Raw genomic sequence first — 244,055 nt, forward strand, 5'->3', positions numbered from 1 at the left:
TGCTCTCTTTGATCACTTCTGCCTGGCAATGCCACCTTTCGAGGCCACAGAGGAAGAGGATCCAGGCAGCCCTGATGAGACTTGATAAGCCAGGAGCAAAGGGCAGGGGAGGAGGACTCTCCCTTTCACTGGACTAGGGGAAGGGAATGGGAGAAAAGGAAGGAAGGGTGGGACTGGGAAGAGTTGAGGGAGGGGCTTTCAATCAGGATATATACTGAATAAATTGTAAATATATATATTCTGCCTTTCCCATACCCTGAGGATGTAGCCAAGATGATTGTCAATCTACATTTCCAGATCATTCTTCAGTGAACCTAAATACCTATTAAATAGGTATTAAATCTCCCTCGAATGTCTGTAAAGAAATCTATACTCTGCTCCCTTTCCTACACCCAGTAGAAAATATAAAATAAAAAAAAACTATATTTAAAAAGAGAAGCCCACAGTTTCGGGGTAAGCAGATAGAACACAACACTCAATGCCTTGCAAAGTTTTTCTTCACTCTGACAGCATCTTTTGACATTTTATTAACAAAAGATAAAAGGCGACAGGAGATTATTTGGTGTCATATAATTTTCAAAAGTAGTAAGAAAGTAGTTTTTAAAAACAAAACAAAACAAAATAAGATCCACATTAAAGAAATACATTAGAAGTTTACAAAAAGTGAGTTTCCACTATATGCAAACAGGAAATCAAAGGTCAGATGAACATACATTTGAGCAAATTCCGCTAAAACTAGAGATCTCCACTCTTCAGAAAAAACTTTTTTTTTATTTATTTGTTTGTTTGTTTACTTGGTTGGTTAGTTAGTTCGTTCCTTGGTGGTGCTACAGATGGAGCCCAGAGCTTCACATAGGTAAACTCTGCCACTGAGCTGCACCCCAGCCTGAGGAGAAACTTTCCTAGCAGGCTTGTCCACAATCCTCCACGTGACAGCCATTGGCTTTAGCAGAAAGGCAGAAGGACGAACAGAAAATCATGGGCGCTCTGACTCGTTGGACGAAGCCTGTGACCAGATAATCTGAGTTGTTCAGGGTGGGTTGTTAACGAAGCTCAGGGAAGATCGGGAAATGAGGAGGATGCAAGACTAGCCTCCACTTCTGCAGGCACGGGCTGAGAGTCCCCCACACCCACAAGGCAGAAGAGCCGGGTGAGGAAGGAACCTGCGTTGCTCATAAAACAGTGCAATACCTTCACTCTGTCTTAGCCTTTTAAGTGCAGGTCTTCGACAATAAATCACCTGGTCGGGATGAAAAAGTACATGCATTCTCATTTTTACATTCCCATGCTAAAAGGTGGACCAAACTTAATACTACAGAGACCTGAGCCTGGGGCCTGAGAGCAAGTCTGTCCAGAAGGTGGAATTCAGGGACAGCAGGAAGAAGACTCTTGTCCTTACGTCTTTTCCCTTCCCTGTGGGCTCACTGGTGCCTTCAGGTAAACCCTGTAGGGGTCCTTTGCCTTCAGGATCTACCTTCTGATGAGCAAAGACAGCGGGCCTCACCATTACTCTGGAGACGCACCCGCCTTCCTCCAAGTGTGAGGAGGTGACGCTTGGCCTTGCTAGCAGGATTTGTGAAGGGGCAGTGGGCAATGAGCCCTTGAGAGAGTTCACTGTCGTATAAACTCCTCCAAATAAAATACCCCAATGGTTGGTCATCATATGCTAAGTGCTTCTCAGAAAAGGTAATGTCCTTTTAAGTCTCAGGGTGGTCACCGCCGGGGAGAGGTACTGCCACCCCACACAGGCAGTAACCCATGCAGTGAGGACACACTCACTCACTCATTCCTCGGCTTACCTTCATCTTGGGTTTCTGATCCTAGTCATGTACCTGTCAGGCTGGGCAGCGCTCATCACTGTGGTGTAAATCGTGTAGCTGAAACGACAAGACAGGTTCTGTACGTGTTGGGTTTCAGACCGGGAACGAGTGGCTCAGGTGCATATTTAACATACCAAATGGACCTGGCCTCCAGGTTCGCCCAGCATGCCCTCGTCCCTGCCTGTTACAGCGTGGCCGGCATACTCCGCCCTCTACCCTGAACCTTCCAGCCCAGGGGCTCCCTATATAATCCAGACGCTGTGGCTTCACTGCCCCCCAAGGCGTGCACCACCACCTCCTGACTAACAGTGTTTAAAAAAAATCAAAAGAACAAGTGCACAAAAAGAGAAACGCTATCAGGAAGTTGTCAGCAGGAGGAGGAGGAATGTGAGAGTAAGGAGCAGAAACTCGAGGGTGGCAAAAGCTTAGCTCTCATAAGGGAGCTCATGAAGTCATGAAGACTGTCCCCTAGCAAATGTGTCATCCCCCACGTCCTTCCACTGTCCCGGGTCACCCCATTCTCTTGGCTTTGGTTTTGGACTGTTACCTGCCCCTCCCCCTCAAATTAGAATATCTATCCCTTCCCTGGGTCATTGCTTTGCTCACTGCTGTCTCCATCCAGCAAGCATCCTGGGAAGCCAGGGGTGTGTGTGTGTGTGTGTGTGTGTGTGTGTGTGTGTGTGTAAGGCTGTAACAAGGTAACTGAAAGCAGACTCAAGCATGGCAACAGCCCTTCATTTTGCATCTGTCTCCTTTGCTTTGGAGCGCCGCTCCCCTCTGCACACGTTAATCTGTCAAGGACTGCCTAACTAGAAGCCAGTGCTCACCAAAACTGCATCAGCCCCTTCAAGGCTTACGATATGAACAATTGGAGCTCATAGCAGTTTTTACACTGTCCTGGTCCAGTCCTCCAAATGCACCTAAATGCCCCCAGTCATCATGCTAAACCTCCAGTCAAACTGGGTTCTAGGAACAACCCGGCCTGGCAGGATAGACCATGCCCACGCCCGAGAACCCGCCTGTCCCCTCAGGGGGTGAGGGCTCTGAATCTGGAGTCACCTGGCCACAGTGACACTTTTCTTGGGACAAAGGGAAGAGATGCGCCAAACAGGCAACTTACTTGTTATAAACGGGAAACACAGATAAAACCTGCATAGGAAAAAAAATCATGTTATAAAAATATTAAAGATGGAAGAAACGCATGCAGAGTGTGTATAAGACTATAACCACTGGTCCTGCGAGGGGGCTTAGCAAGTAAAGGAGCTTGCTGCCAAGTCTGCCAGGCCTGACGACCTGAGTTCAATCCCAGGAACCCACACGGTAGAAGGAGAAAACCGATGCCTGCAAATTGTCTTCCCACCTCCTTGTGTATGGTGTGGCCTGAGCACGTGTAACAAACTGTGTGTAGCAAACTGCCTCTTATACACACACACACACACACACACACACACACACACACACACACGCTCTTACAATATAACCACTTAATACTTGTTTATCTCAGGATAGTTGTTATAGATGATTTTAGTCCTCGATGAACACGTACTATAGCTATGCTTATTTCTTTTGAAATGAAGAGAAGCTTAGGTGAGGGCAGGTCCTCTCACCCATAGAGAGAAGCAAATTTGGAAAAAGTCTTGTGTTTTGTTTTAAAAAAAAAAAAGGTTTTCAACAGTATGGAACTTTTACGGAACGTTTACTGCAACATGTTCCCTGATTTTTAGAGACCTTTTGCAGCCCAGGGAAGGAGAGCGTGGAGAGAGTTACCTGGAAGAGGGCCTCCATGCTGAGATGAGCTTGCCCGGTGGCATTGAGGGCTTTGATGGCTGGTGTTCTGTAGGGACAACAGCCAGAGGTCACTAGGTGATTCAGGAAACCCCAAGTCTCAGCAGACAGCATCTTGAGAGGCACAGTTCGAGGCTCCGGTTCTCCTCAAGACAGATCTGGCTCCCACACTTCCTTCCTGTGTCAGTTCCGTCCCACTGTAGGGGCGTCCACTCGGTTGGACCCCCTCATCCCGGATGCTCAAGGAAGCTCGGGCAATCGTTGCAGAAATCAACGATTGCCGAATGTGTGGGGCAATAGAGATTAGCGAGATGTGCCTACTTCCTGTAACCAAATGACTCACTGACTCACTGTATTTCCACTTTAGACAAGGCGATGCCCGCCCTTGCCCTTGTGTTAGCAGCTTAACTGACTAATTGATTTAAACCCCATTTTTCAGCCCTTCCCTTTCACTTACAGACAGGTGAACAAAGGCCCCAGTGGAGCCACAGAGTCCTTGAGGGGTTCATGATCGGATCCAGTGCTCCTTGATCTTGAGGCCGGGGCTACCCTCATCCTTCCAGCCCCCACCAACTACCAAGTGGTCCTCCCCACCACTCTCCTCCAGGCACTGGACTCTTCACCCTGTCCAGGCCCTGGTGAAAAGTCCAGTGTATTTTCTGGAGGGAGATGGCACCTGTGGGTTTCTCCTTTTCCTGCTGTAGGAAGGGGACAGTCTCCTGACCATGAGAAAACATCAGAAGTCGACCTGCTGGGCTTGGCATGGCGGCTCATGCCTCTAACCCTGGTACCAGGGAGGCTGAGGCAAGAGGATTACTCTGAGGTTGAGGCTAACCTAGGCTTGAAAGGGAGTTCCATGCTAGCAGAGAGACCCTGTCTCCATGAAGCAGAACAAAACAGGACTCTAACCTTCGGTCATCCCTCTTGGGCACAGGCTTCCAGTGGTCGTAATTTGTCTCAACTCGGAACCACCTGCAGCAGAGGACATTAATTTAGAAGGAAGAGCAAAATGTAAACAAAACTGCTGCAGCAGATAAAGATTCGATGAAGAGACGGCAATTCTACTCACGCTCCATTCAGAGGGTCAAGAGGCCAAATGTCTGCGGGGCCACCTCTGTCCCTGGTGATGACTATTCCCTCTCGGGGTGCTGTGCCCCCAACGATGTAATAAACGTCAGCAATGAGGGGGGTCTTGGCCAGAGTGTAAACAGCTGCTTCAAAGTTTTCTGAGTCACTCAGGGTCTGAACAAAAAGACAAACCAGCATTGGCAACATCACCCGAGGGGAAGGCCCATACGGCCCAGGCACACATTCCAAAGCATAGCCTCCTTATGCTGACTGAGCCACGGCTGTAACCTGTGGCTCCTCTGCCTTTATCCTGGTGTCATGGGGACTCCTGAGAGGAAAACAAAACAAACTCCTCAGCTCTAGCACAGAGCCGGACAGCAGCAGGAATTTCCCTAGGGACAGAACTGTCAGCCCGTCCTACCCTTGGCTCACCTAGACCTGGCATCAGGCCAGCCTCACCTCCCGATTCATTTGCTCTCCCCACAGTCACATACTCTCTGTACTCGGCGATGTGCTGGACGGGAGCCAGGACCTCATTTGGGCTCTCAATAAACTTTCCAAAACCACAAAGACATCACCAGGCGACCGCAGAATAATGATGGAAGCCGCACAAGGAACGCATCCTCTTAGGGCACACGTGCTCAAGAGCCAATAAACAAACAGGAGTCACCCTGTAATGGTACCTGCAGGGCTTGGGGTGGGTGTGGGACTGAATTCAGGGTCAACAGACTCAACTATCAACAGCTTGGGACTGTGGGACTGTGGGACTGTGGGACTGTGGCATTGTGACATCAGAACGAAGACCCAGACTAAGTCTGTGAAGACATGCAGTTGAAGGGGTCACTTTCCAACTCTCCACTTCCATTTGACCTCTTTCGCTGAACTCAAGTGTCAAGAACATACATGAACCCCCGGTTCCCTCCACTTTCAATGATCACTCTTGGCCACTTTCTGGGAGAAAGGCATTTTACAGTCCCCATCCTATTAAGACACAAAGAAGTATGGGGACAGGAAAGGGAGCAAATTAAAGGACAATTCAACAGCTAGTGTCACCAAAGGCACTATCACGTGGCACAGAAGCCACAAGGCCCTGACAAGACAGTGTGACTTCCCTAGCCTTGTACATATTGCTGGAAAGACGAGATATTTTTATTATTTTATTTGCGTTTATTTCGTGTGTCTTCTCTGTCTTCATTCATCCCCTTTGTTATCCCCTGACTCCTCCTTCAAAGCAGCCAGGCCACGCCATACAAACCAGAGCTGAGCTCAGTTCACACGGAACTCTCATCCCTGTTGCAATGGGACAGTACTGACTAACACTTGCCTTGCTACTGTTTAACAGAGTTATCATTAATGCGGGGTGCTCATTCCTTAGATGAGTTTGGGGAGGAGGGCTGGGCGTTCCAACACTCACCTTGCGGATAAGCCAGCTGATGGGAGAGTGTCCCAGAGAAAGCGCAGCGATCATGTTCTCCCACCACGAGCCTTTATCTGCATGTGCAGAGAAGCGTCAGTCAGCTCATGGTCCAAGCACCACTCACATTACAAAAGCAATCTCAATTAGTGAAATTTTTTTATTACATCTATTTACATACTTATTGTGTGTTTAGGCATTGGCACACTCCAGCCACAGCATGGACATGGGAGTAGAGGGACAACCTGCAGGGCTCAGCTCTCTCCTTCCACTATGGGGGTCCCAGGGACCAAACTCAGATCCTCGGACTTGGCCGCAGGCACCTCCACCTGCTGAGTCATCTGGCTGGCCCCCAGTCACATAATAATTTGTTTTCTTTCCCACATTATATGGTAATGCAGGAGAAATTGTAGTTAATGAAGAGTGATTTTGAAGGCCTGAATCTCAGCTTTAAAATGTTCATATATTTAGTGTGTGTGTGTGTGTGTGTGTGTGTGTGTGTTGTGTGTGTGTGTGGGGAATATGCGTTCGTGCACATGCGCCACAGTCCACATGTGGAAGTGAGAGCCCAACTTGAGGGAGGTTGTTTTCTTTTTCCACGGTCTGGATCATTAGGCTTGGCAAGAAGGGCTTTTGCTGGCTGAGCCACCTCACCGGCCCTAAGCCCGAGAATCAACCAATCACAGCAACATCATATATACAAGCGAATGTGTTTACACACACAATGACTACAAATATTCCAATAAAAACATGTGGATAGTCACTGAGTTTTCTTTCTTTCTTTCTTTCTCTCTCTCTCCTTTCTTTCTTTCTTTCTTTCTTTCTTTCTTTCTTTCTTTCTTTCTTTCTTTCTTTCTTTCTTTCTTTCTTTCTTTCTTTCTTCATTTGCACATATGCTTGCCTGACAGGAGTGGGCATCAGCTCTCACTATAGATGATCGTGAGCCATCATGTGGTTGCTGGGACTTGAACTCAGAACCTCTGGAAGAGCAGCCAGTGATCTCAACCTCTGAGCTACCTCTCCATCTTTTTTTATTTTTTATTTTTTGAGACAGGATCTTTGTACATCCTCCGACTCAGACTTCCAACCTGATACTCTCCTGCCTCGGCCTGCAGGGTATCGGACACTGATGAGTGCCACTGTGTCCAGCTTCCCTCAGGTTTTGAAAACAGAATCTTTTGTACCTGATACAACAGTGGTTATGTTAGATAAAACCATCCTACTAATGATTTTCCCAGGCAAGATTAAATTCTGCTCCTTTCAAGGAAAGCCACTCAGCAAAGATTAGGATGAACGTGGCGAACTCTGTCTTTGTGACATATCTTATGGTTTCGGTTGTGAGCCCAGCCTTTACCGGCTGAGCCATCTCTCCAGCCCTTTCTGACCTATCTTTAGCAAGTTTAAATATGACAGTATTTCATCAAATTTGTCTGTTACAGACTAGCTCAGTTACTTTAAATTGTTCATGTTCCAATAGTCAGTGTAGCAAACATCATAATTCATGAGATGGTGGCATGAAAGCCTGTTATTTTATATATTTGCAGACATTACACTAAAACAAACAAACAAACAAAAAACACCTCTCAGCATTGTCATGCTGTGATTTGGGTATGCTAGCTGAGACCAGCTGAGATGCAGATTCCATCATGACCGATGTTTGAGAAAATGTTAAATTATATATTTGAATAAATAAACTATCTTTTTTTTTTTTCCTCAGAGCTGCGGACTGAAGCCCTGGGCCTTGTGCTTGCTAGGCAGGAGCTCTACCCCAACCCCAAATAAACCTATCTGAATGAAGCGATAACAGCATGCTGCCAGTCAGGCTCATCAGATGAGAACTGTCCTATGAATAGTCTTTGCTTTTCCTTAGCAGCAAGCCCCTGGGGACAGAGGTGAGAGGCCACTGCTCTCTGGGCTTCCCACATATTATAAAACTGAACAATGTCCCCCTGAGGTTTGGTCAGTGGCATGGAGTTGTCCGCAAACAAAACAAATGTCTCAGGTCCCAGGAGACCAGCCTGAGAACTGCCTCTTCCACCCAACAGCTATCATTTCATCTCGTAGCCTCCGTTTCCAACCCTGTATCACGCATGGTCTTGAGGATCAGGCCTGCTGGTTTCAGTAAGAAAAATGTTTGAGCATGTGCATGTTAAATCCAAGAGGTTCACAAATCCAAGAGGTCTTGGGCCTCTGGATGAATTCAACAGCTCCCTAGTACTCTTCTGACTCATTTTCACTCAACACAGTCTCTACTGAGCAGCCAAAGTAGTGGTGAAAACCATAAAACAGGGCTAGGCGTAGTGGTGCTTCTGCAATGCCAGCATTCAGGACGCTGATACAAGAGGATCCCACTCTTTCCAATGTATGTTCGTGAAAGAGAGAGAGGGGGAGGGAGGGACACAGGCACAGACTCACACACACACACACATACACACACACTCACACAGATAGAGAGATAAAGATAGATAGATGGATGGATGGATAGATAGATAGATAGATAGATAGATCTGTTCACTCTTTGACTTTACACTCTCATATGGCTTATATTGTGCTTAAAAATCTAAATATTCATCATGGGCCTGTGCATGGCCACAGTCTCCTCTGCCTCTCCAGTGCCCTTCCTCCCTGCCGTAACTATGGAGACGTTGTCTCATTTCTGGGATGTACCAATAGTGATTCCTACAGTCTTTGATGTTGCTGTCAGACCGCTGAAATGATCTTCCCTTGCCTCTGCAGACCCAGATTGCAATCCCAAGGGTAGAGAAGTTATATCCCTCCCCCCACACCCCTCATGTCCCTGTCCCTTCCACCCGACCATCCTTCACTTTCTTTGTAGTTCTAATCACCTGAGATCACCCTTACTACTCATAGGGTACTCTTTGTCTCCCCTCAATGAGTGGGAGTCCCTGGTGATTTAGTTTAAAATGCCCAGGAGTTTGTTTTAATTACCTCGCTCATCACCAGAAACTGTAAACTTGTATGGACTTTGACCTGTCCACAATCCTACGTAGCCAACAAAAGTAGTTCCCGTGAATGCAATCTGAAATTAAAAAAAAAAAAAAAAAGTATCACTTTACCACCCAAAAAAATACACATTGAAATCACTTAATTTCCCTACACGTTCCTGCACTTTTTGTTAGTTGTTTGTTGAGACAGGGCCTTACTAGGTAGACCAGGGTGGCCTTGAACTCACAGAGATCTGCTTGCCTCTGCCTCCCACGTACCGAGATTAAAGCCTCTGAGGACACTTGCACACATGCAGTGCACCTTTATACACTCAGTCCCACAGGCATACACATAAAATAAAATACAAACAAATTTTAGGCAGGTGTTGTGGTGCACGCCTTTAATCCCAAGCGGATCTCTGTGAGTTCAAGGTCAGCCTGGTTTACAAAGCGAGTTCCAGGACAGCCAAGGCTACACAGAGAAACCCTGTCTCCAAAAAGCCTGCAGTTGTCCTGTCGCCCATTCTCATGATATGCCCTCAGTCCTGAGGGGACACAGCCTCATTCCCAAGGAGGCAGAGACAAAGTCAGGAAATCAAAACCACATTTTGCTTGCAATTACGGCACACAGAAGTTGCACGATACCTTTCTTCGCAGCTCTGCCTTTTATTTGTAAACGTACCTCCCGATCAGTTCTCCCAAGGCAGTTAACATAAACCCTCACGCCATGCTGCTTACCATCCAACTATGGCTGAAAGGTGGCTCCTGGAAGGAATCTAGCAGGGGCTGAGGGCTGAGTTCCAGTCCCACCTCACCTATTCCCACCACCTGCATGGTTTGGAACATACACATCTCCCTTAGGCCTGTTGTGTAACTGCTGAGCCATCATCACTCCAACCCCGTACAACTTGCTGTGAATTTAGCAAAAACGCTTTCTTCCTCACATGTCCTCTGCAGGAAAGCAACGCCCAGGTGTAAGCCGGATGGCTTTGGCAGCGGTCAGCTGGGGCACTGCAGACAAGGCCACCACACAGACTACTCCTGTGGGAGTCCCGGCATGACCCTCGGACACTTCACTTTCACGGCGCTTAGTTCTCTGGCTCAAGGAAGACTCCCTCATTATAGACCATAGAAAACCACAAAGCAGTGAACTAAAATAACCAGTCCATCCTCTGGCGATATATGTCAGCAGATTTCCTTTAAGAATTGAGCAGGAAGCCAGACGGTAGTGGCACACACCTAGTCCCAGCACTCGGGAGGCAGAAGCAGGTGGCTAGATCTCTGAGTTCAAGGCCAGCCTGGTCTACAAAGCAAGTCCAGGGCAGCCAAGGCTCCAGAAAGAAACCTTGTCTCAGAAAAAATAAAACAAAACAAAAACAAACAAACAAAACCAGGGGAGGGAGGAAGCACTTGCTCTCTTGCAGGTTTGTTTTGTGAACCTGCGTAGTAAGTAGCTCACTGTAACTCCAGTTTCAGGGGACCTGCGCCCCCTTCTGGCTTCTCCAGACTCCTGCATGCACGTGGTGCACATAAACTCATTCAGTCTTACACAATTACACATAAAATAAAAAATAATTTTTAAAATATTTTTTATTTATCTAATGCATGTACACCTGCATGCTAGAATACCATGTTGTTGTTGGGAATTGAACCCAGGACCTCTGGAAGAGCAGCCAGGGCTCTTAGCTGCTGAGCCATCTCTCCAGCGCCCCCCAACCCACAAAAGTATTTTTTTAAAAAAAGAACTGATAGTGCGATTGCATTATCACTACTGCCACTTAAAAATCATTCTTTTGAAGTGAAGAAAAAAAAATTGTTGATGCCAAAGTATATGAACGAAATCGAGAAAGGAGAAACTTTCATTAAATATTTCTGCATTGTTTGGATCTTTTATGAGAGAAAGGTTTTCTCTATTAGATGACCAAGTGACTATAAAGTAAATATGCTTCAATCATTTCTGAATCAGCCACAAAGTGGGAAAAACAGAGAGAATATGATCCCTGTCCTTAAGGCCAAAACATGACTTCGCATGCTCTTTTCTGTTGCTCAGTGACAGTGCCCTCTGAATAGCCCATCAGCATTGATGATGCTACTCTCTAGATGTTTCCTGTCATGTGATAATAGTAAATATTAGCTCACACACATCATGTCAGTGCCTGATGCCGTGGAGGTCAAAAGAGGGCAACCCATCTTCTGAAGCTGGAATTATGGGTGCCTTTCAGGTGTTGTGTAGGTACTGGGAACTGACAGCAGTCAGTCCTTAGACACTTCGGCCCCAGGATTTAGCCACTGTCTATCTGGACCTGCTCTCCACAGAGGACTTCATTCAACCGTAACAGCTATTTCAGGGAAGCAAATGTTAGTCTTTGAGCCGCAGCCTGCGGAACAGGACTGAGTAATTCTCAATGGAAATGACAGACTTGCAAGGCAGACCCGTGACTACCCCACCTAAGGGCTGGGTGTCCCTCGCTGCTGTGTGGCCTTCCCTTCTCCAGAAGCCACCTGAACAAGGAGAGCAGAGGAAGGTGCAGATTCCACACAACCTTGGCATGATTCATCAGCACCCCCCAAATGTACCTCAAGGAAACTGGCCTCTTTAAGTCCACGCCCCCAAAATAACAACTGACCCTTCTTCCTCCGGTCATAACTGATATAAACCTCTCCTGGTTTTGTTTTTCACAGGAAGTTGATGGTTTGGAGATTATTGGGGGGGAGGATTGCATGTGCCGTGAGGTATGTATGGGTGTCAGAGGACAACCCCAATTTCAGGCGTCAATCCTTACCTTCCACCTTCCTTAATGGAAGGGTCCCTTTTTCACCACTATCTGTGGTAGGCTAGCTGGCCTCTCTCAGGGCTTCCTGTGTAGTCACATGCGCACTGGAATCAGACACCTGCTACCGAGACCAGCTTCGCACGGCTTTGAGGATGCAAACGCTGGTCCTCACGCTTGCACAGCAAGCGCTGTATCCATGGAGCCGTCTCATGTCTCCTACAACCTGGTGTTGGGCTCTTACAGGGAGAAGCACCCAAGCTGGCGGGCCATGCCAACGGCTCTATCCCGAAAGAGAAGCCCCGCGGGCCTCTGCCTCTGTGTGCAGCGCTGTACCCGCCCCTGATCTCTGTATCTTGTGCGTGTGGCCATACCTGCCCGTTCTTTATGAACTGCACGTCCACTGTCAGCTTTCGTAAGGTGTTTCCAAAAGGGTAGTCCAGGTTCCGGCCGTGGTAAATGTGGCCCTGGGAGTCTTGAGCCACAATACTCGTGCAGAACCTGAGCCAAGGGAAAAGCCCCACATGAATGAAGGCAACAGGAACAAAGACAGGGAGAGGTCTGTCTTTAAAACAGGCCCGCAAAAACACCAGCTTTCCTTGCTCGTCGCTCACATCAGTGCTATCGTATGCTCTTGTATGAGAACGCGGAGCTGGAAAATACAACACACATTGCATGTAGACCCTGCTGTGGGCCCACACGATGCCCCTACGGACATACGGGATGAGAGATTCGTCTTCCCCCATGTTCTGCGTGTATGTAAGGCACAGCAAGGCGTTGGAACTCTGCCATCTCTCTGCATGCCCCTGCGCTACCTATCAACAGGTACTGCATAACCCAGTTAGTTAGCCCAAGCTGCCCTCTCCTCATTATGCATTGTTAGAGCAAACACACACACACACACACACACACACACACACACACACACACACACATCCACGCAGGGCATGGTGACAGAAGTCTTTAAATCCGAACCCAGGAAGCAGAGGCAGGTAGATCTCTGTGAGTTTGAGGCCAGCCTGGTGTACACAGACAGGTCAAGACCAGACAGGGCAACCCTGTCACAAAACAAACAAACAAGCAAATAAACATTTTAAACAAATTTCCCGTACTACCGAGTTTCTGTCATGCTTCAATATTACTTTCCTAACTAGGAAAAAAACGAGCGCTGCCTCACTGGTTTGTGTAAAGAAGGAAGCTTGCCGAGTTTTGGCGCTCAAGGTTTCCGGCCTCGTCCTTAAAGGGTCACACAGGACTGGGGACCCAGGTACAGTTTTGCAAAACTGCTCTCAATGTTGATGTTTTCTAAATCTCGGCAAGGTGACCGCCATTGCCAAATCTGTTTTTGGGCCTGTCCTAGTACTCACCATCTTGACCAGACTTGCCTCATACTCACAGAGATCCCCCTGTCTCTTCGTCCCAAGTGCCAGGATCAAAGGCAGGCACCACCATTCCCAGTGTGCAAATCTTTCACTGTGGCCTCTCCTGCAGGAGCACAGGGGACAAGGGCAGCCTCTGCTTTGGGAGAGGTACTTTGGGGGTGGGGAGACTTGTGAGGGGCCTCGGAACCCAGCAGTCTCAGACGAGCCAGCAAGCTTCCCCTCAGAGGCTCGGCTTCCACCTCTCAACATGGAAAATACCACCTTCCCCACAGGGCTGTGAGCTCAGGCGGCCTTCGGCCACAAGGGGTCAGAAGCTGGCGGTACTCACACAACCAGCCTTCAGAAGTGAGAACACAGCATTTTCTACCTGAACCCGAGGGAGCTTAAAAATTACATCAGGCAATTTAATAAACACCTTAATCTGGCACACAAAACTAGAATAGTTGACTTTTTTTTTTTTTACTAGAACTTTGGTTTCAATCTGCTTGTGTCAAGGAGTCAAAAAGAGATGTTTGCTGCCAGGTGGCGAAGTCACACGCCTTTAATCCCAGCGCTGGGCAGGCAGAGGCAGGTGAATCTCTGAGTTTGAGGCCAGTCTGGTCTACGGAGTGAGTTCCAGGGCTGTTACACAGAGAAACTATCTTAAAAAAACAGAGAGAGGAAGAGAGTGGAAGGGAGGGAGGGAGAGAGAAAGAGAGAGGTTCTCTGATTTTTCATTTAATAAGACAAATAATTGTAAGAAGGGGAACAGGATGGTAAAATAAAGAAAGGCACTTGAGTTTATCAGAAGCTGAATCTTCTGGACAGGCACGCAGTTAGAAAGCGTCTTAGAACTGCTCTTCTGGGGTTGGAAAGTTGCCATAGAATAGTTGGTTATTCCAAGAACTTCTCCCTCCTACCCCCCCCCCCTTTTTTTTTCTTTTCCGTGAGACTTTTTTTCTGTGTAGCCCTGGCTGGGCTCAAGCTCACAGAAATCCTCCTGCCTCTGCCTCCTGAGCGCTGGGAATAAAAGGCCTGCGCCACCACAGCCAGCTGCCCCTCCTTCATCTTAAGGCAGCCAGAAGCTGTAGGCGCCTACGGGATGTCCATGCCCGTGGGGAGTAGTAAGCGGACACTCTAATCTAAGCACTGTGGAGGCTGAGGCCGCAGGCTCAGAAGTGAGAGGCCGGACTCGGTTACACAGAGCAACCCTGACTCAGAAAACAAACAAACAAACAAACAAAACGGTAATCTGAGAAGCAGAAACCCTGGCGGTGCTCTCCTCCCTCCAGGACCTGTTGCTGAATCCGCAAACCTTTAAGGGCCCTCCTGCACAACTGCCTAGGATCGAACACAACACATTGCTGCTAGTTCTCCGTGACGTCGGCCCCGGTGAAGGCAGACTCCGGAAGAGCTGAGAGAGTCGCCACGGTGAGAGCACAGTGAGGATCGCGTGGAAGGTTAAGGAGAGCCTCACGGACACACGAGGTGACCCACCCAGCTGCAGGCTCACGGCAAGTGCACTCTAGGCGGGGTTTTTGGGGGTCGGTGGGTGGGTAGATTTGCACCTGTGCGTAAGCATGTGGAAGTCTATCTTGTTTTTATTTGCGTGGGAGAGGGAGTGCGCCTGCGCCACAGCGTGCTTCTGGGGGGGCCTGGGGACGAGCATCGGGAGCCAATTCTCTCCTACCTCGTGCCTCAAAGGTGCTCTCACTGGAGAAGCGCTTTTCCCCATCAAGCTATGTCTGGAGAGGCTCTCTCACTGAACTGGAAGCAGCAAGTTTCCATGATCCTCCTCTCTTCTCCCACCCCAACGCTTGGGGTACAGGCACGCACAACCACACCCAGGCCGGGATCTGAACTCAGATCCAGTCTGCCCTCGGCACGCACTCTCATCCACAGAGCCACCCCCCAGCTCTTGAGAAGTTTGGAAAGTGGGATGGCGCCTACACTGGTGACAAGATGAAAGTAAGCTTCGGGCAGAGGGGCTGCTTCCTCCTGGAAGTCCAGCGGGTGCACGCCGGACAGTTTCCAAACTGCAGTCGTAGTCTTGTTTTCCGTCGCTGCAAACCCCCCTCTCGCCTCCCCCCCCCCCCCACTTGTTGCCGGTGGCACGAGTCTCCGGCAGGGGACAGCGGATTGCCTTTAATCCACCCTGGCACGGCGCACTTACGCGGAGGCCTCGTAGGCCAGGTTGACCAGGATGCCCTCGGCCAGGCTGAGGTTCAGGAAGTCGCAGACGCCGCGGATCTCGTCGGTGAAGGGCTGAGGCAGGAAGCTCTCCACCTTGGACACCACGTCTCTGATCATCGACAGTACCCACTGGGGAACCCTGTCGCTAGAAACGACAAAGCACAGAGCTCGTTCCTCCAGATCAGCGCGGAGGACGCGAGTGTGCATGGGCTAGGGGAGAGGGATGTTAAGAGTTTGGATGCTTCCAGAACGGAAGTGGCACCGGGCTGCTAGGTTCCCAGAGTCCAAGCCGGAGGGAATGCACTACCGGGCCCGAGATCCCAGCTACGCAGGAGGCTGAGGCAGGAGGATTACAAGTGAGGCCAGCTTAGGCTACACAGCGAGATTTCCCTGTTTTTTTTTTTTTTTTTTTTTTTTTTTTTTTTTTCCTCCCAACACAATACCTTTACTAATTATTTGAGAGCTTCATGCAAGGTGTCTGGATCACCCTCGCTTCCCCTTCCTCCCGGACCCACCCTTATCCCCCCAAACACACAACCATATGTCGCCCATATACTCTTTGGAGTGTGATCAAACTCCCAGGGAGACTTTCGAAATGAAAATTATGAGGGCTGAGACCCATCAGCTGGTACAGCCCTCGCCTCCATCTCCGGGGCTCAGCGCCCTGGAGGGGAAGGCCAGCCAGGCTGGCCCGGGACGCGGAGGCTCTTAGCACACTGGGTGACACCTTTTGTGTCAACCTGCCCCGGAAAGCGTCTGGAAGACGAACTTGAGAGCCGAAGCGGCCTCCCGGTGTCAGCCATCCGCGTGGGGTGCGGAGGAAAGGGGTGCAGCGGGGGGGGGGGGGGAGGAGCAGCTTCCCCGGACCTGCCCCGCGCTCACCCGACGACCTGCGCCACCGCGGCGCGCACGAAGTCCGGGTCGTAGTGCTGCAGCATCGGCAGCCAGCGCTGCTCCGGGGCCGCGTCCAGGCTGATGTTGAAGAGCGGTGGGGCCCGGGGCACGGCCGCCCGAAGCCAGGGCACAGACAGCAGCAGCAGCAGCAGCAGCGGCAGGGCCAGCCCCAGGTGTGCCCCACGGCCCGCGATGCCCATGGCTCCGGCTTCTGAGGCCACCAGTTCACCAGGGCAGCCTTTGCCTGGCCGGGGAAGCAGAGAGGGAGGCACCGGGGCGGTGCCAGCTCTGAAGGCGGGTCCTGTGCTGGATCGTCCCACCCCATCAGGAACCCAAGCGGTGAACCGCCTCCTGCCCCAGCGGGATCAAGCCTGTTTTCTGACTCACACATAGAGGCCAGCATCACGCCAACAACTGTGGCCCTCCAGGGCTGTAAGACATTATTACTGGAGTAGAAAGGCATCCTTATCTCCTTATTCTGCCTTTGCTCGTTTTAAAACTCTTCCAAGGGCAGAACGTCTTTTGTTCAAAACTCCCAAGAAAAAGCTAAAAATTTAACCAAACATTTGTGTGTCTGGCTCTCATTTATCAACACAAGCCAAATGATAACTCCTACTAACTGACCATCATTTTACTGGTGGGGGAGCTTGGAGAGAAGCCAGCTGCCCGAAGCCTCTGCCTTGCTCTGCCAGGCTGCCTGAATCCAAAGCCTACTTTAAAAGTCGCTAACCTGAAACTTCATCAACTCCATCTCCCAATATCTGGGAGACTGAATTTGTCAGTCACCTTGGTAAGATCCGAACATAGATAGCAGAGCTGTCCACAATCAGATGACCCAATGTGCACAAGATACTTGGGAATTTGTTTTCAGGTGTTCCCATCCCCCCCAAAAAAATGCAATCTTTATTTTTATTGTTTTATGTATATGTGTGTTTTCCTTGCATGTATTTCTGTGCACTTCACGTGTGCCTAGTGCCTGAGGAGGCTAGGAGAGGGCTCCAGAGCTCCCGGAACTGCAGTTACAGCGGTTGTGAACTGCCGTGTGGGTGCTGGGAACCAAACCCAGGTCCTCTGGAAGAGAAGCCAGTGCTCTTCACTGCGTGCTCTTAACTGCAGAGCCATCTCTCCAGCCACCACCCTCTTTCACTCTCCAGCAGGGCACAGCATCACTGCGTCTGATTTGTGTACCTCTGTGGCCTGTATTCTACCAGGCTCAAGGACCTTCTGTTTCTCTAAGTCCTGTTTCCTTGTTCCAAAGCAAACGCCCCACCTAGAGCAGAACAGCATGGAGCCACACACCAAGAGCCATTTCTCAGCCCCACACAGAAGTTGTGATTCTTCCGCTTTAGATAAGTAAAGCACAGTGCAGGTTTCCGGTGGGACGCTGTCTGGCTCACGTCGTAGCCATGTCAGGACCCCCTCCCCAGTAATCACTTCGTGGGGCCAAATACCTCGCTCAAAGAAACAGATGTTCTTAAAGGAGAGACTAAGCAGCAGCTTTTAAGGGAAGTGAGATGTTAGGAAGTTCCTCAGGTGTCCCTCGGTGCCCAACAGCACTGGGCCCTGTAGAACAAAATGTAGCCAAGTGCCTTCTTGAGGATTACTGTCGCTGTGATGAAGCACCATGACCGAAAGCAACTTGGGGAAGACAGGGTTTATGTGGGGTACACTTCTGTATCACAGTCCATCACTGGAGGAAGTCAGGACAGGAACTCAGGCAGGGCAGGAGCCTGGAGGCAGGTGATGATGCAGAGGCGGTGTGTGTGTGTGTGTGTGTGTGTGTGTGTGTGTGTGTGCTGCTTACCGGCTTGCTCCTCACAGTTTTCTCAGCCTGCTTTCTTATAGAACACAGAACCACAAGCCCAGGTGTGGTACCACCCTCAGAGGGCTGGGCCCTCCCCCACCAATCACTAATTAAGAAAATGCTCTACATCCTTGCCTACAACCCAATCTTATTCAGGCATTTTTCTCAACTGAGGTGCCTTCCTCTCCAATGACTCTGCTTTGTGTCAAGGTGACAAAACTAGTACACCAAGAAGCCCAGTCCCCTGGCTGAAGTTGCCACTTGGTTTCTTGATCATGGTGAAAGGTGAGAAGAGAGAAAATGCTCCAGCAAGAGTGTGTTTGGGAATGGTTTTGAAAATCCCCAGGTCCAAACTTTATACAGGAAGTTGGTTTATTACAGACAAACAGGATCTGTGGCAATGTTTGCCCTGTAAGTAACAGGTAAACAGTGGTATACAGGGGTTAAAGGTGCTTGCTGCTTTATCTGCAGCCCAAAGGGTCTGACACCTTCTTCTGGCCTGTTAGGGCACACACACACACACACACACACACACACACACACGCACGCACAATCTTCTAGCAAGAGTATAAAGCAATCAGAAATTAAAAAAAAAAACATTGAAAGCTCTAAAAAGAAAAAAGCAAATGGAATAACAAAAAGTGGCTATCACCTGTAACCATTGAACTGCCTAGTAAAACAGCATCATTTTGCAAAAAAACTGCCTACAGTTTCCAAGTCTAGTAACATTGTGTAGATACGGCTGTAATAAAATAGGAACTTAGGCTCGAGGGCAGGACAACAATGCAATTTAGCATTACCCAGTGTCAAGGAATCACAGACCTTCCGAACTAGCCATTCCATATCTAGCAAAGACTCCCGCTGTCCACTAGCTAGAGTCTGGATAAAGACAAACAACAATACCAAAAAGAAGCAAAACGACAAAAACCCCCAACTGTAAGAACATGTACTCTAGACACATTGAAACATGCCATTACTCCAGGCTCCGGAGAGAGCACGAGGTCCTTGGGCTCTCGGACTGCACCAGGGAAACCGGGGATGCTCGGCACACAGGCTTGTCTCTCGGCAGAAGGAAGGCTCATGCCTGTCTCCACCCGGCAGGCTGGGGGTGGGTGTAGCTAACCCAGTGATCTGTGTTATAGGTAGGGTCAGTCCTCCCTGCACCCCCCAGGCTACATGTCTATCCCAGACCCGGAGTGCTGTTTCTCAGTCAACAGAAGTCATCCTCAGGGGACATGTCACACTGTATGCTGTAGTTTGGGGACCTCTGTGTTGTCTGTATGACCAAGACCACACCTGACCTTTCCCCAGGCCCTAAAGCTTCATTGTGTTCATGTGATGGAAACCACTGTTACCAGTAAACCATTCCTCCCCGCTCCCCCACCCCAAATCATGCTGTACTTAAATGCCTTAAGAATAAACTGCCCGGTGTCAGAGTCTAGAAGTTTGCACCAGCACCCGTTTCCTGTGTCAACTTGACACAAGCTAGGAGTCATCAGAGAGGAAGGAGCCTCAGTGGAGAAAACACTGAGATCCAGCTGTACGGCACTCTCTCAATCAGTGATCAATGCAGGAAGACTCAGCCATTGTGGGTGGTCCCATCCCGGGGTTGGCGGCCCTGGGTTCTAGAAGAAAACGGGCTGAGCCAGCATGGGAAGCAAGCCGGTGAGCAGCACTCTCACTCTTCCATGGCTTCTGTATCAGCTCCTGCCTCCAGGCTTCCAGCCCTGATGAGTTCCTGTCCTGACCTCCTCAAATGACGGGCTGTGATCTAGAGGTGTAAGCCAAATGAACCCCTTTCCCCCAACTTGCTTTCTAGTCATGGGTTTCGTCAATAGAAACCCTAAGACAACTGGCTACTGAACTAGATTCCTTCTCCCCTCATACAGATCATTTCTGCAGAGATGCCTCCCCACACACACACACACACAGGGTTCTAAACAGCAGAACACCTAACTGCTCTTTATCAGGAAAATGATACATTATGAATGATTGAATAGAGAACATTTAACAAAATGAAAAATTCACTTATGAAGACTTGAAGGCTGGGGGCAGGGAGACCACCCACTCGAAAAAGCACCACCGGCTCAAACATGAAGACCTGAGCGGGGATCCCAGCACCGACGTGAAAAGCCAGGCCTGTGATTCCGGTGGCAGGGAGGCAGAGCCTGAAGGATCCCAGGCCACCCTGCCCCGATTGCTTCTTGCTGACACGGAACTAAACTGCACGCATACCCAAAGCAGTCAGCATCCTGTTCAGCGAGGCAGCAACCCCGTCTCGGAAAAAGACAGTGGAAAGTACCAGGGACACCTGATCCCAACAGATAGCCTCCGTGTGCACGCCCACACGGGCACCCCCCCAACACACACACAGAGAAGCTAACACTGAGTTACAGTCAGCAGAAGCATAAATTGATACTCTGTGCAGATTTTTTTCTCTGTGCAAATTTTAAAGATACTGAATAACCTGCCCTGAACATACACATACAGAAGAAAATAGCCGCAGGGATGACAGGCATCAACCCGAGGTTAGCAGCTGTCTGGGCGGAGGAGTGACGGTGAGCACCTCGGTTTTGCTCTAATGCTCTCTTCCTAATAGTTAATTTCTTCTCTGTAAGACAGGCTCCCCTATGCAGTCCATAGCCCAGGCTGGCCCCAACCTCCTGCTCCTCCCGCCTGAGCCCTGAATGCTGGGATTACAGATGTGTACCATGACACCAGCCTCTCATGCCTTCATTCTTTAAAAAAAAACAAAATTGGGTGCTGAAGAGATGGCTTAGAGAGGGTTAGGAGCACTGGCAAATCTTCCAAAGGTCCTGAGTTCAATTCTCAGCAACCACATGCTGGCTCATAACAATCTATAATGAGATCTGATGCCCTCTTCTGGCGTGCAGGTATACAAGCAGACAGAACACTGTATATACAATAAAATAAATAAATCTTAAAAAAAAAAATCAAGCTATTAACACTGAATTGGTAAATGTTTTCTCATGCTCTGTAACTGTGTATGTTAAAAGTCACGGTTATGAAATGCTTTTCAAAAGAGGAAGGCTCAAGCATCCCCGAAACAGGAAGTTGTGATGAGTATCTTTACTCCTAATTTCCTTCCCGAGCGATTCCTTTAAACTGCTTTTGCAGCCTTTCCTAGAATGGGAGTCCCTACTTCACCATTTGGTTTTACTCCTTGGCCCAATTTCCTTTTAAGGCCCCCTTCAGCACTGGTTTAGGAAGAGCAGGTCCACACCAACCGCCTCCTGTTGAGACGGAGCTGGAGCCGTTTCTGGTTTTGCAAAGGATGCTTTGTGTGAATATTAAACATACAAATTACCAAAATGTCTAAAACAGAGAAAGAAAAGCCAGCCAGATCTATTCTTTCCGCTCACATCCAGCAACCATTTCACACGGCTAGTTTTATTTAAAAAAGAAACACTGTTACTATAAATGTGTCAAGGGAAAATAAGGTGTATGACATGCTTTCTTACCAGGACTGCGTTTGCATTCAAAGAATTCTCTATTAAAAAAAAATCACATATCTAGTCTTGTATTTTAAAAGATAGAAATTAAGATATTGCTTAAGCTTCTTTGCACCTGGGGTTAATTTCCCCAAATTGCCATATCTCCCCTCCACATTAAGCACCTTGGAGGGATGGGCTGGGAGGAGGATGGCTCAGTGGGTAAAGCATTTGTTGTTTGAGCATGAGAACTTGAGTTGAAATCTCCGGCAATTCCCTCTGCCCTGCCCACGGTGGCGCATGCCTGGCTCCCTGAAGCTGGCGAGGGAGAGAAAGGCAGATTCCAGGGGCCCACTAGCTGGCCAGCCTAGCCACCCAGTGAGGTCCAGGTTCAGCGAGAGGCTTTCTCAAAGACTACACACACACAGCACCTTGGTGAGCCGGCTTTTAGACACAGCCAGGCTACCCGACACTTGCTTCACACACCAAGCAGGCTTTGGATTAATGCTGTATGCTGCAGGGCCTCTGCCTTCCGTCACTTGGACTGCAAGTTGGCCATGTCCAGCGCCTCCAGCATCAGAGAGCTCACTAAAACGTGGGCTCTAAGCTGTTGCCTGCCTCCAGCTTAGCTGGCTACTGTGATGCGGTTTGTAAAGTTCATTAATCGTAAGTGTCCTTAGTGCTGTGACACTTAAGATGGGTCCCAGGCAGCCTGCAGGCTTGCTATGAGGTGCTGGGATCACAGGCGAGCACAACCATGCCTGGCTTCCAGAGGTCCTGGGAACTGGGACCAGGGGTGTGCATATGCTACTACGCACTCCACGGGCTGAGCTCCGTCACACACTCACACACTGAGCTCCATCACACACTCACACACTGAGCTCCATCACACACTCACACACTGAGCTCCATCACACACTCACACACTGAGCTCCATCTCACACACACTCATACACTGAGCTCCATCACACACACACTCACACAGTGAGCTCCATTATACACACACTCACACACTGAGCTCCATCACACACACACTCACACAGTGAGCTCCATTATACACACACTCACACAGTGAGCTACATCTCACACACTCACACACTGAGCTCCATTATACACACACTCACACAGTGAGCTCCATCTCACATACAGTCACACACTGAGCTCCATCACACACACACTCACACACTGAGCTACATCTCACACACACACTCACACACTGAGCTCCGTCACACACACACTCACACACTGAGCTCCATCTCACACACACTCACACACTGAGCTCCATCACACACACACACACACTGAGCTCCATCTCACACACACTCACACACTGAGCTCCATCACACACACACTCACACACTGAGCTACATCTCACACACTCACACAGTGAGCTCCATTATACACACACTCACACAGTGAGCTCTATCTCACACACACTCACACACTGAGCTCCATCACACACACACTCACACACTGAGCTCCATCACACACACACTCACACACTGAGCTCCATCTCACACACACACTCACACACTGAGCTCCATCTCACACACACTCACACACTGAGCTCCATCACACACACACTCACACACTGAGCTCCATCACACACACACTCACACACTGAGCTCCATCACACAAGCCCCTGGTACTTGTACTTTTATGTCTGTTTTGACAATAACTTAAATAATTTTACCTCCCCCCCACCCCCCATATTTTGTTACTAGCTACTAAGCCCCATTCCACACATGCTAGTGCCTGAGTGGTCGTAACAGATGACAAGATCTGAGACCAAGTTTGTGAATGTGCAGGACAATATGCTAAAACTGTCATATGAACACAAAGAATTTAAACACACTCCAATTCCAGAAATAAAAAAAACCCTTAATATCAATATACACACACACAAACATATATGTAAGCATGTGTGTGTATGTGTATATATACATACATATAATATATATAAATATATATTATATATATATGTGTGTGTGTGTGTGTGTGTAGTAAGAACATTGGACTTTTGGTTTCTTTTTTTTAGTTTTTGATTTTTCGAGACAGGGTTTCTCTGTTTTAGCCCTGGCTGTCCTGGAACTCAATCTGTAGACCAGGCTAGCCTCGAATTCAGAGATCCACCCGCCTCTACCTCCTGAGTGCTGGTATTAAACCCGAATGCCACCACCGCCCAGATGAATTTTGGTTCCTTTAAAAAACAGAAACATTCTAAGAATATGTTTTCGTTTTAATCCCAGGTGTCAGGGTACGGGGCTGCTTTGCAGCAGACTCTGCTTTGCCTCCTGCTTTGGCGGGGGCGTGATTTTGTCAGCTGTGTGTGACTTGCAATTCTGGGAACTTTTTACAGGATCCCAAGAGGCATGATGGGTTGTTGCTGGTTGTGGTTTGTTAAGTAGTCATGTGCAAATTAAAACAAGACAAAATTAGATATCCTGACCTCAAAGATCAAGCTTGCCCCAAAGAACTGGACACCCCCTAATCAGCAGGAAGTCGTCTAATGATGTTGACCCCTTTCCAACCCTTGACTTTATTCAGAGATCTCTCCCCCACCCTTATCTAGTGTTAGGGAGTTGAAAGGGTGGAAGAGAAGGGGTAGAGAAGAATGGAAGAACCCGCAAAGCAGCTAACGCTGGCTACACACACACACACTGCTTTAAAAATGGCTTTTTTTTTTTCACATTAGCAGTGTTGATACCTCCTGTGTATGCTTTGAGGCAGGGTCTGTGTAGCTGAAGCTAGCCTTTAAATTCACCATCCCCTCAACCTCAGCCTCATACTGGGATATAGGGGTATTCCACACATCCAGCTTGTCCCTTAGCTTAAAATCATGCTAACAATTGTTGCTTAATGGTTGAACTGTGGCGGCTTGGGTGTGAAGTGTTCTCCACAGACTCATTAGCTGGGGTGCTGTTTTTGGAGTTGAGAACCTGTGGGAGCTGAGAGCCAGCCAGAGGAGGTGGGCTGAGGTGCAGTGGGGGTTCAGGCTTGCTTTGTGCCCTCTGGTCCTTGGAGATGGAGCCCCAGTCACCCACTGGCCCCAGGGTTCCTCCTTCTCCATGCCTCTCCCTCCACAAAGGTTGGACCCCTTCAAATTGAGGGTCAAAATAAGTCTTTCCTTGTCCTAAGTTGCTTCTTGCTATATAGTTGGTCCCAGCAAGAAGAAAGTAACCAACATTCCATCTAACTATAGCACATAACATTGTCAAACTTTAGAGACATATCTGTTCTTATCATTTAATGTCACCTTGCAGTGACCACTTCCTTGAAAGCTGTGGCTGACACCAGTCACACCCCGTTTCCCTCCTCCTGGCCAGAAGGCTTCTGTCGGGTGCCTGTGGAGTCAGGGGCCCGGAGCCCTGTTTCCCGCCGTCTCTTGTTGGTAGGGTGGCTGTGCACTCCAGTGGGGCTGCGGGAAGAATTCTGCGGACTGTTTCCTGGGAAATGTGGCTTATGTGCCGGAAGCATGAGCATGTTGCACTCTTCGGATGAAAACTGGAGGTGCAAAGGCGAGTGATGCAGGCCACACAGCCATGCACACCAGACCCAGCATCCAAAGCCAGAGGCCAACCTCAGCACACTGAGGCTGACAGAGCAGAAAAGGATCCCAGGATCCTGGGCAAATGTCCAGCAGCTGGACACAGACAAGGGCTTATTTGGTTAGAATGTTTAAAACACATTTTCTGTTACCTGCAGTGAAACGACCACAAATGCATGTTTTCATACAAAAGCTCAAAGAAACAAAACAAAAACCCTGCAGTTCTTGCCGTGTTCTGGATCATTTTCCTTGACTACACTCTTGAAAAGTTTGACCTGAAGCTTTCTTTTTTTTTTTTAAGACTATGTGCAAACTGTAAGCCATTTTTTCCCCCTTAAGAACCAAGTTGATGGTACTTAAAATAGATTAAAAGCTTTTTCTTTAAATGGTATTTTTTTTTAAGTGGGTGTTTCCTGCATGTCTGTCTGTCCACCATGTGGTGCCTGGGGCACTGGAGCCCCTGGAGTTACAGCAGGGAAGCCACCATGTGGGTGTTGGAGGCCAAACACAGATTGAGCCAGCACTTTTGACAACACTGTGCATTGCTGGCAGGACTCAGACAGGGTCCTAGAGGATGTTTCTAGACACTGGAAGGCCAGGGGAAAGAATGAGGACGGGAAGACAGATACCTCGGAACACTTTAAAATTACACTCTGTTTTAACTACACAGAAATTTCACAAGAGCGATTCGTTTCATACCTTTATTCCTCATCTCATATATATATATATATATATATATATATATATATATATATATATATGTATTTTTTTGGTTTCTTACACAATGATATAAATAAAAACATACACACTGAGAAAGACTCAGAAAGTAGAAAGAAAACACAACATATCCATAATCCCAACACCAAGCCCCCTTTAGAATATTTGGCATATTTTCTGTATATTTTATAATTGCCTCCAGGTATACTGGACTATACTACAAACACTTTTCATACTTTAACCACTTACACACTGAGATGAGACTGATAAAGCACACAAGCAGAGTCTGCAGGGGAAAATAACACATAGAGAACCCTATACAAACACAAGTTTATGTGACTTAACTTTTGCTGCAGCAGCTGGGTTCTTTCTTTTGCATCTTTACATAGGTGGAAACTAGGGAAGACCAGGAAAGACCTGGAGCCTGCCCAGACCTAATTTCCAGATGTTGCCAACTTTCTTCCTGTGGTCAAGCTCCCTCTACCCTCCCTCATTTCATATCCCTTTCCTGGCCAGGGTTTTGCTCTCTTGCTGTGGAGCCCAGAGTGGCCTCAAACTCAAGAGCATCCCCTGCCCTGCGACACTCTCAAGTGCTGGGATTACAGGTGTGTGTCACCATGGCTGGTCCAGCTTCCTTAAATCTCAGGAAACAATCCAAAGCCATCAGAACTACTGAGAAGGCACTGCCTGGGAGAGCATGTAGTTTAAAAACACATTCCTTAAAATAGCTTACACAGAATACGCAGAACGACAACAAAAAACAAAAAACACTTTACTAGAATGTCAATGTAACATTCTACAAACAAATTTTCAGTGAATCAGAATACAAATACAAACAAAACTTGTATTAACTGTAACATTTAAAAATTATGCCCACATACGTCGCCTTAGTTTTCACAGAGCTGTGCTCCCCACCATATGCACTGGGAACACACGCGACAGAAGCCACGTGTTATGACAGTGTGAAGACTCAAGTGTGTGTCTTCTGAAGTGACTGGATCTTGATGAAGCTCTGCTGCATCTTCACGCAAAATGTTTCTCCCAATGGCCTGTGTCAACGTGACACAAACACTGGTGTGTAGCCACAAACACCTAGCGGTGCTTTATACTTGGTGGACATTCAGTATCTGTTTTAAATTAGCTGCCTAAACGATTTGATGGATTTGATGGTTAAAACAAACACAGCAACTGTAACTAAAAGAAAGAATAGTCCCCTAAGAAAACCCCACCAACACACAATTTACTAAAAGAGAGGCAGGCAGTACACTTACAGGCAGCACGTTGGCAGGCAGGGTAAATCATGGGTGCACACACACTTGCTGTGCCGGCTACACTGTAAGAGGCGCTTTACTAGCACCGGGGAAGCAGCAGAGGACAGGTGAGGCTGTCTTTACCAGTCACACCTGTTACGTCACACCGATGATGTGTTGGTATTCTGGATTTATATGCCAATCCCTGGGTACGACCCCTAGCAGCCCAGAAACTGGGCATGGTAGTGCGTGCCCAAGTCCCAGGAGCTGGGGGCAGGAGGAGTTAAAACAAGCCACACAGCATGGCTGAAGCGGTGAGCCTTGCAGCTGTTTTCCAACTGACGCACAACAGACACCCATCGAAGAACACAGGAAGAAAGGCCAAGGACCATGTCAGGCCTGACACATACAGACTGGACACTTCCCCCACCGCTGTGCGGGGGTAATAAGGCTGATGGGCAATCCCCTAACAGTGACCGGGGAACCAGGGGGGGGAAAGTGGCAGGATAAATAAAACCAAAGCTGAACTCAGAAACTGAACAGATCAATGAAAAAGGGGAAGCAAACCTCAGAAAGCTGCTCACCAATTCTGAGGGACAGAAAACTGCCCTTTCCTCTACTCCAAACACTTTCTTACTACAAGATTACCTAAGAAATCCGAGGCAAAAGGCATCACACTGTTTCTAAACCCAGCAGTGTGCATGCAGACTGGGTCTTGCAAAGGACTCATGACCACTTAGAGCACACACCGCTGCACACAGCTATCCGACAGCTATCCCGTAGGCTTTGGCTGAGAACAAGGCGAACAATGGGCCAAGTTTTGAATGAAAGGGAACTGGCCAAACCTATGTGAAGAGCAGGCTCTCAGGGCTGGACGTGCAGCTCAGCAGTAGAGAGAGAATCTGCTTAGTGTTAGTAGGCGCGAGCGAGGTCCTGGGCTCATCCCCAGCCCAGCAAAACTCCAACAGCAGCAGACAGCAGAACAGGCCATTCAAATGGAATGCTCAAAGATGGTTCTGTTTTTGAGTCAGGGTTGCACTCCGTGTAGTCCAGGCTGCCCCTGAATTAACTCAGTATGTCCCACGCTGGTTCTAAAACCAGGAGCCTCCTGCCCTGGCTTCCAGGGGTGGGATTACAGGTGTATGCCACCAGATCCTGCCAGACACTTCAAAGTCACTATTTAGATTTAAGGCAATTTAAAAATGAGGTCTTAGCCCAAACTCTTTACATTAAAAAAATAAGAGTATAGTCAGTCACCTCCCCAGATCTGTATGTACAGCAGGAGCCTGCTTTGGCAGGCTAGCCTATTTACAAGTAAGAATCTCTTACTCTTATAACACTGTCCTCATCGAAGAGTGTGAATAACTCCCACCCCTGCGCAGCTGCTCCAGGAGCCCCAGGGACCCCAGGAATGTGGACTAACTGCTCCAGGGGACTATTTACAGCTTACTACAAACACCATATATACATCTGCCCTCGGGCGCGGGTTCTGGCTCATTCAGCATACATACGCAGCAACAAGTAGAAGGCACTCAGCATTTCTGTCAAGAGTTTTTAACATCAGTGCTATTTACATTACACATTCCCACCAGCCCCACCTCTAAATTGAAAATACCAAGTTGCTACAAATGTTATTGTGGTTTCCAAAATAGAGTGTTTCTTGACTTTTTAATGTAAGCAAATATTTACTAATTTTCGGCATGCTGACACACACAGCATTGGGAAATGGATAACTTGCTGGTAAGTTACTTCATTCTTTTCCTCTTTTTCAAAAGTGCATCTCGTAGTGCTATCTGCAAGAGAAAAATCAACATCAACAGTAAGAATCTGTTACACTAACTCAGTCATAAAGGTCCATAACTCTCCTAGAAACACCACGTGGTAAAATAGTCCCTAAAGGGTCCAGTGCAGGCCAGCAATAGGTCTCAGTGGGTAACGGTGATTGCTGCCAAGTCTGATAATCTTACCATACGTCACCTGTAACTTCAACAGCTCAGACTTGAATATATTAGTTTAGGAGTCAAAATATTAAGCCCAAGAAACGTTTATTTCTTCCTAGTTAATCCAGGATCTTAACTTAAACATGTTTTATTCTTGTGTGTGGGGAGGGGAGGAGGAAATGTGGATGTGCCACAGCACCCCTTGGGGGTCAGAGGGCATCCCCGTGGAACTGATTCTCTTTCAGCACCTTATGGCTTCTGACTTTACCTGATGAGCCACCTCACTAACCTAGGCTCCTAATTTTTAAGTTTCCCTCGAGGCAGAGTGTCTCTGTATAGCCCTGTCTTGCTACTTGCTCTGTAGACCAGGCTGACATTGAAGTCAGAGATCTGCCTGCCCCTGCCCCCCGAGTGCTGGGATTAAAGGCGTGCGACGCCGCTGCTCAGCTAAGAGTTATGATTTATAATGAGTAAACTCTGAAGAAACTGCAAGGCAAGGAAACATTCAGAAATGCTGACTCACTTCTTAGTCCAAGCAGCAAGACAAATGCAGGAAGAATAAACAGCATTCTTATACCAACAGCTGTGTTCAATGAATTCTTAATTTAGTCCTAAAACTTCTTTACTCTCAAGAGAAATGTTTAATAAGGCACTGATAAGGATCAAAGCCCAGCTTCTCTATCATGCCAAAAAAAGGCATTCTATAAAACAGGAAATGGGGAGGGGGCTGATGCCTTAGCTAAATTAAACCTCATTTGAAGCCAGGCTGCCAAAAGGGTGGCTGTCCTCAACCTCAGATGTTAGGAAGGCTCTGAAGGACAGAAAAAGTCAGTTCAAGTACTTGGCAAAATTTAGAGCCTTTATTTAGAAATGCCATCACTTTTTTATCTGCTTTTATCTGTTAAACACAGGTTACAAGAATAAGGACAGACAGACAGACAGAGTTCAGGTGGTGGTGCCCATGCAGTCACAGAGCCGTCTAGAGGGCCGGCCACCACACTCAGTCTTGGAAGGCTGTCACTGGCTGGCTATGAGGAAAGGAAGCTCAGAGACCACGTAGCCTGGAACTGGTTTTCCACAGCTGCCTCAGAACGACACGTGATAAACTCCAGTATGCTCCCAGGACAGAAAGCTGCACGATCTCAACTCACTATTACAGTACCTCACTGACGTAAGCAGGCCACCAGGGCATCATGAGATAGACCACAAATGGTAGCACATGCCTGCAATCATGAAGCAAAGCAGCACCTAGATGGCTGAAGCAAGTGAATCTCCCAGTAAAGCCAGCCTGGGTGAGTTCAATAAGACCCTGTCTTAAAATGGGCAAGCAAACCAGCTAAGCCACAATGGATAAAAGGAAATCCCAAAGGCTGGTAAACACAAAATGCACTCTGTGAAAGGACAGCTTTCGACACGACAGAGCTGTGCATTGAGGACTGCGTTCCTGAGCTGTCCTATACCAAAGCAGCGCCTTCTGCAAAGCCCCATGCGTAACTTGTATCAATTCAATCTCCTTCACAGGTCAGAGGACTACTTTAGCATGGAACTGGGACTCAGAGAGGTCCAGCTTGCTTCTCTTACTTACAGAAAAGAGGCTGGGTCAACCAAGGGACACAGGGTGACCCCTATCAACTCAGGTCTGAGGCTTTCCCACCTTGACTGCTCCCAGCCTCGGAGCACTCACTTGGCTGATGGTCTGTGGTCCTCAGAAGGCACCCCTCTTGTCAAACAAAAGGCTGTCTCAGCATCCAGGCCTCACCCAGAACCCACCTGCTTCTCTCGGAAGGAGCGTGCTGTTTTTGACCGGACATTCTGGCTGTAACGCATCATCATAAAGTTCTTTTGTTTTTTCTTCTCTTTATTTGTGGTACTGGAAAATGGATTTATTTTGGTTTTCTTCCTCACAAACTCCTTTCGGTCTGTCCTTCCAGCCTAGTAGCACAAAGAGATTAAGTGATTAGTATTTCTTTATACATAACATACCTCAGGCATTCTCTAATCACTCTGACAGATGCCAAGAACAAGAGGGGCGGAGCACAGCTCTTGCTCCCCAGGACTCAGTCCAACAGAGACAAGGCTGAGCTCAGTGAAGTTGAGCTCAGTGAAAGGAACCGTCCTGATTCAGCATGATGCCTGGAAGGCCAAGCTGTGTTCGGCACGGTGGGAACAGAGAAGGGACCGACATTAGAGTGGGGAAGGCGTGGAGGAAAGGCGTGTGAAAAGAACTCTGAGCCCTAAACTTACATAGACGGGTCTCCATTCAAACAGAAGCAAAAGTGAGGAGCTACAGTGCAACGGTGCCTCACGACAGCAGCTGAGGGCACTCACTGCACACACCGGAGCGGCACCCGCAAGAGCTGCAGGCCAACTCTGACTGTCAACGCATTTTCCTTTAGTAAGTGTGCTAGGCCTTCTGATAGCGTGAACACACGACCCTGCATTTCTGTCCTCTGTATTTTGTTTTGGATGGTAGTCACATGGCTATACACAGTTCCAAAACTCATCTAATGCCAGGCGCAGTGGCGCACAACTTTAATCCCAACACTTGGGAGGCAGACGTAGGCTAATGCCTGAATTCAGTGCCAGCCTGGTCTACATGGAGAGTTCCAGGACAGCTACAGCCATTTAGAGACCCTGTCTCAAAAACAACAATTAACAACAACAAAACCAACAAAAAATGCACCAAAACCAAACCAAACCAATCTTTCATCTAATTTGGCTGGGATGTGGCTCAGTTGGTTGGATGCCCGCCTGGCACAGACCCTGGGTCCTTATCCTCAGCATTGCCTAAACCAAAAATGGCAGCACATGTTTGCAAACCACCTAAGTAAAGGCAGGAGGGGCAGGAATCCAAGGTCATCCTCAATTAAAGCTTTAGACAGGCATGGGTTATGGGTTATAAAAGACTGGTTATGGGTTATCTAAGCTCCTTCCTATCTCAAAGTAAAGCACAAAACTTACCTAACTCAACACCCAATAATGGTACATTTTATTCTATGTTAAGTATACCTTTAAAAGAGACAGGAAGTTCATGGCTACATATGCTGGGGATTAATAGGTCATTTTATTTGCTCTCTGTTTACAAAAGGAAGAATGCCATGCCCCGCTCACCATTGCAGTTGCCAGTCTTGTCTCTTTGTCAGACTTGGGCTTTTTGTGAAGGCGTTCAATGTCCCGAAGAGACAGCAATTCACCCCTGTGGTGAGGGACAATAAAACAAAGATGAGGGTGGAATCCTGCCCCTGATACTCTCCCTGCTGTGCAAGCTGGCTCAAGTCTGGGATGTGCCATTTTCACCTGGACTCCTCATCACTGTCAATTTCGATGTATTTCCTTTTCTGGGCTTTCCCAGGGGCAGCATCCATTTCTTTCTTCATCTGGGCCATGCGGATTTTCTGGAAGTCATCCTGTGTTAAAACTCGACTGGTGCTGATGGCTGCAGCTTTGGCTTTCCGCTCCTCCATGGGCATGCTGTCCAGTTTCTTGGCCTTGAAAAGCATACAGCCAAAATAATAAATGGCTACCAGGCTCAAGTGCCAGCTCAGTCATTTAAATTTCAACATGGCCCAGCAAAAATGACATCTTGGTAAACACCAGAGTGATGCACATTGAGATGACATGTGGACTTACGATTGCTTGCTGCTCTTCATCAGAAGAGTGGTGCACATCGACCCATTCACCATCCTCCTCCTCCTCCCCACTGAGGCTGGCACTTTCCCATCCATCTGTGTGAAAGAGATGGATGCATTCACTGATGCATTCATGTTGAGTAGTCACAGCAAGCTAAGCTAATCAGCAGTGCTGAGAACAAAGGTAACAAACCTCACATATTCCACTGACTGAGCCAGGAGACATTTGCTGTCCTCTGCCACAGCCACTTATTTGATTTAAGGAATGGGGACTAGCACTGACCAAATATCTATTAAGAGCCAAAACTGCACAGTGACTTCCCTAATTCTTACAGTGTAAAGAGCAGCAGACTTTCAGTTAAGAAACATGCCAGAACACCCAGCCTGTCCTGACATCATGGAGCGCCTGTCTGATTCAGAAGCTCCCTGCTGTCCAGGGAACTGATTGTGCTTTTTAGACATTTAACTTGAGCCTGAAGCATGCATCTGCCTGACTCACCCAACATATTCATGATGGAGGAAACAGTACCAGTTACCTGGAGTACAGAGGAGGCTTCCGGGTGTGAAAGAACCTGCTCCCAACTCTCTAAAAGCAGCTACCAGGATGTACGAATGTCCCGGCATTTACACAACCACACATGATAAGCTCTCCAATCCTCCCACGTAGGGCTAGAGGTTCCCTAGCATGAGCGAGAACCTAGCTTCAATCCCCAGCAAGAGGAAAGGCAAGGAAGGCAAACGAACCTTCATCATTTTCTGTATTCGCTTCTTTCTCAATTTCTAGAACCTCCGCTCCTGGAATGTAATCTTTAGCATCTAACTCTCCATATTCTTGTATTCTTGCTTCAATGGAGGCTTCAGTAGGTTTACCCTACAAGAGAAAATTATTTAAAAATAAAGCACTTAGATTTTGAAAATTCATTATAAAAGCCCTCTAGGATAAGAACACTATGAAAAGATGGAGTACTCAAATAATAGGAACAACCAACATAGTCAGGAAACCACGTAATCCCAGGACCCAGTTCACTCCTTTCTGTCTTCTGGTCTAAACTGAGAAACTGGCCTTTGTAAAGTCTAACCAGCTGCTCAGATGCTGCAAATCTCAACAGTGCCATGGCTGTGTGTCATGCTTCCCCTCTGCTGAAGGCAGCACCTGGCTGGGTTGTGCATCAAAGACTGTCAACTGCACACAGCCCAGCGGACTCAGCTGTCATCACAGAGCACATGTCAGCTGCAAGGGCTGAGGACCAGAGAATTCAATCAAGTCCACCCTACGCTTCAACAGACCCACACGCATCACACACGCTCCTCAAGGAAGCATCATTAATCTAACATGTGAGCTGCAGACACTGCCCTCACTTTCTGAGACCACAATCTACAGACCAACCTAAGTCTGCTTCACCTACCCGGAACTTCTTCTGCAACATCTGAGGGTTCAGTGTCCGGAAGAGATGAATCAAGGTTCTGGCAGACATCATCACATCTGTAAGACACCTTTGATTAGAAAGTCTCAAGCAAAGACAGTGAGATGGCACTGAGCCACACTGTACTCCCTGGCCTTCAGAGAATGACATGCCACTCACTCTTGTCTTTGTGTGTCTTGTACTGAGCCAGGTCCTGAAGCAGCTCTTCAGTCATGGCCAGAGGACACCGAGCTGTGATTTCTTTTATTGCATTGATTCTAAAAATGGAAAAAATTAACTGAAAATAAGAAACAAATAGGCCAGATTTTATAGGCCCAGGCCCTAACCCTGCAGTGTGGCAGAGCATGTGAGAGCGAACAGCCCCACATACTCATATTCCCCACAGTCACTCTTCCTCTGCCATGTGACAAGGACCAGTATATCATGGCAGTGAGGGAAAGCATGAAGTCAGATCGAAAGGTTAAAGGTTTCTAGGGCTGTTATTCCAGCACTAATTTGCAAGGAAGATACAAAGTAACGTCTTAGCATATCATTTACAAAAGGGCTACCAAGGTCTCTATAATTACTCATTAACAAATCACTTGTGTTAGCTTAAGACAAGTCTATATTGGGATAGAAAGAAAACTTAGGTTAGTAAACAGCCATTCACCTAAGACTAGAAAACTGTAAAACATCACACGGCTGATCAGGACAAGAATTTTTTTATCTGGTTCCCCCCTCAGACTTCTGACCATTAAATGGAAATACAAAGCCTCCCGAGAAGACCGCTTTTTTAGAAGCCACACCTCCAGCTGAACCGTTCATCTCGGTACACCAAACACACTGTCCCGAAGCATGTTCTACGTACCCTACAGTCATGACCTCCCCAGAGTTCTTGTCAGTAACAAAGTTGTTGGCCACCGTCATGAGCAATGACTGAATAATCTGGGGTGGAAACAAAGGAGGGGAGTCAGGTGAAAGGTCCCTGCTTCCTGAGCGCAGCGGACCGCTCCGTGCAGAGGCAGCCTCGACCTTCAGGGCAGAGCTGAGAATCAAGACTAAGAACACAAGAGAACTTTATTGTTCTTTAACATGGGTCACTTTTTAAAAGTTTTACTATTTTAATGTGTGTGAGAGGAGAGAATGTACGTGGACGGGGCGTGTGCCTGGGCACACTCACCAAGGCATATGTGTGGAGGTCAAAGGACAACTTGCTGCCCTCAGTTCTCACCTTATCCTCACTGAAGCAGGTCTCTGGTTTCTCTTAGCTACACCCTTGAAGCTAGCTGGCCTTTGCTCTTTGGGGAGACCTTGGGGGAGATTTTCCTGCTTCAACTCATCTCTTCTTTCCATCTCTTGGTAGGCGTGCTAGGATTACAGACCCACACAACCGCATCTAGGTTTAAGTGAGTCCTGGGTATTGAATTCATGCTGTCATGGTTTTGTGGTAAGTACTTTTATCCCCTGAGATACAGGACTGGCTTACAACATGATTTTCCACTTTTATTTTGAATTAAATGTTTTAGGTTGGCTTATGAAGTAACAGGTTTCATTAAGGCATTCTTATACACGCGCCGTTTCTTTGTTCTGCATTTCCACAGTGTACTCCCTACCCACCTTAGCTTGTTCTCTTCCTTCTCCCAAATGGTGTTGCTTCTGCTTTCTTTTCAAAGAGTTTTGTTTTGTATTTATGTGTGTATGTATCTGCGTATGTCATGTATGCTGGTGGCCAGAGGCTGGGAGAGCTCCAGACAATTACAGGCAGTTTGTGGGCTAATGGGGTCTAGGAACCAAGCTTGGGTCTCCCAAAGAGCAGCAATTACTCTCACCGACTGAGCAGGGTCGCTAGCCCCCACTCCTGCCCTCTTAAGGCATTAATTCCATTATGTTGTTTCCAACCATGACAAAACCAAAACAAAACTTTGTTCTGACACAGGATAATTCAATGTTCTTGGTCAAAGAAAAGAATTACGAGGTTTAAACAAAATCACCAAGAACTTACAATTATCCTTGTAACTTCCTAGTCACAAAACTCAGTTATTAATCAAGGTCAGAACCTGCAGCTTGCTCCTTTCTGTGACTGCAGGGCTGACGTGTGTACATCTCCTAGGGGAGAGGCCTCCTCTGCTCATTTAATGAAGGAGATAGACAGCAGTTCTGGGAGAAATCCCAATGTGCCTAACAGTGCCACCCCTGCACACACTCAACCCACAAGTCAGGGGAAGCAGTCTCACCTCTGGGGGTACAAGATGATGAGAGGCTTGTGCAGCGAATAGAAGGATCTTCGTGACTTCTGAAAGCATAAGAGACGAGAAAGGGCACACTCTGTCACTGCGTCCAGGACTACAGCACCAAGGCAAGCAAACTCAAGCTATCATGTGGCGGTCACTCAACTTACTCTACCTGAGCACCAACCCCTACCTATCCGGATGGCTTGCCTCTTGCCTCCTTCAGGCCCTTTGCTCAGCTGCTACCTAATTAAAAAGGCCCTGCCTGATACTGCAGCCTGACATAGCTCCCGCCACCACACCTGCTGCTGCCTTAAACTGCTTTCTTCAGCCAAACACCTGCCCTGGATATTACACACAGCACTGTCTAGAGCACTTTCCAGAGCACGGATTAGGTGAGAGGACTCTGCTTTATGGTCACTGGGAACCTTAGTGTCTAACAGACGTACCCCTCTCCTTGGCTTTCTGTGCATGCAGAGAAGCCACCAAGAAGGCTCTGTGTATAGCTCACACCTACAATCCTAGCACTTGAGAGTGGTAGCAGAGAGAAGGATCCTGAGATTGGAGCCAGCTGGGGCTTCATACCAAACCCTGTCTCAAGCCCCAAACTAACCAAACAAGTCACAAACAAACATCTGTTGAACAAACTTAAATGCAGATATATGAACACGCTTTCTTCCAAGAGGCAGCCCAGAAGTTCCAAGGCCTGGAATCAGGCACAGGGACTCATGTCTGTAAGTGTAGCACACGAGAGGCCGACACAGGAGACCTGCTCCACTTTAAGCCAGCCTGGGCTAGCCAGACCCTGTTTCAAACACAAACAAGTATCAAGCTGGGTGCAATGGTGCGTGCCAGAGGCAGGCGGGTCTCTGTGAATTCAAGGCCAGCTTGCTCTACACAGGAAGTTCTAGGCTAGCCAAGCATGCATAGTGAGAGTTTCTAAAAAATACAAAAGCCTCCTCTGGACAACAAACTTTGAGTAAGAAAGGCAAATGTTGATTTGTCGTTTAATTGAAATGCTCTTGGACACTTTCTATACTTCAAAGAGGTTACTTGAGCCAAGGATGTATGGAAAGCACTTAGCACAGACAGAATTTCTTAGCGGCACGTCTGTTACACACTAAGGTTCCCAGTGACCATAAAGCAGAGGTCATGTCAGATGCCCAAATGTTTACTTCCTTCCTTTCTGGTTAAGTTCCAAAGGCAAAAGAAGCAACCACCTTTCCCTGCATTTGTGTCATTGCTAAGAACGCATACAAGGCCTTGGAGAACAGTAACACAAAGTCCTGTGAACAGGCACCATGTGGATGCTGGGAAGTGAGCTCAGGTCTTCTGCAAGAGCAGTGAGTGAGTGCTCTTAACTGCTGTGCCATCTCTTAGCCCCAAACTAGAATTTCTGACAGAATTTATATTACAAAGAGACTTGCTAAAAAGCAAGGCTTTATCTTTATTTGAGTATGTGTGTGTGTGTCTGTGCACATAAGTGCAGTGCCCACGAAGACAAAGAACACTGGATTCCAGAGCTGAAGTTAAAGTGGACAGAGACCAGCCTGAAGTGGGTACTGGGAACTGAACTCATCCAATATTCTGGACGAGCAGTATCTGGTCTTAACATCTGAGCTACATCTCCAGTCTCAGAGACTTGCTTGAGAAATTTGTTGATTAAAAAAAAAATAATAATAACCATTTCTTCTAGTTAGTGAATAGAAAAATAAAGCCATGTTCGACTTAACACATAACTCCATCTGTCCTTAATGACACCAGAACAACAGACGGGCCACCAAGGGCCACCAAGGGCTAGACACACAGGCAGATTACCTCTCTGGTGCGGCTGAAGAAACCTTTGCACAAAAGGGTAGAAGTTGAAGAGAAAAAGCTGTGGAGAGAAGAACGTACCAACTTTAATATGTATGAAACTTGAGCATAAAATTTTATTTTCCATCACCTAATTTCATCACTAAGATAAACACTAGGAATTAACCTTGGCTCACTTTGTCTCAAAAATCAATCTCCTCACAGCTAACTCGAATGCTGCCATAACCTAGGGAAAGGACTTTTTCCCAACACTGCCCTGCTTTCTTACCATGGGAGAGAGAAAGAGCAGAATAAAGCAGGGAAAGGCAAACAAACCCAACACTCTCTGGTTCTGACACTGGCCTGGCTGCAGAGCTTGGTCCTGGTGTTCACAGAGGGGAGCAAGACCAGGACCAGCACTGGCACTAAAGCCCCAGTACAGAATAGGGCAGATGTGTCAGCACTTGTGGTTTTAGAGTGCTACAACCTGACAGCCCTGACCCCACAGTCTTCTAGTCCAACCGCACTACAGGGAGGGCTCTGCGCGCTGTATTTAACCATGGAAAACAACATGGTCAACCATCCCAGAGCAGAACCAGTCACGACGACCAAGTCAGAAAACCGGACCGGAGAGATGGCTCAGCTGGTAAGAGCACCGGCTGCTCTTCCACAGGACCATGGTTCAGTTCCCGGCACCATCATGTTGACTCACAGCCACCTGTAATCCTACAGTCCCAGAGCACCCAGAGCTCTCTTGTGGCTTTCATGGGCACTGAACACATGCACTGCACATTTCTTTGTGGCCTAAATTTTTGGTAATCTTTTCCTAAAGGCAGCTCTTCTAAAAAGTATCCACACACATACACCACACACACCTACACACACACCCACATGGGGATGGAGGAGGGAGGGGGAGAGAGAGAGAGACAGATCGCACAAGAATAGCAAACAGACAATTCCCAACCAGAGACAACCAGAAGTCGTGTCAGGAAGCGTTAGGCACCCAGAAAGGTAGCAAGAACCAACATGTATCCTGGCTCAGGAACATGCATGTAAACGTAACAAATACAAACAGAGCATGTAACAGTTACACAGGAACTGAATGTGCACAGACCAGTATTCATCTGCTCTGGGAAGAAAACAGTGGGAATAAAAGCAGCTGCTTTCAGATGGAAAGGCTGGGCCTCCTGCTGATCCTAACTGCTAGAGGCATGGGGATCAAAACTGAGACGTTGTTCTACAGAACAGCTTTTCTTCACCAAGCCCACCACAGCCCTCACATCCACCGGGAAACAGCGGTGTCACACCTCATGAATTCCCACCAATCTGGAGATGAGGTTCATGAGCATCATCTTCACTTCAAACCTCTCCTTACAGCTCTCTAGCTGCTTCAGAAGCTTTTCTGCAAAGTCTGGAAAGAATCAGAGAGTAACCGTGGGCTCTTGGCTGCAGAGCAGTTTTTAACAGGCAAAGGAATGCAAAGTTACACTGGTGCAAAGACCAAGTATGGTACTCCAAGCTCATCTCCAGCATTTCTAGTTAGTTACTTAGTTTGTTTGTTTTTAAAGACAGGGTCTCACTATGGAAGTATAGTTATCCTTGAACTCACCCTGTAAACCAGGATGGCCTGGAACTCCGATCTGCCTGCCTCTGCCTCCTGGGTTCTGAGATTAAAGGCACGTGCCACCACTGAGGTGATTTTTAACGTTTTCAAAAGAAGATACTTATTTTTCTTTATGCGTATGCTTGCATGTATGCTTGTGCGCAGGTGCCCAGAGAGGCCAGAAGAGGGTGTTGGATCCCCGAGAGCTGGGCTGGCACTGTGAGTCACCCCATGTGGGTGCTAAGTGCCAAACTTGGGTCCTCTGCAAAAACAGCCAGAGCCCATACCAGGGTAACTCTTCAGCCCAGGATTCCTAAGAGCTATTTTTAAAATAATTTTTCTTTAGGTTATAGTATGATCATATCATTTCCCCCTTCTCTTTCCACCCTTCAAACCTTCCCATATACCTTTGCCTGACTTTTTTTTCATTAATTGTTGTTACATGCACATGTGTATGTATATACATACATGTTCTTAAATACACAAATACAGATTCCTGAGATGTGTGTGCACCAACACCTACAGCGACTCTGGATACAGTCTGCATCTGAAGGTGTGGTCTGCAGACAAATCTACCTTCTCGAAAGTGCAGGCTCCAAAGCCACACCTGCACCTTAATGGCTGGAATCTGCACTTTACCCAGTTTCCTGGGTGACTCAATTAAGAAATACTGATCTAAAACAGGAGTAAGAAAACAGGAAGTAATAGGGCCAACAAGGAACCTAAAGTAGTAATTATGGTACCTTGGGGATCATGAATCAAGTGGATGGCTGAAAAGTTAAACACTTCTGGCTTCTTCTTCTTCTTTTGTTTCTGAAAGAGAAAATAGTTCAAAACCCCTTTGCTCATTTGATACGTCCAATTAGCCAGTCCATTATCCAGGCTGTGTCCTGTGTGCCCTGAAGGCCTTAGACCATCTGTGTGCTGTGTGCCCAACAGGGGAAGATGTCAGTGTACTGCTCTATGACTCTGCCTGTCTCGCTGAAACAAGGTTTCTTACCGAACCTGGAGCTTGCTGTTTTCCAGCAACACTGGCATGTTACCAATTTGCAGGGACCCATCACCTCTCCCATCAGAGCTGGGGTTACGGATGTGTGCTGCCACATCTGGCTTGTGGGAGATATCTGGTCTCAGGTCATCATGCTTGCACAGCAGCATTCTCACACACTGAACCAGTTCCCTGCCCCAGTACACTAGTTTAGAAAACAAAACCCTCCTTGATCTAAAAATTTCTTTTCACCTTAAGAACTAAAGTTGGTTTTTGCCTTTTAAGTTCTGAGAAGCCAGGCACAGTGGCGCATGCCTTTAATCCCAGCACTTGGGAGGTGGAGGCAGTTGAACCTCTGTGAGTTCGAGGCCAGTCTGGTCTACATAAAGAGTTCCAGGACAGCCAGCGCTATGTAGTGAGACCCTGTCTCAAAAAAAAAAAAAAAAAAAAAAAAAAAAAAAAAATATATATATATATATATATATATATATATATATATATAAAGGCTTTGAAAATATATCAGCTATTAAAATGTGTGAGACTGAAGAAACTTAAAGATTCAAGCACTAAGACCACACAGAGGCTGGGGAGACGGCTTAGCTGGGAAACACTTGCCGTTGAGCCTGAGGAGCTCAGTCTGGAGACTTAGCACCCAGTCGGGGTATGGTGGTACACCCTGTCACCCCAGCACAGTCTGGAGCCTCAGCATCCAGGCAGGGTATGGTGGTGTGCCCTGTCACCCCAGGAGGCAGACACAGGTGGGTCATGGCGTTTACAGTAAGTCAGAGCTGCTTTCTCAAAAAGTAAGGTGCAGAGCAATGGAAGACACTCAATATTGACCTTTGGCAACCCATACCAAGTTCACACACATACAGTAACCCCCTCAAATAAACTGTAATGCCCACACCCTCTCCCACAGACTCCACACGGATCAAACTAATGATCGCTGGAATAACCATCACCAAATACCAAACACTTTTTCATGTTGTTCTAAGAACTCAGGTCTAATTAAAGTTAATCAAGTAAATTTATTCAAATCAGTTTTGTCTGAGCTGAACATAACCTACTCATTGAAAATATTAATGCTTACAAGTCTTCCTACATTTCTAAGGTTTGTTTTTAACCCCGTCTCTTGATTCCAGCACCTTCAAAGTGCTGGCTAAACACCATGCATTCTTACTGAATTTTCCAGACACAAAGCTCACCTTTAGCACTTTCATTGCCTTTTCCAACTTCTTCTTGTTTTTGGAGCCCTTCTTCCCCGTGGCGTACTGCACCAGCAGGTCTCTGGCTGTGGGTCTGTCATCCTGTTGAACAAACTACACTGGGGAACTGGACACAAGGAAAATCTGCACAGAAGCAGCGTGCGATCCTTTCAACTACATTCCCTTTTGTTCGGAAGAGTTACCTTAACTATGTGTAAGAGTGTGTGTGTGTGCACAAGGCCACTAGACTATAGGTGTGGAGTCCCCAGGAGCTGGAGTTACAGGTGTCTAGTGTTTTAATAAGGTAAGTTCATCAGCATTAATATGTGTGTATTATGCCACAATGCTTGTGTAGATATCTATATGAATGTATTTTTTATATGTATCTATGTTATTTTAGGATGTTTATTGAAAAGAATTTCTTTTTACATCTAAGAAAAAATTTTTATAACAAACCTTGCTGTTAAGAGACTACAATACTCTTCTTTCTTTCTTCCTTTTGTGATGTTGGCATTATATCAAAAACTGTCAGAATGTTTTTCTTCTGAAAGTCTTACAGTCTGAATTCAGAGGAGCAACACAAGAGGAACCATGACACGTCTACAGACCCTCATTAAACCCACCTCGGACTCTGAGTCACTGTCCTGCTTCTCTTCCTCATCTTTCCCAAGGAAGAACGTCAAAGCAGCAACTAATATCTAAAACCAACGAGAAAAAAAAAATTATCCAGCAAATGCAGACTCCTGTTTACACTGCCATCCCACGGGCATATACTATTGTGTCTGACGGATAGGGGAGGGATATAGCTCAAGTTTGAGAGTAAGCCAATATTTGGGATCCATTCCCTGCACCCCCAAATCAATCATGCATTAAATAGAAAAAAAATTTATCAGGCTCATGTCACATGAAGAAGAGGTTAGCTCTGCTCTTGACGAGGATGGACCAGCCTCAGGCTTCACAGCACACACATGTAGTTGAGGCCAGCACCTAGGCTGAGGCATCTAATCACTGTCTTTATATACTCATGTCTATCAATAAACACTGTGACTTCAACAAGTATCTTCTAGGCTTCATACAGTTACCCTTCAGGTAGTCTGCCAAGAGTGTCCACATGCCCCCAAGAACAGAGCCATCACAGCCCTTCTTAGAAGTCAGACATTGTCTTTGTGTTCCTTTCAATTGCACTAGAGCCTGACAGAAGAGAAGTCAGGCATCGTGGATAAACTTCTGCCGTTATTTTGCCAATATCATACAGCTGGGCTTAACGGGATTTCTTTTTACAGAATTGCTTTCCTAGCTCATGCTTACAGGCATCGAACTACATGACCTTTACAGCATAATGTAGTAAATACCAGCCTTCTCCTTCTGGCACACCCATTTTCACTTCAGGCCAGACCGTACGCTTCCACACAGCCCTGCAGCTCACCTTGGTGACCTTGGAGAAGCATGCAGTTGTGATAACATTGACAGTTTTGGCATCATTCCTGGAAGAGAAAATGGTACAAAACAAACAGTGAGTATGTCTGACATGAGGACGGTCAATTATAGGATTTAAAGTGATAAACCATTAAAGGACCAGCACAGGCAGATTACTTCATCAAATCCCAGCTCAGGGTTAGGACACACAACCTAAAGCCATTGAGAGGAAGAACATTTGATGCCAAGGAATCCACTTAGCATAAGTGTCATGAAAACAAAATCTTAAATGCCAAAAATTCAGACAGAAAAACCTACAATGTACCAAACCCAGGGCTGGAGAAATGGCTAGTGGGAAAAGTGCTTGATGGAGTATGAGGACTGAGTTCAGATCTCAGCACTCATGTCAGGGGGGGCATGGTGGCCTGTTGGCAGAAACAGGATCCCCACAGCTAACTAGATTAGCAGAACCAATTCAATTGAGTTCAACTAGGCTCAAATAAGAGCTGTGTCTCCTTGTAGAAAGTAGAGAACAAATGAGGAAGATAGCTGATGCCAAGCTTGGACCTGCACCCTCACCACACACATGCATGACATGTGTGCAAATCTGCACACACAGAAGAAAAAATAATAAAGTAAAAATTTAAAGACATTAAATGCTGGGTGTGGTGCCACATGCCTTTCATCTCAGCACTCAGGGAGGTAAAGGCCAGCCTGGGCTACAAAGTGAGTCCAGGACAGCCAAAGTTACACAGAGAAACACTAACTTGAAAAATCAAAAAACAAAAACAACATTAAAAAACATCTAGCAAAATCCCAACACAGCCTAAAAAAGGGGGGGGGGGGGTTATTCTACCACTGAGGAATGCTGGGCAGGAACTGAAGCAGAGATTTGGTAGAGTGCTGCCTATTGGCCTGCCCCTCATTCATGGCTTACTCAACCTGTCTTCTTGAACAACTAAGGCCCACCCCAGGATCACACCGCCCACCATGGGCTGTGCCTGCCCACAACATCCATCATTAATTAGGAAAATGCACCACAGACCGCCTCAGGTCATCTGATGGAGTCGTTTTTTTCTCAACTGAGGTCTCTAGCCAGATAATGCCAGCTTGTGCTGAGCTGACAAAAGAACCAGCCAATAAGAATGGCTGCATTCTATGCCCAACACCAATGTATGATAGAGGTATGTTAAAGGGTGTAAGAGTTCAACAAAAGAACGTTAACAGCCACACTTATCCATGAGCTCTGTGATCGTTATGAGTAAAAAAATAAGTCTATTTCTCATGAGAGAAATCTGTATGTGGTACCAGATGTTCCTCCTGTATAGTTCAATCATCACATCCAAAGACATCTTGGCTGCAGTTGCATTGCTGTCTCTCAACATGGTGTACATGAAATTCTGCAGCACCTACGGAGCCAGAGAGGAGAAAGACTCAATGTACGGACGGCACAAAGCTCCAAGCACGGGAAGCGAAGGGCACTTACCACATTCACTTTATTGTTCTTGTGTTTGGCGTTTATGTTCTTGATGTCGGTCACAATGTGTGTGTACAGAGTCTGAGGAAACAAAGCACAGGTGTTAAACCTATGAGCATTTCTGACGTTGGAGAAAAGCACAAACGCACAGGACAACTTTGCTTCTCCTATTTCATCTTTAAGAGAAGAGATCCAAAACAAGCAAACACTCAAAAGCCACTAAAAGGGTAAAACTGCCCTCTACGGGTTCAACATGGAATTGTCAAACGAACAAGTCACCCTGGAGAAAACCGTATATTGCCTGTTATACAAACTCCTAACTACTCTGTTTAAAACAGGCAAAAAGGAAGAGCAACCCAAACACTCTCGCTGATAAATGGGTAAACATGTGGCAGAGCCATGCAGTGGAATATCTGGCAACCAAAGAACACAACCATATCTATAAGCATACAGACTGCAATATATATATATATATTTTTTAATTTTTAAACATTTATTTTTATTTTACGTACTGGTGTTTTGCCTGCATATGTGAGGGAGTCAGAGCCCCACAACAGGAGTTACAGACGGTTGTGAGCTGCTATGTGGGTGCTAGGAATTAAACCCGGTCCTCTGGAAGAGCAGCCAGTGCTCTTAACCGATGAGCCATCTCTCCCGCCTTTCATCTTTTTTTTTAAACAGTTTCTCTGTGTAGTCTTGGGTGTCCTGGACTCACTTTGTAGACCAGGCTGGCCTTGATCTCACAGTGATCCCCACCTCCCTCTGCCTCCCACGTACTAGTACCAGTCTCTTAATAATTGGTGTGAGGGGATTAATTTAATGAATACAAACTCAAATTTTTCTTTCTGAAATTTGATTCATAATCCTTCAGCTCTCGGTCTTAAATAAGCAAACATAAAAGTCATGAAAAATGCTAATAGCAACAAAATTTACCTTTTATTGTGCGGGTTTGGTTCCAGCTACAAGTGTCTGTGCCTCCCTCATGTAATCATTCAATACACGCGGTCGTGAAGAGACTAGATTTGGAACCAGACTGCCTGCGCTTATAGTCTAGCCCTCCCACACGGATGCCGTCTGACCTAAGACACGGACCTCACCGTGTGCCTCAACCTGTCTGTAAAGCATTTACAATGAGGATTTTAACAATCTCTACCTCAGGCTTTTGTGAATACACATATACTCTGAGATTAATGCCCAGTCCAGAGTGGCATTCAGCAAATGCTGATTATTAATATGAAACTGCTCGGCACAACGTTTCCTCCTAGAGCAGGACTAGCTGTATCTCTCACTGTATCAAATGAGGCTGAGAACTTTGCTGTGTCACCTCAGGAAGAAAGATGGAGGGGACAAGCTTTGCTCCTCACCTTCCGAAGAAGTTTGTCATGGCAGCGCAGGAGCTCGAAGAAGAGCTCCAGCAAACTCGATGGATTGATGAGATTCTTGTTTCTCAGCAAGATCAAGGCTTTGCAGAATGTCTGGGGGGAGCAGGGGGAAGACATACCAGAAGACAATGGTGAAGTCAATCAAATGAGAAAACACAGCACCTATCCTATCTCTACCCTCCCCCAGGCACCAAAAAGCGGGTTAGCAGGAAAGTGCTCTCTCATCTCCCATTATCATCGCACGCACAGGACAGTGTGACTGACTCCCCTACCATGCGGAGATCCGGGTCCAGGACGGTGTGGTTGTAGGAGAGCAGCTCCTTCAGCTCCTGAGGGAAGTTGCTGAGGTGCTCTGGGTAGCAGTGGCCAATCTGTAACAGAGCAGGGCTGTCCTCAGGCGCAGCCTTTCTCCCCTAACTTCAGGTGCACACTCGCATGTTCAGGAAACAGCTGGTTCAGAGGCAGGTGACTCTCAAGCACCAGCTTTCCCTAGAGGCTGTTTCTGCTACTGTCATTGTTCTGACAGTTTTTATAAAAGTGTTTGCAGCATAATTGAGAATGATGAATCAAAAAAAATTCTTGATGGTTTTTATTCTGTTTGTCTGTGTTACAATTCATCAAAGTCCTCTAACATAGCTTAGGAAGGGAATAAAATCTACAAGAGGAAAGGCTTTGGAAATAATGAGGTGAGGGTGTTTTTGGAAATCATGTGTAGCTCCGACCTCTGTCTGAGAAATCACCTTCTTACCTGTGCCATGAACATCACCAGCTCAGCCAGATCTTTGCTGGGCTTATTTGGTTGTAACTTGAAAATCTCCACATTGGATTTGTAGTGACTATACTGCTGGAGGAACTGTAGGGAAAAGAACAGAGTTTGTCACACTCTTAGACACAGTAACAAGCTGGCACATACCTTTGCCAGTGGCACAGAGAAACAGACGTAGGCATATAAAAACAGTCTTTTTTGTTGGTCCTGGGCTTAAAATCAAGGCTTCATGAATGCTAGGCAAACCCTCTACCAAGTCACATCATCAGCTCTTAAAGCATTCCATCTTCCCTCTCTGCAAAAAATCTCAAGCATCACATGGCTCACGTGAAGACCCATTCCTTAGGCCAGAAATTTAAGGAGTGGGGTAGAAACACGAGAGTCTGAAACTCGGATTCTGGCCTTGTTCTACCATGTACCGTCACATGTCCTGTGCATGAGGGGCATATCGGGAGAAAAAAGCCAGGCCAGCCAGCAAATGTGAAGTGGATCTGAAGGACACAAAGTCCAAAAGCTCAGCTATCTGTCTTACTTGTCCCTGTATCCTCAGTGTTTACAAGTAAGTACATTGACATAGAACCTGTGCAGTGTGTGGGGGTGGATGTGGATGGAGGAGATGGACATTACCTTTCTTTGAATGTTAAAACACAAAGGTTACTTAACCTTTCTTGGTTACAAATTGGTCAAAAATAGAACAAGAGCTTCAGGCCAGCTATAAAACAAATAGTCTTAACCACCTGCTGAAAGGACTCCAACAGTACAAAAAGAATTGAGAGGGAGGGAGGGAGGGAGGGAGGGAGGGAGGGAGGAAAGGATGGCAAGGAAGTCAGGCAGGAAGGAAGGAAGGAAGGAAGGAAAGAAAGAAAGAAAGAGAGAGAGATTGGTCAGCCCAGTGGGGCGAAAAAAAAAACCCTATCCAACAGCAGAATGGCAGAAAAGCTTCACCACTATTCACTAGACAGATTAGCATGTAGAATACATAAAGAACTATATGAACTAAACTTCAAAGCAAATCTTCCAATCAATAAACAGACTAACAAAATGAATAAACAACTCTTGAAAGAAACACAAATGCCAGCCAGGTGTGATGGTGCATGCCTCTGATCCAGTGCTTGTGGGATCTGAGTTTGAGGACAGCATGGTCTACAAAGCATCCAGGAGAGCTAAGGCTACGAGAAATGCTGTCTGGAAAAACCAAACCACAAACAAAAAAACCCAACAACAAAAAAAAACAAGCAAAACAAAAATAAAACCAATATGTGAAAAAGTGTGCAGCATCCATAGCCCCCAGGGAAACGCAAATTAAAATCATTTGAGATTCTCTCTTACCTCGGTCAGAATGGCTATCAACAGGAAGAAAAAATGACAACAAGATGTGGGAAAATAGAAACCACATCTATACCATTGGTGGGAATGTAGACTGACAGAGCCATTATGGAAACTACTAAAAACTGAACTTTTATATGGCACAGCCATACCTTTCCTGGGAATAGAACAATAAAGGACTCCAACCAAATACCACGGATATACTTGCACATTTGTGTTTATTGGTGCACTACTCATGACAGCCAAAAAGAAAAACACAACAAACAAAAAACTAGCCTAGATGTTCATCACCAGAAGAAAGTATAATGAAAATACAGTACAAACACACATTTTTTTTCAGTCATGAGCAACAATGAAACCATGACAATGTGAGGAAATCATTACCTTAAACCAGACTCAGAAAGATAGCCCATGTTTCCTCTCATAAGCAGAATTTTTATTTAAATTTACGTTTGTCACACAAGTTGGATGGGAGAACATGGGAAGGGATTCTTCTTTTTTTTGTGTACTGACTGCCTGCCGGCTTGTATGTAGGTCTACACATGGGCCTGGTGTCCAGAGTTCAGAAGGAAGTGTAGGATTCCCTGAAACTAGAGCTACAGATGGTTATGAGCCATGACAGAGATGCTGGGCACCGAACTAGGGTCCTGTGGAAGAACAGCCAGTGCTTTTAGCCACTGAGCCAACTCCCCAGTCCTGGAAAAGGAGCTCTTAAAGGGATGTAGGGAAATGAAATATACGTGACATGAATACAGAAGTGGGTGTGTTTGGGGAGAAGGGAACCAGTAAGGGGGGTGGGCCAGGAAGATTGTGGGGGACAAACAATGTGTCAAAGTGCTGCAATAAAACTCTGCATGCTGACTCGAAAAATTAATAACAGAAAAAGAACTGCAAGAGCTATTCATTCACTGCTTTGTGAATGGCTTCACATGAGAAAGCCTTGCCTGCTGTGACTTTGTTGTACTAGTTTGTCACCTTAGGCATTAAAAAAACATCCGCCTAAATATTCATATGTAAAGGTAAGATAAATTTAGGGGAGAAGGACAATAAAAAAAAAAAAATGGGCTTAGCTAGCCACTGAAAAAAAAAGTCATAATGCCGAAGGGCAGCAGGTTGAGATGATGGTTTAATGCTTCCAAGTTAAACGTCTTAAGTATCTGCCAGGTTAAGAGTACAAAGTCATCGCTTTCGTCTCGTCTCTTTTCACGCTGCTTAAGGGCTAAGTCCCTCACAAAGTGAATCTAACATACTCTTCGACCTCGTCTTTTCCCAAAGCATTTTCTCAAATCCAGCTCAAGCTGGCTCCCAGTGAGTTTGAACTCTGGCTTAACCTCGCCTTCTACATTCGTGGCCCTGGCAGAGCTTGAGGCACTCGGGAGCCTCCGTCTGTGGAAAGCACTTTTAACACAAGATTCATCACGTTAGGGACTAATTCGCGTTTTCGATAAGAGGTGGCCGGCGGCTGGGCTTAGCCTCTTGGACCGGAGCTCTCCATCTCGGCGACATAAACCCAGAGGCAACAAGTCTAAAAGTGATGTTTTCAGGGATGGAGGGGTCTGCGGGGCAGCACGTTTGCAAGCCGTGCGAAACGAGTCCTCAGGAACGTTCCTTCCCCACCTCTGCCCCTCCCGAGGGTCCCCGGAAGCCTACGGGGGGGACCCCGGTGAGCCGGATCCCCGTCCCACCTCCTCGGTGTAGGCCGGCGGGTCCCGCTTGATCAGGTTCTGTAACTGTGGCAGGTTGCTGGGCAGCTTGTTGTTGTTCCTGCCGGACATGGTGGCTGCAGATGGGTTCCCCCGCGAGCAGTTCTTAGAAAACCGAGGCCTCCGTCAGTCACAGCCAGGTCCCCGCGGCAGCTTAGACTCGTGTTTCCTAGTGTAACCGGAAGCAGCACGTGGGACCTTCGGCTAGCCGTACCGCGCTACGGGAGTCTCAGAGGATCAAACTTATCCGTCCTGCTGTAATGCTTTGTATTACGCTATCGGCCCCTGGCGGTGCGCAGCCGCTACTATCACCAAACTTTTGTTTTCTCTTCCACACACACAAGCAGGTTTCACTATCTCAACATTCTTTTTTTATTGAAAATAATTTTATACACTTTGTTTGATCATGTTTTCCCCCTCCAATTCCTCCCAGATCTCCCCACCTATCTCAGTATTATTATGATGGCCCAAATGAATGAGGATTAATAAGGGACTCAGGTATGGCAACACAGAGCTGTAATCCCTGTATTCAGGAGGCTGAGGCAGGAGGATTACTTGTTTGGGACAAGCTTGAGGCTTACCCTGTCTCAAAGAAAACAACAGAAATTAAGCAGGGGCCTGGGAACTGGTTCAGGTGGCCTGTCCTAGAAGAACTTAGGTATGTTACCCATGGCTCCATAATATACATAAGTGCAACCCGAATATTACGGAGTGGAGGCAGGAGGGTTGAGATTGCAAGGTCATCCTCAGCTACTTAGGGAATGAGGGAAGCCAGGGATACATGAGACCCTGTATTAAAAAATGAAAATCAGGGGCTAGAGAGATGGCTCGGCAACTAAGATCTGGTACTACTCCTGTCACAGAGGACCCACGTTCAGTCTGCGACACAGTCAGGCGGCCCTCAACCGTCTACAACTCCAGCTACAGAGAAAGATGAAGCCCCCACAGGTACCTGCACTCACAGTGCACCTACTAACAGATACACACATTATTAAAACAAAAATACCCTCTTTAGAAATGAGGATTAGGGACTGAGGAGATGGCTCAGTGGTTAAGAGCACCGACTGTTCTTTCTGACAACCTGAGTTCAAATCCCAGCACCCACTTGGCAGCTCAAAACTGTAACTCCAGTTCCAGGGCATCTGATGTCCTCACACAGACAAATGCAGGAAAAGTACCAACGCACATAAAATAAAAATTAAATTAAAAAAAAATGAAGATTAATCATTTTCTTTTAGGCTGCACTAAAGTTAGAAGAAAAATCCACAAGGAATGCCTAAAAAACACCATTTTAGAGAATGGCAAAAGAGCAGGGGTGGAAGTTAGAGCAGGTTTTATTGTTGTGTTTTTTAGACAGGGTTTCTCAGCCCTGGGTATCCTGGAACTCACCCTGTAGACCAGGCTGGCCTTGAACTCAGATATCTGCCTACCTCTGCTTCTCAAGTGCAAGGATTAAAGGTGTATCTCACTGTATACTTGTTTTTATTTTGGTTTTGCTTCTTTCAATTCGTCGTGGTTTGGATAAAGAATGCAAATTAATATGGATTTAAAGTTCAGCCATTGTTAGAGCTTTTGTGAATGTTCCTCAGCTAGAATTTCACGTTCAGATTCTGTTACTATGGCAGAGAAGTTTCTACAGTCCCACAGTGCATGTCTGTGAATGTGAGTTGCTTGACTGGATGAATGAGTGAAATAATGGCAGGGTTAATACAAAATACACTGTCACTCATCTGGTGCCCATACTGTTCAAGGTGCTTCTCTTAAATGAATTTCTTTAGTCCTCAGAGCATCCCTCTAAAAATGGGTACCATGATCCTAAATCGAAAGGTGAGGCAACAGGCTAAGAGGGTGATTGCCTAAATTCACCAAAGTCACGGAAGCTGGCATTCAATCCAGGAAACTTTTTGTTGTTGTTAGTTTTTTTTTGTTTGTTTTGTTTTTTGTTTTTTTTTGTTTTTTTCTTGTTTTGCTTTGTTTTCTGAGACAGGGTTTCTCCGTGTAGCCCTGGCTGCCCTGGGACTTTGCTCTGAAGAGCAGGCTGGCCTGAAACTCAAAGATCCAACTGCTTCTGCCTCCCTCCCCAGTACTTGGATTAAAGGAGTTCTCCACCAGCACCCCCAGGCAACTCTTAATTATAACCACAGGGGGCTGTTGGATGGTAGCTGGTCTGACACTAACAAATGAATCAAGGTGTAATTATTCTGCTTAACCTAAGCAGTTTCCCAGACCAACTTCACCCAAGGTCACCTGCCACTGTTTTAGAGTGAGTCCAAATGGAAAGAAGTCTATAAATCACATCTGACCACCTCCTGAGGCTAATTAAATCAAGAGCTCTTATTAGGGGGAGAGTATTGTCTGGAGGAAGCTTTCTCCCCTCATCTCTTCACGGTGATACCTAACAGCAGGGTCTTGTTGAAACAGTAGCAGTAAGAGCAAACCGTGTATTGTGAATGAGACAGGCTAGGCTCCTATAGTGGGACGGAAGGAAGTTAACACCGATCAAAATGATGATGGGCCTGCTGGCTTAGCAAAGGGCTTCCGTTGACTATTGGGCATGGGCTAAAGTTTGGTAGCTGTCCATTGTTCCTGGGCACAGTTTCAAAGGAATTTTTTCTTCCATGCAGCCTAGCCAGTGGTGATTTAGCTCAGGAATGGAGCAACATATCATAGTTATTTGTTTGTGTGTATTTGTGTTTTGTCCACACGTAGGTCTGTGCTTCATGTGAAAGCCTGGTGCAGAGACCAGAAGAGAGTGTGGGATCCTCAAGACTAGAGTTACAGAGGTGTGTGTGCCAATGTGTGGGTACTGGGAACTGACACAACTCCTCCGAAAGAGCAGCAAGTGCTCGTAACCAGTGAATTATCCAGCCCAGTGAATTATCGTTTTAAACAAATGTCGTGAGTCTGAGGAGCTGTGGGTATTCCAGCTGAAAACACAAAGTGTGGCGTCCAGCACGGCTCCCAGGGTGGACCCAATTGGGGCAGTGAAGGACAAAGGCATAGAGGGGAGCTGGGATTGAGTGGGCGGGGCTCTCCGATGGAGAAGCTGCAGCATCCGGGAAAGCTCGGCCTATTTATCATACAGTCCAACATGGCAGGAAAAGAAGGTAGGTTTAGCTAGGAGTCCTTCCTATAGGGGAGCAGTCTTGAGAGACTGGGGTGAGAGAAAGCCACGTGGACCTGAACTACAAACATTTGTGCTCAGACCAGGAGGGAAGGCTTTGCCATTTCCCTGAGCTTATGCACAGATGCTACGATTTTTGACTGACAATTATTAATTCTAGGGCTTCAGGCAGGGCACTTTATGGGATGAGCTTTCCCCTGGTCTTTGTCATTCTGTAGCAATCTCAGACGCCGCTAGCTGGGTTTAGTCATAGAGGTTTTCTAGTCTGTAAAAGTTCTGCCCTGTGGCCTCCTTCTGTTTTCTGACAAAGCTTGTTGCTTGAGTACAAGAACAGAGGCAGAAGTAAACACAGAACGCACTCTAAGCGTAACGGGGTCAAGGCCTCACTTTCTTAGCTGTTTGGACGCTTTCTGTGCTCCCTGTGAGAACACAAGCAGACATCTGCAGATAAATCAAGAGGAGAGCCCTCCCTGGACACGGGGTCTGCTGGGGCTGTGGTCTGCTGGCGCTGTGATCCTGATACTCTCCTCCCAAACTGGGAGAAATGAATGTTTGTGTGTAAGTCTCCTAGTTGGGGGTGACTTGCTCCAGGGGACCAAGCAGACAAAGGCCTTTCAGGCCCCACTCACACGTGATTCGCACATGCTAGCACCTCGCGTGGAAGCCGGGTTAAGTCTTGTTTTCCAGATTTCAGGTCTTTGCTCATTGACAGCCCATTTGAGGTGCCTTTCCTGGCCCTCCAACCTCTTCCAGCCCATCACCGTCTTCCTGTATTGTCTTCAGGGCCTCCACCAGCCTCTGCAGACATGGCCGCTATGGTTCAGTTGTTTGCCATGTGCGGCTCTGCACGCCATTGGAAGGTTAACTGAGACATTGGATTCTGCTCATTGCCGTGCCCATGACACTTAGAGCAGCGCAGAGACCACGCCGAGTCAGTTAATATTTACAGAACGAACAGGTAGATGGCCAAGCTCTGAAGTGTCTTCTAATTCTTCAGTCGTAAGATTAAAGCAACATTTTTATTATTATTATTTTCTTTTGGAGAATTTCCTACAATGTGTTTTGATCATATTTACCCCCCAAGTCCTTCCAAGACTCACTTCCTCCACTCACTCCCCCTCCCCCCATCAAGACCAACTTGTGCTGTTTATGTATTTTTGGATGGGTGGCCTTCCACTGCAGCATAGCCAACTTTATAGACATTATATTCATTCATTCATTCATTCATTCATTCTCTTTACATTCTGATTGTAGGCCCCTCCCTCCTCTCTGCCCAGTCCCTCCCTCTCTCCCTCTTCCTCCTATGCCAACTCTCCTACTCCTCAGAAAAGGGGAGCCACCCCCTATGAACCTACCCCAGCACATCAAGTCTCATAAGGACTGAGCGAATCCTCTTCCACCGAGGCAGGGCAAGGCAGCTCCGCTAGAGGGAAGTGATTAAAAAGCAGGCAACAGAGTCCATGTCAGGGACTACTATATTCTTAAAAAGAACGGGGTCTTCCTCATCCAGCAGCTATCAGTTACCAGTAGTTCCTCAGCCAATCAGAAGTTCTAAATACTTTAGATGCACAGATGCACACAGACTATATCTCAAACGCGTGGGTTGTAGAGATTGGTCCGTGGTTAACAGTGCCTGCCAACACCTGTTCCCAGCATCTACCTGGTACCTGGAGCTCCAGTTTCAGGGGGTCTGACGCCCTCTTCTGAGCTCCTTGGGCACCAGGCATGTGTATGGTTCACATGTATTCCTGCTGGCAAAACGTTCATGCGTGTTTAATAAATAAATAAATAAATCTAAAAAGAAAAAAAATTAAATTATCTCAAAAAGCGGTCAGCAGGAATTTTCATTTCTCTCATTTGAAACCAGCCATGAGGGGACTGGAGAGATGGCTCGAAGGTGGAAGAGCACTGGCTGTTATTGCTGAGGACCTAGGTTCAATTCCCAGCACCCACTTGTCAGCTCACAATTGCCTGTAACTCTAGTCCCAGGATTTCTGACACCCTCTTCCGCCTTTTGCATAGACTCTGTGTGCAAACACCATATACATAAAAAGGAAAAGAAACAAAGAAAAGAAAACTTTGAGAATGTTCAGAAACGCCAGGTCTGCTTAAAAGACATTGTTTTAGGAGCATGCATGGTCTGGACCTAGGCCCCTGCACATATGTGGCTGATGGGCAGCTTGGTCTTCATGTGGGTCACCTGGTGAGTGGGGGGTGGGGTGGGGGTCTGTTTCTAACAGGGACTTTATTGCCTGCTTCTGGATCGCTTCCCCCTGGCAGCACTGCCTTGCCTGGCCTCAGGGGTGAGGATAAGCTCAGTCCTGAAGTGACTTGATGTGTTGGTGAGGTTTAATGGGGTGGGTGGGGGGAGGAGGGAAAAGGGGAGGGGGACTGGGAGGAGAAGAGTGAAGGGACATCCTTGGTAATGTAAATAAACTGAAAAAGAAAGAAAGAAAGAAAGAAAGAAAGAAAGAAAGAAAGAAAGAAAGAAAGAAAGAAAGAAAAAGAAAGAACAAAAGAGAAGCTATTAAAGTAGCCACTGGGGGGCAGAAGAAACTTGTCTTTTCTAAAAGCACAGCAGGCATCACTGTGCGGTCTCACTGGCCCATAGCAGCGCTTTCATTGCTTGCCTCCCCTCACTGCTTTGTATATTACGAACTTTGCCCAGAAGCTCATCGATTTTTTCCTGGAAAAAAAAATTGAGGTTGTCTGTGGACAAACCATAGCATCATTCTTTGATTTGTTTTTCTTAAAAATTACTGCTGAAAATGGGTGTAGTGGCGCAGGCCTTTAACCCCAGCACTCAGGGAGGCAGAGGAGGCCGGATCGCTGTGAGTTTGAAGCCTGCCTGGTCTGCATATTGAGTCCAGGACAGCCAAGGCTACACAGAGAAACCCTGGCTCAAAAAAAATCCTTAAAAAATAAAATATTACTCAAAACCAACCAACCAACCAACCAAACACCCAAAACAAAAACCCAAACCATTGAATGGTTTTATTTTCTCTGTTTTGACACTTGAGAGCTCAAAGAGTAAAAACATATTTTGTTTCCTTTCTGCGCTTTATCAATATTTTTTAAGTTGGGAAATAACTTTACTTGTTCTGAGGAGTAAGCCAGAGCTCCCTCAGAACTTCTGGAACTGCTTCTTGGTGCCAGCAGCCTGGGTGACCTCGAGCACATTGAAGCAAACAGTCTGCACCCTCCCTAGGTGACCGGGTCACCGATCTGTATATTCCTGAACGGGGGACAGGTGCAGACATGTGCTTGTAGCACTTCTCAAAGCGATCGTACTTCCGGATGTCGGAGATAGTCCTGGCGGATGCCGGCAGGCCTCTGCACCTTCATCTTGGTCCCCACACCAGATAGGATGGAGATGGTACCCATGAAGGGAAAGTTCTTGTCTATGTAGGTGCCTTCCATGGCCTCCTTTGGTGACTTGAAGCATAGATCAATGCTTTTGTAGAACCGAGGGAGTTTTTCCCTTATGGTTTCTCCCAGCAAAACACGCTTCTTGTTTTGAAGGATTGTAAACTGCTTTCAGTAAGCACACTCTGTCTGAGTGTCTCCCATCTTCCCCGAAGCCTGAGGGAAAAAAGTCTTTATCATTTTTTTTTTTAAACTTCATTAATTAAAAAAAAAAAAAGCTGCGGCTGAGGAGATCGTTCAGTCCTTAGCCAGCTTGCCTTTCAAGCATGAGGACCTGCGTTCCAGTCCTATAATCCACATTACAAAAGAAAAAAAATTGCCGCTGTGTTGCATACGGAGGCATGGTGTGGAGTGACATGAGGTGCAGGACAAGGCATAGACAGGCCTTTGGTGCTCACTGGCCAGGTAGCCTGGCCTACTTGCCAAGATCCAGGCCAATGAGCAGTCTATGAACAGTACCTAAGAAACTGCTCCTGACGCTGTGCTCTGGCCTCCACTTGTATGCACACACAGGAACATGTACACATATGTACAAATATGTACACAAATACACACACACACACACACACACACACACACGGAGCTGGGCTAGGCATGTAGCTCAGATACTGGAGTTCCTGTATCTGTGGACAAACCGTAACCTTAGACTTACTGAAGACTCATTTGTGCATCATTCTAGCAAGGTTTCTAGCATGCATGAAACCTTGGATACTGTCCCTTGGCACCCCGTCCCCTCCCCTAAACCAGACAAGGGGCATACCGTAATCTCAGCACACACTCAGGAGTTTGATGTTAGCCTGGGCTAACACCCTGTCACAAACAAACCAAACACATATGACTTTATTAACATGTAAGAGACAGCTGACAAAGTGTATGTATTTGATGTGTACAAGTTGCTGAGTTTGAAGATATTCATAGGTCTATGGATTCATTCCTACCGTCAACATAGGACCTCCCAAATTTTCCCTGAGCCTTTTGTGTGTGTATGTTTAAAAATAACCTGTCTACCTGTTAAACAAACTTTAAATTAAGTACACAGAATGATACTGATGAGGAAAGGCGAATACTATGCCGTAGATCTTTGGGGTGGTGGCATTTTAGTTTATCTGAGAACATCTTGGAGGACTCTGAGAGTCAGGAGGGAGTCACTAGCCCCTCTGTGGGCACCCTACTGCACATCGGACCAATGTTAGACCTCAGGAGGACAATAGAAACAAAGGCTGGCCTTTATCTGTCAGGTTTTGTTGTTGTTTTTTAGGAAGTGAGGTGAACTGGAAGAGCTGAAGATCTGCTGTTATTCCTAGACCGAGTTCAGCTACGGGAAAACTGTTGATGTGGCTGCTCTTGGCTGCTCCTGACTTCTGTCATAATAGGAAATGAGTAGGAAAATTCCCAACAAAGGACCCAAGGTCCTGATACATCACAGTATAGTTTTTCATCCCCTGTGAAATACAGTCTGAGACTAGTATTTTTTTTTAAAAGCAAGGTATATAAGGCTTTTTTTTTTTTTTTTTTCAGAAGACAATTTACAGTAAGGGAAGATAAGGTCAGAGTGTTGCCGGCTTCCTGGTGGGAACGGAGGACACATGGGATCAATCCACTTCTCTTTGGAGCAGCTAGAGAGCTCAGAACAAGGCTCCCAGATCTCACCGAGGATGTGGAAAAGAGTTTCCCCGCTGCGTTACAATTAGCTCTTTTGAATGAGATTGCCAGTACCAGATGGCAGTGGGAACTGTATTACTGAATAGTCCCTGAGCCTGCTGCAAAGATGACAGACTCCCCACCTCAGCTAGGTTCCCTCTAAGGAGCGTCATATAGCCCTCATGGAAAGTTACAGGCCTGACCCTTTTCCTGATAAGAAACATGCTCAGTGTGCACCTGGGAATTCCTAAAAACATCTGTCCTATGCTAATGAGATATCGTGGTATCTTGGCCTTCAACCAATGACCTTTGACCATCCCTGCAGTTCTTTCCCCGCCCATAGTATAATTAAGTGCTTCATTTCCCTTCTTATGATAGGACTGTGCTATTGCACGTAAATGAAGAGTCCTTGGCACCTCTAGCCCCAGCAAATCTAGCACATTCACCCCCAAAACCCCTCTCACCGCCAGAGATTTGTAAGTCCCAGTTTCAAGCTAAATAGAGGGGGCTGCCGTCATCTTTTCATCATGACCTTCTGAGACTCCTCATCATTCATCCAGGGAAAGGAAGGGCTTCCCTCCTCCCTGAAGAATTAGATGTTGGACTTTTGGGCTTAGCTGCCTCAGCAGTTATTTCATTTTTTTCTGGCTGGTTTCGGATGTCACATCCTCAGCCATTCGCAGGGCAGCTTGGCTGAAGGCCTGTAACGCCATGGTGTCATCACTGACTGTGGAAGGACTGAGCTTCTTTCCCCCTCTCTAAGGTATTTTGAATAAGAACGACCCCATAGGCTCATATAGTTGAATGCTTGGTCATCAGGAAATGGCACTACTTGAGAAGGATTAGGAGGTGTGGCCTTGTTAGAGGAAGTGTGTCATTGGGGGTGGGCTTTGAAGTTTCAAAAGCTCAAACCAGGCTCAGGCTCTCTCTGCTGCCCGTGGATCCAGGTGTAGAACCCTCAGCTACTTCTCCAATATGTCTGCCTGCGTGCTCCCCTGCTCCCTACCATGACCATAATGAAATAAACCCCTGAAACTATGAGCAAGTCCCATTTAAAGGCTTTCCTTTGTAAGAGCTGCCACGGTCTTGGTTTCTCTTCACAGCCATAGAGCAGTAAGACACCCTCCCTCTCATCTTTCATCAGTTTATTACAGTTTATAATCTTATTCGAAGATGAAGACTAGACTGTTAAATTGCCAAAGACCCTGTTGCTGGGCTTGGGTTGTAGTTCACCAGAAAAGCACTAGCCTCACAGGCCCGAGGCTGTGAGTTCTATTGTCAGCAGTGGGCAGGAAACAGCTTTCGATTTTCTCACAGACAGACCTCTCCCAGTTACATGACTGAGAGCTTGCTGGTCTGAACTAAAAAGATACAGATAACCAAGCCTTTTATTACTTGTTTAGGAAGACAGTGTTCCTTGGCATAAGGAAACCATTAAAAAAATTAATGAGCCTAGTTCTTCCTACTTGAAGGAAGAGACTTCAGTCAGAGACTTCAGTGTGGCCAGGGGCATCCCCGGATGCAGTTTTGAAAAGGTGGGAGTTGGATCGCATACAGGCAGAAGTCAGACGGAAGAGGCAGAGCAGGTGAACGCAAGGACGGGCCAGGCTGAGGTAGAGACGAGTGCACACTCTGGCGACCATGACCAGGGTAGCTGAGATGGATTTGGAGAAGGCCTTTGAGGAAACTTAGGGCAAAGCACACATCGATCAACTAGAACATCCTAGATGTCAGGGCCTGCTCCGCGCACTAGACATACAGTGATGAAGAAGACAAAATGTCTGCAACAAACCGATATAAACTGTGCATGTGGTTGGAGCCCAAGAGTAATCACTAATGTTTATTAATGATTTCTTTTTAATTGCTCGCATGTGTCTGTATGAGTGTGGCTCTGTGCAGGTGCCTTCAGAAGCCACAAGACGATGTATATCTGAAAGGTAAAATTAGAACACCCAGACAGTAGATCCATATCTTAACTCTTTTGGTAGCTTAGGTTGCTTTATTAGGATTACTTCACTATGAATTTTTATTCGTTTTTTTTTCATAATTAAAAAAATTTAAATATAATTACATCATTTGCTATAACTATAGAGGGAATTTCTCAGAGCCATGTGCCAGTTCTGTGAAGGAAAAGGTAACAGTGTCTTACGCAATATCGACCTTAGTCAGCACCAGTGAGGTCAGTGCTAAGTGAGGAGCCTGCAGAGAGTGGAGGGCGGAGTGAGAGCCTGTGGTACTCCACTTCAGAAGAGTCAGCATGTGACCTATGACCACCTGACAAATGCCCTGAGCGAAGCTGACAGTGTCAATCATGGGTTAAGATGTATAATAATTCAATCCATGGTTCAATTATGCATGTGGGGTGGGGGTGAGGGCAGGCATTTGAGTCAGTTCTTTCAACGTTGTTGTTATTTTGAGACAGGGTGTCTCTGTGTAACAGCCCTGGCTGTCCATCCTGGAACTTACTCTGTAGACCAGGATGGCCTCGAACTCAAGGAAGGATCTGCCTTCCTTGGCCTCCAGCCTCCAGGGGTTAAATGTGTGTGCCACCACATCCAGCCAGTTCTTATTTTTTAAAACAATAATGAAAAAGCTGAATGTTTCCATTTCATTACTACTTTTGTACACATGCTCCATGTTAGAAACCAATATAATAGTAGTCTGGAAAAGAGATGACTATTTTACTGAAAATGAGGAGGAGACTGCTGTTTTTTTGTTTTTGTTCTTGTTTTTTTAATGTGATGAGTGCTCTATCAGCATACACATCTGCATGCCAGAAGAGGGCATCATATCACATTATAGATGGCTGTTAACCACCATGTGGTCGACTGGGAATTGAACCTCGGACCTCCAGAAGAGCAGTCACTGCTCTTAACCACTGAGCCATCTCTCCAGCCCAAGGAGGAGACTCTGAAGTGACATTCAAACCATGGTAGTTTGTGTGAGAGTATTCCCCGAAGGCTCAGATGTTTGAAATTTGGTTCCCAGCTGGTGGTGACATTTGGGAGCCAGGAGAAGTATGGCATGGGGAGGGGGATTGCTTGAAAGCCACATACCATTCTGAGCCCAACATCAGCTTACTGTTTCTGTATGAGCTCTCAGCAGTTTCTGCCACTCTATCTGCTGCCTGCTGCCCTGATGGACTCTTATCCCTTGGGAACTATAACTGTAAATAAACCCTTACTTCTATACATTGTCAAAGTGTTTTTTCACAGCTCTAGGAAAGTCACTAACACATAAACTGAAACCTAATTTATGGGAAGATTTCTTTATACACAATCGTATCAGTTAGAGGGACAGAGTCTCTATTAAGACGTTGTGGGAACAAAGGGTGTGCTATGGGAACGAAGGGTGGATGCTGGGAAGTGAAAGTCCCAGTGGGAAAATCGGGGGATGGGAGGAAGAATTACTGACTGGTCTAGCAGAAGCGCTGGGACAGCTGGACAATTCAGCTTGTGAGAAAACTCAAGAGGATGAGCCCTAGTTGCCAAATAAGGGTTGCTAAAGTTTACTGGAAGCTGCTGCTTCTGTATCATTGTGGCCTCCGTAGATACACTGTTTCTCCTGGGGGTCCTGGGAGGGCCTATGATCATAGGTCAACAGTGGAGATGAGCCAGCTGTGCAGGAAGAGACCAAGACAAGCTGAGAACTGCTGCATTCCAGTTTGCCTTGTAGTCTTCTGAAGATTATTGTCACTCTTTTGCTTTTCCCAATCTCACCCAGTTCCCTGAAAGCTAACTCTAACTTAGAAGCACACAGGGGAGAGACTCCAGGAAATGCAGATTGTGGTCCCACGAAGCTGATGGCATGGTCCAGCCCAGCATGGAGCAGAATCAACTAAGGCCTTGAAAAGAGACAAAAAGCCAAGGCTCACACAGGAAGGAACGGGATCAGAGAGGCAGACAGTCCAGCAGAGAGGATGTGGCGACTTTGACAGAACTGTAAACTCCAAGATTTTAAGCGAGGTATTGTACTTTGAATTATTATTTTAGAAGGATCATTCTGGCTGCTGTGGGTAGCAGAGAAGCAAGAGAAACATTAGCATATAGGAGAGCACTGGGGTAGTCCAGGGAAGAGGTCATGATCGGCTGGGTTAGGGTTCTGAACATGTCTCTAGAGAGAACTACTCAAAAGCTCAGGGGAGCTTTTGGTCTCATTGCTCCGACATAGTTTTTCATGTCCACACACATCTCTGTCCACAAGGCATGGGGTAGCCTCTGATGAGAGGCAGGTACAACAGTGATGAGTGGGCAAAGAAGGCCTAGAACTTCCTGTGCACCAGGATCTCTATGCATTTTGTCTCTCACAATGATCCTGGATGAGGAAATTAATGAGAGATGTGGTTTGCTTGAAGGCCACACTGCTCAAGAGTATGTTCGGTTCTTCCTAAGACATATCTAAACATCCTTGCTCCCTGCACAGCATCCGGCTGCCTCACAGGTAAAGGCCCTTGGGGGAATCCATGTATGCCACTAGTGACTGAGACCTGTCCAAACACCACACCAGTGTGGCTTTTCAAGAGTACCTCAGTTGTACAGGCTGATGTTTTCTGTCTACTTTCAACTTTCCTAGAGATGGCACGCTGTGTGTCTTTAGTCCAAGTGTCATAACTATGTTTCCTTCCCATCACTGGGATAAATATGCAACACAGTCAACTTAAAAGGAGGGACGGTCCATTTTGACTCATGGTTTCAGGTCTGTGGTTCCTTGGCCCAGTTGCCTTGAGCTCACGTAGCACAGTATTTCATAGCAGGCTTCATGGCAGAGGAGGACTGTTCACAGCATGGTATCCAGGAAGAAAAAGGAAAGGGGCAGAGGGCTAGGAGATCCCATTATCCTTGTCAAGAGAACAGCCTTACTTAATTTCCTCTCAGTGGGCCCCACTCTTAAAGGCTTTATCTCCTCCAAGGAGGCAACCACAGGCTGCCTCCACAGTCCACAGTCCAGCACAGTCCAGCAGAGCACCTGTGTGGCCCTGAAATGGAAATGAATTCAATGTGCCCCAGAGATGGCTAGAGAGGCTCAGTACATGAAGAGCATGGTCAGAAATGCCTTTGGAGGATAATTTTCTAGACCCTGGCAACCAAGACTTAAATAATTTGTCTGCCTTTTGGATGTCCACCATCAACGCTTCTTGAGGCTTCATGCTACTTGAACGTATGTAATTTTAGGACGGAGAAAAGAGGAACTTTTTGGTTTGCTGGGCTCATAGCCCACTAGAATAGTGTTACTCTTGATAATTAGAGAATAAGTGCCACATAATTCTTCATATTCTTATTCAATTTTAAGTATATTGGTGTCTTGCTTGCATGCACGTCTGTGCACCACGCATATGCCTGGGAGGCCAGAAGAGGAAAATCAAATCCCCCAGAACTGAAGTTACAGATGGTTGTAAGCTGTCATGAGGATGCTGGGAATTGAACCTGTGTCTTGTGGAAGAGCAGCCTTTGCTCCTAACCCTTGGTCCATCTCTCCAGTTCCTATATAACTCCTACAAGTCAATGTTGTTGTAAGGTTGTGTTTTGGCTAGTTGTATGTCAACTTGACATCAGCTAAGGCCATCTGAGGTGAGGGAACCTCAATGAGAAAATGGCTTTGTAAGATGGAGCTCGTAGCTCATAGCTCCATCTTAATTAGTGATTCATGCTGGAGGCCCCAGGCCGTTGTGAGTAGCACTCCCTCTGGGCTGGCAGTCTTGGGTGATATAAGAACTCAGACTGAGCAAGCTATGGTGAGCATGCCAGTTGGCAGCGCTCTCTACTTTTGCATCAGCTCCTGCTTCTAGGTTCCTGCCCTGTTTGAATTCCTGCCCAGTCTACCTTCAGTGATATAGGGTGATATTGAAGTGTAAGTGAAACAAACCCTTTCCTCCCCAAGTTGCTTTTGGTCACAGTGTTTTATCACAGCAATAGAAACCCCAGCTAAGACAGTCAGTGTTGTGTTATTTTACATAGAAGTTTTTTTTCCTGTGCCTATGAAACCCCTTAAAGTGCTTTCACATCTTTATCTCAACTGACATCAATAACATGAGACAAAAGCCAAAAAGCAAACGAACAAAGGCTAGATGATAATTATTCTGAAGCACACAGGAGCTAAAGAACAGATGAAAACAACAACAAAATCAAGTTTATTTTGGGATTAGTGGACTTTTATTGATATCACTAATCTTTCACAAAATAGCTCCAAAGCATATATGCCAATTAGTTTTCAATTAAGAATTAGAGTATATATATATATATATATATATATGTATGTGTATATATATACACACACACACACACATATATATGAAGACTACTATACAAAAATGATACATCTCAATCATAGTTACTTAGTGAATATACAGAGTCTCTGGCTAGTAGTTATGCTCAGTACCCAGTCAGATGCAAGGGCCACCAGCTGACTCGTTAGGGATCATTTTTAGATTTTCTTTTCCTGGAGGGAACTGGCCACTTTTGTCACTATATAATGCTGTTTGGATGGAATTCCCACCAGCAGCACACAAAACCATCTGCAGCAGGAGGAATGCTAATATTTGAGGAAGTACGTGAGTGGAGGCTGGATTTCTGGCCAGAGACATGCTTTTCTATTTAGCTCATTAGACCTCTTCTCTAAGGTCCAGTTTCCAACCCTCACAGAGGCTAACTCGGGCCCCATGCATGCTTCCACTAACAGAATTTACTGTTTCCTGTAGCTCTTGGTTCCCTCTAACAGTATTCCTGTGATGATTTCATTTTGATTTTTAAATTACGTGTGTGTTATGTCGGAGTGTGGGCCTGCGTACATCGTGCAATGCTCACAAAGGGGGAGAGAGAAGCTGATCCCCTGGAGCTGGAGCCACAGGTGGTTGTGAGCCCCCAGTTTGGAACTTTGGTCCTCTAGAGAGCCACCCACCTCTCCAGCCCCAATCTTGCTATCTTAGCACTCCTTTTCTGATGTGTCCATTGATATCATAAGACTCTGGGAATTGTGCAATGAGGGAAGGCCATAATGAAATTCATATTCGCCTAAGATGAACCTGTTAAAGGATCTGGCAGCTATTTTGTTGACTCGTAGAAGGCTTGTGCTGATCTCTTGAGACCATTCTTATGGTATTAGAGGAATTTTTGTTTTGAGTGGGGAAAGGTTATGGGTTTCTAGATGTCCTGTATACTCACAAATGTCTTATACATGTGGTTCCTATTTGTTAAAGATGTTAGCATCCTGTCACGAGGTCAGGCTATGCTTTCATTCTGGCTGTGCATTGAAGATGCCTGATGATAATAAGAAAGATAGGTAGTTTTAAAAAGCAAGGAAGGAAGGATAGAAGGAAGGAAAGAAAAAAAAAAAGGAAGTCAGACGAGCATGCAAGCAGGTATACACATTTAATCCCGGTATTCAGGAGGCAGTGGAAGGCAGATATATGTGAGTTCAAGGCCAGCCTTGACTATTTAGTGAGTGTTAGGAAAGCCAGTTGAGAAACCCTGTCTTAAAAAAAAAAAAAAGTAAGCAAGCAAGCAGACCGATGGTTAGAGTTATGCAATATGGAGTAGCCAGGAATTGGCCAGTGCCTCGTGTCTGATGGCCTTTCTACTTCTTACACATTCAATTAGGAAATTATTCAAAACCAAGTTCTTGTAGACATCATGGAAGATTTAGTGGAGTAATCCATGGTGCCTGTTCTCAAAAAACAAAACAAAAATGAATCTCATTAGAAAGAGAGAAATAAACACACAGAAGCAATTAGATAACAGAAATCATTAGTCATGAAGCACTGAGAAACAAGCGAAAGAGATTTAAGAGGATTTGAGTAGCCAGAAAAATCTTAAAAAAAAAAAAATGGTTAAGGTTTTGCACTGTGATCAACTCCAGGGCCTTGTCCATGCAAGGCAAACCCTCTACCATTAGGCTATGCCCACAACCCTCTAGGAGAGTTTTAGTTAAGAAGCAAAACTTGAAAGATGACTTGAAGAGGGGATCAAGTGAACAATGAAATCACATGGACTCAAAAGCTACATGGAAGGTTCAGAAAGCCAAGCCTGATGATCTCCACCATGGAACCCAAAACCCTTTCGCACTGATCTCTGAGACACACTTGGCGTGGGGCCTGCAGGCTGACCCACATGCCAGCCACCGATGGCCACACCAGCTTGGAGAGGTCCAGCTCACCAGCAGACAGACAGGCCGAGAGCTTCCTGACATGGGCCTCAGAAGACTCCGGAAGCTGCAATGTGTGGTCTAGAAGCCAGACAGCTGTTGTGCATTGGCTAAGTATGCGTGGACACTTGCCCATATTTGATATTATCATGACTGTGCTCAATAGCTTGACGAAATTTTGTTGGCTAAGTAGAACAAAGACGTTTTTTTTGCCTCTATCAATTTTTACTACTTGGGTTCTACAATTAACTTTGTAGCGTTGGTTATAATTTCAAAATCATGCTTTACATCTTCTAGCCAAGTTAATGAGCTTATGCGGTAAAGGGTGCTCCCCAGTGAAGGCATTCCGCTAAGATGGAAAACCACTTAAACACGGAGCACGTCAGTAGTCTTCTTCGAAGGACGACGTTGGGGCTTAGCCTTTCGGGTTTTCTTGTTCTTTTGATGTTTTTTCCCCCTCTTTTGCTTCTTCTTTTGGCTGACCTGCAAGATGTGAGAGAAAGGCAATGTGCTCAAGTTGTCCTGAACTTTTCCTCCGGGCGGCTGAACTCCGACTGTGACCAGACCATTCTTACCCTCACAGCCGGCTTAGCCGCTGCTCTCAGAGGCGCTCGCTGGCTGCTCTCACATCCCCACATCAAAGAAGCTGCCGCTCCCTCTCTGCTTGTTCACTGTTTTCCTGGTGTCTGGCTATCTTCACCTCATTCCCCTTCATCACCCATCCACAGCCCCTCTGGAGCTGGCGGGTACTGCTCTTTTCCACCCTTCATTTAAGCCATCCAGTGGTTCTCAACCTATGGGTCACAACCCATTCGGGGTCGCATATCAGATATCCTGCATATCAGATATTTACATTACGATTGATAACCGCGGCAAAATGTAGAGTTAGGAAGTAGCAACGACATAATGTTATGTTGGGGGGGGGGGCGGGTCACCGAAGCGTGAGGGACTGTAGTAAAGGACCACAGCATGAGGAAGGTTGAGGAACCACTGAACGTGGACGAGGCTGGGTGGGAGTGTAGCCTAAATCTTCACAGCTGGTCTGTGGCAAACCCAGGAGTCACACTTGGGGACCTGAGCTCGCCACCGCATACCCCATGGCTCCTCTCAAACCCAGCTCCTCAGAGTTCCCCTCTCTTTGTGTTAGGCTCCTTTCCCATCTCCACCTCTTTGTTCTCTACACTTAAATTCCAGCTTCATTACTTCAGGCTCAGGGAACACAGCCTGCTGCTCATGAAAGCACCAACGCCCACACTGTACTTAACCAACTTCCTGGTAAATAGCTTATCCTTCAAGAGCCAAATCAAAGGTCACATGATCTAAGAAGTCTACCTGATACTTGCTAATCTGCCTTTTGGCCAAGGCAATTACTCTTTCCTTCCTAATTATCAAAGTTCTCGCCTATAAACTATTCTATCTGTCTCCCACTAAGTCTACTGATCTCTTCATTGTTAATGAGGATCTGCTATCTGAGGAAGGGGTTGTAGCTTATTGTCTTTGAATCTTTAGTGTCTTACTATCTGCTGCAATTTCAAAGGATGGAAAAAAAAATGTATCCTTAATGGATTTGCCCAGATCCCTTGACTTTCAGAGTTCATCTCTAAATGAAAGAAATGCGTGTTCTCCCCCCTCACCAACCTGTTTCTCCCATTCTTTCATCAGCTTCTTCACATTTGCCGAATCTGGGTCCAGGCAGGTTTGACCTCCATTCCTCAGTGTAGCGCTGTGCCAAAGAGACACCAGTGAGCTTCCTCTCCCCGTTAATAATTTAATAATTCTCAGTAGAAGTAGTGAAAAAAGCATGGCGGTTTTCCAATGAAACCACTTAAAATATAGTAAAATGTCTCCCTAAGACCAATGATAGGTACATTTTAAGAACTGTAGCAGATCTCTCAGGAGAAACCTAAATTTTTAGAAATTAATTTCTCTATACATCTTGAGAATAAGAATAGCTATTCCATGTAGAATCCTTTGATTTAGGTGGCAAGGGTCTTACTTGTAAATAGCACTTAACTTCATAGTTCTGAATTTTAAGAGGCTGGGAATGGTGGCTCACGCCTGGAATCCTAGCTTTCAGAGAGCCCATGTAAGAGAATCATAAGGTTGAGACCAGCCTTGGCTACATAGCAAGTCTGTATCTCTGTCTCAAAACAAAACAAACAAGAAATTCCAATCTCTAGAGAAGTATTACTAGGAAAGAGTTAAAGACAATCCTGCAATAGCAACAGTTTGACAATAATGAAACTTTTGACGTAACCTACATTTCTAGCAGAGGGTATTGGCTATACAAATTTTGGCTCATCAATAGGATGTAAAACAGCTTAGCCATTAAAAGCCATTATTAAGGGCCAGTGAGTTGGCACAGCTGGTAAGCATACTTGCCTCATAAGCCTGGAGAGCTGAGCTCAACCCCAGAACCTCAAATGAGGACAGAGGAGACCACTGACCCCCAAAGTTGTCCTGACCTGCATGCCGTGACATGTGCGCTCGAACACACAGAAGAATGGATTAAAATTTCTTTTACTTTTAACTCATGTGTGCCTCTCTGTCTATATGTGTACTTGTATGCAGCTGCTCACAGAGCCCAGAAGAAGGCAGAGGACCAATAGGGGTGGAGTTACAGAGATGGTTGTGAGTTGTCCAGTGTGGGTGATATAAACTGAAAAACTCAGGTCCTCTGCAAGAGCAACAAGTGCTGTCAACCCCTCAGCCATCTCTCAAAAAAAAAAAAAAAAAAAAAAAATCAAAAGCCATTCTTCTAATTCAGGGGTAGTGTTAAATAGTCCTGGGTTCAATCCCATCACCCCACCCCCCCAAACCGACAAGCATGGTGTTATTAGAGAAAATTAACTGACAGGAGAACTGTTTGTTATTCTTATGTTAAGAAAAAAACAAACTACAAATGGCAACTTCTCCTCTGTAGGGAAGATGTTCCTTCCCTGTGATGTGGCGTCTGTGTACCTATAGGCCTACGGACCTAAGGTAAAGTCTAATGTGTAGATTGAACAGAGCAAGACATTCACAACAATAAATAATAACAACAATAAATAACATCAAGGTAAAACAATTATAACAATGTACCATAATGAAATTTATTTCTGGACTACTCGATCTAATTTTGTTGACCTCAGGAAATTGAAGCGTAGGAACTTGAATTAATAGGTGAGAGGAAACTACTGCATATAATATTTACCTTTACTGATTTTAGTTTTGCATGTACATATGTATGTATGCATTAGATATCAATAGGAACACACATATGAAGGGAATAAAGGTGTTTTAAAAGACCACGGGCATATGGGTTAGGAAAGAAGAATTATAATTCTTTATTTCCTCCTTTTCAACAATCTGCCTTAAACATTTAAACATCTAGGAGCCCATTTAAAAAAAAATCCCAATTGTATTTTCTTTTATTAAAAAATGATGTTTTTATTAATTCATTGAAAATTCCATTCATGTTTTTTTGTTTATAGTAATATATCCAACAATAATATAATCAGCAATTAATAGGAATATATTAATTGTATTCAATTAATTTTACATTCAAATATGTATTTTCTGAACCAGAATCCTAAATAGCCTTAAAAGTGTAATTCGGTCTTGGAAACAATTTATTGCTTAAATCATATGTCATCTTTCATTTTCACTTTTCATCAGAAATTTCTTGTTTTGTGGGAGAAGAAAGAAAAGATGTAGACAGATTTAGGGGAGGAGCCAACTGCATGAGGTATTCTGAGTATTCTGAGGGTGAGGCTCCTACTAAGTTCAAGGTGTTGGGGGTTTTTACTCACATGATTTCAGTTTTGTTGCAATTAGGGCTTGGGGCAAATTGTTTGAGGCTTTTTAAAGATTTGTAGTGGATCGTGCCTTGGCTCGTGCTGATGCAGGAGCAACGCTGATTCCTTATTATTAGGGTTCCTAGAGGAAAGAAAACATGCAGGCTTAGGTATTAAGGCCAGGTCTCAAAGGATGCATTTGACACTCGTCATTATCGCTGTCATTGAGTGTGTGTGAATCATCTGGTGTTCTCTCCACCCTGTAAACGAGGAAGCCAACATCACTTAGCAAAAGGGAACGGGGAAAGAATCTCAGTTTAGGTCACTCTGAGACCACTCAGAGATCTTACCCACCTTACTTCACAACCTTGGAAGACAACGTCCAGCATAGTTAATTAAACCGCTGCTGAGGGTGGGCACACATGTGCAATCCATCTGTACTGCGGAGGCCAGGTTCTTAAGCAGTTCCTCAGGTTAATGGCTTACCTCAGGGGCATGGAGTTGATGTAGGTGTGGAAGGAAAGTCCTATTTACAGTGACTAATTACGGCTCCACTCTTTATTCCCTCTCATCCCCACTGCTCTGAAAAGTCTTTTTAAACACATGGTCTGCACCCCTTAATACTTAGGTTCAGAACCTATTTACACAGATTCTACTATCATAAAATAACTACAAAACTTCTGCTTTGCAGATGTGGAAAACATATTCTAGAAAGGTTATTTGTCTGAGGTAACCAAAGTCATGAATAAAAAAGCCAGAGACAACCTCTCTGATTTCTGGATTCTCCGCTGGTTAACCACAGACATTCTTATCAGTACATGGCATCAGGTGGTAAAGATGATGCAAGAGACAACTTAAAAGTGATCTCTTATCTCACTGCCCGCTGCCAGTGCTGCGGATTTCATATCTTACATGATAAAGGACAGACTCACACAAGGTGGAAATAAAGCACCCCCACGCTCCTTTACGTCTGAGAAAGGATTTCTCGTTACTAAAACGTTCAGATATGTTTTGAACCCTCATTGGGAATTCACAATCCCTATACCAAGAAGGTGTATTTGACTTGGCAGGTACAAATTATGACCTTTGGATAACTGCTCACAGCATCCAAATGCTTTGATGAGTGAGCAATAGTACTTTATATCGCATGCAAAACATTCAGCTTTATCTGCTGAACCAAGAAGGCTTTTATAGAGCTGCATCCCTCAGAACTGACAAACTGAATTCGCTGTAAAACTCCTCACCTTGAACTCCACACTGATCCAGGAAGATGACGCCCAAGAGGAAAAGAACAAGCGACTTCATGGCAGAGCAGAGTTCTATTGAGTCACTGTGCTGGATTCAAGTCAGAGACTGCCTTTAGAGAGTATGTCCTTGGGAATCATATTTATTTAGGAAATCCCTTTTCCTTCTCCTTTCTGATTGGCTCATCTCTTCAGCTGACCTAGAAGAACTAAATTAACCTCAGGCTTGACTGTCCTGGGGAAAACCCTACTCTCAGATCCCAGGGAATTTCTTCATGTTTTAGCTCCATTTCACATAAATGGGTAGTTTATAGTAAGAGATGTGAAACCAATAGTCTCTGCTTTTAGCACAGCCAAAGTTGCTACCTGGATGTGAAATAGATTCTATGGTGACTATCTTAACGTCACACAACGAAGGTTGGAGACATGCTCCCCACGTGGGAAATATTAACGTTTAGGGAAGTGATTCTTCTGGATTTGTTCCTGTCTACACCGTATGGCTCCATTAATATTTTCACATTCTGTCTTTCCAAACAACACAAAGCTTCTTAAATTGGTGAGGGATTAGATTCTCTTCTGCCTGTGATTGAATCCATTCAGTCTCACCGTGGCTACAGTTTACTATTACTTTTGTTGTTAGATTAGTTGCATAATCCACAGCTGTTCTGTTCCTTGTTGTCTTTTCCAGATGTTTCACCAAACGTCTGGGCCACTAACAGTATGACTAAGAAGTGAGAAAGCACACATCCATGAGTGTTTTCCAAGGAGTTCAAAGAAGCTACATATATTAAACAGCATTCAACAGCAGATAAACTTAAAGCAGTTGTTAAAAATGCCTTGGTTGTTCAAAATTCTTGGAGCCATTGAAACTAAAACAAGGGTTAGTATGATAGTGAGAAAAATAATATCAAGCGTCCTCAGAGAATATTATTTTCTGGGACAAGATGAGAGCCGGGGGAAAGAGAAAATAAAGAATAAAACAACAGGACAAAGGGACAAAGCCAAAAACTACCCTTTTAAAACAGGATCTGAGGAAAAGGAACAAATAACAAAAGTGCATGTATAGGTTGGTGCTGTATATAGTTCTCTGCTCCTTCGTGTCCAGACAGGAGTGCCGTGAGAGCACAGTGAAAGCATTGCGATGGTCTGACCAAATGCTGCTGGGGAAGACAGCAAAAAGTATCAGAATGGTTTTTTTTTCTCTGCTTCACACAATCATTAATTAAGGTAGGACTGGCAAAAACTACTAGAAGCTTTTGGCTTTACTTCACACAGCCATTCATTAAAAGAAGGGAAAGATAATAGCTAAAGGGACGCTATTGTTCTGTGGTTGACTATGTACACGTTTAGACATTGACTGTCTACACAGAGACTGCATCCAGGCTTTCAATTCTTTCTGTACCTCATCCAGAGCTGGCTGGACCAGGGCTTCAGGGAAATAGCACATGGATCTTCCTTTTAAATTACTTTTCTGTCTTCCACCGTAGCTCCCTTCTCTCTTTTCTTTTTTTTTTTATTTTAAAGATTTATCTATTATTTATACAGTGTTCTGCCTGCATGTGTGCCTGCGGGCCAGAAAGAGAGCACCAGATCTCACTATAGATGGTTGGGAGCCACCACGTGGTTGCAGGACTCGAACTCAGGACTTTCGGAGGGACAGCCAGTACTCTCAACCCCCGAGCCATCTCCCCAGCCCTCCTTCCCTCCTCTTTATCCATCCTCTCCCTAGATTAGCTGGTTTGGCTGAATTGCAGGCAGTGCTGGAGGGTCTTCAGGTTGCAGGCAATGTTAGAACCCAAGGTATTCCCAAATCTTGTAAGATAAAAACTAAATATACTTCTTGAATCAAAGTAAAAGTTATTCAAACAATCTTTACCAACTTTTTCATTATGTACTCCCCTTCCCTATGGAAAATCATATGTGACTTAACCAAAATGTAAAACAAATATACCAAAATCAAAAGTAAATTTCTCCCTAAAGAGAGAAACAGCTATATATAATATAATAATAGAATAGAATATATATTATATTATATTCATTTATAATGTATATTATAAGATATAAAATATATATCCACAGCATATGAATATGTGCTAAGAAATAGACTTTATAATGTGAGGCTGAACTTTGACTGGGCACTGGGCACTGTAATACTTTTTTCTCTTTTGGAGATGAGGTCAAGGTCTTACTGTGTACAGGAGGCTGACTGTGAGTGTGCCACTCTCCTGCTTCAGCCTTCTGACTATTGGGATTGTAGATCTGCATCCTGTGCCCCAGGATTTCGTTAAGTCTAGATTAAGTTCTAATGTCTAAGAATCTTTTTTTTAACCTTCCCAGACTGGTGCTTGTTGGAGCAGTCTTCTTCCCCTATCTTTAAGGAATGCATGTTTTAGAATACAGGAAGAACATATTCACGTTGGATGTTACACGATCCACATTTTTTTTTACTAGTTTCTATATAGGTCAACAATACCTAAAGAAAATATTACATACAGAACTCATTTTGAAAATCAGAACTTGTGGCGACTTTTGATAAGTTTATTCATCAGTTTAGTCCTGGTCATGATGGTGAGCATGGCTAGGGCAGAACTGGATTCAGTCACCAGTTTCACTACCCGTCGATTACTGAGTGTTGATAGCTCCTGCCAGCCTTGGATCGCTCACTCAGGAAAACAGCTGCCAGTTTCACAAGCGGTTGTTAAAGATTAAGAGCAAGAATATACTGCCAGTGGGTCGCGGTCACAAACACACTCGTGAAACTAGTCAGAGGGTGGAGAATAACTGAACTATAACGTGTTCTGATCCTAGACAGTGCACCTTTGTCACCTCTGCCCCCAGGGTTCAGAGAACGTTCCAGAGGAGGAGCTGGAGAGAATGTAAGCCAGAAGCTGGGAGGGAGGACTGAGAGAGAGTTCTCTAGACTGGGCGTCCCACGGCATGCATGAACTCACCGCAACTCTGCTTACCTGCTCAGGATGCTCCGAACACCAGCCATCATTTCTTCATACCTAGGGGAGGAGCTCATGAGGCCCCACCCTTATTAATATTTATGAGTTAAAAAGAAAGGGGGACTTCTGGGAAGAACGGTTTCAGCAGGAGTGAGGGACGAAAGAGGGTAATGGGTGGTCAAATGCCTGAGATTCAGTACGCTCATGTATGATATTGTCGGGGTGTGTATAAAAAGAACATGCCCCCCAATGCGAGCACCACGGGGCCAGTGGCTATTCTAGCAGAGCTGATGGAGACTTCTTAGAATGAAGAGGACTGAAGGCTCAGCATGAGCCGTCTGGTTTACTTTCCCAGCCTTGCATCATTCTTTAGCTTCTGACTCACCATCTTTTCCATTGTGTGATCACCCTGCAGGACAATAATTTTGCCTTATTCAGCATCACAGCTTGGGGAAGCCTTCCCTTAGTTCCCCAAGCACTTGGTGCTCGTGGCGCCCCATGGCGCGTCCTCGTTGAGGGGAGACAGCAAACAATGTTCGCTTATCAGGGATACTCTATTCTCTCCTCTCAGAAGAGGGTTTGTAAAGACCCACGTTTGCACATGCTAGCCCAGCACCTATCCTGGAATAATGTTCTTGAAGCCTGGTACAGCACATACTCAGTGTAAATGCTCACAAGTGACAAACAGGGACCAGAGCCCAGTTGGGCAGATCTGGCATCAGCCAAGGATTGAAATTTTGAGTCACAGATTCTGTGACCTCTTCTACTTGGGCTATGTTCAGTGCGCATGCCCAGCCAGTTTGCTTCCAGAACTTAGCTCCCAACGCTCACTCTACGTGTGTAGCTGCTGGGGCTGCCTGCACTGATCTGCTGAAGAAGAGAAGCACTTTAGGGAGGAAAGGTAGTGTGCACCCTGGGCTCTCCTCTCTGTCACCATTGTCCCTCAGCCTCCTGACCCAAGGAGGCTATTTTTCCCGGGGAAGCAGAATGGAGGCTCAACCCAGTGGAGCCGGGAATCGGTGCGCGGCTTTCACAGGAGGCTTGGCGAGGGTGGGAGGGAGCAATGGCTCCAGAAGCCCAGCTCATGGTGTGGAGGCTGCGGGGCTCCGGAATACCTCTTGGGGGTGGCTGAGGTGACCTAGAGGAAGACCCATTGGGCAGGAGATGGTTTTGAGGTCAGCTGGAGCCCCTGAGGTGCTGAGCCCCTGAGCCCCAGAGCTCCCAGAGGTGTGAACCCTGAACCCCAGAACCGTGGAGCCCCTGAGCCCCTAAACCCCGGGCTCCCTGCTGCCTGCAAGGTCTCCTTACTCCTGTAACAGCTAAGTGGAGCTTTCTAAGCAGCAGGAGTATCCTCCCAGGTTAAGGCTCCAGAGATCAGCCTTGGCCCTTAGGCATGACAGCTCGAGATAGACCATTTGGGTTCAGGCCTCTTAAGACATTTGCTTTACAGACTCCATTTTTTATAAGTTTCACGCCAGCTTGCAGAGGAAGTGCGGTGGAGACTGGAGAAAAAGAAAAGAGGAAAATCCCACAGAGACGGCGTTTATGGATAGAAAGCTTTTTTACTAGAAATAGAAAGCTTGCTAAGTTAAGACAGGATGTTGAGTTTCTCACAGGCCTGGGAAGAAAGCCAAGGATTATCAGGAGTGTTGAAATCAGACAGTTCTTAACTCCTCCTTGGACAACAAAAACAACAACAAATTTTTTTCCCTTGAAAATTTCCATGTCAAGTGTCTCCGAGGACCCCAGCAGTGATGCAATCCCCATGAGCCAGGCTCCGGCAGGCAGAGCAGGCTTGTTGGCCCTTACACATGAGCTGTCTGGCCTCCCCTTCCTCCTGTTTTATTACGGAATTGTGTAGATCTGTTTAAATGGGTTAACAGCCTAATTGCATAGTTAAGACACGAGTCTTCCTTTAGATGTCAGAGGGAAGTTTCTCTCAAATCGAAACTCCTGTGCTCCTTTTAATTTGTCACTGCATGGACTTCCCCTCTCTTCACCAATTTTCTTCTCATATTGAAGGGTCCTGAAAGTCTCAAGCTATGACTTAGCATTCTAAATTTTCTTTTTTTCCTCAGCCAGGGAGTTATTCCTTCCTTTAAGGAAAAAAAAATTAAAACAACCTTTTTGCTAATAAACCATTACTTTTGTTTATCTCAGGCCACTAACAAAAGGGAAGAAAGTCTTCCTTTATTAATCTGACTATCTGGCTTCTTGGTTTATGTAGGGCTGGTTAGATTTATAAATAAATAGTTTTGGGAGATAACATCTAGACATCTTTTCAAGGACAGCTGCAATCCAGTGTTGCCAACAGCACTTTTGTGCCTTTTTGGCAAGACAGTCCACAATCTGATGACATACAATAATTGCGAAAGAGCTGCATGCAAGACTGAAGAAAATTATCCTGAAAGGGGAGAGAAAATACTTTTCTTTCCATTTTAAATATTCATACTTATAGTAAGATATTGACTTACAAATTTAAAAAAAATCTTCATAAGGGCTGGGTCTCAGAAGTTTTAAGAGCACTTACTGCTCTTGCTGACCCAGGTTGGGTTCCCAGCACCCATATAGCAGCTACCCATCGTCTGTAACTCCATTTCCAGAGCATCTGTCACCCTCTTCTGGCCACACAGCGCTGCAAACATGTGGTGCAGACACACCTGCACACAAAATACTCGTACACATAAAATTATATAAATCTAAAAACAAACAAAACAAAACAAAACCAACAATGAGCAGAATGAAACAAACAAACAAACAAAAAACCCTTAAGGAAAAAAAAAATCCATTTTATTAATTTATTATGATGACTACTATTAATTCCTGCTTCTCTACCTCCTCTTCCTGTTCATTGTCCTCGTCTTCTTTGTCGTTGTCATCTTCATCTTCTTCATCTTCATCTTCTTGACCGGATCTCTGATGGCCCAGGCTGACCTAATTTTTTCTGTGTAATGGAGGATGATCTTGAACTCCTGAGAGTCACCCTGAGTCCTGGGATTACAGGAGTGGGTGTTTCCATGCTGAAAAACTCCACATTCACAAATGCTTTATTTACTGTTTTATCACTCACTCCAGTTGATCAATAAATTTTGTTATGATTCTAAATTCTAAGGACACAGATACTTTTGCCCACAGGAGTTTATCATTTCTTTGGGGGCAAACCAACAGCAGAAAAATAATTGCGGTAAGAGAAATGTAAGTAAAAGGACAGAACACAATTCCTGGGTGCAGGGAAATCTCATCTATTGCCAAATGTTTCAGACAACTGCTTGAATTAGATCCGAAAGGGGAAACCGGAGTTGCTCACTGTAAGGCAGTAGAGAAGGTATGAAAAGGCATTCAGGAGCTGCAGGGGCTGTGCAAGCATAGAAGACAGTGGGGAAGGAATTGCTGAGGGTTGAGGCTGGAAATAAAGCGGACACCGAAGGGTGAAGGGTGTCAGAAATCTCACGCATGCACGCGTGTGCAACACGCTCCTACCTATGTGTAGGTCTTTGTCACTGGGCGACACTCATTAATTTTATTTTGTACAAATATTTCCTTGCCTCCACATAGATGATGTATCTAAATAGTTCTTTTTATGTCTAGACTGTTGGTGCTCAACACTAGGCATTTCAGTTGTCTCTAGTATTTCAGGAATACAGTAAGCTCTTATCTCTTAAGTGTTGGTATGTTCTGGTCCTGGGTGAGGTGGCACACACCACACTGCCCCTGCTACTGAGGGGGCTGAGACAGGGTGATAGCTGGAACCCCAGCACGGAGAACAAAATGAAACCATATCTCTTAACATAAATGTTTTTAGGTTTTTTCCCCCCCTTCTTTGGAATTATAATGAAAATATTCAATATTTTCTGTAACATTTTGATTCTTGCTGGAAAGAGAAGGGTAATTTTGTAATAACTTACTGATACGTGCATGTGTCTGTCCCTCGGGTCTTCTGTTTATTTGTATTTACTATGCAAAAAAAATTGGCGTGTGGGATTATTGCCAGTTGTGGGTGTGTCTATTTGCATGTATCTGTGTGCATATTCATGTGTGTATAGGCGTATATACATGTAGAATTGAACTCGGGTCCTCATGCGTTAAGTGGCAAATACTTTACCAACTGAGCTATTGTCCCAGCCTCCCATTTTATATCATTTTACATTTTTAGCTTGTCTTGGTTTAATATTTACACAATCTACCTTTTCAAGATAAGCCATCAAGTAGGGTCCTAGGAGCACTCTCTCTTCTCATCCTTGGTGGATATATTTCCAAACCTTCAGTGGAAGCCTGAAGCCGCAGATAATCCCAAGCCCTCTGTATGTTTATGTCTAGTCTATTTTTTCTATCTGTGCACACCTATGGCAAGGTTTGCTTTGTAAAAGGTTACAGCTGTATAACAATATACTCCGGTGAGAGGTTTGTGAAACCGATGTCTCTTTCTCTCCCAAAATAGCTTATCAACACCCTTGTAGTCACTGGGTGTTTGAACCCTTGGAAAGTGAAATTGGGAATAAGAGGGGACTGTGCCGCTAACATTGTGAATGTGTGATTATTTTTTTCATGCTTTGACTGTGAAGCTATACCGCTTTTTTGTTTGTTTGTTTTTGTTTTTCGAGTCAGGGTTTCTCGGTAGCTATACCTCTTTTAGTTAAGGCAGCTGCTCTTTTTTTATTGCCTTCCTTTCATGATTATTTTTCTTGGACAACCCATGTTAGGAGCTACATTATGCTCCCCAAATCCTTTTGTTGAAGAGGTGCCAGCTGGCACTCTCAGAATGTGGTTGTATGTAAAGACAAGGTCCTCGTAGAGCTAATTTCGAGGTCCCAAAGCTCTTGCTGGAAGCCATAGATTTATTAGATTAAGTAGATTTATTAGCTAGTAGCTAGAAATGTCTTTTTTGTCTTCTTTCGCTTTGTTTTGTTTTGTTTTTCGAGACAGGGTTTCTCTGTGTAGCCCTGGCTGCTCTGAAAATGGCTCTATAGACCAGGCTGTCCTCGAACTCAGAGAACTCTGCATCTACCTCCAGAGTACTGGCACTAAAGGCGTGTACCACTACTGCCCAGAAGCTGGAAATGTTCAGTCACTTGTCTTAAACATGCTTAGAGACCTAAAGGAAGCCAGCGCAAAGAATAACAACAACAACAAAAACAAATCAGGCTATCAATAAAAAGGTGGAGATAATTCTAAAAAGGAACTAAAAACTTTGGGATCTGAAAAATTTTAAAAACCTGGAACTTGCCTGTAGGCTAGGCTGGCTGAGGTGTCTCTGTCTCCATCTCACCAGCATAGTGACAGTATAGTGCAGTGGTAGGGGTCATGGCTAGCGTTGGCATGCATGAGGCCCCAGGGTCACCCGCGGACACCACACAAAAATCAAACGAAACATCCCTGGAGGTCTTCGACAGCCGAGAGGTCTTCTGATTTGAGAAATCAGAAGGAAAATTGCCATCATATCTGAAGATAAGCTCATGGAAACTTTTGATCCTGAGTACAGAAAGAAAATAACAGAGAGCCCAAAGACACTCAATGACACCTTCAAATTGACATGTGCCTCCTTAATGTGAGCTTTGGAAGGAGAAAGGGGCAGAGTAAGACCTTGGCTTCCCGAACAGGAAAACCCATTGTGTTCTGTGGTGGCGATTTTGGTTGTCAGTTGAGTTGACCACATCTGGAATAAACTAAAACCCCGAAGGCTGAACACACGTGTGAGGGACTTCTGCTTCACTGAATCATCTGAAGTGGGGAGATCCACTTCTCATCCAGATCTTTCGAGGTGGGAAAGAGCCCCCTGGCTTTGGGCCACACCTTCTGCTGGCAGCCTGGATAAAGGACAGGAAGGAAGGAAGGAAGCGCCCCTCCTTCCCTGCTTGATCTTGATCTTGCTGGCAAGCCCATTCCCTCACTGACATTAGAGCCTGCTTTGGAATTCCACCTTGTCCTGAAGACCAGCTGAGACATACAGCCTTGTGGACTGAACAACTATGGGATTTTTGGACCTATGTTTAGCTGTCATTGTTGTACTAGCTGAACAGCGAGTAAGTCATTCTAATACATTCCCTTCACACACACACACACACACAAACACACACAAGGGATATGTGTGTGTATATATATATATATACACATTCTATAAGTTTTTTTACTCTAGAGAACTATAACTGATACATGCTCCAAACAAGACGAAGCCATATAGAGATAGCCATAGACAAGTGGTCAAAAATCTGTGGGCAAAGGATCGTGGGCAGAGGATATTGAAATCAGAGGCTGGGGGACCTAGCATGCTTGTACACAGCTTTTCTCTCTCAATCAGGTGACGAACACCGCCGACACAAGCATTTTGCCGGGCCACTCAGGCGGTGTCCCTCGCCCATCCTTAGTGAGAGAGCTGCGGGATGGGCAGGGACATCTTGAGTTCCCTGAGGCTTGGCATGTAAAGTGTCCTGAAGCACTTCAGGTTCCCTGGGGCAGCCTTGACTGAGGCATGGCCTCCTGGAGCAGAATCCATGGCTTCGGTGACGGGCAGGGTTTCAGGGTTTCTTGCAGCCGCAGCAGATCCTCTAGAGCTACTGTGAAGCGTTCAAAGCTGCAGGACATCACAGTGATGGTCCCATTTGATCGCCAAAGACTGGTTGACAGCTCTTTGCACAAGGCGGCTGGGCACAAGGGAGTGATCCGTCAGCAGCTAGTCAAGTGGCTCGCTGGCCTCATTGCTTTTTGCTTCAGTGGTAAATTTTAATTTTTAGTAATTTGGCTAGATGTAGACCTGAGGTCACAGTTGCACTTTCTACAGTTTCCTCCCTAATTAGAGTTTTGATCTAGCTTGTGTTTGACATGCCACAATACAGGAGGGCTGCTTCAGTGTCTGAGGATGCATGACTTGGGATTCATACAGTTTTGGTTTTTTGGTTTTTTTTTTTTTTTCTCTCAGCTTTTTCTTTCCACATTAAGTGATGGTTTTCCTTAGTCCCAGTGGTGTGTCGTTGCTTCCAGAAGCCTGCGGGTTTAACAGTAAGGATGAGCCTGCGATGCTTGCCCCGCGGACAACTCACTCTTCCGTATGCTCCCTAAGGAGTTTCTCTCTGAGGTCCGTTACTGTGAACAGAAAAGTACTTCCGGGCCCTTCTGCTTTGTCAGGCTACAGCTTCGACCTTTCCTGAACAGTGCCCGCCCCTTTTCACCTTGCTCCCTGGAGCGTTGCTCCCCAGTCGTGTTCGGTGTCGGTATGGGAATGACAAGATGGAGCCACAGTGCTGTGTTCATGTGTACTGACGCCAGTCTCTGGAAGGCATGCGTTCTGCAGGGATCTCTGTCCATCGCTACAGATACTTGGTGTGTAGCCTCTGAGTCGCCACCGTGTCACCAGGCGATAGCAGTTTTCCACCCCTGGTCTAATACCGTGCCGGCGGGATAGTACAGCCTGCAGCCACCAAGCCACCACGATGTAGGTCCGCATCGCATTTCCAGCCCCTGTGGCTGGATTCCCGGCACCAACTGTGCGTTGTTTTCTCTCTGTGTGTGTCTTATGACATCCATGTGGCATAAAATGCGAACTGCGGTGTCGATGGCAGGCACACCAAACACAGAAAGGCTTCCGTGGCTTCATTTGTGTCTGTCTGTCCCACGCTGGTTCTGACGGCACCTGCGCCTGCAGCTGTACATTTCCTTTCTTCCGAACTAAGCAGACGTGGGCATCACTGTCTGCTTTCCTGTACTGAAATTCACTTTTCTCTCTCTGTCAGAGATCTGCCATCACATTTCCAGGAAAGGTGTTTTTTGTTTTCTCTATTTTCTTTGTTCACTTTTTTTTTTTTTTTAAGTACACAGAATAGAGATTGTCAGTTGTCTCTGTTTAGCAACTGAACTGTAAGTTACAGCTGTTTCTCGTGCCCTGGTCTATAACAGGCAGAAATGTTTGCTGAATGCACACCTTGTTTTTGGACAGAGAGAAGCTGAGAGCTCTCCACACACCTCTCTGAAGCGTGTTTACCAGCAAATGCCAAGGCAGGTGCTGTGGTCTGGAGGAGCTTCTCTTGAAGTTCAGCCATTAGCTTAGCACTGTGACAGGCTTCAAAGCTGAGGCCTTGAACTTGGAGATGTAGTTTAGGGAAAGGTCCTGTCCCTGTCTTGCAAGGGGCCTTGACTGCTTAGCATCCCAAGGAAAGAAAATAAAATACCACTCCCACCCAGAAAAAAAGGAAAAAGGAGGTTAGGGCCTTTACAAATAGGAATTGGGGTAAGAGGGCTTTTCCTGATGCATTGAAAGAGGTGTCCTTTGTAAAGGTTTTGCTTTTGTCGGAAGCTTTGCACATGCTAGATAGCTCTGAAAGGTTCGGCACAGGGCTCTTCTCTCTTGCCCTTCTGCCACTCGAGGAAGCAGGAGGAAGGCCCTCGCAATTCGGGCATACAGACCCGAGCATCCCAGCTTCCAGAACTGCAGGAGAGAAATTTTGCTCTTCATAGGTAACCGATTCTTAGATATTTTGTTGTAGCAGCACCAAACACTAAGATGACAGTGGCTTTCTCTACAGATTTAGGGGACCAAGAAGAACAGGAAAATGAAGCCAGGAGAGACTTGTCGCTGTTTACTGTGATGTAGTTAAGGCTTCTGTGGGGATGGCCATGAGGCATTCTTTTATTATATACCAGAATGTGGTAATGCTCTTGTTCTTCCATGTTGCTACGTAAAGTTGCTTGATGCCCTCACCTCAAAATTGGCAATGTTCCGGTGTTCATTGGTTTTACTTTTTAACTTTTTTTTTAAAAGATGTTTTTGTTTTTGCTTTTATGTGTATGTCTTGCCTGCTTGTATGTCTGGGTACTGCTGTGTGTAGTGCCTGAGGAGGCCAGAAGAGGGTCCCACCTTCCTGGGAACTGGAGTTATTGATAACTCTTAACTGCCATGTAGGTGCTGGGAACCAAACCTAGTCCTCTGGAAGAGCAGCCAGCCCTCACCAGCGCTTAACCATCTCTCCAGCCCCTGTTTTGACTTTTTTAGTATAGAATATGCCAGGGGTGGGGGTGGGGGAAGAAAGGGAAGGGAGGGAAGGAGAGAGAGAGAGACAGGACGGGAGAGAGGGAGGAGATTGGAGGTATAGATTAGACCACAAGCTGCCGTGTACCTCCCACAAGTCCAGAGCCCTGGTGTCTCTTCTTTCTTCAGAATTACATACTTTAAGTAAGCCGTACCTTTGTCTCTTTGTTTTTATTGTTAACCCAACTAAAATGTTACATTTGCTTTGCCTAAGACTTTCTAGGAGTCTGGATGTGGTGGTCCAGGCATGTAATCTCTAGCCACTTGAGAACCTGAGGCAGGACAAGCTCAAGGACCTGGGCTACACTGTGAGTCTGGGGTCAGCCCAGGGAACTTGTGTTTCAGAATGAAATGTGAAGGGCCAAGCGCGTAGCTCAATGGGAGAGGGCTTGCCTGCCATGCACAAGGCTCTGTGTTTGATCCTTGGTGTAACCACAAAAGCACACATACACGCAAAAACTGCAGGAAAAGGTGTCATCTGCGTGTGCTCTTCTATATCCTTCCCTAGCTCTTCTGTTGCTGAAGGCAGGACCCAGAGCGTTTCAAATGTTAGGCTAATGTTCTGCCACTGAGCCATGCCCTTACCCCTATTTGTTTATTTGTTTGCTTGCTTGCTTGTTTGTTTAGAGACAAGTTGGTCAGGCTGGTCTTGAACTTTCAGTTCTCTCACCCAGGCTTCCCAAGAATCTGTGATCACAGGTATATGCTACCATGCCCACCGAAATTTGTGCAGGACTGTTTCTGAAAGTCACTCAATGTGCTTTATTTTCACTGATATAAAATATCTCACTGAATAAACCTCATGGACATTGGATTGTTTTCAGGTTTTTGTTATTGCTACCAATGCTGCCTTAAATAGTCATTTAAAAATCTTTATTAGCACATGTTAATTATCCATAATGGATTTCATTGCCACATTTTCATCTATTACATGTGTTTTGATCCTATCACCCATTACCTTTTCTTACTCCTCCTGTTCCTCCTAATCCTTTCCTCTTCCCAGCTTGTACCTTTGTGTGTATGTGTGTGTGTGTGTGTGTGTGTGTGTGTGTGTGTCTGTGTCAGTTTTAATGACCCAGTGTGTTGCATTAGAGTTGTTTAAAGAGCTAGGCACCCAGCCAGTGACTACACCACTACCTCTTACATGGCTTGGTTCTAAACCTGACTATGAGGAGGAGGAAATGAAGAGAGGGAGAGATGGCTCAGCCGTTAAAGGCTAGGCTCACAACCATAAACGTAAGAAATGGTAGAAACAGAAGAAGTGACAGATATGCGTACAGAAAAGCTGGGATCAGGCGGGCTGTCGCCTCTCTGAGGGAGGGCACCTGCTATGCAGCCCAGAAACTCAGCAGTGCTGGGGGAGGAGGGGTTGGCTAGTCTCAGGGGGAAGTCTCTGCAGGTGGCAGTCTCGGTTGCTGAGGTCACTAGTTCTTGTACACACTGGTCAATCACTTACAAACACTTGTACTGGACCAGAGGAAGGCTTCGCAAGCTCCCACGGGTCTGAGGCCGTGCCGTGTCTACAATACAAAGTTCTCAAGACTTCATCTACTCCCCACACTTTACCCCTGAAGAAATGCCCCTTTATTATTAGCGCCATATAATGCCCTGTGCTGGGGGCGGAGTCTCACGAGCCTTCCCAATTCCGAGACAGGGTTTTTAGGCCCAGTCTTGTGCAGATTCCGTTTGTGCATATAGTGCTAGGTCCTGTGAGTCTAATCGTGCAATGGACACATCACACTCAGAACTCAGCGTCCCACGTGGCTCTCCTCCTTTCCGCTCTGACACTTTTCTCTTTCTTGTGCAGTGTTCCCTGAGCTTTGGAGTATTCGTGCGATGGTCTGCAGTCCCCGTTCTGGCTGAGTACTTGACTGTCACTCATCCTCGTTTGACGGAGATGAGCCTTTGTAGACGCTGCTGCTGACTACAAAGAGCAGCTTTCCTCACTATAACTGACAGCAGCAATGATCCACAGGTGCTGACAGTTACTAGGAAGCAAGTTGATGGACACAGCATGTCCACCTAGCAAAACCGGACATGGACAGGCCCCACCAGGACCTCCAGTATCCCCAGCCGTGGGCTTCTGACTGGGTTTCCAGTAGCAGGCAATGATTGTTCTCCTGCAGAGTGGGCCTCAGATCCCATCAGAGAGCTTCTGGTTAGCTCCACCCCCACCCCCCAAGCAGACTTGCAACCACGGCCTGTCCTTGTGCTGTCAGGGTTGTGGAATTAATGAGGTGAAGTCTAAGGATTGGAATATACATTTCCTTCATTAGAAATGAGGTTGAACATCTTCCCATGTTTGGGGCTTCTGCTTTTTTCTTACTTCTGTGAAGTTCTTACTATTTTTCAACTGTTTATCTCACTTCTATTCTTTTTATCCACGAGAATTCCTTTACCATTTTCACTGGTGTGTGGTGAGCTGAGGTAGGAAGTGCACATATCCTGTGGTGTGGGTTCCTCCCTCACAGGTCCTGGGGGTTGAACTCGGGTCTTTAGGCTTTGTGTCAGGTGCCTGCACCCCCTGAGTCGTCTTGCAGACAGTTATGAGAACACTTCGTACATTTGAGAGACCTAATAATTTATCAGCTAGCTGTGTTGCAGGCATCTTCTTAGTCACCATAGGAGGTGAGGAAGAAGTGGTGATGTGGGTTGTTTGGGGAACTGAGTGGGTGATGGAACAATTAAACAAGTCTATAAACTAGAGGTGAAGACACAGGCCTGGGAAGGGAATGCAGTGATTGCAGGCTTTCCTGGGCAATATTCTGGCAGAGCTGTCTTACAGAAACGTGAATGTGGGAGTCTGTTCTGGTTCCCTTTCTGTTGCTGTGGTAAACACTCTGACCCAAAGTGACTCAAGGGAGGAGGTTTATTTAAACCCGTGTTTCCAGGGGTAGCCATGGCAGAAAGCCGGTGCAGAAGCCACAGAGGAGGCGGCTTACTGGCTGGCACCCTGGCTCGCTTCCCCTGGCTCACGCTCAGCTGGTCTGCTTCTGCAACCCAGGACCACCTGCTCAGGGTGGCCCTGCCCCGAGGGGGCTGAGCTCTGCCAGGGGGCATCAGTCAAGACAATCACCCACACGTGGGCCACAGGCCGGTCCCATCTCCGCAGCCCCTCAGCGGAGACCCCTTCCTCCCGGCTGACTCTCGGTTGTGCTGAGCTGACAATAAAAACTAACCAGGTCAGGCTCCGTGCTCACGTCATTTTCTTTCATCCCTCACCAGTGATACAGGAATCTCACATGACGGGCTTTGAGGGAGGCTGAATTTAGGAGGTGTGTGACAATTCTCCCGACTCCTTTGTCCCCCTACGCACCCCAGTTTCTTGTCCGAGCCATTGACTCTTTAAACCTCTGAAATAATTCTCACTCACATGACCCTCACGGCATTTCGTGTTAGTTATTATTACTTTATTACCTTTTATTCTCTTAATATTTTCAGTACAGTACATTTTGTTTTGAAAACCATCTAACACCATTTGTGTTATGTAACATTCAAAACGCTTGTCTATGTAAACTCTAATTGCTCACTGATATGGACTTAATTATATAAGTTCTTCCATATGCAATGAAACTCATACAAAAATACATCTAGGAATTCTACTTTGTACAGTCAGTCATTAAATAATATTTACACATATGTTTCCACATGGAAATAAAAGGACTCAGGTAAACTCAGAACGGAAAAGCCTTAACCCAGGGAAGGCAAGGAGGATGTGAGAAGCAGGCCCAGGTTTGGCACATAGCTGTGAGGGCAGTACCTCAACGTAGCTTCCAATACAGAGCCAGGAGCGCCACCATGGCTGTTTGAGCGAGGCTCAGAACCAGCTCTTAGTAGAGTTGGGAACTCTTGTTCCTGGGCTTGACTTTTGTCTCAGGATGATGAACGGTCCATCGTCCTGAGCAGGAGTAGCAGCTGATGTGACCGGCTTGGACACCTCTCAGGAGAAACAGGACTAGCCATACACTGTGTAGAGGGAAGTGATGGAGAGACAGGCTCCCCGCGGCCCATTGTCACAGCGCTGCGGTGAGTGGCTTCTCTCTAGTTAAGGAGCTCTTTTGGACCTATGGAGAGAGGAAACTGTACTGAGTGAAAGAGACTCTGGCTTCAGTCTGGGAACCCAAAGGCCCTTGGGCAAAAGGCCCCTCTGCTTCCAGTCACTGTGGGTCATGAGGGCTGGTTTTCTTTTTCTCCTTCTTTCTCTCTTTGTTTTTTTTTTTTTTTTCTTTTTCTTTTTTTCTTTGGAAATGGAGATAAATTGGCAGCCTTACCCGGACAGTGATAACTGCTCCAAGGTTGAAATTACAAGTCACATCTATACACTGGGTATTCATGACCTGAGATGGCACCTCTGTGTAAACGGAGGGAGGAAGGGCCATGGTGGTGATGTGAGCTTAAGGCAGAGGTCCCACTGCAAAGCCCAGTGCAGGTGTCATTTCCAGGACTGGCTTCTCCTGAAGGAGCAACAGCAAACCTACCTTTTTTGGCTAACTGCTTTCAGTAAACTCTTGATGGCCTCAGATTCTGGATTTAGACATTTCTCCTCTCCACTTTTTTTCATTGTGGCACTATAGAAATAAATAGTGAGACATTCATATTAATGTCAGGCCAAGAAAACAGATGGACTGTGTGGATCTATGTCTGAATTCAGGTCCCACGTGTCAGCTGTAGTCATCACAGATCCTTCACTGACCTTTCCTGATTATCATCACATACTTAACACGTGATTAACACAAGGGAAGTTATCAGCACGTGCGATTTTACTCACATGATCTCAACGCGTGGACAGGATTGACTTGCAGGAATAATTTCGAGTTTTCCTATGGCCCTCGGCTTTACTGGACCGTCATCAGTTTTGATGCACAGGCAGCGTACCGTTCTTGAGAGAGGGACCCCTGCAGGAAGAGAGCAGTAGAGCCGGGAAGGTTGGCACACTCTAATTTTAGGCACCTGATATAGGTGAGGTAGTCTTTAGCAGAGTCTGTTCCCATATTGTCGTTTAATCTGAGGAGAGATGCAGCCCATCCCTTCATAGGGCTAGATAGATAAATATCTGGTTATCATGAAGAAGGGGGCTGCGACTTGTTTTATTATTATTATTATTATTATTATCATTATCATTATCAGTTAGGCTTAGGTAAGAAGGCTTACCTCTCTCTCCCTCCCCCTCCTTTCTCCCTTCCCTCCTTCTCCATCCTCTCAAAGTTTTTTCCCTCCCTGCCTCCCCCCTTCCTCTTTTTCTTCCCTTCTTCATTCCTTTTTTTTAAAATATATTCTACTTTTCTCTGACTTGAACCAGCATGTGATTAAATTCTGCAAGCTGGAGGACTTTCTACCAGCTTCCTTCTTCTTTCTAGGCACACATCAAGAGTTCAAAATATATTGTGTTTAGAAGTGAGCTCAGTTGTCTTTCTGACTTCGATGATTAAATAGCCCTGGTGTCCCTTACCTTGAGTCCCGCTCAGACTCAGCAGGATGAGGCAGAAAATGAGGACAGCACTTGGGTTCATGGTGCAGAGAGCGGAGGCTTCTGGAAGGCAGGCTCGGGATGTGCCTCAGCTGAAGACTGCACCATGAAGCGTTGCTGTGGAGTATTTATCTGCAAAGAGTTTCCCTCCCTGACTCTTGATTGGTTAACTTTGGAGTTGACTCAGCAAGACTCCACAGCCTCTGAGGGAAGTCCCCTGTTGTAAAACCCAGGATATTGTTTGTGTTTGTTCTGACCCCTGAGTTTGGAATTTCCCTCTGTTGATTTTTAACAGTGAGTGAGTTAGGTTTCACTTTCCAAAGCATGAGCAGCTTGAGGAAACAGATGCAGTGCATTGTGGAATAAGTTTGGAAATGGCCTTCAGTCTTGTCTTTCCTTTCTTGTAAAACACAGAGTTGATATTTAACCCAGGTCCTAAACATGCATATTTTAAATTTTTTGTTGCATTTCCAGTATTCATTTTTGCTTTTTACTTTTGAGATATTTGTTTATTTATCTTATAAATTTTATTATAAAGTACTTGCAATAAAAAAGAAATCACACACCAAATTTAGCCAGATCCAAAGTCTATACAACTTAACAAACTTATGTACAGTTAGACAAGGTATTCAGAACAGAAGCCGTGAAGTTTCACATTCAATTTTACATGGTGTGCAGGTAATGGTCATGAGTTACAAAAGAGGATGTAAAGCAAGTCATTATTCCAGTTCTGACACTGTTGTGGATTTTTCTGTTGTTTTCTGTGTGGGTGCATGGTAGCCGGGATCAAGGAGGAAAGCGTTTGAGGTATGGTCATCACTCTGCAGTGCAACAGCTAAGGCAGCAGAGACCTAGAACCAAGAAGAGGATGTGAGGGGTCTTTCATAGAGGTTACAATGACGTAGGATTGGGATGGGGCTAGGGAGTACTGGTTTAAAACTTGGGCTCGGAGGCTAAGAAGGAAAGCTGTACCTGCAAAGTGGAGCTGCAAAACAGGAACTCTGCCACCAGAACAGGGGTGAGTTGCTGCTTGGGAAAGACGGAGATTTCTAGAGTGCTAAATCTTAGGATGGTGTAGTCCAAGGACGAGGACGGAGCTAAGCTTTCAAGCTAGCAAGTCGGTAGGCAGCTGTGGAGTCTGGAAGGACGGATGGAAGGGAATGAGGCAGGGTTGACAGAAGCCAAGAGACTTCTGATGAGGGACCGTTGCTGTGACGGTGCCATGAGCCGCCTCCCCCGGCCTGCTTCCGCAGAGTGGACGCTGCACTGTGGGAACAAATGACGCTGAGGTTAATGCTGATTGACTGAAATAAAAGGATCTACCATGGAAGTTCCTAGGGGAGGGTACTCCCTAAGGTCAGAAGTTCTTTGAAGACGATCGAAGAAAAGGTCAGCCTCAGATGAGCCTTTGATCCCAGCACTGGGGGTAGAGGCAACCGGGTCTCTGAGTTGGAGGCCAACCTGGTCTACATAGTGAGTTCCAGGACAGCTAGAGCAACGTAGAAAAGCCCTGTCTCAAACATACACATACACACACACACACAGACTCACACACACACACACACACACACACACACACACAGAGTGGAGTTTACTTACAGGCTGCACATGGTGGTTCCCACCTTCAGTCCTAGCACCTGGAGTTCAGTTTTGCAGGTTGAGAATACTCATTGGCCCCAATTGGCATGCTCTTGGAGAGTTAATTATGCTAAACAAATCTGGACTGAGACAAATTATTTATTATTATTAATTACTATTTTAGTTTTTTAATAAATTTTTATTTTATGTGCATTAGTATGAAGGTGTCAGATCCCTTGGAACTGGGGTTACAGAGAGTTGTGAGCTGCCATGTGGGTGCTGAGATCTGAACTCAGGTCCTTTGAAAGAGCAGACAGTGCTCTTAACCACCGAGCCATCTCTCCAGCCCTACTATTTCGGTTTTTTAAGACAGGGTCTTACTATGTAGTCCTGGCTATCCTAGAACTCGTTATGTAGATCCGGTTGGCCTTGAACTCTCAGAGATCCACGTGCCTCTGCCTCCCAGTGCTGGAATTAAAGGCCTGTGCCACCATGCCCACCCTAAGATGCAAACTAAAAAGTTTATTCCTTGCTGTGGAGGGCCTTTCCAGGACTGGGATGGCTGGTTGAGGTGGGTATCCAGGTTGCTGGTTCCAGGATCGGGGTTTCTGGGAACGTTAATTAGGAATCTGTTGTGCCTGGCGATGCTAGAAACACAACAAAGATTCCTGCTCTTGCTTTGCATGGGAGCCTGCACAGGGCATCAAATTGTAACCCACATGGGAAATCACTCGAGAACAGGTGTGATTTGTACACCAGCAGCAAACCTGCTGCTAATGTTGCAGCTACGGTCAACCTACATGGAGTGTTTGAATGAGAATTAAAAGAAACAAACAAACAAACAAACAAACAAACAGGAAAGTGACCTTTAAAATTTATTTTTCTTTCAAAAATTCTCAAGGCTTTTGGTACATTCACTTTGTTAGCTTTCGCTGTTCTGGGCTGGCATTGAAAGAGAGAGTTGAAGAACTTAGTTTCAGTTTCCACTTCATCGATTTGGCTTCTATGTCTGTAATCTTGGCATCGGTCCAGAGAAATAAAACACAATAAAAACAGCCTGTTCTTAAATGCTTGCGAGCACAACCCCTCTTCCCCCTCCCCCCAAAAAAGGCTTTCTGAGAAACTAAAGCCCTTAGGAGAAGCACAGAACCGGACGGAGACTTGGAAGGTTTGTGGATGGGATTCCCCTGCGGCACTGCTCCGTTCCGGTGTCTGCAGCTTCCCCTTCGAGGTTCTGCCTGGCGCTCGCTGGGTGGACTGCTCAGGAGTGCTTCCCAGTGACTCACAGATCTCTTCATTCGCTGGCAGCCCGAGCCAGGACGAAGGAAATGCTGACCCAGGGGTGGCAGATGCAGTCGTGTTTGGGAGGGCTGAGAGTAAGCTTTGAGCAGCTCGTGACAGTGCTTCTCAACCTGCGGGTGGCGATTCCCGGGGTCACATATCAGATGCTTACAGAACGGCGGCAAAATCACAGCGACGAAGCAGCAACGAAATAACTTTATGGTTGGGGGTCACCACAGCGTGAGGGACTGTATTAAAGGGTCACAGCACTGGGAAGGTTGAGAACCACCGTTCTGTTCTCTTCAGAGACAGGGTTTCTCTGTGTTGCCTTGGCTGTCCTGGATTGGCACGGTAGACTAGGATGACCTTGAACTCACAGGAATCCACCTGCCTCTGCCTCCTGAGTGCTGAGATTAAAGGGGGTGCGCCACTCCCCGGCTTTGAGACACACTGTTTCAGACCATACAGTGATTAGATTTTGTTTTATACTGGGGATCCAAACCAGAACCTTAGCCACGCCAGGCAAGGGCTCTACCACTGAGCTATGTCATAGGCCAGGTTTGTGGGTTTTTTTTTTTTTTTTTTTTTTTTTTGGCTGTGGGGAATTCCCTGGTGCAGATAGATGCATGGCTTAGGGATAGAAGTTTATGCATCGTTAACTTAAATGGCAATCCTTTTGCACACCAGAGGTCCAGTAAAAATCAATGCTGGGTAAGGCGGCACAGGTCTGTAATTGTGCACTGGGTGGCTGAGGAAGGTAGACCACTGGGAAGTTGCAGTCAGCTAGGGTACATAATGAGTTCTAGGCCAGCCTGAGCTTCATAAAGAGACCATGCCTCAGGAACAACAGACAATAATAATAATAATAATAACAACAACAACAATAGAATAATAGTAATATTATTATTTACCAAAAGGTTCTTATTTCAGGGAAACCGCAAAAGTAATATTTTATTTAGATTCCTGGTCAAGGAAAATGCATCCTAGTCATTGGCCATTCTGTACCTTTAATCCCAGAACTCAGGATGCTAAGGCAGGGGGATTGCCACAGATTTGAGGTCTGTCGTACATAATGAGGTCCAGGCTACAGGGTGAGGCTTCCCTGTATGAAATGTGTGCTAACAGAATTGTGCCAACATTTTTCCTGAACCGCACATCGTGAGTACCAGGAAATCCCAAACACTACCTGAGCTGTGGTGATATTTTGAGTCAGCAGGGTGACTGAGGGGCTTAAATCCCCAGGGGGCATCAATGAACTAATGGGCGGAGCGGGAAGATCATGGCTAGTGAAATAGCTGAAATTGTCAAAGATAAACTCGGAGGCAGAGAACAGGTGATGGGAGCTAGTCAGTCACCTTTCTCCGCCTTCCGGCTTCCCCATCCTCTGGCCCTGTCTCTCTGTCTCCTCTTCTCTCCTTCTACCATACAGGAGGGTTGTGGTTACAGGGAACCTCATCACATGGATGGCTCTTGATACAGAGTATGAGAGGTGGCTGGTTTCCATATCAGCTACCCACGTGAACAGCTTAGGGTTAGAGTTTATTAAAAATCCTGCAGCTAAATCGACATTGCTGCCTGTTTTCAGCTGAGCTGCGCTGTGCTCTTCCGTTTATTCAATTTACAGAAGACTTTAGCCTGTTTTAAACAGCTTAGTGATGGAAGTTCCAGCCCAAGACTCCAGCCTTATCCCTCCCGGCCTAATTCCAGAGCCTCAGAGCCACACAGCTGGACTGTTTGTCTGTGTTACCTTTGCCCCTGTTGGCAAGGAGCATCAGCGACATGAGTCAAGAAATCAGGACACATCTCGACGTTAGGAGTTCTCTCCTTCAGTCTGCCTGACCAGGGTCACCAAGAGTGGGTGTCCCTCGGGGACTTTAAGAAACTAGAAGATACAGCTGTGAACTTGGGAGGATATTTTTTTTTCTTTCAACAAGGAATCTTGTGCCATGAGGTTAAAGTAACAAACTTCTGAACATCGAGGCAAACACCAACCTGATGACACACACACTCATTATGAATGAAGACAACCTGAGAATGCATGCCCTAATTCTATTATAAATGAAAACAACTTGGTAATGAGCACACTGATTTTATTATAAATGAAAAGAGCTGATAAGCAGGGAGCGGTAAACAGGAAAAAAAATACATTGTGGAAGTTGATGGCTGCGTGTTTTAAAAATTAGTTGGTATAAATCCGTAATGTGACAGCAGCAAAGCATGGCTGCTTCGTCACTGTGGCTCGGGGGAGCTCTGAGCTCTCTTTCCTCTGCATGAATTCATTCTTACCCGATAGTAACCTAGCTCAGCCTTTTTGTTTTTCTCCCCTTTTCTTAGAAACAGATTCTTTTCTCATAAAACATAATCCCAATATAGTTCCCCTCCCTCTGCTGCTCTAAGTCCCTCCCCACCTCCTCTCCCACCCAAATCCACTCACATTTTCTGCCTTTCATTAGAAAAGAACAAGCTTCTTCTAAGTGGTAACAACCAAAGGTGACAAAATAAAATATAGTGAGATGCAACAAAAACCATCACGTCGAAGCTGAACAAGGCAAACCAACAGAGGACACGAGCTCAAGAGAAGGCACAAGAATCAGAGACCCATTGGTTCGCATAGTAATTAGGTAGGAGTCCCATAAAAACCACTAAATTGAAAGCCATTGTGTGTCTGCCCTGTGCCTGCTGCTTCGGTCTCTGCTGAGTTCACATGAGCAATGCTCAGTTGATTTATAGGGCCTTGTTCTGGTGTCCTCCATGCCCTCTGGCTCTTTCGCTCTTTCTGCCTGCTTTTCTGGGGTTCCCTGTGTGGTGAGGGGAGAGATTTGACGGAGACATTCCATTTAGAGCTATGTGTTCTGAGGTCTCGGTCTCTGTCTGTAATGTCTGGATGTATTTCTTCTCACTTGCTGCAGGAAGAAGCTCTTTTGATGCTGGCTGAGCACTCACAGATCTACAGGATCAGCTAAATAATGTTAGGAGTCATTTTATTGCTTTGTTCCTTTAGCACAACGGTAGCATTTGGTTTTACCCTGGGACTCTGGACTATCTAGTCTCTGGCTGTTGGTCACCCAGGTATGGCTTCCATCTGTGGAGCCAGCCTAAATCAAATCGGACATTGGTTGGTCACTTCCACAAGCTTTGTGCCAGCGTTGCCACCATAGCACATTTTGCAGGCAGGACAGATTGTAGATCAGAGGTTTTGTGTCTGGGTTGGTGTTCATGTTCTCTTTTGGCAGTCTGCAGAGTACTGTCCCATACCAAAGACCCCAGAACATGGAGGTGAAGGTTCTATGCAGGCCTCCCCGCTTAATCTCTCCATGTTCAAGGAGTTGTGTGGGTGCTGCCTTTAGGAATGAGCCTTGCTGTCGGTCTGTAGAGAGCAATCTATTATTTTGGCAATAGCCGAGGTTGTTTGGAGGATTTCCATGGGACCCCTTTGGCCAACAACTCAATTGGACATAACCCAGTCCTGGTATCGGAAGCCTCATTTGGCGACAAGAGTGGCCGGTTGGGACTCTGTCTCTCTCACTATTTGGCGAGTGCGTTAGAATCACCTTCATACACTGTAGGAAGCTTCCACTGCAGTAGGTTTTCATACCACCCCTCAAGTGCCCTCCAATTCTGGTGTGTCTCTCTGCATACCCTCCCTCAACCCTGTCTCCCCTCCTCTTCCTCACCTGATCCTCCCTGCCCCCCATGCCCAGTTCACCTTTAAAACTTAGTATATGTCTCCCAGGGAGATAGATCCATGTGTCCCTCTTAGTCCCTTCCTCTGTACCTAACCTCTCTGTGTCTATGGGTGTAGCTTGGTTATCATTTATTTAATGGCTAATATCCGCACACAAACAGATACATACCATATTTATCTTTTTATATCTGGGTTACCTCACTCAGGTTGATTTTTTTTTTTCAACTTCCATCCATCTGCCTGCAAATTTCATGATGTCATTTTTTGTTTTGTTTTGTTTTAACAGCTGAGTAATACTCTATAGTATGAATGTACCATGTTTTCTTTATCCATTCTTCTGTTGAAGGACATCTAGGGTTTTTCTTTTCCCCCCAGTTTTTGGCTATTATGAACAGACTGCAATGAATATGGCTGAGCAAGTGTCCTTGCTGTAGATCAGTTCCTATCTTCCTGAGTAACATTTCCATATTGGCTGTATGAGTTTGCATTCTTGCCAGCAACTAAGGAGTGTCCCCATTGCTCCACATCCTCCCCAGCATGTACTGTCACTTGTGTTATTGACTTTTGTCATCTTGACAGGTGTAAGATGGAACCTTAGTGTGTCCTCGCTGAAGTTCAAAATCCAAGTAGACACAGCCGAGCTGAGTCTTTTGTTATGGCTAGCAGGAAATCTCCTTTTGGTTTCCCCGTTTTGGTTAGCCTCAGAAAGTCACAATATAAGTGAAGGTAAAGGGGTGGGAATGGACTAGAAAGAGTCTCTCTAACCCTAACTAAAGTTGAGTGGATTTCTTCATGACCTCCACTGAAGCACATTTCCTTTTTTACATGGGGTACTTCTTTTTATTTTAAGACAAGATTTCTGTCTGTGTCTTGACTATCCTAGAACTCCTGTAGGCCAGGCTGGCATAAGAGACCCTTCTGCCTCTGCCTTTCTAGTGCTGAAATTAAAGGTGTGTGCCACCACACCTAGCTAATTATTATTATTTATTTAAGAATTTCTTTTGGTATCTTTTTTGTCATATTTTTTCTCATCACCAACTCCTCCCCACTGAAGTCTGTCTTTCAGTGTGTCTGAACAATACGTCCATTATAGCCATAGAAGGTAAGGCCAGCTGTGCACATGTTTCGGTGCTTTAAAGAATTATTTTTTTCTATTGTCTGTAATGGAAAAAAAAAATGAAGAGTTTTATTCCCTGGACTGTTTCACTTCCTCAGTAGTTAAGAGCTGGCCTGCAGAAGCAGCGGAGCAGGAAAAGGATGTTACTATAACCCAGGACCTCTTAACTGAATGCTTCGTGGAGATTCTTTGATTCTTTCTTTCTTTCTTTCTTTCTTTCTTTCTTTCTTTCTTTCTTTCTTTCTTTCTTTCTTCCTTTCTTTCTCTTCCTTCCTTCCTTCCTTCCTTCCTTCCTTCCTTCCTTCCTTTCTTTCTTTCTTTCTTTCCTTCCTTCCTCCTTCCTCTCTTCCTTCCTTTACTTAGCAGGGGGTAGGGGGTTGTCATTCAAGACAGGGTTTCCCTTAGCTAGCTCTGTAGAAGAATTCACAGAGATCTGCCTGCCTCTGCCTCCCAAATGCTAGGACTAAAGGCATGTGCTGCCACCACCCAGCTTGAAGCATATTTCTAAAGAACTCTGCATGGTGACTAGTAGCTGTGTACCTCTAAAACACAAAGTGGAAAGAATCTAAAGGCATCTCAATGCCCAGAAAGCATGTGGTTGTTTATAGTTTAATAAGAGGTATAGTTGCTTACTAGAGAAACACAACTTTTATTCTTTTCAAAGAAAGACAGTTAGCAATCCCTACCATTCACAGTATGACAAAGGAAACGAACAAAGTACATGTTTTTCTCAAAAGCAAAATCACAGAAAACAGATTGAAAGATGTGCATAGATATTTTTTTTCCAACATTTGTATTTGGTGGGCAAGAACAGCTTACATTTAAAATGTGTCCAGGTTATTGTCACTGATGAAATAGATAAAACCAAATGCACAGGAAATACACATCTTAGCCCTCTTAGAATGCCTCAGTGGGAAAACTGCGTGACTAACTCAGAAAAGATCAGTGTTCTTACCAGCTCCCACAGTGCAGAAATGTTTACATCTCACGAATGACCCGTCTTTTAAAACGAGTAAACAAGATGATACATGGAAACATTTTCCTACATGTTTATGTGCCTCCTGTATTTGGGGAAAGGAATGTCTGTTTGCATGAGAAATTCTCGGAGGAATGTTTTACTACACATAGATGCTTTTGAGCCCAGCGTGGGGTTGGCCCCAGTAACAATACGTCCATTATAGCCATAGAAGGTAAGGCCGGCTGTGCACACACACGGGCACGTGACTCCTAAGAGAGAAAATATTTTCATAGCCAAGCAGAACAGTTAGACGTATCAAACCTCCTGTAAGGTCCTGTAACCCGGTAGTAAATGGATGCATATTCTGAGATAGGAGAGGGTCAGGCTCCCGGCACACAGTTTGTACTTCACTGGTCACAGAAGGACACTTCCGGTTGCCAGTCACTTTTTTTTCTTTTTTCAGGACTTCACATGTTTCGGTGCTTTAAAGAATTATTTTTTTCTATTTTCTGTAAAGGAAAAAAAAAATGAAGATTTTTATTCCCTGGGCTGTTTCGTTTCCTCAGTAGTTAAGAGCTGGCCTGCAGAAGCAGCGGAGCAGGAAAAGGATGTTACTATAACCCAGGACCTCTTAACTGAATGCTTCGTGGAGATTCTGTGCTCCAGAGCCCTCGTGGGCAGAGCAAAGGCTAACTCAGAGGTCTGGAAGCCTACCTGTCGTATAAGGCGTGCTTGCTTTGATCTGGGGTCCAGGCACCTCTGTCCTTTCTGTGCTTTCAGGGTAACGCTGTTAAGGAAGACACAAAAATGTCTTAAGCACTGGTGGGAAAACATCCACAAAGCCAAACCACCCCCACCACTGTCATCTCCAGCAAGCCATTACTCACATCACTTCAACCTTGTCACAGCCGTTGCTGGGGTGAATTACGGAAACCCTCTCAATGTCTGCCTTTCTGACTGCTTTTGCTCCAGGGCCTATGCAAAGACAGCGCCCCCCTTTGAACATAACGAAGCCTAGAACAGATCAAAGCACTGGTTAGTCATGGCTGTGAATTACTGCCCTGCAAGTAGGTAGGTGGCAGACACATTTCTGTTCACCTCATTTGTGCAGATTGAAATTAAGTTTTGAATCTCCTGTAACAGTCCCTCTGCGTTATGCTAATTTACTGTATCCATTCCTCAGTTTTTATTAGTGATTTAATTTAGGTTTCAGACAGTACTCACTTGCCGTTTGGCCCAGGCTTGTGTCCAACTCACCATGAAGCCCAGGAGGACCTTGAATTTGAAGCTCTACCTTGCAGGCCCCATATCTCAGTGTTACCTAGTCACCTTAGCCTCCTGTGTGCTGAAATTACGTGTGGCATGGGTGTGCCACCAGCCTGGCACGGGATTACTGAATAGCAACCACACTACAACAGCAAGCCAGAGAGCAAAGTGGCTGCTTTCTTCTCTATTTGTTTTATTTTATGACTGATTGACTGGGTGTACAAACTTAGCCCACGGTCACTGGTGACCGGCTGTTTACTAAATGAGCAAATAGTTAATAATTCTTTTGATTTTGTCTCTTCAAGTTCAGATTTTAGATTAAGACTGAGTATCATAAATCAAGTCATTCTCCCAGCTAAGATTATCTTTGAAACCTTTGAAACCAGATGTTCCCGGGGAAGCCACAAATATTCGTTATTCTCTTAGACCAGTGAGAGTTCTTAAAATGGCTAGGCTTGTGTTATGGACTTCCTATTTCTTGATTAGCCCAGATCTGCAGTGATAAATCACGTATGAACCACCAGGTCACAGGAGACACAGCTCTAGGTTCAGTTTGCAGGGAAATGTTAATAATGTTTCTACTTGGGACAGTTTTCTTTGGGGGAAGGCCTATGGAGAGTTGTCAGCATTCATACTACCTTTGAAACACTCTTGTTCCCAAGTGAGGTATTTGCTCAAACACATGAAAATAGTGGGACTATCTCCCCAGAGAGAAGTTTTCTTTTCTCGATTCTGAGAGTATCACTTGTAATAAATTAGTAGTTTCATGGTTGAATCACTAATTTTTCCAGGACACCAACACAATCACATATAAGATTCTCCAAGCATACACTGAGAGCCAAAGGCTCTTGCTAGATAATTGTCAGGAAATGAAGAAATCCATAAAGTTTTTATCACCCATGAAATAAAATAATCATTTTATTTAAAGATTTCTAACATTTGCTGTCATTGCTAGAGCTTCTAATGTGTGGAATTAAATGATTTGACCGGATGTTTTAGAGAAAAGACATTTGAAAAATAACGAAGTGGCCATTCAGGCTCACATACCTTGCACAGCTGTCGCACAGATGATCAGAGCCAAAGCTATGGCCATGCCCTTGGTGTTCATCTCGGCTTCTGCTGCTGCTGCCTCCTTGCCTTGGCTTTGATGCTCTTTGCAGAGAACAGCAGGAAGGCTGAACCTGAGGAGCCTCGGGAGCATTTTATAGACCAGCAATCCTTGCAGAAGCAGGAATTTCCCTTCTTGACTCACGTAGCTTTCTTGCTTCCTAGAGTTTCTGATTTGTCCTGATATCAGTGCCTGTGCCTCCTCCTGTCTGCTGGAGTGAAGAAAGTGACTGGAATGTGAAACTGCTTGGGACCTAGAGTGCTGTATGCACAGTAGCTCGCTCACGTGGGAAGTGGGGGTCTGTGGGTGATCCCCATGAGAAATGACTGCGATTGTCTAGTGACTGTGGGCCATGGGTCCCACAGGCTCAGGAAGACCTTCTGGGTTCCAGGCAGCTCATCCTCCCTCCCTCAGATAGCTAGACAAAAGGACAGTCGGTTAATGCCTGCTATTTCATACCCGGTGACCTTCATCTAACTTTACATTGTATTCCGATTTCTTGTGTAAAATACTCTCCCCACACCTGTGCATTTCATCTATTTCTTCTTTTTTCTTCTCTTTAAAAGCATCTCTTGGTGCATATACTTGAATACATTCTATTAAGGACTCCATATTAAGGACTCTAGAAACAAAATCATTGTCTCTTCTTGATCCTCTTAAGTTTTCTGAGTCTGTTTTAGGTGTGTCACTTATAAAAACCTAGTGGACTCAAATGCAGGGCTTTTTTTTAAAGAACATTAGGCTGCTGCTGCTGCTGCTGCTGCTGCTGCTGGTGGCAGTGATGGTTGCGGTGGAGGTGTTGATGATGGTGATGGAGGTGGGTGGAGGTGGTGATGGAGGAGGTGGTGGTGATGGTGATGGAGGTGGTGGTGATGGAGGTGGTGATGGTGGAGGTGGGGATGGAGGAGGTGGAGGTGATGATGGAAGTGGTGGAGGGGGGTGTAGTGGTGATGGTGCACACCTTTAATACCAGCGCACGGGAGGTGGAGGCAGGCAGACCTCCATGAATTCAAGACCAGCCTCATCTACAAAGCAAGTTCTGTATTTGTGGATAGTTTAGGAGAGATTGCAGGAACAAAGACACGTTAAAAAAAAAGTCCTCCCTCTTCTTCCCTAAGGCTGACACGGATGGTCTGCAGGGTGGCTGCTGTTACCCTGTGTCCTCCGAGAAGTGGAGGGGCTGTGCCCACAGCATACACGTGGCCGTGCCTGCTTTCCCCTTGGAGAGAAATCACAGCGTACGTAAATGCTGAGAAAGGTGTATTTGAGCCTCCACTTCCGGTCTTCGGATCCTAGATGTGGGAACACGGGGAGCCGGGAGAGGGGCTGCTTCTGCACAAAACTTTTCTTACCTGATTTCCTGTGCCTAAGGAGAAGCCCAGCGAGTTCTCCTGTGCCTAAGGGCCAGGTGTTCTCGCCCTCTTCCTGACACTCATCCAGGTTCCTGGAAAGCGCCACCCTTTACGGCAGCTCAACCAATGTCCCTTCATGTTCACGTGTGTGTCACAGCCCTGGCATTCTTACAAGTACAATAACCAGATCCCTTCTTGCGCTCTGCGGATGTTGTCGTTCTTCTCCTTGCACGTATGATTTCTGCTGGCTCTGCAGACACGTGGGGCAGGAGCGGTCTGCAGGACTGGTTCTGACTTGTTCCCTTCGGAAGAAGTGTGTTCTGCGGTGTTGCAGGAGAAAGGCGTTCTTTCAGAATGTCCCTCAAGTCTCCTGATCTCTCTCTCTCTGGAAAATTTGGTGCGTCTGACCGGAAATGTTTAGTTCATCTCCTGTTCTGAGCCCTTTAAGTCACCGTATCTTATCTTTATGCTTTTTTTTTTTTTTTTTAATGTGTTCTCTTGCAGTGGAGCTTAGGTTGGCCTAACTGGTGACTATCCTCCTGCCTCATCCTTTTAAATGCTGAGAATGTAGGCATGGCTGGGATTTACTTATTTTTAAATAACATCTGACTATTCATATACTGTAATGATTAAGTCTTCTAATTGTATAGAGCTGACTGTCCTTGCCTCGCTTATCCAGGAGTAATGTAAAGGGCCTTCTTAAACCTCTAGCAGCCATATTTTAAAAAATAAAAATAACTGAAAATGATTTAAGCAGTATATTTTAGGTACTTCAAAACGTAAAAGATTGTTTCACTGCCTAAATGAGCATTAAATGACATTTAAATTTTTGTATTCTTAAGTGTTCAAATTGAACCAGTCACATGCCAGACGTGGCTCAGTGGTAATTTGGCTTAGGAGCTGCCATGCTGGACAGGAGGACCTCGTTAGCACGCGTGTCCCCGTGTTTAGTACATACTGGCTGCTGTGAGGCCCATCTAAAACTGCTGAGGGTGGAGGACAACAGATGCCACGATTTTGCCTCGCGGAAACATCTCTAAGGTTCCCTAACAGTTTTCAGTTCTCTGTGCCTTGTATCTCATTGCTCCTTTCTTTGAGTAAAGTGAAAAAAACTATGTTTTTCTAAATATATTTTTTTATTATTTTAAATTATGCATTTGCATGTGTGTCTGCATGGGGCTTGTGCTTGGGAGAGCAAGTGCCCTCAGAGGCTAGCGTCATCAGGGCACCAGGAGCTGGAGTTACACGTGGGTCTTGAGCCCCCAGGATGAGTGCTGAGACTTGAACTCAGATCCTCTAGAAGAGCAGTTTATTCTCTTAACCACTGAGCCATCCCTTCATCCTCCTAAAGTACATATTCTGTCCTTCCAGTACCATTGTCTTTTTGGTGTTATCTCTCAAGTTGCACTGTTTTTGTTGTGTATTCCAGGTCCACCTAGTCAAAGTTTCCCCTTGAATTTAAAGGAATATCCCAGGAAATGGATTTAATTTCCATCTTTTTTTAAAAAAAAAATGTATAATCTGTGTGGACTACTGAGTTTTCTGTTTCTATGATAAAACACCATGACCAGAAGCAACCTGGGAGGAGAAGGGTTGATTTCTGCTTACAGGTCACAGTCTCTCATGGAGGGAAGCCAGGGCAGGAACGCAAGCAGAACTGAAAGCAGAGACCGTGGAAGGACGCTGCTCACTGGCTTGTTCCTTGCTTACTTTCTTATCCAACCCAAGGCTACGTGCCTGGGGAATGGTTCTGCCCACGGTGGGCTGGGCCCTCCTCCCATCCATCAGTAATCAAGACAGACATGACCACGTGCCAATCGGATGGATGCAGTGTTTCTGTTGAGGTTCCCTCTTGCCTGGTCATGCTAGGTAGTCTCAGGTTGACAACGAGAAACTGATCACACAGTGTGATCCATTCGGACTTTCGGTATTGCCTTCAAATGATTCAGTTAATGTAGACTTTAAAATGCTGGGGCTGAAGGTGTCACTCAGGAACAGACCCTTGCCTCATGTATCTGTGGGCTCTGTGGCTGAGCCCTAGAATTCCCAACAGTGTTCGAGTTTGGAGAGATAAATGCAAGTCATCTAAGTTTAATGTTAACCCTTCTATATAAGTTTCAGAAATACATACTGAGTCCCTGCACATAATGTTCATACCAAGGCTTTTTTCTTCAGTGCAGTTAGTGAAAAGTGGGCTGGAAATGGAAACTACAACGTTTCCGTTTATTAGAAACCAGCATGAGGAAACAGAATCCTGTTTTAAGTTTACAGAAGGCAGATGACTCACTACCGGGGCAGAGATCGCCAGAAGGCTAAAATAACATGCCCAGACTGAAGACAGTGATTTCCAAACCCAGATCCTTAAGCTATGGTAGGCAGCACGGCACCTGCTTTCCTCTTGCAGAGCAACGCAGCCGTTTTAGGGAGCTGTTAATGACTTTTTTTATTGCTAAGACAATAACACTGTGACTTCCTTATAACATGAAAGTACTGGCCCAGAAGTCAGAAAAACCCTACACAGTGTGTTCAAAGTGTCAGTCAGACCCCGAGAAACATCACAGCGAAGGAAACAAATAGAAACTAGAAATAAATTGTATAAACCCAGAAGTCCACGAAAGCACTGAGGAAACTGTGCATTTTATTGCTGCTGAAAAGAGTTCCGGGGTGAGGATGAATTTTTGAATAAAGCTGTTTCCGAATTTAAGCTTAACCTTCTGGTAATCTGACGTTAGAAAAATGTTTTCAAAAGGTGCCTTCTGCCTGCGTCATCTGGCATTAGAAACAGATCTGCCAGGGTTCACATCTTATAGGCACCACTTGGCGTTCGATAGAGGCTGCCCCAGACAGTCCAGCATGTGTATGCACAGAGACGAGGGCCAGTTTCAGTGGTCACCACGGTCTGACTGATCCCTCATGCTTGAGGAACCACTGTGAGCCATCTCCATCCCCACGCCAGAAGGGATGGAGGCAAAACTGTGGCTCAGTGCAGGAAAACAGTGCTGAAGTCTGCGCTGGACTCCGGCGCTAGAGGGAAGAGTGTCTGAACGGTAGAGAAAGAGAGACAGCTTTCGGCTTCCGGTGATGGGAGATTTGAAAAGCTGTTTATTTCGTGTGTGTGTGTGTGTGTGTGTGTGTGTGTGTGTGTGTGTGTGTGTGCATGTTCGCATGTCAGTGGACGCACACGAGGGTGCATGTGGAGGTCTGAAGCCGGTGTTGAGCGTCTTCCTGCATTGCTCCGTTTTAGTGACTGAAGCAGGTTCTTGAGCTGAGGCCAGAGCTTGCCAATTGCAGCTAGTTTAGTTAGTCAGCTTGCCCTGTTATGCCCCTTACGTGCCTCCCAAGTGCTGGGACAGTGGGAGCACTGTCATGTCTGCCTGGCTGTTGTGTGGGTTCTGGGATGCGAACTGCAGTCCTCACAGTTCCCAGGCACGGTAAGTGAGAGCGGGGTCTGCCTTACCAGTTCACGCTGGTCTCATGTTGGCTAGCCAGCTCAGCTTGTTCCCACCCTCAGTGGACTCTTAACTGGCTGGGTTAAGTCTACTGTCTCTTTTCCTGGGTTAAGCTGTTGGCATTTACTAAGCTCTACGCTCTCCTTCCTTTTGGAAATTGGTTGAGTTTGAGCTACAAAGAATTTGGGCTGTTTCCCTTCTGAATACTTCTCTACCTTTTTAGAAGAAAACCCATCAGCTATAATAGTAGATAAAATAGTATTTGCTTTTCTTTTTAAGCCTGGGAAAGCACAGTATACTGACATTGTTTAATCTATAAGCAGACTTATTTGTGTTGGAATGTTACTTTTTATGAAATCCACTGCCAAGCTAATTATAATAGTACATAATTAATCCATGCCAAAGATTATTTTTTAAAAGCTATTTTTAGGTAATTCTGAAGGAAAGAAAAAAAAACACACGAATTTGAAAACTAATTAATTTAGAATTTTAGGTAAGTTCAAAAGGATAGTATGCCAAAACTCGGGACACAGGGCTGGAATGGTGGCTCATTAGTCAAAAGCACTGGCTGTTCTTGCTGAATGGATTCGGGCTCGAGTCTCAGCACCGCCATGGTGACTCAACCATCTCTGATTCCGGACCAGTTGTACTGTCTTCTGAGAGCACCAACACACATATGCGGTACACAGACATACATGCTGGCGGGACACCCGTACACATGAAATGAAATGGAATAGACGATTCCAAGCCCAGGAAGCATGCCCGCTCTGTAACCTCCCTGGCTAGACTGACCCTCTTTTCTGTGCCCTCTACACTCCTGGGGGTTGGGAGGGGGGCGCGCGTCTGCTGTCGTCTGCATGAATTTAAGCCAGGAACACTGTGCAGTACAAGGCAACCTCAGTGTCACCATAAGCTTCAGAGAGAGCCTTTTCCTCCCAACAAAGGCAGCTGTATGCCCAGCCTTCAGTTGGCCACCCCGAGCAAGCATGACTGCCAGGGGCCATGTCGACGCTCATGCTAATTTTCCAAGCTGGGGAAACAACATGGCTATTGTTAGGGAACAGAGACTCGTGAGAGAGTAGCAGCGGGCAATATTACAAACAGCTCGTGGATTCGGGAACAGCAGGAGCTTGGTTAGATTCCTGTATTGGTTACCATTGCCCCTGCTACCCAGAAGAGAGAGGGGAGGGGGCACAGATGTGGGTGATGCCGTTCCTGGCCTAGTTGGACGACCCTGCTTCAAGGGACGGATTCTGCACGTGGACATCAGACGAGCCATGTGTGTAAGGTATGGCATTGCAGGACTTCCTAGAACCTAACAGGCTCTGACTCAAACGACTGGTCGTGGGGAACATTCCAGTACATGCGTGCAGCTTGCCAGTTTGAGCTAAAGGTTGACCTCACCTTTTTAACATAGGAGAGCATGCTCGGAAATCTTATGTTTGGAAGGACGTTGCTGTGATTGCAGACATTTTAGTATATTAAACCTAACGGGCTTTCAGATTCAAGACAAGAATAACCTTTTAAACATTAAAGAAGCTATGAGTTTAGTGATTTTTTTTTAATTAAGTATATTTCTTTTTTAATAAAGTGAACAGAACACTCCGAATTATTTCCTGTTTTCTGTTCCTCCTTAGACCCACAACTTGGTTTTCTTTTTGTGATCCCAGTTTTCCAACTCTTAGTTTTAAGGCACAGAGAGGTGAGTGGTGAGGGTGTGGCCGGAGAATGATCTTCCAGGTTTGTTCCCACCTTTGCATCTGCACCTGTTGGTGGCTGGGTAGGCAGTGGCAGCAAGGCAGGTGGATGGGGGCCAAGACAATGGCTGTTGGCTCTTTGCTGTCTCCAGTGTGCCATGGAGTACAGGGCACACAGTGTCTCCAGTTCCACCGTATTCCATTTAGAGAGAGCACATCTTCTTCTTAAAGAAGAAAACAAGGATTCAAGAAGGTGTGCAGTGCTATCTCAGTCTCTTAAAACTACGTGTAAGAAGCAGGGTCGGGTAGCAGAGGTGAACAGCACAGGAGAATTCCTTTCTTCTCTGAAGTGGAAGGGAAGGGCCACTCGTATGGATACGAGTTATGTATGAGCATAACTCGTACACCAAGGCCTCCCTGACAAAAAAGAAGGTTAGGGCAGGAGCGTAAGCGTGGAGCTGCTTGAGATTCTGAATCTGAGGGTCTTGGGGGATGCGAGCGATGAGGAAAGCTGGAGATGGTCCAGACCCTGGAATTTACATTTCAGATAATAACCACGTGACTTGTTAAAATATGGTCTCTGCCAGTCGTGTTTGCCTTCTGTGTCTCCATCTTAACCAGCAACTCTTAGAACAGCTGGTCCAATCCCAGGGACAAGAAGGAAGGTGACAGGCTGTTGCTGACACTGGGCTGAGATGTACAGCAACTGATGTCTTTGGTAGCTGGAGTTTAGCACAGCAAGTCAGCTCCCAACTACAGGAATCCGTAGCAGATGGAGGTCATGTGACCTTCCAAAGCCACAGGAGGAGAGATGGGGCAAAGAAACTGCTCTCTCATTAGTCCACGGTAGTTCCCCATTTGCCACTTTCATTTCCAGTCCTTTCTCAGAGTTCCAGTCACCCTAGTTATTAAATCTCCCTTTATCCCATCCCTCCTTATTTCTAGAACATTTTGAGTTTATATTAAAAATATATAAAATATAATATAAAAACGGGGTGATGCCCATTAGCAGACTGAGTTCTGTAAGGGATAAACTAGGAGGGGGAGATTTTCTAGATTTTCTCCTGTTGCTGTGGGGTTTTCCCCAAATCCGAATAATGTGCAGTGCCCCTAAGTGGAGTCTGGGAAGCCAGGAAGGAGTCCTAGAAGCACGTCCTAAAACCAATGGCTCCAAAAATAGTTCTCAAGATAGGAATCGGGGATGAGAAGGGGAGAAAAGACTAGCAGGCTTAGGGCAGGAGACAGCTCCACCCTGGAGGTTGCTAATGATCAGCATGACATTCAAAAATCAGAAAAATCCTGAGTGGAGACACCAGGGAAGAGACGGAAGTCCTCTTGCACATCAGACTGAGGGGACAGTGAACAAGGGATGTAGTTTTCAGATCTCAAATTGAGACCCAGAAGACTTTCGCTCTAGAAAAATAGATCGGCCTTCTAAGCTAGCCTGCTGGAATAGTTACCTCAGAGCGATTTCAAAATAAACATCCTAGCTATCATGAGAAAAAACATCTTGGTAGAAAAGAATGGGTTTTCAAACGAAATTTGAATTAGGTACCTGTAAGGCATGAACCAATAAAGCAACAGTTTAACCCCGCTAGCTTCCAAAAGAATTGACAGAGACTATGACTTATTTTACAAGCTTAAAGCACTGGAGCTGGGCAGATATCACCCCTAAGCTGTTTAGCTGTCTCTCAGCTACACAACCGATGTTACTTGATAGTTAGTCATCATTTCTGGGCTGGATCTGCTCCATTATGCCATTTCCTCTTTCTCCATCTTCTGATTCTTCTCCACATCCTCCCCACTGTCTGACCGTCTTCCGACCCCAAGTTGAGGAAACCTCAGCTCCGCCCTCCTTTCTCTTGATTTTGGTTGTTTGTTCTTGGTTTTGTCTGTGTAGCCTTGGCTGTCTTGGACTCACTTTGTAGATCAAGCTGGCCTCAAACTCACGGAGATCTGCCTCCTTCTGCATCTCCGCATACTGGGATTATAGGCATGTGCCACTGTGCCCGGCTCCCTGTCTCTTTTGCCAAGTCCCAGGCTGCAGCATTTTTCTTAACCAGTCAACTTTAAATTAGGTAGAGCAACGTTTACACAACAAAGACAGGTGTGCAACCAGATCCCAGGGACCAGTAATTCGAATTAGACTACACAGCGCCAGACCAGCACCCAGCAGGTACCATCGATAAGTGGGAACCAGCTGTGAATCAGAATCAAAAAAAGGCAGCCAAACTCTGGTACCTTATCACGTATGGATATTCGTTATAAATATAATTTCCATGCTGGGGAGATGGCTCGGCATGCAAAGTGCTTAGTGCAAGCAAAAGAACTGTGGAAACCAGGCATTCTCTCACATCTAGAGCCCAGTGCTGGAGCAGTAGACCCCGGAGCTCACGAGCTGGCCGGTCCACACGAATTGATGAGCTCCAGACCAGGTTCAATAAGAACTCCTGCGTCAAAAAGCAAACTGGAGGGAGAGTGGCTGGAGAAGACACGGTGGAGGGTGAGGAGCAGCACCCAGGAGCGCCCTCCCTGTGTGCGCTGTGGCCTATGTGTGCTCACGCCCACATGAGCACACCTGTGCACATGTCAGTTACCCTACACACACATCATACTCGCACAGATTAAAATATGGGAGTAATGCCTCTAGGGGGTATCAAACAGTGTCCTGTAAAAATCCCCCCGTTATCTTTCTCTACCTCTTCTTGGAAGACGTTGATTCATTTTTGGCAAGAGGGCTACAAAATGGTGCCGCCTTTCAAGTGTTCTATAGAGCGTCGTGATTTTGAATGACTTATCGATAATACTCACTTCCATCATTTTATTGTTTGTATCTGTTGGGGAGGATACTCGGGAAGAAGCTGAAAAACAGCTAAATGTCATGAGTCCTGGATCAGACCCTAGAAAAAGGACGTTAGTGGCGAACTTGGTCTGAAGAAGTTTAGTCATCCACCTGGGGCCGTTGCTCACCCCATGCCCTTGGTGATTGTATTACAGTTGCAAAAGATGTAAACGTTATGGAAGAAATGAGGGGATGGGGATCTTCTTTGTACCATATTTTAATAATGTTCTTATGTTTAAAATTATGCATCATGATTGCATAGCGCTTAGGAAGATGATCAGGTTACAATTAGATGCTATAAAAACTAACGACTGAAATTTGTGGAAATGGTGTCAGACAGTTCTGGAAGGGTGGTCCAAAGATGGTCACACTGTGTGTGACTTTAAAGAGAAGGGGATGCCGATGACAAAGGGACGTTTCCCAGTTACCTGAAATAGAGGCGGTTAGGGCAGAGAAGCTCTCCTGACTGGGAGCGGTCCATCCACCAAGCTGACTGTGACCGTGCTTACTCCGGGTGTCAAGTCTGTGGCTGTCTGTGGCAGTCGCTCAGCCCCACATAACCAGAGTCACGGCTGTGTGTGAAGATGTTTGTGGCTGGGCATGCCTTGGTGCCCAGGTCTGAAGTTTGTGCCGTTTTCTTTTAGAAGGGTTTGGTAATTTATTTTCTACATGTGTGAGTGTTTTGCTGGCGTGTATGTCTGTGTAGTAAGTACATGCCTAGTGCCTGTAGAGCCCAGAGGAGGGCATAGGGTCCCCTAGAACTGGAGTTAGAGCCACTGGGAAGGTGCTGGGAGTCAAACAGCAGTGCTTTCAACAACTGAGCCATCTCGCTAGCCCTCTGTGTCATTTTCTTATGCCCAGTTTAAGAGTTCACTTTCCTAGGCCTGATATGACCAGAGGCCCTGGTCCTCTGATGCCCTCCCCTGCACACTGTCCCCATTTGATGTATGTGGGTACAGAGGGGTGACTGAATATCATACAACTAGCAAACAGGTGGGTTGGGAGCTCTGCTTGGGTATTTTTGCTTTCTGGTTTCAGTTTAGTGGCAAGCTGCATACTTTTTAAAAAACACACAGCAAGGCAAGGGTGTAATAGTAAGGCATATAGTTGGCATACTCTGAAATGATGTAAAAATACAGTAAAATCAACATTTTTTCTGTCCCTTTTGAGAGAGCTTTCTTTGATCTCTATGCATGTCTTTTTTATCTTGGTATTTAAATCACACACACAGACATACACACATAGTGTATATCCTAATCAGGTCTGGCGGCGCATGCCTTTAATCTCAACCCTGGGAGACAGAGGCAGGGGACCTCTGTGAGTTAACGGCCAGCCACGTGGTATGTATAGTGAACTAACAAAACTAACACAAGAACTAACAACAGCAAAACCCCAAAGCTTGCTGTGGCCCCGCAGAATGTTTAAAGGTGAAGAAAAGAGACAGAGTGTGAATTGGGGTGGAGTGGACCTTCGGAAGTCCGAGACACTCACTGAATCAGTCTGGCTGGCCTGTGACATGGACCAGAGCGGCCCTGAGTCACCAGAGAAACGGCCATGGGCTGCACGTTACTCTGAGAATTAGTGAAATAGAAAGCCGGTAAAATGCATAGATTAGCACTTAGAGACTCGAAATTGTCACAGTTTTAGGAATCAATCACTGTTGATTCATTCATATATTCAGACATATTCATCTCGGTCTTTCTGTTTTCTTGGGCAGAAAAAATACCCTAATTATTCAAGAGGTGAGAAAAGTAAAAGGAATTTCCTATCTATTTTTACATCTATCACAGAAATCATCTAATCTATCGCAGGAGAAACTTACCGCGATTTTTCTGTATGTAGTTGTGGCATTTCCCCCTAGGTGCTGAGTTAAAATTTAAACAGAAGCAACTTTTTTTTTTTTTTTAGAGGGTGGCGTGCGTGTCACAGCACATACTTGCTCAAGAATATCCAAAGGTCATGGTTCTTTTAGTTTGCTCCCTCCCTCTCTCTTTCCTTCCTTTTCTTTTTATATAGTCCAGACCACGCCACTAACTCATAATCCCCCTGCCTCAGCTTCCGTGGCTGCCTCATGTTTTTCTCATTTGTTTCCTTTTCTTTGTTTTGTTTTTGAGACAGGGTCTCACTGTGTAGCCCTGGCTATCCTTGAACTCACAGAGACCTGCCTTTGCTTCCCGAGTGCTTGGATTAGGATGCAACCCTACACCTGGATTGAGTTTTATTTTTTAATATCTGTATTTTCTTTTTTTAAAAAAGGATTGTTTCTTGACATTATCACTAAGAGAGTATCAGGTGGCCCTTTCTTGTTTTTCTAACTACGAACCTGTAAATAAATGGCTTTTTGTATATCTGTTCTCAGTTCGTTTCTCCATTTGTAGATATCTCAAAAGAAAAAGATAGGCCAGCTTTTGCCTGCCATTCAGCATGCTAACTGTATGTCCAGACAGCTCCGGGTTGAATGGGACAATTAAGTCAAAGAACTAAGTGATGTGAACAATTTCGAAAACAAAATAGCTGAGTTCGGGAGCACTAAGGATGGAAGTTAAGAGAGTGCAAGCCCGCTGCGTAAGACTGGGAACTATGAAGTTAGCACGTGCTTGACGAAGCCGTGAGGGCACAGAGTGAGATATTAGCCGCACGGTAGGTCACGCCAACACGAAATCGGCAGAAGGGCCGTTGGTGCAGTGATGTGCAGAAGTCTGTGTGTCCATCCTTAAACATTAGTACCCATTTTCCTAGAGATGCTAAAATAGTGACAGTTCACTTTCTGGAGTCCGTTAAGTCAGGAATTTTGCCTGATAAATCGTACTTCTCTCATTTGCCGTGTATAAAATGGAGAGAGAGCCTAAGGCAGAGATTGGCACTGGATGTCTTTCTCAGTCATTCTCCACCTTATTTTTTGAGACAGTCTCTTCACGAACCTGGAGATCACAGTTTGGCCAGGCGGGCTGAGCACCAACCTTCAGAGGTCTGCCTGTCCCCGCCCGCCCAGCACTGCAGGGACAGACACCACCAGGGCCAGCACATGCGTGTGTGCTGAGAACACAAAGTTCACGCCTGTAATTCCTGCCTTACAAAATGTCCCGGCTGTTTTTCTTCCACTCCGTACTCCCCTTATAAATATAAATACAAAGGGAGCAAAGATACAAAATACTATTGGGTGTCTTAGTTAGGGTTTCTTCTGCTGTGGTAAGGACCATGACCAAAAGCAGCGTGGGGAGGAAACGGTTTCTTTCCGCTCACAACTCTGCAATCACCCTCCACCAGCAGGGAAGTCATGGCAGGAGCTGAAGCAAAAGCCGTGAAAGAGTGCTTTGCCTGACTTGCTCAGTTTGTTTGGTATCCATCCAGGACCCCACTGCCTGTGGTGAGCCTGGTCCACATGAATCACCAATCAAAAAAATGCCCTACAGGCTTGCCCCATTGGTTCAAGATCCCTTCTTCCTAAATGACCCGAGCGTGTGTCATATTGATGTTAAAAAACAAACAAACAAACAAAAAAACAATAATAATAATGAAAAACAAAACCCAAAAAGCCAGTACTGCATAGTTCAGGGGCGGGGGGGGGAGTGTTTTAGCAAACAGGCTTAGAAGGGCTTGTGGGGAAGAGCCTGTGGGCTTCCTTTGTGAAAGGAGAACAGTGTTTCTGTGCCTTTCTTACCTGCTGCAGGTGATAATAAACCTTCCCCTCCCTCTCTTGCCTTTGCTGGGCTGCTCTGGGCTTTGGTCTTACCAAGGTAGGAACCACTGCGTTCTGTTCAGTATCATGTTACCCAGCAGTATTGGCTGGTTTGATTTTTTTTTTTCTAATGTGCTGTTCTTACGTCATCAGTGCCTGCAATTTTCTCCATCTTTTTTCTTGTCACCATGCAAACAAACCATCACGTGTGGTATCACTAAGGCATTCAAGGAAAGCACACACCCCCCTTTTTGTGCTGAGCATCTGTTCGAGCCACTAAGTGGTGCTGGGAGAGTGGTGAGCAGAACAGACTATAAAGTGAGCTACAGAGCGGGTGTCCGTCAGCCAGGACTACTTTGTGTCTGATGTTCCTGGGGCAGCTCTATGGCAGCCTTCTTAGTAACTCGAAATAAAAGCTAATGAAGTAGCATGTAAATCTGGCATTGGAGAGGGAGCTTGCCAAAAAGTTCCTTTGAGAGAGAAAGCCGTTACCGGCCCCGAGACAAGTAAGAACGCTACCAGACCCCCTGTCGTCACCATCTGCCACCCTCCCCAGGGATTGTCCCCGATAGTTTTGCTTCCTCTCTTCTAAAAGCTAATGTTTCTCGTTTCAAGAGGGAACACTTCGACGCGTCTAAAAAGGCAGTAAGTTATCTTTAGTGTTCTTTAAGTTTGCGCGATGTTCCCACAACAGTTACTTCTTGGTGGTTTCCAGCTTTGGGAGCAGAGGCAATGACTGAACTTTCCATTACAGTGTCCACCGCCCCACAGGGAAGAGCTCTAGCCATTCCTTCGTGCTATGTGGGGGCTCACATACTCAGAAGTGCATTAAAGAAGACACTGTCCTGGCTGAAAGTAAAACTCCTTTCTGTGCTCTGTCTCTCCCCTTATTTTCTGTCCTTGGTCCATAGGCCCTAATTTTTTTGGACTCCTACAGCTGAAAACAAATTACGGTAGCTTGTTTTCTGTCCTGTCTTGTATTATCTAGAGAAAGAAGCTTTGCAGCTAAAAGTGATCAGATCAGAGCCAGGCATGGGGGTTCACTCCTTCAGTCCTAGCACTCTGGCAGAAGTAGGTGGATCTCTGAGTTCGAGGCCAGCCTGGTCTACAGAGCAAGTTCCAGAACAGCCAGGGCTGAAGAGAGAAAGTCTGTCTTGAAAACAAACAAACAAACATCATCAGCAACAACAAAAAGATTGAATTGTAGAGGACAACAGAGGCCCCAAGAGGCCAACCTAGTCTGCACAGCAACTTTCCCACCAGCCTAGACTACAGAGACCCTATCCCAGCGAGCCAAAGGTGGGGAGGAGGCCTTTCTTGTAGCCACATTTTAAGAAAAAGAGAAGAGAAACGAGCGAAATTAATATTACTAATTCTATCATATTTAACCCATTGTATCTAAGGGGCATACTGACTTCCTTTACTGCGTTTGAATCCTTTAAGGATTTTATACTGACAGCCCTTAGCATTTGCATACTAAAGTTGCACCCCAAATAAATTGATCTGTATTTAGACTTCATGAAATGTCAAGCTCAAAAATAGATGCAAAGCCCTCCATTGTTCCACACACTGAACGCTTTCCAGGACACCCATCGTAGCTTTAAAATCAAATAGAGCTGAAGGACCCGAAACATTCCAGTTTTCCTCTTCACCCTGTCACTTTCAAAAAGCTCTCAGTGGGCACATCATGCCTTGGGGGCAGAGAGGCGGTTACCACTCTCCTCTGGGTGAAAGTGGAGTTTTCCTCCATCAAACTCCACCAGCTTCCTCCCTCCCGATCCTGTCCTTGCTTGGACTGTCAGGGAGCCTCACGTGACTCAACTCTGTTTAATACAAAACGCCCTCAGTTCCCACACTGCATACTCCTAATCCTGCTCATTCCACGGGGATTTTTATCTCTCTGCTAATTTAGTATCTGATTGACTGCCTCCTTCCCCATCCTCCACCACTTGTGGCTGTAAGTTCCCCGGAGCGGTATCTGTTTCATTTACTGATACAGCTCCGAGGCTGTGGCTCAGGAATCGGGGATTTAGCTCAGCGGCTGAGCGCCTGCTGGCCTTGCCTATAGTCTCCAGCACTGGATTAGATTTCCTGGGTTAATCGTTATAAAGTTTGTTCCATTGTCAAGAAGTAGGTGCTCTGCTCAGTAAGATCCAGAAAGACTTAAAAACATGGCAGACTAAGTTTCTCTTAAAATGCAGCTTGAGTGTGTTCTCTGTAGGTCCTGCCATTTAAGCTGGAAACAGCGGACAGAGGAATGAGGCGTGGGGAAATATTTACGATTTATTTAGTAAGACAGGAGTCAGCTCAGAGTGAGGATGTGAAAAGGCCAAATTCTGTTCCCCAAATTAGAAAACTGACTTGAAATTTGTGCTGCGTGTATTCTTTCTCACTAAGCATTTCAGTTACATGCTTCTGTATCACTGTTCGACAGGAGTGACATGGAGAGAACAGCAAATAGGAAAAGCAAAATACTATAAAACTTGCACTTAAAAATGTGCTTGAAGCCGGGTGTGGTGGTACATGCCTTTAATGCCAGCACTCGGGGAGGCAGAGGCAGGCCAGCCTGGTCTACAAAGTGAGTCCAGGACAGCCAAGGCTACACAGAGAAACCTTGTTTAAAAAAATGAAAAAAGAAATTATTGAAGGGAAATTATTTTAAAACTAGAATTGTATAGAAAACTTGAAGAAGAAGAAGAACAAGAAGAAGAACAAGAACAAGAAGAAGCAGAAGAAGAACAAGAAGAAGAAGAACAAGAAGAAGAAGAACAAGAAGAAGCAGAACAAGAAGAAGCAGAAGAAGAACAAGAAGAAGAAGAACAAGAACAAGAAGAAGAACAAGAACAAGAAGAAGAACAAGAACAAGAAGAAGCAGAAGAAGAACAAGAACAAGAAGAACAAGAACAAGAAGAAGCAGAAGAAGAACTGGCTTACAGTTTCAGAGGTTTAGTCCATTGTCATCATGTCAGCGTCCAGTCAGACAAGGTACTGGAGAAGAAGCTGAGAGTTCTGCATCCTCCCCCCCCCCCCCAGTGCAAATGACAAAACTTTATTGTAATCAAGCTGTCGATGATCAGTCAGGGCAGCAGAACAGACTTGGCAGCTGAACTGTGACCCTGAAAGGACATTGTATGGCATTTTTTTTCTTTTTTTCTTTTTTTTTTTAGTGATTTTATTTATTTTAATGTATACAGTGTTCTGACTGCATGTGCACCTGTTTGCCAGAAGAGGGCACCAGATCTCAGATGGTTGTGAGCCACTACGTTGTTGCTGGGAGCTGAACTCAGGACCTTTGGAGGAGCAGCCAGTGCTCTTAACCCCTGAGCCATCTCTCCAGCCCCTGTATGGCATGTTTAAAGGCTAAAACCATAACGCCAGGGGAAGCAAGGTGGGCTGAGGCACTGTCCAATCATGTTTGACATTAGGGGCTGAGCAAGAGAGTTTACACCATGTTGCTCTGTGGAGGTCAGAGGACACCCCGCAGGAGCTGCTTCCCCCATCGGGTGATACTGGAAGCTAAACTCCAGTTACCAGGCTTGGTGGCAAGTACTTTAACTACTCAGTCATATGCCAGTTCAGAGTGGTATATAAAATTTCAACCATGTTAACATTTCAGGATATTAACACAGCACCCGTATGTTAGCTATAACAAGGTAGCAGCACTGTATACTTTGTGTATATGTCATAGGGATAACAGCCTGCATTATTTTTGAAATTTTTGAATAGACATTGTTTTCTCTACCTGCGTGAAAGTCAGGTTTTTCTGTAACTGCAGTTACATTTAGGGTTCAAGATTAAATCGCCGATGGTTTAGACAGGAGGTAAAAGGTAGAAAATACCAGAACAAGGAGGTTCGCTACAGAGAAAGAGGAGTCAGCGTGTTGGCGGGGGGGCACCAGCAAGACCAGGGAGAGGAGTGAGAGGGGCAGAAACTCCCTGCTGGGCCTCGGGGACTCCCTCAGCGCTGGGTGGTTTACGTTTTAACGTTTTATCTTTTCTTTTGCCTGTTTTGGGGGGAAAGCTAGAGAATTCTCAAGGTCTTGAAAAAGAAAAGGCTGTTGTCTCGCTCACAGGAAATTGCAAAGTGGCAGAGGCAAGGACAAAGGTTCTCTCCAGCTTTCTGGAAATGAAGACTGACTGCCATAATGGGACAACTAGATTTCCTCTCTTTCTTTTTTTTTTCCCCTTTTATTGAAAACGTATTTAAAAAATACAATATATTCTGATTACAGTTTCCCCTTTGCCTACTCCTACCTCTTCCTCCCCACTTCCGCTCTGCACACTTTTTGTCTCTCCACAGAAAAATGGTCATCTAAGGAATAATAAGTCAAAATCAGATAAAACAGAATGTGGTGAAAACAACCAAACAGGAAAAGAACCAAAGAAAAAGCACACACACAAGAAATGCACAGTGGCAGACACACACACACACACACTCACATTCGCACATTCAGGAATCCCATAAAAACCCCGAACCAGAAGCCACAATATATTCTCAAAGGACCTTGCCTTGTTCGTGGTTTTAGTGTAATTCCTTTGGGTTTCTCTCCATTTAAGTTGATGTTGGCTGTGAGCTTGCCATAAATCGCCTTTATGATGTTTAGGTATGCCTTCTGAATCCCCGATCTTTTTAGAACTTTTATCATGAAGAGGGGTTTGGTTTTTGTCAAAAAGCCTCTTCTGCGTGTAATGCGACTATCATTTGGTTTTTATTTTTCAGTTATTTACATGGTGAATTACATTTATTGATTTTTCTATACTGAACCATCCCTGCAGCTCTAGCATGAAGCCTACTTGATCATGATGGGTGATCTTTTTGATGTGTTATAGAATTCTGTTTGAAAGTATTTTATTGAGAATTTTCATATCTATGTTCATGGGAGAGATCAGTCTGCAATTGTCTTTGTTAGGTCTTCGTGTGGTTTAGGGATCAGAGTGACTGTGGCTTGGTAACTGGGCAATGTTTCTTCTGTTTATATTTTGTAGAATAACTTGAGGAGTATTGGGGTTAATTCTCCTTTGTACGTTTAGTAGAATGCTACACTAAACCCACCTGGCCTTGGGCTTTTTTGGGAGGGGGGGCCATGGTTGGAGACTTTCAATGAGTGCTTCTATTTCACTAGGTGCTATAGGTCCTTGTATATGGTAATTTTGTAGACAGTTCCATGAACTTCTGAACAAGTGGTATACTTTTTTGAGTGGATGAAATGTTATCTGCTAGGTCCATTTGGTTGATGATGTCAGTTAGCTCCAGCAATTCTCTGGATAGTTTTTATCTGGATGACGTGTCTATTGGTGAGAGTGTGGTATTAAAGTCTCTCACTGTTAGCATGTGAGGGGCAATACGTGATTTTTAGCTGTAATCGTGTCTCTTCTAAAAACATGGGTGCCTTTGTGTTAAGGGTACCTTTGCATGTTAAGAAGGCAATGTCTTCTTGAAGTTTTCTTTTGATAAGTATGTAGTGTCCTTCCTCATGTCTTCTGATTAGTTTTGGTTTGAAGTCTAATTTCTTAAATATTAAAATAGCTACAACGGTGTATTTCTTAGGTCTGTTTGCTTGGAATACCTTTTTCCATCCTTTTATTCTGAGGTAATGCCTCCCCTGCTGTTAAGTTTTATTTCTTGGATGCAGCAGAAAGATTGATCCTGTTTTTAAATCCCATCTGTTAGTCTGTGTCTTTTTATTGGGGGATTGAGACCATTGATGTCGAGTTATTGATGAACACTGTTTCTGTTATTTTTTTTTTTTTTTTTGTGGTGGTGTGGGTTCCTCCCCATTTTCTTTTGACTTGCTTGTCTGAAAGCATTTATTCCTTGTGTTTTCTTGGGCGTGGTTAGCCTCTTCAGGTTGAAATTTTTCTTCCAGTGCCTTCGGTAGGACTGGATTTGTAGATAGATAGTGCTTAACTTTGGTTTTTATCTTGAAATATTTTTCTTTCTCCATCTATTGTGATTCAAAGTTCTGCTGGGTATAGTAATCTGGATTGGCATCTGTGTTCTCTTAGAACATCTGTTCATGTCCTACTGGGTGTTAGAGTCTTCATTGAGAAGTCAGATGTTACTCTAATAGGTCTGTCTTTATATGCCTCTTGTTTTTTTTTTTTTTTTTTTTTCCATGTAGCTTGTAATATTCTTTCTTTGTTCTGTAAGTTTAGTGTTTTGATCATTATGCGATGAGGGGAATTTCTTTCTTGGTCCAGTATGTTTGGTGTTCTATAAGCTTCTTGCACTTTAATAGGCATTTCCTTCTTTAGGTTAGGGAAATTTTCTTCTATGATTTGAACATATTTTCTTGTGCCTCTGAAAAGGAAAAGGATTTCCTTTTCTTCCTCTATTCTTATGTTTGCTCTCTTCAGAGTTTCCCTAATTTCCAAGATGTTTTGTGTCAGAAGATGTTATAATTTAGCATCTTCCTTGACTGAAGTATCCCTTTCTTCCATTGTGTCTTCTATAGCTGAGGTTCTCTCTTCCATCTCTTGTATTCTGTTGGTGAGGCTTGCCTCTGAGTTTCCTGTACAGGTTCCTAAAGTTGCCATTTCCAGTTTCCCCTCAGTTTGGGTTTCTTTTTTGATTCTATTTCTACTTGCAAGTCTTGAACTTCTCTCTTCATTTTGTGCCACTGTTTGTATTTTCATATATTTCTTTAGGGATGAATTCATGTCCTCTCTAAGGACCTCTAACATATTCATAAAGGTTATTTGGAAGTCCTTGTCTGGTGCTTCAACTATATAGCATTTCTTAGGACATTCTGTGGCAGCATTTATGGGATCTACTGAAGACATAGTGTCCTGGGCATCATTGTGTTTTTACCCTGGAGCCTAGGCATGTAGGTTTAGAATGACTGTAAGCCTAGGCGCTGATATCTAGTCTGGTCTTTGTTGGGTTGGTACTCTGTTCCCTGGTTCCTTGGTTTCTTTTGCCGTCTCTGGTCTTAGGAGAGTGTTGTGGCTGTGTGCTGTCCACTAGGGAGCGCTTCTGAGTCCATGCAAGTGTGGCCATGGGGGGTTCCAGTTAGAATGTGTTTCTTGGTATTGAGAGCTGACACTTAAGAATGGCTACAGGTTCCCCTTCCCCTCTGCCCCCACTTCTAGCAGATCACACAGATCGCCATTGCAGAGACCAGGTTAACATCCAGACCACTAGAGAACAAACTACAGTTTTCCCAAGAATCAGAGCACCACAATGTTGTTTTAATGGGAGGCCAGATAAAAAATTGAAACTATGTTTCTCTGCACTGAAATCAGCTTAGTTCAGAAATATCTTTGTCCACAAATGCTAAAAACATGAATTTTCCCAATGAAAACATAATTAGATGAGACAATCCCTGACTAAGACTTAAATTCAGAGGTCCCTCTGCCTTAGAGTAGAGCCAGAGTCCAAGCCTTGAAATGGAGCGATCCTGTTCTGGTGCTGCCCTCTGGTGGTCAGTGACATATGTACACGCCACGGCACATCCTTGTTTGTGCATATGATAATAAATGAATGTGTAAATAAGATAAATACAATTTTTTAAAAAACAGCTCTTTTTTTAAGATGGTATTCACATATCATAAAATTTACCTAATTAAAATATTTAGTTCTTAACGGGGCATAGTGGCATATGCCTGTAAACCCAGCACTCGGGATGGAGGCAGGAGGATTGTGAATTTGAGGCTAGCTTGAGCTACCCAGCACATCTGAGACCGTTGTTGCTGTCACTTTTTAGAGCTACTGACACGTGATATGTGTGCACTTTCAAGCATTTGGTATGCTAGGAAGTCAATCGCCAGAGACCATACGCTGGTTCTATGATAGCATTCAAGTGACACAAGAGCGCAGGGCACAGCTGTGACGGCAGGGAGTAGATACTTCACCTGGCCTTTAAAAATATTTGATCGCTAGAAGCTGAGGAGAGGGCCCAGTTGGTGAACTCCGGGCTGCAGAGGCACGTGGCCCGAGCTTGCATCCTCAGCGCTCATATAAGAAGCCAGGCGTGGGGTCTTGTGTCTGTAACCCTAGCCATGGGAAGGCAGAGACAGGAAGTCCCCTGAGACGTGCTGGCCACCTGGATCGACCAGCTCCAGGTTTACCAAGAGGTCCTTTCTCAAAAGAGAAGGTGGAAAGAACAACTGAGGCAAACACTTGACACCAACCTTTGATCTAGACACGCTCAGAGAGAAGGACAGACAGAAAGAGAAGAATCAGGGACAGACAGAGAGAGAGAGAGAGAGAGTGACAGACAGACAGACAATCAGAGAAACACATGTGGATTCTTAAAAAAATGGCTCATAGCCAGGCACGGTGGTGCACACTTGTAACCCCAGCACTCTGGGAGGCAGAAGTAGGCAGAGCCCTGTGAGTTCATGGCTAGCCTGGTATACAAAGTGAGTCCAGCACAGCCAAGGCTACACAGAGAAATTCTGTCTCAGAAAACAAAAACAAACAAACAAAAAAACCACTTTATTTGTACATTCTGGGAAGGTTTTATCCTATCTTTGAATATGAAGTTTATTGCTTATTACAGTTGGGTTCAGTCAGAGGTCAGAACTAGCGGCCTGTGTTGAAGCTGTCCTGTTCTGATCTCCTTTGACACGGACTCCAACTCTGTGTCCTGAAAGTGCATGCTGTTGGTTCTGTTGAATGGAGACCTTAGCCCTTAGCCTGAATAGAGTATTATGGTATGAGTCTGTCCACTTCAATAGCAGAAGACATTATTTCAATATTAAATGTACAGAACTTGGAGCTAACTAAATTCCTTAGTGAAAAATAAATCAGACTTGGGGGAATGTTAAGGAGTTGGCTCAAAGGGTCTCCCCGCAAGTCACAACGGAAAGCAGGCAAAGGCTTGAGAATGTTCTTCCTGTGGCCTCAACCAGTGGCTGCCCAGCTGTGGAATGTGGGCCTCTGTGTTCCCTGCTAAATCTGCTCCGAAGGGTGGCTCTCTTCCGCCTCTGAAAGCAAGTGCCTGTTTTAATCAGATACCAGTCTTTCCAATGAGCAAAAGTCAAACACATCACCCCGATGCCATGGGGTGGTTGAGAATGGCAGTTTGTATGTGATCACAGGTGACAAGCCAGATATAAGAAATCAAGGCAGCAAGCGTACATAGTCTGAACCAATGCACAAGTAAAGAAAGCAAACACCAAATTAATGAAAAGCAAGGTGCAAATTTAATGCTGTTATAAACTCTGAAAGTTTTTCCCTTACTTGGGACACAATTAAGCAGTATAACTATAAATAACAGTGCTGATAAATAATTTAAAGACTGGTTTCTGGGTCTTTGTTTCTTTTTTAATTTTACGTGTAGAGATAGATACGTTGCTTGCCTGTTTGTCTATGAAACATATGTATGCAGTGCCTGCGGAGGCCAGGAGAGGGCATCAGACCCTCTGGGACTTAAGTTACAAATGGTTGTGTGGCTCCGTCTTAATTACATTTTTACTCAAAACACCACGACCAGGGCAACGTATAAAAGAAAACATTTGATTTGGGGTTCGTGGTTCCAGAGGATGGAGTTCACGGCGGAGATCGTGGCGGCGGGCAGCCCCTCATGGTGCTGGAGCAGTACTGAGGGCTTACATCTGATCCACAAGCGTGAAGTAGACGGGAGACTGGGCCTCACGTGGACTTTTGAAACCGCAAAGCCCATCCCCAATGACACACTTCTGTTGGCACTACTTTTAAAATCTGTCTTAATGGGGTTCCTTATGCCTTTACCTCCCTTCCACCAAACCCCCAATACCAGGCAGGAGAGAAAGAAGGTTAGAAGGGACAGGAGACATAGACCTCTTTACTTCTTCTGGCTGGGCAGGGTTGTTGGGTTCTTTGGGGTAATACCAGTTTCAGCAGTCTGAGTACCCAGCAGTCCAGCAACAGCAAACAGCAAACAAACCAGCAGTCTACTTCTTTCTCTGACCATCTCCTTGAAGCATCCCTTTCTCTCTCTCTCCGACCATCTCCTCTAAGCAATTTTTTTTCCCTCTCAGAGCATCTCATTTCTCTCTCTCTCTGGACTCTGGTATTAATACCCTCTCAGGTCCTCAGAATTAAACTAACGGCAGCTGGCAAAGACCACAGCCCTCTCCGAGTCACACAAGACTGTTATCAGCTGGCAAATAGTGTGATCCTCTCTGAGCCACACAAGGCTGTTATCATCTGTGGGCAAACTAAAGGCAGTCCCAGAGCCCACACTTGAGATACAGAACAAAAACAAGTTTACATACCACAACTGAGTTTTTAAAGAAACCAAAACTTTCCCCAGTCCTTCCCAAACAGCTCTACCAACTTGGGACCAAGCGTTCAAATATATGAGCCCATAGGGGCTACTCTCATTCAGACCACAAACAGCCGCCACATGGGCTCTGATAATCAAACCCATCTCCTCTGCAAGAGGAGCCAGTGCTCACAGCTGCTGAGCCCTCTCTCTAGTCCCAAAGACCAACTTCTTCATGTGCTTGCTGTATGAGTACTAAGTTCTGAGATCCGATCTCCACCTCACATAGAAATCCAGGAGTTGTGGTGTGCGTCTGTAAATCCCAGCATGGTGCAGAGACAGGAGGGTCCCTGGAACTCACTGGCCAACCTTCCCAGCCAAGTCATTTTAGGTTCAGTGAGGAACCTTGCCTCAAAAAGTGAAATGGAGAGTGAATGAAGATGACACTTCTGCAAGAGCAGAAGCCCTTAACCACTGAGCCATCTTTCCAGACTCATTTTTTTCTCACTTTTGAACTCTATATTAGTCGTGTAATGTGTAGATGCTTGTGTCTCGTGTCAAACTTTGTTTTTGAGGTTTGCCTGCATAGTTATATATGTGAGAGTTTATTCATTTTAAATACTATGTAAAATTCCAATGTATAAACATATTCCACAGTTTATTCCATTTGGAGATTTTCTGAGTAGTCATTATCAGCCTTCTATTCATGTATCTCTGTTGGTATAATGTTCTTTAAAAATGTGTACACCTTACCCTTGTTCATTCAAATGCTGATTTCTCCCCTTCCCCACCGCCCTGGTTACAATCTGGATCTTGCATTGTGATACTCATTCTAAGCAACCTGTCTTAACTCTTGTGTAAACAGGCAAAAATAAAGCAACTAGACACAATGTTGAGCTGGGAGGAGCCAGAGGACAGGAAATGAGTGAGAGGAGAAGGGGTGAGAGGAGAGCTAGGAAAGGGAGCTGGAGGAGAGATCTGGGAACTACGTGGAGAGATGGACTGGACCTAAGATTTCACAAAAAGTAAGTATAATGTGGGAAATCTAAATGTTAGGAAACCATGAGGGCTTGGAGGTTTAGAATGGAGTAGCTATTGCCCAGCATTGTGTTCTAGGTTAATTAAATAAACCAAATCTCTGTGTGGTGATTTGGTTAAACAGCTGCTTAGGATTACCAGAAGATAATAATAAATGTTAAACATCACCTACAACATATCTCGATGTTATATACATATAAAACATATTATAAACATATATATACATATATAACATATACAAAACATATGTTATGTTTTATGTCTTGACACAGTTATGGTCATCTGAGAGGAACCTCAATTGGAAAATGCCTCTATAAGATGGGGCTATAGGCAAGCCTGTAGGGGCATTTTCCTAATTGGTAATTGGGGGAGGGAGGTGCCATCCCTGGGCTGGTGGTCCTGGGCTATACATTGTTGAAAATAAATGGTATTGGGCTAAATAATGCTTATTATTAGCCCTCTCATTATTGTGGCAGTGTTATCTGACCTGCTATCACAATCAGATAAAGACGGGACACCTGTTAGATTTTATAATCGCCTCATGTTCACCTGGGGCTGGGCAGACACTCCAGCTACGCTCTCACAGCTTCCGGCCCCATCCAATGACATCCACCTTAACCATTCCTATCTGGCCCATCTCCCATCCATAATCCCATGAATACTAGCTTGTCTTTCATCTGGATCGATTTTTTTTCATGCCACTCTCGGGGTCCTTCCCCCCCAGCCCACATGGTTCCTTTTCCACGCTAACCCATTGTGGTTTCCTCCTCTCTCCTCGCTTCCCATCTGTCTCTTCCCGTGATTCTCTTCTCCCCAAAGCCCAGGAACCTTAGCCATGCCTGCCTCATTCTGCCCTGCCCAAGGTTAGTCCTTTCAATCAGCCAATCAGGAATAATTTCTGAGGCAAGGTTAAACAGCAACACTTGGGGTACATGACAGTTTGCTTATAAACACTACAAATCTCTGGGGGCAGGCAAATAATAAATACGAAGCATCAGACCATACTCCAACAGTTTTCTCTAAGAAAGCGGGCTGACCCAGCTGTGAGGAGCAAGCCAGTAAGCAGCACCCATCCGTGGCCTTTGTATCACCATTCAGAATCATGCCCAGTTTGAGTTCCTGTCCTGACTGCGTCCCATGATAAACAGTGATGTGGAAGTGTAATCCAAATAACCCCCTTTCTCCCCAGGTTGCTTTTGGTCACGGTGTTTCTTCACAGCAATAGAAACTGTACGACAACACCTCCAGGTTGTCTTTATCCGTAATCACTGATGGTTGCACATATTCTTCAGCACTGTTAACTTTGCCCTGAGCGCTGTTTGAGTTAGGGTTTCTGTGGCTGTGATACAAAGCAACTTGGGGAGGCAAGAGTTTATTTCCTCTCAGACTTGCAAGAACAGCCTGTTTCTAATGGAATTTAGGGCGAGAACTCAAGCAGGCCAGGAACCTGGAGGTGGTTGCTGATGCAGAGGCCACAGAGAGTGCTGCCTATCCGTTTGCTCCTCGTGGCTTGCTCAGCCTGCTGTCTTGTAGCACCCTTGGGCCAGGGATAATGCCACTCACAGCCACCTGGGCCTTCCACTTCAATCAAGAAAATGTACCACAGGCCAGTCTTGGAGGAGGATGGTGGTGATTCTCTCAGTTGAGGTCCCCTCTTGCAAAATGACTCTAGCTTGTGTCAAGTTGGCAAAACCAGCTAGCACCTGTGCCTATTCAAAAGGATTGTGCGTGCAAGCATTGCCAGCTCCCTTCCTTGTCAGCATTCTCGTAGGGCTTTCGTTGGGCTTTGTTTATTCCGAGCACTTGTTACCAGCCAGTGTCTGGGTCCACGCACATACTGGCTTATTTTCTTAGATTGTAAATGCTCTTCGGTATTCCCTGTTCATTACCGGTGTCAGCTAATAAAGGACAGTCCAGTCCCTCTGGCATGTGAACATCAAAGAGTCAGTGTTGGGAAGTGACTTCCTTCTGTGAAGGGAGCCTAGCGCTGGGCTCTGACCTGAGTGTGCTCCGTGCCAGGGGCACTACGGTGGATTCCTAGGCCTCCTGGAGATTTAAAGTGTTAACGGCAGCGGTTCCAGGGCAGAGTGTGGGGACCAGATATAAATAGCAGAACACAAGTTGGGTAAGGAGCCACTGCCAAGCTACCGCTAGGGGTGTTATAAAAAGAGAAGCATTCCCAGGCCGCTCTCACTGTCAACAACATCCCATCCTGGAGGAGAGCGTCACAGCCGAGCGAGATCGGCCTGAGACCGGGCATCCTTTAAACTCACTGCAAAGGCATAAACGCCAGGTAAACATTCTGATTTATTTGCAGCCAGGCCACAGAAGTGAAGACCAGGGAACCCCTGGCCCACAGCCGGCTTGGCACCTGCCACCTGTGCTGTATTCCTTACACTTTGAGAGGGGAGTTTGACACAGAGTAGCATTTTAAAATAACTACCGATACTTTACCAGTATTATTACTTATAAAACAGTATTGATATTTTAATAATTAAAAGAACTGCTTGGAGCCTGGGGCCAAAAGAATTATAAAAAGGAAGGCTACCTCTCCTTCCCCTATGCCATTCATTCCCTCTTTCAGACACTAGAATACGGTGATTGGTGAAAACAGAGGAAAATACTGGTTTTATTTGAGTTACAGCAATGTCGGCTTTCTTGGCGCATACGTATGTGGGAGACTGAAGGCCAACAGCCTGAACCACTTCGAACTGAGTATGTTAGCGGCTCTGGATAACTTCGGCCCGTGAGGATTCTTGCCCTCCTGGCTACCCTTTACGCTATTACAAGTGCTGGAATGGATAGTGGACGCCCTGCCAGTAGGATGATAGAATCCTGTTAGAATCACTGCCTTCCCAGGGCTCCCTAATCTGTCTCTAACTCCAGAACGTTACACACTTGCTTAACCTCTGGCTGATTGCAAAGAGCTGGAGGAAGGCGGTCGGTCACCCCAGGCTGTCAGCTCTGTATGCTGCTTCCCACCCAAATGGGCATGTTCAGACTTGCAGAGCAGGTGGAAGAGCAGAAGCTGGGCACAGGAAAACTTCTGGACAGTTCTCAGAAAATGGGCATGGGGTGGGTTTAGTTTGTGCTGTGTCCTGTGCGTGCTCAGGAGAGATCTACAGATAGGGAAAAAAATGTGCCCAGGCATGAGTGGCTGTGGCAGGAGAGGGGTGTCTAGAGTTGTGGGGAGGTGGGCAGATTTGATCTCGGAAGCACTGAGGTTCACTGAGGTTTCACGCTGTCATTTCTAGAACCAAGTGTTAGACTTCTAGATAAAATCAAATGGTTCTTGCAGCCACAGGAATGTATTTGACAATCACTTTGACCATCACAGTATGAATGAATATAGACATACACACACACACACAAATATATCATCATGTTATCTCTCTGTGTTTCCCTAAACCTCTTTGTTATGTCTACTGAATTAAAACTTCTCATTCTAATTTAGAAGAGAAAAATGAAGATGGGACATTTTGAAATGGTCACCACGCTGCTGGCAGCCACGGTTCTCATGGACATCTTCCAGGTAATGTTGGGAATGGAAAGCATGTGCTGACTGGGAAGGGAGCCTGAAGAAACCCTGCCTGAGGCATCTCTGTGGACTGACAGAAGGCAGGTCAGGCAGGCTAGCCTGTTGTAAGAAGCTTTTCCTTCATTTTGCAGGTGACACAGATGTTAAGTGTAGAAAGTTAAGAAGTTAAAATTACGAAAAGAGGACAGAAAAGTTCATCCATCAGCTCCCTCACTCAAAGAGAGAGGCTCGGAGGAATTAGTGTAGATAGCCTATATGGCTTCTCTCTGCGCATATAATTTATTTTAAAATAGATTAATATTGTACATAGTACTTTTAACCTTGCCCTCAAGTAATACTTCACAGCATTTTATGCCAATAAATATTCTAGAAATATCATGTGTTCTCCAAATAATGCCACAATGTTTGATTCCATGTTTGTTATTAAACTATGTAATGACTATTTCCTTGTTGCCTTTTTACTGACAGGAATTTTATCATTTTATTTGCTATTCTTTTTTTTTTTAAGATTTATTTTATGTATGTGAATTCTCTATCTGCATGTACGCCTGCATGCCAGAAGAGGGCATCAGATCCCAGTACAGACGGTGGTGAGCCACCATCTGATGCTGGGAATTGAACTCAGGGCCTCTGGAAGAGCAGACAGTGCTCTTAACCACTGAGCCACCTCTCCTGCCCCCACTATTCACTATTTGAAAACTGTAACACATTTTACGTATCTCTGGTATAAACAGGCATCTCTGTTACCTGCACATTCTGGCGTTGGTTCTTTCCCTGGAGACCAATGCAACACACTTAAAAACATTTGAAGCCACACACCTCATTGGTGTTTAGTGTCCCGACAGTGTTGTCCAACAGTAACTGCGGCGCTGCATAGTGTTTTCATCATTCCCTAAAGAGGTGCTTTGCTTATTGGAAGTTAACTTCATCCCCCCCCCCCCCCCGCAACGCTCTGGCAACCAGTGAGGTTTCTGGACATTTTAGCGGAGTGGAACCTGACAATATATGACCTTTTGTGCGTAGTTTGCTTGGCATACTGTTTTCAAAGTCCCCTCATGTTGTGGCATATATTAGCATCCCATCCTTTCCATAGTGGACACCAACGCCGTTACATGGCCCTGACACATCTTGCTTATCAGTAAGGAAACTGTTGTTCCACTTTAAGGCGACTAGGAAGAGTATTGCCAGGAATATCTGTGTATGGGTTCCTGTGGATGCTTTCCGTTCTTTTGTGGAATCATTGCTCTCTGGGGACTGATGCGAGCGCTGTTGCTAGCCCTATGCGGTAGTTATGTGCCTGGTGCTATGTGACTATGAATTAGCCAGCGCCGTGCTACACGGCACGACAGAAGTTTCCATTGTGCGAGCGTATGTTTCACTTGGGTGTATATCTAGAGTAGTGTCACTGGGTCAGAGCATAACTTCATGTTTAACTCCTTGCAGTCCTGCTCAAGTGGCTTCATGCTGGCTGCGCTTGGGAGCTCGCCCCAACACGGAGCAGGAGCCCGTCCAGCTGCCTCCTGCTTGCTTGTGATTTTCCTGTTTTGCCCTTGTTTTTCAAATTTTTTATATTTATTCCTTTATTTTTGAGACATCCTATGTGGCCTTGGCAGTCCTGGATTTTGTAGAACAGGCTGGCCTTGAGATCCACCCATCTCTGGGATCACAGGCATGGGCCACCACACCCCAGCTGCCCTTGTTTCTGTGTCTTCATTACTTTCATTCTAATGGGTAAGAAGTGGTGCCCTGGGTGGTTTTCACTTGCCTTTTAAGTATTGGTTTGCAACACCTCATCTTAACAAACTTATGTTTTTTGATTTAGTTTGGTTCCTCTTCTGAAACACCAAGGTCATTTCCTCATATTTGGAATGAATTTTTGGTTGTTGAATTCCGATGCTGTGAGCTTTTGTTTAGGTGGCTGCATCTGAGGAAAACAACGGTATCAGCTCATTCACCCAGTCTTCCGGACCTGCTCCTTCTCCATTCATTTGTCCTAAATGGTGATGGCACTAGGAGCTTTGCCACGGCAAGGCACGCGCTGTACGGAACACACAATCAGCCATGGTGTCTGGCCAGGAAGGCCTGCTGTCTAAAATTAGACATGTGGAGACTGCTTGGAGGCACAGGGGAAAGACAGGAACATCCTGGATCAAGTCTGATATGGTGTGAGGAATGTGGGAGGCGGGTTCAGGTCTTTCGGCCTTTAGGATAATTCACGCTTTGGTGCTCAGGCTGAACTCCGGGATGGTCTGTGCTGGAGAGAAAAGTGTACTTCTTGACTGTGAGACTGGAGTGACTCCATGTCTGAAGCTCAAATCCCCAGGTCAGGAAACAGACCTACAAACCCAGGCATGCTAGGCTCGCTGGCCCCAAGCTGAAAGTGCTATGGCTAGTAATCCGTTTCTGGTGCTGGCCACCTCGTTATCTCATGAGTAAAACGTGTGCTTTAGTTTAGCAAAATTAAACTTTTTAAAAGTGCTGCATACATGCCACTGGGACCTCCTACCCGTGTCCTCTGAATAAGGGAGAGAGCGCGTCCGCCTCTACTCTGTGCAGTATCTTATCCATGATACTTCAAATTGCACAAAACCGTCTTGGGAATTTGGAAGAGACTTGTTGCTCAGGATGCTGTTCCAGCCTGCCCTGCCGCGGAGGTGTGGGGTTTCTTCTGCGCCCCAGGGCTCAGGCCAGTGCGTGCCGTGGAGAATTCCTACCCATACTCCTCCGCTGACATCCACTCTTTCACACCAACATGTCACAGCCGAGCACGGTGGTGGACATACTCCATAAGTAGGAGGAGAGGAGAGAGTGGGCCCCAGGACCGCGAGAGGAGATGGTCTCAGGTAAATACTTGATTTCAAGAGCCATTCCTCTCCTTTTGCTTTGAAGGTGAAGGCAGAAGGGCCGGACGTGGAGGCGACCGCGTTTGACGACGAATACCGGAAGTGTGGCAAAAGGATGGAGGTCAAGTACGCCCTGCAGCTGCTCCGGGAGGAGATTGCCGACGACGACCTCCTGCGGGTGGTGTGGGGCAACGCCGAGGTCAACTGGGAAAAGCAGAAGGCGCAGATCCACTACCCGCCCAGCTTCAAGGACCCCTACGGGGTCGCCCTCATGGCCTACGTCACGGAGGCGAGCCAGAAGTCCGTCTTCTACCACACGTTCAACAGAGCTGTGCAGAGGGCCGGCCAGTCCCGACAGGACTACATATATGACTTCCAGTTCAAATCGTTTCATTTCTACCTGGTGAGGGCCCTGCAGCTGCTGAGACGACCTTGCGAGGAGAGTTACAAGAACGTGGTGTACAGCACAAGTCCCAACATTTCCTTCACCGTCGCGGGGCGAAACCAAGCCAGACTGGGCAAGTGCACGTTGGCGTCTTCGACCAGGCCCCTGGCGGTTAACAACCAGCAGGTGCTAACCATCCGAACCTGCTTCGGCGTTCCCGTGGACCGGTTCCTTCAAACAGAAGGTGAAAAGGTTGTTCTGATACCCCTGAATGAAGTTTTTCAAGTGTCTCGGGACGGAACCAGCAATGAGCTCATCCTGCAGAGCACGAACAAGACCTGCAGCTACTTCGAGTGTTCGTTCCTGGGGGGTGAGTGCATGATTCAACCGCTGGCTTCGTCTGGGAGGAAAGGAGTGCGGGTGCAGGCCCAGGAGAGCCTCAGGTGTTTGCTAGGAGAGATGACATGGGCAGTTTGCAGCCTCACACTCTCACGCTGTTTCTTTATCCACAACTCACTTGTCAGATAGATACACGTACTAGATTGCTAAAGTTCAAACAAAGACTAAACAGCACTGTAAAGCAGGGTCCGTGGTGCTCGGCAGGGCCTGGCAGTGGTCAGAAATACTTTTTGGTTGTCACAACTCAGGAAGAGGGGTTTTGTTGATTGTTGGCCAGGTAAACAATGCTTATGCCCCTGTCCCAACGAAGAATTCTGTGGTCCAAAAAGTCAGTGGTCCCGGTGTTTGTTGAGAAGTCCCAGTACAAGTCAGGCGGCAGAAACAGTTCCATCCCATTCCCTAGCCTCGAGGACATCCGTTCTAAATCGTCTTAGCTGGTTTTTTTTCCCATGTACACACTATCATGTTTGTAAGTGAATAGCATGGTTCTATTATTATTTCTGATTTTAATTTTTTTTTTTAGACATGGTCTAGGTAGTCCCATTAGACTATCCAGTCCTCATGCACCGACTTCATGACTTCATTTAAGACTTCATTACTATTGCTGCAGGCTTTTAAGTCCAGCTGCTTAGGAGGCGGAGGCACAGGGGTCAAGTTCAGGGCCTATGTGGGCAATACCCTGTCTCAGAGGGTCATAGGCTAGTGATAGAGTGCTCATCTTGCACTAAGGAATAGAGTTTTCCTATTTCTGTCAGCTGTGACAGAAAACCTGATAGTTTTAAGAGTACACTGTCGGGCATCAAGGCTCTTCCTCAGTAACTCAGGCTGTCTCTCTGTTCCACTGGTTTGAGGGTTGTTGCTATATAATGTTTATTATTATTATTAGCCCTAAGACTATCATGGTGGTATTATCTAACCCGCTATCACAAGTAATAAGACACAGACACCTGTTAGAGTTTATAATTGCCTTATTTAGCTTGGGCCGGGCAGATATTCCTACCTATGCTGTCTGAATCACCTCACCATCCATCGCCCAGCCCCCATCCAATGCCATCCTCCTTAACCGTCCTTTCTTCCATCCATAATCTTATAAATACTTGCATTTATTCTTCATCTGGGCCTTTCCATGCCATTATTGGAGTCCCTCCTCCCTTCCCCACGTGGTTTCTTCTCCAGGCTAACCCATTGCAGCGTTGTCCTTCCTGTCCTCTTTCCTCTGGCCTCTCCAAGCCCAGGAACCTTAGCCACGCCCACCCCACTCTGCCCTGCCCAGTTATCGGCCGTTTAATTAGCCAATCAAATAGGTTTACACAACATAAATAGGCACACCCAGATCTCGATCGAGGGCTATTAACAAGCATCAGATCAACCTCCAGCAGAGAGTTCACGGTTGCGTTGTAATTTGCATGCAGGCATCAGTCTGTACCCAAGACAAACACAGGAGGACCAGTGATCTATGCAGCTCTAGGGAAATCAAGACCTATGCCATGTGTCTTGATTGTACTTCTGATTCCGACCATTTACTGGAATGATTTTGTTGGTCACTTAAAGCTACAGGAAAGGCTTAGAAGGGAGGCTGTCAGTTTTGCAGCCTGTAATGCAGGAGGAATGCTGTGGGCCATGCTCCTGGTCTGGCTGAAGCTACTGCAGCCTCTCCATGCCACCAGCCTGAGGCCTAGCTTCTCCCCGCCCAACCCTTTTCCGGATTTGCCCATCTTCCCTGAGTTACACATTTGTTTGGTGGGATGAGGCCAAGTGTTGGCCACAGTTTCCTAATTTTGTTTTGTTTTTATTTGTTTGTTGTTTGTTTGTTTTGAGGCAGGGTTTCCCTGTGTAGCCTTGGCTGTTCTGGACTCACTTTTGTAGACTGAGCCTCGAATTCACAGAGAACCGCCTGCCCCTGCCTCCCCAAGTGCTGGGATTACAGACATGAGCCATCGAGCCCAGCTGACCACAGTTTTCTGAGAAATGGTGTCTCAGGGCAAATTTTCTAAGACTGCATATGTGAAATATCTGCTGTTAAGCTCAACTAATAGTTTTTGTAGCCTGTCATCCCCTTGTATGGCTCTAGGGACTTAGACCTTATTGGGAGTTGGTGATGGAATGATGACCAGGCAGGCAGGCAGGTGGACAGACAGACAGGCACAGAGAAATAGCTACGGTCGAGTGGTCTGGGCTCAGTGGAGAAACCTCAGAAGCTCAGCATGTTTATTATATAGAGCTGAACAGAGAGGCAGGGTTATTATGTGCTGATAAACAAGGAGCCAGGCCTTATGGCATACAGTTGGATCAAGGGCACAGGTTTAGCTAATCTTGGTAGGAACAGTCTCTGAGGGAAGTAATGTTTAGGTTGTAAACGTCTGAGGGGAGGCTACGGTAGACGTTTCCTACATGTGCTGTTAACGTTCATTCTTGGTCCTCCAGAGAAGGCCTTGCCACCCTTCAAGCCGGAGGTTGTGGGATCCTTGACATGGATGTGTAGAACCATTCTGACTATTCAAAGTTTGGAAGAGTCATGGTGTGGGTTTTTGATGTTTTGGAGTTTTCTGGGGTTTTGTTTTGTTTTTTGTTTTTTTGTGTGTGTTTTGTTTTGTTTGTGTGTTTGTTTTTTGTTTTGGTTTGGTTTTTGCTGCTAGAAACGAAATGTGGAGCCCACAACTTGCCAGGCTAGTTCCTTCTCACTGAGCTACATGAAGGATGCAGCTGAGGTGTGCATCTCAGCCAGCCTGAGAGCTGATCCTTTTATTCTGGCTTAGGGAGGACATTTTCTGAAACACCATGGTTTTGTACCTTGCTCTGTGTGAATAAAGGGTTAATAAAAACCCATTCTCCCTCCTCCCATGAAAACAGCTGGATCCCTTTGTAGCATTTCTCTATGCCAATGGCAGAATGAGGCCATTTTGTAGCATTTCTCTATGCCAATGGCAGAATGAGGCTTCCTTTACCCCAGCTGTCCTGGGGTAAAGGAAGGAGGAATGCTGTGGGCCATGCTCCTGGTCTGGCTGAAGCTACTGCAGCCTCTCCATGCCACCAGCCTGAGGTCTAGCTTCTCCCCGCCCAACCCTTTTCCAGATTTGCCCATCTTCCCTGAGTTACACATTTGTTTGGTGGGATGAGGCCAAGTGTTGGCCACAGTTTCCTAATTTTGTTTTGTTTTGATTTGTTTGTTGTTTGTTTGTTTTGAGGCAGGGTTTCCCTGTGTAGCCTTGGCTGTTCTGGACTCACTTTTGTAGACTGAGCCTCGAATTCACAGAGAACCGCCTGCCCCTGCCTCCCCAAGTGCTGGGATTACAGACATGAGCCATCGAGCCCAGCTGACCACAGTTTTCTGAGAAATGGTGTCTCAGGGCAAATTTACCCCAGCTGTCCTGGGGTAAAGGAAGCCTCGATGGCGAGGTACACATGAGCAGGAGGGGCAGGTAGGAAGCTCAGTCCCTGGGGCAGCAGGTAGCAGTTTTAAACCTCTGAGAGCCACGTGATTCGTCCACGAAACTGTCCTTGTGGAGACTGGAAGCAGGACAGGGCCCTGATACTGATATGTCCTTCAGGGGTCTCTGCTCAAAGGTTTCCGTCCTCCTTGCCGTGAGGTCACAGAGGCCTGCTAACTAGCATGCTGGTAATTGTGGAGGGTGGCGCTAGAGACCCCTTATGGGACTTCAGCTGAAGAGACCCCTTGTCTGTGTCCCTGCTTCTTGTACTGCCTTGCATTCTCTGCAAAACAGTCAGTGAGGAGCTGGCCTTCAGAAACCAGGAGACTTTAGACCTTGAGTCAACGGGCCCAGATACCAAGAGATAAAAGGGTGGGAAGGGCAGCGCCGAGGAGACAGCATGTCATTTGGGATGTTGACATGCTTTGGGTTGGATGCGGAAACCACGCAGCCATCGTAGCGCGGAGGGTGTAGGCTTTTGGCCAGTGTTCCCAGGGCCCTACACTGTGACCTTCTGTGCTCCCTGGACATTGAGAGTAAATGATTCCTCAATCACTCCGGCCACCTCGCCTACCACGTTCCTGACCTGCATTCAAGTTGCATCTGATTCTAAGCATTTTTTTTGAGGTGATGTCTGCATAAACGAGCAGACTATGGTCAGAAGGGTTCATCCCTTTACCCTCTGTGTACCGGCCATGACCCCAAACCAGGCCAGCTAGAACTGGCTTATACCAGAGTTGCACCTCTTCCTGTTCCTCCACATCATGCTGAGTTAAAATTGGCCACAGTTGAGTTATTTGTTTTTTCACCCTTATCCAGGGGGTGGTGTGTTCTTAGGGGCTTGCCTAGGACCATGGATTGTACCAAATCCTACATGTACTGTGTATGTTTCTATACATTCATACTTAAATTTTAACTTATAAGTTAGGTACATCAAGAATTTGATAATGACAGCAGCGTGCTATATTAGGAATTCTGCAAATGCCATCTCTCTCTCTTGAAGGAATGTTTGCAGCCCTCACTTGACCACTGGTAACCGTTAAGCTGTGTGTGGAGGAAGAGGGAACTTGGAGATGAGCAATCGCTATAAGCCACGGTCTCCCTTCCTCCCCCCACTGAGCACGCTTAACTTCTCTAGCACAACACAGTCGGAAACCCAGTGGCTGCAGCTGGACTGTAGAAATCATTCCTATTTTGGTGTCCCTGATGCATTTAGGCAAATGCCATTTATGGAGGCTATGGTTATATAAAAGCTCTGGCTACCAACCATATTTAGCTCTAGTGCCTACCTAATGGCCTGTGGTGGGTAGCAAAACCCACGTGTTCCATGTTTGTGAGTGGAATCACGCTAAAACAAAAGATGCAACGAAAGGTGAGCTAGTGGACTGATTGTGAATGAGCCAGGGGCTTGAGACATGCATGGCACGTTATGAGCCTGTGTAAGACGGAAATGGGGATGAGGGGAAGCCATTTCACAGGAATGTTCAGCTCGGCCATGAAGGTGGCCTCTGGGTGGCTCACACGTGTTTGCAGAGCCCTGACCAAGTCAGAGGCTGTTCTTGAGCCTGTTGATTGAAAACAGGGCTGAGCGCAAGGTTTAGAGAACCTGGCGTTCTCTGCTGCCATCTAGAGGTAACTAGTGGGCATACAAGGTCAGAAGCTTCTGAAGGCTAGCTGTAGGCGTAGCTGAGTGGTAGACCACTTGCTAGCAAGCGAGAGAGGCCCTGGAAAACAGACAACAACAAAACTGTGGTTCTGGATGGGAAAAGGCAACTTTTCTAAAAAGTTTACTGGACTTAGGACGCTAGACACGGCCCTGTGTCCCTGCTGAGAACTTACCTATGACCTCTAACATAAAAATAGAGTGTGGGTCTTACAAAAACTGGCCAGCTAACAAACAAACCAGTTCCATTTGTTAGGAAATGGAAGACTAGTTCCTGGTGGCTATTCCTAGTTAGTCCAGCTATCAACCCAAGACAACAGAGAGAAAGAATAAAAGCCTTTTCCTTTCCCAAGACAGACCAGAGCAGGTCAACCAGCTCAGGTTATCGCTCTGGAAAGCTTGAGAAAGATGGAACCTCACCTTTGTGACCTCCTCGTCATTAAAAGTAACCCCACTGCAAACTGTGACTGGATTTGGAGGGCTGTGGATCAGGGCGTGAATTCCTAAGAGAAAGCCCAAGCTCTCAGATTCCTGATGGCCCTGCAGTGCAAATGTGACAGGTCTACAAAAGAAGACAGAGAAACAGAGCAGGTGCTGTCCACCGAACCCTAAGCGCCTTAACCAATACTCTGGGCACAGATGAGCTGGTGCTTCAACCATGTTTCTGTTGAGTGAGGGGGTCAGGGGGAGGCCTGAGTAACACTTTACATGCTTGCAGAGTTGGAGGAGCAGTAATGCAAGTGTTCCCTAGTTGGAAACAGGCCTGGCTAGGCAAGAGGTAGCTGGCACGAGGCTATTTTTGAACTCAGTGAGGCATGCTGGCCCAGGTCCCTGCAAGCCATCAAAAGGGGGAAAGAAAATGAATTTACTGTGATGTCATATTTGTGTCTTACACACCCACCCTGAGGCTAAGGGGGCATAGGCAGAGGGCTTGCCTAGCAGGACTAAGGCTCCGTGTCCCTTCTGTACTCAGAAAACACAGTTCCGCCCAGACCAGAGTGGCTATTAAATATGTATCTCATTGTTCCTAATTGGCCTGATAGCATTTCCTGGCAGTGTGGAGGCTCCCATGTTGTTTGGAGCTATCTGAGGTTGGGTGTCAGCTCACGTGGTGGGAAGTGACCCAAGCTCACCACTGTGAGCCAACGCCTACAACAGCGTGGAAGAAACAAGCCCTGGACGCTGACTGGATTTGGTTACCACTGCTGTCTCCAAATGGGTGAAGCGACAGGGGCTGGAAGGAAATGTGTGTTTGGGTGGCTGCTGTAAGGAGTCGCCTCGCCCTGTCAGGGGTCTGGCCAGGCAGGTCTGGAATCCGCACACGTTGGGCTGCCCAGCAGCTGGAGCTCAGAACAGGAAGGCAGGGCTCTCTCCGCAGGCACAGTTCCTTTCCAGTGCTCCTCTCAGCCCTTCTGCCGACCAAATCAGGCTGCATGGAAGATGCTGAACAGCTCCATTGGCTGTGTATAGACTTCAGTGTGTCTAGAGAATGTAACGGCATAAGAGTAGCTAGAGGAATGTTTTATAGACCAACTGAGGACTGGCTGGGTCCTGGACAGATCAACCAAAAGCTTACCTTCAACCTGTCCTCCTTTCTCACACAACAAATTGCTCTACAGTAGTGGCTCTCAACCTTCCTAATGCTACGGCCCTTTAATTCAGATTCATGTTGTGGTGACCTCTAACCATAAAATTATTTTTGTTGCTACTTCACAACTGTAATTTTGCTGTTATGGATCATAATGTAAATATCTGTGTTTTCTGGTGGTCATTTCACCCTGTGAAAGGGCCATTCTGTCCCCAAAGCCTTCACGACCTAAAGGTTCTAAAATGTAGCTTGCACACCTTGCATTTGCTAGCTGGCGCTGTCCAGGTGGAGCCTGCCTCTGTTCTTTCAGCACCCCAATCTGCTTCGACTGGAAGCGATCTGTCTTTTAGCTCATTTGCCTGGCTTCAGGTGGGATACAGTCTTCCCTGTGTTATTGCGGCACAGTTCCTCATTGGCAGCTGGCTGCAGGCCTCCCTTGGTTCCTAGCCAGAGGTCTCCTGTATCATAGGCCTATAATACAGGAGCGCTTGTCAATCCGCAGAGAGCAAGAAAAATGCCATTAAGTCAGTGACCTAAAGGCTGAAGTGATGCCTCTGGTTTGCTGGCTGCAAGCGCTATCCCGCACGCAGTCCAAGGGATCACGAGTGTGAGCGTGAGCAAGGAGGGCCTGCAGGAGCTACATCAAAGCTGCTGCATAACCCCAGCCCACTGTATCTGTCGCCTCCCTTGGGGATGACACCAATAGCAGTGAGCTCTGTCTCTGGGGCATCTAGGAGGAGAGAATATTTGCCGTAGAACCGCCGAAGTACTTTTTATGAGCCCGTGTCTGGTCTGGTTCCTGGGACCGCCCGAGGCTGCGTGAGATGCGTCGTCCTTTGCTGAATTAAAGGCAAGCTTGCCCACGGCGGCATGTTCTTCCTGCAGGTGCCCTCACACGCTCCAGCTCCTGACTCCCAAGCGCTTGGCGACCCAGCCAAGCCGGAAGTTATCGTGGGTGAATTCAGGTTACAGCTGGCTGAGCACAGCCGGAGAGACACCCCTGGGGACCGGTGCGGTTGGGGTGCTCGCCTAGTGGCTTTTGCTTAGCGTGTTTGCCTTGTTTCGAGACAGGGCCTCACTGTGTAAGGAGGGGCTATGTGTGCGTCCCCGGAGCAGACGAGGTGGGCTTGGCTAGCAGGAATGGCCCTTAGGCCGCCTGGTCCTTTACAAATGACGTCCTTCCTGTGGAGATTGGTGCGTAGATCCTCCCGTGTAGGAGACAGTGTCACCCACACTCCACTTCATCAATCTCCACGTGACTCCTTCAGATGAGGTCATGCATACCTCATGCACGCAAGCACAAAGTTGTGTCCCCTGCGTGTGTCTGCAGAGAAACCCCGGACATGGATGTCTTCTCTTTAGGAATGCGGTTGTGAGTGTCGAAGCAGACTGACGAGACAGCCAGATGGCTCTGTATGTCCTGGTGTGCTCCCCTCCAGGGTCACCACTTGTGGGTCAGCCCAGCACACTCTATGGCAAAGAACACTTGCTACGTGGTGACACGGCCGTGCAGGATCGCTTTTATTCACTCTGGAGACTGTTTGGTCACGGAACTGTTGTTATTTCTTCTCAGGCGTCCAGAGATGTGGCGGGGCTCCCAGTGAGCTAGTTGCTTGGGTGACTGAGGCAGTGAGGATACTGCATAGGGGCAGGGTCTCAGGCTTCCTCGGTTTGCAGTGCCCTTTCCAGAGAGGCTTTCCTCCTTCCATCTTCTCGAGGGTGCCAGAGACTGAACATACGCTTCTGTGTCAAAGTGCCTTTACCCTATAAGCCACGCATCCGGCCAGGTAGCTGTCCTAACAGTCTTGTTCATGATAGGTTAGTGTAGTTTCTGTGTAGGACACAAACCTTTGACTCAGTAAAGAAAAGGGGTAAGTTGAGCCCATGTTGGTGACGGTGAAAGTCTCTCTTCCTCTCCATATCTCTTCAGCATCTTCCTGTTTTCCTACCTTGCTTCCCGCCTTGTGCCTAGACAGCCTAGAATCACTGCATCTACGTTTCCCCCAGTTCTCTGTGAGGCGTGGCTTCCGCCTCCTTTGGGGACCTTACCGTGCTGTTCTGTTTTTGTCTTCATCCTATTTTAGCAAACTGAGTATGCTTTGTATTATACTGTTGCTGAGATTCTTCTCCCACTGCTGGAATAAAATACTCTGACAAAAGCAATTTGAGTGAGAAAGGGTTTATTTTAGCTCGCAGTTCTGGGTTTCAGCCTAGTGTGATGGGGAGGTCAGAGCGGCTGGAGCTTGAAGCACCAGCTTGGTTTCCTTTTCCAACCTATGTGGTCCAGGATGCTAGCCAGGGAATGGTGCCGCCCACAGTGGGCGGGTCTTCCCATCTCAAGCCACACAGTGAAGACAAGCCCAGGACCACCTTCCGGGTTGTTCTAGGTTCTCTCAAATCCACAGCACCAGCATGGACATCAGCTAGATTCTAGGGAACCAGTTACTTCCCGGACAAGTGGAACCTAGGCCAAGTTACCTGGATTTCTTGTTTAAATTCTAAACATGATCCAGGATTCGAAAGCAGATTATAGACGAGTGTGTCTCTTAATGTGGGGCAAGTCTCTCAGAAGCATACCTTTTCATAACTAGACTTCAATCAAACAGATACAGAGAGGAGACCAAGGCATTCCCACCTCCATGGGCACCTGGGCAGCCCTCACGGCTTACACTGACACCTTTGTCTTTTCTCCCTGACTTACTGACATTAGGCAGAATGGCAGAATCCTGCTCTGTCTTGCAGGGAAGGAAAGACTGGAGCCTTGATGATAATTTCCTGTGACATCTCCAGTGCAAGTGCCTGAAGCCATTTGAAACACTTGATTGTTAAATTCCATGTTCCTATCCTCCTAAGATTGTAGGGTTTGTTTTTTTTTTCTTCACATACAGAATTGTGTTTCAGAACACCCCAACTATTTTTTTTATAAGCATATGAAGAGAATCTTTGCTCAAATGTAAAAAGATCGTGAAAATGTGATTGAGATCCCTTTTTTCCAAAGGGCAGGAATTGTCAAATAGAAGACTGGGTAATGCTTGTTATCTACAGAGAGAATCAAGTCAGACAAGGACATTTCTCTAACTTTTGTAACTAAGCACAGACAAAGATGAGAATGTAAAGTGATAGCCCTGTAATGGCCCTCCACAGTCATTATACGTAAATTCTTAGTGTAACTGAATACCTTAAAAGGTGCTGGTTTATGGCTGTTGTGTGAATACAAAAACCGTGTTCCTGATTTTGCATCCCACTAAAGTACATGTCTGATAAAGTAGGCATTTACAGATTAGATTGCCAATATCTGTGTGCCAATATTGCATGTCTGCCATTGTGGAGAGGGTCTCTCAGGGGCTTATCAGACTGTTTGAAACTTGGTAGTGTAGGTCATGTCTAAAATATATCTTTGTGTTTCAGGTCTAAAAGCTGAAAACTGTCTTAACCTGCCAGGTAAGATGTGTTTAAATGATCATCTCTGTCATGGGAGTCTTACTAGTTTTGTCTTGTTTTTGTTTTTCCTCACATGCATAGGTCAAACTTCGGTTTGCAGCCCCGCCCACAACACAGCGTTGTACTGTCATCCTGTCAGCCATCATTTCTTAAGGCTGACCTCTGCTGTTGTTAGTGGCTGTAAGTCCATTTGTTCTCCACTCTAAAGCAACATTCAGGAATTGGGAGTTAGTAGGAAGAAAAAAAGGTTTATTCAAAAAGATCAGTACCCCGAGAAGATAGGAGAACTTGGGGGCTCAAGAAGAGGCTTTAAAGGAACATGTGGGGTAGGGGGAAGGAAGGTCATTTGATGAGTCACACAGGCCTGACAGTCACTGCATCTTGCACAATGCTTTCCCCTTTTCTACTGGGATGATATCCTGGACATACACTTTTCATCTTCTAGTCCAGTGCCTGTAACCCTTTGACCATCACATTATTTCTCTGCAAATGAAACAATTATCCTACTTCTAATTAAAGACTAGTACCATCAAGAACTTGTCCCACGTTTTGTGTTATCTGAAGGCCACCAGGCAGTCTAGGCAACTCAGGAAATCTCCCAGGAGGTTCTAGGAATGTTGTTATAAAAGAATGAAAATCCCAACCATTCCATTTTACCAGTAAAGACTCAAGGAGCCAGATGCTGGGATGAAAACCTGCTATCTCAGAGAGGCAGAGAAAAATACCCAGCTGACCTTCCTTCTCAGCTCAGGTCCCAAAGAAAAAAGCTCCATAATCTCACTAGCTCAGCTGACAGCCCAGGAGGAAAAGGCCAAAAACAAAACAAAACAAAAAAACCCAAGGCCACAAGCTTGCTAGCTCAAAGCTCAGAAAGCCAGAGAGCTAGAGAGCTAAAGCTCAAAAGCTAGAGAGCTAAAAGCTCCTCCTCAATTCAAATTCCCTCCTACTCTTTAATCCCTGTCAGCTGGTTTCTTGCTCCGCCTCTTGATGTAGGGTTAAGTTTAATAAATCTTGTGTTACAGAAAGTTCTTGGATTAAAGGTGTGTGATAGGGCTGCACCGTACCAAAGATTTTACAGTTAACAATCTCAAGGATCACAATAGAATCAAATATCCTGCAACATAGATGCAAGTGTCTTTCTGTCTCCCTTTCTTATTGTAAATAGCTGATTAATGTCTCATTTAAAAGTTGTTTTCTTGAGGTCTTACAGTGCTAAGCAAAGTGCCTTACCAGGATCTCTTTGAAAAGTGAGTTAATATGGAACAGGGCAGTTAAAGGCACCCTGTCATCACTGTTCTCCTGTGGAGAACAGTCTCCGCTGTCCTGGTCTTTGCCTGGGGCTGTTCTCTCAAAGACTGCTTGTCCTGGGCAAGCCAGGGACATGCCACTCTCACTGAGTCCTGCCGTACAGGAGCTAAAGGACAGGTAAAGGCCCTTACGGCTTTAGCCATTTTCCACTTGGCTCCTGTGCAAAGAGCTAGACTCTAATTCCTGTATTTTGATATCTCAGGGTATGACATGTGGGAGAATAATGGAGGAATGGAGCGAATGTGGCGTAAGGCCTGGTGGAATGATAGTGGGGTCTGCTTCAGCTTCCTTGGGGTAAAAACAGAAGGCCAGAGTAAAAAGTACCATCTGCTAGGAGACAGTGGGAGGGTTGGGAAGGTGCTCGGGAAATTTTAAGTGCACTGAAGCTCAGGGTGATCAAGTGTGTCTGGTGATATCAGAGTGCCAAAAAATGCCTTCAACTAACGCATGTTGTCAGATTGTCATTTAAATATTTGAAAACAAGAATCCATTTCTAGCTGTCTTCCTAGGTAGCTTTTCCATGCATTATTCTTTGGGTTAAAAAAAAATCCATATTGCCTTATCTCTGAAACGAAATGTTATGTTTCTTATAACCACACTTTATATATTTCTTGAGAGTTGGACAACTTGAATCCTTATAGTTAGCATTTAAAAAGAGACTGAACTTGGCATTGTATCTGGGCACAGTAACATGGAAGAAAATGTGTTTGTATTTCAGAGCATTCTGAACCCGTGTATGTGTACAACCCCGGTGAGTACACACTTTTAAATCCAGCAAGCATGTTCAGTAGCTCTTCCCTGGTTGGCAAATGCTCTTCTACTTGAGAGAAGGCGGTAACTTGGAAAATCCAAAAGAGGGAGGGAGAGAACATGTTCTAGGAAATGCCCTTCTCCGCTGCCTTTGCTCTCTGACTCTCTGAGCAGCAAACGGAGTAAAGGTGAGGTACCCACAAAGCTGTTCACTCAAGGCTGTCTGTGGGGCATGCGCAGCTCTACAATCTACTGTTGGGATTAGCATAGGTGACACCAACACTTGAGTGTGTATTAAAATTCTCAGCATATGTGTGTCATTCCCGAGTGGCTAGATGTTTGATGTGTCCACAGAGTAATCAGCCCTGTTGAGGACACAGTAAATTACAATTACTTTGAGCTAATTAGAATTGTTACGTGGGAAAGCACAGGCTCACGCCACCCTGAAGGTGCGCGCTGCGGTTTTATAACGTGGCATCTTGACTTGTAGCTTCAAGCCCAGCCAGTGAGGAACTGGGATCAGGGTTAGCAGCTGTAAAGCTGCGCAGCCTCACACTCCGGGCACTGTGGGAGAAGGGGCCTGCTGGCCAGAAGGCCAGCAGAAGGCATGGGGGGAGGCGTGTGTGAAGCCCACTTGGATCTGATTAACAACGGCCTCCTCACTCCATCTGAATCGCCCTTAACGGCTCTTCGCCATCTGTACTTTGTTTTGACCAGTACCCTTTGACTAAGCTAAGGGGCTGATTCGATTTTTCTGAAGTTTCCACAGGTGGGGACTCAGACGCCTCATTGTCGGCAGGTAAGCTCTTGCTTTTGCACTGGGATTAGTTCTTGATTGAAGAGAAAAACATATTAAAAACAAACATTCCTTGCCTTATTGTTGGGGATGATTCCTCCTGTCCCCACAGAGGCAAAGCCGCCCATATCCTGAGGACTTGCCTAGAGCCTCTCCTACTGGACCTTTGTGTTCACAAATCCTGATCACTGCATAGGACATCAGCAGCTATTCAAATTAGACATTTTTTTCCTGTCTCCGTGACACTCCCAGGGGACTCGTTCTGTGAGGGCTCATTTCAGGGGAGGCGCCAGGGAAGTGTGCAGCCTGACATACGTGGGGAGTCTTGGTGACACTCCCATTCAGCCGATGTGCCTCCTGATTCTTTTCAGCCTGTTCGTTTTGTCTCCAGTTAAAACTGACACATTTCTCGTTTATGACTTAGAGATGGACAAACAGAAGCTTGAAGACACTGGTAAGACATTCTTGTAAACTCTGGGACTTTATGTTTTGCAAGCTACAAGTGGGTGGTAAGAAGTGGGCAGAGGCCGGAGCCCATCTTAGCTTACTAGTTTGATCTATCAGATTGAATTCTTAAAAACAAAACAACCAAAAAAACCCCAACACAGCCCCGTGCCTGCTGTCTGCCAGTCTTTAGGTCGTCCCAGAAAACAGAAGACAGTGTGACTGATTATTCTGCAAACTTGTATAACCCAGTGTTGGTGACAAAACAAGCAGCGTTTATTTTTCCTGAATTAAAACGATGATTCTTTGTACGTGTGTCTAAGAAACGTGCGCTTATGTCCATCTGGAGTAAGTGCAGCTTACTCCAAACTTCTGCCTGCATGTCCACCTGCAGGTCAGAAGAGGGCACCAGATCTCATTATAGATGGTTGGGAGCCACCATGTGGGTGCTGGGGATTGAACTCAGGACCTCTAGAAGAGCAGTCAGAATTCTTAGCCTCTGAGCCACTTCTCCAGGCCCCTGTACACCAATGTTTTTAATTAAAAAAAAAAAAAAGTGGGACTGGAAAGATGGCTTGCTGTTCTTTTAAAGGGCCTGGGTTTAGTTTCCAGCATACACATGAGGTGGCTCACAGCTGCTGTATTTCCAGTTCAGCAGGTCTGGTGCCTTCTGGCCTCGGCAAGCTCCCAAGCACAAGTAGAACACATACACATACATAAATAAAATGTTTTTCTGTGTGAGTGGGTATGTGTGTGCATGCGTGCTTGTCTGCATGTATGTGAGCACACACGTTCTGTGTGCACATGCCTGTGGAGGTCCAGATCACTCTGTGTACTGAGGCAAGATATCTGGGAACCTGAAGCCCTCCGATTCTGCTAGTCTAGCTAGCCAGCAGGTTTCGGGGACCCCCTGTCTCCACCTCCCACGCAGAGGCATTAGAGGCTGGCCATGACATGCACCCAGCTCTTACGTGGGCTCTGGGATCCAAACTGTGGTGCTCAGGCTTGCAGGGTGAGCACTGTCCATGGAGCCATCTCCCCAGCTTCAAGGTTTTTATGTTTTAAAGATGTTACTGTCTCAAGTGCTAGCATAGAAACATTCTCAAGTTGCTGGAGAGATTATTGGAACACTTTTCTATTTTCTTTTCTCCCCATGGTGCCTGGAAACAAACCCTGGCCCCCCTGCAAGCTAGGTAAGCATATTATTGCTGGGATATTCCGCTAGCCCCTGGGACAAATTCTCCCATGGTTGATTTAAGAGTATGTATCACTAACCTTAAGAATGATTATGCCTTTAAGCCAGTTCTAACTTGGAAACTTGGACAACATAGTAACTTAAGTGTAAAGCTGTTGCCCCCCAGTGTCTCAGTACTGTAGCATGTCTTGGTTTTCAGGACAAGGACTGCCACTAGGCTTCCTGCATGCTAGGCGAGTGCCGTGCCACTGGACTCCCTCCGAGGTCTCATTTTATTTGTTAATTTTAAGATGGCGTTTGAGGGTGCACACCTTTAACCCCATCACTTAGAAGGCAGAGACAGGCAGGTATCTGTTAGGAGTTCAAAGCCAGCCTGGTCTCTAGAGTGAGTTCCAGGCCAAAAAAGGCTACATAGTGACACCCTGTCTCAAAAACAAACACAAACAACCCAAAACACACACAAATCAGACAAGGTCTGATCAGACTGGCCGGCCTTGAACTCATTTTGTAGTTCAAGCCTTTAACTTTTCATTCTCCTGCCTCTGCCTTTTGAGTAGCTGGGATTTGCAGGCCTACCCACAGGCCCCAACCAATCTTACAGTTCTTTAAAAGAGGCCCCATGAAGTCAGAAAGGTACCCTGCTGTGGACAAGCCATGACTCAGTGGCTCTGCCCAGAAGCTGATGGATGGAGCTCAGGTAAGTTCTGGCCAGGTCCTACTGAAGCCTATCAGTGGCCAAAGACCCAAAGTGTTACGCACCCGCCCCTAGAGCACAGTGTGACACTCCTACACGCACTTCCCATGTGTTTGGGCATTATTAAGTAATATTAACATTATTAAACTTGAAACCTAAAAATTAGGCTTTAAAAGGCATTTAAAGGTCCAAGAAAGCAGTTAGAATAAACAGAAATTTAAAGAGTGAGCAGTCTAGCTCAATAAGTATGCTTGCAGTTCTTCAGACACACACACACACACACACACACACACACACACACACACACACGGGAGATAAGAAAGGATAATGGGATCAAAGTACATCACAGGCATGCATAAAAGATTATACTTGAAATGTATTTTTTCTGACATTTAGTGTGTGTGTGTGTGTGTGTGTCTGTGTGTGCGTGTATGTGTGTCACAGTGCATGTGTAGAGGTCAGAAGGCAACCTGTGGGAGTTGGTTTTTTCCTACCACACGGCTTCCCCAGGACTGAACTCAGGTAGCAAGTGCTTTTACCAGCCGAGCCATTCTGTCAGCCAAAACCCATTATTTTGTACAATCAATATAAAAAATGTAGTGGTACAATTTATTATAATCTTAGAAGTTGAGGCAGGAGGATGGCAAGTTTGAGGGTAGCCTGGGATACAGAAAAAGACCCTGTCTCAAAATTAAAAAACAAAACAAAACAACAACAACAAAAAACCCTGGATTTGATCCTCAGTCCCATAATTTTTTTTCTAAGCTAGATATAAAACAACATAAAGGCTCTAGAATTATTAAAATGCAAACATATATGTATGTATACACACACAAAAAGATTAAAAGCAACTATGCCAAAAATGTTACAAGTATCTGAGACTGAGCTTTTTAATTTTGATTTTCCGTATTTTTTGTTTACGCTCATGTGCACGCACATACGCAAAATGAGAACTTTTATGTCACAGACTTTGGATAGATTTCTTTCACAACCATTTTCTCTTTCTCTGTGTGTGTGCATGTGTGTTACGGACACCCACATTATAGCACGTGTGGCGGTCAGAGGACAGCCTGCAAAGTTGGTTCTCTCCTTTCACTATGTGGGTTCCAGAAGTGGGACTGAGGTTGCAGCTGGGTGGCAAGCGTCTTTACCTCCTGAGCCATCTTGCTGGCCCTGGATTGGTGTATCTTAATGCAGAATTGTCTGCGTAAACTGAAGAGCTGTCTTGGGTGACACCAGAGTTCTCACCATCGAGTAAACCCCAGCGGGTTAAGGAGTCTCTTCTCTTGCCATTGTCCCCTGCTGCTCCTCAAAGCTTCCTGTGCTTGTCACTATGTACAGCTCAGTGTAAACCTAAATTAATTTGGAAGCTGAGTACTCTGTCTTGTTTGTAAGTGGGTTTATAGCTAGATCTCGTGTAGCTCACGCTGGCTACAAGTCACTATGTTGTAGGTTTGATCCTGAACTCCTGATCTTCCTGCCTCTGCCTCTCAAGACTGGGGTTCCAGGCACAGGCTCCCATATTGGATCTACCCCTCAGCCCAGCACCTCTCTGCACACACAAGAGAATTCTTATTTTGGGCTTTAGAAATTAAAAGCCACAGGCTAATCTGGTGAATGAATTCTTTTTCTTATTCTGTCAGACTAGCTACCAGGTTAGGCAGGAAACACTAGGACTCCTTGGACTAAGAAAGTTTGGGGAATGAATAAAGCCTATAGATCAGAGGGACATCACTTTTCATAGATTAAAAAAAAAAAAAGATTTATCATTTATACAGTATTCTGCCTACACACCAGAAGAGGGCATCAGATCTCATTATAGGTGGTTGTGAGCCACCATGTGGTTGCTGGGAACTGAACTCAGGATGTTTGGAAGAACAGCCAGTGCTGTTAACCTCTGAACCATGTCTTCAGCCCCTGAGAGATTTTGTTTTTTTAATTTAACGCTGTTTAGTGAATAAAGCATTTGATGCCATATTCCGATTAGAACCTACAAGCTATTTCTTTTACATAAATGAAAAAAGACTCCTAGTCAGAGCCAATATCCACAGAGGATAGAGTGAAACCAAGCAGGCTTCAGCCCAGTATTATTTCATTTAAAAAGGGATACCATGTTACAAAGCTGAACTTGGAGCAATGAGAACTAAATCATAGATGCTCCTGAAATCTGGCTTACTGGGTTTGAATTTCATATTGTTGTTGCTGTTACATTTATGATTTATCTATTTAAAGTTTAGAGATGGGAGACAAGGGATGGGGGTGTTAGCAATGCCGCTAAATGGTGAACCAACCAGCATTTGTTTCTGCCTTTAGGGAGGAAAAGCCTGAGATCCACTAAATCACCAGGTAAGGGCATTCTCTCCTTCTTCTGAGAGCTGGTCTGAACATTGCAGAGAATGTTAGCATGGGATGATATTCAGAGGTTTCTCTTTAGCCATGTGCCAGTTGTCTCTACAGCTTCTCCGGAGATCGTGGAGGCTATGCCCACCTAGCCTTCCCAGGCTGCTGGAGAACTGGCTCTGGGCTCTACAGCTAGCCGTCTGGCTCAGGCCTGGCTTGCTGGGGCCTTGTTAAAGAGAGGTCAGGCCTTCCTGAAGCTAATGTTGCTCTGTAAAAACTCTGCTCTGTAGACCAGCTAAGCACACAAGCTCACTATTATCTGGGACCTGCATGTCACAGACCGCAGCACCCAACTAGTGCAGACACAGCTCAGTGGGGTGCCACTCACAGGCTCCTCTAGTTTGTGAGGCTCATGGAGCCAGAGCTGTGCCACCAGAAGCCTGAAGCCACGGTGCAGTGGGGCCTTGGGTGCTGTCAAGAGCTCAGGACACAGAGGCAACCAGAGGTCACTTAAGTTCTTGTTTAGGAAAGAAAATTCCAATGTGGGGCCAGAGACATAACCGTGTAAGAACTTTGCAAAGTCACATGGGTCTTTTACTGCTCCTCAATGCTTGCATTTCCTTGGTGCTTTCTGCTACATTTACCATAATGGATGGAGCCTGCCTTTCACAGCAACCATGACAGTGTGCGTTTTCAAAAGTGTGAGGGGTCGGGGCAAGCACTGAGGGGCTGTGCTCCTGCGCTCAGAGAAATGGAGCTGAGACTCCGCTAAGGCTCCTTGAAGTTCCCTGGCGCTTTATGCCGCTGGGGGAGATGAAAAGCAAGAGGGCACATTTTATCAGGCAGTGATGACGCCTCTGTGTTCGGCCCCCTGCCTCTGGAACTCTGCAAATTACTTCATTTTCCTGAGCTGCCGCCATTATAAGGCAGAGGTGTTTCCACTGTTCAGAACCGAGGAGGCTGATGACAAACTCTCAGATATAACACACAGAAGTAAAGACTACCAATTTTATTAACTAGAAATATATTTTTTTCATTTAGGAATTAAAGTGCTACAACCAGATGGAAATTCTCTCCTGCCGGATGGAAAGCCTGGTAATTCTTCATTGTGGGTGGAGACCCATAGGATTCTGAGCTTACTGTCATCATTCAGAGAGCTCAGGGTCTGGGGAGGGCACCTCGACTGTGCAGTTTCTGACATCTCATCTTGATGTGAGAAGGGGGTGTGGGGTGTGGGGCAGGGGTTTGCTGAGAACTCTTTTTTTGTGTGAGCAGGCTGCTAAAGCCTGGAAAAGAGTGGGTAACTTGACACTGGGAAGCGGCACCCAGTGGTGCTTCCTGTTCCAGAGTGAGTCGGGATCTGCAGCAGGCCTGTAGACACAAGAATACACTATTGAGAGTGGCAATGAGTCCTTCCAGCATGCCCATGCAGGACCAGTCCTCCTGGGTCAGCCTGCCTTCTCCTCCTCAGCAGGCCAGAGACCACGCACTGCGCCCCTTTGGAAAGCTGTGTGTAGTGCAGGCTTTTAAAGGCTAGGCTCACCTAACCTAATAAGGTAGACACCGCGCTTTCAGAGGAAGACTAGGGATGATGAGGGCAAAAAGGGACAGCAGACTCACACCATCTCTTCTGGATTCCTAGAATCGGCATTTAGATTAAAACTACAAAAATGTGACTATTGTGCACCCAAGGCTAGCCACACACCTGTAGTGGTACAACATTGCAGCTGGGAGCAGAGGTTCAAAGTCAGACTCTGAGCCCATGGCCCCATCACCTGAGCCTGCGTGCATCATTCGTACCCTTGACAGTGCAGATGCTGGGAGCAGCGTCCTTGAGGTGCCAGCTCTGCCTAGGGGGACCATTAGATGACAATGCAGGGCTTTCGTGGCGTGCTGGCACTCAGTAAGGCGAGCACAGGCTGGCTTGTCCTTGGCAGTCTGAGTTCAGTATACAGAAAAGGGTCCTGGTAAACTTCACATTATGAAAACATACACATTCATGAGGCAAATTTTTTCAGAGAGTAGTAGATGGGCAAAATTAAACCCATCCCCAAGTTCACATGTGCCTCTGAACCAGTTTCCCTTGGCTCCGGGCCCACTCCCAAAAGGGGAATAAGCTTGCTTCATCTTTGAGATATTTCTTGTCTGGATGAAATACATAGTGCAGTAACCCAGAATCTCTTCATGTTCTAAAAGACAAAAGTCAAGGACATGCTGACAATCCTAGTAAGAAAAACCTTTCCTTTAGTTGATAAATGCTCTGAGATATAAAAATGTCAAGTTTTTGCTCACTAAAGGGTGACAGAGTTGCATGCTTTTGAGGTACCCGAACAGTGTGCCACCATCCAGATGTGTGTATTTGGTGAGGGCATCTGTGTCCTCTAAGTGACCATTAATTGGAGTCAGTTCCATTTAGAATGTGTAAGTGGTAAATTAATAAAATAGACAGATCCTATATGAAAATCTGGGTTAAGGGCATACTGGCAGCTCTTGCATCTAAGATCAAAGTGAAGTAGAAGCAGACAGTGCTAATTAAAACTACCGGAATCTACCTGGTGTATATGGCAAGCTCCAGGTTGTATGAGCACTAGAAGCAGATTCTTTTGTTTACAGCTGTCTGTAAACTGAAACTTGAAAACTGCAGAAGGTAGGTCCATGCTTCCGTGTACAAGGCTACGCCAAGCATTTCAGATCTAGCTCCTAACAGTAAAAAAAATAAAAAAAGGTTTCCCTCAGGGGCAGAGCTAGCAAGGCCCACATTCAGTCATCAGCACCCACACCCCACCCTGGACAGCTTCAGGATTGCCCCTCAGTGCAGGCCTGGTCACCCGAGGACCACCTGTCTGCAGTAGCACCATGAGGCACGAGTGACCTCCTTTCCACCTCTAGCCACGTGACCGCACGTCTGCAACTGTGGCAAGCAAACCAAGAGGCTCTAGGAAACCCTGCTGCTTCTCTTGGCTTCACATATGAAACCCGAGATTTCACCTATGAAATCCTAGTCCGAGAGACTCCCAGAGAGCCCATGCAATCAGTGTAAACAAAAGGTGTGAAGTGAGACTCCACCCTGATAGCTCTGCTGGCCCAGGGGAAAGGACCCCAGTTTACCCTGATAGCTCTGCTGGCGGGGGGGGGGGGGGGGGGGGGGGAGGACCCGTTTCCTCCAAAGCCATGTCCGAAAGGAGGCACCGCTCACACACACTCACTCTGTTTGCAGGCTCAGTGTTTTAAGATGCAGTTATATCCAGCTGTTTCCCGGCAGCTGTGTGAATGCGCACATGCACTGTCTTGGTTTGAAATGGGACACCTGAGCTAAGTTTTACACCATATGATCTAAAGCAAATGGAAAGAGAATTGTGAAGAAATTCTGGTGCACCCAAATTGTCTTGGCTGCTTATATAGATTAAAAAACCCATAAAATCTGAGAACGAACCAACCAACCCAGCAGTATGTCCTGAGGAGATATCTGGATATTTAGCCTGAAACTGTGACACTGCGAGTAAGTGCAACAAGCGCCTAACAGAAGGTCTTTCAGTGGCTTCCACCGCAGCCTGTTGCTGTTCAGTTGTGCTGTCTACTCTGCTCTAGGTGGTGGATACCCAATACATACCGCAAACTGATGTGTCCATGACTCTGTTCTCTTTAACAGCTCCAGCTCCAGGTCCAGATCCAGTTCCAGGTCCCAAAACCCATCCTTCAGCATCCTCTGGCAAAAGGCTCCTTCCGTCAGTCACAGCATCCATCATTTTAACTGTCGCTTCTGCTGTAAACTTTCTTGCTCTAGAGCTTGAAATGATATCTTAACCTTTATTTGAAAGATGCTATTGGGATCCCACAGGTCAAGAGAAAAGGTGTATCTTTCACTTGGACAGACTTAGTGTGTAAAGTAAGAACCATGTATTTGTTCCTTGTTTTACTATTTAAAAGCCAGTCCAGATAGTGTCATAGAATTAACTTTTCATTTCTGTATTAATTTTCGGATTATGAAAATCCCAAAGCTGTATACTTTTGATTGTATTCAATAAAAAATTTAAGTTTATTAGATTCCTGTAGAATTTCCAAATTTTAAAAGTCCATTCCTAATGTTAGTGATTGACATGAACTTAAAGCCAGAATCAAGGCGTGAATGATACTTGTTTCTTTCTCACTTCAAATAAATAAGTAGATGGGGACAGTGAGCATGAGCTCCTAAGATGGCAGCCTCCTGCTCCCAGGAGACAAGGCAGGTAGAAAACGGTAGGCAGGAAGAGGCCACTTGGGGACCCGTTAATAAGACTCCCAGCTTTGGGATCCCTCTCTGTCTCACTCGCTTCAGGAAAGCTGTTACTTTTCTGTGCATTTCTGTCTTTTCCTTCTCAACAAAAGCACCTGGCAATCTCCTAGATCATCACCCAGACCTCTGTTAACACTAGCAATTTCCAAACCTGCTACATGAAAGGTAAGGCAAGAGCCCTGACTAGTTATCCACTGAGTGTATGCTCAGTTGTCTACAGAAGGGTATGCAGACCATCAGAAAACCCTCTCTGCACGTGGCTCCAAGGAGAACAGGCCAACTTCTGAGCCAAAGTGAAAATGAGCTCATGCAAAGACAACTCTCTCCCAAAGCCACTAGAATTGCAACAAGCAGGGAAGAAAGATGGAAAACAAGCAAACAAAAACCAAAACAAAACAGGGAAGAGTGGTGTTATGTTTGCAGGCCACAAACTCAGCAGCAGCAGCAACTACAGAATCCTAGCAGTCAACCTGGAACGTTTTAGTCTGTTCTTTGCAGTGTAGCCTCTTCTGCACCAGCAGGATTCTAGACACACAGCACTTTTCTCCCCACCCCCATGTTAGGACAGCAGCAAGATTCACAGTGCTATCCCTCATAACATCCCTCAGTGTAAGCCAAATGTAGTTACAGCATTTGGAGAGGTGCCAACAACCCACAGCCCAGGTACATTTTGTAGGCAGAAGCTGTACTGAAAATTGGTGGACTATGGAAGAATCACATTATGTTGCTGAACTCAGCCATTGTTTTCAGATGCTAATATATAAGGGAATTCTTCATCCTGTAAGATGACTTTCATTTGTTACACCCTAGTCAAAATATGTCAGCACCGACAAGTCCTCAAATAAAACATCAGACAGGATTACATAAAAGTACAAATTAACAATTTATTTTAAGGATTTCAGTTTTAGAAATAAAGTTTAAAAAAAAGCTTGCAAAAATGGTGATTTTGTTATAGTCTAATTGGTTAGGTATTTTCTGTAAGTTCCAAATAAGTAAAATAATATAAAAATATATATTTCAAGTCTTCATAGAACAAAAAGGAAAACCACGCAAATCACTGAATACTTTGGGATTTTCTTTACTCCCCACAGATACAGACGCCAGTGTGTCTACACTCTGAAGCAGGTCTCACAGCCACGCGGCTAGAGTTTATTCTGTTACGTGGGAAGCAGCTAGGTTTCGTTTTGGGCTATGGAAAAGAGAATGGAGACTAATCATTACACACTGTGACTATGCTTCACACTGTTGTAAAATGTACAACAGCACATATACTTTGGGTAATTGTGTACTTTTTAAAAAGTAAAGCTTTTCGATATAATTTTTTCAAAGATTCTCTTTGAAGAGCTTTGTGGTGACCATTTCAGGTTTAATGTACAGTAATTTCCCAGGAACCTCAAACATCCCAGCAAGGAAAAGGATCCTTCTCCCGCCCATGTGGTTGTCGTAAAGAAGGCCTGATTAGCAGGAAGATGCATTTTATAAACCTCGGGAGAAGGTTGTAAACGGTCAGCTAAAGACACCGCCTCTGCTATGGATGGTTTCATTCAATCCGTGTTCTACCAGTTTTATATCTTCTAGGTCATCTTTTATGATGCTAATTAAGTGGCTAAGGCCTTCCTGTTGTTGTTTCAAATGCTAGAATAAATTAAAGAAAATAAAATGTGAGTGTATTTTTCTGTTAAACTACAAGCTACATACAATACAGTACTTAGCAACTAAAAAACAAGCATTAACAGCTATGACCAGAAGTACAAGATACACCCTAAAACCAGGTAAAACCAAAAAAAAGTATGCACCAACAGTATCTTTTGTGCTGGGGCTTGAGCCCAGGGCTGCATTGCATAGTAGGCAAGCACTCTACCAACTGAGCCACACCCCTAGTGCCAGTTTTTCAATTTAATGTAGACAGAGATCATTCTAGACCGTGACAAAATACAGCTGAGAGGACTTGGAGGAAGCCTGAGATTTACGTCTCCACTGCCCCGAGTCCTGCCACTGCCTATACTTTGGCACTTGTGTTATCTAGATATATTCTGTGGGGAGGCTCTTTGCTGTGGCATGACACTACGTGGACAGTTTTAGTGTACAGAGATGTACACTTTCCATCATTAGGCATCTGTCACTGTGTCAGAAGGGGAACCACACAGTACTTGTCCTTGTGTGGCGGCATATGCCAAGGTCTACCCATGTTGAACCTTTTGAGGAGGGAGGACGACTCCACTCTGTATACATGCACACAGGTGTATAAACGTCCTGCAGACGCCTGCTTTCAACTTCCTGGGGTATGTAGAAGTAGGTAGAACTGGCTGGATGTGGTGGCAGGTGCCTTAAAGCTGGCAGAGCTTTCAAGTGGCAGAGGCAGACAGACTCTGAATGTAAGACCAACCTAGTCTACACAGCAAATTCCAGGACAACCAGAATTACACAGTGAGACCCTGTCTCAGAAACAAACAGGACGTACAACTGCCAGATGACAGGTTAAGTCTACTTTTAATTTTTTGAGGAAGCAATGTTTTTGTATTTTCTGTGCGAAGGTTACAGTTTTTTAACATGCAGCAGTATTTCAGCTGCTGAGTAGCCATCCTGACTGAGGTAAAGTTGCAAACAGTTACCTACCTGCTTGATTTCTCTTAACAGGTCTGCATCTATGTAATACCTTTCTTCCGATTTCACAGCTCCAAAGTGATTCTGCATCCTGATCTGAGACATCAGCTCATTCAGTCGACCCTAAAAAATGAGTCAGAAACAAGTGCTAACAATCACAGCCACTCCTAAAGATGATGGCTGCTTTTGAAAAGACGGCTTCAAAACCTCCGTTAAAACTCCCAGTTCCATGACTGAGAATTTTAGGAAGTTTTAATTAATGCCAACAAATGCTTAAGCTTAAGACACACAGCTCTACCCAGAAGTCCTGTGCAACAGGATGACCACCTGACACTTCTGTACAGAGCACCTCAGGCAGCCTCTGCTGGACAGACTTAGAAGCGCTTACTTTGAACTGAGTAGGTGCGTTCAGTTCACCCTGAATAGTATCTAGCTGAACCCGCAACTGTTCTTCATCAGCCTGGATGGCATAGCCACTCTTCCTCTGAATTTCCTGTTTGATTAGGACCTAAAAAAATAAAATAAAGACATCAGTACTATCTAGTAGAACACTTAAAAATCAATTATGGACTTGCTGTTAAAAACTGAGAACTAATCCAGGGGGTGCTTTGAAATACTCGCACTAGGGGCTGGAGAGATGGCTCAGAGGTTAAGAGCACTGGCTGCTCTTCCAGAGGTCCTGAGTTCAATTCCCAGCAACCACATGGTGGCTCACAACCACCTATATGAGATCTGGTGCCCTCTTCTGGTATGCAGTTGTATATGCAGGCAGAACACTATATTCATAATAAAATAAATCTTAAAAAAAAAAAAAAAAAGAAATACTCGCACTTGGAAGTCTAAGGCAGGAGAACCACAAATCTGAGGTCAGCCTGAGGAACAAGGGGTTCCATGAGATCCTGCCTCAAACAATACAAACTCTAGACATTAAAAAAAAAAAAAAGCAGAAAAACAAAGACAAGTTCTTTATGCTTACTCTTGAATAAAGTGCCTTTACATGTCTGCTATCTTAGATTTTCTCATCAAAAGTGTCTTTATATAAACATAGTAACGCAGCTAAAATCAATGCTGTTTATAAATTTACTTTTTTTTTTTTAAATGCAAAGACTACTACAAAAAGATAAAGATAATTTGTTTTGGGACAAGGTCTCATGCAGCCCAAGATGGATGCAAACTTGATTTGCAGATGAGCTTGGATTCCTGGTGCTCTTGCCCATCTCAAACGCGCTAGGCATGCACGCTGCATTCACACTTCGTGTCTGCTCGAGTGTCCAGCCTTTTGGTCAAGTGGGCATCTCTGCAATCTCCACACCACACATGTAGCCAACATGAGTACAAAGGTGAGCAGCTGCTGAGAGGCGAGGGGATTCTCTGGAGGATGATAAAACCATCCTCAAACTGGGCAGACTCGTGGAGGGTGTATCGCTTAAGTGCGTTAATATGTGGAATGTGAATTTTATCTCAGTGAAATTGTTCAAAGACGAAGAAAAAGGAAGCCATCAATATTTTCCCTCAGTTTAGAAAGATTAAGTAACAAGAATTAGTTTTTTTATTAGGTAGACAAAATTTAACAATGAAATCAGCTACACTTGGGAGTTTCCTGTGTGGGCTTTGGTAGCTCTCTCTCCTGCTTTCTGGGCACTTAGCAGATTCTTTACTTTGCTGCACATCACTTTTGGTAATTTTTATTGTTAGGAAATCATCTATCTAGGGTTCAAATCTGAAAAATGCATACTGTCTAGGCCTCTGTGTGTGGCGGTGTTTCTCACTGCTTTGGGTATCAATCTCTGGCTGAGATGGTTATCCATTTTGGTAGCTGTCCACAGGAAGAGCTTTTCAGTCCTTTCCACAGGTCTCCCTTACAGCTTGCAAACTTAGCTTGGTATTTCTATAATTTCTTAACAATGAGCTCATCATATTTTTATTTGGTATTATTTGGCTTGTGTCCCTTCAAATTTGATATGTGGTACTTGTTTTCATGACAATTTATGATTTCAGGTTTTACTGCTATCTCATTCTGTTTGTTAAACTGGCAATTGGTTTTCATCATCAATACACGGTCACATTCCTGTTCCTGCCACTCAAAATGGTTTCTACTTTATGAAACCAATCTGATTTTATACCTTCCCTTGTACCAAAATTGTTTTGTCACCCTGTCACTAAAATACAAACTTTAGAAATATTTCTACCCTCATCTCCCACCTGTGGGATCTTTCCTGCAACTTCTGAGTCTTTTTCCTATTTAAAAGATATTCCTTATTTGGCCCATATTTCACATATAACATATTAAAAACACTGGCAGAATCCCAGTTATTACCTGTAAAGTTCTGTGGGAGAGATCCATGAGTTTCCTCTTGTACTGTGCTATTTTGGCCATAGTTGTAGTCTGGTTCTTTTGTAGTTCACTAATATCTTCAGATATGATCTGTTGGAAGAAACGTCTGAAGATAAATCAAGTAGGACACAACAGCTATTTAACAGGCACACTCACGTGGCCAAGCCTAATTCCGATATAACACTGTGACCCATCTCTCAAAACATAACTCTTTAACTCTTCATTTTATTACTTTAAAATTTTCTTTTTCTTTGTATATATGTGTGTGTGTGTCTGTGTGTCTGTACGTACATGTGTGTATAGATGCATTTGATGTGGTTTGAATAAGTATGGCCCCCAGACTCATGTGTGCAAATGCTTGGCCCATGGGGAGGGGCACTATTAGGAGGAGTGGCCTTGTTGAAGTAGGTGTGGTCTTGTTGGAGGAAGTGTGTCACTGTGGGGCAGGTTCTGAGGTCTCCTATGGTCAAGCTACACCCAGTGTGGAACGCAGTCTCCTGCTGCCTGCAGATCAAGATGTAGACCCATCAGCTCCTTCTCTGGCACCATGTCTGCCTAGACATTGTCATGCTTCCCATCATGATGACAATGGACTAAACCTCTGAAAATGTAAAGCAGCCCCAATTAAATGTTTTCCTTTGTAAGAGTTGACGTGGTCCTGGTGTCTCTACACTGCAGTGAAACCGTAATCAGGACATTAGAGTCAAGAGAGGGTACTGGATCCCCTAGAGGTGGAGTTGCAGGCAGTTGTGAGCTGCCTGATGTGGCTACTAGGACACCAACCCAGGTCCCCTGTCGCAGCCCGTGCTCTTAACTGCTGAGCCGTTACTTAGTCCCATAATTCTGTATTTTACGTTTCCTTATATGTCCAAAAACTAAAAAAGTACTACGCAAAGATTCTTTAGAGCTTTAAGATATTTAGTGATGAGGCAAGATACTATAAAAACATCATTTCAGAAATAAGGGACTTTAAATACTGTTTCTGGAATAGAACCAACAGCCAGGTGTGAGTGGTAAACATTTAGGTCTGTAACAAGATGTGGAGTGCTGGGTTTAGGCTTCACAGATGGTTACTCTGAAGTTGGAAGGGCTAAGAAGACAAGTCTAGTTCATAGAGTGGCATGAACTACCTAGAGGGGATAATGAGAATGCAGAGAAAAAGGAATGATAAAAATTCTAAAAGTGAATACATTTGCTTGTCTCTGGCTACTGATGTTTTCTATCTGGCCTAGAATCCTACTTTGCCCTATGCTACCTTAATCTTAACAGGGAAGGTTCAATTTGTGTGTGCACACATGTGTTCTTTGAGTACAATGATCATGCTTGTGTAGAAGCCAGAGGACAACCTCAAGTGTGGTCTTTTTTTTTTCCCCCAGAGCCTCAGAGACCTGCTTATTTCTGCCTCCCTCACATTGAGGCTACACGCGTGGCTTTTTCATGTGGGTTCTGGGGACTGAAATCAGGTCAAGAGCTCAGCACTTTAACAATGGCGCTACTGTCTAGCCCAAAAAACCAGGTTACAATCTCTATTCTACAGGAAGGCATTTCAATCAGGCTTAATTCTACAATTGTCTCTGTCACAATTCATTTCTATGCCACTGAAGTGTTAAAAGAAAGGACAAAAAGGTTGGACAAGCTATTTTAGTACGCCCACCTGTGTAGATCACCTGTGTTTGGGTGGGCAACAGGGACACACTGGGGAACTGAACCTAAGGCCCAGCATATGGGACACAGCACTCTACCACTGAGCTACCCCATCAGCCCTTCTCACTTTTTGAGACAAGATCTACATTGCCTAGGACTTGCAATCTTTCTGCCCAAGCCTCCCGAGTAGCTGAGATTACAGGACTGTACCACCAACCATGGCTTTATTACTTTTTATCGAAATGCCAGGACATTGTGAAAGGACAAAGCACAAAATTAGGTTGCTGTGTTTATCATCCACATTTATTAAAAATCTGGGAATCAGCCCAGAAAGAATGTGTAATTTTTAAAGAGAATATCTACAAAGTAGTTTAAAGGAAGAGATGGCCTCAATATTAAAGGACACACCATATTGAAGGATGAATTGACTTAATAGTAAGATTCACCATTGAACTGCTACAGACACCTATAATCTCAGCACTTGGGAGGTAGAGGCAGGGGATTCAGAAGTTCAAGGTCATTCTTGGCTACATAGTGAGTTTGAAGCTAACATTCATTCTACAGGTAATACTTATGAATTCAGAGTGTGTGCAGCCTAACATAATAAAGTGTGTGGAAATTATGCCATAAGAGAAATCATGCTGGAATTCTGAACAAAGAAATGTTGAAAAGGAAAACTAATTTAAGTGTAAATATTTGTAGGGTTTTCACAGGAAGCAGTGACTACTATGCATACAGAAATATCGGATCAGTGTAAAAGGAGAACTTCATTCACAGAACTGGGTGACAACTAAATGGATCACTTTATAATCAGTAGGCTCGCTCCTGTCTAATGAAATCAAAACTGCATGTAGAGAATATGGAGGTATCTGCAATCAGAACGCCTGAACTGAGCTAGATTTTGTTTGATTTTAGAAGTTAATCAGGGTTGGTCCTGCTTGGATTAATTTTTTTTAAAGGTGACTTTGAGTAAATCTAGGCTATAAATCTAAACTCATAAAATGTCAAATCAAACTTATGGGACTGAAGAGTTAGTTCAGAGGTTAAGAGCACTGGTGCTCTTCCAGAGGACTCTGGCTCAATTGCACACTCACACCGGTCTTTAATTCCAGCTCCAGGGTATCTGAAGTCCTCTCCTGGCTCCCAAGGGTACTGCCCAATATGTGGGGTATAGAGGTCTACGTAGGGAAAACTCATGCACATAAAATTAACCGTATATGAAGGGGTACTACCACAGACAAAGAGGTGCACAAAACCGTTACCGCTGCTTTGCAGTGTACTAGTTCCCTATAAGAAGTAATAGCACACATGCTGGAAATCTCTTTTTTCTTTTTCACTCTCAGGATACAGAACGAAATGTGAATTCTTACATCTAATCTGGTCTGATGCTGCTTAGTCATCTGATCCTGAACCTTCAGTCTTCGAAGCAGTTCTTTGAAACCCACCATTGGTACAGGAATTAATCTGAAATGCAAGGTCACTTTTCAGAACTTATTACTAAAGCCAACGAGCTATATTTCATAACAGACCTCATGAAGTTTTACAGTGACTTCAGATGCACAGCATTGAGATCAAGAGTTATTAGCACATTATTTTATTCAACCTCCCTAATTTACAAATGAGGAAGTATAATTCAGTCAAAAGCTTGCATTACAGGGGGATGGAGAGATGGCTCAGAAGCTAAGAGCACTGGCTGCTCTTCCAGAGGTCATGAGTTCAATTCCCAGCAACCACATGGTGGATCGCACCATCTATAATGAACTCTTCTGGAGTTCAGGTGTACATGCAGATAGACATTGTATACATAATAAATAAATCTTAAAAAAAAAAAAACTTGCGTTCTAAATGCAAATGTAATAGGTGACTAGGATTCAGATTTCTCCGGCCCTACCTCATTTCACTTTATCATGCTACCTTTACCATGGTAGAACTGTTTTAAAAAGCAATTAATGCTTTTAATTAATACAATGAGAGCCCACATTTGATCGCTTCCTTTCTGGTATAGTTGTGCATAGAATAAGATGGTGATACACTTACTTTTCAGAATCTGGGTTATCCACCTTGGCCTGTTCCCAAATAATAGGATCAACACCTACCACAAACAAAAATATTTTTTTTTAACAAATATAATTTTCTGTTTATATTTGTATGGGAAATGCTTTCTAAAAATTAAGAGTTCAGAAGCCATTATTTAAAAACTGATCACAGCAAAAATTTTAGATGTACAGATTGAAAGGAAGTATCTGCAACAGATATAGTATGATACCTTGAGAATCTAACAAACAAAACTCACCACAAATCGAATAGGAAATGAGCAGAGGACATAAAAAGGCTATTCACAAACAAGTATGAAAAGATATTCAAAACATGGTCATCAGGAAAATTCGGGACTAAATATCCTTTAACTACTGTGTTGCCACCAGAGGTGAGAAGAGAGGAACAATCCATTATGATTATAAACATATTGGTGGAAATTCCTTTGAAGGGCAAGTTGATAATATATCTAACAAACGTACAGTGATTCAAATCTCACCAGCAAAATTTTATTCTCACAGGCTTTGCAGTGAGGGGGAGTAAGTGTCACTACGTTGCCTAGGCTAGCTCTCAATTCCCTATGCAGTCTATGTTGTGCCTCAAACTCATGATCTTCTGCACGACATCTCCCAGAGGCTGATAGCACGGCTACAGAGACTTTATTCTAACAAGCTATGTGTTCCATGATAAATTTCCACCAATATTAACTGTTGCTTAGTTTGGAATGGTGAATGCAAAGAAATACACTGAATTTGAGAAAAGTAAGGTGTATATATCTGTAGAATTCTATATAGTGTTTAAGTAGAATAAAATTCATCTTCATGTACTGACATGAAAATACTAAGACAGACTGCATGCGAAAAGGCAGGCTGCAGCAATGCACAGTGCAGGCCCTTTTCTGTTACACACACGTATGCTTCCACTTAGCATTCAGACAGATCGGCAGAGCCCACTGCCTCTGGGGGAAGGGAGCTGCACTAGCATTACCAGTCTGCTTAGTTAGGACAGCCAGACTTTGTTTTAAGTGAAAACACTTCAAGTTTTACTTAAGTATTCAGTTAAAACAAAGAATAAAAACCTACAACATTTCAAGTGAATTACCTACATGCAGATGGATTACTAATCATTTTTATCACTTCCCCCAAATTTCTGATAAACATATTAGCTATATAATTTAAAATTACACCTGACTTAAAACACAAATATTCAAGAATACGTTCTACAGAAGCACTATAACCCACTCGCCCTGTCTCCAGCGCATACCAGCAGGAGGGTGCTGTAGGAGCTGTTTGATCTGAGCAGGAGACAGTTCTGTTCTGGTCATAGAAAGGGTCACCCCGAGCTGCTGCAGCTGTGTTTTAATATTGGCTTGTTCAAAGTGGGCAAACAATGTTGTCGCTGGAACTCTTCTCGAGGTGCCATTGGGAGAGCGCTCAACAACATAAATGACAACTTCTGTCCTGGAGGAAAACGACCCATTTATATCACACTGACTATATAACCCACAGCCACAAATACCAACACCACCTATTGTTTGAAAAGACTGCTGGCTGAAGTCGGAAGTAGATTTTACGAGAGAAAAGAGCAATTTTGTTGGTTTGTTTTTTAAAAATCTTGAAAGTAAAGCTTATAAGTGTTAACACTCTTGTAGAGCAACTTAAATGACAAAAGCCAAGATGAGGTAGGTAAATAAGACAGAATTTATTTTCTGAAGATGTGCTCAGCCGTGTAGTTCTACACCAAATACCTATGTCCCCACCCTGTCCCCCCAGAACCTTTGCTCTCATGGCTCTGCCATAACATATGGGCTGCTTGTTGTAACCAAGACCCAAGAAGTACAACCTGAGTTTGTCACTGGATAGTTCTGGCAACAATAATGGTATAATTCATTTAACCTCAATTACCCAACAGCATCTTGCAACCCCGAAGACAATGACAGAAGGGCATGGGGACTAGAGCAATCGCACTGTCCTCAAATGAGCAGAGAAATCAGGCTGGACCTGGGGCAACAGGTCTGTAACTCCGGGAAGAGGCAGGAAAAGCACGCCAAGTACAAGGCTAACCTGGGCTACAGGGCCATTTCTGGATATCCAGCTCTACACAGACTGTCTCAAACCCACCAAAAAACAACCTCAACAAAAAATAAACCAGAACAAAAAAATCAGAAAGAGCCAGTTACCAAAACGTCCCCATAACACCTTCTGGCATTCACTGCATGCAGCTCAGGGGTCCCTGCTGCTCCTGAATGACAGTCTACAAATTAGCATCGAAGGGAAGAAATCCACAATAACAAAAACCAAAACAAACAAAAAACCTTTTAAACATTCCTATAAATACATAATTATCACCAACTTAAAACAACATTCTGCTGAGATTTGTGTTTCAGCAGCAACAAAACTGGAACAAGCCGCAAGTCTGTATACTTACTGATCATCTGGCAGTGTCTTAATGCCCTCCACGTTGACAGTAAGCGTCTGGTTTCCTCCCAAAACTTTATGCAATGATTCTACCAACTGCTGCTGTTGGCTTCTAATATCTGTTTCTTTTTTGTTGAAAACTAAAACCACTAGCCCATCTTCATCTTTATTATTGGGCATACAACTATAACCTACAGCCTATGAAATAAACAAGATAACATATCAAATGTTTATATAGATTTTACACCAAATGTTTAATAGATCACTCAGCATCTGCTAAAATGATGGAAATGGTAACAAGGGAAATGATTCTCCCACCATTCTGTGCCTGAGAATATCAAGTATTATAAACAAAAACTTTATTTCCCAAGGGTAAAAAAAAGAATGAAATTAAAATTTCTTCTCCAATATGGTAACTGAAGAATTTTCTCTGAATGATTTTAACATTCATTTATTTTGGAAGTTTCTGATATACTGAAACAACTCTGCCACAAATACAACTGCAGAAGTGATGGACTGAATGTACTTAATTATTTCACTAGAGACCTGACTCATGAATCTTGAATTAAATTTTAAAGAAACACTTTACAAAGAAAATATATTTACTGTACAGTAACACTGTCCAGTTACTACTGATACAAAGAATGTTATGATTTCATAACAAAACTTGATGAAACAGGTTTTTAGTGTACTATTAAATGAGTAAGAGATTACATAATATTAATATGAGAAATTACACATTGCTAAAACAGCTTATCTGGGAGCTTTTGTCCTGTTACCACTTACATGTAACTTTTAGAGAAGTATTTAAGCTCATTCATGTGCACATTATTCATTGTACTTTGTATGTTCCATAGTAACCTTTAAGAAAAAACATCTAAACTGATACTTCAACCTATGTTTACTACTATGTATCTATTGCTAAACAACAATATTAAAAATGTCAACTAATGCACGCAGATGACAGAGAAATGAAATAACCCTAGCGTGCAAGGTGTACTAAACTATAACGTGCTCCAAATTCTGAAACTTTCTGGTGTCATTATGATATTCCGAGTAAAAATAATCCCACACCTGACCTTGTATGATGGGTCACAGTACTTACGTACACTAAAAATATTGTATGAAATGACCTTTAGGCTATGTGTTCAAGCGGCATGAGACATAACGATATCTCATTATATACACAGATATTCCCAAATCTGCAAAGTCTAAATAAAATCTGCAACATTTCTCTGGTCCTGTGGTGCTGCCGTAAACTTCAGTGGCAGAGCATGTGACTAGCATGCAGAGGTACTGGGTTTGAGTCCCAAGCACCAACACCCACCAAAAATAAATAAATAAATAAATAAATAAATAAATAAATAAATAAGTATGGTGAAATGAAGTATAAACGGTTAAGTACAAGCGTACTTGAACACTTTCACCAGACTACCTGAAGTGAAATGCCAGTGAGATGATTGTTCGGTGGACAGCTTCTTTGTATGCAGAATAAAGAAAATGGCCATTATCGTGTTATTGCCTTTGGCATCCAGCTACAGTAACAATAACAGGAGAATCCTGGGCACTGCCTGGGAGGCACTCCTGACCAGTGTTATAGGAACAGAACCTAAGTCTAGTAACCTTTAAGGTGACAGGCAGATCACGTCCCCTCTTCTGTTTGTTGTTTTTACATTTATTTAGGAGGGGCATGTCACAGCACACATGGAGGTCAGAGGACAACTTTCTGGAGTCAGGCTCCCCCTACCACGTTTGGGGAGAGTCAACCTCAGGCCATCAGGCTTGGTGGCAAGGACCTTCTCTCACTGTGTCATCTGCTGGCCCTAAGGTTTTTGAGAGAGGGTCTAATGTGGCCTGGCCACAACCTGCTCTGTAGCTGAGCGTGACTGACACGTGTTCCTCCTATATCCACCCCTGAGAGCTGAGATTCGGGCTACACCACCACAGCCAGCTTACCATGTTCCTCTTTGCCAGCACCTTCTTTCTTAGTCCTATTCTGGTCTCTGTGATCACTCTGAACCACAGATAGTACTTTTTAAAAAGTCACTTTAACTTTATAATTTTTGTAATTTTAAAACAAAAAGCATGATCACACCATTCTTGAGAAATACTAAAAAAACCAAGCAAACACTTTTTAATGTCATTTTAATGTAAAAGTTACTATCTCTTTTATATTCACTCTTTAAATGAAGATTAAAGACATAACTGATACCTTAAATCGGCAAAAGGGATTTTCCTGTGTAAACTCCACTGGAGGAATGTTATTGTTGAAATATCCTTTCCCTGTTCCCCAGAAAGCCTGCAGCTGGTTCCACTTTGCCAAAATGGCATCTCTCTCATCTCCCAATAACGTTGGAGCAGAAAGAGCACTGGCAGTATTGATCAGCTGGTTGGACTGGGCAGGAGCTTGTGTAGGCTGACTGAAAAGACCACCTAAAGCTTAAAAAGAAAAAACAAAACAAAACAAACAAACAAAAAAACAAGCCCAGAAAACTTAGACCCAAGGTATGGTGAGCAAAATAACGTTCCCTTCCCAGCTGTTTACGTTCTAACTTATGGGTTGGATTTATATGTTATCTTACATATGGGCAAGAGCGTTGCCAGGATAGGAAAGAACTGAGGTAAACAACAAGTGTCGGTTGTCCAGAAAAACTCTGAAAATGTCAGAGGATTGGACTGGAAATGGCTGAAAGGCACACTCTATGGGAAAGAGTGTGTGGATGCTTGCTTAGTGAGTTCAGAATAACAACTGAGATGCTGTCATGTGTCCAGTAGAAGGGACCCCTATGAAGTACAGGGAAGAGGGCATGGCTAACACAGATGCTACAATAACCCAAACAGATGGCATAGTTAGAAAAAAAGGCCAGACTGCTGAAAAACGGCCAGAGCCAGCAGACATGGAGATCAGATGCCTCAGAGATGGTGCAGCTGACAGCATCTCAGACAAGCAGGACTTTAAAACAACAGTAACACAATCCAAAGTTTCTCTGTAAGTTATATCTGAGAGGGTTAAACAGCATGTTCCACCATGTGTAGTACTTCACATCTATAATAACAGACCTTGAGAACAGGCAGGACGATAGTGAGACTGTGCCTCAAAAGGGAAAGAGAAAACAAAAAGTGTGTTCAGGGACTAGCCAGATTTCACTTAAGAGCTGAGAATGTTTGGTGAAGAGCAAAGACCCAGGAGCACTAACTATTACTAGAATAGATTAAATGGGAATTAGGAAGCAAGCATTTAGGAAACATTAGCCAAGCCCTAAAATGCAGAACGTAGTATGTAACTGTCAATAAGGACCAAAAGAGTAAATAAAGTGTTAGGTCTTCAATTGTGATGCAGACAAGGGCTGGGGAAGCGGGCTGGAGGGATAAGCAGCTGCCATGGGAGCATAACGACTTGAGGACTTAAGGATGCAGCAGCGCACACTGGCGAGCACAGTGCTGGGAGGGAGACTGGGGGACCCCGGGAACCAGCTGGCCACCAGGTCTAACCACATCAGCATCTCCAGCTCCAGTGAGAGAATGCTTAAGGAACATAACAAGGTCAGTTGTATTACCAGACATTCAAAAAAGCCAGACCCACACAGGTGAAGTGATGTTCTCTTTACAGATGAATCCCAACAAACAGATGGAAGAATCTAGATGACCAACACTACTTCTTAACCTCTAATAAATTAACCGAGCTAAGAAATAATTACCAGTGGCTGCCAGGGTCATTACAAAAATGAATATTTAGATAGTATACATCTCTTGATAAAGGGTATCCTATGACATAGTCTTACAAATAAAAAAATGAACTATCTATATAAATAAGCCCCTAGATCCCACTCAACAATTAGGAGATAGAGATGACAAAGACTATGTTAAAACTATACAAGATTGACCAGTAATTTGAAAGACAAAGATCCCATTTCTTCCATGAATTGATAATATAAAAGGGAGCCTACAGAGATCTAAGAATGGCAAAGCTAAGAGTTAATGTTCACATACTTGAGTGATAGATCTACAATGGAAAGATTGTAAAAGATGGGACAACAGTCCATCCAAAGATGCAGTCCCTGTAAGGAAAACATGGAGTGTGCTCAGGATCTGCCGGGAATGACAAGGTGGGTGCGCCATATATAATTAATATATATCAATGTATGTATTAACACGTTAGCATTACATTAATATTTTACAATAATATTAATATATAATCTAATAAGCTATACTCATAGAGTTCTCCACTTGTATTATACTTTCAGAAATAACAAAACTAAAAGGTATGACCTCAGATACAGGAACCTTACAGTCCTAATCATGTCTTTTCCCTAATTCCTATCACCCATAAGTCTGAAAAGTAGCCTTTGGAATTCTCTACAATATATTTATAGTCCTTAACACTAAGTCTGTACTTGAAGCAAGAGCACTACAAGCAAGTTTTACAGCTGAGGATGAAGTCCTACTTACTAGGCTGCTGTTGTGTCTGCTGCGTATTAAATCCTCCAAATCCAAGTCCGGTTCCCAGACCAGTGCCTAAACCAGTGCCAGTTCCCGTCGACGTGCCAAAACCAGTACCAAAGCCAAAACCTTTGTTCTGAGTGCCACCGAGGAGGCCTTTCAATGAAAAATCAGAATTGAGTGCCATGTTTTTAAATTCCACTCTGCTTACATCTCCAGGTGATGCCCAGCAGCCTCTTACCGGTGCTGCCTGTGTTTGTTGGGGCGGAAAAGCTGAACGCAGAGCCTGATGTTGTGGTGGTTGTTCCAAATCCTCCAAACCCACCTGGTTGAAAATGATAAAAATAAAAGTCCTTTTGTGCACACAGAGGGAATTTAGTCTTCAAACTGTTTCGTAAGTACTTGCTAAATATAAAGGACATATTGATCCAAAATTTTTCAACAATTTTTAAAAAATCCTACATTAATAATCAGAAAGTCAATGCACTGCAAGAAATAAATGACCAAGTATTTGAAACAGAAAGAACACAATGCAATACATATTCTTTTAACTAAATGGGTAACATGACTGAAGAAATAATTAAGACTTTTGCCATAACTCTGAAATCATATGTACTTTTAGAATAACTATTACAAAGTCAGTGTCCATATAATTTACACCAATACAATTAATGAGACTTAGTATCTACTGACAGTGGGTCCTTAAACGTGCAGATTCCCAGCCTCTTGGTGCAGATTCCAGCAGACTACTATAGAAACGTGTAACAGTGTCATCATTCCCATCTCCCCTTCCCCAGCAAAACTAGGAACCCTGTATTCTTTGTATAACGCCTGTGAGGGTTTGCAGAGCTAGGGAACAGATGCATGGCTAGGTAAGCTCCTTACCCAGAACTGTCACTATAGCCCATCCACAGTCTTTTCACAAACTCCTAGTTCAACTTTCTTGTTTTGCAATGGATTCAACTGTTTAAAAAGTAGTGCTAAGCATATGATGGCAGCAGATGGCTTTGCCAGCTTGCAACCTTAATTTTCATCAATTAAATTTCATCCACATAAGCTCACATTTCTCCTTGGTCTGTGTGAAGCAAGTTCAAAGGAAACATACCAACAGGCTTACCTCTGTAAAACAAGAATGTCTTTCTTGAAGGAGGTGAAGGAAAAAAAACAAAACAAAACAGTGGAGGAGTGGCCAGGAAGGAAGCCAAGGCTGCCATGGCCTCTGCATCACATTGTGGCAACCTGACAGACTTTACTTTTAACTACGTCTAGAAAGAAAATTAACTTAACATCTAACAATATATGAGTAGAATGAAATGCCAACGCAATTTTTAAAAAAGAAGTGGTCACCTAGTTAAAAATAGGCTGTCAGAGACTTTCAAAACATGTAAACCATTAATGCTGGGTTATACACCAAGTTTTCTGAGATTCTAACTTGAACCTCATGTATTGATTGTAAGACAGCCTCATCAAGATGGGTGTAGTAGTGTATGCCTGTAATCCCATCAAAGGAGATGCTAAGCAAGAGGATTACAACTTTTAAATGAGCCTGAACTACACAGTGATATGTAACGCAAAGAAAAAAAATTTAAACTAGTTTCACCCAATTTTGTGGTGCTGGGTATCAAATCCAGGAGCCTGCACACATGAGGCAAGCAAGTGCCTTACCACTACGGTATACACTAAATCCCTTAACAATACAATACAGATTTGGAAAAGTATTGAATAGGCTATTGCACATATGTAACTTACAGATTCTACTGCAATACTGCCAGTTAAACATCTCGATGAAACACCTAAAATAAGTACGGTCTTTAGTACCCTTTTAACTTCCTACTTTCAAAGAATCGCTATGGTCTCCAAATTAGCTATATAGCAAAAAGACTAGTCAGTATCTTGTCATGTTTCAAATTACCAAAAATGCTTTATTAGTAGTAGAGACTTGCATGGATACAAAACCCATAACTTTTAAAGTTCTTTGCAGAAAGCTAAGTTAATTAACATATTTGAAAGCAATCAAAACACAGTTATGTTTGTACAACTTAAAATTCAACAGTGACGACTTAAATGGACATGAAATCAAGCAAATACAAACAGGTTTATTTACTGCTGTTGAACTATGTGGGTTCCTTTATTCTGAAACATAAATTTCAAAATAAGGTTGTTTTGCCCACTGCCAATTTTAAGCAAACTAGGAAAAGTAAACACACCAAGGGCAGTGATACGTAACCGCTTCTATTCTATCTTAATGAGTCACTTTATCTTTGGAATTTTCAAGTATTTTTTACGTCACTTTCAACTCAAGAGGATACAGTGACGTAAACAATACAGACTCAAGTTAATGGACAAAAATACCTGACTTCCCAAGTAATTTTAGAAGGTAATATTTACCAAATGCATATAATTGGCATGGGCAGAAGTGGCATAACATAGACTATGGACGATAAATTCATATACGAGCAGCTGAGGAGCAAGACTTTTCTAAGGGTCATTTTATGTTGAGCTCACATAGCCTACTTTAAATTGGGACATATACATTCATTATATTTGTGTTCTAAAATTTTTTTAAATGGTCTTCAAACAACCCACATTTTTAAAAAAATAATCTTCATAATTCTCTTAGTGAATGCAAGGATGTCGAGCCTACTTTTTAGAACTCAATGTCATGTGGTAAATTAAACTGCTCGTCGAGAATTTCTCAATAAATCCAGCAGAGAATCATAGATTCTTTCTACAATTGCATATCTCATGGAAATACATCCTAATGTGTTGAATCGATGGAAGAAAAACATCGTTATACAGACGGAAACAAGACAGGTCACTGCTGTTCGTATAAGACTTGTTTCTCTTGGAAACACAAGGACAGTAAGATGAAATCCCGATGAAATATGTATTAAAAAAATGGAAATGACTGCAGGAGTCCAAGAATCCCAGGGAAATGCTGAGCTTATACTTCAGCTAACAACTTGAGAGACGTTTTATTCAAAATAAATTCCATTCCAAATTCTTATCATTTTGAAGCTGTATGATTAAATGAAAACCCACAAACGAACATTCTAACTTTCAAGGATTTCCAAAAACCCACATCTTTTAAGACAGTCAAAACTTGATATATACTTGATTTGACCTTAGGAAATGAACCCCTTCCCTTATTAGACTAGACAGGCGCCATTTCCCCCCAACTCTAGGAACAGCGGAACATTCTTGGACTCCAGCCCCCAACACTCGTTACACACATGACCCCGAGTTATCTACCTGCACTCGCCAGACTGTTACCAAAATTGAACGGAGTCGCCGAGGTGGTAGAAACACCGAAATTCCCAATATTAAAGTTCACTGCAGGATTAGCAGTTAAGCCGAAACCCCCAAAATTAAACCCACTGGCGGTGGAGTTGGCAGTCTCAAGCCCACCAAATCCTGATAGACGTGGAGGCAGAGAAACAAAAATTTGAAAAGGTGAGAGGAGGGGAAGAGAAAAGGAAAAGAAAGCAAGATAAGAATTACAAGAATCAGCAATAGGTTTCGCAGCGTGAACACACCTGGCCGGCGCCGGATGGGGTTAAGAAAGCCGAGGAGCTGGGGACAGACAGAAGGAGCAAAGGCCACCGGGGGCCGGGACCGAGCATCCCCCCGGGACAGGGAGGGGACAGAGGGAGCTGCGAGCGGCCAGGCTCCAAGCCTTTACCCCTCTGTGCCCAGGCGGAAAAGGGGACGTGAGTCCCCGGCTGGGAGAGGGGCGTAGCCCCCGGCCAATCCCGGGCTGACTCCCCGATGGCGGGAAGCGACGCTGCGGCCGGGCCACGCGGGATGCGTGCGCCGTGCGAGCCCCAGGCCGAGCCTGAGCATCCCGCGGCCCTCCCGCCTCCTCCTCCGCCGCCCAACCTTTTCACATGCCCCCAAGCCGTCCCGCGTGCCAGGGCAACCCCGGGACCCCCAGCCGGACGGTATCGGACCTAGGGGGCGGGCCCGAGGCTACCGTTCCCTGGAGGAAGAAGGTCCTGGGGCTGACTCACCCGCTGGTGCCGCGGTGGCTGCAGAGGTGCCAGAGGTGCCCGAAGGAGCCCCGAAATTGAAAGCCATGTTGCGGGAGCAGCGCTTAGGAGGACCCGGGCTCCCGCGGCGCGACGCTCAGTGCGCTCCGCTCTCCCTTCCGACTAGGAAACGTCAGGCCGTAACCATTAGTTCCTCCTCCTTCCTGGCCTAAGCGGACGAGGAAGGAACCGACGAGCATGGGGTGGGTGGAGAGTAGAACGGGAACGCCTCCGTCCCGCTCACTTCCGGGGGTGTGTTGTAGCGTCACGCGGCGTGGGGCGTCACAACAAAGGGGAGATGATAGGAAGCTGGGCGTGGAGCGAGGCCTGCCGCCCCGTAGGAGCCTCGTTGACGAGGTGACCGGCTGCGGACACTGCGTGCACTAGGGCGTGAAGGGGCTGCCTTTCCCGCTGAGGAGTGGGGAAATGGGATGAGGAGTGATGGGAAGATGATGGGAATGGTAATAGCATGTGTCTTGACTATGTGGCACGAACTCTAGCAGTCTAGTTTTTGCACGGCTTAGAGGGCTGCCCCGAACGAAGCAACTGAACCCTCTTAACTGCTGAAGTCTCTGCCCTACAACGTACTTTCTGGGGGACATTTAATCCTCGACCCCACAGAGAAGATTCTGTCATTGACTAATTTGCGCAGAGGAGATGGGAGGAACGAGCATTAGCGTTGCAAAACAGCGTCCCCACAGTCATTTCGCTGGTACATTCTGGAGTCTAGTTTGGAACAAGGTTTTTCTCTACGTAGCTCCAGTTCTTTTTTTCTTAAAAAAAAAAAATATTCATTGTACGTGGTACTGTGTTACATCGGAACGCTTTCATACAAATATATATTGTATTCTGGACACATACGCCTACTCTTAATTTTTTTTCTTCTTTCCAACCTTCTCATTAATCTCCTTTGTCCCCTAGCAGTTTCATTTCAATTTCCATGCCGTACATATGATTTTATGTATGTATTTAAACCTAGAAATCATAAATGAGAAAAACGTTTGTCCTGCGCCTGATTTAATCCACTTACTACGATTATCACCTGTCATATCCTTTTGTGTGTGTGTGTGCAAATGACATAATTTCATTCCTTACGGTTGAAAATTCCTCTGTGGATATATACTACCTTTTCTTATAGATTTCTCTGTTGCTGGGCAGCTAGGTTTGTTGATGATTGTGACTTGTGCTGCAGTAGACACTGATGAGTGTGTGCCTCTGTTACAGGCTAACGTGGAGCCCTTACAATTATAGCTGGGTGTCGTGGTAGATGAAGTTATAGTTTTTTTGAGGAACCTCTTTGCCACAATTTTAATGTGTGTGTCGGGGTGTGTGTGTGTGTGTGTGCATATCTGCACCTGCATGTGGAGGCCAGAGATTGACGTGGGTATTTTTCTTTTTTTTTTTTTTTTTTTGAGACAAGGTCTCACATGAATCTAGAGCTCATCAATTTGTCAAGAGTGGCTAGCCAGCAAGCCCCAGGGGATTCCTCACCCTGCCTGCCCAGCATTATGGTTATGGGTGAATGCCACTGTGCTCAGCATTTGTTTGTTTGATTTTTAAATAGGGCTGATGAAGATTGAGCTCACACCCTCAGGCTTGCACAGCAAGCACCTACTGACTGAGTTCCCTCTCCAGCCCCACTTAAAAAATAAAACAACAACAAAAAACCGCCATTACATCTTGTTTCCCTATAGCTTATGGTCAGGTTTTCATACATTCTTGATAGCGGTAAGAGGTTTTAGACCAAAGATTGTTATATCAGAATTTAATCTTTAAAAACAAGCATGTTTGTGCTTTCCTGTAGTCTTAGCGTCCAGAAGGCATGGGTAGGAGGATTGAGTTGGAGGCCAGCCTAGGACACGCAGTGGGAGTATCTCAATTTTAATTTGTGTGCAAACGTGGTGTGTGCATGTTTACCTTCCTCTGCAGATGTGCATGCTGGCGCATGTATGGGGCGGGGGGGGGGGGGGCTACAGAGATCCGTGTTTTCCTCTATTCCTCTCGACTTTAGTCCCTTGATACAGCATCTGCCATGGAACCTGGAGCGTGTGGCTTTTCCGTCGGTAGGTCCCAGGGATCCTCCAGACGGTGTGCCGGTCAGCACTATTGTTGTTAAACATACAAGGCTTTTCACGTGAGGATCCAACCCCATAGCATCTGCTCTACTGCTTCAGACCCAAGGACAGAAGGATACTCCCTGGTTCCTGCTTGAGTAGATGGGTGTGTGGTGGGCTGCTGTCTACTCCCTGCATGCTAAAGAAGCCCACTGCACCACTGTTTCTCTGTAGAACTGCTTTAACTTTAAATATGTTGGCAGAAATGAAACACTCCATGAAAGAGTTGGCATGTAATGGTTAAGATGTCACCAAGTAAAACATAAAAAAGCAAAGAACTCTCCCAGAAAGTGCAAGTATGGACCCCACAGCTTATGTCAACTCTCTCCGTTCATTCTTTATTCCATAGATAGCAAGGGTCTTCCTAAACAAACCTAGCGTCTCTTTCACCTTCTCAGGACACTTCTCTACCCACACAGAATGTACATTAGTAGTTGCCAGGGCTAATGGTGGGAAGAGGGAGTGTTAGCGTAGACTTCACTGAGCTGATGAAAATGTACAGTTCAGTCAGTCATTGCACTCTGCATGTCAGATGAGTAAACCTTACAGTGCCTGGAGTGTATCTTCCAGGTGTTTAAAATCTTTTCTGTTTGATAAAGAAGAAATGTAGTGATTCCTGAAGTGAGACTTTTATCTTCTGTTACATCTATGTACATGTCTCTATACTCTGTATTTTGTGGTGCTCAGTCTATGCTATATGTTAAATACTGTTCAGAGGCATATGCTTTAATCCTTTATTGGTCTTTTGAATATACCTTCTGGACTTTTATAATCCTACATTTGGGACACTTGGGCTCAGTATGGTATGATCCAATGCGTCTCTATATACCTTTGGGTAAGAAGTCAGTATGAGGAGCTTCCCTTGTGACACACGCAGCTGAGATTGGGTTTTGTTTCCTAGAAAGGACAATATAATAGTGCCCAAGTTCCTTCACAAAAAACAGTTTGTAACACTAACCAGGACACCTTGTGATGGCTCTGGCTCTACTGACTTCAGGAGAAAGGTGTAACGGGATGGGAAATGTTAATGGTAACCCTTTTTTAGGGCTAATAGCTTCAGTCAAAAGCCCCAGACCCCCAAGAGTGTCTGATCCCCTAGCACCCTACTTGGTGGGCTGTGAGCAGTTCAGTTGCTGTGGTTAGAGGCAGCCCAGGATAAGGATGTTAGTGCAGGTCTGATATGACTTGGGATGAAAGCACTGAGGGACTGGCAGGAAAGACAAGGAAATAAATAAAGGCTTGTAGAAAGCAGTTCCCAGCTGGAGAAGGCAGCAGAGCGGAAGGAAGGGATCGGAGACAGGGGGAGGGGAGGGTACTGCTACAGTTAGGTCCTTCTACAGTTCCAGCCTGAAGAGCCTGTTAGGACCCTGAGGCTGGGAAGCTGGTCAGAATACAGCTGACCCTGAGTTTAGGGCTGCCGTGGTATTTGTTATTAACCCTCCTTACATTATCAGAGGCTTCCAAGTCAATGAAAAAGACCATGAGGCAGAGAGTAAAGGGTCTGCTTGGATTGGCCTGTGTCTCACAGTTGAGCAGAAATTACAAGTGGCCTGGCCCAGGATGTGACTTGGGGTTGTGTCAGCCGAGGCAAATTCCTCAAATGAAACTCCGTCGAATAAAAGACAGTTCAAAGTGCAACTTTATATAAACTTTTTTTTTTTTAATCAGTGAAACATTTCATTGTAGTATGGGTAGAAATAAAACCAGGTCAAGAATCACAAGAAATGGACCAACCATGTAAGCTACATGAAGAACATTCTGATCAGTCTTTTTAAAGCCAGGCACAAGCGATTTACACCAGGAACAATACTCAGAGGGCCTCTTGAGGAATTCACACTGCAAACAACCCAAGTTAAAAATTATCCCCCTTAAGGAAGAACCCCAATAGGGGTTAGTTCTGTAGTGCTTGTTCCATTTCACCATTAGTGATCTTTGTAGGACACAAGGAAGTCTACTGGGCAGAGCCTAGAGCCATGTGGAAATGCCCATCCTCACCCTGTGCTCTCCCCCTTCCCTGCCATTCTGTGGTGTGAAAGCCATGAGGACCACAGCCTCTGGGGCCTTTCCAAGACAATCGCCACAAAACAATGAACACAGAGAACAACTTGCTATCTTCAAACCCACACCAAGTGGGCATATCTGTTGTTAGTCAACCTATAATCCTCACTGTGGCTTGTGGGTTTAGAAGGAAAAGATCAAATGTGAGTTGTGAGCCATCACTATTAATAATCATGGCACCAATAAAGGAGTAATCTGTTTCGGTCTCCTTTTCTATGTGAGATTCAGTCTACCGTGTACATCACCGGTTGCTCTAATTTCTGTGTTTATAAATATCTCCTCAGAGATGATTATACCCTGAAAATAGGAATGAACCAATTAGTATGCACTAGCTTATCAATTTATTAGTGTGGATAAGTAGCTGCATAAAGACAGGTGTAGTGCATGCCAGTGATCTCAGCACTTGGGCGGCTGAGGCAGGAGGCTCACCATAAATTCGAGGTCAGCTATGCTACACAGTGAGTGCCAAACCAGCCTGGGCTACAGTGTGAGAGCCGGTCCTGGTGCATGAATACTAAGATACACCAGTTATCTAGTTAAATATCGATAAAGTCTAAAAATATTTGCCATTATTAAAGATCAAATATTTTCAGCTTAGTCTTTACATTTTGGTGGTTTGGGGTACCTAATATTTCTACTTTGATTAGTAGGAAAGGTGAAAATTTAACAAATTATCTCTTCTGGAAGGAAAGTATCAGCCAAGCTCACTGATCCCAGCACTCAGGACACAGAGGCAGAAGGATCTCTGTCTACCTAGTGAGTTCCAGAACAGTCAGGGCTACATAGAGACCTTGTCTCAAAAATACCAAAATAAAAGGCAAGGGAAACATCCCACATTGCTTTAGTGTCAAGAGAGGAAAACTTGGGCCTGGCCTGTGTATTGAAGCAACATTTTATATCCAAATATGTATGTGAAATTTGTTTTAAAAAATTTTGCTTATATTGAAATTTAGTTTTAAACAACAAAATACAGTTTTCAGGAAATTCTATAAGCTATCAGCCAGGTAATATATGGGATTAATTGTAAAAATCAATGGTGGAAGCTGGGTATGGTGGTGCACCCCTTTAATCCTAGCACTTGGAAGGCAGAGGCAGGTGGATCTCTGTGAGTTTGAGGCTAGCCTGGTCTTCAAAATGAGCTCCAGGACAGCCAGGGCTACCCAGAGAAACCCTGTCTCAAAAAAACAAAACTAGCCGGGCAGGGTGGTGCATGCTTTTAATCCCAGCACCCAGGGAGGCAGAGACAGGTGAATTGCTTTGAGTTTGAGGCCAGCCTGGTCTACAAAGGCAAGTCCAGAACAGCCAAGGCTACACAGAGAAACCCTGTCTCAAAAAAAAAGAAAAAGAAAAAAAAAAAAAAAAAAGAAAAAGAAAAGAAAACAAACAAACAAAAAAATCAATGGTGGACTCTGAGAATCATGGACAATACCCTCCAAGATGGCTGATGTCCTCAGTCCTCCACTGGAAGCCAGTGCCTTCCAAAGAGAAGCAGCTTGGCATCTTCTCCTGACTCCTTATCTGTCTAGCACTCTACACACTTGCCATTCTGTTAGAAAAATGATTGTCACAGGAGGCAGAGGGCACTTAGTGACAGTCTTGTCCAGAAGAAATGTGTGTCTAATCTGGATCTATATGTAATGTAAGCTACGGGCAAATGGACTTCCAACATTCATAATTTTACAAGTAAATTACCACTCAGTATTTGGCAGTCACGGTCACTTATTATCACAGTCCTATTTGGCAGAGATGTCATTAAGTCCATTCTCCCAGAAGCATGTTTCTACATCAAGATGAATTCGATTACAAAAGACAACTAACCTCTAAGTGCCATAACTAACACTGAGCTCTATTCTAAATGAAGTATCTGTCTCACCAACATTTCTGGTGAATCCTCTTGCTTCACCAAAGCACAACTAGAAACCTTCAGGAGCTCAACGCTATCTACTTACACATATCACCCCACCCCACCCGACCCCTGTCCCACTTGGTTCCTACGCACTATAAAATAGTTGAAAGACTGAGTTATTTTCCTGAAGATTGGGGTGAAATGCAAACTGTGACGTTTTAAAGAAGGAAATCAGATACATCTGCTTGGTACGTTACATGAAGCTATCATTTTACCCTGGGTACCACATTCTTCCTTCTGTGTAGGAAGGTGAATGGAGAAGAACAGAAAGCCATACATAGGTATTTTGAACACAGAGTTTGGAGAGTGAAGCATACTGAATCAAGTGAGGCCAATTAACATTAACAAGTGATGCAGACATTGTATCTACAACAGGGGTCACAAAATCCCATAGCTCCCAGAGCCCAACCACAAAAAAAGTTTCTATACAAGTTTATTAAATACTCCCTAGACACATTAAGACAATTTTAGAAGACATGATTTTATAAAGCATAACGACCAGCCACGTCACCCTGCTCATTACCCTCTGTCCAGGAAGCTCTCTTCACTTGCCAGCACTGTGGCTTCTTTCTCTTCTTGACAGGCCAAGGGCCTGCGGGGGTGCAGGGTTTCCCCGGTCCTGGTCCGGGTCAGGACAGTTCACGAGTTCTCTCATCAAGGTCAGGAGTCAGGTAAGTTCCGTTAGGTTCGTATGAGGGGTGCCCTTTCATCTGCCGTTCCCTGAGACAGAAAGAAGATGCCGAGGTTAAAGGAGGTTAAATGTTCTTGTCAGGAACATCTGTCCTGATGTGAAAAGAGGAGGCCAGGTGGGGATGGAGAGGGTGTAAGGAGAGGCTGACAGGAAGGCAGCTCCTTCCACTCTTCCCTCTTGTGGCTGTCTTTGTTCTTTAAGACCCTAAGCTGACCCTGATAGAGGACAACTCTTCTGCTCCAGCCCCCACACCAGATCTGCAAGCTGTCCTCTATGGATGGTCGGGGTCTAGAACCCTTAGCAATGTAGACGGAAACAGCCTTCTTTCTGGTTTGCTAACTAACCTGCCAGGGAGCAGTGTCTTAGGGGCTGTAGATGCTTACTAATGCTGGCCGAAGACAAGCAGATGGGTAATTGTGGATTGCTAATTAACATTCCTAGGTGGTCTGATTATACCTAGGAAAACCCGGATGTTGACACAGACTGGCAGATCCATAGGTGTCAATGGTAAGACAGTTTGCCGTATGGCTAATTCTGGCTTAGCACGAGGACAGGGATATCCAAGCCATACAGTTTCAACCAGTTTCACCTCCTACTTTCCATTGTTCAGACAGTTTAGCAGGATAACTGAAGGGAAGAAATATATAATAAAAGCAGGAATTGCCAAGAATTTAAGGAGGGTGTCTATGTCAGGACTGGTGGTTCAGGTCTGTAATCCCAATCACTGGCGAGGGTGAATGAAGCATGAGGATCACAAGTTCAAAGCCTGGCTGGAGCACAAGCAATTTCAAGGTCAGCCTGAGCAGCTCAGAGAGACCTCATCTCAAAATGTATTTGTTTTTAAGAACTAGGCACATGCCTCAGTGCTAAATCCTTGTGTCAGGCCCTTGCTTCAGTTCCACAGAAAAAGAAAGACTTCCACCAGTGGAAAAGGAAATTTTATTCTCCTGAGGCAATTGCAGTCTTCAGGCTTATTGCTTCCATCTGATAACCTAGGCCTAGTCCTGGAAGCTTCTAGCCTCTGTACAATCTAACCTAGGCCTAGGATGTTTTCAGCCTCAGAGACCTACTGCTTAATAAGCTCACTCTTTCTTGTTATTACTGAGCTCTGAGCTTGCTGGTTCAACTCAGCTGTTCTGGCTCAAACTCCTCTCTCAGCTAACTTACTCATTCTGGCTTTTTTCCCAGCCTCTAAATTGCTCTGCTTGGTCTCAAACTAACTCCAAAAATCCATTCTAATCTTCTGGTTCCTTCCCATTATTTGGCTTTTTCTATCTTCACCTGTGTCTAGCTTGTTCTCTCATTCAACCTCTCTCTGTAAAACTGTTTCCCCTCTCTCTGCATTGACCCTTAAATAGCTTCCCTTTCCTCTCTCTTCTCACGAGAGTTGGGCATATCTGTCAAATCTTTCTCTGATCTGTCATTTTTTCTGCCACTCAATTAAACATTGCTTTCAAGCATAGGCGATTCCTTGTACAAACTAACTTTACCTTCATTGTTGGGGATTAAAGGCATATACCACCACACCTGGACCTAAGGTTTTCTTTACCTCAAACTTGATATCAGGCTGGCCTTGAACTCAGATCTGCTTGCCACTGTCTCCTGGATTAAAGGTATGTTTGTATTCCAGCCATGTCTTTGGATGTGATCTCTTGCCAGAACAGCCATGTTCTGAATAAAATTCCTCTACACCCCAAAGGGCATCATGAAAAGTTTTCAGACCCCTGGTCACTTGAGAGGCCAATCTGAGCCAGTTTATCCCATTCGTCCTGGAGATGAATGCTTCTCATGTGGCCACCTTTGACCATGGCTATGAGATCTCAACCATAGCATCTTCAGATACTCCAGGTCTCTGGCCCCTTTGCTCTACAATATTGGAATTGTTTTATTATATATAATAACTAAACTTATTGAATAACACTGAGTCAAGTCCTCTGTGCTTTTTACATCATCCGATCCTCTCTAGAAACTCACAAGGGAGACCCTATTATCATTCCTTTTACAGATGATACAATCAAGGCCATTCCAAGGGTCAGCTAGATGTTTAGTGATAGAACTGGGATTTGAACCCAGGCAGCCCAGCACCAAAGCTTAAGGGCTTAAAAGTTTTATGTCCTTCTTTTACAATGATGTTTTTAAAGTTGTAAAGTTACCTCTGTGGGATATATCTAAATTTACCAAGTGAGCCTCAGATACCAGATGGCACCATTCCATCAGCCTGCTCTTCTCAATGCACACCAGCCCTGCCTACCACTTGGTACCACGGTAATACAACCACAAAAACCAGTGTTCCCCTCCCTCCTAGACTCCCAAGTCTAGAAAGAAATTCCCTCATCCAGTACTCACTTCATCCATAGACCCCTGTCCTCGGCATGCAAGCCACGTGAACACCAAGCCAAAGAACACACCCAGTGCCATGACAATGTAGGGTATGTTGGTGACAATCAAAGTTGTGTTAACCACGGACTTCAATCGACGTGCAGTCTCTTTGTCAATGACAACACTCTGGAGCAGGGAGAAATATTATTATTTTGAGGACTAGATAGTGTGTGTGTGTGTGTGTGTGTGTGTGTGTGTATTTCAAACAAAATACAGTTTGATTATATCTTATTATCAGCAATCCAGATATACTGAAAATTCACTTAGAATAATATATTTACTCAATATATTTTTCTCTTGAAGACAATTACAACTCAACATAAATTGAAAATTTGAGAATTAAGAAATGTTGAGATAATATATATGTTATGGTTGGGGCCTGAAATGTCCCCACAGCTCATGTTTTAAATGCGGATTACCATCTTTTAGGACTGTTTTTGTTTGCTTATTTGTTTGTTTGAATTTATTTTGAGATAGGGCCTCACTCTATAGCCCTGGCTAGCTTGGAACTCATGCTGTAGACCAGGCTAGCCTCCAGCTCATGGCACTGCCTCCGGAGAGCTGGGTTCCAGATGTGTGCCACCATGCTCACTGCTCTGGAAGATCTTGGAGCCTTTAGGAGAGGGGGATCTGGCTGGAGAAGTAGCTTCCTGATCCACTAATGTGAGGGTTCCAGCCACATGGCCCTGCTGCCAACCATGCCCATCAACCTGGCCTCCTGAGGCCTTCTGAAATAATGAGCTATAATAACCCTTTCCCCTTTAAGCTCTTTCTGTCACAGCGATACAAAGAAAATGTGATGGATTATCCTTTGCTTGGCATCAGACAGTTCCTTTAAAACTCATCTCAGCCTTTCTTCATTCTGTGAAGTCTCTGGCTCCGTCAGGCCTGATCGAAGAGCTTTTGTTGCTCACCCTGGAACCTCACTTGTCCTTGAAACCAGCATAACAGTTTACCTGTTTATGCGAAAGGACTGTGAGTTCCTTGAAAGCCAGACAGCTCAACCAACTCCACACTGGCGGGGGGGGGGGGGGGCACACCCAGTACACAGTAAGGGCTTGATTAACGCTGGCTGTAGAGATGGAACTCTACAAAATGTTGTTGTCCAGATAGTATCACTTCTCTCCTGAGTCCCCGTGAGGGGCTCCAGTCTCAGCAAAAATGGCTCAAATGAGTTGTGGAGCTAATATGAATTGGAGAAAGAATTCCTAACCAAGAAAACGGTTTTAGACTAGCATTTTAGTATAAGAACAGAGGTTTCATCACTTGGAGTAATGGGGGAGGCATCAAGAGCCGGAGTCCAGAAGAATGAACAATAATCCTGCTTAGTTTGACTGGGGTGGGGAGAGGTTGTCGAGTTCTGTGGAGGGTTTTTCACCAATTGTCCCAGATTTGTCAGAGTTGGGGCTTGCTCCTGAAAGTAGTCTCCAATGTCACTTCCAGGCCTGGTATTGTTTTTTTCTTTTCCTTTCTTTCCTTCCCTTTTCTTTTCCTTCCTTCCTTCCTTCCTTCCTTCCTTCCTTCCTTCCTTCCTTCCTTCCTTCCTTCCTCAGTGGATCTCAGTGGGTAGCCCTGGATGGCCTTAAACTCAGAGATGCACCTGCCATTTTCTCTCTAGTACTAAGAGTAAAGGCATGTGCCACTATTCCTGACCTTGATTCGTAATTTTTTAAATATTCTATTTATTTGCTTGTTTGTTGTGACTGTTCGGTGGAGGTGGTGGTAGTGGATGTACGTGTGTGTGCGCGCCCTCTTCTGGATTCTGTGGGCAGCTGCACACGTGAACACACATAACTAAACATCTTTGTGACAGAAAAGCTACCTTTCCCGCTTTCATAACATAAACCGCGCATCCCTACAGCAGCAGGCACCATAAAGGAAGTATCCCGAGCGTGGACAGTTAAAACATACTGTGCCTTCAGCACCCCACCCCCTTCCAGGACTTACCTCATTGAGATACATCACTGGGAAAACCATAGTCCTAATGTTTCCCGTTTCACTACAGAGACAAAGGATGGCATTATTTCAGGGACATCCTCTTGAAAACATTTCTCACCTGGAGAGACGTGTTCACGCAAAGATTACAGTACACCTAATTCACCCAGTAACTGGGAACTGACCCCAGACTTGGTAGCTGTCTTTGCACGCGTTAAGTCAGAAATCAAGACTACAGCATTGTTAGCCAGCAATGCAAGAGCACACGTCCACGTGGTATCTTATCAAAGCATAAGATACGGAATGCAGATTCACCAAAGGGCACTGTTCAGACCCAGATGACATAAGCTGCCATCCCAGAGGTCTCTAGGCCGCCATACTGTCTCTGCAACAAAGGCCCATTTGACCACTCTTTGACCTCCCTGTGCTCAGTGTTTTGGGGACTTTGTTATTCAGTTCTTACAGCAGCCACACGCCATGGCTCTCATTATGTACAGGGTGGAAAAAGGAGGAACCTATAACAGAGACTCGGCAAGTGCCCAAGGTCACTGTGTGTGAGCAGTACAACCTGGAATGTAAGTTCATTTTGAGTCTAAGGTTCCGGATCTTAACTACTATAATATGTGCCTCAAAAATATATAAACAGGTGCTGGAAGACATCCCCCAAAACCACGTTTGCTTCTTAGAGGGAGCCCATAACATGGGATTAAATCTGGAGACTTCAATGGGGACATATGTCAAGGTTTATAGATAGGGAGACAGACAGACAGACAGACAGATAGATAGATAGATAGATAGATACATAGATAGATGGACACACAGAGAGACGGATGACACATATAGTTTTAAGTCCTGTCTTTTCATTAAATATTATTTTACAGGTATTTTACCAGATCTAAGAAAAATCCCACAGACAAGTCTGGGAAGGAAGCTATACTTGCAGATTCTTTTTTGGGGGGAGTGGGGATTCTTACTAAGAACCTGCTTATGGTTGAAATGTGGGAGAGAAAGGCTGGATTCAAGAGCCTGCTGCAACTGTCTGAAGAATAACTCGTGGTGGCTGAGCCTAAGCAGACGCAGAAGGAGCACAAAGAGACGGAAACCAGATGGAGGGCATTGCCAGGGGACTGGATAAAAGCCATTGTGGATCCACACAGCCTCACCAACTGTGTGAGTCCCAGAAAATCACTTAAGTGCTGTGTCTTGGGTCTCTCGTGTATAAAAAGGACAATGCAAAGTTGTAAGCTGGGAGGAGGGAATGGGCCGGAGAGAAGGCTCCACGGTTAAGAGCACTGGTTGCTCTTCTGGAGGTCTTGAGTTCAAGTCTCAGCAACAATACGATGGCTCATAGCCATTTATAATGAGATCTGGTGCCCCCTTCTGGCATGAAGGCAAACATGTAGGAAGAACAATGCATGTATATAAATAAATTAAAATTAAAAGTAATTAAAATAAATACACTGCAAATTATTTATATACATTCAGGTAGAACACTGCATGTATATAAATACATAAGTAACTTATTTATGTAATAACTTATTTAATAATAACTTAAATAACTACATAATAATTACATAAATTATTTATGTAATAACTTACATAATAAATAAGTTATTTATGTAATAAATTAAATAAATAAATCTTTTTCTTAAAGTTGTAAGGTAGTGTAGGTAAAGAGCCAACAGCAACGCCCGATCCGTGGGCAGCAATTTACAAAGGCCAGGGCCGAGATACCATGAAAGTTGAGACCATGCCCCATCAGGGACAGACAAGTTGAGCAGTTAGAAATAGACACTCCTCCCCCTGATACCATGCCCACCCGAAAGCCACGAGGTAAAATCCAGCCTCTGCCTCTGTCGGATGAGCCGACACTTACACAAAGTCAGCCAGCTTCCTAACGTAAATGTTGATTTGGAATCTCTTGGATGCTCTTAAAATAATTCCAGTCAACTGCAAAAAAAGAGAGAGAGGGGGAAATTAGGATTTATCCAGGCACATTTTCAGCAGAGTGTAACTGCATGCAGTTCTGACCCACGCGGATCCACTGCCGTGTTTGGCAGGGAGAGTATATAAGGGGAAACTGGTCCACACAGCAGAACCACAGGTACTGACTGCATAGGGCAGACTGGGGCTTTGTGGGGATGTGACTACCTGGGGATCTGCTAAAATGCAGATTCTGACTGGTATTGGAACCGATCTGTAATTCTGAAGGCAAAATGTGTTTGTGTTCCTAATAGCACGATGGCCAAATTACCTAGGCTGGGCCTCAGCTGTTTTGGGTGACTGAATCTGTCATCAAATGTTGCTCTCATTTCGTTTTGTTAGGCTGGATTGAACCTAGGGCCTCGTGCAATCTAGTAAGTAGTCAACCACTGAGCTACATCCCTATCCCATGTTTTTTCTTTGCTTAACTTCCCCTTTTCTTTAAAGCGGGTTTGCTGGTTTCCGCAGACTTGACCTGCGGAGTTCAGACATCCCATTATAGGTTACGGACCACGACGCGCACACTGGTCTACTTCTGCCCACTTGAATACCAGCAGAAGACAGTGCGTCTCTTAAGAACGCGTCAGACTGAACAAGTGCCCCTGCACACACAGTATGACACGCTCTCTAACCAAGAAATATGTACTCACAGGGTTAATGTCCACAAAGGTCTCGTGTTCTTCCTTGTTTGGACGCATGCCTTTTATGGCAGACACGAACTTCTCATCAGCTTGGTAAAAGTGTGGGAAGGACATGATAATGGGTGCACCTGTGTGGGAAGTGACGTAGAAATGAACAGGGCTGGTTGCTAAAACTAAAAAAAAGACGAATCTACAGTTCCTGGCCACAAAATTGGTTCATAAAGGAGAAAGAAAAGCCACACCCACGTGCGCTTGCCCAGGCTCGCTACCTCTCTGTATCTCCTAGTCCAATATTTACACCGCATTTTCTGACACGTGATGTAGCCCACATTATTTCACTGCATGTCTATACCTGGCCACATCTATACTTCAACAAACAGTGACTGAATCTATAAGTATACTTTATCTATTTCTCTATGTACAATAAATATTTTAAGACACTCTATAAAACCAAAACCCTTATCCTCATTTTGCATTGAAGAAGCAGAGGTTCCCAAACATCAGCAGAGTTTCCCAGGGAAGTTCTATCAGGCTGAGGAGGAAGCGTCCTAGCTGAATGACAAGGTCTCATCTCAGAGCCCTGCTTGAACCACAGTTCTCTCTCACTGAATGAAGCTTTGGCTGTTGTTGTTTTGTTTGGGGTTTTGCTGTCTTTTTGAGAGGGGGTCTTATTCTGCAGCTCAGGCTGGCCTGGGAAGAACTCACTTCCATAGACCAGGCTGGCCCAGAACTCACAGAGTTGCTCTTGCTTCTGCTTTCCAAGTATTAGGGTCATGGGCTTATACTCGTGAGCCTGGCCTTTTATATTGAAGAAAGAAAATCAACTGTTTCCCAGTAATGGACCTTGTTCTCCTGGACAGCGTAATGCAAGAAAAGTTTAAAGCCTTTCGCCTGCTGTTCATGGTGGCACATGCCTGTCAGCCCAGCACTTGGCAGGAGGACTAAAGTTCAAGGCCAGCCCAGGCCACATAGTGAATTCAAGGCCAACTTCAGTTAAATGAGAACCTGTCTCAAAAAAAGTTTAAAAATTTTTAGAAAGTCGTGTGGTTGTTATAGAAGCAAGAACACTCCCCCATGCCTTTTCTGTTTGTATTTGGTTTTGTTTAGCTTCTATGCTTCCTTACTTTGAATACACATTGAAGAGTTCCAGTGAGTCAAGCCCAAACTGGAACACCAGAAACTTATTCATAAACAATGCTGGCCACATTTAGATGCTTGTACACTACCCAAGTTTAAGGAAAACTGTCAACCTATGACAAACTGCTTTCACAGAGCCTCCGCTCTCCATTTGTGAATTCCAAAAAAGCAAAAGGAAAACATTGCACTGAGAGGTTTGAACATTGCAAAACAGAGTCTTTGACTCTGGCATCTACTCCTTCAAGAAGAAGAGTAAATGTAAACACAGCAAGGAAAACATGTTCATGTTTATACCTTGATGTGGGGGAGGCGCCAAGAGCATGGCTTCAGGAACTCTCACTGAGTCATGCAATGGGACAGATTAGAAGTAGGAATGTGTCCCCATTCACCGTGAGAGCACTGGGCTCCTGTGCATAGCGCTTACCACACGCCTACACAGAGCTTGCTAGTGTAGACAGTACAGATTATAGCATCCTCATGTGGGTATTTTAATATCTCTCCAGAGACTCTGATGTAAGGTGTGTGTGTATGTGTGTGTCTGTGCTGTGAAAAGGACAGGGAGACTAAACTTTTGTTCTCAGGCTCATCCCAAAGATTTTCACACTGACTAGACAAGAGAACCAAGTTAGCGTATCACTCTATTTTCAAGAGAGGAGCGCTGTAATTCAGGAGAGAGGCTTGCAATGCAGTTCTCCAAAGGAACTTTAAAGAGGGCCAGGTGAGGTAAAGCCAGCAGTGGGAGAGGCTGAGGCAGGAGGATCACTGTGAGTCTGAGGCCACTCAAACTACATAGTGAAAATCTGTCTCAAAGCAACAACCACCACCACTCCACACACATTAAAGAGGCATTCTATTTTAAGTAGGGGTCTATCACAAATAATAGGAATGCGAGGGGAAGCCTCGTCTACACAGTGAGTTACAAGATAGCTGGAGCTACACAGTGAGACCCTGTCTCAAAAGACACAAAACAGAAGACGTGCTCGCAAAGAAGTACTCAGAGACATTTCATAAAAACACACCTCTTCTCTTTGCTCTGTTCCCATGGTGATAAGATGAGGATGCTAAGCTATGCACATCATCCCAGGACCCAGAAGGCTGAGGCAAAGGGATGGACAGTTTGATGTCAACCTAGGCCATACAACAAGACCCTGCCTCAAAGTAAGCAAAACCAAGAGCAAAAACCAGAAGTAGAAGAGGGCACCTCGCACCTGTCAGGCAAGGCCACTGTGAACAATTCTGCTGTGACATCTGACTGTTGGCACTAACCTTCAAGATGAAAAAGATACCTTATGCACTGATGGTTCTCATTCATGGAAAGGATCAGAGAACTGAGAGGGAGTCGTTCAAGCCTGAAGCCCCAAGGTAGCTCTCAGAGCCCACATAAAGGTGGGAGGAAAGAACGGACGCCACTGAGTGTTTTCTCACTGTCACACGTGTGCCATGGCACACATGCTCACCCCTTACACAAACACCAGTAATAACAAATTCAAATTAAAAAGAAGAAAGAAAAAGAAACACTGGGAAACTCATGATTAAAAGTTTAAAACTAAATCTGCTTCAAAATCTTTGTGTGTCACCAAACAGCATCATCATCATTTGACGAAGGGGACAGCTCCATAGGCACTACCTTCCTGCTTCTGCCATCTGGCTGCTGGGATTGCAGGCAGAGGCCGGAACGTTATTATTCTTGAAAGGTTGGACTTACACTATATACCGGGTTGGTGACTAATTCTTTGTTTCACACCCCAAATCTGCCCGCATTCTGACCATAACCTCCCTAGAAATCCTTACCGTTTTTGCAGATGCTGACATTCAACACTCCTGAGTCCATGCAGTTCCCTTCTGGTATACAGAAGCCAGCATTTTCAGGGGTATTGGCTAATATTTCTGCGGGCACCTTATACCGAAAAGCAGGTATACCTTCTACTTCCTCAAAGCCGCTGAAAGTTATATGTACCGACCTGAAGGGAGGGAAGAACACAAACTCAGAGTAGGAATGCGGCTGAGCCAGTAAAATGCTTGCCCAGCACCTGTGAAGGCCTGGATTCAAATCTCAGCCCTGCCTATCAGAGTGCAGCAGCTCACATCTGTAATTGTAGCACGAGGCAGCTAGGAGGATAGGAGGATGAGAAAGTCAAGGTCATCCTCAGGTCTCTGGCAAGTTTGCAGCCAGCCTGAGAGAGCAGAGCCCCTGTCTCTAATAAATAATTAAAAATAAATAAGAAAGGTGGGGGAGGGAGTAAAGGAGGAGTGGGGAGACAGAGAGGAGGGAGTCAAGAAGGGGGAGGGGAGGGAGAGGAAGAGGGAAGAGGAAAGAGAATCAAGGCAGAATGGTTAAAGAACGTGCCCAGGGCCACACAGCTGCAAGCAGAGTTAAGATCCAAATCAACAGAGCTACCTTCTGGCGTGTGTGCTGTGAGCCATTACACATCGTTATCCCTCGGTGTGCCTCCAGCACTTCCAGTGTGTGCAAATCCCCAAGCACAGTGAGTGCATCTGCTCACACCTTCCTCACGCTCTGCCTCCCAGTCCAAGACCTATGCTCAAAGCTGCTACCTGCAGAAGTCAGATGGGAAGACGTAGAGGACTTCATCCTTGGTTATTAACGGGTGAAAAGAGTCTCCGTCGGTCCCGTTAATCATGTTGCACGTGTCTGTGGTCCACCAGTCCAGAGACCTATCGTGATAAGCACAAGAAAGAATAAAGACGGCCAAGCTGGATTTTAGGCTCTCCTAACTGGCCAGTACCCTTCCAGGGGCAAGTTGGGCTGGCTACCGCGGCACTGCCATTCTCGGGCACAGAAGTACTAGGAACTAAGGGACAGAAAGACACTAAGGTTGTCTACCAAGTGGAAACAGGAAATGAAGGCTGATAAGACAGGCGTGGAAAACATTCAGACGGTCCACACGACATTCAAAACACAAACGAGCATCTTCCCAGACAAAGATGGTGAGGAGAGCTAAAATGATGCTATTTCCCATGCTGGAAGCCAGGAGGAAGAGCCAGAATTCAGTTTCTAAGTTGATAAGGATGAAGAGTGTTCCACCAGGGGCTTGAATCAGGGTCAAGGAGCAGAGATTCCCTGCTCATCAAAAGAGGCCAAAGAAGGCAGTGTCTATCTGCTATGTGGATTTTGGTGTTGTTCAAAACTTGTGGTTGGGGAGCAGGAAGACTAAGAAAGTAGCCTCACAGCAGAACCTAAACTAAGTTTGTTCTGGACTACATGGAGGCCAACTGGTACATTGGGTGAGGGGAGAGACAGACAGAGAGATAGACAGACAGACAGACAGACATACACAAACATACACATACACACAATCCCCAGACTAGCTTCTCAACTAAAACAACTGTGCAAATAATTTAAACTAAAACGGACAGTAAAAGGCAGAAAACAAAGTCATCAAGGAAGTGAATCCACCTTAGAAGAAACTGAAATAATAGAGCAGGCTAATTCCATAAACCTGTGCTTAGTATCGCAAGGCAAAACAGTGACATTCTGTTTGAACAACGAAGGCTGGGGCTGGAGACACGGCGCAGAGGTTAAGGACACTCGCTGCTCTCGCAGGACCTGGGTTAGAGTCCCAGCATCCGTAGTGTGGCTCTCAACCCTCTGTACCTCCATTTCCAGGGGATCTAGTGCCCTGTGGCCTCACGGGCACCAGAAGCACATGTGGTGCATGGGCCCACATGCAAACAAGACAGTCATACACATAAAATACAACAACAACAGAACCTTTTTACACAAAAAGTAATGCAGCCTGATAACGCAGCTTAGTGCATATCCCTCAGTTGACACACCCACGTCTCCGAATTTGATCTCCAAAACCCTTAAAAACAGCAACAACAACAAACCGGAGGTAGGTGGTGGAGAAAGATAAAACAAAATTAAGAAGATTTTAAAAACTTGGATTTAAAAAATATTTTGGAAAAACTCAACAGGGATAAAACTCTAGACTGTGTAGCTGAAGGAAAAAAATAAACTCATGGACTAGAGATGGTTCTAGGGAATTTACATAAATACAAGATCAGAAAATGAAAACTTAATCAAGTCACAGAAACTAGACTTCAGAGGCTCCAATAAATGTTTGGAGGAAGTCGGGGGCTAGGAGGTGGGGAAGGGAGACCGAGGCAGACGAGCAGGTGGACCGGCTTAGTAACCTGGTCTCTCCTTAGCTGAGCTGCACGCATGCTTTTCTCCATCCAAGGCTCCACGCAACCTGTTAATGACCAAGGACCCCTGTGTGCGTCAGGCTACACTTAGCAATCCATTAATAATATCTTGTTTCGTTCCAAGGTATCCTGGCCTATGGGCAGGGGGCTAACCTGGTCCTCTCAGTGGAAGTTTAGGGCGAATTCCTTATTTATTATCTTGTGCCTATGTATGGTCGGGCTTGCATATGATTACAATTAGATACCTCATGAGAGAAGAAAAGGAGTCATATGCTAATCTGTCAATCTAGATTAAAAAATAAAAAAGCATACAGTACGATCCTCAGCAATCATACTTCTTCTCTTGAACACCAACAAAAGGAAGTCCCAAGCAATAAGCTGAGCTCAGGAGTGCCTTCATGCGTGTGGCCTGCTGGCTTTCTCAACATCACTTCATTCTCATCTGCATTATCATTTTGCTTTGAACAATGTCTCTGTGTGCTTATTTCACTGCTTTGAATAAGATTCCAAGAACCGGGCTAGAGAGATGGCTCTGAAGTAAAGAGCACAGGCTGCTCTTCCAGAGGTCCTGAGTTCAATTCCCAGCAACTACATGGTGGCTCACCACCAACTATAATGAGATCTGATGCCCTCTTCTGTCATGCAAGTATACATGCAAATAGAGTGATTGTATGTATGAATAAGTATGTATAACTAACTAAATAAATAAATACCCAACTAACTAACTAACTAACTAACTAACTAAGAAAGATACCAAGAACCTAGAATCACTTGGCTTAAACCCCAACCACCCATAACAGACTCTGTTAAATGCCAGTGAAGTGACTAGGTAATTGCTGAAAGTTTCCCCAGACCTCCCAAAGACTGGAAGCCTTAGATTAGAAGTGCGCCCCAGGGCCAAACAGAACCACGACACAAATCCAAAGCTGGAAACTCTGCAGTCACACTGCAGAAGATCAAAGGCAAGACAAATGCCACCAGTCAATGGAGAGCCGCTGTGGAGGCTCACAGCCGCAGTCCATGTCTGTGCACCAGGTGGAGACAGCAGGAGCTCCAGGGCAGGCAGGGAGACAAGAGTGAGAGCTTGACTCATCCCAAATGAAATGAAGCGCCGTGGATATGCCTCAGTGGTAGACGCTTTAACTCATACAAGGCCTGAGTTTAAAGATCGGTACCGACAAAAACCATCCACCAAGCAAGCAAGCAAACAAACAAAGCACAGTAGCACTTAAAAAAAGAAATTACATCCCAGCGCCCAGGAGGCAGAGTGGGGTACATCTCTATGGTCTACATATAGAGTCCCAGGGCAGCTAGAGCTACATAATGAGGTCTTGCATCAAAAACAAGATAAAATCAAGGTGTAAAGATGTGGATGTTAAGAAACAGGTAAAATTATGTCTTATCTGGAAGGAAACATGAGAAAAATGAAAAAATAGTTAATTATAAAAAGCTAAGCATAAAGGTTGAAGAGATGGCTCAGAGGTTAAGAGCACTGACTTCTCTTCCAGAGGTCCTGAGTTCAATTCCCAGCAACCACCTGGTGGCTCACAACCATCTATAATGTTATCTGATGCCCCCTTCTGGCATACACATGTACATGCAGGCAGAGCACTCAAATACATAAAATACATAGATCAATCTTTTCAAAAAAATCTAAGCATAGAAAAGAGTAAAAATAATCCCAAACATGTCAATTAAAATAACACGAATTTACCCACAATTTATTATGAATATAAAACACTAAGCCATCTTATTTTTAAAAGGCTAGAAAAGAAGTGTTTGGGTATAAAAAAAAATTAGGTAGTAAAATGTTTTAATTTGAAATGTTATGATGCTGAACGCAAATGAATTTCATCTTTAGGAAAAAAAAAATAACTGAACAGTCCACACCCATGAGGTTGAAAGAGAGGAGCGCTCTGCCTTCCCACCAAACACACCGGGGTTGAAAGTGTCTGAACTGGGGCTATCACACTTCATCTCACAACTAACAAGGAAAACCAGAGAGGCTACTCCAAGACTTCCGATTAACATCTGGCCATGGTAAGCATACGAATCATTAACACTTAATTCCCAAGGTTTTTTTTTTTCACCCTCAGCTCGATTTGTAAAGTAATAACTTTAAGAATATTAACATTTTTATACACAAGACAAATGACAACTTCTTTTCCCAATCGAATGCAAAGCTTTGTGCCTGGTGGGCAGGTGTCCTACCAGTAAGCACCATCCCTAGGATTAAAGTAGGGGGAGGGGAAGGCTTATTCTGTTTAAAAGAAAAATTGAAAACGCTTGCACTAGGAAATCACATCAGACTTACGTTTTTCCATTCCACTCCACAATTTTTGTGAAGTTAAGGTAATTGTCTTCTCCAGTTAGAAAAACATAGTCTCCATCGTTCGTTCCATTTTTCTGAAAAATAAGCGAGTGTCATAATTAAGAAGGAGAAAGTGTAAGCATTAAAATAATAATAGAAAAAAAATACTTTTGGAATACTGATACTGAAATTAGCCTGTGAGAGCTGCAGTCCCAAAAGGGGGGACCTTCCGGGAAATGTCTACTCAGGCTGCCCTCCCAGAATGGAGCAGTCAGTGTTGCTGAGAGCCGGCTTTCGGGGCCCATTCTCTTACAGAAGCAGTGTTTAAAACTTGCTTTTGTGTCTGGACAACCTCTGAGTTTTGTAACGCCTTAAGGCTTGCGCTCTGCCAGAGAGGAAGTGAAAGCTTCCATACTGTGCATTGAGAGTAAGGCCTTGCACGTGCACAGGCCAGAAACCTGCCCCATCCCTAAGTCGATGCTTTTACTCCTGAGGTTAATTTTAATTTATTACCAACCATTCCTTTTACTACAGCTTCTTTCCCCCTCCAAAAACCACTGTCTCGTTTTTCACAGACTCTAAAAATAGTTTGTACCCTGGGCAATCTTGGCCTTCACCTGAAACGAAGCCGGACTTCAGATGCACTCTGGCTGGTATGACCTCCACCCCTGAGGAGCTGACCAGAGGCTCTGGGATGAAAACTTACCCCATAGAACAGGCCAAAGTTAGGAGATAGGTCAGGTTTGAAGACGTGGATGAGGGCAAAGATCTCATCTCGGTAGCCCCAGAGGAGTTCGTGCACAGTGTGGGTCACAAACATTTTCTGCTGGTAGGCTTTCAGCATGGCCTCGATGAGCTCTCTGAAGATGGGCAGCTGGGCCAGCTCCACAACAGTCTGCAGAGCAGGGGCGGGTTAGCCAGTGTCCCCCCAAAACACCCACCTGCCACCTGCCCCTCTTCCTGCCCCTCAGCAGAAGGGCCGGAAACTGAGATATAAATGTTTGAGACTAAACAGAAAAGAGTTCAGCTACTTCTCTCTCTCTCTCTTTGTGTGTGTGTGTGTGTAGACTTTGTGGCCTTGCTATCACTGATCTGTATGCTAAGCCCACAGTCTCCCTTTTGTAAATTTTGAGACAGAGTCCATTAAGTTGCCCAGACTAACCTTGAAATCACTATGGAGCCCAATCTGGGATTTTTGATCCTTCAGTTTCTGCCTCAGAAAGCGCTGGGACCCCAGGCCTGGACAGCCGGGTCAGGCTCCTATTGCATTTTATTGTAAACGTGAGCTTAGAATTCCCTTCAGCAGGCTCTGAATGGTGCCCACATCACAGCGATCTTATAAACACACAAGGAACTTTGGCCAGGATGTGGCTCCATTTCCCCAGGAGCAGACTGGCGGCTGGACCTTTAAATCCTTTATCTTTAGCAGCAGGGCAAGGCAAGAGTCAAGATCTGGACTCTCTAAGGTCCTGGGTCCTCCATCAAGTGTTAAGTGGCAGCTACTTTAGGGTGGAGGCCTCAGAGGAGGCTGGTGTAGGTGGTAAAGTTCCCTGGAGGTCCAGCACCCCCCTCCCACACTTTACCATGCAGGAAGTCCTGAGTGATCCCTAGCAACCACATTTAAAAAAAGGCAATAGGCTAGCCTGGGCTAGAAGAGATCCAGTTTCAAGAAAGAAGGTCCGTGGGTCTGACAGGGGTATTATAAAGTGGAATCTCATGGTAATCTGAGCCTGCTGAGACACACAGCAGGCTTGAATCAAAGGTCCAGTGCCTGCTGTCTGAAAGGGGAAGGGAAGCGTCAACCAGGTGTCTTAAAAGATTCAAACTCAAGACGAAAAAAGAAAAAAGAAAGAAAGATTTAAGAAGTGATATGCAAACTCTAGTAGGTTTCTAAGACAACACAAAGGGAGAAATATGTTTGAAATTTCTAAGTACCAAAAATCCTTACTTATTAATTGCACAAATGCTAATCCTGAACACAAAGGAAAAATCCCAGAGACCTAATGACCTCGAATGACTTTGGAAATGGCCTTGCTTTACAGACCTTTTTACAGGAAAAAACGGTGTCTATCAATATACTTAGTAAAAGTACCTATATGTGGAAGGATGGCCAGACTCTGTGCTGTCTATAATTCAAGCATTAGGCCGATGAAGAATCAATACAACATGCTGGAGGCCGGGAGAGCCCTCCCCACACAAACAAATCAGTCTTGGTGCACGTCTATGTTTGTTTCTTAATGAGGCTGGGACCCAATTCAGGGCACCCATGCTAAGCAAGAAGAGCTCCCAATCCCAGTAATGTCTATATTTTAATCATAAAACAATAGTTCTTAGATGATATAGAATCATATCAAGGATTGCCATTTTCCTTCCACAAGCCCACGATAACGATTCTGAAAGGCCTACTTACCACCAGAGGAATATTGACTGTTCTAATCAAGTCCACGTTAGGGTCGCCAACAGACTGGTTTCGTTCAAAAACATATGCCTTATTGCTGACAGCAGATATGGTTGTTCCATTTTCTCCAAACTGAATGTTTGCCTTGTTCCTGAGTTCCCTAAACAAACAAACAAACAAAATTATTTGAAAATAGACCAGTTTAACAAAAAAGCCACTTTCTCCACTCAGTATTAAAGTTATATTTTTTTAAATATTAGATAGGCCGTTGATGCCCAGCCCTGAAAAACTACAAATTAGGGCCAAGGTGCTGAAAGAGGATGAGACCTAGGAAAAACTTGTCAAAACCTACTGTTGCCACTTTTTTTCCACTCCCAGAATCAGGGAGATATAATACTCAAATGATGAGCTCTTAGCTGGGTGGTGGTGGTGCATGCCTTTGATCCCAGCACTGAGGAGGCAGAGGCAGAGAGATCTTTTCGAGTTCGAGGCCAGCCTTGTCTACAGACCGAGTTCCAAGACAGCCAGGATTACACAGAGAAATCTGTCTGGAAAAAAAAAAAAAACAACAACAACAACAAAACAAGCAAACAAGCAAAGCACGACCACCACCACGAATCAGCTCATTCCTCAGTTACAACTTGTTCCTGAAATGTTTTCAGTTCACTCGGACTTCTATCTGTCCACTGGTGCCTTTGATTCCAAGTTTAATTCAGTTGTAAATTTTATCTTAAAAACGGAGTCCATGGCTAGGTATGCTTGCACATGTCTGTAATCCCAGCAGTCGAAAGGCTGAGGCAGGGGGATCACTTATAGGTTTGAGGCCAGCCTTGTCTACATATTAACAACACTGTCTCAAAAAAAAAAAAAAAATGGGGCCCAAGGGACTGAGGGCCTAGCTGCAATTGGGAGCAGGGGAGAGATAGGTGAGAGACAGAGACAGAGAGACGGAAATGAAACAATGAACTGGCGTCAACACTCTAAGGCGGGGCTCACTCCTGTTTCCATTCGCAGTGCAGCTTAGTTCAAGTCAATTCCCCAACAATGACGCATGAAGAAATCTCTTAGCGGGCTGGTGAGACGGCTCAGTGGCTAAGAACACTGGCTGCAATTCCAGAAGTCCTGAGTTCAAGTCCCAGCACCCACATGATGACTCAGGACCATCCATAATGGGATCCGATGCCCTCTTCTGGCATGCAAGTGTACACGCAGACAGAGCACTCATCCATTAAACATAATACATAACAAATAATTAAATAAAAAAGAAATCTCTTAGAAAGAGCTTGGTGTATAGTATAATAGGTAACAATCATTGACATTCACAATTATTTCTAAGCAGCTAGTTGAGAAAGTTTTTTTCAATGCTCCCAACACAAAGAAATGATAAGCATCTGAGGTGCCAGATATGCCATTTACTCAGAAGAAATCATTAAACATTTGCATCCTACAAATTACTATGTCAACCAATAAAACACATCTTTCAAAGTGCTCGGGCTCTGTAGGCGTGACTGCTCATGTCTGTGATCCCAGCACTTGGGAGACCGTGTGAGGTATGGGAAGACCGGAAGTTGGAGGCCAGCCTAGACTACATAGTGAGTTCCAGGCTATAGGTGAGACTGTCTGCAAGAGGGAGTGGGCAGGGCTTGGTGTCTGGGCCTAGAGTGAATGTGAGCAAGAACTCACTGAAGGTAGGAAACGCAAGATGCATCGGAGCATTTCATGTTGTTTTGTTTGAGGTAGGATTTTACTCTGTGGCCCGTGCTGGCCTCCAGCTGGAGGTCCTGTGTCAGCCTCGCAGGTGCTAAGATTACAGGCAGGTACCATTACATTTACATAGAAAGTCTTTACTTATCCATGTGGTTAACAAAAAACGGCATCTAAGAATCTAGAATCACATAGAGCTTGGAAGGCCCCAGGCAGCTGCCTCGACCACTTCCCCCACAGGCCCTTTCTGACCACAGCAGTTCTTGGGGATTTTTCTCCACCAGCTACCCATCTGTGGAGTTTGCTGACTATACTGGCTTTAGGAACTCAGTTATAAACCTCTGAGTGAAATCACTCAGATTGTGAAGGAATCGGCACGTAGCCTCTGGTAAGACAGCAAACAAGCCGATGGCAGAAGCTTGAATGTCTCGTCTTGACTTCTCTTACATTCCTTCTAGTTTGGGCTTGTTTTCTTTTGTTTCTGTTTCTGTTTTAAAAAGGGTCCTGCTGTGTAGTTCCGGCTGGCCTAGAACTTGCTATATAGATCAGGCTGTCCTCAAACTTGCAGTGACTCCTCTGCCTCTGCCTTCTGAGAACTCGGATTACAGCTGCACACCAACCTCCCCCCCCCAGCCCTGCCCCAGTGCCTGATGCTTTCTAGAGTTAAAATAAGAACAGATAAATAATAAAGGCGAGGGTAACAAACAGGCATGCATGAGAACAGAGAAGTCTCTGAATGTTCTACAGCACCAAGCTGAGCAGCACAGAGCCATCAGGAAGACCTGAAGAGACAAAACGACTAATAAAGTCAGAGGGGTGTAATCAATGAAGGCCTGCAACTCAGGCCAGATTTAAATAACTACGGGAAAGAAAATCACCCGTCCTCTAGGAATATATAACCCACCGGGTGGAGATGGCTGTGTTCAAACGCATTCACAGCTTGAAGTTCAGAGGTTTGCACTGGCTTTTTGCTGTGATTTGGTTCCCAGCCCCCTTTCGCCTACCGGCAGCCTGATTTCCTTTCCTCTCTGGCCTGGACCACTAGTCAGGATGCTGAGGGCCTGAGTGTAGCAGTTCCTCTCAATGACCTCTCAGTCTGGTCCATGGTGCCTCCCCTTCCCTCCCCCGCCGCCCAGGTCCAGCATCTTCCTGGTGAGGCTCATGGGATCTGACAAAGCATAACCTCCTATGACTTAGATCTTTAGCTTACATTTTTAGGTTTGTTTGGTCTTGTGTTTTGAGACAGGGGCTCCCTACATAGGCCAGGCTCTCCTTGAACCAGCAATCTTGCCTTAGCCTTCTAAATACTGGATTCAGGTTGTGTCCCACCCACTAGGCCTGGCTTGTAGCGTGGATCTTTAAACCTGCCCTGCCTTCTAGGCTGCTCTTTTTGTCTCTGTTAACCTACTTTACAGCCTTCAAACAGGTTCTCCTGACTCCCTCCTCTTCTGGAAATCATAACCTAGTCATTGTGGATGAGAAAAGAGCTTGAGAACCAAGCAGGTTTAAAGTCTTGGTCACCTGATCTCATACCCACAGAAGTTAATTCACAGTGGTTATTAGAAGATGGTGAAGGAGAGGAAATTTCCAAGCGAAACACTTGCTCAGCCAAAGCTGGTCCCTACACAGGTGGCTCTGTTGGGCCCCCTCCCGGGTGTCCCCACATGGAGATCAGGGACAGACCTTCTGCAGGGTGGAGGTCATGATGGTGACCTTCTGGTGATGGTGGTTACTGAGCACTGATCCACAACATACTGATGGAGCAGGAGAACGGGCAGTTCAGGTGTGGTCCAGGGAGCAGCAACAGTCATTCAGACAGGCCCGGAAATTCAGGGGCCCTCGTGCTCAAGTTGCTGCATGTCAAAATCAGGCTCTTTGCTAAAGACCATTTGGCTGATTTTTCTTCTTTTGAGTGTTAGTTCATGAACCTAAAGGCCTGAAAAATCCCAAGCCTAAGGCCTCCTTCACTTACGCGTACTCGTATATAATAATGACTTTTTAACATGCTCCTTATGATGATGGAAATTTGATGATGAAGGGGAAATTGAGGGCAGAGATGCCAATCAATTTAGGCCTGTCACTTGATTCAGTTTCTTAATAAAGCTCAACACGTCAAAGCCAAGGTTTTCTAATATTATTTCCGTTGGACACTGACTCAGTCGGACTGCTCACAGTAACCTCATGATTTTCCTCAGCTACTTGGAGTTCTCCACCCATCCTAAGCCACTGACTCATGGCCTTTACAGGGTGTTGTACATTAAAACAAACAAACAAACAAGTGAGATGTGGCTTCGAATTCTGATGAGGGAGAGAGGGGGAGAAAGAGAAGGCACGGGAAGGAAGCCTTCCTCTTAAAACAGCATGGTTGGCCAAAGAAACCAAAAGTTGTGCCCTAGTAATGCTCCGACTGACACAGAAAGGGCAATTTTCATGAAAATACCAATAAACCTGGTCAGCAACACACATAGGCATGTCCATATATACAAATGAATGCCAGCCAGCAGCTGATCAACAACAATCCACACAGACTACTGGTAAACAAGGGGCTGGCAGCAGGAAATGATCAGGTCATTGTCAACCGCATTAGAGAAGACCTAAGAACTCCCTAGAAACACAGACAACAGCTTAAAGCAAAAGAATTCTTGGGTCTAGGCAATGGTTCAAGAAACTGTATTTCCAACTGCCTTGTATATTTGCCCTGTTCTGCAGTAGACAATAATAATCTCAGGCTATAGATTAATGTTTGTTAAACACCATGGTGAATCTAGTCAAGAAAAAAAAGAGAAAAAGGAAGGAAGGAAGGAAGAAAGGAAGGAAGGAAGGAAGGAAGGAAGGAGAGAGAGAGAGAGAGAAAGAAAGAAAGAAAGAAAGAAAGAAAGAAAGAAAGAAAGAAAGAAAGAAAGAGAAAGAGAGTAAGCCAGAGCCACATCTGTAGTCCCTGCTCTAGAGAGGCTGAGGCAGGAAGATTTCTGGTTTGAAGACATCCTGGGCTATATGGTAAGACTTGTCTCAGAAAGAGAGGCATGGGAGGGAGGGAAAAAGGGAGGGAACAAGGAAAAAAGGATGGAGAAAGAGTTGGATGAAAAGCCTGCTGTGGTGGTTCTTACATGTAATCTCAGCACTGGGGAGGCTGAGGCAAGACCATTCCTTGAACCTAAGAATCCAGAAGTTTCAGACCAGCCTGAGCTTCCATATACCAAAGCTCTGTTAAAAACAACATAAAAAATGAAGCAAAGAGAGAAGGAAAGAAAGAAGCCAGGCACGGTGGCTTCTACTGGAAGTCTCTGGCTTAGGAGGCTGAAGCAAGATTGCTGTTAAATTTGCGGTTAGCCTAGAACACATAGTGAATTCAGCCTGAGCTGCAGACTGAGTCTGTCTCTAGCAAACAAAAAAAGAGAGTGTTTGAGTTATACTCCATGAACTACACAGGAAAGAACACATGGACTATGACAGAACAATTTTAATTCAGTGGAGAAATCAACACCTGTGCCTCCAGCTCCTCTGAGATGTTGGATAAATTAGTTTGTGCAATGCTGATAAATTAGGGACGGGCCACCTCTCGGAGCTGTAGGGGCAATTTCCTAGCATGCCTGAGGCAACTGGGCTCAGTCCTCAACACCAGAAGGGAAGCGAGCAAGCAACAACCTTAGGCTTTGGTCATCTGGGTTCATCCCAAATACGTTTAGTCACCTGGGTTCACCTAACCAGTTGTCTATCGAAAATCACTTCGATCCTATCACAGCAGTGGCTGATACCGGTGACCAAGCTCACCGAATTGAAGAGCAGGGTAAGATAGGACTTCCATTTTGTGCTCGGGCCTGTCTACACTAATGCTTTTGGCTGTGGAACTAAAAAGCCACTTCTGGTTTCTTTGGCTTTGTTTTCTCTTTTTGAAGACAAGGCCTTACCGTGTTGCCTGACCTTGCCAGAGACTCACTCTGTAAGCTGGCAGTCTTCAAGGAGTCAGCCATCCCTCTGCCTCTGCCTCTCTAGTAGGGACCACAGTGTGAGCCCCGGTGCCCGCTCCTCACGGCTTCGATTTTTGTTTCCTCCTCTGGGAAGTGGCGACAACAGTGTGCCTGTCCCACAGAGATGCTGTGAGCATTAAATCACGGAAATGTAAAGTTCAGCTGAAGCGCCCCAGCACACACCAAGTTCTTAGGAACATTAGTCATTCCCACGTGGCATCACTACTTGTGCCGAGTTCTTAAGATGGAGAATCCTGGCTCCTGGCTTGAAAGAAGCCAGCGAAGCACCAGAGACCACCATTAAACGCCAGAAGGGATACTGTGAACAGTTCTAAGGTAAACGTGCAGGTACACACATCTCTGTAACCCGACAATCTCATTTTCTTCGGGATGGATGCCTGGTAGTAAGATGGATAGATCACATGGTAGCTCTAGTTTTAGTTTTTAAAGGAACCTCCATATAGTTTCCATAATGAGTATTAATTTACATCCCCCCCAAACGTAGGAGAGTAGGAATGAAGCTTTTTAAGGTAAAAATGGTAGAAGGAGGGGCTGCAGAGATGGCTTGGTGGTGGACCCAGTCTGGCTCTCATCCAGGTCAGGTGACTCATACCTGCGTGCATCTCCAGCCCCAGGGGATTTGATGCCCCCCTTCCAGCCTCTGCAAATACTCACACAGACAGACACACACACACACAAATAAAAATAAATCTTAAAAGTTGAAAAAAGATAGAAGGCCTGGGGAGACGGCCCAGTCAGGAAAGTGTTTCCCTTGCAAGCGCAGAGACCTCAGTTGGATCTCCTGAACCCCCACAAAAAAGCAGATCACAGTGGCAATTTGTAACCCCAGCACTGGAACACAAGTGGATCCTTGGGGCTGTCTAGGAAGCCTTGCCTAATTAGTGGGTTCTATCTAGGTCAAATAAGAGACCCGCTCTCTCACACACACACAAAATTAAAATAAAAAAAAAAAAAAACAGACAAAGCCACTTAAGATTTAGCACTCACATTTTCTTATGGCCATCAAAGCAGTCATATGAAGGAAAATCTAAGGAACACAAAAAGAAGTTTATGCTAGGTGCAACAGTGTAAAAAATGTAACAAATACGTAACACAAATGTGAAGATCGACTCTGCAGGCCTTAGACAAACTGCTTTTGATTCTTGAAAAAGTAATAGAAAAGACTATTTGACAAAACAGTAAGTCTGCCAAAGGCTGAGAAAGCAGCTGGATCTCACAAATTCATAGAAGTCTCAAGCCAAGACGTCCCTGAGCAGAGGTCTCCTGAGGCAAGTTAGTTCTGGCTCCTCAACCTCAGGCTTCAGAAAACTCCAACGCAGCCCTGCGTTCCTTAAACCGGACAGACTGGTTCTTCACTGGGGGACCTATCTGGTCTCCCAGAAATAGTCAGATTCTCAAGGCAACATGCTAGCTCTTGGGGCAACAAAGCGGCTGCAAACTGTCAGATGAGCCAGGCCTCTGCAGCCCAGAAAGCCTTTCTTCCCCTCAGAGTTCCCACCACTACCCCCACCACAGCGGAGGCATCACCGTGTCCCTCCTCCCCCACTGCACCCCAGGCCTTCCAACACACCACAGAGTCAGCTGACCTGGCTGACTCTGGTTCACACCTTTAATCCCAGCACTTGGGGGACAGAGGCAGACAGATCTCCGTGTGTTAGAGGCCAGCCTGGTCTACACAGTGGGCAGACCTGTAGGACTCACTGAACCACAAAACGCCGGTGCAGTTGCTACGATAAGGTCAGAACGTCAGCGGCACTGCCTAAATCCCAAGCGGCCTCAGACCCACTTGAAGACTGCAGAAAGCAAATACAGGCAAGACAGGCTCCACCAAGTTTGATGGCTCCCTGCACAGTCATGTTTATCTACGAACCCAGATCTCAGGGCGCTCCGCCAACCTGCATTTCCAATGCATTTGGAACAGCCACACGTTCTGAAGACCTGTCCTTCTCAAATCTATCCTTGACTTTCCCTGAGCCCTGCCGTTCCAGCTGGGCCACTCCTGACCTCCAATTTTAATCAGTTTCTTCACTCATGTCCTGCAGATTCTAAAGCCATGGCTGAGAACATTTCACTCACTTCTTCCTTTCTTCCTTTGCAGTAGACACTGGATGTTCAAGATGAAAGAATCTGCCCCTCCCTTTTCCCATTCCCCATAGGCCTTCCAGTATATGGAGAAAAAAATCAGATATGTATAGCCACTTTTTGGTATATGTTTGTGTGTGTTTTCACGTGTGTGTGTGTGTGTGTGTGTGTGTGTGTGTGTTCCTGGAGGCCAGAGGTTGATGTTGGGCATCTTCCTCATTTCAGGCCAGGACAAGTCTCAGGAGGAAGCTGCAGACTTAGCAAGAATGAAGTGCTCATTGCCAACCGAGGCATTGAAGTATGTCAGCATACGACAGTGTTTGAGAAGCTTGCACACGGCTGAAGCATGGGGAGAACAGAGCTGTGATTTGGCTGCTATGAGACACTGTGCTTCCGGAGAACTGAAAAATCACCTCTGTCCTTGAGTAAGGTGTCCTGAGGTGACCTGAAGAGCACCTTCGCAAACAAAGAACCCAACAGTAAACCAGGGGAAAGCTTAAGGGAGGTTTTTGCTTTAGGCCTTTAAAAGTGAGTTTCAAAGATTTGTTCATTTTTTATTTTGTGTGTGTGAGTGTTTTGCCTGCATGTATGCCTGTGCACCACGTGGATGCCATGCCTGCAGGGGCCAGAAGAGGGCGTACATTCACTAGGACTAGAGTTGCAGGTGGTTGGGAGCCGCCCTGTGGGTGCGGGGAATCAAACCTGGGTCCTGGACAAGAGCAGCAGGTGCTCTTAACCACTGAGCCATCTCTCCAGCCACCACTCAGTCCTGTTAGGAAGCTTTTTGAGACAGTGTCTCAATATGTATCACAGAGTGACTTGAACTCAAAAGAGTCCTCATGTCTCAGCTTCCCAAGCGTCCCAAGGGTGAACAGCCACATCCAGACTGAGGGAGCTTCTCGTGAAACCAGAGTGTTAGGGAAGGACAACAAGCCTTGGGAAGGAGATGAAGAGGGGCGGGGAAGACTCCAGAGAGAACCAGCTGACTTGGGTTGCTATCTTGAGCCTGTCACTCACTGAAGCTTTAACGTCAATGAACACCATAATTGTGTCCTGCACAGGCTAACATAAGCCTTGGGTGTGAGATTTACGCTACGCTTCCCAGGTTGCCAGGTGAAGAGACAAACTGTTCCTTCCATTGCTGGCAGCCACAGTTTTGCAGTCAGCTGCATGCCGGCAAGACTCAGACAGGTGTTTATTGTAGAAGACAGCTAAATGAATTTATCATCCCGACCTTGCCTTTTTGCTTTGGTTAACTTTGGGCCAGCAAGAAAGGGACATTTATTTATCTTTTGGCTTTGGGCCAGAACGGTAAGAAATTTATCTTTGGTTAGCTTGGGCATAGGAAGAATAGTTAATCACATTTAGCAGTGCTGACCCCTAGCTTGATGGCCCAGTGTGAGGCCCACAGCTGCTCTTCTGGTTCATTTTAACTGAGCAGTGTCGAGCAGGCTGAGAGCTGTATACTGACATGGTAGCGTTTGAAAGGTTTAGACAGCCTCTTTTGAGATTTTTTTTTTGTCCCCCTGCGTTTCAGTCCTAACAGCAAATACTCAAAGTGGCTAGGCGGGGTAGGGGTAGATCTCAGGGGTAAAGCGTTTGCCCAGCAGGCGGGAATTCAACTGCCCACATGTGAGCAGTGACTAAGGGTCAATCCAGGGCACACTGCTTAGAATAAAAGGAAACCCCTCGGGGCTGGCTGGCGTCACAGCCCAGTGGTAGAGAACTTACACAGCACGCACCGTACCCACCCTCCCATCCCCGCCTCCCCAGAAAGGAATATATGATATAAGTGAAAAAAAAATGTACATGGGATTTGAAAGATTCTGTACGAAAAAGGAAGACGTGAACTAGTAATAATTCTGAATGCAGACATCATTTGAAACAGACTTGAGGGTCTTGTTGGGTCAGATAAAACGTGAACACTAGTTTTATCTGTTTCTTTTCACTTCACTAGGTGTGGCTGCTAGGAAAAGTTCAAGTTGCTTGTGTGTGGCCCGTATTCAATTTCTATTGGAAAGCTATGGTTGGAGAATACGATCTTATTTACTTATTTATTTTGAGACAAGGTCTCCCTCTGTAACCCAGGCTGGCCTACCGGCCAGTCTCCTGCCTCAGCCTCCCTAGTTCTGGGGACGGCAGGCAGGTGGTGAAAACACCTGGTGTAGAGTGTAGACTTCCAAGCTAAGGGCAATGCTGTGATTTGGTTAAGTGACCCCTGGGGCCCGTTATGGCTCGTTCTTCACGGTGGCACTATGTTCTTCACGGTGGCACTATGGAAGATGGTAGAGATTTAAGCCAGAGGCTGTGTCTTGCCTTTAAAGAGAAAGTGGACCTCCCCACCCCCAACCCTTCCTCCTGTCACCACAGGCCCTGCAGCAATGGGGCCAAGCAGTCCTCCCCCAAAGAGTGAGTCAAAAGAAACATTGTTTCTCTGCAGTGTTTGTTATAAAGATGGAGAGCACAGTGTGCCAAAACAAAAATTAAAAGCTTAGACACAGAATACATCACACCTGTGTAGCCATGACCATCACACAGGGACAGTCACTGACACCCCAAGCAGGGAAGCGAAGGAAATATCTGATAAGCCCTAGGAAAGTTGTTCTAGCAATAGAGAGGACATGAGGGGGAGGGGAAGAGCAGGGAGGCAGGAGAGCTCATGGAGGCACCAGCACATTCCAGCTACACCACTCACACTCGCTCTCAGGGGACTGTTTGGTTTTCATACTTCTGCCATTCTTGTTTGTTTGTTTTGACTGTTGTATTTTACTTATTTCTTTTTTAACAGTCTTGCTACATAGCCCAGGCTGGCCTCCAACTCTTGATCCTCCTGCCTCTGCCTCCCAAGTGCTCTCAGAGTCCTTACCCTACTGTGCCTGATAGCGATAGGTACCCTATTGGCAGTCTACAATAAAACCTGTCTCTCACATTACCTCTTTGTTGGCAGCAGTGAGCATCAGAACTTGGGCACGACAGGAAAAGCCCTATTCTACAGAGCTGTATCCTCAATACCTGTGGCTTTTTATTTTGAGAAAGGATCTCACTGAGTTGTCTAGTCTGACCTTGAACTCATTCTGTAGTCCAGGTAGGCCTTGAATTTGCAATCCCCCTGCCTCAGTCTGTGGAATAGCTGAGATTGCCAGACCTGTACCATTAGACTCAGCTCATATCAAGATTTTTAATTCAGAAGCTATACCCAGGATTATACCAATTCAAGACTCATAGGAGATCGTATCTAGCTTCCAGCCTCCATACCAACTCTGTATACTAAAATTCCTTAAATAAAAGGGTACAGTTTTGGCATATAAGATACATACACTGTCCTGCATACTCTTTCTATTTGCCGTCTGCCATACTGGAGATCAAACTCAGTGCTTTTTGATCCACTAGGCAAGCACTCTACCTCTGAGCTATCCTCTCAACTTCCTCCCATGTACTTCTGATGTTCTCTAGATTAGTACAGATACTGTGTGGACAGCTGTTATGCATGGAAGAACTCTTTAGGAAGCAATGGCAAGGGAAGTCTGTAAACGTTTAATACAGACACAGCTACCGTATGCCCAGCTATCTATATCTAGTACATGTCAGCGAGAACATTAGTATTTCCAGCTTACTGTTAGTTAACTATGTGGGTGGCTGCAGAACCCCTGGACACAGAGGGCAGACTGTGCACTGTGAAGGGAGAAATGGGAAAGGAAGGGTCACCTGTGGAGGGAAGAAGGTGGCCGACCTGAAGGAAGAGAGAAAGAGGTGGGGGGAATGTACAACCCTAAGGGTATTGGGAAAAAGAAAATCATATTATTTTATATCTACTTACAATTATAGATGCAAGAGTGTGTGTATGTATGTATATATATACATACTCATGAATGATAAAATCACTTGTAATGGCAAGATATTCGGAAAGGTGTAATAGCGGCACTTATACCCTGGGGTAACCAGCAGCCATTTGGACTTAAGGCCCTTTCAACAAAAAGGTGTTCATGTCTTCTGTGGTAAACCTAGCCTGCTCCCTGTGGCTGGTAAGGCCAATGAGCCTAGAGGAGAACCTACTACTCACACTTTCATAAGCCAGCATTCCTAAAATTTCATATATGAATATATATAATATATAATAATAATTAAAGAATAAGAGGACATGAATTTGAGAAGGAATGGGGGCACAGGAAGAGCAAGGGTAATTATGTAAATATAATACTCATATATAAAATTTGCAAGAAAAAAAAAGAAATTAAGAGTTGTCTTTTTTCTTTTTTATCCACATTTTAGAGGCAGGCCAGTGATGCACATCTATAATGCTAGCCTTAGGGAGACTGAGGCAGAAAGTTTGGAAGTTTAAGGTGAGCTTGGGCTACACAGTAAGGATTTGACTCAAAACAACAACACAAAGAAGCAAGCAAAACTCTGAGAGGACGGCTCAGTTGTAATGCAATTGGTCTTTAGAAGTCAAGTAAAAACAGAGCCAGTAACACAGGCCGGTAGTGGTGCTACACAGGAAATGGAGACAGGAGAATCCATGGCAAATAAGAGACCTTGTCACAAACAAGGTAAAAGACAGAGGCTGACCCCCGAGATTGCCCTCTAGCCCCCACACCCGTGCACACCACACCCCAAACAGCAAAGATTCCCTGGTTTAGTAGCAACATGCATGCTTCTCTATTGATACTGAAAGCAAGATGTAATGGCTGGGTGTTGCTGTGATTTCTAAAGATTTGGGAACAATGTTTCAAACAGCTACAGTCAGGTAGAGTCTGTGCTCCTAGCACAGGGCAGTCGACACTGCTGTAATTTGTTGCTGTACATGTTTATGTGTGAAGGAAAATGCCTGTAACGGACTGGGGGCTGGAGAAAGGTGATTTTTTTCCTCAGTAATGTCACAAACCACTGTAAAAGTTATCTAAAGAACCTGAGGGTCAAAAACACCTGTAAGCTGTTTCTGAACTTTCCCTGGAAGCAATCAGTTAAGGCCATAATAAAACTGGAATCTTGGGGGTGCTGTGACGGTCTCAATTGTAGGATTTATTGACATGACCACATCTAAAAGCAAACTTGTCCAACAGACACTGCGGCCCAGAGACATTTTAGCAGAGCACTGGGTTTTCTTTGAGTCATGATTAGAATCTATGGTTCGGCTGGGTTGGATCTGTTGAGTTTTTGTTGATTTTTTTGTAGATCCTGCTACATAATCCAGGCTGGCCTTAAATTCAAGATTCTCCGGCCTCAAACTGTGCTGAGGTTATCTGTGTGTGCCCCTCCCCCACTTGTTTCTGAAGGTTTGTTTTTCTTTCCTTTCCTTCTTTTGCAGGGATGTGGTCAGTAGTCTCACTCTGTCACCCAGGCTGTTCTCAACCCCCTGAGTGACAGAAGAACCCTGAGCCCTGACACTCAGACTGCACCTATCATTTAAAAAGATAAAAGAAGGCAGAGAAGGCCAGAGGGCTGAAGGAAGAGGGGAGAGAGAGGCGGGGGAGGGAGGAGGAACGGCCCTGGGAGGGACACAATGAAAGAACAGTTCTGGGAGAGGAAGCGACACTCTCAAACTCCTTTCTGGACATTCTTTATAGTTTGGGTTTTATTTTGTTTTGTTTTTATGAGACAGGGTCTCAGTGTAGCCCAGGCTGGCCCAGAACTCCTGATATAGCCCACACTGGGCAACTGATCTTAACAGACTGTGAAACATTTCAACCAACTAGCAGTCCGGAGGAGAGAACTGACCTTCTTGACCCTTGACCTTCTGCTTCTTTTACTGATGCCTTGGTTTTTTTGTTTGTTTATTTTGTTTTTGTTTTTGTTTTTTAAGTCTTGGCAAAGAAAGACTTTACTGGCAAGATTCCTGCAGGGGATGGAAGCGCTAGTGTGACTATCGCAACACAGAAAGTACCCTGACTGTAAGCCAAGTTACCTCCCTCAATCTGCTCACCTCTGAAAACACGACCAAGGGCCTGGAGAAATGGCTCAGCAGGTAAAGGTACTTGCTGCTGAGCCTGAGGACTCGAGCTTGATCCTTGGGATCCACACGGTGAAAGGAGAGAGAACTGAATCCTGCAAGTTGACCTCTGACCTCTATACACATGCCATGGCCTGAGCGTGTGTGTGTGTGTGTGTGTGTGTGTGTGTGTGTGTGTGTATACACACCCCCACAAATAAGTGTAATAAGAAACAATCAATACCACTCTTCAATCTTTTCAGCCTTTGACTGGCAGTCACTACCACAAACCCAGTCAGCCCATGGTGACTGGGGCTTAGAGAGGAATGGATAAGCAGGGCATGGTGGTGCAGGCCTTTCGTCCCAGCACTCTGGGAGGCAGAGGAAGGCGGATCTCTGTGAGTTTGAGGCCAGCCTGGCCTACAAAGTGAGTCCAGGACAGCCAGGGCTACACAGAGAAACCCTGTCTCGAAAAAAATCAAAAGGAAAAAGAAAAGGAATGAATAAACTCGGTGTGGTGGAATAGATCCGAAATCCTAGCACTCGGATGGCTGAGGACAGATAGCCTTCCTAGGGCAGGATTATAGTAATGAGTTCAAGTTCAAGACCCGTTTAGGCTACAAAACGAGTATCAAGGCAGTAAAAACTCTGTCTCAAAGAAGGGCTGGGGACACAGTTCAGTTAGTAAGAGGCCTGCACAGAACCCTGGGTTCATAGCCAACATGAAATAAGGGCTACAATCCCAGTTTAGGAGGCAATTGAGACATTCAAGGTCATCATAACGAATTCAAAGCCACCCTGAACTACCACAGAGCTAGTCTCAATAGGAAAAAAAGAAATGAATGAATGAATGAGAAACAGAAAATAATTCACATCAATAATGAATTCTAGGAACTGGTTTAAAACTGTATGTGTTGAGAGGGAATTGGAGGGAGCCCTAAAAGTCACCAAAGTCTGAGGGGGACCTTAAAAGGGCAGAGGTAGAGAGAGCAGCTGTGGAGGACAGGAAGTATGACAGGTTGGGATGCAGCCCCGCCCACAGAGCTCTGCTGAGCATCTCCACAGACAGCAGTGACGCTGCAGACAGAACCTAAGCAAAGCTGCGTGTGCAATGCAGTGCCCAAGCTCGGCTGTGCTGGCACGGCCTCCAGGATCCCACCACGTTTCACCAGGTGGAGGAGGCACTCACCTGTAGGTGTATGGCCCCACTTCTTCTAGCCGGGGGATTTCTCCTTGGAGGACCTCCTCTGGATTGGTGACGTTGAAGAAATAGAATTGGGTGTACACAGGCAGAGGAGGTTTCTCCCAGGTGTCAAAGACCTGGGTCCCATTTCGTAACACCATACTCTGGGGAGGAAGAAAAATAAATAAATAAATAAAAACTACAGGTTTACAAAAGGTTAAGGCCACTGTATGAAGAGAGGCATTCTCTACCCTGTAACTGAGGTTTGGGGACAGAAGCTGGAGTTCCAGAAACAACAAGAACCTGGTGGTGGCAACCTGTCCCATTCAGCTAGTAAGAGAGTAGTAACTGTGAAAAGCAGAGAAAGACCTAATCTCTTCGTGAGAAGAGGAACACGTAAAGAGGAAGAGTCCTGTGGCTCTGAGATACTCTCTGGGGTCTTGACGGAGCTTTAGAAGTCTGGGATTTAGCTTGGTTTTAAGGCGGCGTTTCACCCTGAAGTCCAGGCAGGCCTGGAACTCACTGCACAGCGGTGGCTGGCCCTTTGAGGCAGTCTTCTTGTCCCAGCCTCCCGAGTGACTGCAGGCACGCACCATCCTGCCTGGTGAAGAACTGGAGTGGTCCTGTGTGTCCTTGTCTCAGACCTGACCCTGCCAGGTATATTAATAAGTTCACTGCAGTGTCAAGATGGTTCCTGCTCTATCACAGGTGGCTCTGATCTTGTGGAAGGTGAGCCTTGAGGGGGTTGAGCTAGGTGGGGCAGAGAGACAGACGCTCTTCAGGGATGACCGTGTCGGTCCCGTTCACAGTCTGCACAGATCTGACCTGAAGGAACGCTGACACAGAAGGAGGGCAGGGCAGCCAGGCTTTCATGCTGCTTTTAGTTCTCTCATGGGCCCAAATCAGGAGTTAGCAAAAGCAGATTCTAGGTGAACCGTGAAGAGGCAAAGGCAAGAGGCCTCCTGGCTTTGGCATTTTGAAGGTCTCACTGAAGTTACGGAAGTCACTGAAATGCACAACACACTCCCAGCTGGCCTAAGAACCAGACAGACAGCACCAGCCTTGGTCCTTCCATTTGACACGGAGACACATCCATCCAGCAGCTCCACCATCAGGAGCTTTGCATGCACCTTATTGTCAAGCCTCACATATATATCTATAAAGGAGAGATGGCTGGCTCTGGCTCGAACACAAACTGAGCTTAGTGACTATTGTAGACAACCTCTTTCCCCCCACAATCCTTCCTTTGCTTCCTACTCTTACCAAGGTGCTGTGGGCTAATATCTGTCATATCTCAAATTCATACTTTTAAGTCCTGACTCCCTATAATGCAGGATGTGAGCATATTTGAAGACAAGCTTTTTAAGAGAAGTGACTGAGATTAGGCAAGATTGTGAAAATGGGACCCGATATGACTGGTGTCCTTATAGGGACAAAAAGCTAGGAACGGAAGCACCCTGAGTGTATCGATGAAGCTGCCCCCGGAAGCCATAGAAAATTCCCAGTTTCAGGGTTTGGCTGCCTCCTTATGAGCCGTTGGTCGGGGAGGCCTCGGAGGCTCCTAGAACAATACAGGCAATTGCCACTGCCCTTGGTTGCCCACCAGAACTAAATGACAACATATGCTCTGGTCTCAGGACGGAGAAGTCAAGATAGAATTGAGATGGCAGCTCCATCACTGATAGCTAGCCCTGAACTGTCAGGAAGCACAATGCTGACTTCAGAGGAAGAATCACCAACGGTCTTGCTCAGCTGTGGTCCCTGAGTGTTCCTGACTAGCTAGGTGAGACGCGAGTAGCTACCGCTGCAACAGTGGCAAATCAGTTGTGGCAGTAACCACTCACTTTCTGACTGGCTGTGAGGCCTGCTCCACAAGAGGGAAATCATAGTTGGCACTGTAAACCTGCCAAAAGTCCATGCCTGGGAGGATTAGACCCTGTGGCCAAAGCTGCCTGTGGGTTTTGGCTAATGGACCTGATATGCTTGTCCAGTTGCCTTCTAAATAATTATGTCTCTGCCCAGACAACAATGCTGTTATCAGCTTTAGTCAGAGAAGCTTCTTCTTGCAGTGGACAGAGGTACCCATAGAGACTTATTACTAGTCAGAGTGATGGGAGTAAGTGACCTTTGGCTGCTCAGGCACAGAGAACATTGTCAAAGGATATCCAGCCACCATTTCTATCCGATCCCTTGCTAAGTCAGGAAGCCGAGAGCAGACTGTGTGACTCCCTGGTCCCTCCAACTTCCAAAACCTGCAAGTCTTCTCCTCCACCCCAGGCACGAACTCAGCTTTTCCTACAATGGAGTTAAGAGCATTGTGATCTCTCTCTCTCTCTCTCTCTCTCTCCCATGAAGTATTGGGAACTGGTTTCAGAGCCCCTTGGATACTCGGTAAACACTCCACCACTGAGCTACATCTCCAGGCCTTAGGAGAAAAGAAAAAAAAAATGTTTTATTTAATATTGTTCTTTTGAGACACTAAGTCACCCAGGCTAGCCTTGAGTCAGCCCAGAGTGGTTTCGGTTTCCCAAACCCCGGGATTACAGGCCTGGCTAAGATCTATCTTTATTTCCCAAGGTCAAGCCTAAATGAGCTGAGGGCAGAAAGGACTGTAAACTGAAGAAAACCAGACTAGGTGTCCTCAGACAGTTACAGGGTAAAAGCCTTTCTCCACCTACGTCATAACTGGACTCAGGGCTTGGCAACTTTTCTCCACTCTTCCACTTCAACTCAGCATGCATATATGCACAGATACATTTTTTTGGAAGTCTATCAGAAAATACGCATACAATGTCTAAAAACTGTCTGAGGAATTTAAGCTCTTTAAAACTAATGTGGCAATTATGAGAATGGAGAGTCTGTAAAAGACAATTACTTAAATTTCCAGAGAATTTCAAAGACGTGGATATTTAAAAAAGCCACCCAGCTTTGTGAAGGATCACTTCTTCTTGCCCAAAACTTTCTAGAAAAAGGCAGTTTCTTCTCCACAAACTCCTCAAGGAAACTTGTACTGTAAGAAAACTTACTTTCCATTAAGCTCTATTATCGCAGCACATAGGTATCACTCAGAGTTGGAGTGGTTGGCACAGGAAACCCCTAATGATTAGGGGTTCCTAATCATTAGGAACCAACAAGGACCAGATGAGATCAGCAACCCAAAACAGCAGCTCTTCAGTATGTAACCGACTGGGTTGGCTGCTGGCTTCTCAAAATGGAGTCTCCTACCTGGGCATGGTGAGGCCCACCTTTGATCCCAGTGGTTGGGCAGGCAGAGGCAGGTGGATATCTGTGAGTTCAAGGCCAGCTTGGTCTACAAAATGAGTCCAGGACAGCCAAGGCTACACAGAGAAACCCTGTTTTCAAAAAACAACAATAAAAGCTATCAAAATGGAGTATCCTGTTCTCCAAAAGAAGTGGTAGGTTTGTTTTGTTCTTTTACATTTCCTATGACCCCATAGGACAACACACTTCCTGGAGAAATGTTGGCTCGATATAATAATAGAAAACTTTTAGACTTCCATGGACTTTGCCTTAGAGATTGGAGAGAAAGCAAGGCATGATCCAGGCACAGAATGATCTTAGGGGAAGCAGATAACAGAGAGAGCCCCACCTGTAACACAGCCAGCCACTAGCTGGGACCCTAATGAGCAGTCTGTATTGTTTTCAATCCCTGTCGTCTGTGCTCTCCCCTCAGCTTGTCTAGTGAAGAATTCAAGTCTATGGAACGTTGGTTGTATCTTGGAGGTCAGAGGATCAAGTTCAAGTCAAAGGCTGCACAGCAAATACAGGCTCTTTCTCACTGTCCCTCTATCCCAGAGCCCAGAGTGAGTGGAGGCTAGAAGAGCCGTGTCTGTGGAGAGGCCATCTGACCTCAGCGATGCAGCACCAAGCTCATCCTTCTTTTTTAAGAACAGAGTAGGGTGCCCAGGGACATAGCCCAGTGACTAAGAGGGCCTGCTGTGCAAGCCTGAGGCTCTGACCTCCTATCCCACACTGAAAAAAAGCAAAAACAAAAGCCTAGGCCTGTTGTCAGCCCACGCTCACAGCCTGATTCCAGGAGCCACATGGCCACAAGCCTGCGTTGAACTGGTGAGCTTCGGGTTTGGTGAGACCTCGTCTCAAGGAAATAAGTGAAGAGCAGAGTACCTGATAGCCTCCTCATCCAACTTCCCCAGGTGGGCACACAAGCACACACAACCCCCACATAGGCACACCAGTGCACGCACATACAGGCGCACACACACACGTCACACACAAAATAAAAACTAGTTAATTTTATTTTAAAAGAGAAAAAAAGAGGGAGGCCTGCAGCTGTGTGCTGTGGCCTATAAGCCAAACGCTGTGGGGGGGGGGGGGTGAGGCAGGGAGACTGTCACAAGTCTGAGACTCTCTCTCTAAAAGAGAAACAACAAAACACAAACAGTGCAGAAACACTCCCTTTCGGGTGTCAGTTCAACACAGGTAGTGTATCACAATGGTCAGGAGGGCTAAATAGAAAGCAAATCTGGAGGAGATGGAGACATGGCTCAGTCGTTAAGAGCACTGGTTGCTCTCCCTTAAAGGACTCAGGTTCGAGTCCTAGCATCCACATGGCAGTAACTCAGGTTCCAGGAAATCCAGTACCTTCTTCTGGCCCCTGAGGGCACCGGGCATGGACACATGGTACACATATATATGCAGGCAAAACACTCATAAACATAAAATAAAACTATGAAAACCTTAAAAACAAAACAAAAAAACCCATATAAATCTACAGCCCAGTGGTAGCATTTGCCTTGCTTAGCATTTGAAAGGTCCTGAGTTCAATTCCTAGCAAGGGTTGGGGGTCACAAATTTGACTTGGGTCAGGAGAAGCTACTTGAAAGCGTTACTGAAGGAGAGACAGGATGATCGCAAAGGGCAAAAGCTAATAGTGACATTTGCTGGAGTCTCAAGGGTTAGGCAAAAAGTTTCTTTTACTGGGAGGAGTGGACAAGGCTAGAGAACAGGGTGTCAGGAAAGGTGGGGAGCCTAGGAGTGGCAGTACCAGTCAGCGAGCTGAGGGCCTCACCTGGAGGCCAGCTTTGGCCCAACACCGGGGCGTGCCGAGAATGTGAGGGAAGAAAGGACTGGGGCTCTCATTTATATGGCTAAAGAAGGCCATCTACAAATTACAGACCTCCCTGAGAGAAGCGAGAGCAGAGCAGACGGTGAGCAGCTGGCCTCACCTCACTCAGGCAACCCAGGGCATAAAGGAAAGAGGGGGAGTTTCCAGGAAGAAAGAGGGCAGGACTCCTTCCAGAAACGGGGGAAGCCAGCCTGCTTGGGCATCTACCAATTTGTCTCTCTCGAGTATAGGATAAAAAAATAAACATTTAGAAACCACATCTCCTTAAAGCAAATGAAAACACTGACAGCTAATTATTGAAACTCCCAAGTATAGGATAAAAAAATAAACATTTAGAAACCACGCCTCCTTAAAGCAAATGAAAACATTGACAGCTAATCATTGAAACAGTCTTAGACGGCCTGCTTGGGTCACAGTTGTCAGCACACTCTGCCACACCCCGGTATCCTCCATGTGGTCAGCCTGACCCATGGCACTTCTCTGTCCTGGCTACTTAGGAGACCCATGCCATCCAAACACACTGTCCTATTCCCTTTTATTATATTCAAATCCTCCCCTCCCTACCATCCCTGTTTCTGTACTGTTCATGTGTCTTTCCTCTGTCTCACTTGGCTGCATGCTTATCAAGGAACTGCCTGTGTATCCCAGAAGAGGCCCTGCACTCTGTGTGTGTGTGTGTGTGTGTGTGTGTGTGTGTGTGTGTGACCAAAGGGGAAGGAGAGAGCCCAGCGAAGCTGAATATGCAACTGCCAACATTTCTAAAGCAGTTCCATCTTCATCTTCCTGCGTTCATCTCGGCGAGCAGTCATCACTGCCAGCTGTCTGCTGTGTACCTGTCAGAGACTGGGCTGTACAAGGGGCTGCATCGCCTCTGAGCTTCAGGGTAGGTCCTGCACGATAAGGAATTCCAGTTTTTCAATTCCTATCTGAGTCAAGCATCAAAAGAGAAATGAAAAGAAACTCCAACCTGCAGACAAGGGAACAGCAGCACAGACTTTTGCAAGTTACAAAGCCAATATAGTGAATCGAGCCTGGACAAGCCCTGGTCTGCAGTGTGGCAAGCCCACGATTGCCTACCTCCCAGCCTGGTGCAGTGACCAGATTTAGCAAATACAATTGACTTTCGTGGAAACAAAACAACAATTTCTTAAGCATAATTATGTCCCAGATATTATACAATGTATATAGAAAAGGATTTAATCTTTTAAATATGCAATTTTTTTAATTTTTAAAAATTGTATTCATTGGGATTGGGGGGGAATGAGGGAGTGGGACACAGCTGGGATACAGAGTTAATAAAACGTAACTAATAATAAAAATAAATAAATAAATTGTATTCACATTGGTGCTTTGTCTGCATATATTTCTGTTACACTGCATGCATGCCTGGTACCCAAAAGGGTCAGAAGAGGTTACTGGATTCCCCCCGGGACTGGAGTTATAGATGGTTGTAAGTAATGTGGGTGCTGGGAATCAAACTTAGGTCCTCTGGAAGAGCAGTCAGGGCTCTTAACCTTTGAGTCATTCTCCAGCCCAGAAAATGATTTTGCCATTACAGAGGCATCTGAAGGATTTGGGGACAAAACATTGTGATATCTGCAACTTATATTGAAATAATTACCCCCCTAAAATGGGTGTATCAGAGAGCTATGGCCAGACAGTATCAGCTGATAGCTGGAAGTGAATGGGAACACCACACACACACCCAAATACTAAAATAACTATTTTGCTGTTTATCTGAAATGTGAATTAAACTGCACATCTTGTTTGGTATTTCGTCACCCTACCTTAAAGGGAACTGTGAAAACAACAGAGAAAGGACCAAATGTTGGACTCTGCATTTCCCAAGCAGTCACCCTGAGTTCTCAGGGAAAGGAAAGTAGGTGGCTGTAGGAGGTCATGGTGAACTCCATCCACTGTGTGAGAGGACCTAAGAAAAGAAGAACTGAAGCTCAGGGACCCTGACCGCTGCTCAGCTCCCCTACGCTAATATATCGAGAGAGCACAGAAACCTTGTACCACAACACGGGCCAGAAAGTGGGTCGCCACTGAGTGAACCTTCTAGTTTTGAGTCGGATGCATAAGGCGTTTGGCTGTGCACTGCCCAAGAGCTTACTCTGCAAAAGCAGTGTAGACAGACTAACAAGTAGCAACCTTACGTTCAAGTGCAGAGGACGCTGAGCACAGGAAGTCATCCGTTCCGCCAGAAACAAGGAACCAGTATCACTGCCACAGCTGCCCTGTGCCATTCTCAACATAAAGCCACAGACGTGACAGCTGCTGCCCACCGCCTTGGACTCTGCTATGTAGTGAGAGCCCTAGGTAAACCTCTAAAAGCTGAGCCGTCTCCAGCATGAGGTCCTAAATCAGTTTCACGAGGGGCTTATTTTAGCCAGGTAGAACTAGAAGGGGACAGCACGATGCCTTGGACTATCATTAAAACAAAGATCAGGATGAATCCCTTGTTATAAAGCGGATTAAAAATAAAAGCTAACCTAACAATTAAGGCAGGAAAACTACTTTTCTGTTCCTCAGCCAAAAAGTACAAAGTACAGCCCTTCCTGTGTCTGGCAGGAGGAAGGCCTGCTCGCGAGACACTTAGTGACACGAATCTCATGTGGCATGGTAAGCAAGTCTCATTCTCGCCTAGGGTGAAATGATCAGTCCACAGAAGGGTGAATGGCAAAATCACATTTAAAAGAGACACTGGCACAGTAAATTAAAAAACTACAAATGTGCAGGGAGAAATCATGTGAGCTTCCCACCTCAACTCCCAAATGAGGCTGCCATCTGCTGTCACCTGAAATCAGGAAAACGGTACTCTGTCCCCTCCCTGCCCATGACACTGTGCTTGCCTGAGGAAACTTGGACAGTAAAAGAGTTTTTAAAAACTTTTGCAAAGCCTTTATAATGAAGTTTTGACTTAAAGAAAGTAACAGGAAGCCATCCTCCACGGTGGCCCATCCCTAAGATCTGAGCATGCGGGAGGCAGAGGCAGGAGGATCAGGAGTTCAAGGACCAAGGAACTAGCTTAGTGAGTAAAGGTGGTCAATGCACAGGCCTAATGACCTGAGCTCAATCCCTGAAACCCATGTACAAAGTTGGATGCCATCAGGACAGCAATGGGAAGGAGAGAGTCACTGCCTCAAAACTGTGGAAGGAAAGGACCAACTCCCAAAGAAAGCTCCTCCGAGCTAAGAAAGAATGAGTCACATGTGTGTCTCTATGTGTCACATGGGTGCCTCATGATAGTACATGCATGCTTATGCACACATGTGTACACACACACATACAGATAAGTAGAGAAAAACAGAAAGTGATGGGAAGGAAAATATAACACCCCTATAATTCCCACTCCCACTAGTAGCATTTCCTCTGGTCTTTAAGACGTTTTTGTTTTCATTCTATGTGTATTCATGTTTTGCCCGCATGTGTGCATATGCACCATGAGAGTGATTGACTGGTGTCCGAAGGGCCAGAAGAGTGAATTGGAGCCCCTGTGAGCTGCCATGTGGGTACAGAACCCAGTCCCTGTAAGAGCAGCAGTTGCTCCTAACTGCTGAGCAAGTCTCTAACCCCTCCTTCTGAGATTTTAAAATATATTTTAAAATACAAATATATGTGCATTTTGAAAAAATTATAAATTATTCTCATTTAGTTTTAGAAGCAGTATGTGTCTGTGTACTTATCTGTTGTATAGTGACCAATCGGCTTACCTAACCATTCTCTCTTGGACTCATTTCTGTCTTGCAGAGAATGTTCTGGAATATCTTCATATAAATTATCATTAATTACTTTAAAAAAAGATTATGTATACAGTATTCTGCATGCATGTATGCCTGAACACCAGAAGAGGGCACCAGATGTCATTACAGATGGTTTTGAACCACCATGTGGTTGCTGGGAATTGAACTTAGGGCTTCTGGAAGGGCAATCAGTGCCCTTAACCTCTGAGCTGTCTCTCCAGCTCCAGTTTACTGCTTCTTAATTAAGTATTATTGCGTGTGTTTGTGCACGGTTGGGAGGGAAGTTGCATGTGTCACAGTGAGGACATGAAGGTCAGTGGACAACTTTATGGAGTCTCTTCTCTCCATTCACCCTGACATGGCTTCCAGGTGGCGGACTTGTGAGGCAAAGTGTCTTTACCCATGGAGCCATCTCACAACCTCACTAATTCCTTCCGATCGACTGCTAGCATTGGAACTACTTGATCAAGGTTTTCACGAACTCATGCCATCAGATGCTTCCAGAGACATCAACAGCAAGCATACCACCTCAGCACAGCCCTCCAATTCTAGCCTAAAGGTTTTTGACATTTCTTTTTTTTTTTTTACTTAATAGTGGAAAATTAACATCTTAGATTACAAGAAATGTATCTTTTTTTTAATCTTTCTTTCTTTTTTTTAAACAATGCATGAGGTTGGCAGAATTCACAAACAGCCTGACCTTGAGTTGGTGGAAAGCTGGTCCTAGGAAGGAGTGAGAAGAGCAACCCCATGCTGAACTCGGGGACAAAGAGCCACCGACTAGGCCAAGGCTGACATGGGTCAGACATAGCTGGACTAACTTCTCTACTGAACACTTGAGGCAGTCTTGCAGTGACCTCAGGGGAGAGATATGGCAGCACAGTCACGGAGCCAGCTGTTCCAGGGCAAGCCACTTCCAAACGATAAAAATAAACACTTGGGGAACCGTGACAGGTTTGACAGGAATCAGAAATACTTTGAAGGAAGCCATCAGGGTTCAAGAGCACTACCAACTACTCTGCAAGGTCAACAGAATACGCCTTCATAATAAATACAACTCAGCCTCCGTATTGTTTTTCACTTTTTAATGCAACCAGCTTTGAGAACCTGGCCGAAAACTATGTGTGCCTTTCCTTGGATTCCAAACTAAAAAAAAAAAAAATCTCACCAAACACCAAAGCATCCACTGGTTTTGTTTTGAAATATCGTTCCCTTAAGTTAAGCAAACACAAAACAGGTGCAATTTAAATAATTTTCACACACACACACACACACACACACACACACATGCAAAATCTGCCATTAATGTTTTCCCCTTTGATTCCTGACTTTAAGTTGGAAACAAATATTCTGGCAGTCACCAGTTTTTTGTTTTTTTTTTTAACCACCATTTAACTTACTCTGCCTCATTGTCACTGTCACAGTTTTAGCTAATGAAAGCTGACAGCTCACTTTCAAACACTAGCTCACTGGCAAGCTACTACTCTGTCTATAAATTACACAGGGTTCATTATGGTGGAACAGCTACATTGAAGCAAACCCCTGCTAGGAAACACCCACTGAACTATTTCTAAAGAGTCCAGGGTGATCAGAAACTGCAGCCAAGGTTGAAAACAGCAGGTCTAAGGGGGGAAGGGCAGCTACCAGAAGGAAAAACTGAAGGTGTCAACACAGATTGGAAAGGACATAAACATTCAGCCCATGGTAACCATTGTTCCTCACAGTGAAAGTAGGAAAAATACATGTGTAGGGATAGGGAAGGTAGGCAGTGAGCCAAAGAGAAAAATGATTTTAGGATGGGACTAAATAAGAAATGCAGCCAGGGAAACAATGAGCATGCTCCGTGTATAACCTGTGCCGCCTCATGATTTCAAACCTGTTTGGTTATGATTATATCTTGCATCTGAGCCACGTGATGGGAATCCTCCATTGCTTGTTTATTTCTGCCTCCTCTCCCATCCTGGCTAACTATCAGACATCCAGTGTCCCTCTGAATGGGACTTTCAGGATGGAGGGTAGAGGAGAAATGTTATCAAAACATGAATCTCAATCAGATAAGAAGAGACCTATCGTTCAGAGTGACTGTAGTTAAGACAGCACATGGTAGGTATGCTCCACTTGAAGGCAGCTGAGGAGGTTATTAAACTATTCTCACCGATTATTAAACTGTCTGCACTCAACACACAAATAAATACAACAGGTGATACATGTTACATAGCTTGATTTGCTCATTCTATGCTGTAAACACATTGGAAAAAAAAACCCAACAACATTGTATTGTGACCATAAACAAATAGTTTGAACTGTCGATTAGAGAAACACATTTTAGAAAACCAGGACTTGTGGTGGCTGATGACATTACTGTGGGAAGAGCAGCCACTGTCTCTGGAAGGGGCAGGCAGGGCAGTGTGTGTGTGGGGGGGTGGCAGTGAGAGAAGCAGGTCCACACGTGTTTGTCTTCTACACGGAAACAAGCTTCTGTGGCATTCGTTAAACATGTATGCTGTGGAGGTCCACAGCACCAAACTATTTGCCTCATGCGGGCTCTGAGGGGAGCTCTTTGCCAGCTGCAGACAGTTTAAATCTGAGGACTCTGGGGAGAAAATAAATGCCAGAGCCCAGAGTGTTGGGGTGCTCTGAAAAAGAACAAGGTTCCTGCTGCTTCCCCCCTTCAGCTCCTGTTGCTGTTGTTGCAGTGAGACTGTAAGTTAGAGATCTCCCGAAATGAGGATTGGACTGGCTCCAAGGAACCCGATGACCTTGACCAGCAGGAAGCAGCTAAGAAAGAGAACTGGGCTCCCTCTCCCACTCACCCTTTCCCTCTTCTACCTAGTGTTGGGGTGTTGGAAGGGATTGGGGTGGAGTAGGGAAGAAGGGTTTTTAAAAAGTACGCCAACACATATAAGCTTCCCAAGCTACCTTTCATTTTTCGTCTTTTGGCAGCAAGGATGAGGTACCGACAGCTGTTTCTCTAAGAAGGACAAGAGAGCAAGCCTGATGATAGAGACATTTGGTAGACGCTGGGAACCAAGACAGGCGTGAGAACAGCAGTTGTTCCCGTCTGAATGCTCCAGTCTCTTCAAAATTTCTGTGTTGAAATCCTCAACCCCAAGTGACAGTGTTGAGGAAGTGAGGCCTTAAGTGACTGTCATGAGCAAAGGCCTCGTGAACAGGATTAATGTCTGTAATAACTCATCATCTTTGTCAACTCCACTGCATTTAAATCATCTAGGAAATGAACAGCTGGGCATGTCTGGGGGGCCCACTCCAGAGCAGCTCAAGTGAGAAGGGAAGGTGCACCCTCAATATGGGTGACAAGATCCCAGGGGCCGAGCTGCAGGTGATACAAAATGGAGACGGTGAGACACGTGGTGGCAGTGTGACCCGTCATCACAGCTCAGAGCTGTTCTTGCCACAAAGTCCTTCATGTCTGGACACACTGTGCCCTCAAACTACCACCCCCAAACAAGTCCTGGCAACCTTCTGTTTCTTTACCAGGCGCTGCTGAATCTGCCAGGGCTCCAACTCCCCCAAACCTCAGAACTGGGAGAAATGTATTTCTGTTATTCAGAAGCCACCAGTCTTTCTTACACCGGGTGTTAAGAAAGCAGCTCAGGTAACCTAAGGCGGCAGGGCTGGCCCCTGGTCGGCTCTGTGGGCCGCTGTACACAGGTGGGGCCCGCTCTGCAGGGCACTGACGAGTATCAGAAAAGGCTGGAAACCCACATCACGAGGTAATGTCTCCAAATCTTTCTTCCTTCCTTCCCTCCTTCCCTCCTTCCTTCCCTCCTTCCCTCCTTCCTTCCTTCCTTCCCTCCTTCCTTCCTTCCTTCCTGCCTTCCTTCCTTCCTTCCTTTTTTCCTTTCTATCTGTGTATGATGAGGCAGGGCACACGTGTTATAATGCGAATGTGCAGGTCAAAGGGCAACTTTATAGAGCTGGTTCTTGCCTCCCACCTCTCCATGGTTCTAGAGGTTGAACTAAGCTTATCAAGCTTGCGCAACCAACACCTTCACCCTCTCAGCCAAGTCTCCAGCCCAAGTTTCCAGACTGTAAAGGAATAAGCAATTCAAGGGGTAGGACTCATGTCCTACAGAGTCTCAGGGCGGGGTCGAATGTAAAGCCACACAGCAGCAAGCAAGCAAAGTCCTCAAACACAGACTCTGTACCCACCTAACCTCCAGTCCACCCAACAACTTTTACTGAACATCCTGTCCACTCTTTCCTTTCTTCTTTTCCCTCACTCCCATTTCCTTTTCTTCCTCCTCTCCTTCCTTCTGTTTCCATGGTGCTATGGATTAAATCTAGGGCCTCAGGAGTACTAGTTAAGTGCTTTACCACTGAGCTACAGCCCAGCCCCTGACCATCTTGTTTTGTTAAGTCATTGAGTTTGGCGATAGGAAAAGATACGAAACTAAATATGACAGGACACCTACCTTAAAGAAAGAAAGAAAGAAAGAAAGAAAGAAAGAAAGAAAGAAAGAAAGAAAGAAAGAAAGATCAGAGATTCCCAGAACCTGAATCATTAATGGCCCAAACCTGGACCTTTTCTTTGGCTGGTTGGACTCTTTCTATTTTTATTTTATTTTCCTTTTCTTTTCTTTTCCCCCTTTTGAGACAGAGTACCATTTTGCCTAGGCTAGACTGTAACTTACTCTGCAGCCCATGCTGGTCTCAAGTTTGCAACAATTCTCCTGCCTTAGCCTTCCAAATCCTGGGATTACAGGCCTTACCTCATCCATCTCAAAAATCCTATTTTGACACTGAACCCATTGAACCCATTGGCACACAAGAAAGAGACAGTAAATGAATAGCACACTAAACAAAACTTTGGCTGCTTTGAAAATATTAGCAATATAGTTTTCAAACAGGTCTTCCAGAGAAATAATCATGGATATGGATTATAATTGGCATAAGTATACATTGTACATGTTATAATAAGAACAAAGGTACATATGTGTTATATGTATGTTGTAATTATAACATGTATAATCAATGTTTTAATAATATGTGTAAACAATAATGTGTATTATGTATTTTTAATTCTTAGAAAAATCAGGAATATTTAGTTAAAACTGGGAGAACACGGTCTATGGACCCCCCAAAAGCCCCTAAGTCCTCTCAGGCACTCCACAACGTCAAAAGTAGTTTTACTAACAGTAGTCACACATCATTTCCTCCTCCCCTTCCTGCTTTGTGAGTGTGGGATTGAGTTTACCTGACCCAGGGAGGACCATGTATGTGCTAGTGTATTATTATATTTTCAAAATGTCTCAAATTTTAAAATTTTTATTCCGTGTGTGTGTGCACACATGTGGGTATGGGCAAACACATTTCCTCAGGTGTCAGTCCTTGCCTTCTACCTAATTTGAGACAAGGTCTCTTTGTTGTTTGTCTGCGTACTGCATGTTCCAGGCTGACTGGCTGCGGAGTCTCCATGAATTCTCCAGTCCCCATCACTCACCTTGCTGTAGGAACACTGGGATTACAGATGTGCACTGCCTAGCTTTTACGTGAGTCCTGGGGATTGGAACTCGAGTCTTCACACTCTGCATGGCAAGCACTATCAACTGAGCCATCTCACCGGCTTTGGTTTTAATTCTACTACTGGAAGCATCAGTACGTACAACCCACTGAAACAAAAGTACGAAAGTTCTCTGGACTCCTTGATAATTTTAAGAGTATAAAAGGCCTGATAAGTTTGAATTGGATTACAGTTTTCTAAGGACAGAGGATTCCACCTCCCCTGCCGCTGACCCCCATCCTGTTTACCCTGGTATGCACAGCTCCCAGCCCTGTGCCATATTCTCATAATGCTCGCTAAACAAACACTGAAGGGCAAAGCACACACTGAGAGTACTTCCACAAAGAGAAAACAAACTGCTGGGTGTGGCCAGCACTAGAGATCAGGAGAGCAGGAAGATCAAGCAGGGTCTGAGGTCATCCATCCTCAACTACACAGAGTTCAAGGCCATCCTGGTTTTGAGATCTGGTCTCAAAAAGTAAGCGAGCAAGAGAGACTCAGAACCTAGGACAGCTTTCCTCTGGGTGCTTCTGACTCTCCCTAGCATTGATTGAAAACAGCCCCTCTCTTAGTTCTGTCAGAGTGTGTGTAACATATTTGATGATATGGGTCATGAGTATCTCCTCACTTGGCCAACATCCCGTGTTGTCATTAATGAGCTTATTCCCACCTGCTGACTCTTCTCCAGGAAGCAAGTGAATGTCTGGCAGACCAGATGGCCCCTTGGCGGTGGCTTGACAGAATGAAACTTAGCACTTTTATTGAACAGTAAAGCAAAGTGACTGCCACAGCTAAGAACCTTCCTAACCTGACTCGTTAGGAACAGGTCTGGGTCTGGGCAAGGCCGGGCATCCTCTGCACCTCTGAAAGAGACACTGTAGCCCCCTAGAGCAGTAGTTCTCAACCTGTGGGTATCAATCCCATTAGGGATCGCATATTAGCTATAATGTCTATCAGATATTTGCTTACAATTCATAACAGCACCAGAATTACATAGGAAGTGGCAATGGAAATAATTTTATGGTTGGGTGGTCACCACGACATGAGGAACTGTAGTGAGCAGTCCACAGCATTAGGAAGGTTGAGAACCACTGCCTCACAGTCTAGGGACCACACTGACAACTACGGTCTACTCCACTGTAGAACAGGTAGTTGTGAGTACCTGTTGTGGTGCTCAACTCAGACTGAAGAGGTCAAAGGAAGAAAGGTGAGGGTGCTATGACAAGATCGTGGCTCGAAAAGATGGAGGAGAATGCTGCTTGGGAATCAAGAATCCTGTAAGGAAATAATCTACACTCCCTGTTTTTAGGTCTCTGAATCCTACCTGGCTGGATAACCAATCACATCACTGTTACCAACGTGCAAAGAAGAAACATACCCCTGGGAGGTACAGCAGCCTGGGATCCACACAGAGGTGGGGAAGCCCCAGGTCAGCCATCTAGGGACGAGTAAACAAAGGAAGTGGGGTTTCTGCTGAGCACTAGTTTCTGTCATGCTCTCAGGAGGCCTGACAAGGCCATTTCTAACTGGGGTTTCAAAGAGCTTCCCCTTCCAGCTTTATAGAGAGAGAGAGAAAAAAAGTCCTCTTCTTTGAAAGGGTCTCAGCTCCGAAAAGACTGTGGTCCTCCCATGCCAAGATGCGATGGACAGACAGTAGAATTATGTGAAGACCACACAGTATGGGTCAGGTGAGAGGTACCCACAGTATTTCACCTTCCAAACAAGCAGTCTTTTGGAGGGAGAGGCTGCTCACCCAGAGACCAGCAAGTACACACAAACCAGGCACGGCAATCCCAGGAAAATGGGATGTGTTTCTTCTTAAGGTGGGAGAACAGGTTCAGTGTCAGGAGAACAAGCGGAAGGCGGGACCAGTCACGGTGGGCTGAGTCCTATCTAATGGAGGCAAGTCCTAAGTTGAGGTTCCTCTTCCTGCATGACTCTAGTTTGTGCCAAGTAAACAAAAACTAACGAGGACACCCATCTGTATGATTAAGATGATTAACTGCTAGATCTTTCTTTAGATTAGCAGCAGGAATGAAGATCCAAGAATCAGCCTGGGTGGTGGCACAGATGCCTGCACTTAATGCCAGCACTTGGGAGGCAAAGGCTGATCTCCATGAGTTCCCAGCCATCCAGGGCTACACAGTGAGACTTGCCTCAAAAATCAATCCATCAATAAATAAGCAATCCAAGATCTATCCATTATGAAGTTCTGCCTTCTAAGACCCTGCTCAGCTGCAGCCTCCATGTCTCTTCCACCCACCCCCGTCTCCCACAAAAGCCTCCCAAGACAGACAGTTAAGAAGTGGGTCCTGCTAATTTCTTCAAGACTGACTTTGAATAAACCTGATTACTTCCAAACCAACTCGTGTGTCTAAATTTTGGTTATGCCAAGATGCAGGCATCTGGGACATTTGGTTCCAATAATCCATTCTGTCCATTATATTTACTGGCCAAAATGAAAGTTTCACTTCAGTCTCCTCTGTCACTCTGGGGCTCAAGGACAATGGTCCCTTGAGATAATTTTTTTTCTTTCTTTCTGTTATTGTTTTTGACATGTTCATATGGGTGTACGTATGACTACATGTGCAAACATGTCCACATGTATGTGACTACCAGAGGTTGATGTTGAGTGTCTTCTTCAACCACGCCTCATGTGTTTATTTGTTTGTTTGTCTGAGACAGGGTCTTTCACTGACTCTGTAACTCAGCATTGGCCAGGCTTGCGGCCCGGAGTTCTGGACTCCTCCTGCCTCTCTGCCTCCACAGCACAGGTGTGTGCCGTCTCATCCAGCTTCATACGGGGGTTCAGGGTGTCAGAACTCAGGCTCTTGTGCTTGTGTGTCAAGCATTTTATTTTACTGTTATCTCCATGTCCACAGATCGATCTGTATAACAATTATCTTACTAAACTTCCCACAACTGGCCAAACCCGAGCATTTGAATTTCAGTCTTTTCCCCGTTCCCATTTTTGATGTTACACGATGCCACACAGGTCGAGGCCTGGACAACCTTCAAAGGAAAACAGTGAGATCCGGCAGTATCAGCGTGGATTATATCACAATGTGGATGATCGTGAAGTCAATGTATGAATGAATTGCCTCATGGAAATACTACTAGAAACAATGATGGATGCCCACATATTGATTGCCCAGTCCTTGGGTGATGTCTAACTGCACTGTGCTTAGCCCACAAGACCCAGGTTTTATGGATCCTGAAGCTTGCTCAATTTGAAGGGCCCTTCATAGGAGGGGGGAGGGGAAACTGGACACAAAATTAAACACAGGACTTTGGAAGGACCTGTGCAAGCAAGACACCCAAGGCTTAAATTGCACGAGCTTCTTGGGAACATGACTGGGTGACCGGTCCCCACTTTTACCAGAAATGAAATTGGGGCTTAGGGAAGTTCAGTGACTTGCCCAAAGTTATAGCTGTGGAGTGGCACATTCCAGACTGAAACACGAGGTGGCTGATCCCCAATATCCTGTAGCCTCACTGTGTGGCGTCTGAGAAAAACTAAATTGCTACCGTTTCATTAAACGCTGACCTTATCCCAGGGTGGATAACATACCTTTTTTCTTGAAAATTCTTACAGTCATTCTAAATACATTAGTCACTATTGTGTGCTTACAGACAAGAAAACATGAATAAAAAACATTAGAGGCTGGAGATCAAGCTAGTTAGAATAGTGTTTGTCTGAGATGCAAGAAACCCTGTTTGGATCATAGCACTATATAAACCGGGTATGGGGAAGTTCACTTGTCACCCCAGCCCTCAGGACAGGAAGGCAGGAGAATCCATTTCAGCTTTCCAGTGAGTTTGAGGCCAGTCTGAGCTACAGGAGACCCCCTCCCCCCCCAAAAAAAATGACCAGGGCCAGGTGTGATGGGCATGCTTGTAATCCCAGCACCTGGGAGTCGGAGACAAGAGCTGTGTGTTCAAGGACCAGCCTGGGCTACATAATGAGACTGTGTCTCAAAAGGGAAACGTGAAAGATTCAACAATTCATTCTCCCCACTTCTCATGTGTAGAGTCCTTACTGGGCTGTCCTTCTGTGTGGTGTGACTGACAGGAAAGCCCACACTGGGACCCTCTGGTGGACTTCAAACATCCCCAACCCATTTCCTTCCTAGCAGACACCACTCTGCGGCTGGGGTGGGGCAGTTCTGCAAGTCTCCATAACTGTAACCTTCCCAGGTCCTTCCCAGGAAGAAAACCACTTGTGGCCAACAGAAACCCAGGTCCTGTGATGCTGTCTCCCAGACACTCCTCCAAGGATGAGACTGAATTCACAAAAAATCAGAGTGGATACAGCTGAGGTACCGGGAGAACCACCTATCCTACCAGAACTTCATCCCCTCCCCGCCAAAAAAAATCACATCCTGACTATTGTAGCTCAAGCCACCAAACAAGAGTCTCAGACTAGCCTTTGAATTTGGATGTGGGGAGTAGAGAAAGGGCTTGTTTTTCTCCTTGAACACACATGTTCAGGGACACAATGGTCTTTGAGAAGCTTAGACAGAGGGCTTGGTCTTCTCTTGGCAAGACCATCTCATTAAGGCTTGGCTAAGGCTTTCCCTTGACACTTAAAAAAAAAAAAGTCTTTATTGCCAGATTCCAAGTAACCGGTTACTGCTGGGAATCTCTGTTTAGGGGCTTCATCTACTGGCATTTGGAACAAGGCAACTGGTTTCATTAACCCAGAGTACAGAGGTTCCAAGCGGATGCAGCCTAAGCTTTTGTACCTGGGTGACAGCGACACAGGATCAGCGGGACATTATGCATAGGTATGATGCTAATTAGAAAGGCTGCGCTGGTGAGTCCTTTATCTCTTTATTTTTAAAGGAAAAAGTAATCCTAGTAACTCTCTCCTGTTCCTCTTTCCACGGTGCTTGGTGGATGTGGGTGAAAGGGTAAAAGAAAGATTTGTCCCGGGTGGTCTTGGGATGGGGAAGGTTTTCACAGGACCAGCTTTGCAGCCCCCAGTCATCCATCCACCCTGGGGGGGTGGAGGGGGAGGGCAGGTCCAGTCACCCAAGTCACGGCGAGGAGAGCAAGGATGAAAGAGACAAGGAGACAAGGCTGTCGGTGAGACACAAAGCCGCTAGACACTGACTGCGGTGGATAAAATGTCACCCATACCAAAAGCCTGGCCTACCTGCCAACTGCCCAGCCCTGCCCGGGAAACCAAGAACACAATAGACCTCTCATCCACTTCTCACCCCCAGGCCCATTCCGCTCCAAAGGCCCGGCGGGCAGCCCAGAAAACTTGCTTCTTCTACGGGGCTTTTGATGCATTTCCAGTTCTTTTGTGAAAGTGGGAGGGAAACGGGGGGGGCTCAGCATAGACTGGGTGCCTAGAGGGGTGGGGAAGGCATGATAAAGCGTAAACTCAAGGCTTTTTTTTTTTTAAGTCAAGGTCTGTAGACTTACAGGTTATTTAAAGGGAAGAGTCACCTCAAGACTCCACATCCTGCCAAGCCCGAGAGACAGGGCGCAGACAAGGGCTGTGCTCTGCAGGGTCCGCGCCAGCGCAACTCTCCCCACAAAGGGTGCGCGGCGAGTGGGTGACTTGGAAAGGCAGCGCGTACGCGAGCACACGCCCGAACACGCACACAGCCTCACCTTCTCGATGGTCTGATCCACCGCCTTCTGAAAGACTCGAGCCACCAGCAGCGTGACACTGGTCACCAGCAGCAGCAGAGACAGTGTCCCCGCCGTGTAGAAGAAGCATCTGCCCATACCGCGCGCGGCTCACGGGCCAGGCCCGCGCCCCGACTGCAAGCGGGGGGTGGGGGGGGGAGAGCCTCCTCCGCAAGGCCGCGCGGCAGCCGCCCAAAGCCCCGGGGTCCTGGGGACCCCCGCGCCCTCCGGGTGCGGGTTCAGCCGCCCCCCCGCGCGGTGGGTGGTGCGCACAGCCCTGGAGCCCGCGCTGGGGGCGAGCGCGGCCCTCGGAGCGCCGAGCCTGCGCGATGGCGGGGGGGCCGGGGCCGCCTGGGTTTCGCTTTCTTGGGCTGGAGCGGCGGGGGAGCTGCAGGGAGCGCGCAGAGCGGTGACGCGGGCCGGTGGGGCTCGCCAGCAACCCGCGGCGGCGGCGGCGGCGGTGGCGGCCGGCGACTGCGCAGGGAAGCGGGCGGGGCCGGGCGGAGGCCGCCAATCCTGTGCCCTGCAGCGGCCCCGGCGACTCCGCCCGCGCCCTCTCCCTGCAGGCGGCGCGGTCATCCTAGGAGAGGAAACCTCCCTTCCCGGGTCCTCTCTCAGCAGCCCTCTGTTCCCTGGCAGATCCCTGCCAAGGGCCTGTCGTAGGCCGGGCCTGGGGAACTGGGGCTGGACGTGCGGCGTCCATCGCTCCGGAGAGGATCTCCGGGGTTCGTCGGGAGATTTTAGCACGGCGCAGGGAGGGCCTTTTTGCAAGGTGCGGGCTGAGCTGTGCCAGCGGCAACACTTGCCTCGCTGCGTTAACCTAGGTCTTAAGAATATGTAAGAGCGTGGCCCCAAGAAAGGGGGAATGACTGAACTGTTGAGTAAGTCCCACGGCAGCCCTGTTAATAAAGCGGCCAGCTCTGCCGGTTCTCCAGAGCCCGTGCCGGAGAAGTGCCTGGCACGACCCTGCAGGCTCGGCAGAGCCATGGGGGGAAGACGGTCCTCGAGCCAGGCTGGCATGTCCCAAAGTTCCGACACATCACAGCTGCAGGCATGCCTTAAATGTCCCCGCTGTGCTTAGTCAGCGCACCGGGAGCAGGCTTGAGAAGTTGGTCTTTACCGGTCGGGGGTGGGGGTGGGGGTGGAGGAGGGGGGCTAGATACCGCTGGGTAGATTTCAGCAGCGCTCAGCAGCTGAAAGGGTCATCAGTCACTAATGCCATCTGCAGGCGGAGACCTGGGAGGACATTTGTGGGCCATTCGGTCCTCCTCATCGTTAAGGATTCAACCAAACAGGATAGAAAAGGGAGAAAACCAAACCAAACAAAAACATGGCACCAGAGGCCAGCCTGGACGATTTAGGGAGATCTTGTCTCAAAAGAGGACAGAAAACAAAGAAAGAAAGAAACAAAGAAGCAAACAAAAGAAGGAAGGAAAGAAAAAAATATTAAATGTAAGTTACATTGTTGCTGAGGGACTATGCAGTTAGTCAGACTCAAGACGGTAGCACCTGCACAGATTTCTTTTTTTCTTTCTTCCTTCCTCCCTCACCCCTCACCCTCTCCCCCCCTTCTCTCTTTTTTATGTCACAATTTCCTAAATAATACTTTAATTATTTCCACAGAATCCCTTTGTATTAAGAATTTTAAGTGAGCCGGTATAGTGGCCCATGCCTATAATCCCACTACTCAGGAAGGCAGAGGCAGGTGGATCCCTGTGAGTTCAAGGCCAGCCTGGTCTACAAAGCAAGTTCAGGACAGCCAAGGCTACACAGAGAAACCCTGTCTCAAGAACAGACCAACACACAAAGAATTGTAGGTGATCTAAAATTAAAGCATAAGGAAAAGATGTGTGTAGGTTTCTATGCACATACCTTGCAATTTTCTCTCCTGTTTTCTTTTACTTTTTACTATGCTATTTTTTCTTTTGTCTATCTTTTTTTTTTTTTTTTCAATTTTAAGAAACGGCTTCAAGTATTGCAGCCTAACCTCAGTCTTGCTGCCTAACCTCAGTCTTGCTATGCAAGAGGGTGATGAAGTTCTGATCTTCCTGCCTCTACTTGTCAAGTTCAGGCGGTACAGGCGTTCACTAGTTCCGGTTTATGATGCGCGGGGGGGGGGGGGGGGGGGGGGTCGAACCCAGCTAGGCAAGGGCTGTACCTGCTGTAGTGTGTCCCGCTTTCTATTGATCTGGGCACCCGCAGCAGCCCTGGATTCACAGGAACACCAAATCACTTCACAGGCCCAACCAGTTGCCGAGTGGCAGATCTTGACCTTTGCAGGACGTGGGGCCATCGGCTTCCAAAGCCCTCAGTGTTTCTACTCTGAGACTACTGTTCAGGAGATAAGAATCAAGAGGCTTTGCTGAGGACACAGGAATGGGGACAAGTTCCTTCTCATGTCTACTGAGAGGAACAGACTCTTCCTTCTCCTTTTGATCTATGGCGGACATAGTCATTTGTTAGACCAATAGACTATGGTAGAAATGATGGCATCTTGGAGCAGCTACTTCAGATTCAACTTTTGAGAAAGTCTCGAGTAGCCCAGGCTGGCCTGGAACTGGATGTGTGGAAGGATGTCCTCGAATTTCTGAAGCTCCCACCTCTACCCGCCAGCTGCTCTGCCCTGTACCCCAGTTTGTTCAAGGGGACATGCTAGGCCCCCCCCAACCCTCCCTCTCCCCCTTCTCGGGCAGGGGTTGGGATTTCACTGCAATCTCTGTGTGTCTTATCACACACAGGTCCCGACCTCTGATTTCTAAATCAGGTTCCATTGGCTGGTGCATTGTGGAGCACAGGCTCCCTAGGCAGCCACCACCCATTCCTGCCCTCATCCCTAGTTCCAGAAAAGCACCCCCCTCAAGTTCATCTATGCGTACTATAGTACGTCATTTCTCTCACTCTCTTTCCCCAACCCCTCCCGTATGCCCCTCCCCCCAGCGTGGCCTTCTAAAGTTACTATCACATATGCCTGACTAACTATATAAACACAAACTGCTGCTGAGTTCACTTAGAGTTGCTTGTGTGTATGTATTTTTTAGGGCTGACCACATGGTACTGAGAACCAATTATTCACCTCCTCCCCGGGAAAGATGGATTTGCCCCCTCTCGTCGGTCTTAATTGCTTGTGAGGTGTTGTTCCCCCGTCCATGCTCACGTGTCAAGGGGTAGCCTTGCGTTCACTGCAACTGCCCTACCCGTCCCCCAGCCCTGCACCATCTTAGTCTCCCGGGTGCTGGGATTGCAGGTCTGAGCCAGCACACCTGGCACGTGAAGGTCCATTTTGCTCCATTTTGTTCCTTGGTCGAGGTGATTGATCTCACTGCGTAGCCCAAGCTGGTCTCAGACTCATGGTCTTTCTGCCTCAGTTTCCCCAGTTGGGAATCACAGCTGGGCACAGTCCTTTCTTATCTTTGCCTGAACCACTGGAATAGCTACAGACTGTGGGAGAGGGACCAACAGAGAGAGATTTGAGAACGAATCTCACTGTCTACACACTGGCTTCCGGTTCACTTGTCCTCAGTTTACCTTCCCAATGAGGCTCATTTACTATTTCTTCTGTATGCCTCCCCTTTAAATCTCTGGCTTGAGCTGGACAAAAAAAAAAAAAAAAAAAAAAATTCTTGGTTCCTCTTAGCAGCACAGATGACCAGACCAGCATTTTAAAAAATGTTCCAAACACAATGACAGAACGAGAATGTCCTGATGACAAAAAAATGAACAGGTTAAAAAAAAAAAAAAAAACAATGTGCATTACCAAAATAACACGATGAAATCCCCCAGTAATTTCCACCTTATAAGGATGCCTGGCACAGCCTGGCCTACTGCCCTTCTGTTCAGTTCCATCTTCTCCACGTGGCAGTGACATCCATGAACTTTTGGCCCAATTCTGATCAGCTTCTCCATGCTCCTCAGGACTTCCTTGTTTCTAGTCTATGGGACAAACTGCCTGTACCTGTAATGGATTTATTATTTTAATTGCCATAGAATCATCTCAGCTGCTGGCGAGGCCATCCTTATCTCCAGGGTGAAGCCCGGGCTTGCCAGGCATGCAGGCAAATAGCCCTGGGAAAGGCAGGGGCTTGGCAAGATCAACATCTCTATAATGGAGGCTCCCACCCTAGGAAGGAGACAGGGGGCTTTCTGATAACCGCTTTGTACATCCAGTCAGATGTTTTCATCTAATAAGAACAAGAGCACTTGAGGATGAATAATCACTGTTGTTTGCTGACGTCAGGACTCAGAAATGAAGAATTTCTTTCCCAGATTCTAAGACTGTTGGGCAGGAGTGGGAGTGGGAAAGGAAGAGAACTCTTCCAATCACTATCTTAACATTACTTTTTTTTTTTTTTTTTTTTTTGGACATGGTATCACTAGTGGCCTAGATTATTCCGGAACTTATTGAATAGCCCAGGCTATCCTGGAGCTCAAGATCTGCGTGCTTTTCACAGGCTCCAACTTAACTTTAGAAGGCTGACGTCACACTCAAGGTTAATTACAATAATCATTGTGTACCTTTATCATGTGTTCACCGTAAACATTTATGATACACCCAAGGCCTCATGTAGGCTAGACAAGCATTCAATCACTAAGCTACACCCAACAAAACAGCACACTCTTAACCCTGTGTAGCTTCCAGGGCTACTGCCAATCAGTCTGATTCCTTTTGAAGATTCATGCTGCTCAGCTCATCAAAAAGAGCTTAACTTTATTTCCCTGCACCCCAGCCACCCCCATACCACCCCCACCCCCAGAGCCGGTCTGCCATCTTGGCCTGCCTTCACCAGCAGAGTCAGACAGAGCCAACACAGTTCTGATGCTCTTAGACTAGGTGGGAGCCAGCTCCCCCCATTACCTTCTGTGGGATCCAATCACCATGACAGAAACTTGGTTAGGTTAAAGGACGGTAAGACATCATGTGACCCTGGTGAAGAGGAAGCCATCCCAGATGAAGCCAGCTTTTTGCCTCATAAGAGAGGTGATGGCCCATGCTGAAGAGCTCTGCCCAGAAAATAAGTGACTGTGTATTAAGTTACTAGATTTGGGGTGCCTTGATGCCCCATAAAACATGGCTCAGCAGGTAAAAATGGTTGCCTTGCAAGCCTGCGGACCTGAGAAGCCCACAGTGGAAGAGGAAAACCACTCCCGAAAGTTGTCCTATGATCCTGCAGTATAAGCAGAGACAAGCATGCGCGCTCACACAGGCACATGGGCACACATACATGCACATGCTTTAAACATTGAGTTAATGTGTTTTGTCATTTTTAATTACATTAATATTTCAAGAGCCTAAAAAAATTGCAAGTAGCCCTAAGACTTGCTTAGTTTGTGATAAATTCAGGGTCAAGTTATTTTCCAATTGTTTTTTTTTTTTCCTATTGTTTAGCTTAAAGATGTTCTGCAAAATGTGCCATCATACTTAGTAACTTAAATACGTTATTTATAAATATTTTTATGTGTCTACTGCCCTGAGTGACGCAAGATCCACAGAAGCATTCATTTTCGCCTCCCTTGCTCCCTTGACAATAAACCCACAGTGAGATATCACAAACTTCTTTGTGGGGCCTGGGCAGATGGCTTGTTGCTTAAGAGTACTTGTTGCTCTTACAGAGAACCCAAGTTTGAGTCCCTACACCCACATGGCAGCTCACAACCATCCCTAAATCTAGGGCCAGAAGATCTGACACTCCCTTCTTATCTATGAGAGCTCCAGGCCTGGAAGTAGGGCATAGGACATACATGCAGGCAAAAACATTTATACACATAAAACAAATAAATGTAAAAATATCTAAAAACCAAAACCACAAGTTCTTTGTGGATGCAAGGTGCAACTCCCTGGAACAGAGAGCATTTGCCACTATGCTGTGGGTTTTTTGTTTGTTTGTTTGTTTGTTTGTCTGTTTTTTTCCTTTTTTCACACACACGCTCTGCAGTGGGGGAAAGAAGCCCTTTCTACTGCGACTTCATGGCTTCTCCAGTATCATCTTTGTGACCTAGGCCATGTCTTTATTCTGCTCTAGAATGCTTCTATATTGAGAGAATCCTTCTCTAGATATTCTCATTTTCCCCTTCCCCTCCCACGCATAAGTATGCGGTTTTAAGGAAAAAAAAAACATAAAAATGAGGAAGGGAAAAACGATTTGGCTTTTTCCTTTCCTCATCCTGAAACAACAAACACAGTGTTTTCACCACACTGAGGCTGGGACTCAAACCTCAGGCTTTATGCATGCTAGCCTAGAGCATCTAACTAAGGAACAAGCGTTGGGGGTGAGTGAATAAAGAGGCAAGGGAGAAAAAAGAGAAAAGAAGCCAGCTGTGATGGATTTACATGCCTGTGATTCCAACACTTGAAAGCCTGAGGCAGGAGGACCTCAAATTCAAGGCAACCTGAGATTGAGCCTTCATTTTCTAAACTTTATTTTATGTTTATGGGTGTTTTGCCTGTACAACTGTATATCTGTGCACCATGTGTGTGCCTGGTACCTGTGGAGCCCAGAAGAGGGCATCAGACCCCTTAAAACTACAGCTGCTGTCTAGGAAATGAACCCAGATCTTCTGGAAGAGTAGCCAGTGTTCTTAACCATTAAGCTATCTTTTTCACCCTTTGGCCCCATAAAAGCAAACAAAAACATGAGTTGGGGGAATGTAGCACTTGCCTAACACTCTATCTGGATTTAATCCCCAGGAGGACTGGGGAATAAAAGCAGATATCTACATAATATGTTCTCTGTACATGTCTAAACAGAAGACTTTCTGTTCTTCATTCGCCCCTCCCCATGGCCCTATGTACATAATATTCTTTCTTTACCCTCAAAATGAGAAAACAGATACAGAGAGGTTTTCAGAGCAACCCAGCCTTCTATGGCCTGTCATAAGCAAAGCTAGTATTGAAACCCAAATAAACCTGGTACCTATGCTGGCTCTTATCTATTAGAAACAGAAGGAAGTGATGAATTTGCTGAAAACACTGTGGCATTACAGCAGTTTTCAAGGCTGGGAACATTTCTCGTGTTCTGACATGAAACCTCCCTCCCCCCCCATGTAGTTTGTAGAAGTGACTGAGGTTTGGGTTATTTGGAGATGGTTTTCAACTCAGCGAGGCGATGCCAGCGTATTGCAAAATCTCTGAGCTGTCTGGTTTCCTGGGCATTGCAAAATCAGGTTGAACAAGCCACACAAGAACGTAGTTATTCTTTAATGAGTCATTTCGCCAGTAGAAGCTGTTGAAATGAGAGCTAGTTTGCCTCTTCTTTCATCCTGAGGGAGAGTCAAGAAAAAAAAATATATGAAAGAAGCCATGGGTTAAAGTGAGCCTTGTCAGTCCCAGTGTGGCTATTTAGACAAGGGATATGGTAGGAGACCAGAAGATTCCCGGGCTGGAGTTAAGATAATTATGTTAGTCAATTGTGTGTAGCAATTAAATACACACCAAGGAAAACAGACTAAGGAAAGGCTCATGGTTTATTTTGGCTCATGGTTTCAGAGTTCTGGATCCACAGCCATTGGTCTCCTTCCTTCTGGGATGTGGTGTGGCAGAAACACCGGGCACAAACACAAGAGAGAACAAAGCTGTGATTATTTTTACCTAACAAATGTTGGTAGGTGTAGATTTCGTTCTACACAGAACAGCTTTCTTGTCATTGTTGTTTGTTTGTTGAGACAAGGTTTTTGTATCCCAAGCTGACTTCAAACTCACAATGTAACTGAGTATGGCCTTAGTTCAATCCTTCTGTCTCCACCTCCCAAATTTGGCGATTAAAGTTGTGTCACCTGGCTATCTGGTCTTCAAGATAAGCAGAGATAGAGGCTGAATAAGAGTCTAGTCAGGCAGCATAGTTTCTCATGTTGAAAAACAATTTCATTTTGTACATTGTATTTTCTCTTCCTTTTCCCAGGAGGCATAAAAGTCAACTTTTTAAAAAAATCTGAGTAAACCTTCTTACCTTTGCAAAGTTTGATAGGAGAATGACAATGAGTCTTCCATTCTGTGAGCCTCACTGCATTTATCTGAGTTGCTATAACAAAACCATGTATTTTACAAACAGCAGAAAAATTCTTACAGAACCGAAGGCAAGAGTTCTAAGGTCAAGATGGCAGCAACGTTTTTATGTGGTGATGGCCCTGTTTCTGGTTCATTAATGGTGTGTTCTACTATTTTGTTGTTGTTTTGTTTTGTTTTGTTTTGTTTTGTTTTGGGATGGAGTCCAGGGTTCAATCCATGCAATGAAAATCTTGTACCACTGAGTTGCAACCCCAGCCCCTAGAGCAAAGTATTTCGATAGTGTCCTGGAGAGGAGGTTTAATAAATGTTAGTTAAACTCAGGAAAATATTGGTCAAACGTAAACAGTCATCAACAAGCCATCACTGGACTCCTCTGTCTGACTGCATCTGTTTCCTAATGCTCCTCTTGTCAGAGATACATCTGGGCTGCAAAGAAAGAGACCACCACTCCTTTTCATTGTTGCTGTTGTTTTATGACAGGGTTTCTCCATGTAACCCTGACTGTCCAGGAATTTTCTGTGTAGACCTGGCTAGCCTTGAACTCATAGAGGGGCACCTGCCTTCTGCCTCCAAAGTGCTGGGACTAAAGGTGTATACTACCAGGTACAGCAAAACTTTACTTTCAGGGGCAGTAAGCGCATTTGGTTTTTATGCCAACTCAGGTGGTGACTGTATATTTTCCCCATTGGCTGGGATTCAGCCTTACAGTGTCAACTCAATTGGCCAGTCTGGAAATAATGTGCACACAGCAAATGAGGAGGAAGGAAAAGGGGTCACTGCTCCAAGAATACAACAGAGTGCCTTTATGTAACAGTGGGGCAGGTTAGAATATTTTCATGAAAAGTCTTTTAAAATAAGGGGGTTATAAATATTTGAATCCCTTGTCCCAAACACAAGTTAGATTTTAGATAGCCATATTTAATATTTCTTACACTCTCCTTTATTTTGTAAAACTTACGGTTTATGTCAAGGCATACACCGTTTCCTAGGCGGGGCTTTTATTTTGCTCAGCATATTTCTGTCTGCTGCAGTGACCATCAAACTTCAAAGCAGTGTTTCTCCACCTGGGGGTCTTGACCCTTTGCGGTCGAACAAGCCTTTCACAGGGGTAGCCTAAGACCGTCAGGAAATAGATACATTACGATTCATATTTTTTGTTGTTTTGAGTTTTGGAGACAGGGTTTCTTTTGTGTAGCCTTGGCTATCATGGACTCACTTTGTAGACCAGGCTGGCCTCAAACTCACAGAAATCTACCTGCCTCTCCTTCCCTGAGCACATACACCACCACACCCAGGTTGTAACCATAGAAAGTTATAGTTATGAAGCAGCAATGAAATAATTTTATGGTTAGAGGTCACCACAAACAAACAAACAGGAAGAATATGAGGAGGAGGAGAAGCAAAATCTATAGTGTAATTTGTTTTGCTGGGCAGTGGAAGCCAGGGGTAGGAACAGAGCATCCAAACACTAAATACAATTTTTTTCTTTTCAGGACAAAAACGGGGAGGCAGAAAAAGAGAATGGAGAAGACAAGAGAGATGCTGCAGGGATGAGGGCATGGGAAGGATGAGGCTGACTTTGGGCAATTGTATTTTGTTTTATAAACCTTGTACTGGGTGTCTGCAAAAAAGGGGTTAGCATGATAAATATCTCTTGGAACTCTAAAGCACCCTAGAGCCATTCCCAAGAATACTGCTACCTAAACAATGACTCCTCTGCCTCAGATAGAGAGGCCAGTGAGAACAGAAGCCTGTTTCATCGCTGTCAGCCAACAACAGTCAAGCTCTTCTCCCGGTAATGCATTTCTCATTTGGGACATTTTATAGCACATGGGCACCTATGAGGCTCTTGAAGCATGACATGATGGGCCTTCCCTCGTTAAAGCAGGTATCAGAGTGGCTCCTTCATAAAGGAGCACTGTGTGTGTGTATACACATTGCATTTCTAGAGAATAACACACATTTTTTTTTTATACAAGATCTGATTAGAAATGCCAAGCATCCAGCACCTATGGATTGTCCAGCTCTGGCCCTATAGGAGAGTAGTAAGGACAGAGGGTGAAGCCACCCACCTGCTGGGTAGCTGAGTGACAGGCATAGACAATCCTCAGGCCTGGGCCGCAGCTGACACCACCTGAGAGCCGACCATGCTCAATCATCCTGTTTGCTAACTAACACAAGAAGCACCTGTGATGGCTAATTCTCTTTTTTTTTTTTTTTAATCTCCACAGAAATTCTTCACATAATTGAATTTTCACATAACACGGTATATGGCTAAAAACAGAAATCATATTTGAGAAAGGGGAAAAAAAGATCTTCAGAGCATTTATATCTGTACATTTCCTTCTCACCCACCTCCCATCTTTAAATTTACCCCGGGATTTGCATTGATTTACATTTGTATCGGTGTGAAATTAAGCCTTTTAAAGTGAACACTCTGTGGCCTCTCCTACATTCTCAGTGTCGTGCAATCAGCATTCCTATGTGGCTCCAAAATACATTCTTATCAGCAAGGAGGAAACTGTGTACCATTAAGTTACTCCTTTCTGGAAGCCAACAGTCTGCTTTCTGTCCACAAAGGTTTCCTTATTTTATTTGCTTCATTTGACCTGTGCCCTATTTTTGTCTGGCCTCTTTGAATTGGCTGCTGTATGCAAGACACGCCCACATCATAGCATCTACCAGTACCCACTTCCTTCTGTTGGTGAGTAATAGTCCATTGGTTATGGATTCATACAATGGGGATTTGAGTTCTTTTTAGGTTTTAGCACTCTATTTATTGCTTTTATATGAAGGAGTCGAATTGCCAGGGCATGCTGTAACTATATTCAGCTTTTTTGAAACACCATGTTTCTATAAAATAATTTGCATCTTTTGAATCGGTCTCTAGTTTGAAGGCAAACAGAGAAAGATGTTTATTTTGGGTAGAGGTAGTGTCACTGTCCTTTTCTCTTGGGGTCCCACCTGATGCTCGGTGGAACACCCAGTGCCAGGCGTGAGCCAGCTCAGGGTAGGTTTCAAAGCAGTTAAGGCACTCTCCAGTCCTGAAGATTCTAGAACTTTCTTCAATGAGACTGAGGGATTATTTATTTATCAGACAGCTGGAGGTGCCCCAAGCCCATCCCTGTCTACCTCCCTCCTTCCCTTCTTTTGCTGGAGATTAAACCTAGCCGTCAGATGCTGGGCAAGCACCCTACCATGGAGCAATGGTTTTAAAGTTAACGGAGCAAATCTGGCTCAATTCAGGAGGCTTAAGGGTGGGTACCAATTCCAAATGGTCAGAAACCATGTGGGCTCTAGGCTAGAGGAAAATACAGATTCCATTTTCATCCTTTCCAACAGTGCTACTGCTGCACTCTGCTGATAAGGTTGAAGTCTGGCATTACCCGTAGGCTCCCGAGCTTGGTGCTGGCTTCCTTCCTCATCTAGACCTCCCTCCTCTCCACCTGATTTGGGGAAGCCCCAGATCCTCTAAAGAGTGTCACACAGCCTTCAGGTAGATTACAGGGCCAACCCTTTCCTGATAAGAAACCTGTTTACTGTGTACCTGGGGATTCCTGGAAACACCTCCACGCTGATGAGATGTCTCGGTACCTTAGCTTTCTACCAATGACCTTTTACTGTACCTGGAGTCTCCTCCCCCAACCCCTTGCTGCCTATAGGATAATTAAGTCCTGTGCCCCTCTTCTTATGACAGGACTGTGCTGAAGTATCCCTGGCACTCCTAGCCCCATCAACGCAAACACGGGCATCCTTGAAACCCCACCCACTGCCCAAGGTTTATAATGTCCCTGATTCACAAAACAAACTCTCTCTCTCTCACTCCGTTTCTCCATCACAACCCCCCTGAGACTTGTTATTTATTCTGGGGAAAGAAGGACTCCCCTTCTTCCCAAAGAATTTGTCACTGAAGCCTGCTCAACCACTGCAAGCCACTGACCACAAAGGAACAGCCGTTGGAACTGCATTCCGGGCGTCTGCCCATACCCTCTGCTATTAGCATGACAGCATAACTGAAGGGTCATAACACTGCAGTATCACCGCCAGCTTTAACGCTGTCATCTGGTACTGGCAACCTCATCAAAAAGAGCGAATTGCAACAGAGTGGGAAAACTCTTCTCCACACCCCTGGAGAGGTCGGAAGTCTTGTGCATGAACCTGGCTCTTCATGCTCTAGCCCATTCCTGAGGGAAGCAGAACCTGAGACTCCAAGGTTCCATCCATTCCCTCCCGGAAGCCACCAACAGTCCAGCCATCCGGTGAGAGAAGCGCATACTTCCGGTGTGGCACTCAGTGGTGGCAGCCCTGCAGTGTTAAAGGCAGAACAACATGCTACAACCAGTATGACTGGCCTCTCCCGCCCTCTAAAGACTCTTGTGCAGAAAGCTTAATCCCCAGAGAGGGTCTCTACCCGGAGGTAATGGAATAATGAGGCTCTGATCTAATCAAGGAATTAGTCCCTCAATGAGTTCTTCATAGAATCCACTGTGAGCAGGTGAGGCCTGACGGAGGACATAGGTCACTGTCCCTGGCTCTGTTCTGCTAGGGAGGTGGGCGGCTTGCTTAACATGCCTTTCTCTCCCACCACGGTCCCAAAACAACAGACTCGGGTGACCGTGGCTGAAACCAAGAACAGACCTGAAGTAGTTTAGAGAGATTAAATTGCTTAATTGCAACAACAGAAACCTGTCAAATGGGCTGTTCGGGTTTAAATTATATTATACTTGTTATAGGAAATCTGTCTATTTATTTGGTTTTATTTTAAGAAAGGGCCTGTAGCCATTGAAAAGGTTTTTTGTTTGTTTGTTTGCTTTGCTACTGTTGTTGATTGTTTTGTTTTGTTTTACTTTGTGTCTGGGACTTCTTTTCACTATGGTTATGTCATGCAATGAGCTCTGAAGAGCACAGGCTAGGCACCGCAGCCATCCAATGAAACCTGA

At 45.4% G+C, this 244,055-nt stretch overlaps 8 protein-coding genes, 1 long non-coding RNA gene and 1 pseudogene across 21 annotated transcripts; 2 read left to right on the plus strand and 8 right to left on the minus strand.

Moving 5' to 3' along the window:
• Window positions 1-491: 491 nt before the first annotated feature.
• On the minus strand, window positions 492-16,529 carry Naaa (N-acylethanolamine acid amidase). The gene is made up of 11 exons (XM_021648645.2): window positions 16,240-16,529; window positions 15,338-15,502; window positions 12,178-12,304; window positions 9,037-9,127; window positions 6,088-6,164; window positions 4,675-4,847; window positions 4,515-4,577; window positions 3,588-3,654; window positions 2,941-2,969; window positions 1,800-1,877; window positions 492-1,240 (listed from the first exon to the last, which is right to left on the minus strand). The coding sequence occupies exons 1-10, from the start codon at window positions 16,449-16,451 to the stop codon at window positions 1,802-1,804; spliced, it is 1,080 nt and encodes a 359-aa protein (XP_021504320.1). The 5' UTR covers window positions 16,452-16,529; the 3' UTR covers window positions 492-1,240; window positions 1,800-1,801.
• A 9,998-nt stretch (window positions 16,530-26,527) lies between these two features.
• On the minus strand, window positions 26,528-50,096 carry Sdad1 (SDA1 domain containing 1). Its single transcript, XM_021649897.2, has 22 exons — window positions 49,864-50,096; window positions 46,835-46,939; window positions 46,359-46,457; window positions 46,069-46,179; window positions 44,714-44,785; window positions 44,536-44,636; window positions 43,238-43,295; window positions 42,435-42,509; window positions 41,812-41,913; window positions 40,362-40,431; window positions 39,323-39,426; window positions 38,040-38,097; window positions 36,228-36,286; window positions 34,862-34,938; window positions 34,174-34,271; window positions 33,997-34,073; window positions 33,335-33,461; window positions 32,592-32,686; window positions 32,259-32,449; window positions 32,073-32,157; window positions 30,732-30,893; window positions 26,528-28,814 (listed from the first exon to the last, which is right to left on the minus strand). Exons 1-22 carry the CDS (start codon window positions 49,951-49,953, stop codon window positions 28,767-28,769), a joined length of 2,064 nt encoding a protein of 687 aa, XP_021505572.1. The 5' UTR covers window positions 49,954-50,096; the 3' UTR covers window positions 26,528-28,766.
• A 6,033-nt stretch (window positions 50,097-56,129) lies between these two features.
• Window positions 56,130-56,575, minus strand: LOC110556234 (small ribosomal subunit protein uS17-like; annotated as a pseudogene).
• A 5,096-nt stretch (window positions 56,576-61,671) lies between these two features.
• Window positions 61,672-152,758, plus strand: Art3 (ADP-ribosyltransferase 3 (inactive)). 11 transcript variants are annotated; one of them, XM_060380939.1, is made up of 10 exons: window positions 61,676-62,037; window positions 127,357-127,434; window positions 130,330-131,038; window positions 141,155-141,187; window positions 143,214-143,246; window positions 144,015-144,044; window positions 144,466-144,495; window positions 148,688-148,720; window positions 149,756-149,809; window positions 152,364-152,758. In XM_060380939.1, the coding sequence occupies exons 2-10, from the start codon at window positions 127,366-127,368 to the stop codon at window positions 152,516-152,518; spliced, it is 1,146 nt and encodes a 381-aa protein (XP_060236922.1). In that variant the 5' UTR covers window positions 61,676-62,037; window positions 127,357-127,365; the 3' UTR covers window positions 152,519-152,758. The 11 variants fall into 11 exon arrangements, with proteins under 11 accessions (XP_060236927.1, XP_060236926.1, XP_060236925.1 ...); XM_060380935.1 differs by having other exon boundaries at window positions 61,678-62,037; window positions 144,006-144,044; XM_060380936.1 differs by lacking the exon at window positions 61,676-62,037 and adding an exon at window positions 74,973-75,077 and having other exon boundaries at window positions 144,006-144,044.
• Cxcl9 (C-X-C motif chemokine ligand 9) lies at window positions 64,203-71,370 on the minus strand. Its single transcript, XM_021649898.2, has 4 exons — window positions 71,229-71,370; window positions 70,000-70,126; window positions 67,847-67,931; window positions 64,203-66,691 (listed from the first exon to the last, which is right to left on the minus strand). The coding sequence occupies exons 1-4, from the start codon at window positions 71,287-71,289 to the stop codon at window positions 66,575-66,577; spliced, it is 390 nt and encodes a 129-aa protein (XP_021505573.1). The 5' UTR covers window positions 71,290-71,370; the 3' UTR covers window positions 64,203-66,574.
• On the minus strand, window positions 86,581-88,765 carry Cxcl10 (C-X-C motif chemokine ligand 10). The gene is made up of 4 exons (XM_021649893.2): window positions 88,642-88,765; window positions 87,961-88,087; window positions 87,671-87,760; window positions 86,581-87,256 (listed from the first exon to the last, which is right to left on the minus strand). The coding sequence occupies exons 1-4, from the start codon at window positions 88,700-88,702 to the stop codon at window positions 87,238-87,240; spliced, it is 297 nt and encodes a 98-aa protein (XP_021505568.1). The 5' UTR covers window positions 88,703-88,765; the 3' UTR covers window positions 86,581-87,237.
• Window positions 96,946-99,785, minus strand: Cxcl11 (C-X-C motif chemokine ligand 11). Its single transcript, XM_021649892.2, has 4 exons — window positions 99,592-99,785; window positions 98,166-98,292; window positions 97,993-98,065; window positions 96,946-97,787 (listed from the first exon to the last, which is right to left on the minus strand). The coding sequence occupies exons 1-4, from the start codon at window positions 99,743-99,745 to the stop codon at window positions 97,746-97,748; spliced, it is 396 nt and encodes a 131-aa protein (XP_021505567.2). The 5' UTR covers window positions 99,746-99,785; the 3' UTR covers window positions 96,946-97,745.
• Window positions 152,759-153,846: 1,088 nt separating the features above from the next.
• On the minus strand, window positions 153,847-172,675 carry Nup54 (nucleoporin 54). Of its 3 annotated transcripts, none has more exons than XM_021649886.2 (13): window positions 172,472-172,675; window positions 171,714-171,875; window positions 168,703-168,786; window positions 168,471-168,617; window positions 166,234-166,454; window positions 164,032-164,219; window positions 162,868-163,064; window positions 161,608-161,662; window positions 160,941-161,034; window positions 157,909-158,016; window positions 155,980-156,099; window positions 155,604-155,714; window positions 153,847-154,622 (listed from the first exon to the last, which is right to left on the minus strand). In XM_021649886.2, exons 1-13 carry the CDS (start codon window positions 172,536-172,538, stop codon window positions 154,494-154,496), a joined length of 1,683 nt encoding a protein of 560 aa, XP_021505561.1. In that variant the 5' UTR covers window positions 172,539-172,675; the 3' UTR covers window positions 153,847-154,493. The 3 variants fall into 3 exon arrangements, with proteins under 3 accessions (XP_021505561.1, XP_021505560.1, XP_021505562.1); XM_021649885.2 differs by having other exon boundaries at window positions 166,234-166,460; window positions 172,472-172,674; XM_021649887.2 differs by lacking the exon at window positions 171,714-171,875 and having other exon boundaries at window positions 166,234-166,460; window positions 172,472-172,673.
• A 3,561-nt stretch (window positions 172,676-176,236) lies between these two features.
• Window positions 176,237-231,440, minus strand: Scarb2 (scavenger receptor class B member 2). Its single transcript, XM_021649896.2, has 12 exons — window positions 231,099-231,440; window positions 211,103-211,260; window positions 196,225-196,372; window positions 194,521-194,709; window positions 193,818-193,909; window positions 189,890-190,009; window positions 189,125-189,294; window positions 186,206-186,324; window positions 185,449-185,522; window positions 183,585-183,636; window positions 181,605-181,763; window positions 176,237-179,287 (listed from the first exon to the last, which is right to left on the minus strand). Exons 1-12 carry the CDS (start codon window positions 231,213-231,215, stop codon window positions 179,249-179,251), a joined length of 1,437 nt encoding a protein of 478 aa, XP_021505571.1. The 5' UTR covers window positions 231,216-231,440; the 3' UTR covers window positions 176,237-179,248.
• LOC132653195 (uncharacterized) lies at window positions 230,047-241,878 on the plus strand. The gene is made up of 3 exons (XR_009590958.1): window positions 230,047-230,289; window positions 240,609-240,910; window positions 241,347-241,878. It is a non-coding gene; the product is annotated as an uncharacterized LOC132653195 (long non-coding RNA).
• Window positions 241,879-244,055: the final 2,177 nt, after the last annotated feature.

This window comes from Meriones unguiculatus, chromosome 3 (genome assembly GCF_030254825.1).
Source record: "Meriones unguiculatus strain TT.TT164.6M chromosome 3, Bangor_MerUng_6.1, whole genome shotgun sequence".
Taxonomy (NCBI): domain Eukaryota; kingdom Metazoa; phylum Chordata; class Mammalia; order Rodentia; family Muridae; genus Meriones; species Meriones unguiculatus.

Excerpts from the sequence above, each read along its gene's own strand:
- Naaa (XM_021648645.2), bottom strand. The coding sequence starts at position 16,451 with ATGGGCATCGCGGGCCGTGGGGCACACCTGGGGCTGGCCCTGCCGCTG. Across the intron at positions 6,165-9,036 it reads AGTTTCTGGTGATGAGCGAG|ATAAAGGCTCGTGGTGGGAG; the intron begins GTAATTAAAACA and ends CTGCACATGCAG. Across the intron at positions 1,878-2,940 it reads GTGTTTCCCGTTTATAACAA|CTACACGATTTACACCACAG; the intron begins GTAAGTTGCCTG and ends TTGTCGTTTCAG.
- Sdad1 (XM_021649897.2), bottom strand. The coding sequence starts at position 49,953 with ATGTCCGGCAGGAACAACAACAAGCTGCCCAGCAACCTGCCACAGTTA. Across the intron at positions 46,940-49,863 it reads CGCCGGCCTACACCGAGGAG|TTCCTCCAGCAGTATAGTCA; the intron begins GTGGGACGGGGA and ends TTTTCCCTACAG. Across the intron at positions 44,786-46,068 it reads ATGACAAACTTCTTCGGAAG|ACTCTGTACACACACATTGT; the intron begins GTGAGGAGCAAA and ends TTGTTTCCTCAG.
- Cxcl9 (XM_021649898.2), bottom strand. The coding sequence starts at position 71,289 with ATGAAGTCGCTTGTTCTTTTCCTCTTGGGCGTCATCTTCCTGGATCAG. Across the intron at positions 70,127-71,228 it reads GGATCAGTGTGGAGTTCAAG|GAACCCTAATAATAAGGAAT; the intron begins GTGAGGAGTTTT and ends TCTTTCCTCTAG. Across the intron at positions 67,932-69,999 it reads TGCAACAAAACTGAAATCAT|CGCTACACTGAGGAATGGAG; the intron begins GTGAGTAAAAAC and ends TCTTTGGCACAG.
- Cxcl10 (XM_021649893.2), bottom strand. The coding sequence starts at position 88,702 with ATGAACCCAAGTGCTGTCCTCATTTTCTGCCTCATCCTGCTGAGTCTG. Across the intron at positions 88,088-88,641 it reads GAGTCTGAGCGGGACTCAAG|GGGTCCCTCTCTCAAGAACG; the intron begins GTAAGGGACACC and ends CTCTTCCTGCAG. Across the intron at positions 87,761-87,960 it reads TGTCCACGCGTTGAGATCAT|TGCCACAATGAAAAAAAGTG; the intron begins GTGAGTAAAATC and ends TTATTTCTATAG.
- Cxcl11 (XM_021649892.2), bottom strand. The coding sequence starts at position 99,745 with ATGCTCCCGAGGCTCCTCAGGTTCAGCCTTCCTGCTGTTCTCTGCAAA. Across the intron at positions 98,293-99,591 it reads CTGTGCGACAGCTGTGCAAG|GCTTCGTTATGTTCAAAGGG; the intron begins GTATGTGAGCCT and ends GATCTGTTCTAG. Across the intron at positions 98,066-98,165 it reads TGTGACAAGGTTGAAGTGAT|CGTTACCCTGAAAGCACAGA; the intron begins GTGAGTAATGGC and ends CTTCCTTAACAG.
- Art3 (XM_060380935.1), top strand. The coding sequence starts at position 127,366 with ATGAAGATGGGACATTTTGAAATGGTCACCACGCTGCTGGCAGCCACG. Across the intron at positions 127,435-130,329 it reads TTCTCATGGACATCTTCCAG|GTGAAGGCAGAAGGGCCGGA; the intron begins GTAATGTTGGGA and ends TTTGCTTTGAAG. Across the intron at positions 149,810-152,363 it reads CCTGCCGGATGGAAAGCCTG|CTCCAGCTCCAGGTCCAGAT; the intron begins GTAATTCTTCAT and ends TCTCTTTAACAG.
- Nup54 (XM_021649885.2), bottom strand. The coding sequence starts at position 172,538 with ATGGCTTTCAATTTCGGGGCTCCTTCGGGCACCTCTGGCACCTCTGCA. Across the intron at positions 168,787-171,713 it reads TAACAGTCTGGCGAGTGCAG|GTGGGTTTGGAGGATTTGGA; the intron begins GTAGATAACTCG and ends ATTTTCAACCAG. Across the intron at positions 161,663-162,867 it reads CCTACAGCACCCTCCTGCTG|GTGTTGATCCTATTATTTGG; the intron begins GTATGCGCTGGA and ends TGTTTGTGGTAG.
- Scarb2 (XM_021649896.2), bottom strand. The coding sequence starts at position 231,215 with ATGGGCAGATGCTTCTTCTACACGGCGGGGACACTGTCTCTGCTGCTG. Across the intron at positions 183,637-185,448 it reads AGGAAGCTGGCTGACTTTGT|TGAAACGGGAAACATTAGGA; the intron begins GTAAGTGTCGGC and ends TTGTCTCTGTAG. Across the intron at positions 181,764-183,584 it reads CAGTGATGTATCTCAATGAG|AGTGTTGTCATTGACAAAGA; the intron begins GTAAGTCCTGGA and ends TCCCTGCTCCAG.